The sequence below is a fragment of the Hemitrygon akajei genome, chromosome 27 (assembly GCF_048418815.1).
Source record: "Hemitrygon akajei chromosome 27, sHemAka1.3, whole genome shotgun sequence".
NCBI lineage: Eukaryota > Metazoa > Chordata > Chondrichthyes > Myliobatiformes > Dasyatidae > Hemitrygon > Hemitrygon akajei.
In genome coordinates, this window is record NC_133150.1 from 6,591,477 (window position 1) to 6,840,691 (window position 249,215).

General features: G+C 41.8%; 1 protein-coding gene across 3 annotated transcripts; it reads right to left on the reverse strand.

Annotated features, from left to right (window-relative positions):
• Window positions 1–103,258: 103,258 nt before the first annotated feature.
• ilrun (inflammation and lipid regulator with UBA-like and NBR1-like domains) lies at window positions 103,259–235,572 on the reverse strand. Of its 3 annotated transcripts, none has more exons than XM_073030314.1 (5): window positions 235,192–235,572; window positions 177,544–177,698; window positions 138,224–138,421; window positions 137,515–137,843; window positions 103,259–104,348 (listed from the first exon to the last, which is right to left on the reverse strand). In XM_073030314.1, exons 1-5 carry the CDS (start codon window positions 235,344–235,346, stop codon window positions 104,217–104,219), a joined length of 969 nt encoding a protein of 322 aa, XP_072886415.1. In that variant the 5' UTR covers window positions 235,347–235,572; the 3' UTR covers window positions 103,259–104,216. The 3 variants fall into 3 exon arrangements, with proteins under 3 accessions (XP_072886415.1, XP_072886418.1, XP_072886417.1); XM_073030317.1 differs by lacking the exon at window positions 103,259–104,348 and adding an exon at window positions 126,001–128,840 and having other exon boundaries at window positions 235,192–235,570; XM_073030316.1 differs by lacking the exon at window positions 103,259–104,348 and adding an exon at window positions 128,867–130,314.
• Between the last annotated feature and the right edge of the window lie 13,643 nt (window positions 235,573–249,215).

Below are 249,215 nucleotides of genomic sequence, written 5' to 3' on the forward strand. Positions count from 1 at the left end.
CTGAATTGCTGAGTGTGTGCCTTCAGGCTTCTGTACCTCCTACCTGATGGTAACAGCGAGAAAGGGGCTTGCCCTGGGTGCTGGAGGTCCTTAATAATGGACGCTGCCTTTCTGAGACACTGCTCCCAAAAGATGTCCTGGTCACTTTGTAGGCTACTACCCAAGATGGAGCCGACTAGACTTACAACCTTCTGCAGCTTCTTTCAGTCCTGTGCCGTAGCCCCCCCCCCCCCCCCCCCCTCCATACCAGACAGTGAGGCAGCCTGTCAGAATGCTCTCCGTGGTACAACTATAGGAAGTTTTGAGTGTATTTGTTGACATGCCAAATCTCTTCAAACTCCTAATAAAGTATAGCTGCTGCCTTGCCTTCTTTATAACTACATCGATAAGAAGGGAGGGAGGTAGAAGAAAAGAAATTATAGCCAGTTAGCCTGACCTCAGTGGTTGGAAATAAGTTGGATTCAATTGTTAAGGATGAGGTCCCACGATAAAATAGACCAAAATTAGCACGGTTTCCTTAAGGAAAACTCTTGCCTGAGAAATCTGCGAGAATTCTTTGAGGAAATAGCAAGAAGGAACATCAGTGGATCTTGGGTACCTGGATTTTCAGAAGGCCTTTGACAAGGTTCCACACGTGAGACTGCTTAACAAGATAAGAACCTATGGTACTGCAGGAAAGATACTAGCATGGATAGAGGTTGGTTTTGGGATCCCTTCTTTTTACATTGTACATCATTGCATTGTGAAGGACCCCACGCACCCCTCATACAAACTCTTCTCCCTCCTGCCATCTGGGAAAAGGCACCAAAGCATTCGGCTGTCACGACCAGAGAGTGTAACAGTTCTTTTCCCCAAGCCATTAGACTCCTCAATTCCCAGAGTCTCGTCTGACACCAACTCAACTGAACATCACCCCACCTTTTTTGCACTTTTTGCTCATTTCTTTCTCAATTCCTGCTAAAACATTGTTTGCATTGTTTATATTTACATTTACATCATTTATTATTATATTGTAATATGCCCTTTACTGTGTCTATTGTCTGGTTTATTTATTATTGTACTGTCTTGCACTGTTTTCTGCACTTTATGTAGTCCCGTGTAGGTCTCACATAGTCTAGTGTAGTTTTGTGTTGTTTTACATAGTCTAGTGTAGCCTTGAGTGGTCTCACATAGTCTAGTGTAGTTTTGTGTTGTTTTACATAGTCTAGTGTAGCCTTGAGTGGTCTCACATAGTCTAGTGTAGTTTTGTGTTGTTTTACATAGTCTAGTGTAGCCTTGAGTGGTCTCACATAGTCTAGTGTAGTTTTGTGTTGTTTTACATAGTCTAGTGTAGCCTTGAGTGGTCTCACATAGTCTAGTGTAGTTTTGTGTTGTTTTACATAGTCTAGTGTAGCCTTGAGTGGTCTCACATAGTCTAGTGTAGTTTTGTGTTGTTTTACATAGTCTAGTGTAGCCTTGAGTGGTCTCACATAGTCTAGTGTAGTTTTGTGTTGTTTTACATAGTCTAGTGTAGCCTTGAGTGGTCTCACATAGTCTAGTGTAGTTTTGTGTTGTTTTACATAGTCTAGTGTAGCCTTGAGTGGTCTCACATAGTCTAGTGTAGTTTTGTGTTGTTTTACATAGTCTAGTGTAGCCTTGAGTGGTCTCACATAGTCTAGTGTAGTTTTGTGTTGTTTTACATAGTCTAGTGTAGCCTTGAGTGGTCTCACATAGTCTAGTGTAGTTTTGTGTTGTTTTACATAGTCTAGTGTAGCCTTGAGTGGTCTCACATAGTCTAGTGTAGTTTTGTGTTGTTTTACATAGTCTAGTGTAGCCTTGAGTGGTCTCACATAGTCTAGTGTAGTTTTGTGTTGTTTTACATAGTCTAGTGTAGCCTTGAGTGGTCTCACATAGTCTAGTGTAGTTTTGTGTTGTTTTACATAGTCTAGTGTAGCCTTGAGTGGTCTCACATAGTCTAGTGTAGTTTTGTGTTGTTTTACATAGTCTAGTGTAGCCTTGAGTGGTCTCACATAGTCTAGTGTAGTTTTGTGTTGTTTTACATAGTCTAGTGTAGCCTTGAGTGGTCTCACATAGTCTAGTGTAGTTTTGTGTTGTTTTACATAGTCTAGTGTAGCCTTGAGTGGTCTCACATAGTCTAGTGTAGTTTTGTGTTGTTTTACATAGTCTAGTGTAGCCTTGAGTGGTCTCACATAGTCTAGTGTAGTTTTGTGTTGTTTTACATAGTCTAGTGTAGCCTTGAGTGGTCTCACATAGTCTAGTGTAGTTTTGTGTTGTTTTACATAGTCTAGTGTAGCCTTGAGTGGTCTCACATAGTTTAGTGTAGTTTTGTGTTGTTTTACATAGTCTAGTGTAGCCTTGAGTGGTCTCACATAGTCTAGTGTAGTTTTGTGTTGTTTTACATAGTCTAGTGTAGCCTTGAGTGGTCTCACATAGTCTAGTGTAGTTTTGTGTTGTTTTACATAGTCTAGTGTAGCCTTGAGTGGTCTCACATAGTCTAGTGTAGTTTTGTGTTGTTTCACGTAGCACCATGGTCCTGGGGGAACATTGTTTCGTTTTTACTGTGTACTGTACCAGCAGTTATGGTTGAAATGACAATAAAAGCAACTTGACCTGAATAATTTGGATGACAGAATTGATGGCTTTGTGGCCAGGTTTGCAAATGATACAAATTCAGGTGGAGGCCAGATAGTTCGATGAAGCGGTGAGGCTGCAGAAGGACTTGGACAGATTAGGGGAATGGGCAAAGAAGTGTCAGATGGAATACAGCATCAGAAGTACATGGTCATGCCCATTGGAAGAAGGAATAAAAGCATAGATTACTTTCTAAACAGAGAAGATTCAAAACTCCATGTTGCCAAGGGGCTTGGGAGTCCCTGTCAGTACCTCCAGTTGAACTCGGTCTTTTTGTGTGTTTCCCCCTCACTGTCAGTCTGTGGTTTTGTATTGCCATGTGCTCCTGTCCCCGCTCCTGCTCTACTCCGACCCCTGTATCACTGAGTACTCCGTCTCTCATCTGTTTCTCATTATCACCTGTATTGCTGCCACCTGTGTCTCATTGTGCTCCACCTATCACCTGCCTCTCTGTTTATTGCTCGGTGTATTTCAGTCCTGTGTTTACACCTGTTTGTTGCCAGATTGTGTCAGTGAATTTTCCTGAGCCTTTCCAGCATGTGGATCTGTACTCTGTCTGTCTGAATATCAGCTCTGCCTGTTTCCCGATTCTGGTTTTTGGATTTTTCTGGATGTTCTGAACTTTGAAGCTGACTTTGTTTGCACCTTGGGATTTGTTACTCAATTAATATCACTGTATGCACAGTACTGGGTCTGTGATTGGATCCCTGCTCCAGTGTCCTGACGATCCCAAAAGGTTAACTTGCAGGTTAAGTCAGTGGTGAGAAAGGCAAATGCAATGCTAGCATTCATTTCAAGAGAACTAGACTATAAAAGCACAGATGTAATGCTGAGGCTTTCTAAAGCATTTGCGGGGGCGCATTTGGAGTATTGTGAGCAGTTTTGGGCCCTTATCTAAGAAAAGATGTGCTAACATTGGTGAGGGCTGAGAGGAGGTTCATGAGAATGATTCTAGGAATGAAAGGGTCAGTGTGTGAGGTGTGTTTGATTGTTTTGGACCACTGGAATTTAGAAGAATGAGGAGATGTCTTTGAAAGCTATAAAAGGCCTAGATACAGTGGATGTGGAGGGAATGTTTCCTATAGTGGGTGAGTCTAGAACCAAAGGGCACAACTTCAGAAAATAAGGATGTCCATTCTGAACAGAGATTGGGAGGAATTTCTTTAACCAGAGGGTTGAAAATCTGTGGAATTTGTTGCTATAGGCTGCTGTGTAGGTCGTCCTTGGGTGCATTTAAGGTGGAGATTGATAGGCTCTTGGTTAGTCAGGGTATAAAAGGTGGGAGAAGGCAGGAGAATGGGGTTGAGAAGTAAAATGGATCAGTCATGATGAAATGGCAGAGTGGAGTCAATTGACTAAATGGTGTCATTCTGCTCCTATGATTTATGGTCTTGTAGCATTTACCATGTTTGTTGTACTCCTGTATGTATTCCTCAAGATGCTTCACTTCACATATCATAGAACCATAGAACATTACAGCACAGAAACAGGCCTTTTGGCCCCTCTTGGCTGTGCTGAACCATTTTCTGCCTATTCCCACTGACCTGCACCTGGGCCATATCCCTCCAGACCCCTCTCATCCATGTACCTGTCCAAGTTTTTCTTAAATGTCAAAAATGAGCCTGCATTCACCACTTCATCTGGCAGCTCATTCCACACTCCCACCACTCTCTGTGTGAAGAACCCACCCCCAATGTTCCCTTTAAACTTTCCCCCTTCACCCTTAACCCATGACCTCTGGGTTTTTTTCTCCCCTAGCCTCAGTGGAAAAAGCCTGCTTGCATTCACTCTATCTATGCCAATCATAATTTTATACACCTCTATCAAATCACCCCTCATTCTCCTACGCTCCAGGGAATAAAGTCCTAACCTATTCAACCTTTCTCTGTAACTCGGTTTCTCAAGTCCTGACAAGATCCTTGTAAACCTTCTCTGCACTCTTTCAACCTTATTAATATCCTTCCTGTAATTAGGTGATCAAAACTGCACACAATACTCCAAATTCGGTCTCACCAATGTCTTATACACCCTCACCATAACATTCCAACTCTTATACTCAATACTTTGATTTATAAAGGCCAATGTACCAAAAGCTCTCTTTACAACCCTATCCACCTGTGAGGCCACTTTTAGGGAATTATGTATCTGTACTCCCAGATCCCTCTGTTCTACTGCACTCCTCAGTGTCCTACCATTTACCTTGTATGTTCTACCTTGGTTTGACCTTCCGAAGTGCAATATCTCACACTTGTCCACATTAAACTCCATCTGCCATTTTTCAGCCCATTCCTCCAACTGATCCAAATCCCTCTGCAAGCTTTGAAAACCTTTCTCACTGTCCACTACACCTCCAATCTTTGTATCATCAGCAAATTTGCTGATCCAATTTGCCACATTATCATCCAGATCATTAATATCGATGACAAATAACAATGGACCCAGCACTGATCCCTGTGGCACACCACTAGTCACAGGCCTCCACTCAGAGTAGCAATCCTCCACTACCACTCTCTGGCTTCTTCCATTAAGCCAATGTCTAATCTAATTTACTACCTCTCCATGTATACCTAGCAACTGAATCTTCCTAACTATGCGGGACCTTGCGGGACCTCGTCAAAGGCCTCACTGAAGTCCATGTATACAACATCCACTGCCTTCCCTTATCCACTTTCCTGGTAACTTACTCGAAAAACTCGAATAGATTGGTTAAACATGACCTACCACGTGCAAAGCCCTGCTGACTTTTTCTAATAAGTCCCTGTCTATCCAAATACTTGTAGATCCTATCTCTTAGTATTCCTTCCAATAATTTACCTACTACCGATGTCAAACTTACCGGCCTATAATTTCCCAGCTTACTTTTTTAGCCTTTTTTAAACAACGGAACTACATGAGCTATCCTCCAATCCTCTGGCACCTGACCCATGGATATCGACATTTTAAGTATTTCTGCCAGGGCCCCTGCAATTTCAACACTAGTCTCCCTCAAGGTCCGAGGGAATACCCTGTCAGGTCCTGGGGATTTATCTACTCTGATTTGCCTCAAGATAGCAAGCACCTCCTCCTCTTTAATCTGTATAAGTTCCATGACCTCCCTACTTGTTTGCCTTGTTTCCATAGACTCCATTCCAGTTTCCTTAGTAAATACAGATGCAAAAAACCCATTTAATATCTCTCCCATTTCTTTTGGCTCCATACATAGCCAACCACTCTGATCTTCAAGTGGACCAATTTTATCCCTTACTATCCTTTTGCTCTTAACATACCTGCAGAAGCTCTTAGGATTATCCTTCACCCTGACTGCCAAAGCAACCTCATGTCTTCTTTTAGCTTTCCTGATTTCTTTCTTAAGTATTTTCTTACTCTTTTTATACTCCTCAAGCATCTTATTTCCTCCCTGTTGCCTATACATGTTATACATCTTTCTCTTCTTCTTTATCAGAGTTCCAATATCCCTCGAGAACCAAGGTTTCTTATTCTTATTCATTTTGCCTTTAACCCTGACAGGAACATACAAACTCTGCACTCTCAAAATTTCTCCTTTGAAGGCCTCCCACTTACCAATCACATCCTTGCCAGAGAACAACCTGTCCCAATCTATGTTTTTTAGATCCTTTCTCATTTCATAGAACATAGAATAGAATAGTACAGCACATTACAGGCCCTTGTTGTGCTGACCCTCAAACCCTGCCCCACCTTAAATTCCTCCATATACCTGTCTAGTAGTCTCTTAAACTTCACTAGTGTGTCTGCCTCCACCACTGACTCAGGCAATGCCCCAACAACTCTCTGAGTGAAAAACCTTCCTCTAATATCCCCCTTGAACTTCCCTCCCCTTAACTTAAAGCCATGTCCTCTTGTACTGAGCAATGGTGCCCTGGGGAAGAAGCGCTGGCTGTCCACTCTGTCTATTCCTCTTAATATCTTGTACACCTCTATCATGTCTCCTCTCATCCTCCTCCTCTCCAAAGAGTAAAGCCCTAGCTCCCTTAATCTCTGATCATAATCCATACTCTCTAAACCAGGCAGCATCCTGGTAAAAGGCCAAATTTCTTCAAATTTGGCCTTTTTCCAGTTTAGTACTTCAACCCAAGGACCAGATCTATCTTTATCCATGATCAAGTTGAAACTAATGACGTTATGATCACTGGAACCAAAGTGTTCCCCTACACACACTTCCGTCACCTGCCCTAACTCATTTCCTAACAGGAGATCTAATATTGCATCCTCCCTAGTTGGTACATCTATATATTGATTTAGAAAACTTTCCTGAACACATTTCACAAACTCTAACCCATCTAGACCTTTAACAGTATGGGAGTCCCAATCAATGTGTGGAAAATTAAAATCCCCTACAATTTCAACTTCCTGTCTCCTGCAGTTGTCTGTTATCTCTCTGCAGATTTGCTCCTCCAATTCTCGCTGACTATTGGGTGGTCTATAATACAACCCTATTAATGTGGTCATACCTTTCCTGTTTCTCAGCTCCACCCATATGGCCTCAGTAGACAAGCCCTCTAATCTGTCCTGCCGAAGCACTGCTGTAATATTTTCCCTGACTAGCAAAGCCACCCCCACCCCCCACCCTTCATCCCTCTGCCTCTATCACGTCTGAAACTTCGGAACCCTGGAACACTGAGCTGCCAGTCCTGCCCCTCCTGTAGCCAAGTTTCAGTAATGGCTATGATGTCATAATTCCATGTGTCAATCCAGGCCTTCAGCTCTTCTGCCTTTCCCACAATACTCCTCGCATTGAAATATACACACCTCAGAAGATTATTACCACCACACACAACCTTACTATTTGTGACTTTGCATGAATTATTAACATCATTTATTTTTACCCCCGTTCCACTATCTACTCTGGCACTCTGGTTCCCATCCCCCTGCAAATCTAGTTTAAACCCTCCCCAATAACACTAGCAAACCTCCCTGCAAGTATATTGGTCCCCTTGTAGTTCAGGTGTAACCCGTCTCTCTTGTACAGGTCCCACCTGCCCCAAAAGAGGTCCCAATGATCTAGAAATCTGAAACCCTGCCCCCTACACCAGTTTCTCAGCCACGTGTTCATTTGCCAGAGCATCCTACTCTTACCCTCACTGGCACGTGGCACAGGCAGCAATCCGGAGATTACTACCCTCGAGGTCCTGTTTTTCAACTTCCTACCAAGCTCTCTGTACTCACTCTTCAGGACCTCCTGACTCTTTCTGCCTATGTCATTGGTACCAATGTGTACCACAACATCTGGCTGATCTCCTTCCAATTTCAGAATGCTGTACACGCGATCAGAGACATCCCTGACCCTGGCACCCGGGAGGCAACAAACCATCAGGGAGTCTCCGTCACGACCACAGAATCACCTGTCTGTACCCCTGACTATGGAGTCCCCTAACACTACCGCTCTCCTCTTCTTCCCTCCTCCCTTCTGCACTGCAGAACCAGACTCAGTGTCAGAGATCCGGCTGCCGCAGCTTGTCCCAGGTAAGCCATCCCCCCAACAGTATCCAAATCGGTATACCTGTTTTGGAGGGGAATGGCCACAGGGGAACCCTGCATTACCTGCCCTTTCCCCTTCCCTCGCCTGGCGGTAACCCAATTACCTGTGCCCTGTTCCTTAGGTGTAACTACCTCCCAGAAGCTACTATCTATAAACTGCTCAGTCTCCTGAATGATCCGGAGTTCATCCAGCTCCTGCTCCAGTTCCCTAACACGGTCTGTTAGGAGCTGCAGTTGGATGCGCTTCCTGCAGGTATCGTTGTCAGGGACACCGGAGGTCTCCCTGACTTCCCACATCCTGCAAGAGGAGCATTCCAACATCCTGCCTGGCATATTCTCTAGTCTGAACAAAAAAAAAGAAGAAAACAGAAACTTACCGGAACCTACCCTCGCCTCTGCCTGTTTCTCGCCGAAGCCTGATTGAGCCAAAGCCATCTCACTCTGACGATGGCCGCTGTATATGGCGGTCTTTCTTTTAAACCTAGGCGCACTGCATCACACGCCTGCACAGTCTAGCCTCTTTTCCCCGGTCAGTTAAACAAAAGAAAAACGACCTTCCTTCAGCGATTCTTCAGTCTTCCACTCTATCACTGGATTAAATTCTAACAGAGGCAGAGCGAAGTTAAGATAGTGCTAAACAGTGACTGCTTTGTTTGCATCTTCGGAAACAGCTCTATTTCCATCTTTAATATTTTTATTTTTCCCTTTCAGGGTTGTTTTGAAGACCCTGATGTGGAGTTACACACTGACTACAGTTCTTTGTGGGAATGGGACCTGCTCTCAGGGTTTCATATCCGGCCATTGTTCAGCACGCCAAGGGCTCGGCCTAAGAGTCTGGCTCAGCTTTGGAAGCCAGGGCTCTGGAGACGGGCGGATCGAGGGTCGGTGTCATGACAGGAGGCTCGTGCGTTGTCGGGGGAGTTGGAATATCTATATCTGTGTGCCCAGATCTTTGGGCACAGAGCTTGAAAAAATAAAAGCAACATAGTGGACTTTATACATTGTAAACTAGCAAGTTGTTTGTCATGTCTCCCTGCTTGCTGTGAAAACAGACACCTTTCTCCCTTATTAGGGAGAGAGAGCCTGTGGTATGTCAAATACGGGGTGAAATGCCAAGTCTTTGGAGTAACTGCAAGTCTGGGTCTTTGCTGTTGGGCTGCTCACGCTTAAGCACTTGGGGGTGGGACTGTTGCTTTTCTGCCGGTGGGGGGAGGGAGGATTGTTGCTAGCTGCCATTTACGTGTGGGAGGGAGGGGAGCATGGGGGGGACATTGGGGTTCTAACATTTAACTGTCATTCATTCCTTGGGGGTTTTCATGGGTGGTTGTGAGAGAAAGCATTTCAGGATTATATTGTATACATTTCTCTGACATTAAATGTACCCATTGAGACCTAATGTTCTGCCCAACCTTAAAAATTCAAAGTTCAATGATCAAAGTAAATTTATTTTCAAAGTATATCTAACTCCATATGCTGCCCTGAGATCCATTTATTTGTGGGAATTCACAGTAGAATAAAGAAATATAATAGAATCAATGAAAAGTTATGAAGACTGACCGATGTGTAAAAGATAAACAACAGTAAGGATAGATAAATAGTAAATAAATAATACTAAGAACATGAATTATAGAGTCCTTGAAAGTGAATCCATAGGTTGTTGTCGTTGAGGTGAGTGAAGTTATCAGGAGCCTGATGGTTGAAGGGTAATAACTGTTCCTGAACTTGTTGAGGTTCCTGTACCTCCTCCTTGATGGCAGCAGTGAGGAAAATGCATGATTTTGATGGTGGGAGTCCTTGATGATAGATGCTGCTTTCTTGCGACAGTCCTCCCTCTAGGTGTGTCCAGTGGTGGGGAAGGCTTTTCCTGTGATGAACTCGACTGCATCCTTTACATTTTCATCTGATCTATATTTGCTGTAGCCTTAGACAATGCTCATATTATTTATTACACACCAACTTTCATATAGCATGATGTTTTGAATTCCAACACCAAACATTAATATCCTTACACAACTCTTAACTGTTGCTGTTGCACAAAGTAAATTTTGCTCTTAAAGCCAGCAATTTGTCACCAAACATCTTTTTGCTGAAATTGAAAGACTACTTGAATGATTAGCTCTTTTTTTTAATTGTAAAGAAAGATCTGACCCAGTGTATGTATGGACAAGCAGCTTTAATCATATTTGATATAGTCAATAGATAAGAGATGGAAGATAGGGGATATTTAGTCATAACTTTGCAGAGCATGACAAACAAACCTTTTGAAAAGATCAGATTTTTTTCACATGTACATCAAAACACAGAAAGATACAGTGAAATGCATTGTTTTGCATCAAATCAGCGAGGATTGTGCTGGGCAGCCCACAAGCTTTCCCACGCTGACATAGCACGCCCACAACTCTAACCCTAACTGAACACCTTTGGATGTGGGCGGAAACTCCAGCGCTCAGAGGCAGCCCACACAGTCAAAGGGAGAACATGCTAACTGCTTACAGGCTGTGGCTGGAACTGAGCCCTGGTCAGCGATCTCTAGCACTGTCAAGCAATGCAGTAGCTGCTATGCTACCGTGCTTTCTAACCGGTAAGTGAAAACCAGAGCATCTGGAGAAGACCCCTCAGGTGATGAAGCATCTCCAGCCGAGGACCAGATTGATTGTGGACCAAACTTCCTCTGGCGCTGTGAGGCAGCATTTCTACCGGATGTGCCAGTGCCATTCCCAAGGAGCTGATTCAGTGCTGGGAGTGGGGAAGCTGCATCGGGTGTTCACATACCTGTAGATACTCAATCAGCCACTGTGGAACTGAGAACATGTTGTCCATGAACAGCCAACGTGGAATCATTTCTCTGGGCTGAAATTGCGGCCTTTGCAAAATCCCAATGCAATACTGACATTCAGTGCCTTCTCCGGGTATTGGCTAAGGGAAGCCAGACCGGTCTGAGAGCAGTAAATTCCTAAGGGTCCTTGTTTGCCCACCCACAGGGACGCATTAATCATCCAGTGGATTCCACAGATTGAAGAACAAAAACAAAAAGAAAACACAAAGAGAGGAAATGCATACACTAATTATAACCTGATTTCATGTGTACCACCTTATCCCACAATGTCCCCCCGGCCCTTTCTGATCACTGTCAAAAGGAAAAATAAGAGCTTTGCAATTGAAATTGAAAATTACAGGGGAACTGATGAAAAACAAGTTTACATCAAGGTTAGTGATTGTAAAGTGCTGAATGCTACCTGTCTGTTTTCCTCCTCAGTTAACAGCCAGGAATGCCAGCCATATGTACCAATAGTTGTAGATTGGGTCACAGAACCATAGAACACTACAGCACAGTACAGGCCCTTCAGCCCTCCATGTTCTGCCGACCTATATAATCCTTAAAAAAAAGTACTAAACCCACACTACCCCATAACCTTCCATTTTTCTTTCATCCATGTGCCTGTCCAAGAGGCTCTTAAATACCCCTAATGTTTTAGCCTCCACCACCATCCCTGGCAAGTCATTCCAGGCACTCACAACCCTCTGTGTAAAAAAACTTACCCCTGATGTCTCCCCTAAACTTCCGTCCCTTAATTTTGTACATAACCCGCTGGTGTTTGCTATTGGTGCTCTGGGAAACAGGTACTGACTATCCACCCTATCTATGCCTCTCATAATCTTGTAGACCTCTATCAAGTCCCCTCTCATTCTTCTACGCTCCAAAGAGTAAAGTCCCAGCTCTGCTAACCTTGCTTCATATGACTTGTTCTCCAAACTAGGCAACATCCTGGTAAATCTCCTCTGCACCCTCTCCATAGCTTCCACATCCTTCCAATAATGAGATGACCAGAATTGAACACAATACTCTAAGTGTGGTCTCACCAGAGATTTGTAGAGTTGCAACATGACCTCTCTACTCTTGAACTCAATCCCCCTGTTAATGAAGCCTAGCATCCCATAGGCCTTCATAACTACCCTATCAACCTGCGCAGCGACCTTGAGGGATGTATGGATTTGAACCCCAAGGTCCCTTTGTTTATCCACACTCTTAAGTAACTGACCATTAATCCTGTACTCAGTCTTCTGGTTTGTCCTTCCAAAATGCATCACTTCACACTTGTCCGAATTGAACTCCATCTGCCATTTTTCTGCCCAACTCTGCAGCCTGTCTATATCCTCTTGTAACCTTCGACAACCTACAGCTCCATCCACAACTCCTCCAATCTTCGTGTCATCTGCAAACTTACTCACCCATCCTTCCAAATGGGTTATAAATTCCGAGTGGATTTTATAAATCCAGATCATTTATAAAAATCACAAATAGCAGGGGTCGCAGATCTCTGCGACACTCCAGTAGTCACCGACCTCCAGGCAGAATACTTTCCTTCCACAACTACCCTCTGCTTTCTTCCTTTAAGCCAATTTTTTATCCAAACAGCCAAGGTTCCACTTATCCCATGCCTCATGACTTTCTGGATGAGTCTCTCATGAGGGACCTTGTCAAATGCTTTGCTAAAGTCCATGTAGACCACATCCACTGCCCTACCCCCATCAATTTCTTTTGTTACCTCTTCAAAAAACTCAATCAGGCTCGTGAGGCACAATCTTCCCTTCACAAAGCCATGTTGACTATCCATGAGTAGACTGTACTTCTCCAAATGCTCGTAGATCCTATCCTTAAGAATTGTTAACAATAAAAAACTGCATTGAAATGAAAGATTAGATCAGAGTGAAGTTACTTTGTGTGAGAAGTTAGTGACCCCGATATGAAATGCTGATCACTGACTGTCCGACAACACAGTTGTTAGTTCTGTGCTCTGCTCCCTCTACACTCAGGAGAGTGTGGCTAACACAACTCAAATGCTATCCCCAAATTTATCAGTGGCATCACTGTCACTGGCAGAACCTCAGATGGCGTACAAAATGAGGAAGATCAGTTGGTCGAGTGGTGTCACAATAACAACCTCACACTCAGTGGAGACTGATGAATTGGTCGTGGACTTCAGGAAGCTGAAGTTGGGAGAAGACACACCAGTCCTGATTGAGGGGGCCGTAGCGTTTCTATAGATGTGCAGTGTGCTGGACAGCACAACAGCCTGGAGTGGGACCTTCAGGATCATACCAAGCTGCAGAGGATTGTAGCCGGCCCATCGTGGACACAACCCATCCTGCCTTGAACACATCTTCAAAAGATGGTACCTCAAGAGGTGGCATCCTTCATTAAAGACCCTCACCATCTGGGGCATTCCCTCTTTGCATTGCAACTATCGGGGGGAGCTCAGTGCTTCTCCTTCACCATCAGATTTATAAATGATCTGTGTACCCATGAACACCACCTCACTATGTAGCTTTTGCATTATTTACTTAACTTATAGTAATGTTTATGTATTGAACAGCACAACTGCTGCAAAACAACATATGTCATAACATACATCAGTGTTAATAAACCTGATTCTGATTCTAATTCTGGGTGCTTCAATCGGGGATCATTCCCAGTGTCCGGCCACATGAACACAAAACACAACAGGAACAACAACTACATGATACAATAGGAAACTAGTCCACATCAACAGCTGCTTTACAACAGAGAGCTTAGGATACAGGCGCTGGGCCGTGCCTGTCTTACAGGAAGGGTGTTGACCTTGTTTACCACAAGAGCAAATGAATCACTGGCAAACTGGCCACAAATCAAAGGCTGACTGCAGAAGGGTTTTCCGTACTTGGGATGTTATCAGTGAATGTAGCTTATGTTGTGCAGACTGTATTTATTCAGTGTGTTTGAGCATGCCATTTTTGCATTAGGCAAAAGGGTAAGTTCCCTTCATAGTTATAGAATCATGAAAGAATAAGGTAAAATATTATACCGATGTAATTGCAATCTTGGAGTCCATAAATTATGTCTCTTCCTTAGTAATTGAAGTTTTTTATTCTAATAATTATTTTTCCACATGCAGTAAAGATGTGTAGTGTGCTAATCATACGTAAAAAATCATCAATGCTCAACTTCTCCCCGGCCAAAAGACTGTGTATCTGTTTTCTGCAAGGTCTTGGCTGTATCTCAGTAGTAGTAGCATTCTGAGGTAGGTGCTGGGTTCGGTTGCAGGGAAGGTAGCACAGTTCTACATGTTGCTGTTGCAGTCTAAAACATTGTCATTTGAATGAAGACCCCATCTGTCCATATTTGCAAGCACCAGGATTTTCTCCACAAAGTCCTGGCAAATCTTTACAGCTAACCAGCTACTCCCCCCCACCAAGGAAAGCAACTATTATGCCTGTTTTTGAAACCTTGCTGTATACAAATAACTGTGACTTTTCATAGATTACACAGTAAGTATTCCATTATAGAGTCATAGAAACCTGTCACAGAACCTGTCTCTTAATGTGAACAAAACAAAAGAGATGGTTGCTAACTTCAGGAGGGCATGGAGCGACCACTCCTCGCTGAACATCGACGGCTCCTCAGTAGAGATCGTAAACAGCACCAAATTTCTTGGTGTTCACCTGACGGAGAATCTCACCTGGTCCCTCAACACCAGCTCCATAGCCAAGAAAGCCCAGCAGCGTCTCTACTTTCTGCGAAGGCTGAAAAAAGTCCATCTTCCACCCCCCATCCTCACCACATTCTACAGGGGTTGTATTGAGAGCATCCTGAGCAGCTGCATCACTGCCTGGTTCAGAAATTGCACCATCTCGGATCGCAAGACCCTGCAGCGGATAGTGAGGTCAGCTGAGAAGATCATCAGGGTCTCTCTTCCTGCCATTACAGACATTTACACTACACGCTGCATCTGCAAAGAAAACAGCATTATGAAGGACCCCATGCACCCCTCATACAAACTCTTCTCCCTCCTGCCATCTGGGAAAAGGCTCCGAAGCATTCGGGCTCTCACGACCAGACTATGTAACAGTTTCTTCCCCCAAGCTATCAGACTCCTCAATACCCAGAGCCTCGTCTGACACCTTGCCCTACTGTCCTGTTTATTATTTATTGTAATGCCTGCACTGTTTTTTTGCACTTTATGCAGTCCTGTGTAGGTCTGTAGTCTAGTGTAGCTTTCTCTGTGTTTTTTTTTACGTAGTTCAGTCTAGTTTTTGTACTGTGTCATGTAACACCATGGTCCGGAGAAACGTTGTCTCATTTTTACTATGTACTGTACATAGCAGTTATGGTCGAAATGACAATAAAAGTGACTTGACTTGAAAAGTAAGCACAGAAACAGGCCTTCAACTGATCTAATCCATGCTGAAACCACTTAAACTGCCTATTCCTATCGACCTGCCTTCCATTCCTCTACCATCCATGTACCTAACTTGACTTAAATGTTGAAACTGAGCCACATGCACCACTTGTGCTGGCAACTCATTCCACACTTTCATGACCCTAGAGTGAAGAACTTTCCCTTCATGGTCCTCTTAAACTTTTCACCTTTCACTCTTAACCCACGACCTCTAGTTGTTGGCTCACTCGACCTCACTGGAAAAAGCCTGCTTGCACTTACCTTATCTGTACCTCTCAGAACTTTCCATGGAGGATGGAGTACAAGGTGGTAGGTGATAGGTGAAACCAGGAGAGAGGGAGAGGGTGAAGTGAAGAGCTGGGAAATTGATTGATGAAAGAGATAAAGTGCTGGAGAAGGGGGGAATCTGACAAAAGAGAACAGAAGACCATGGACAGGAAAGGAGCGCCAGAGAAAGGTGATGAGGTGACGTAAGGAGATAAGGTGAGAGAGGAAGGCAGGAATAGGGAATGCTGAAAGAGAGGAGGCGGGGGAGGGGCAATTATCAAAAGTTTGAGAAATCGACACTCATGCCATCAGGTTCGAGGCTATATAGATGGAATATAAAGTGTTGTTCCTCCAACCTGAGTGAGGCCTCGTCATGGCGATAGCGGAGGCCATGGACTGACATGGCAGAATGGGAATGAGAAATAGAATGGAAATGGGCGGCCACCGGAAGATCCTGCTTGTTGTGGCAGATGAAGCAAAGGTGCCCGGCAAAGCAGTCTCCCAATCTACGTCGGGACTCCACGATATAAACGAGGCCACACTGGGGGTATCGGATACAGTGGATGACCCCAGCAGACTCACCTGGAAGGATTGTGTGGGGCCCTGAATGGTAGTGAGGGGCAGGTGTAGGGGCAGGTGGGGCATTTGTTCTTGGCCTAAAATGTCAACTGTTTACTCTTTTCCATAGACGCCGTCAGGGCTGCTGAGTTCCTCCAACATTTTGTGTGTGGTGCTTTGGATTTCCAACATCTGCAGATTTTAAGCAAAACAGTAGCAACTCATTTATTATACCTCAAACACTGAACACAAATTGCTTCACATCAGGCCAGGGACTTAAAGTGAACCCTAACTCGCTGTTGGTGGTTGTGAATTATGTACATCTCCACTGACTACATTACCCCACAGACTTCCTCCCCACCCCACCACCCCCATTGTGAGCCTGTCTGGAGCTTGGACAAGCCGCTCGGCTGGGGTCCGATGATCCATGGGTGGAGGAACAGCAGAGGCCTCTGGCTCCTCCAGAGTTGTGTTGACACACTCACGGTCACGTCGAGACAGCAGGGGCATGGTCGCGAGTTCCTCCAGATCTTGTTGGCCCAGTTTAAACTGAGATACCGAAACACATTCGGGTTTATCCCTTGTCTATAATCAAAGGCTTTTCTCTCTGTTCCAAAATGCAGACCTTGCCATCATAAGGGGGCAGACAAAAACAAATGGGAAAAATGGAGGTCAACATGAACCCAGGAGTGCTGTACGCCATGATGGGTGGTAGGAATAGGTGCAAAGGAATTGAATTTACTGAGGAGGTGGACCGCCGTTGAGAGGTGGACTAGACAGTCACGGTGTCAGGAATGAAATCACCTGGCACTCATAATGGCTGTCCGTATATCAACTCAGCCGTGGACGGCTGCAGGTCCTGTTTTGGAGCAGTTCTGAGCCCCATCAGGACCCAGGGTAGATGATCATGCCAACACTCATTGGTCAGGGAAGCCCTCAGAGCAGTCTTTAAGGAGCGGTGAAACCACTCACATAGGCCATTGGACTGCGGGTGATACACTGTAGAGTGATGTGGCCTAACAACGAGGTATGGGCCTTCGCAGCACAGACGTCTGATATGAGTTGGGGACTGTGATCAGAGGAAATACCAGGTGGGTTGGCAAACCAAACTGATGAACGCCCAAGCCATGTCTGTGACCATCGTCGATACCAGAGGGATGACGTCTGGCCACCTGGTGGTACAATCCAGCATGGTGCGTGAAACCACGGGACGGGGGAAGAGGACTCGGATACGTAGGCCAGGTGATGTTGCTGCCATGCAGAACAAGGGTCGGACATTTTGGACATCGCGTGCACGAGGGGTTTGTGGTCAATGAACACTGTGAAATGGCAACCCTCTAGAAGAAAACAAAACAACCGAGAAGCTCACGGTCAAACGTGCTCTATTTCCTTTCAGGGGGACGGAGCTGCTGGCTGAAGAAAGTGAGTGGCTACAACATGCCTCCGACCATCTGTTTGTGCGCAGCACCCACAGCACGGTCTGAGTGTCAGTAGCAATGGCTATGGGTGCACTGGGGAGGGGGTGCTCTGGGGAGCGGGTGCACTGGGGAGGGGGTGCACTGGGGAATGGGTGCACAGGGGAGCGGGTGCACTGGGGAGGGGGTGCACTGGGGAATGGGTGCACTGGGGAGGGGTGCACTGGGGAATGGGTGCACTGGGGAGTGGGTGCACTGGGGAGCGGGTGCACTGGGGAGTGGGTGCACTGGGGAGCGGGTGCACTGGGGAGGGGGTGCACTGGGGAGCGGGTGCACTGGGGAATGGGTGCACTGGGGAGCAGGTGCGCAGGTAGAGTTGCTTTGGAAAGAGCTCATTTGTATCATCAAATTCCCTGGTCGTGTCCACTGACCAGTCTAGCACATGATTAGAGTAATTGAGTTTAAACACACTATACAGGGGGAAGAGCAATTTCAGCAGCTTGCAGAATAAAGCGGTGATTGAAATTCACCATGCCTAAAAACTCCTCTAGTTTTTTAGTAGTGCGGGGTGGTGAGAAATCCGTAACAGCAGCTACTTTTGATGGGAGGGGTTTCGCACCTTCTGCAGAGATGCGATGGCTGAGAAAGTGGATGATTGACAACCCACATTGGCATGTAATAGGGTTAATAATCAACAAAAGTGTGCGGAGATGAGATACGGCTTCAGATTTGGATGCACTGGCAGACAAGTATGTCTCCCAGGTAAACAGAAGGAAAATCTAAATCTTTTAATCAGCTGTTGGAAAGTCTGTGCTGCATTTTTCAGCCCAAACAGCACGCACAGAAACTCAAAGGCCAAATGGGGTTATCATGGCCATTTTTGGAATGTCCTCCAAACGCACAGGCACCCGATGGTAGCCCCTAACTAGATTTACTTTGGGAAAAAGTGAACTTTCCGGCTAAACGTGCCAAAAGGTTTTAGACGTGCAGGACCGTGTAACCATCTTGTTAAGGCGTCAGTAATCGCCATGTGGGTGGCAACCACCACTGGACTTACGACCCACACAGCGGGCGAAGCCCCGGGGATATTCAACCAGCGTACAATGCCAAGTCTTTCCATGTTGGCAGACTCGGCCTTCGCAGTTGCCAGCTTTTGCGGGTCCAGTCTACACATGCGGCGTGCACTGGCAGGCCAGTTGTGGAAGTGTGGTGTTGAGCCCCATGTTTTGTGACTGTAGTGGAGAATGTGGTCTTGGTGAGGTTTGGGAACTCGCCCCGCAGTCGGGTAAACTCGCGTGCAGTGGTGTATGTGCTTCGCAGAGTCAACGTGGGGAACTTACTGGGGAAGCAGAGTAAGGACCCAAAGACCTTGACATGCACAAGCTGGCGCTTCTCAAGATCGCCTGATGGTCCTTGGGCACACAGGTAACCTGCACCGAGCAAAGGTCTGGACACTTTAGCCAGGATGAAGTCCCATGTGTAACGTTGCCCACTGAAGCAGAGCGTCAGCCATTGTGCCCCGTAGGTCTGAATGTTGGTGGCACTGGCAACCTCCAACAACGTTTCATCGCACTTTGCTTTATTGACAGACGATGCTGGCAGCACGCTCACTTGAGCACCTGTGTCACACAGGAAGCGTCGCCCTGAAAGGGTGTCCTTAATGAACAGTGAGTTTAAGCTCTCCTTACACTCACTAAATAACTTCCACAACACACTGCCAATTGAGAGATAAATGCACCTTTGCCAGTATGGCAGTGCGCAGAATACAGTGGCTTCTCATACTCCAAATAATAACACAAGTTTTCAATTCTAGTCTGGGATTTCAGTTAAGCAAAGCTTGGCAAATACAGCATCATTGAACTCTTAGTCAAAGTTACTTTTAATCCACCTGCAGCAGAGCTAGTGGATAAATGCCCCAACTCAAACAGTGACATGTACATTTCACTTTAGAGGATTGATCTTATATTTATTATGTTCTCTATGTGTTCTGCTTATTATCATTCTGCTCCTAATGTCTTACAGTCTCTTTTTATGCTGCATCAGATCCAGAGTAACAATCATTTTCGTCTCTTATCTACTCTGTGGCAAGAAACAGTTTTGTTCTTAATCGTTATCATTGGGGCTCTAGCTTGGTTTATGGCATCAAATAAAGAATCAGTCACCTGTTGCAGTTTTCCTGCACTTCCGATGATATTATTAACATTTATTCTACTCTAGGGGAAACTCTACATGAACAAATAAGAGCATAAATTTATTCTGTCCTTTTCACAAGCTCAGGATTCAGAAACTGGACAGTCTCAACCTGATAGGACCACTTTCCTACGTGGACCCACAGAATCTTCTTCCACCTTTGGCAGTCTCTTGGGTTGGCCAGCTCATCTGCTTCAGTGTTGTGTTGTTGGCTTAGGGATAAATTTGTCTGAAATGGATTCCTACGCTCTTCCTTGAAATAATGCCACAGAATATTTTGCTTTAAACTTGATTTAAGATCTCATCCAATAATAGACAATAGACAGTAGTTGCAGGAGTAGGCCATTTGGCCCTTCTAGCCAGCACTGCCATTCACTGTGATCATGGCTGATCGTACACAATCAGCACCCTGTTCCTTATCCTCTCCCCATATCCCTTGACCCCGCTATCTATAAGAGCTCTATCTTACTCTCTCTTGAATGCATCCAGAGACTTGGCCTCCACTGCCTTCTGGGGCAGAGCATTCCACATATCCACCACTCTCTGGGTGAAAAAGTTTTTCCGCATCTCTGTTCTAAATGGCCTACCCCTTATTCTTAAACTGTGGCCTCTAGTTCTGGACTCACCCATCAGTGGGAACATGCTTCCTGCCTCCAGTGTGTCCAATCCCTTAATAATCTTCTATGTTTCAATCAGATCCCCTCTCAGCCTTCTAAATTCCAGTCTATACAAGCCCAGTCGCTCCAATCTTTCAACATATGACAGTCCCGCCATTCCGGGAATTAACTTTGTGAACCTACGCTGCACTCCCTCAATAGCAAGAATGTCCTTCCTCAAATTTGGAGACCAAAACTGCACACAATACTCCAGGTGTGGTCTCACCAGGGCCCTGTACAGCTGCAGTAGGACCTCTTTACTCCTATACTCAATTCCTCTTGTTATAAAAGCCAGCACGCCATTAGCTTTCTTCACTGCCTGCTGTACCTGCATGCTTGCTTTCATTGACTGATGTACAAGAACACCTAGATCTCGTTGTACTTCCCCTTTTCCTAACGACTCCATTTAGATAGTAATCTGCCTTCCTGTTCTTGCCACCAAAGTGGATAACCTCACATTTATCCACATTAAACTGCATCTGCCATACATTTGCCCACTCACCCAACCTGTCCAAGTCACCCTGCATTCTCATAACATCCTCCTGACATTTCACACTGCCACACAGCTTTGTGCCATCAGCAAATTTGCTAATGTTACTTTTAATCCCTTCATCTAAATCATTAATGTATATTGTAAACAGCTGCGGTCCCAGCACCGAACCTTGCGGTACCCCACTGGTCACAGCTTGCCATTCCAAAAGGGACCCGTTAATTACTACTCTTTGTTTCCTGTCAGCCAGCCAATTTTCAATCCATGTCAGTACTCTGCCCCCAATACCATGTGCCCTAATTTTGCCCACTAATCTCCTATGTGGGACTTTATCAAAAGCTTTCTGGAAGTCCAGGTACACTACATCCACTGGCTCTCCTTTGTCCATTTTCATAGTTACATCCTCAAAAAACTCCAGAAGATTAGTCAAGCATGAATTTCCCTTCATAAATCCATGCTGACTCGGACTGATCCTTCTACTGCTATCCAAATGTGTCGTAATTTCCTCTTTTATAATTGACTCCAGCATCTTTTTCATCACTGACATCAGGCTAACCGGTCTATAATTCCCTGTTTTCTCTCTCCCTCCTTTCTTGAAAAGTGGGACAACATTAGCCACCCTCCAATCAGCAGGAACTGTTCCTGAATCTATATTACATTGGAAAATGATTACCAATGCATCCACGATTTCTAGAGCCACCTCTTTAAGTACCCTGGGATGCAGACCATCAGGTCCCGGGGACTGATCAACCTTCAGACTCAACAGTCTATCCAACACCGTTTCTTGCCTAATATAAATTTCCTTCAGTTCATCCTTTACCCTAATTCCTTTGGCCACTATTACATCTGGGAGATTGTTTGTGTCTTCCCTAGTGAAGACAGATCCAAAGTACCTGTTCAACTCATCTGCCATTTCCTTGTTCCCCATAATAAATTCACCCGTTTCTGTCTTCAATGGCCCAATTTTGGTTCTAACTATTTTTTTGCTATTCACATACCTAAAGAAGCTTTCACTATTCTTCTTTATATTCTTGGCTAGTTTACCTTCGTACCTCATTTTTTCTTGGCGTATTGCCTTTTTTGTTATCTTCTGTTGCTCTTTAAAAGCTTCCCAGTCCTCCGGTTTTGCTGGACCCTGTCTGGGTGGATGGGAGAGGGGCCCGTTTTGCTGGACCCTGTCGGGGTGGATGGGAGAGGGGCCCGTTTTGCTGGACCCTGTCGGGGTGGATGGGAGAGGGTCCCGTTTTGCTGGACCCTGTCGGGGTGGATGGGAAAGGGTCCCGTTTTGCTGGACCCTGTCGGGGTGGATGGGAAAGGGTCCCGTTTTGCTGCACCCTGTCGGGGTGGATGGGAGAGGGGCCCGTTTTGCTGGACCCAGTCGAGGTGGATGGGAGAGGGGCCCGTTTTGCTGGACCCAGTCGAGGTGGATGGGAGAGGGGCCCGTTTTGCTGGACCCTGTCGGGGTGGATGGGAGAGGGTCCCGTTTTGCTGGACCCTGTGGGGGTGGATGGGAGAGGGTCCCGTTTTGCTGGACCCTGTCGGGGTGGATGGGAGAGGGTCCCGTTTTGCTGGACCCTGTCGGGGTGGATGGGAGAGGGGCCCGTTTTGCTGGACCCTGTCTGGGTGGACGGGAGAGGGTCCCGTTTTGCTGGACCCTGTCGGGGTGGATGGGAGAGGGGCCCGTTTTGCTGGACCCTGTCGGGGTGGACGGGAGAGGGGCCCGTTTTGCTGGACCCTGTCGGGGTGGATGGGAGAGGGGCCCGTTTTGCTGGACCCTGTCGGGGTGGACGGGAGAGGGGCCCGTTTTGCTGGACCCTGTCGGGGTGGACGGGAGAGGGGCCCCTTTTGCTGGACCCTGTCGGGGTGGACGGGAGAGGGGCCCGTTTTGCTGGACCCTGTCGGGGTGGACGGGAGAGGGGCCCCTTTTGCTGGACCCTGTCGGGGTGGACGGGAGAGGGGCCCGTTTTGCTGGACCCTGTCGGGGTGGATGGGAGAGGGGCCCGTTTTGCTGGACCCTGTCGGGGTGGATGGGAGAGGGTCCTGTTTTGCTGCACCCTGTCGGGGTGGATGGGAGAGGGGCCCGTTTTGCTGGACCCTGTCGGGGTGGATGGGAGAGGGTCCCGTTTTGCTGGACCCTGTCGGGGTGGATGGGAGAGGGTCCCGTTTTGCTGGACCCTGTCGGGGTGGATGGGAGAGGGTCCCGTTTTACTGGACCCTGTCGGGGTGGATGGGAGAGGGTCCCGTTTTGCTGGACCCTGTCGGGGTGGATGGGAGAGGGTCCCGTTTTGCTGGACCCTGTCTGGGTGGATGGGAGAGGGGCCCGTTTTGCTGGACCCTGTCGGGGTGGATGGGAGAGGGGCCCGTTTTGCTGGACCCTGTCGAGGTGGATGGGAGAGGGTCCTGTTTTGCTGGACCCTGTCGAGGTGGATGGGAGAGAGGCCCGTTTTGCTGGACCCTGTCGAGGTGGATGGGAGAGGGGCCTGTTTTGCGACTGCTGCCCGTGTTCTGCTCTGGAACATTGTAGTCTCACTACGTTGGCATCAGAATGTGTTAACAACCAGCACACCCAGGGATTGGCACATCAACGTGTGTGTTGATTGCTAATGCAAGCGACACATTTCACTGTGTGTCTTGATGTATATGTGATAAGTGAATTGGAATCTGAATCTGAATCATGCATTGCAGGCCGAAGGGCCTGTGCTCTATTGTTCCATTTTCTAAGTTTTATATCAGAACCACCCCTCAGTGATCCCACAGTCAATGCCTGAGACAGAGGAAGTGGCCTTGATGCGCTCATTATGCAGCAGTTCGTTATGCTGGCTGAGCCTCTATAACAATTGAAAACTGACCACTGGATGACAGTCGTACCACGTGACTGGTGTTGCCAACCTACATATGGGCAAGAAACGTATGGCCAATAACATGTCGTTACACACAACCCTGGGTTCAAACGCTGCTCCCAAGGAGCATCCAGTACCTGTTAGGGTTGAAGGATGTATGACCTCCTCAGCTCTTGCGACCAGCCTCATGGCAAAGAGCTCAGAACAAGAGGAGCAGGAGGAGAAAGGGAGAAGTAATCCTTACAGCCCCTAACTGTGAAAGTTTCATTTGGATATTACCGAGATCAAAAGAAAACAGCATTTCTGTTCAAATTTCTAATATTTCCAAATCGAACTTATCAACTAAAATATGCCAAAATGCATATGGTCATACAATATTACGATAAAATTGAGCAGAAGGCATTTATTTAGAAGTAAAGTACTGGAAGCTCCATTGGTATTTAACAACTCGCTAACGTTAAAACTATGCAACTCATTTGCTATTGCAATTTGCACCTTTATATATATCTATCAGATTTTTCACTAACAAATTATTCCAGATACAAGAAGAAAGAAATTCTAGTGTTTACACATCACTTTCCCTGCCCTCAGGAGATGCTAGAGTACTTAATAGTCAAGGCAATAATATTGAAATGTAATGACAATTTTATTGTAGGAAATGCAACAGCCAATTTGCAATTAACAGTGTAATAATCTCCAGATTATTGTTTTAGTGCTGTTAATTGAGGATTAAAATACCTGCCGGTTTCCACGATAGCAATTTAGGGTCTTTGCATCCATTGTGAAGGAAGGTGGTCACAGGGCTTATGGCTTGGTCTTGTTTGTTGTAATAATAACATGGATAATTTGGCAACCTACATGTTGGTTCAATCCAGGGAATGCTCTTTAACTCCAGCTAGGCTTTGATAACTGCACTGAGATGGATATGAACCAAAGGTGATTGGAAAGTTGGATGATTGGGAAGTTTTTTTTAAATCCAACAAAACGCAACTAAAAAGCCATAAGAAGAGAAAAGGTGAAATATGAGAGCAAACTGGGCAATAATATAACGCAGGATATTGAAAGAGTTTTCAGTTATATAAGGAGAAAATGGGGGTGAGAGTTGATACTGGACCACTGGAAAAGATAGGGGACAAAGAAATGTCGGATGAACTTAATAAGTACTTTTCAACAGTCTTCACTGTGGAAGACAGTAGCAGTGTGCCAGAGGTCTGTGATTGTGAGGGAGCAGGAATGAGTGCCATTGCTATTACAAAGGAAAAAGTGCGAGGCAAACTGAAAGGTCTTAAGGTGGTAAGTCACCTGGACCAGAAGGACTACATCCCAGAGTCCTGAGAGAGATTGCTGCAGAGATAACAGATACATCGGTCATGATCTTTCAAGAATCATTTAATTCTGGCATGGTTCCAGAGGACTGGAAATTTTCAAATGTCACTCCACTCCTTAAGAAGGGAGGAAGATAAAAGAAAGGAAATTATAGGCCTGTTAGCCTAACTTCAGTGGTTGGGATAGTGTTGGAGTCCATTATTAAGGATGAGGTTTTGGGGTACTTGGAGACTAATGATAAAATAAGTCAAGGTCAGCATGGATTCTGTAATGGGAGTTTGAGTTTCTGTTAGAGTTCTTCAAGGAAGTAACAAGCAGGGTGGACAAGGGAAAGGCAGTGTATGTCATTTACTTGGATTTTCAGAAGGTAATTGATAAGGTGCCACTCATGAGGCTGCTTAACAAGATAAAATCCCATGGCATTACAGGAAAGATACTGGCATGGATAGAGGAATGAACGGCTGACAGGCAGGAGGCAGCAAGTGGGAATAAAAGGGGTCTTTTCTGGCTGGCTGCCAGTGACCAGTGGTGTTCCTCAGGGGTCAGTGTTGGGACTGCTACTTGTAACGTTGTTTGTCAGTGATTTAGTTAATGGAAATGATGTTGGCAAAGTTTGGAGACGATATGAAGATAAGTGGAGGCAAAGGTAGTGCTGAGGAAGCAATGCAATTGCAACAGGAGTTAGACAGATTGGAAGAATGGGGAAAAAAGTGGCAGATAGAGTACAGTGTTGGGAAATGGACGATAATGCATCTTGGTAACAGGAACAAAAGAGCAGATTATCTAAATGGGGAGAAAATTCAAACATCAGAGGTGCAAAAGGACTGAGGAGTCCTTGTGCAAGACTCCCAGAAGGTTAATTCACAGGTTGAGTCTGTGCTAAAGAAGGCAAATATAACGGTGGCATTTATTTCAAGGGGAATAGAATATAAAACAAGGAGATAACACTGAGACTTAATGAAACACTAGTCAGGCTGCATTTGGAGTATTGTCGACAGTTTTATCTCTGAAAGGATGTGTTGTCATTGGAGGGAGTCCAGAGGAGGCTCACAGGGATGATGCTGGGAATGAAGGGGTTAACATGTGAGGAGTATTTGGCAGCTTTGGGCCTGTACTCATTGAAATTTAGAAGAATGTGGGGGATCTCACTGAAAACTACCGTATGTTGAAAGGACTAGATAAGGTGGATGTGGAGAGGATGTTTCCTATGGTGGGGATGACCAGAACTAGAGGGCACAGCCTCAGCATTGAGGGATGACCCTTTAGAACAGAGGTAAGGAGGACATTTTTTAGCCAGAGAGTAGTGAATCTGTAGAATGTTCTGTCACAGACAGCTGTGGATGCCAAGACCATGGGTATATTTACAGCGAAAATTGATAGTTTCCTGATTGGTCAGGGCATCAAAGGATATGGCAAGAAGGCAGGTGCATTGAGTTGAGTGGGATCTGGGATTAGCCATGATGGGATAGCAGAGCAGACTCAATGGGCTGAATGGCCTAATTCTGCTCCTATGTCTTATGGTCTAATTAACGATTCAGACCTCTGCTCAGGTCCATGAACACAGAGAAACCAAACACTCTACAGGATGGTTGGGAAACTTTGTGCTTTAGTATAATCATAGTTATAGACTGATGTAGCACTACAGCACAGAAACTGGAAATTCAGCCCATCTAGTCCATGCCAAACTATTATGCTGCCTAGTCCCATCAACCTGCATAAAGAGCATAGCCCTCCATAACCCTCCCATCCAGGTACCTATCCAAATATTTCTTAAATGTTGAAATCTAACCCACATCTACCACTTCCATAAGACCATTAGATACAGGAGCAGAACTAGGCCATTTGGTCTATCAAATCTGCTCTGCCATTTCATCATGGCTGATCCAATTTTCCTCCCAGCCCCAATCTCCTGCCTTCTCCCAGTATTCCTTCATGCCCTGACCAATCAAGAATCTATCAACCCTACTTTAAATATACATAAAGACTTCGCCTCCACAGTTGCCTGTGGCAAAAATTTCCACAGATTCTCCACTCTCTGCTAAAGAAATTCCTCCTTATCTCCATTCTAAAAGGATGTCCCTCCATTCTGAGGTCGTGCCCAGAATCTTAGACTCTCCCACCGTAGGAAATGTCCTCTCCACATCCACCCTCTCAGGGCCTTTCACCATTCAGTAGGTTTCAATGGGGTCACTACTCATTCTTCTGAATCCTAATGAATACGGGCCCAGAGCCATCAAACACTCTTCATATGACAAGCTGTTCAATCCTGGAATCATTTTCATGAACCTCCTTTGAACCTTCTCCAATTTCAGCACATCCTTTCAAAGATAAGGGGCCCAGATCTGCTCATGATACTCAAATTAAGGCCTTACCAGTGCTTTTAAAGTATCAACATTACATCCTTGCTTTTAAATTCCATTCCTCTTGAAATGAATACTAATATTGCAATTACCCTCCTCATCACAGACTCAACCTGCAAATTAACCTTCAGGGAATCCTGCACAAGGAGTCCCAAGTCCCTTTCCATCTCAGTTTTTCATATTTTCTCTCCATTTAAAAAATAGTCAACCTTTTCATTTCCTCTACCAGAGTACATGACCATACACTTCCCAACACAATATTCCATCCGCCGTTTCTTTGCCCATTCTCCTAATCCTCTAAGTGCTTCTGTAGTCTCTCTACTTCCTCAAAACTACCTGCCCCTCCACCTATCTTCATAACAACATTATAATCATAATTCAACACCATAATTCCATCCAGGCTCGACAGGAAGCTCAGAGACCTTGTCCTTGGCCCTGCCTTGTGCAGATGGTCTTCTTCCTTCTTCCTCTTTGGAATGTACATATCCTGTGCCTTCCAAATTGCTTGCAGAAATTCCAGCTATTGCTATTCTGCCATCATCCCTGCCAGTATTCTTTTCCAATCAGTTCTGGCCAGCTCCTCTCTCATGCCTCTGTAATTCCCTTTACTCCACTGTAATACTGATACATCTGAGTTTAGCTTCTCCTTCTCACATTTCAGGGTGAATTCGATCACATTATGATCACTTACACCTCAGGGTTCTTTTACCTTAAGCTCTCTAATCAATTCTGGTTCATTGCACAACATCCAATCCAGAAAATCTGATCCTCTCATGGGCTCAACCAGCAGCTGCTCTAAAAAGCCATTTAAAGCCATCTTGTAGGCACTCTAGGAACTCCCCCTCCTGTAATCCAGCACCAACTGATTTTCCTGCATATTGAAGTCCCCCATGATTATTGTAACATGCCCTTTTGGCATGCATTTTCTATCTCCTTTTGTAATTTTGTAGGCCGCGTATTTACTACTGTTTGTGGGTCTGTATACAACTCCCATTAGAGTTTATTTACCCTTGCAGTTCCTTAGCTCTATTCACAATGATTCAACACCTTCCAATCCAACCTAATGATTTGATTTCATTTTTTACCAACAGAGTAACGCTGCCCCATCTGTCTTCCTGGCTATCCTTTCGATGCAATATGTAACTTTGGACATTAAGCTTCCAGCTATAATCTTTCAGCCATGATTTTGTGATACCTGCCGACCTGCAACTGTGCTGCAAGTTCACCTACCTCATTCCGTATGCTGCAGCATTCAGATTCAACACTTTCAGTCCTGTATTCACTCTTTTTTCTGTTTTGTTGCAGCATGCACAATCTTTTGATTCTTAACTTTGTCTGAAGTCTGACCAACATCTGGCTCTAGAATTTCTCCAATAACTGTTCCGGCACACTGGTTCCCATCCCTTTTCAACTCCAGTTTAAACCCCAGTACAACATTAACAAACCTTCCCACTAGGATATTAGCCCCCTCCAGTTCAGGTGTAAGCCATCCCTTCTGTCAAGGCCCTACCTTCCCTGGAAGAGAGACCAACGATACAGAAATCTTACACCCTGCCTCATTCACCAACTCTTTTGCCACATATTAAACTGTATAATCTTCCTGGTTCTGGCCTCACTAGCTGTGGCATGGGTAGCAATCCTGAGATCACAACCCTGGAGGTCCTGCCCATTAACTTACCACCTAACTCCCTGAACTCCCTATGCAGAACCTCGTTACTCATCCTACTCACGTCATTGGTACCTACATGGACCACAACTTCTGGCTGTTCACTCTCCCACTGGCAGCTCATTCCACGCTCTTGCCAAGCTCTGAGTGGAGAAGTTCCCTTCACATTCCCCTTAAGTCTTTTCACCCTTCAATCATGATCTCTAGTCCTAGTGTCAACCAACCTCAAGGGAAAAAAAGCCTATTTGCATTTACCCCTTATAATTTTGTATACTTTGACCAAATCTCCCCTCATTCTCCTATGCTCCGGGGAATAAAGTCCTAACCTATTCAATTTTTCCTAATAACTCAGCTCTTCAAATCCCTGTAATGTCCTTGTAAATGTTCTTTGCAGAATTTTTTCTAGCTGTGAACAAGAAAATATAAGATGATTGAGGGTGTCTCAGCCACAATTGACAGAATCAGAACCTGGTCTGTTATCACCGACACGTTTTGAAATTTGTTGTTTTGCAGCAGCAGTACTGCGCAAGACGTAAGAATTACCATATGATACAAAATAAATAATTACTGCAAAAGCACACATTGCCTGCCCCAGGATATATGGCTAAAGTTAAAAAAATAAAATCAGCTCCACCCCTACCCTGTAAAACAGGTAGTTCACCCGAGCCTAAGTGATCTCACCCATAGGGGCAAGTGAGGCACTACCCTTGCTCTCAAGGTCAGAGAGGGCTCATCCTCAAGTCATGATCAGGTTCTGCTTTTACAGACGTTCATAGTTAGAAATCACTGGAGATGGTAATCGTATGTCACAGTATTATAAAGGATGGCATCCAAAGCTCTTAAGATTGATAATAAATGAAAACCTCAAACACGGAAGCAAGAGAGAAAACTAGCTCTACCACTTGTAAGAAAGAATATATACCCGTATATCAGACTTTTGAATTTAATAAGATTGTGGGAGCTCGTTCACATTTAATAATTTCCGTAAGACAGGCATCCATCACCCAGGGACAGATTCTATTGACAACACTCAAGGAATGTCCAGGAGGAAATAATCTTCTGGATCCTGCTGCCAGACACCAACTAGAAACTCAAAGGGATTTGGCAATGTTGACTGGTTGTTCCCTTTCCTTTGAACACGTCTGTTTATTCATTATACTATGTTTAAGCATATTATTAATTTTAAACATATAGAAAAACGGTTCCTGTGAGATGGGCAATTAGAAATTAGAGGTCTTTGACAGGAAACTCCAGAAAAATTCCCAGCAAAGTTGGGAACATTAAGGTACATCCAGAAATTTTGATTTCAAGCAACAATAAGGCTTGTATAGATAGAAATAAGTTTAATTGGATGGCTGAATGGATTTAACATGAAGAATGGCCAGTTAAATAAGGTACTGTACTGGAATATAATCAATGTCTGTGAAGCCACAAGAGAGGGACAATGGCTTCAGAACAGCAATAAAATTTAAGACTCAACAGATTATTCAAATGTTAAAGGAGCACCACGAAAAAGCAGAATAAATTATGAACCATTGACTTGCCAACACAAACAATATAACTAGCAATACAGCTGCAGGAAAGGGGAAGTTAAATGCAAATTATTCTTTCTTCTGAGTCATCAGGTTAATTTATTAATTAATTTGGATGATATTTTTAATGCATTACTGAATGCCTAGATTGAGCAAGGTGCTATTAATTATAACCTACCTTTGGGTATTTCACTTCATTCAAATAATTGTGCCTGGAGCAGGTTAATGAATATTATGTCCCTTTAAGAAGACAGGAAAATATCACTTAAGTTTGGCAACTTTGGGCCTATACTCACTAGAATTCAGAAGAATATGTGGGGATCTCTTTGAAACCTAGTGAATGTTGAAAGGACTAGAAAATATGGATGTGGAGAGGATGTTTCCTCTGATGGGGGTATCTAGAACTAGAGGGTACAGCCTTAAAATTGAGGGTTGATCTTCCTTTTAGAACAAAATTAAGGAGGATTTTTTTTAGTCAGAGTGGTGAATCTGTGGAATGCTCTGCCACAGACTGCGCTGGAGCCCAAGTCCATGGGAATATTCAAAGCAGAAGTTGATAGTTTCCTGATTGGTTGGGGTATCAAGGGATATGGTGAGAGGGCAGATGTATGGGATCAGCCATGATGAAATGGTGGAGCAAACTCGATGGGCTGAGTGGCTTACTTCTGCTCCTATGTTTATGGTCTTATGGTCTAACTTTAAGGGAAACATGAGGGGAAACTTCTTCACTCAGAGGGTCGTGAGAGTGTGGAATGAGCTGTCAGTACAACTAGTGCATGCGAGCTCGATTGCAATGTTCAAGTGAAGTTTGGATAGGTACATGGATGGTAGGGATATAGAGGGCTATGGTCTCATTGCAAGTCGATGGGAGTAGGTAATTTAAATGCATGGGCTAGATGGGCAGAAGGGCCTGTTCCCTTGCTGTACTTTCCATGACTGGAAGTGAGGATACTGTTTCACAACCGTTGTTCAATAATTTACATACAGTACTAATAATTCTCACCAGTCATTTTCAGTGTACAAAGCTTTGTACCTTGTATGTTCTGGAGATATTTTAGGTTAGGCTGCATTCTGACCTTCACCCACCTCCCAGTTACCTGTCATTTCTCACCTCACACTGAATGCTGACTGGATTTATCACTTGACCTTGTACCTCTGAATTGTGTCACCCCAATGCCTCCACTATCACTCACCTGACAAGTCCACCCTGACAGGCTTCTGACTCAACTCTACACTCCCTGACTGCCAGTCAAGTAAACCCACTTCCCCTCTCAAATAGTTTTATATCAAAAGTGTTCAAATAGAGATGAAATGCAGATATAAATTTGATGCCCAGAAGAATTTTTCTCCTGAGTTGCTTACAGCAAAATATAGAAGAACTCTCCTTTTGAGATGGGCAATTGGAGATGAGAAGTCATGGACAGGAAACTCCAGGAAAATGCCCACAGCGTTTGGAATACTACGGAAATCATCCAGGAATCTTGATTTTAAGCAAGAATAAAGCTTTTAAAGGTAGAAATGGGTTTAACTGGATGACTGAGTGGGTTAAAGATGAAGAATGGCCAGTTGAACAAGTCACAGGAACATAATAGATATCTGTGAAACTCTAGAGTATCGGTGGCATCAGAACAGCAATCAAAACTCTGCAGGAAGGGAGAGGCTGAATGAAAATGGTTCTGTCCTCTCTGAGTCATCAGGTTAATCCAATAATTAATTTGGTCAATATGTTACTGCAGTGCTGAGCCCCTGGAGATTAGTTGCTGGTATTCGAACAAGGATGGTGTGCATTTTCGGATATGCGTTACCCCAGTTACGTAGGTTGGGGTGGGGACTGCTATGCTTATAGAACTAAGAAAAGGAACAAATGCATCTTTGAACTGGAGTAATACATGGGGTACTGTGGAGCACAATTCCTGTATTTACATAGTTGATCCTCTAACAATGTACTTAGGCCGCTAAAACGTAACTTGATTTCTCAGTGGAGCGTAGGAATGAATCTAGTCTGACAGATTAAACACTTCTTTTGCATAAGAACAATGCATGATTATACCCCAATTTCATTTTACACGTGCAGAGAAAAGTGTGCTCTACATGTAAGTTTCATGCAAAACAGCTGCGATCAGTTAAAAGGTGGAGAAGGAATTTGTAATTAAACAAAAGTGTATTAACATACAATGTGTTGCTTTTTTGCAGAATTTGCAATATAACATTAGTCATCTTGGGCAAAAATTACAAAGCACTTCCCAGTTTTCCTGCAACTTACCTTTCTTCCCTCTTTGTTGGCAATTTATGAGCTATCCTATTGACCCTTCTATGCTGAGTACAGCATAGAAACAGGTCCTTTGGCCCATATAGTCCATGCTTAACTATTTAAACTGCCTGTCCACATCAACCTGCCTCAGAGCTATAGCCCTCCATACCCCTACCATCCATGTACCTATCCAAACTTCTCTTAAAAGTTGAAATTGAGTTCGTATGCACCACTTATGCTAGCAGTTCATTCTACATTGTCATGTCCTCTGAGAGAAAAAGTTTCCCCACCTGTTCCCCTTAAAGTTTTCATCTTTCACCCTTCACCCTTCACCCATGACCTCTGGTTGTAGTCCTACCCCATCTTAGAGGAAAAAGCCTGCTTGTATTTATCCTATCTATACCCCTCATAATTGCATATACCTCTATCAAATCTCCTCTCAATCTCCTACATTCCAAGTAATAAAGTCCTAACTTATTCAACCTTTTCTTAAAACTCCGGTCCTCCAGACCTGGCAGCATCCTTGTAAATTTTCTCTGTTCTCTTTCAATGATATTTGCCTCTTTTCTGTAGGTAGGTAACCAAAACTGCACACAATACTCCAAATTAGGCCTCACCAAACTCTTGTACATCTTCAATGTAATATCTCATCTCCTGTACTCAATACTTTGATTTATGAAGGCCAAAGTGCCAAAAGCTTTCTTTACAACCCTTCCTACCTGTAATGCCATTTTGAAAGAATTATGAACATGTATTCCCAGATCCCTTTGTCCTACACACACCTCAGTGCCCTACTGTTCACTGAGTAAGACCTGGCTGGTCCTACCAAAGTGTAACATCTCGCACTTGTCTGCATTAAATTTCATCTGCTATTTTTCAGCCCATTTTTTCCTGCTGATCCAGATACCACTGCAAGCCATGATTGCCTTCCTCACTATCCACTACATCCCCAATCTAGGAGTCATCTGCAAATTTGCTGATCCAATTAACCACATTATCATTTAGATCATTCAGATAGATGACAAATAACAATGGACCCCAGCACAGATCCCTGCAGCCTCCAGTCAGGGAGGCAACCATCTACTACCAATCTCAGGCTTCTCCTACAAAGCCAATTTCTACCTCATCTTGAACGTCGGGTGACTGAACCTTCTTGACCAACCTCCCATGCAGGACCTTGTCGAATGCATTGCTAACGTGCATGTAGACAATAACCACTGCCTTGCCTTCATCAATTTTCCTGGTAACTTACTCAAAAAACTCTAAGATTGGTTAGACATGACCTACCACACTCAAAGCAATGCGGACCATCCTTAACCAGTCCATATCTAACCAAATACTTGTATATCCTGTCCCTTAGAATACCTTCCAATAACTATCCCACTACTGATGTCAGAGTCACTGGTCTGTAATTTCTGTTTTATCTTTAGAGTCTTTCTTAAACAGCAGAACAACACTGGCTATGCTCCAGTCCTCTGGTAACTCACCTATCACTGAGAATGATTTAAATATCTCTGCAATGACCTGTTATCTTTACCTTTTATTCTGACAGACATATACAAACTTAGTACTCTCAAGATTTCACTTTTGAAGAGCTCCTGCTTACTAAGTACTCCTTTGTCAGAAAACAACCTGTCCCAATCCACACTTGCCAGATCCTTTCTAATAGCATGAAATTTGCCCTTTCTGCAGTTTAGAATTTCAACCTGCAAACCAGGCCTATCTCGTTGCATATTTACTTTGAAACTGATGACATTATAAGTACCAAGGACTTCCAAATGTAAACTTGGTAGTTATTTCAACACACTATGTGAATCGGAATTTGGCAAGCTTTGTTGTGCCGAATGGCCTGTTCTTGTTAAAGACTTTCTAATGCTCTAATGTTTCTAATGTGATCACTAAATGCAAAGTGTTCACTTACACAAACTTCTATCACCTGCCCTGTCTTATTCCCCAACAGGAGGTCTTGTATTGCACTCTCTCATTGGGCTTTTATGTACTGGTTAATGAAATTTTCCTGAACACATTTGACAAACTATCCTCTTTAGTCCTTTTACAATATGGGAGTCCCAGTCAATAGGTGGAAAGTTAAAATCACCCACTATAACAATGTTATGTTTCTTGCAACAGTCGTGATCTCTCTACAAATATGATCCTCTAAATCTCTGAGACTGTTGGACAGTCTGCAATATAGCCCCTTTAACGTGGTCGTACCCTTCTAATTTCTCAGTTCCACCCATAACACCTCATTAGACAAGTACTCCAGTCTGTCCTGACTGAGCACTACCATGGTATTTTCCCTGTCTAGTAACACAAGAACATAAGAAAGAGGAGCAGGAATAGGCCATCTGGCCCATTGAGACTGCTCCACCATTCAATAAGACCATGGCTGATCACCTCCGCCTATCTGCCTTTTCCTCAGAACCATTAACTCACCTAATATGCAAAAATCTATCCAACTTTGTCTTAAATATATTTACTGAGGTAGCCTCCACTGCTTCTTCGGGCAGAGAATTCCACAGATTCACCACTCTGTGGGAAAAGCAGTCCTCCTCACCTCCATCCTAAATCTGCTCCCCCAAATCTGTGGGCAATGGGGAAAGACTAATAAGAAAGCAGCATCCGGAAACGGCAGTGAACTGGACTTAATTCTGCCATTGTGTTGTCTCAAAAGATTGAGAGTTCTAAGAAGAAAATTTACAAAAATATGCTCTAAAACCTGATGCCAGTGTTGTACCTAACTACAGGAATAACTAAACAGATGTCAGGAACAGGAATCCTGGCTGATCTTTATCCTCTGAGAATGAAGAACCAAATCCAAATGGAACAGATCCTTGGTTTCTTTGGTGGACGTAGCTGACTTCCAATAATGCAAAGCAATGCAAAGACCAGTTTAAATGTGACTCAGCAGATGGGTTTCAGATGTAGGAGAGAAATAACAAGGTCTTAGTCAAATATTTCTAGTCAGTGGGGCTGAGTAATTAAAAGGTCTGCTGCCTGTTACTTGAGGGAGCATCTATAGAAAATCCAAATTAAGTCAATCAAGGAACAGGAGTCTGGGTTCAAGCTAGGGAAGACTGCAAACATGAGAAAGTATTGTGAGGGTGGGGAACAAAGGCTGGTGAATCTATAAGAAATAGGAACACGAACAAGCCCTAGTCCCTGTAGCCTGCCCACCACCCAACGCTGCCACACTGTCTTTTGGCCACAATTTCAGTATCCTAATAACCTTCCACTTCCTTCCTGTCCCCACCCCAACCTACCTAACTGGGGTAATATATATCCAAAAAAATGTCACCCTTGTTCAAATACCGAAGATTAATCTCCAGGGTATTCAGCACTGCATTCAAATATCAAATAAATTAATTACTGGATTAACCTGATGACTCAGAGAGGACAGAGACATTTTCATTCAGCCTCTCCCCTCCTGCAAATTTAAGATCATTCATAATGTGTGTTGGTGAATCAAAGGCTCATTCTCTATTTTATTTTTCATTGGTGTTCCTTTAATGTTGGACTAATTTATTTCATTTGCCATTTTAGCGCTGTTCTGATGCCATTGACTCTTGGCAGTCTGAATGCTAGAAAGTGTGGAACTTAGGCTAGGTCATTGACTGATTGGTAGGAGGCAGTGAGTGGGAATAAAAGGTTCCTTGTCTGGTTGCTAGGCTAGGACAGCTCAGTCTCCTGTGTCATTAATTAACTTGATGAGAATTATTGTTAAGGCAATCATAGTGAAAGTCTCTTCACCATGTAAGGTCAAATTTGATTAATTTTACTGAGTTGGATAGGAGTTCTCGTGGAGGCAAATAAATTGGGGATGGATAACTCAGCTCATGGTGAACAAAGTTACAAGTGTCAGGCAAGTCCTTGGTGAACGTGGAGAGACACAAGATTGTAGACTGAGGCTTTGTCAGGTGGTTTTGATAAACAAGGTGAAGAATAACTTATCGTTTGGTTTGCTGACTGCAAAAGCAGCAAGGAGAAGATAACGAAAGCATACACAAATACATTTTCATATTCCTTCCTCGTCAACTTGCATCTCTGTCTCAAGCTGCTGCCTCTGCCGTGTCCATGCTAAATTAACTCTGACATCTCATGTCTTTTTAACGCCATACCCTGTTCTTATCCACCTGCTTATCTATTTCCACTCCCTGCCTGTTACTTTTCTCATTATTTCTTGGAATCTGTGCACTGCCCAAAGTTTACTACCTTATGTTTAATTGCATGGATTGTTGGGAGCAGCTAATTTACATTCAGTGGCCATTTTATGAGGTACCTTCTGTACCTAATACAGTGGCCAGTAAGTGTAAGCTTTAGATCATGCTTGAACAATCCATATCCTTAGAACAACATGGATTTGTACATTCAAAAGAGGAGACAGACCTTCAGCCTGACTATTTACTTCAGGTTAAATACCACAATGACTCTGGTCGAGTCTCATTTTCACTTTCATCCTGGGAAATAAATCAGCCTTGCTTATTCCTTCAATATGAGACAAGATCCTCTTTGCAAACAGCATGTGTGAGAGTCACATGGTGCGGCACTCACCATGCCTGCCACCAGCTTCAAATTCAACTTGAACGACAGGCACGGAACTTTCTTGAGATGAAATTAAGCATGTATCCTGCTTCAGGAGGAAGTAAAACTTCTAATATTTAATCCTGAATAGAAAATGGTGATGCACTGTTACTGTGTGGCGAGTAGCAGATTCACTGGATTGCTACGAAAAGCTGTTCCTTCAAAGTGACTGTAAGTGTGTTTTCATGAGGAAACACACTCCTCATGTGTGTTTGAGGACTTTGTGCACCTGTTAAGGTTGTTTGTGACCTGGCTTACTTTCTACACAAGGGTCAGCTCACCGCAGTTTGGAGCACAAAGATCATGTCTGAATTCAGGTCAAGCACGATAACCACACCACTGAGACAATTGCACAAGCCCAAATAATGTCAAGAAGGCTTTTAATAAATGGGTTTGGTCAGGCTTGGCTGAGCTGTGCCTCTACCTTTCCACATGTATATTCCCATTGACGTACTTACCCTTTGCTGTCATGGACTGGTGTAAAAGAAGTGCTAACATTTCATCAGCACCAGCTGGGCCTCAGGTGGTTGATCCTGACTCCTCCCACTATGAACACTCACCCATTTTCTACATGCCCTCTGCTCGTTTTCCCCCTCTCAAAGTATTCTGAAGGGCGTGCCACTGATGTCTTGAATCGGAGAGGAGGTCTGTTAGCATCTGCTACAACACACCCTATAAACATTTGCATCATTAATCATTTGCAAAAAGCATCGACAGCTTATACAAGCACAGCAGCTGCTAGGAGAAATCTGCAAACAGTGGCTGATCATTTGAATAGTGCTGAGTTTCCTACACCTGAAGGCACGTTCAGCTGAAGAAGTAAACATTGTGCTATTTGGTGTCATATTCTTCCTGTACTGAATAATTCTGATGGGTATTAGCTGTGTAAATACTAATTTCAGCAGCAATCCATTCTTTGGGATAAATCGGATTACAAATTTGTGTTTACATCTCAGCAGCAATTCTGAAAAGTAATCTCTATCGCAAAATTTAAGCAGATATTTTCCATATGCTTTTCCTCCATTAAAATGGCTATCCTTAATGAAAGTGCAGTCCTTTTAAAATTTCAGTACTACTATTGCATGTTTGAGAGAAAAGAAACATTTTTTTATATTGCACCTTTACTACATTCCAAAATACCTTTGAGGCAATTATATACTTCAGGAGTATTGTCACTTTCACAATAGAAAAACTGGCAGCCAATTCCACGTAGACTGGTCTCATAGAGGAGACACGAGCAGAGTGCCACACATTGAATTGTGTGAAGGAAACGTAGACTGGTCTCATAGAGGAGACACGAGCAGTGTGCCACACATTGAATTGTGTGAAGGAAACGTAGACTGGTCTCATAGAGGAGACACGAGCAGTGTGCCACACATTGAATTGTGTGAAGGAAACGTAGACTGGTCTCATAGAGGAGACACGAGCAGTGTGCCACACATTGAATTGTGTGAAGGAAACGTAGACTGGTCTCATAGAGGAGACACGAGCAGTGTGACACACATTGAATTGTGTGAAGGAAGAGAAGTGGGTGTAGTTACTATTACAAGGGTGAAGGAGCTCAAAAAGCTGAAAGATCTAAGGGTACATAAGACACCCGGACCAAATGAACTGCATCCTAGGATTCTGAAAGAGGTAGCGGTAGAGATTGTGGAAGCATTATTAATGATCTTTCAAAAATCATTGGACTCTGGCATGGTACTAGAGGACTGGAAAATTGCAAATGGCACTCCACTCTTTAAGAAAGGAGGAAGGCAGCAGAAATAAAATTATAAACCAATTAGTGGTTGGAGTCAATTTTTAAGGATGAGGTTATGAAGTACTTGGTGACACAGGACAAGATAAGACAAAGTCAGCATGGTTTCCTTAAGGGAAAATCTTGCCTGATGAAGCTGTTGGAATTCTTTGAGGAGATTACATAAAGGACTGCCAGGTTTAAGCTTAACACTAAAGTCTTCAAAGTGTGAAGATCAAAATAAATTTATTATCAAAGTACACATATTGTAATGTATACTATTTTGAGGTTAATTTTCTTGCAGAACTTACATGGAAAAAGAAATATATCAGAATTTACAAAAGAAAACATAGGTAATCAAAGATTAACAAACAACCAATGGGCAGAAGACGACGAACTGCAAGCAAGCTCAGAGTAGTGGTGATTGGAACTAACCTTGCCATTTAAGGAGCCTGTTAGTTGTAGGGTAATAACCGTTCCCAAGGCTCCTGCCTGATGGTAGTAGTGAGAAGAGAGCATGGCATGGATGGTGGGGTCCTTTCATTATGGATGCTGCTTTCTTCTGGTAGCGCTTCATCTAAATGTACTCAGTGGTGGGGAGGGCTTTGCCTCAGGTGGGTTGGGCTGTATCCAGCAGTGTCTGTAGTCTTCTCCATTCCTGGGAATTAGTCTTTCCATACCAGTCTGTGATGCAGCTGGGCATCTACAGGCTCTTGTCAAAGTTTTTGGTGACATGACAAATTTTAAAACTTACATCCTCAATCTTCTCCTCCAGAGTCAAGAGAGTAACAACATCAAGTACCGGCCTGGATTTATATACATGAACATAATAGTACCAGCCTGGATTTATATACATGAACATAATAGTACTGGCCTCGATTTATATACATGAACTTACAAGCTCTTGCCCAAACACCACTGACTCTTTGGGGCAAAAGTTTTCAACTTGCATATCTATTTTTCATTATAATGCAAAGTATGCATTGTCTTCAAGGCAATCAATTGTAGCTGACCAAAGAATGGGTGAAATTGTTTGATAATTATCTACATTTATCTGGTAAAAAGGATGGAAATTTGAAGAGAAATTATTATAAACTGTAATCTGTTTCTATTGTACTCTGAATATCAGAAAAGGGTTGGAGGGGTTGATAACCAAGAGCTGGATGTCCATGTTATTTCAAACATGAGAATGAAAAGTATACTGAGCACAAGAGATTCTGCAGATGCTGGTACCCAGAGTGAGGCACACAAAATGCTGAAAGAACTCAGCACATCAGGCATCATCTATGGAAAGGAAAAAAAGAGTAAACGTTTTGGGCCAAGTCCCTTCACCAGGTCCTGAAGAAGGGTCTCAACCCAGAAGTATAGTGATTTACTTTCTATTCACCTTCATTTGCCAAACCTATTATATTCAAATCTGCCAAGTTCCATTTAAAATCTCAGCTCACATGAATAATAACTCAAAGATCATATTTAAAAAGTGAGTAAAATATCAGTGCTAAAGGAGTCCCAACAGATGCTTGGAACAAACACATGTAGGAAAAGTTATTAGGTTCAGGACGTTAACCTGATATAAACTGATCAAAGCCTTATTTGTGACTATGCTAGTTCTCCCCTCCCCCACCCCAATTCATGAATCACAGAGTGTGACTTTAATGCTTTTCATGTTCTCTATTAGTTATTTCTTTCGGGTTGTCCCCTGTCCACAACTTGAAGAATTGAAGCCCCTACCCTGAGTTACAGTACAGCGCGTTATGGACCTGTATTGGGAACTACAGAAGTCATGGGCAACATAGGTTAGATTGGATAATATGAATTAATTTATTTCCTTGTATAACACCATAAATAATATTGTCAAAATGCTGTAACTGCAGATGTTGGAAATCTGAAATAAAAATGCCAAAACATCAGGTCAGAGAGCATCAGTTGTGAGAGACACAATCAGCACCTCAGGACTGAGACTTTTCTTCAGCACAGTCAGAACGAATGACCAGAAACGTTGACGCTTTCTCCGTCCACAATGCTGCTTGACCTGCTTTTCCCAGAATTTTCTGTTTTTGTTACTGCAACCGTGATTTTATTTTCTGCATTGAGAGGTTGAAGTGTTATAATGGGCAATTTACAGTAGGACAGGCCAGATGAATTTGTAGCCAAGGACCTACTGCGGTGGGGAAGGATTCAAGTTCTGGGATCTTTAAGACCTCTTCTGAGGTAGATGTGACCTGTATAAGAGAGCAGGTTACACTTGAACTAGAGAAGGAGGAATATTCTTGTAGGGCAGTTTGTTAGTGCAACATGAGACGGTTTAAACGTGATAGACTAGAGAAAGTTTTGAGATAAAGCAGTAGCCTGCTAGGGCAGATTTAGTAACCAGGATAGCTGGAGGCACATAGACTACTCCATTAAACTGCACTCATTTCAATTCAGAGAGTTCAACAGTCCGATCCCGTCATTCTCCCAACACACTCAAAATTCCACAGGGACTCAGCAGCCCAGGCAGCATCCATGGAAATAAGTACAGTCAACGTTTCAGACCAAGACCCTTCAGGAGGACTGGAAAGAAAAAGCTGAGGTGGGGGACGGGAGAGAGAAACACCAGGTGATAGATGAGAGAAAGGGGAGTCTGATGGAAGAGGACAGAAGCTCAAAACGTTGACAGAACTTTTTTCCATGGATGCTGTCTGGCCTGCTGAGTTCCTCCAGCATTTTGTGGGAGTTGCTCGGATTTCCAGCATCTGCAGATTTTCTCCTTTGTTCTCCCTTGTGGTTATCTCTTCAAATAACTCTAAAAGATTTTGTCTACACAACTTCATATTCACAAAGCCATGTTGACTCCTTCTAATCAGACTCTGCCTAAATGCTGGTAAATTCTGGTCCTCAGAATATTCCCTCTTAGCTTTCCCAGCATTGGCGTCAGGCAGACCGGCCTGTGTTTCCCAGGCTCCTCCTTACTACCCTTATTAAACAACGGATGTTGTGTATTTGAACTTTCAACAGACCGTCAATCTGGCCCTGCATAGTAGTCTAGTCAAGAAGATTTGGTCCCATAGAATCCAAGGAGAGCTAGTTCAGTGAAAATTGGCTCAGAGGTCGGAAACAGAGGGTAGTTATCCACAACACACGCAACCTTTGCGTCATCGATAAATTTACTAACCCATCCCTCCACTTCCTCATCCAGGTCATTTATAAAAATCATGAAGAAAAGGGGTCCCAAAACAAATCCCTGAGGCACCCCAATGGTGACCGACCTCCATGTAGAATAAAACCCGTCTACAACCAGTCTTTGCCTTTGTGGGCAAACCAATTCTGGATCCACAAAGCAAGGTCCCCTTGGATCCCATGCCTCCTTACTTTCTCAAGAAGCCTTCAATGTGGTACCTTATTAAATGCCTTGCTGAAATCCCTATACACTACATCTACTGCTCTACTTTCATCAATGTGTTTTGTCACATCCTCAAAAAATTTGATCAGGCTTGTTATACATGACCTGCTTTTGACAAAGCCATGCTGACTATTCCTAATCATATTATGCCTCTCCAAATGTTCATAAATACTGCCTCTCAGGATCTTTTCCATCAACTTAACCGACCACTGAAGTAAGAATCACTGGTCTATAATTTCCTGGGCTAACTCTACTCCCTTTCTTGAATAAAGGAACAACATCTGCAACCCTCCTATCCTCCAGAACCTCTCCCGTCCCCATTGATGATGCAATGATCATTGCCAGAGGCTTAGCAATCTGTTCCCTCACCTCCCACAGTAGCCTGGGGTACATCTCATCTGGTCCTGGTGACTTATCCAACTTGATGCTTTCCAAAAGCTCCAGCACATCCTCTTTCTTAATGTCTACATGCTCAAGCTTTTCAGTCTGCTGCAAGTCATCCCTACAATTGCCAAGATCATTTACCATATATGAATACCGAAACAAAGTATTCATTAAGTACCTCTGCTAGCTCCTCCTGTGCCATACACACTTTTCCACTGTCACACTTGATTGGTCCTATTCTCTCACGTCTTATCCTCTTGTTCTTCACATACTTGTAGAATGCCTTGGGGTTTTCCTTAATACTGCTCACCAAGGCCTTCTCATGGCCCCTTCTGGCTCTCCTTAAGCTCCTTCCTGCTAGCCTTTTAATCTATATCTCTATCATTACCTGGTTTTCTGAACCTTTCATAAGCTTTTCTTTTCTTCTTGACTAGATTTTCAACAGTCTTTGCACACCATGGTTCCTGTACCCTACCATCCTTTCCCTGTCTCATTGGAATGTACCTACACAGCACCCCATGCAAATATCCTCTGAACATTTGCCACATTTTTGCCGTACATTTCTCAAAGAACATTTGTTCCCAATTTATACTTCTGAGTTCCTGCCTGACAACTTCATATTTCTCCTTACTCCAGTTAAGTGCTTTCCTAACTTGTCTGTTCCTATCTCTCTCCAATGCTAAGGTAAAAGAGATAGAATTGTGATCACTATCTCCAAAATGCTCTCCCACTGAGAGACCTGACACCTGACCAGGTTCATTTCCCAATACCACATCAAGTACAGCCTCTCCTCTTGTAGGCCTATCTATATATTGTGTCAGGAACCTTCCTGAACACACCTAACAAACTCCACCCCATCTAAACACCTTGCTCTAGGAAGATGCCAATCAATAATTGGGAAATTAAAATCTCCCACCGTGACAACCCTATTATCAGAATCAGAGTCAGAAACAGGTTATTATCATTGGCATATGACGGGAAATTTGTTAACTTAGCGGCAGCAGTTCAATGCAATACATAATCTAGCAGAGAGAAAAAATAAAATAAAATAAAAACAATAATAATAAATAAACAATTAATTAAATCAATTAGATATATTGAATGCATTTTTTTAAATGTGCAAAATCAGAAATACTGAATATTAAAACAAAAAGTGAGGTAGTGTCCAAGGATTCAATGTCCATTTAGGAATCGGATGGCAGAGGGAAAGAAGCTGTTCCTGAATCACTGAGTGTGTGCCTTCAGGCTTCTGTACCTCCTGCCTGATGGTAACAGTGAGAAAAGGGCATGCCCTGGGTGCTGGAGGTCCTTAATAATGGACACTGCTTTTCTGAGACACTGCTCCCAAAGGATGTCCTGGTCACTTTGTAGGCTACTACCCAAGATGGAGTTGACTAGATTTACAACCTTCTGCAGCTTCTTTCGGTCCATGTGCAGTAGCCCCTCCATACCAGACAGTGATGCAGCCTGTCAGAATGCTCTCCATGGTACAACTATAGAAGTTTTTGAGTGTATTTGTTGACATGCCAAATCTCTTCAAACTCCTAATAAAGTATAGCCGCTGTCTTGCCTTCTTTATGACTACATCGATATGTTGGGACCAGGTTAGATCCTCAGAGATCTTGACACCCAGGAACTTGAAGCTGCTCACTGTCTCCACTTCTGATCCCTCTATGAGGATTGGTATGTGATCCTTTGTCTTACCCTTCCTGAAGTCCACAATCAGCTCTTTCGTCTCACTGACGTTGAGTTCCATGTTGTTGCTGCGGCACCACTTGACTAGTTGGCATATCTCATTCCTGTATGCCCTCTCATCACCACCTGAGATTCTACCAACAATGGTTGTAACATCAGCAAATTTATAGATGGTATTTGAGCTATGCCTAGCCACACAGTCATGGGTATATAGAGTAGAGCAGTGGGCTAAGCACTTGCCCAATGTGCACCAGTGTTGATCGTCAGCAAGGAGGATACATTAGCACAAATCTGCATAGATTGTGGTCTTCCAGGGGGGATGTCACGTGATGACATAGGATCGAGACATGGAAATCCAGCTCTCCCGTAAAAAACTAATAAATTAATGTTTAAGTGAAGAAAAGTTAGTAAGTATTTTCTAAAAACTACTTATAAACTACTCAGGATTTTCCTTAGATATGCCTCCTAAACAGACGCAGAAGAAAACTACTACTTTGAAGACACTACAAGTTGGAAAAGAACCAACGCCGGCCACCATGAAGAAGCCTCGGACTCAAGTGCATCTCACCTCCGGCGATACAGAACAGGAATCGGCGGCAACATCAACAGTCTCCAAGAAGGAGCAACAGGAACTGCACGTGCGTGAAGGAAGGGGCATGCGCAAACAAAAGCAATTTGAACTACAAATCCCAGCTACGATTGGAAGTGGAAGTGAAAATGAATCCGAGGTGGATTCGGATTCTCTGGAACATACAGATGAAGATGAGGAAGTAAAAGAAGAACAACAGGAAGAGGTTGGAGGCGGAAGATCTTCTGGAGACATAAGAAAAGCTTTGGCACAAATAGTGCATGAATTAAAAGAGTTAAAAACATTAAAAGTAATAAAAGAAGATATTAAAAATATGAAGACTATGTTTGATAAAATGGTGAAAAAACAGGAGAAAATGGACAAGAAAGTTAAAAAGTTGGAAGAAATAACGGGAGACACTATTGATAGAGTGAATAAAATGGAAGATAATATTCTTGCCTGGACATCAGAAAGAAAACGACTGTTGGAAAAAAAGACGTGCTTGAAAATTTTAGCAGACGAAATAATATTAAAATTGTTGGTCTTAAAGAAGGTATAGAGGGAGAGGATCCAATAAAATTTTTTCAAAAATGGATCCCAGAAAATTTGGAAATGGAAGAGGGAACCCAGTTGATTGAAATCGAAAGGGCCCACGGAGCCTTAAGCTCAAAACCTCAACTTGATCAAAACCCACGACCAATCTTGATAAAATGCTTAAGACATCAAGATAAAGAAAAGATCCTGAAGGCGGCTACCCAATGTGCCAGAAAGAGAAATGAGCCATTAATGATAGAAGGGAAAGCAGTTCTTTTCTATCCTGATATAAGTTATGACCTTTTGAAGAGAAAGAAGGAATTTAATCCAGCGAAAAAAGTTTTATGGGAAAAGGGTTATAAATTTATATTGCGCCACCCGGCAACACTGATAATTTTTTTGGATGATGGAAAAAGAAGATTTTTTACTGATCATCGGTATGCAGAGGAGTTTGCACAAGAACTCCCAAATATTAGCTAGACACAGCAAAGGTTTAAAAGTGAAACGGATTAAAGATGAAGACGGGGACAGTGAATTGAGTTGATGGACATTTAAGGACAGAAGAATATTTAAATATACTTTTAATTATATGATACAGGGGAGAAAGGTAAAAATTTGAGAAATATTAATCGAGAGTAGTGACATTATTTTTTCTTCTCTTACATATACTTTTTTCATGTTACGGGGAAGCTGGGGGAACTTCGGATCGATCGCTACGGGATTCACGTGTGTAATCATGGCATTTGTCATGAACCACACAACGGAGGGGAGTAATGTTGTGTTTTTTTTTTCATTCACAGCATTACCAGGGGGGTATTTTGGTTTTTTTTCTTTATAATCTATTTTTCTTTTATCTTTCTTTCTTTGCCTGGACAATTGGAAGGGAGACACATTGCAACATGGAGAATTTTAAAATAATTCCCCAAGGTACTACCAGAGTTGAAATATTATGTATTATTATAGATTGGAGTAACCCCATTAAAAATAATGACTAATTTACTGAATTTTTTAAGTTTTAATGTTAATGGGCTTAATGGACCGGTGAAAAGAAAAAGAATTTTAACATACATTAAGAAAATGAAAATAGATATAGCTTTTATACAAGAAACACATTTAACAGAGATAGAACAGCAGAAATTAAAGAGAGATTGGGTCGGAAATGTTGTTGCAGCTTCATTTAATTCAAAAGCGAGGGGAGTTGCAATTTTGGTTAACAAAACTTTACCAATTAAAATACAAAATGTATTAATTGATTCTGCGGGAAGATATGTAATTATACATTGTCAAATCTTTTCAGAACTATGGACTCTTATGAATATTTATGCACCAAATGAAAACGATGTAAAATTTATACAAGAGGCTTTTTTGAATTTGGCTGACGCACACGATAAAATATTAATAGGTGAAGACTTTAACTTTTGTCTAGACCCAGTTTTAGATAGGTCAACAAAGGTTGTTACAAAACCAAAAGTAGCAAAATTAACTTTATCATTGATGAAAGATTTAAATTTGATTGATATATGGAGAAGAATTAACCCAAGAGAAAGAGATTATTCATTTTATTCAAATAGACATAAAACTTATTCAAGGATAGATTTTTTCCTACTATCAATGAATATTCAAGACAGAGTGAAAAATATGGAATATAAAGCAAGAATATTGTCAGATCATTCCCCCTTGATAATGACAATGATAATGATGGATAAGGAGGAATCGATTTACAGATGGAGATTTAATTCAATATTATTAAAACGGCAAGATTTTTGTGATTTTATGAATGATAAAACAGATTCCTTTTTTTTAGATACAAACTCACATTCAGTTGATGATAAATTTATATTATGGGAAGCGATGAAGGCATATTTGAGAGGCCAGATAATAAGTTATACTTCTAAAATTAAGAAGGAATATATGGTAGAAATAGATCAATTGGAAAAAGAGATTACAAAATTAAAAAAAGAATCTCAAAGATATATGACAGAAGAAAAACAAAGTCAACTTGTTAATAAGAAGCTACAATATATTACACTTCAGACATACCGAACAGAAAAAGCAATTATGAGAACTAAACAGAGATATTATGAACTAGGTGAAAGATCACACAAGATTCTTGCTTGGCAGTTAAAAACAGACCAGGCTTCCAAAACAATAAATGCAATTAGAACAAGTGTAAATAAAATTACTTATAAACCTTTAGAAATCAATGAAACTTTTAAAATTTTTTATTCTGAACTGTATCAATCAGAATCACAAAATGATATTGTTGAGATAGAAAGGTTTTTATCACAAATAACTCTCCCAAAATTGAATTCAGAAGAACAGAAGGGATTAGATGTGCCTTTTACATTAAAAGAGGTCGAAGAAGCTCTAGGATCACTTCAGAGTAATAAATCTCCAGGAGAAGATGGTTTTCCGCCCGAATTTTACAAAAAGTTTAAAGATTTATTAATTCCTCCTTTTATGGAGCTAATACACCAAGCGGAAAGAACACAAGAACAAAAGAGGGAAGAAATGAGTGTGGCATTTGTTTTGGTTGCAGAAAAAGCATTTGATAGATTGGAATGGGATTTTTTATTTAAGGTATTGGAAAAATATGGATTAGGAGTATCTTTTATAAAATGGATTAAAACCTTAAATACTAATCCCAAAGCTAAAGTGGTGATAAATGGCCAAATTTCAATATCATTTCAGTTAACAAGGTCAACTAGACAAGGTTGTCCATTATCACCTGCTTTATTTGTGTTGGCGATAGAACCATTAGCTGAATTAATTCGAACTGACTCAGATATTATGGGTTTCAGAGTTAATCAGGAGGAATATAAGATTAACTTATTTGCTGATGATGTTCTGCTTTATCTAACTACCCCATTGCATTCATTGCGTAAATTATCTTCTAGATTGGAAGAATATGAGAAAATATCAGGGTACAAAATAAATTAAACCCAAATTTATCTGATCAATGTTTTCGATGTAATCAAGAAATTGGTACTTTTTTACACTCTACTTGGTCTTGTTTTAAAATTCAACCTTTTTGGACAAATTTAAGAGTTTTACTGGAACAAATTATTGGAACACAGCTTCCACACAACCCAATATTATTCTTACTAGGTGATATTGAAGGGATAAAACCGAAACCCAAATTGAACAAATATCAGAAAGAATTCATAAAAATTGCATTGGCAGTAGCCAAAAAGGCTATTGCAGTTACTTGGAAATCAGATTTATACTTAAGTATAGATCGTTGGAAGAATGAAATTTTCAGCTGCATTCCACTTGAAAAAATTACTTATAATTTAAGAAATAAATATGATATATTTCTGAAAATTTGGTGCCCTTATTTACAAAAGATAGGATTAACTATATAGGTTCTCCGAAGATAAAATTATTGGTCATCTGGGGAAAGAAACAAATATATATATTAAAGCTATTTTGAACTCCATGGAGCATGTGGGGATCTTCTGATATCCAGGCACTCTTTCTTTCTTTCTTTTTTCTTTTTTTTTCTTTCTTTCTTTTTTTTCTCTTTTTCTTATAAATAGGGATATGTTAGGGGGAGGGGTTAAGGGGAGGAGGGGTTGATATATATTTTTTTTCTTTCTATTCTGTAACCCATTTGAAAATTCAATTAAAAAAATAATTTTTTTTTAAAAGATTGTGGTCTTCCGGTTAGGAAGTTGAGGATACAATTGCAGAGGGAGGTACAGAGGCACAGGTTCTGCAATTTCTCAATCAGGATTGTAAGAATGGTGGTATTAAATGCTGAGCTATAGCCGATGAACAGCATCCTGATATAGGTGTTTGTGTTGTCCAGGTGGTCTAAAGCCATGTGGAGAGCCATTGAGATTGCATCTGCTGTCAACCTATTGTGGTGATAGGCAAGTTGCAATGGGTCCAGGTCCTTGCTGAGGTTGGAGTTCAGTCTAGTCATAACCAACCTCTCAAAGCATTTCATCACTGTCGATGTGAGTGTTACCAGGCAATAGTCATTAAGGCAGCCCACATTATTCTTCTTAGGCACTGGTATAATTGTTGCCTTTTTGAAACAATTGGGAACTTCCACCCGTAGCAGTGAGAGGTTGAAAATGTCCTTCAATACTCCGCTAGTTGGTTGGCACAGGTTTTCAGAGCCTTACCAGGTACTTCATTGGGACCTTCCACCTTGTGAGGGTTCACTCTCTTCAAAGACAGTCTAACAATGGCCTCTGAGACAGAGATCACAGGGTCATCAGGTACAGCAGGGATCGTCACAGCTGTAGTTGTGTTCTCCCTTTCAAAGTGTGTATAGAAGGCATTATTATTATTACACCTTTCCAGAATCTGTCTCCCTATCTTCTCCTCAATATCCCTGTTACTATAAAAAACATCCAGTAGATTTTTTGACCCCTTCCTGTTCCTAACCTCCACCCACAGAGACTCCATAGATAATCCCTCCATGACTTCCTCCTTTTCTGCAGCCGTGACACTATCTCTGATCAACAGTGCCATGCCCCCACTCTTTTGCCTCCCTCCCTGTCCTTTCTGAAACATCTAAAGCCTGGCACTTGAAGTAACCATTCCTGCCCCTAAGCTATCCAAGTCTCTGTAATGGCCACAACATCATAGCTCCAAGTACTGATCCACGCTCTAAGCTCATCCGCTTTGTTCATAATACTCCTTGCATTAAAATAGACACATCTCAAACCATCAGTCTGAGCACATCCCTTCTCTATCACCTGCATATTCTCCTTTTGACACTGCCTACAAGCTTTCTCTATTTGTGAGCCAACCACCCCTTCCTCCATCTCTTCAGTTTGGTTCACAACCCTCAGCAATTCTAGTTTAAACTCTCCCCAATAGCCTTAGCAAAACTTCCCGCCAGGATATTGGTCCCCCTCGCATTCAAGCACATCCCTCTTTTTTGTACAGGTCACCCCTCCCCTAAAGAGGTCCCAATGATCCAGAAATCTGAATCCCTGCCCCCTGCTCCAATCCCTCAGCCACGCATTTATCCTCCACCTCATTCTATTCCTATACTCGTTGCATGGCACAGGCAATAATCCCGAGATTACTACCTTTGAGGTCCTGCTTCTCAACTTCTTTCCTAACTCCCTGGAGTCTGTTTTCAGGACCTCCTCCCCTTTCCTGCCTATGTCGTTGGTACCAATATGTACCACGACCTCTGGCTGTTCTCCTTCCCACTTCAGGATATCGTGGACATAATCAGAAACATCACAGATGCTGGGACCTGGGAGGCAAACTACCATCCATGTTTCTTTCCTGCGTCCACAGAATCACCTGTCTGACCCCCTAACTATAGAGTCCCCTATCACTGCTTCCATCCTCTTCCTTTCCCTACCCTTCTGAGTCACTGGGCTAGACACTGTTGATTCCCCCAGGTAGGTTGGTCCCCCTCCTAACAGTACTCAAACAGGAGTACTTATTGTTAAGGGGGATAGCCACTAGTGGATCAGTATTGGGACCCTTGAAATTCATTATCTATATAAATGATTTTGATGTGAACACACAAGGCTTGATCAGAAGATGTGCAGATGATATGAAATTAAGAGATGTTGTTGATAATTAAAAGGTTATCAAGTACATGGTTCATTGTAAGCAGTGTTACATGTAGACAAGGCGGTGGAAAGTGTGTTTACCATGCTGGCCTTCATCAGGGATGCTATTGTATCAGGTATTGGTGAGGCCACACTTGCAGTGCTTTGTACAGTTCTGTTCACCTTGTTGTAGGAAAGGTCATTAAAACTGGAAAGAGTGAAAAAAGACCTACAAGGATGTTATGAGGACTAGAAGGTCTGGGATACAGGGAAAGGCTGGCTAGGCTGGGTATTCATTCCTTGGAATGTAGAAGAATGTTATAAAAATGTTTAAAATCATAAGAGGCCTGGAAAAGGTGGAAGCCAATTGCCATTTCCCCGGGGTAAGGGAGCCCAAACTTAACGAGCATAGATTTAAAAGGGATCTAAGGACGACTTATTCACGCACGGTATGGTGAGTATATGAAATGAGCTGCCAGAGGAAGTGGTTGAGGCAGGCACAACAGTATCATTTAAGAAGCACTTGGATAGGTACCGAAAGGTGGGGAGGGGCTGGAGAGAAATGGGCCAAACGCAGGAAGCCGGGAGAGCTGGGTGGGTAAAGCTGTTGGAATGGTCTGGTTGGCCCATTGGGTCTGTACCCATGCTTTAGGCACTGTGACTTTCTGAATAAGCAAAATGATAAATTAAATGCATCTACTAGTACATGTGATTAATGAAAGTAAAGTTCATTTTCTCTTGAGGTTTAGCTCTGAGCTCACTGCCTGCTGATTGCTACAATTGTGGGCAGAGAGGGATGGAGTGACAACTAGTTAAAGCCAGAAATCTAAATAGTGGATCAACAGACAAAGGAACTTCTCCATCCACTCTCTCAAACATCTGTGAAGTCATCTCATCTAAAGAGAGCAACACACACATCCTGCTGAAGTGTCTCAGCCCGGAACGTCGACTACAGCCTGGCCTGCTGAGTTCCTCCAGCATTTTGAGTGTGTGGCTTCTGCAGATTTTCTCTTGTTTGTCATCTGCAGAGATCACAGGTGAGATAACTGGAAAAGAAGTCTGATTACCACACAAGAAATAAAACTGCTTTCATTACCTGGGAACACCACAAAAATTAACCACAGTGGGAACATTCAATATTTGCTCTTCTCAAGTGAGTGGGTGAAATACGATTGGAGGTAGCCCCACTGTAACTTACACCTACATTGTGATATTAAACCAACAAAATGCCATTGTTTTATTAATATAATAGCAGCCAAGGATCTGCATTTGGAAGATAGCATTTCATTTGCTATTGAGCTTTACTTCTGATTCCAAACTGCTGCAGACCCCACCTTAATTGAGCATTTATTCTTCACCCTTTCTTTGAATTGCTCTCATTTTGCACCCCTCCCATTTACTTTCCCTTACTACCAAATCACAGAAAGTTGTAATAGCAATGGTGTTTTTAGTAGCAGGGGATTTAATCCAACTGGATTGCCTCAGTACAAGGGGCTAGATGATGCAGGATTTGTTGAGTGCATCCAAGAAAGTTTTTGTAGACAATATGTAGAGAGTCCTACCACAGACAGGGCAGTAAATCTCACTGGACAGGTGATGGAAGTGCAGAGGGAGGAATGCTTTGGGAACGGTGACAATTACTTGGCAAGGTTTAAGGTAGTTATGAAAAAGGATATCGTTGATCCTCAAATTACAGTCTGAGGAATATAGAGTGTGTAGGAGAAAACTTAATAAAGAAATTAGGAGGGTAATAAGGGGCCACAAAATAGCCTCGACAAGTAAGATTGAGGAGAATCCCGAGAATATAAGAATATATAAGGCACAAGAGGGTAGCCAGGTGCCAATGGGCCTCTCAGGGACTAAAGGGAAATTTTATGTGTGTGATGCCAGGCATTGAAGAAGTTCTAAATAATTACTTTACACCTGTATTCACTAAGGATATGGAGGATGGTGCGTTCAGGGAGGGGAATGTGGATAATCCAGAACAGGTCAGCATGAAGGAGGAAGATATTCTGGGACATATAATTGTTGATAAATCACCAGGGGAGGTTGCTATGGGAAACGAGGAGAAATAGTTCAGGTCCTGATAGAGACCTTTGTATCTCCTTTAGCCACAGGTAAAGCCCAGGAAGACAGGTGGATAGCTAATGTCATTCCTTTATTTAAGAAGAGAGCAAGTAACTGCAGGCTGGTGAGCCTTATGCTAGTGGTAGGAAAATATCTGGCGAAAATCCTAAGGTAGAGGATTTATGTACAGTTGGAAAATCAGGGAATAATCAGGAGTAGATAACATGGATTTGTGTGGGGGAAGACATTTTTATAGACTTTAACAAGGCATTTGTCAAGGGTCCACATAGTTGGCAGATTCAGAGGGTTAAAACACATGGAATCCAGGCTGATTAAATGGATCCAGAATTGACTTTGTATTAGTAGGCATGGGGTAGTGGTGAAAGGATGTTTTACTGTTTGGAAGTCTGTGACCAGTGGTGTACTACAGAGATCATTGTTGTTTGTAATATACACCAATGACTTGGTGTGATTGTAGATGGCATGATTTGTTAGCCTGAAGATGGCATGGAAGTTGGTGTTGTTCTGGATAGTGAAGAGAGTTGTCTAAGGCTCAGATGGGAAGTTGGACAAACTGGCAGATGGAATTGAATCCTGACAAGAATGGTATGACCTAGTTGATGGAATTGATGGTTTTGTGGCAAAGTTTGCAGACGATATGAAGATAGGTGTAGGGGCAGGTAGTTTTGACGGAGTAAAGAGGCTACAAAAGGAGAATGGGAGAATGGGCAAAGAAATGGCAGATGGAATACAGTGTCGGGAAGTGTACAGTCATGCACTTTGGTACAAGAAATGAAAGGATTGACTATTTTCTGAATGGAGAGAAAATACAAACAAATGATGCAGAAAGGGACTTGTGCAGGATTCCCTAAAGGTTAATTTGCAGGTTGAGTCTGTGGTGAGGAAGACAAATGCAACGTTAGCATTAATTTCAAGAGAACTAGAATATAAAAGCAAGGATGTAATGTTGAAACTTTATACAGCACTGATGAAGCCTCACTTGGAGAATTGTGAAGAGTTTTGGGTCCCTTGCGGATGTGCTGAAAGTGGAGAGGGTTCAAAGCAGGTTCACAAAAACGATTCCAGGATGGGTGGCACTTCACCTGTGAATCTGCTGGGGTCATATACTGTGTTGGATGCTCCCACTGTGGCCTCTTGTATATCGGTGAGACCTGACGTAGATTGGGATACTGCTTTGCTGAGCATCTATGCTCCATTCACCAGAACAAGTGGGATCTCCCAGTGGCCACCCATTTTAATACCACTTCCCATTCCAATAACTCCAACCATGGCCTCCTCCACTGTCAGGATAAGGCCACTCTGAGGTTGGAGGAACATTTTTTATTCCATTTAGGTAGCTTCCAACCTGATAATATAAATATAATTTCTCAGAACCAGTAATGCCTCCATCCCCCCAACCCCCTTCACCATTTCCCATCCCCTTTCCCTCTCTCATGTTATCTCCTTGCCCGTCCATCGCCTCCCTCTAGTGCTCCTCCCCACCATTCTTCTTTCTTCCATGGCCTCCTGTCTCTTTCACTATATCAACTTCCTAGCTGTTTGTCATCCTTCCCCCTCCAAGCTTCACCTATCGTCTGGCGTTTCTCTCTCCCCTCCCCCCACCTTTCAAATCTACTCCTCGGCTTTTTATCTCTAGTCCTGCCGAAGGATTTCTGCCCAAAACGTCGACTATTCTTTTCTCTGTAGATGCTGCCTGGCCTGCTGAGTTCCTCCAGCATTTTGTGTGTGTTGCTTGGATTTCCAGTATCTGCAGATTTTCTCTTGTTTGTGTCCAGGATTGAATGGCTTGTCATATGAAGAGTGTTTGATGGCTCTGGGCGTGTATTCACTAGAATTCAGAAGAATGAGGGGTGTTCTCATGGAAACCTACTGAACTGTGAAAGCCCTTGACAGGGTGGATGTGGAGAGGGTGCTTCCTATGGTGGGCGAGTCTAAGACCAGAGGACACATCTTCAGAATAGACAGGCAGGGTATCCTTTTAGAATGGAGATGGGGAGGAATGTCTTTAGCCAGAGAGTGGTGAATCTGTGAAAATATTTGTCACAGGCAGCTGTGGAGGTCATCTTTATGTATATTTAAAGCAGATGTTGATAGATTCTTGATTGGTCAGGACACGAAGGGATACGGGGAGAAGGCAGGAGATTGGGGCTGAGAGGGTAAATGATGGAGCAGATTCGATGGGCCAAACAGCTTAATTCTGCTCCTCTATATTATGGTCTTAATTGGTCATTGTAAAATGTCTTGTGATTAGGCCAGGATTAAATAAATGGATTGCTGAGGACATGGCTTGTTGAGCCACAAGGGCCTGTTGTGCGCTGTATCTTGAAATAAAATAAATAAATTAGCCATGACAGAATGTCGGACAAGGCTCAATGGGCCTATCCCTGCTCTTACGTCTTATGGTATGCTACCTCCCAGAAGCCAGGGCTCAGGACATCTTGGATAGAGTCCTCAGCATTCTTAAGAGGCAGGATGAGCAGCCAGAGGTTATGGTCTACATCAGGACCAATGAAATAGGCAGGAAGGAGGACAAGATTCTGCAAAGTGAGTTCATGGAGTTGGGTGCTAAGTTAAAGGACATGGTTGTGATCTCAGTGTTGCTACCTGTGCCACGTGCTATTGAGGCCAGAACTAGGAAGATTATACAGCTTGATATGTGGCCAAGCAGTTGGTGTAGGAGAGGCATCAGATTTTTGAATCATTAACTCTCTGCCAGGGAAAGTGGGGCCTGTACAGAAGAGAGAGTTTGCACCGAAACAGGAGGGGAGCTAATATCCTAGCGGGAACACGCTGCCAGAGAAGGTGGTCAGGTCATATACATTCTATAAGTTTAAGAGGCATTTAGACAGGGTCTTAAATATGCAAGGCATAGAAAATACGGACCTAATGTGGGATAGTAAATTATTGTAGATGGGCAGAAATGTCAACATCAAAGTGGTGGCCAAGTTGACCTGTTTCTGTGCTGTATAACTCCATGCATTGACTCTTTCTGTACAAGCAAACAAACTATCAGAGCTACTCAAAGTTGCCAAGTTGGTAAATTTACATACAATATATAAAAGTTGTTATTACAGCTTATTGATTGACATTTCATAATCACATAAAGGTTAATCCAAACAAGCGGCTTCATATTGCATCACAAAACATATTGTGGCGATCATTCGGTCCGTGATGACAGACAAGAAAAGCTCGTTTATCTCAGCTGACGTTTTTATTGCAACAAACACAATTAACAGACAGAGCACAATAGCTCAGTGAGAAAGAACCAGCTCAGTCAAATACAAACGGGGGAGGTGATTAGAACTCAGAAGATAGAAATCTACAGCACATTACAGGTCTTTTGGTGCCCAGTGTTGTGTCAACTATGTAACCTGCTCCAGAAACCACCTGGAATTTCCCTACTGCATAACACTCTATTTTTCTAAGCTCCATGAACCTATCTAAGAATCTCTTAAAAGACCCTGTTGTATCCTCCTCCACCACCGTCGCTGACAGTAGATTCCACACACCCACCACTCTCTGTGTGAAAAACTTAACCCTGACATCCCTCCTGTACCTACTTCCAAGCACCTTAAAACTATAAATGCAAACACGAGGAAATCTGCAGATGCTGGAAATTCAAGCAACGCACACAAAATGCTGGTGGAACGCAGCAGGCCAGGCAGCATCTATAGGAAGAAGCACTGTCGATGTTTCGGGCCGTGACCCTTCGTCAGGACCAACTGAAAGAAAAGATAGTAAGAGATTTGAAAGTAGGAGGGGGAGGGGGAAATCCAAAATGACGGGAGAAGACAGGAGGGGGAGGGGTGAAGCTAAGAGCTGGAAAGGTGATTGGTGAAAGTGATACAGAGCTGGAGAAGGAAAAGGATCATGGACAGGAGGCCTAGGGAGAAAGGCCTTAGGCCTTTCCATCCCATGATCCTTTCCCTTCTCCAGCTGTGTATCTTTTTTGCCAATCACCTTTCCAGCTCTTAGCTTCACCCCTAGTCTTCTCCTATCATTTCAGATTTCCCTCTCCCCCTCCTACTTTCATATCTCTTACTATCTTTTCTTTCAGTTAGTCCTGACAAAGGATCTCGGCCCAAAACGTCAACCGTGCTTCTTCCTATAGATGCTGCCTGGCCTGCTGCGTTCCACCCCCATTTTGTGTGTGTTATCTTAAAACTATGCCCCCTCATGTTAGCCATTTCAGCCTGAGGGAAAAAACCTCTGGCTATCCACACAATTAATGCCTCTCGTTATCTTTTAAACCTCTATCAGGTCACCTCTCATCCTCCGTCGCACCAAGGAGAAAACGCCAGGTTCACTCCACCTGTTCTCAAAAGGCATGCTCTCCAATCCTGGCAACATCCTTGTAAATCTCCTGTACACTCTCTCTATAGATCCACATTCATTCTGTCATGAGGTGACCAGAACTGAACACAGTACACCAAGTGTCCAAGGTCTTGTATAGCTATGACATTACCTCACGGCTCTTGAACTCAGTCCCACAGTTGATAAATGCTAACACACCATACCCCTTCTTAACAACACAGCAGATTTGAGTGCCCTATGCTCACGGACCTTATCCTCCGCACTGCCAAGAGTCTTACCATTAATATTATATTCCGTCTTCATATTTGACCTACCGAAATGAACCACTTCACACTTACCTGGGTTGAACTCCATCTGCCACTTCTCAGCCCAGTTATGCATCCTATCAACGTCCTGCTGTAACCTCTGACAGCCCTCCAGACCATCCACAACATTCCTAACTTTTGAGTCATCAGCAAACTTACTAACCCACCCTTCTACTTCCTCATCCAGGTCATTTATAAAATCACAAAGAGGAGGGGTCCCAGAACAGATCCCTGTGGAACACCACTGGTCACCGACCTCCATGCAGAATACGAACCATCCACAACCAGCCCTTACCTTCTGTGGTCAAGCCAATTCTGGGTGCACAAAGCAAGGTCTCCTTGGATGCCATGCCTGTTCACTTTCTGAATGAGCCTTGCATGGGGAACCTTATCAAAAGCTTTACTGAAATCTATATACACTGCATCCACTGCTCGACCTTCATCAATGTGTTCACCCAAACAGTCCACCTGGAGAGGTGACATTGGGAGGATTCTGCTGGAGGTCTTGGGCCGTGCTTCCTTCACAGAGCCACACACACGTCGTTTTCCAATGGGTGCTCCAGGCTGTGGCATGGTGAGGGTGCGGGGCAATTCCAGGCCTCACTGCACCGGTAGCAGAGATCGCGGCACGGTGCCGGTTAGACCTGTCCCATGGACTCCGCCTGTTCTGCCTCAGTCACACAGGCCCGAGCTCACGGCATGTGGGGTGATGCTGGAACACCGCACACAGCAACATAAGAAGTAGGAGCAGGAGTAGGCCAGCTTTCCCATCAAGCCTACTCCGCCATTCATGGCTAACCTGGCCATGGACTCATTTCCACCAAACTGCCGTTTCCCATAAGCATTAATTCCCCTACTCTGCAAAAATCTATCCAATCCTATCTTAAATATATGTTTGTATTTACTGAGGTAGCCTCCATTGCTTCATTGGACAGAGAATTTCACAAATTCACCACTCTCTGGGAAAAGCAGTTATTCTTCATCTCTGTCTTAAATCTACTCCCCCAATCTTGAGGCTATGTCCCCTAGTTCCAGTCTCACCTATCAGTGGAAACATCTTTCCTGCCTCTATTTTATCTCTTTCATAATTTTATATGTTTCTATAGGATTTTCTCTCATTCTTCTGAATTCCAGCGAGTACAGTCCCAGGCCACTCAATCTCTCCTCATAGTCCTACTCCCTCATCTCTGAATCAACCTGGTGAATCTCCTCTGCACCCCCTCCAAAGTCAGTATAACCTTCCTCAAGTAAGGACACCAGAACTCCACGCAGTACTCCAGGTGCGGCCTCACCTGTACCCTGTACATTTGCAGCATAACCTCCCTGCTCTGAAATTCAATCCCTCTAGCAATGAAGGCCAACATTCCATTTGCCTTCTTGATCGCCTGCGGCACCTGCAAACCAATTACTTGCGCTTCATGCACAAACACGCCAAAGACCTTCTACACGTAGCAACATGCTACAGTCTTTTACCTTTTAAATAATAATCTGATCTTCCATTTTGCCTTCCAAAGTGGATGACCTCGCATTTACCAACATTGTACTCCAGACCCAGTCCAGACCCTTGCCCACTCACTTAACCTATCTATATCTCTCGGCAGACTATCCATATCCTCTGCACAATTTGGTTTTCCACTCAACTCAGTGTCGTCAGCAAACTTAGATACACTACACTTGGTCCCCTCTTCTAGATCATTAATGAATATTGTGACCAGTTGCTGGACTAGCCCCTGTGGCACACCACTCACCACTGATTGCCAACCAGAGTAACACCCATGTATCCCAACTCTCTGCTTTCTATTGGTTAACCAATCCTCTATCCATGCTAATACATCACCCCCATAAGATCCAAGTCTTTTATGTGGCACATTATCGAATGCCTTCTGGAAATCCACATAAATAATGTCCATCTGTTCCCCTCTATCCACTGCACTCGTTATAGTCTGTCAAACAGGACCTGCCTTTGCTCAATCCATGCTGTGTCTGCCTGATGGATCCATTTCTTTCCAGTTGCCTCGCTATTTTTTCTTTAACATAGTTTCAAGCATTTTCCCAACTACAGATGCTAAACTAACTGGCCTAAAGTTACCTGCCTTTTGCCTACATCCTTTATTGAACAGTAGTGTGATATTTGCTGTCTTCAAATCCGCTGAGACCTGCCCAGAGTTCAGAGAATTTTGGTAAATTATCATCAAAGCATCTTCTATAACTTCTGCCATACCAGGGGACTTATCTACAGGCTCACAAGGTCACTCAGTGCAACCTCTTTAATGACAGCTATTATATCCAGGTCCTCACCTCTCATCGCATCCATATAATCTCTCTCTCTGGCATGTTAGATGTGTTCTCTACAGTGAAGACTGACACAAAGTAGTTTCAAAGGTACATTTTGTGTCAGAGAAATGTATACAATATAATCCTGAAATGCTTTATCTTCACAACCATTCACAAAAAGCAGGGTGCCCCCAAAGAATGAATGACAGTTAAATGTTAGAACCCCAAAGTTCCCCCCAGCTCCCCTCCCTACAATCCCCCCCCCACCACTGGCAAAAACAGCATCAGCACCTGCCACCGAGCACCCAAGCATGAGCAAAGCAACAGCAAAGACACAGACTTGCAGTAACTCCAAAGACTTGCCGTTTCACCCGGTATTTGACATACCACAAGCTCCCTCTCTCCCTAATAAGGGAGAAAGGGGTGTCTCTGTTTCACAGTGTTACGAACTCCGTAACTGAGTCACTTACCAGCAAAGATAGATATGTCTGCTGAAGTCTGATGGTACTATTTTTAAATGTTTTTATTTATAAAGGGGCACAAAAGTAAGGTTAATACAAACATTCAGCTAATATAAGTCATCACTACTCAATCTACAGCACAGGTATAGTAATAATCAATCAGAAATAAGCTCTATCGTTGTCTAGGGGATAATACTGAGTCCAATTGAAATATAAAGAATCACTCAGAAGTCTGCAGGCTTTTCCCTTTTGGGAACCGCTGGGGTTTCACGTTGTGGAGAGAGAGAGATGGTTGAGAAAGGATAAACACTTGCCCGTTGTCTTTACGGAGCAAATCCTTGGAATCAGGGGAGCAGGCTTCCCTGTTGTTAGTTAAAAGCGGTCTTCCGTTGGTTCCAGCCACAGATTCAAAATTCGGAATCTAACGCACGTGGCTTCCTTCAAAATGGCTTCCCGCTCCCACGGGAATCGGTATTGTGCTTCCTTGGTGTCTCCTTGGTGCGTCTGAGGGTTGTCCTCCCCTCAGACCCTCCTTTATACTTCTTCACGGGATCGCAGGTGTCAATCAGGTTGCAGGTGATGCGATCTCTCTCTCAACCAGCCCACTTTGCCCGAGGGCTTTTCACGTGGTCTCCATGAGACAATAGTCAATGTCGCCTTTTTTTTTCATCCCTATGGAAACATGAACTTCCGCACGTCTCTCTCTTGGGTCATTGACCCCCCCCCCCCCCTTCACTAGGGCTCTTGCGATTCTCACAAGGGAGGGGGCTGGGATCATAACAACAGCAACAGGGGAGACATAACAAACAACTCGCTGGGTTACGATGTTAAAAATCTGTTGTGTGGCCTTTGCTGAGTTCTGTGCCCAAAGATCTTGGGTCTCTAGGCGCACAGCCTTAGATCGTCCATCTCCAATGACACATAGATATCCTGCCCGGACGCCAACCTTTGATCTGCTCGAGATCCCAGGCCTCCGAAGGCAAGCTGAGCTCTTAGGCCGTGCCCTTGGCGTGCTGAATAACGACCAGTGATGAAACCCCAAGACCAGGTCCCATTCCCACAAAGAACCGAAGTCAGTGTGCAACTCCAGCTCAGGGTTTCAAAAGAACCCTGAATGGGAAAAACAGAGATATTCCAGATGGAAATAGAGCTGTTTCCGAAGATGCAAGCAAAGGAGTCACCGTTAGGTCCCATTAACTCTCCTAAGCTCCTCCTCCTTTAGTCACTTTGGAGGGTTAAAATTGCTTCTGCCCTTTCCGCCTCACCCAGCGATGATGGCGACGTCAGGCAAACTTGCTGCCAAAGGTGCTCAGGTGTCAGCGCCTTTACAAAGGAGTGGAGGGCAAGCTCTTCCTGGGAACTGGGGGGTAGCCATGACAAGCACAGTGGTGGAGATCCGGTGTGAATGCCCTCAGGCTGTCACTGCCTGCTGCCCAGTTCTTCCCTCATTGCTTCCTCCAATGGCCTCTACTCGAAACGCCACCCGAGTACCGCTATCAGGGCCCTGCAGTCAAGCTGCTCCACTGGCAGTAGGTTGAGGAGGGCCCGCAGGGCATCCCTGTCCAGTGCCAGGGCAAGGTGGACCGCCACCTCGTTCTGCCAAGTTAGGCTCCAGGTGGCTGGTACCGTTGTATCTGGCGAGCTTCAGAGCAGAACGTGGAGTTAATTGCTGGGGCCTGTTGGTCCTCCGCTTTCTCCAGCCACATGGTTCATTCTCCCATGGTGACAGCATCTTGGGTTACGCGGTACGGGGCATGAGGGAGGCAGGTGAGGCTCGCCGCTGTGTACCCCAGGTGAGGGAGCCTGGGTACACTTGCCCCATTGGGGGTCCCTGGGAAACACAATGCTCAGTTCCTAGATTCTCCCTCTGGGCCGGCATCCCGTCTTCAGGAGGTGAGGGAGAGGAATACTGCTCAATCCTCGATTTATTCCCCGAGTCTTAAGGTGCTCCATCCGACACCATAGCTCTTCACTCTCGCCGTCAGTTTCCTAACACCAATGTCCATGATCTGTCATCGATGACAAATAAGATAAGCTTGTTTACTTCAACTGATGTGTTTGTTGTGACAAGCACAAAAACAGACAGTGTAATCACTCTGTGAAAACTGACTCAGTCACATACAGACAGGGAAGGTGATTATTACACACCCTGGTTACAGTCAGAGTGACACACAAACACACAAGTGGACAACTACAACTGGAGCTAAACTGTAACAATAAATGAACTTGAACTTCTCACCATATTGTACTGAACACACACACACACCACAAACACATTTATAAAACAAGAACAATTAGTAGATCAAGCCACTAGGGATGCTGGGGCAAGCTGTCACCCTCACTCTGCAGTCTCCCCTGCCCTGTTGTCCCCCCTCGCCCGGCCATCCCCCCTCACCCTGCCGTCTCCCCCACCCTGCCGTCTCCCCTCACCCTGCCGTTCCCCCTCACTTGGCCGTCTCCCCTCCGCCCGGCCGTCCCCCCTCACCCTGCGGTCTCCCCTCACCCAGCCTGCCGTCTCCCCCACCCTGCCGTTACCCCTCACCCGGCCGTCTCCCCTCTGCCCAGCCGTCCCCCCTCACCCGGCCGTCTCCCCTCTGCCCAGCCGTCCCCGCCACCCTGCCGTCTCCCCCACCCTGTCGTCTCTCCCACCATGCAGTACCACAATCTTCTTTTTTATTGCCGTGATGGAGGCTGTGGTGGCCACAACAGACAAGCAAGAATAATGACCATACATTGCAGGAGAGCTCTGGGGTAGAGGAGTGGCACAGCAGTGAGGATAACACCATTACATCAGCAGCAACACAGGTTCAATTCCCACAGCTGTCTGTAAGACTTTTTATATTCACTCCGTGACGATGTGGGTTTCCTCCGCTTTTCCAGTTTCTTCCCATGTATGGACTAGTAGGTTAATTGGTCACATGGGTGTAATTGGGCAGCAAGACTCATTGGACAAGAAGGGTCTACTACTATGCTGAATCTCTGAATAAAACTAAAAAAGACAGTCTCGTCTTGCTTGTAGGCCCCCCAGAGCATGGACTAAGGGCTTAATTGTATTAATGTTTCAGAATTACAGCATCATGATACATTAGACGAAGATCAGTACAAATTTGTGGCATAGAGTAGGTAGTTCGTCTTTAGAACTAGAAAACAGCAAAATGTAAATCCTATTTAGAAAGGTAGTGAAAAGTTAACACACTGTGTGTGATGGAAATATAAAAACGTTGTGAAAAATACTCAACAGGATAGTAAATATCTTTAGGTTCAGAAATAGTGAATATTACAGCCTGATGATATTTATCTAGTTAATCACAAAACCTTTGCCTTGCCTTAGAAAATGAAACTGGGGACATGGTGCAAGTGATGATGGAGGAACTCTATACAAGCAGTGATCAGAATTCTGAAATTGTCAAAGTGCTTTGGGAAAAGGATAGGTTTGTCCTTCAAGTCAAGTGCTTAAATTGGAGGAAAGCTGATTTCAATAGGAGGGGAAAAAATGCCACATAATACTTTTAATGAGTACGTTTTGGAGTATCCCAATACATCTTGTTAGTAATCAAATCACAAACAAGAGGGAATCTGCAGATGCTGGAAATCCAAGCAACACACACAAAATGCTGGAGGAATTCAGCTTCTATGGAAAAAAGCACAGAAGATGTTTTGGGCCCAGGCCCTTCAGTCGACGTTTTGGGCCCAGGCCCTTCAGTCAACGTTTTGGGCCCAGACCCTTCAGTCGACATTTTGGGCCCAGGCCCTTCAGTAGACGTTTTGGGCCCAGGCCCTTCAGTTGACGTTTTGGGCCCAGGCCCTTCAGTCGACATTTTGGGCCCAGACCCTTCAGTAGACGTTTCGGGCCCAGACCCTTCAGTAGACGTTTCAGGTCCAGACCCTTCAAGTAGATGTTTTGGGCCCAGACCCTTCAGTAGATGTTTCAGGTCCAGACCCTTCAAGTAGATGTTTTGGACCCAGACCCTTCAGTAGATGTTTCGGGCCCAGACCCTTCAGTAGGACTTTTGTTAGTACAAGAAGAAAAATAAGTAACCAAAGAGAGACTAGGTTGCCTTAGGAACCAATGGGATAATATCGATTTGTGGACCTTAATACCTTTCCCCTCCCACCTTAAAGCCATGCCCTCAAATTTTAAGTTCTCCTGCCTGGGAAAAAGCCGGTGAAAATCCTGGTTTGCAAGCAGATGAGATCAGTTCAGGAAGACACCTTGGTCAGTTTGGATGAGTTGGATTGAAGGGCCCTTTTCTGTGCTGTATACATCTGTGACTCAGTTTCAAAACTGGACATATTCAAGCCCAAGATCTCTAGTGCACAGTACAGGGTGTGCTAGATGGTGTAGGTGGGGTGGGAGAACAATAAATGTGACCATTGTCTCACTGGATCAAACTCAGCTGGCCGAGATCACGGGAGACAAAATATTGCATATTTTCACTTTTGAAAGGTTCCACCCGTCCTCTCCTCCCAAAAGCAGGTGTAGGAGATCAGTCCAAGCCCATTCAGAGCCATGTTGTTCAGGGAGAAAGAAGTTAGGGGTGCACTTTCCAGGGAATTGACAGAACTTTCCCCATCTTTCTATGCATGTAGTATTGAGTAGTGATGTTCCCAAGGTATCAATTAAATTAATCACCTGCTCTTTACTAATCTTATTTCATATGTTAACAGTGATTGTTCAGAGGAAATTAGGCTTTTGCTTGTGTTAGGTGAGATTAAATCTGAATTGTCTGGGGTCCTTCTCTGGAGGTGCTGAATGACCCCATGACAGTCAGTTCAGGATCCCAGACAATATTCTACCCCTTAGAGTATCAGAGAGAGGGCTCGTCAACAGTGAATGGGTGCTTGAAGGCAAGCAAATGCTCTACCTTGTAAAATAATGAAACATGAAAAAATTGTGTGAAATTCTGATTATGATTGTAATCACATGGCAGGTTTGAGCTCAGAGTCTAATATTTACGTTACACACTGTCAAGGATGAACAAATATATTAGTATTTGCATAGTGAAGGCCAATTGCAAATCGTCAATTTCAGAGGGATGACGACACAATTGTGCGCTCAGGAGAAATGAATAGCAAAATATTTTGGCTTAACTAATCACAATAAGCATCTCTGTAGTGGGTGGGATTACATACAGAAGCATTATTAACATAAAACACCCACTTTCACGTCACGGCTGCTTCTGTCAGAGGCTCTTGAGTTCTGTCCCCAGGAAAACAACAGAAGCACTGCCTGGTCAACATGACTTTTATCTGAGCCGTACTGCCCCAGTAATCTCTGACGTGAAACTCCTGGGAAAGAACAAGCAGAGCATTGGCTTTTTGTTGGTAGGGCTTGGTCCCTTTGTCATGAGATTGTCCAGCTGATTTCCTCTCTTTCCCAATCCCCAAGGAAAAGTATTCAGCCTAAACTCAATGGTTGATGTCAACATCTCACTAAAAAGAAAGAAATGTACTTTATTGCATCTATCACACCTTTGTCTATTATCATCCTCAAATGTCTTTCTTCTGTAGACAATATCCACTACCTTTTCTTCATCAACTTTCCTACTAACCTTCTCAAAAAACGACAGTATATAGATATATCATTGGTTAGACATGACCTACCACACACAAAGCCATGTTGACTATCCCTAATCAGGCCTTCTTTGTCCAAATACTTCTGCATGCTATAAATAAGAATGCCATCCTATAATTTACCTATGAGTGAAATCAGGCTCACCAGCCTCTAATTTCCTGACTTATTCTTTGAGCCTTTCTTGAGTAGTTTAAAATAGATGTAACAAATAAGAGATGCTTTTAATCAGAGCAACACATGCAAAATGCTGGAGGAGCTCAGCCGGGCAAGCAGCAACTATGGGAAAAAGCAAAGGTCTCGGCCTAAAATGTCGACTGTTCTATACATGCTGCCTGGCCTGCTGAGTTCACCAGCATTTTGTGTGTGTTAAAATAGATGTGAATGGATTGAAACCAATCAAAATGTAAACAAAAGAAGACAAATACAACTGAGAACAGTGGCAAGTGTCAGCATGGCTTTGTGCGTGGTAGGTCACGTTTAACCAACCTATTAGAGTTTTTCGAGGAAGTCACCAGGAAAGTGGATGAAGGGAAGGCAGTGGATGTTGTCTACATGGACTTCAGTAAGGCCTTTGACAAGGTCCCGCATGGGAGGTTAGTTAGAAAGATTCAGTCGCTAGGTATACATGGAGAGGTAGTAAATTGGATTAGACATTGGCTCAATGGGAGAAGCCAGAGAGTGGTAGTGGAGGATTGCTACTCTGAGTGGAGGCCTGTGATTAGTGGTGTGCCACAGGGATCAGTGCTGGGTCCATTGTTATTTGTCATCTATATCAATGATCTGGATGATAATGTGACAAATTGGATCAGCAAATTTGTTGATGATACAAAGATTGGAGGTGTAGTGGACAGTGAGAAAGGTTTTCAAAGCTTGCAGAAGGATTTGGACCAGTTGGAGGAATGGGCAGAAAAATGGCAGATGGAGTTTAATGCGGACAAGTGTGAGGTATTGCACTTTGGAAGGTCAAACCAAGGTAGAACATACAAGGTAAATGGTAGGACACTGAGGAGTGCAGTAGAACAGAGGGATCTGGGAGTACAGATACATAATTCCCTAAAAGTGGTGTCACAAATAGATAGGGTTGTAAAGAGAGCTTTTGGTACATTGGCCTTTATAAATCAAAGTATTGAGTATGAGAGTTGGAATGTAATGGTGAAGTTGTATAAGACATTGGTGAGACCGAACTTGGAGTATTGTGTGCAGTTTTGGTCACCTAATTACAGGAAGGATATTAATAAGGTTGAAAGAGTGCAGAGAAGGTTTACAAGGATGTTGCCGGGACTTGAGAAGCTGAGTTACAGAGAAAGGTTGATTAAGTTAAGACTTTATTCCCTGGAGCGCAGGAAAATGAGGGGTGATTTGATAGAGGTGTATAAAATTATGATGGGTATAGATAGAGTGAATGCAAGCAGGCTTTTTCCACTGAGGCCAGGGGAGAAAAAAACCAAAGGTCATGTGTTAAGGGTGAAGGGGGAAAGGTTTAAAGGGAACATTAAGGGGAGGCTTCTTCACGCGGAGAGTGGTGAGAGTGTGGAATGAGCTACCAGATGAAGTGGTGAATGCGGGCTCACTTTTGACATTTAAGAAAAACTTGGACAGGTACATGGATGAGAGGTGTATGGAGGGATATGGCCCAGGTGCAGGTCAGTGGGATTAGGCAAAAAAATGGTTCGGCACAGCCAAGAAGGGCTAAAAGGCCTGTTTCTGTGCTGTGATGTTCTACAGTTCTATGGTAAGCCATTCCTCGGCATGGTGTAGTACTAAGCTGGATTCTTGCTAAATGTTACAAGAAAACCAATGCCTTTATATTAGTCATTGAAGCAAGTCGCTGAATAGAACCGGGGCAAGGAGCTGCCAACAGCAATAAGTTATGTAATGGATCACGGTCAAACAGAAACTAATTGTACTTGCAGCACAAAAATTGAGAGAGAATGGTGTGACAGGTAATAAAAGATCTCATCTTAATCTCAAGGCTTCTGCATAAAGCAAATGCTCCACAGATTTAAGTGCATCAATAACTGCAATGGCCTCTCTTCACTGTCCTGTTCTTATCCCTGGTAATCTCCAAAAATCCAGACTTGGCCTCCTCTTATCCCATCTAATTCTATATTGTCATGCAATTAACAGTTCCAATGTGCAATTGTCCCCACCACCTCTCCCAGTCCCTCCACTGCCTCCCAATTACCTGTTTGTCCAGCGGGTAGAAAATTATCCAAAATAAAACTTTTGGAAGACTGAACCCACTGACTTTGGCTCCATCTCACAAATTCTGTCCCTTAAACAACAATTCCATGCCTCTGTTCATTTTCTTTGGATGTCTGTTTGTTGCGTGATGCATAATTTGCTGTTGGGACTGGGGGTGGAGCAGAGCAGTCAGTCAGAACTGCATGGTTTGTGCCACATCAGGGAGCAGGTTGACAACCTTCAACTGGCCAGGCCCAAAGCTCCATAAATCTCCTCCACCTCACTTTCCTTCATTCATCATTTGTGACATTTCTTTAAACTGGCATCTTTAACTGGGTTTTTGTCATGAAGACGTAGAATGAATGGGCCCTTTGGCCCAACATGCTCATGGTAACCAAGATGCCCATTGCAGCCACTTCCATTTGGGACAACATTACTCCATGCCCCTCTGAACTTTCCCATCTATGTACCTGTCCAAATGTCCTTTGAATATTGTTACTGGGCTGCCTCTGACAGGTCATCCCATACACACACCATCCACTGCACAAATAAGTTGCCCTTCAGGTCCCTTTTAAATCTTTCCCTTCTAAACTTTGATCTATACCCTCGCCCCAGTTTAGATTCCCTTTCACAAGGGAAAATACTATGTGTATTCCAAGATATAAAGTTCGAGCCTACTCAAACTTTCCCTCTAACTCGGGCCCTTGAGACATGCCATAAATCTCCTTTGCATTCTTTCCAGCTTAATGGCATCTTCTCTTCACCTCCTTCCATCCCGTAATTCCAGGATAAAAACATTCCTATCAAGTCATCTTTTTCAACAATTCTGCATGTGGCAACCTGTCAAATGTCATTTGCTCATACACCTGTAAAGTAATAGTTACCACTTTGGAGCTATTGAGCAAATATATATCGTTGCTGTTGTGGAAGTTGAGACATGTCAGTGGGACTAGGTGAGAGTAAGCGTTCAGCACGGACTAGAAGGGCTGAGATGGCCTGTTTCCGTGCTGTAATTGTTATATGATGTAGAGAGGCGTGGCTTCCAGCAGGAACAATATTGCCAATTATGCAATAAATAATACATAATAATAAATATCAGGGAGCAATTATGCTACATTATCTTCACAGTGACCAGGGCATGTAGCTCTACTGAAACTTATCACTTTCTCCAGCCATAATTGCAGCTTCAGTGCTCTGCAAGGTCAGGGGATTGAGGGCCATGTGCATCCAGTAAAGAGGAAGTGTTGAGGCCTGTGGTAAGTCAACCACCATTCACATTGAAGGATTGGCAGGCTTGTAGTCCTGTTTCTCATTTCTTGTGTTCTTCAGGAAAGTCACTGAGACTATGTGGCCAATTCCTCCTCAGGTGGAGTTAGAGGTATATGTAAAATCTCTTAGTCAGTGTTGGCACTAGTCTGGTACACACTGCACAACCTCACCAACATGAGGAAATGTGCTCACAACCCGTCATGCGATGAGTCATTAAGGAACAAGAAGGATAGACCAAGAGAAAAAGGGTAAGGAGAAGCAACATGTAGAGCCTACTTCAGGTCAGGCTGGAAATAAGCAACTCATCTCACTTTGATTATCAGTGATTACAACTGTAGTTTCCATTTACAATGGTCCCTCATCTCCATGGCCACTCTTACTTCACCATGTCAAAGAGACCAAAGAAAAATGGCATTACCATTCCTATTTTCAGTCGAGCCTGGCGCAAGTTCAGAGGGCAAACTCAAAGGTTCAAAGTACATTTATTATCAACGTCTATATGCAGTATACAACCCTGAGACTCGCTCTCCTACAGACAGCCACTAAACTAAGAAACATCATGGAACCCGTTCAAAGAAAGCCAAAGAGATGGCACCCGCATACAATAATCCTTCGGTCGACATCTTCTGGATATATCTTGGAAGTATGTATTTCACTTCTTTTATGTCTTTTACATTTCTTTTTCATCTTGAATGTGATTCTGGGACTGTTGAAGCCTGCAATTTGCTGTTTGGAGATGGTTTGGGTGTTACAGTGCTCTGCAGCCTCTGAACCTGTGGGTAGGCTGTGGGGCAGGCTTGCAAGCCGATGTTTGACTCCATTTTGCTAACTAAAGTTTCCATTGTGCGGTGATCAAAGGACGAGGGAGTTTGAAGCATCAAGGCGAATGTGGAGGATGAGCACCACTGCCTGTCTTTTGATCAGTTGCTCTGTACCGGAGACAGAAAACCTGCCACGACACCTGGACAGCGTTGTCCAGTTCTTCTGCATTTCCGACATTGGCTTGAACTATACATTTTTTTCAGTATTACAGTTCTTTAGATCCTGTGTTTTTCACTCGATCTTTCTTGTTTTTTTGTGTGGGGAGGGGATTTGGGACATGATGTACCTGCTCCATTTGTGTTTGTTTTTTTTGTGCGGGGGGAAGATTTTGGGGGTTGATGTGCCTGTTCCAGTTTTGTTCACTTTTCTGTGCAGGGAGGGGTATTCAGGGGTTGATGATTGTACTGTCTTTCTATTCTTGCCTGGTTTCATGGCTATCTGGAGAAGAATAATTTCAGAGTTATATACTTTTATAATAAATGAACCTTTGAAATGATCGAGGCACAACTGCACAAGCATGTGGATGTCAGCCAGCCAGAACAGCAAGAAGAGTTTAAAAAGAACAAAGCTTTCAAGAGCAGGCAACGGAGGAGCAGAAGACAGAATAGGAGGTCTTTGACTCAATGGGACTTAGGCGGTAACGGGTTGAGGCGAAGTAAGTTACTTGTGAAGAATAGAAACAGGAAGTATGTGTGTAAGGCCAGTGTTCTGTGCTGGGTGTCAGATATGGGATGTCTGGGAGACTCCCAGCCTCGTGGATGGTCACATCTGTGCCAGGTGCATTGAGCTGCAGCTCCTGAGGAACCGGGTTAGGGAACTGGAGATGCAGCTCGATGACCTTCGTCTGGTCAGGGAGAGTGAGGAGGTGATAGAGAGGAGCTATAGGCAGGTAGTCACACCGGGGCCTGGGGAGACAGGTAAGTGGGTAACAGTCAGGAGAGGGAAGGACAGGAGTCAGACACTAGAGAGTACCCCTGTGGCTGTCTCTCTTGACAATAAGTACTCCTTTTTGAGGACTGTTGAGGGGTGGGGGGAACAGCCTACCTGGGGGAAACAACAGTGGCCGTGCCTCTGGCACAGAGTCTGGCCCTGTGGCTCAGAAGGGTAGGGAAAGGAAGAGGATGGCAGCAGTGATAGGGGACTCGATAGATAGGGGGGGTCAGACAGGTGATTCTGTGGACACAGGAAAGAAATGCAGATGGTTTGAGATTTATCTCTTTTAATACAAGGAGTATTATGAACAAAGCAGATGAGCTCAGAGCGTGGATCAGTACTTGGAGCTAAGATGTTGTGGCCATTACAGAGATGGCTCAGGGGCAGGCTTTAGATGTTTCAGAAAGGACAGGGAGGGAGGCAGAAGAGGTGGGGGCATGGCATTGCCAATCAGAGATAGTGTCACGGCTGAAGAAAAGGAGGACGTCATGGAGGGATTGTCTACAGAGTCTCTGTGGGTGGAAGTTAGGAACAGGAAGGAGTCAAAAAATCTACTGGGTGTTTATTATAGACCACCCAGTAGTAACAGGGATATCGAGGAGCAGAAAGGGAGACAGATTCTGGAAAGATGCAATAATAACAGGGTTGTCGTGGTGGGAGATTTTAATTTCCTTAATACAGATTGGCATCTCCCTAGAGTGAGGGGTTTAGATGGCGTGGAGTTTGTTAGGTGTGTTCAGGAAGGTTTCCTGATACAATATGTAGATAAGCCTACAAGAGGAGAGGCTGCACTTGATCTGATATTGGGAAATTAATCTGGTCAGGTGTCAGATCTCTCAGTGGGAGAGCATTTTGGAGATAGTGATCACAATTCTATTTCCTTTACCATAGCATTAGAGAGGGATAGGAACAGACAAGTTCGGAAAAAGTTTAATTGGAGCAAGAGGAAATATGAAGCTATCAGGCAGGAACTTGGAAGCAAAAATTGAAACAAATGTTCTCAGGGAAGTGTACGGCAGAAATGTGGCAAATGTTCAGGGGAGAGGTGCATATTTGCGTGGGGTGCTGTGTAGGTACGTTCGGATGAGACAGGGAAAGGATGGTAGGGTTCAGGAGCTGTGGTGTTCAAAGGCTGTTGTAAATCTAGTCAAGAGGAAAAGAAAAGCTTATGAAAGGTTCTAAAAAATAGTTACGATAGAGATCTAGAAAATTATAAAGCTAGCAGGAAGGAGCTTAAGAATAATATTAGGAAAGCCAGAAGGAGCCACGAGAAGGCCTTGGCTGGCAGGATAAAGGAAAACACCAAGGCATTCTACAAGAATGTGAAGAGCAAGAGGGCAAGATGTGAGAGAATAGGACCAATCAAGTGTGACAGTGAAAAGTGTGTATGGAACTGGAAGGAGATAGCAGAGGTACTTAATGAATACTTTGTTTCAGTATTCCCTATGGAAAAGGATCTGGGAGATTGTAGAGATGACTTACAGTGGACTGAAAAGCTTGAAACTGTAGATATTAAGAAAGAGGATGTGATGGAGTTTTCGGAAAGCATCAAGTTGGATAAGTCACTGGGACCAGATGAAATGTTCCCCAGGCTACTGTGGGAGGCAAAGGAGGAGATTGCTGAGCCTCTGGCGATGATCTTTGCATCATCAATGGGGACAGAAGAGGTTCCGGAGGATTGGAGGGTTGCGGATGTTGTTCCTTTATTCAGAAAAGGGAGTAGAGATAATCCAGGAATTTATAGACCAGTGAGTGAGTCTTACTTCAGTGGTTGGTAAGTTGATGGAAAAGATCCTGAGAGGCAGGATTTATGAACATTTGGAGAGGCATAATATGATAAGGAATAGTCAGCATGGCTTTGTCAAAGGCAGGTCGTGCCTTACGAGCCTGATCAAATTTTTTGAGGATGTACGTAAATACACTAATGAAGGTAGAGCAGTAGATGTAGTGTGTATGGATTTCAGCAAGGCATTTGGCAAGGTACCCCATGCAAGGCTTCTTGAGAAAGTAAGGAGGCATGGGATCCAAGGGGACATTGCTTTGTGGATCCATAACTGGCTTGCCCACAGAAGGCAATGAGTGGTTGTAGATGGGTCATATTCTGCATGGAAGTCGGTCACCAGTGGTGTGCCTCAGGGATCTGTTCTGGGACCCTTACTCTTCGTGATTTTTATAAATGACCTGGATATGGAAGTGGATGGATGTGTTAGTAAATTTGCTGATGACACAAAGGTTGGGGTGTTGTGGATAGCATGGAGGGCTGTCAGAGGTTACAGCGGGACATAGATAGGTTGCAAAACTGGGCTGAGAAGAGGCAGATGGAGTTCAACTCAGAGAAGTGTGAGGTGGTTCATTTTGGTAGGTCAAATATGATGGCAGAATATAGTATTAATGGTAAGACTCTTGGCAGTGTGGAGCATCAGAGGGTTCTTGGGGTCCATGTCCATAGCACACTCAAAGCTGCTGTGAAGGTTGAATCTCTGGTTAAGAAGGCATATGGTGCATTGGCCTTCATCAACCGTGGAACTGAGTTTAAAAGCTGAGAGGTAATGTTGCAGCTATAGAGGACTCTAGTCAGACCCCACTTGGAGTACTGTGCTCATTTCTGGTCACCTCACTACAGAAAGGATGAGGAAGCCATAGAAAGGGTGCAGAGGAGATTTACAAGGATGTTGCCTGGATTGGAGAGCATGCCTTATGAGAACAGGTTGAGTGAATTTGGCCTTTTCTTCTTGGAGCGACGGAGGATAAGAGGTGACCTGATAGAGGTGTATAAGATGATGAGAGGCATTGATCATGTGGATAGTCAAAGGCTTTTTCCCAGGGCTAAAATGGCTATCATGAGAGGGCATAGTTTTAAGGTGCTGGGGAGTAGGTGCAGAGGAGATGTCAGGGGTAAGTTTTTTACGCAGAGAGTGGTGAGTGTGTGGAATGGGCTGCCGGTGATGTTGGTGGAGGTGAATATGATAGGGTGTTTTAAGAGACTCCTGGATAGGTACATGGAGCTTAGAAAAATAGTGGGCTATGGGTAACCTAAGTAATTTCTAAAGTAAATACACGTTCGGCACAGCATTGCATTGTGCTGTAGGTTTTCAATGTTTCTTTCGAGTCAATACCCCAGTCCTGGATTTCACATGGAATCTAATGTCAGATTGTGACTGGGAAAGAATTGGAGGAGCATGTCTTGCTAGCTTGAGATTTCTACACCAGTCCATGAAACCTGAAGCATCAGAAAAGTGTAGAGATTATACATTCAGTCCTGCTGACGTTTCCCAGCAAGTTAGACCATTAAACCATAAGACATAGGAGCAGAATTAGGCCATTTGGACCATTGGGTCTGCTCTGCCATTCAATCATGCCTGATCCTTTTCTCCCCCTCCTCAGCCTTCTCCCCATAACCTTTGATGCCATGTCTAATCAAGAACTTATCAAGCTCTGCCTTAAATACCCACAATGGCCTGGCCTCCACAGCTGCCTGTGGTGATGAAGGCCACAAATTCACCACCCTCTGGGTCAAGAAATTTATCCACATCTCTGTTTTAAATGGAGACCCCTCTGTCCAAGGCTATACCCTCTTATCCTAGACTCCTCAACCTTGGGAAACATCCTTTCCACATCTACTCTGTCCTGGCCTCTCAATGCTCAAAATGTTTCAATGAGCTTCCTACTAAATTCCAACAATTAGCCATCAAACGTTCCTCCAGTGATAACCCTTTCGTTCTTGGAATCATCTTTGTGATCCACTGAACCTTTCCAATGCCAGCACATCTTTTCCTAGATGAGGAGCCCAGAACTGTTCACAATACTCAAGGTGAGTTCTCACCATTGCCTTCTAAAGCCTCAGCATCACATCCCTGCTCTTGTATTCTCAACCTCTTGAAACGAATGCTAACATTGCATTTGCCTACCTGCAAGTTAACATTTAAAGTGTTCTGCACAAGGACTCCCAAGTCCTTTTGCATCTCAGATTTTTGGATTTTCTCCCTGTTTAAAAAATAGTTTGCACATTTATTTCTACTACCAAAGTGCATGACCATGCATTTTTTCAACATTGTATTTCAAATTCTGGCCTATTAATATTTTGTTCTCAAAGGCAACACGAGCACTCCTGATGAAGGGTTTCAGCCCGAAACGTTGTCACTACCTCTTCCCATAGATGCTGTCTGGCCCGCTGAGTTCTGCCAGCATTTTGTATTTTTAATATTTTGTTCTGTATTTTTAGCCAGTATCTTAAAAGCTTTCAAGCAGAACTTCCTTGTCCAATATTCATTGTTAAACAGTTATATTGTTCAAATAAAAAATAGAGTTCTAGAAATATTCAGTGAATGAAGAGTGGAGAGTGAAACAAAGTGGGAAAAAAACCAAATTATGTTCTTGTCTTTGCTTCCCTATACATAGCAAACAGAACAGGATATTAAAACAATGTTCTTATACAGTGTAACAGAGGATTTGCAATTTCATTGATATATTACTCAAGATAGAGTCTTTTGGCAAACCATTAGCAACAAACCCTGAGTGCCAACCTATACTTGTAAGTTCCTTGCTTTACATATTTGAACTTATTTTTCCAAAAGTAACTGAATTATATAAAACATGTGGACTTGGCTGCTGTGAATTCATACCAGCGCACTGCGTTTCTTCCGAGAAATATTGCAGCACCTCATGAAAGGCAGTCATAAATGGCTCAAAATGTTAATGGCTACAGTAGTTGAGCAGCAGGTGCTCAAAGAAGACCAATTCAGTTAATTACACTATGTCAACATTATAAAGTTGTAAATATTGCAGCACTGCATGCACAACATTTCCGATAATAGACAAGAATTATTGTACAATAAATGTTGCTACCAACTGGAGAGTAATTTGCATCAGAAGGCCACTGGAAAATTAATGAGAAGACTTTAATACAGGGTTCCCATCGGACCCATCGGTTAATGGTAGGGGCCTGTGGCATTAAAAAGGTTGGGAACCTTGTTTTAATGTTTCCTCATCTTCCACTAGAAAAACAACCAGAAACTCAGGAGTAAATTATCCATTGTTAGTCATGATTTCCATCCTGAGAGAAGCATCCCAGAGGAGCTCACTCCAGGTTCTAAAGATTGTAGGATGCATCAATAGCTACCCCCTTTGGTTAGTAGGTAATACACCAAGGTCTGCATTAGCCGTTCACAACTCATTGTGCCCTGGAATCTGTTGCTACTCACCTGTACTCCTTAACTCGGGCACTTCAGAGAAAATATCAAAGTACAAATATGTCACCATATACAACCCAGAGATTCACTTCCTTGCGGGCATACTCAGTAAATCCAAAAAAGCAAAATAGAATCATTGAAAGACCATATACAACAGAGCGGACAAACAATCCATGTGGAAAAGACAACAAACTGTGCAAATACAAAAGAAAAAAGAAACAATAATAATAAATAAGTAATAAAAATGGAGAACATGAGATAAATCCTAGAATGTGAGTCCACAGGTTATGGAGCGGTTCCGTGATGGGATAATTGAAGCTGAGTGAAGTTATCAACTCTGGTTCAAGAGCTTGATGATTGAGTGGTCATAACTGTTCCTGAACCTGATGATGTGAGTCCTGAGGCTCCTGTTACTTCTTCCTGATGGCAGCTGTGGGAAGAAAGCACGACCTGGGTGGTGGGGGTCCTTTATGATAGTTCAATAGCTGCATTTAATGTCAGAGAAATCCATAAAATATACATCCTAAATTTATTTTTCTTGCAAACTGCACAAAAACAGAGGAGTGCCCCAAAGAATGAATAACAGTTAAATGTTAGAACTCCAAAGCCCCTCCTACATGCAAAGCATGCAGCAAAGCGACGACCCCCCCTCACCACCCACCAACAAAAAGCATCTGCACCCTCTACGGAGCGCTCAAGCGTGCAGCAAAGCATCAGTAAAGATACAGACCTGCAGTATCTCAAAATCTAATCATTCACCCGGTAATTTGACATACCACAGGCTCTCTGTCTCCCTCATAAGGGAAAAAGAGGTGTTCCCATTTCACAATGAGGGGGGAGACATAATGAAACAACTCGCTGGTTTATGATGTTAAAAGTCTGCTGCGTCGCTTTTTCTGAGCTCTGCTCCCAGAGAATTGGCCCTGGAAGGGCCCAGGTCTCTGGACACACAGCTCCCGATGTTCCATGTTCTCCCGCAACGCCTCAGTCAAGGACACCAGCCTTGAATCAGCCCATCTCCAGAGCCACAGAAATCCGGCACCATGAAGGTGCACTCGTCTTCCAAGGCCTTGTCCTCGGCATATCAAAAACCAGCCGGTCGTGAGGCCTTGAGAGCAGGTCCCATTCCCGCAAAGAACTGTAGTCAGAGTGTAACTCCAGGTCAGGGTCTTCAAAACAACCTCAAAAAGGAAAAGGGAAGATATCAAAGATAGAAATAAAGCTATTTACACAGAACAATACAGCACATTACAGGCCCTTTGGCCCACAATGCTGTGCTGACCCTCAAACCCTGCCTCCCATATAACCCTTCACCTTAAATTCCTCCATATACCTGTCTAGTAGTCTCTTAAATTTCACTAGTGTATCTGCCTCCACCACTGACTCAGGCAGAGCATTCCATGCACCAACCACTCTCTGAGTGAAAAACCTTCCTCTAATATCCCCCTAGAACTTTCCACCCCTTACCTTAAAGCCAGGGGTTTCCATAGATGCGAGCAAAGGAGTCACCGTTTAGCGCCATCTTAACTTTACTCCGTCCTCCAGCTTCCTGCTACAGCACTCCATGTAGATGTGCTCAATGGTGGGGAAGCTTTCACTGTGATGAACTGGGCTCTATCCACTACTTTATGCAAGCTTTTCCGTTCAAGAACATTGGTGTTTCCATAGCAGGCTGTGATGCAACCAGTCAACATACTCTCCACTGCACACCTACAGTAGTTTGTCAAAGTTTTGGATGTCATTCCAAATCTTAGCAAACTTCTCATGAAGTAGAGGTGCTGGCATATAATTGCAGTTACATGCTGGGCCAAGGACAGGTGATAACACAGAAAATTTTAAAGTTGCTGACCCTTTCCAACTCTGATCCCCCAAAGAGGACTGGCTCATGGACATCCAGTTCCCTCCTCCTGAAAGACAATATTCAGCTCCTGGATCTTGCTGACATTGAGTGAGAGGTTGTTGTCGTGACACCACTCAGCCAGATTTTCAATCTCCCTCCTATATGCTGACTCGTCACCACCTTTGATTTGGCCAAAGACAGTGGAGTCATCACCAGACTTAGATATGGCTTTGGCATTTTGCTTAGCCACACGGTCATAAGTGCAAAGTGAGTAGAGCAGGGGCTAAGCACACAGCCTTGTGGTGCACCTGTGAAGATGGAGGAGATGTTGCTGTCAATCCGAACTGACAGTGGCCTGCGAGTGACGAAATCAAGGGCCCAATTGCACAGAGAGGTTTTAAGGCCAGGGTCTTAAGCTTATTGATTAGTTTTGGAGTATGATAGTATTGAAGCTGAGCTGTAGTCAATAAAGAGCATCCTGATGTATGCATCTTTGCTGTTCAGATGTTGAGTGAAGAGCCAATGAAATGGCAATTGTTGTGGAACATTTGCTCTGGTAGGCAAATTTGAGTGGATCCAAATCACTTCTCAGGTAGGAGTTTATACATTTCATTACCAACCTCTCAAGACACTTCATCACTGTGGATGTAAGTTCTACTGGACCATAGTCATTGAGGCAGGTCACCCCGTTCTTCCTGGGCACCAGCGTAATTGAATATTGCTCAAAGCAGATGCCTCAGACTGTCAAAGCGAGAGGTTAAAGATATCGGTGAACAATCCAGTCAGTTGATCAGTACAGATCTTAAGTGTAACCCCCCCTCACTAAGGGAGTCAGACCACAACTTGGCTTGCTAGCTAACTGTGCTAACAGCCACTGACTCACTGAGAAGGGCACGTCTAGGGTCAGAATGATTTGGAGTTCAGCCAGACAGGAACATCATGACTTTCCGATAAAAGGAACCTCAACTTAAGCGAATGCTGTGTAAATTCTGCCCAAACAGTTATCAGTAGCCCAGAAATGACAAATCATACATCAGCATAAAAATTATTTAAAAAAGTATGCTTACCAATTTTCAGCTTTATCAAACAGTTAACAGAGAAAGAAATGAAATAAAAGGGCCCATTCCAGTCTATATGTGCACATAAACATTGGAGCTCATTCCTGTATTAGCTGGGTGTATCGCTTTACCCAAGGTGCTGAATTCTCTAAACCACTCCACACCCCCACTCTCTAGAACATTCTCTCACATCCCACAATCCTGATTGGCTGACACAACATGGCTCCATACCATAAAATAAACTGGGCTGTCCATCGTGCCAAAAGCATTTTCTAACACTTGCAGGTCATCTACAGACGTGACCAATGGGTTCTCTGCCTTTCGGGACCTCACCACCTCAGCAGCCAGATCTTTTAAACTCTCCACCAGTCATTGTCTTTTCATATTATCTGAGCACTAAGAACATTCTCAGCCTGGAATAACTTTGGTTCTCTGCAGGTACACTTTGCTGTTTATCAACGAGTGAAGGAATTGCCCAAACCAGCTCAGACTTTAAACCAACTGCTGGAGGACCCACTAGACTTCTCACATAAGATAACTCCTTTCCCTGACTTCGCAGAAACAAAAACAACTTGTCTTTAAAGTTTTTCCCCCTCAGCTACATAAAACTTGTCTTTAAAAATATGGACACACCATGGCCCCACCTTTCCAGTCTTCCCCATCTTATCAGGCAGGATGACTTCAATTAGGTCACTGGTAGCCTAGACTGACATGACATTCTTACCAGGATTCTCATCACCAACCACAAGCAGAACTTCCCTTGTTGGAATCCTCCATCTCATGAAGCGCTCCTTGCAATTGAGTCTCCCTTTCAAGATGGGGTCCTCCAGGCATCTTCCCTGGTGCTCTTCTCCTCCTGCCAAAAGACCCCAAACCAGACTATTGTCCTTCAGAAAACTCTTCCCCCAGTTCTCCAGAACCTTCTCTACACCCCACAATCCTGTTTGGCTGACAACATTCCTAAGTTGGACAACATGGCTCCTCATCTTTAGCTGAAGCCAAGATGGTCTTTCCAGCAGGACACACTGCTTTTACAGAAACTGCTAAAGTAAAATACCTCACAGCCCAGCAGTAGAAGTCAAGCAAGGCATTACCTTAGTATTCGAGCATCTGGGCCGGATGATTCCCATGGGGTCACCCTTCTGAAGGATGCTCTGACATCAGCCCCAGAGACAGAAATGACAGCGTCATCAGAGGATGTGGGAGTTTGTGAAGGTTCCTCCATGTTTGACGGTCAAAGTGAGTATAGAAGTCATTGACCTCATCTGGAAGTTGTCACCCTGTTGTCACCCATGTCACTTGATTTCACTTGGTAAGCGTTAATAGCATTCCAGCCCTGCCACACCTGTCTAGCATCTTTCATTGATTCAAGTTTATTCTGGAATTGCCAAAATATGGTATAAAAGCAGAAATTACTAAAATATTCTGGAGTTCAGACCGGTATCATTTCACGTTATTAACTTTTCATCATAAGAAAATACAATGTCCAGAACAAAGCTAAGTCTAGGTGGAAAACGTGACCAAAGGCTGGGCTGATGGGACCCAAGTGGAACAAGTTTTAAAGGGTTTGGTGAAGCCTGCAGGCACCGGGCATTCATTTGGCTGGAGACCGCTGATTTAGGGAGGGAGGAGGCATGGAGTCAGCAAGTTATTGAAAAACTTTCCAAGTGACAGGAAAGGCAGGGATAGCACAACTTTGTCGGTGGTAGACCTAATTTAGTTGAGTTTTCTGAAGATACAACTGAATGTATTGATGGAGGCATTGCGGTCGATAAAAAGTTTACACAGACCTCACTAGCCCCTTTGATTAGGTCACAAATGGAAGACTGGTGCAAATATTTCAGAGTCCACAGCAAAAATGGTCCAAAATTGGCTTGGTCAGAGATGGTAGAAGTTAATAGTAGAGAACTGCACCTGCAATGCGAAGCTGGTGATCAGTAGTGTACCACAGAGATCAGTGCAGGAACCATTTCCGTTAGTTGCAACCATTAATAACTGAAGTAAATGCAGACATGAAAATCAGTTGTGTTACTGACTGCAACGGAACTGTAATGTACAAAATGCTATTGGTCAGCTGGGAAATTAGATAGATCAATGGCAGATGGGATTTAATACTGATAACAGTGATAACATTTAAGAAGCATCTGGAAGAGACGGAAATCACAAAGGTATAGGAGGCTACAAATGCGGGTAAATGGGATTGTCATAAATAAGTACTTTATGGTCAGCATACATATGGTGGGCCAAAGGGACTGTTTTTGTGCTGTTTAACTTCCATGATTCTCTGACTCAATGACCATAATTCAACAATTGTGGAGTCAAGAGGGTTGGGGAGTCAACTGGAAAGAGTTTGAAGATTTATAGAGTTAAGCAATCAGGGAGAGTTGTAACCAAGGGTGATGGGGCAGTTTGTGGGGAGGGGGGTGGCTGAGATCAGCTGTGGTCTTGGGAGAGAAGGGCAATCTCCTGGTCCTCCATATTCTTTTCCTTGGTAAATACGGCCGTTCTGGACCTGGTGTTGGGTCATGAGCCTGGCCTAGTGATGGACCTTTCAATGGGTGAGCAGTTAGGCAACAGTGGCCACAACTCATGGGGCCACTCAATGATAAAGGGGGGAACGTTTGCATAGATGCAGAAAATGTGAGTGAAGTACCTAATGAGCACTTTGCTTCAGTATTTACCAGGGAAAAGAATATGAGGACCAGGAGATCAGTGCTGAGTATATAAATACATGAGGGCGTTTAGAGGTCGAGGTAGTGGTGGGCCTCCTCATGAGTACTAAGGTGGATAAGTCCCCAGGGCCCGATGGGATTTACCCCCAGATATTGAAGGAGGCAAGAGATAAGATTGCTGAGACCTTGACCAGTATCTTAGCCCACAGGCAAGGTCCCGGAGGACTGGCCTGTGGCCAACGTTGTACAGACAGACAGACATACTTTATTGATCCCTAGGGAAAATGGGTTTTGTTACAGTCGCACCAACCAAGAATAGTGTAGAAATATAGCAATATAAAACCATAAATAATTAAATAATAATAAGTAAATTATGCCGAGTGGAAATAAGTCCAGGACCAGCCCATTGGCTCAGGGAGTCTGACACTCCGAGGGAGGGAGGAGTTGTAAAGTTTGATGGCCACAGGTAGGAATAACTTCCTATGATGCTCAGTGTTGCATCTCGGTAGAATGCGTCTCTGGCTGAATGTACTCCTGTGCCTAACCAGTACATTATGGAGTGGATGAGAGACATTGTCCAAGATGGCATGCAACTTGAACAGCATCCTCTTTTCAGACACCACTGTCAGAGAGTCCAGTTCCACCCCCACAACATCACTGGTCTTACGAATGAGTTTGTTGATTCTGTTGGTGTCCGCTACCCTTAGCCTGCTGCCCCAGCACACAACAGCAAACATGATAGCACTGGCCACCACAGACTCGTAGAACATCCTCAGCATCGTCCGGCAGATGTTAAAGGACCTCAGTCTCCTCAGGAAGTAAAAACGGCTCTGACCCTTCTTGTAGACAGCCTCAGTGTTCTTTGACCAGTCCAGTTTATTGTCAATTCATATCCCCAGGTATTTGTAATCCTCCACCATGTCCACACTGACCCTTTGGATGGAAACAGGGGTCACCGGTGCCTTAGCCCTCCTCAGGTCCACCACCAACTCCTTAGTCTTTTTCACATTAAGCTGCAGATGATTCTGCTTGCACCATGTGACAAAGTTTCCCACTGTAGCCCTATACTCAGCCTCATCTCCCTTGCTGACACATCCAACTATGGCAGAATCATCAGAAAACTTCTGAAGATGGCAAGACTGCGTTGTAGTTGAAGTCCGAGGTGTAGATGTTGAAGAGAAAGGGAGACAGGACAGTCCCCTGTGGAGCCCCAGTGCTGCTGACCACTCTATCTGACACACAGTGTTGCAAGCACAGGTACTGTGGTCTGCCAGTCAGGTAATCAATAATTCATGACACCAGGGAAGCATCCACCTCCATCACTGTCAGCTTCTCACCCAGCAGAGCAGGGCGGATGGTGTTGAACGCACTGGAGAAGTCAAAAAACATGACCCTCACAGTGCTCGCCGGCTTGTCCAGGTGGGCGTAGACATGGTTCAGCAGGTAGACGATAACATCCTCAACTCCTAGTTGGGGCTGGTAGGCGAACTGGAGGGGGTCTAAGTGCGGCCTAACCATAGGCCGGAGCTGCTCTAGAACAAGTCTCTCCAGGGTCTTCATGATGTGGGAGGTCAATGCCACCAGTCTGTAGTCATTGGAGCCACTGGGGCGCTGTGTCTTCGGTACAGGAACGAGGCAGGACGTCTTCCACAGCACAGGATGCCTCTGGAGACTCAGGCTCAGGTTGAAGACATGGTGAAGTACTCCACATAGCTGGGGGGCACAGGCTTTGAGCACCCTGGGGCTGACACCATCCGGGCCTGCAGCCTTGCTTGGGTGGAGACGTTTCAGCTGTCTTCTCACCTGTTCAGCTGTGAAGCCCACTATGGTGGTTCCAGGTGGGGGAGGGGTGTAGTCACGAGAGCAGGGTGGGGGGCTGTGAGGAGGGGTAGGAGGGGAGAGTGGAGTATGTGTTGGTTGGGGGCCGACAACAGATGAATCATGTGGGGGATGGGCAGGGGCCACAGTGTCAAATCTGTTGAAGAACAGGTTAAGTTCGTTGGCCCTGTCCACACTGCCTTCAGCTCCTCTGTTGCTAGTTTGCCGGAACCCAGTGATGGTCCTCATCCCACTCCAGACCTCTCTCATGTTGTTCTGCTGGAGTTTCCACTCAAGCTTCCTCCTATACCTGTCTTTAGCCTCCCTGATCTTGGCTTTCAGGTCCCTCTGTATTGTCCTCAGCTCCTCCCTATTTCCATCTCTAAACGCCCTCTTTTTAGCATTCAGGATGTCCTTTCAGGATGTACTTTCATTTAAGAAGGCAATAAGGGAAAATCCTGGGAACTATAGACCGACGAGTCTCATCTCAGTTGTAGGGAAATTGCTGGAGAATATTCTTATGGATTCGATAAATGAGCATTTGGAAACCCATGACTTCAGTAGGGAAAGCCAACATGGCTTTGTGCATGGCAGGTTGTGGCTTACCAACTTGACTGAGTTTTTTGACAAGGTGACAAGAGCGATATATGAGGGTAGGGCAGTAGATGTTGTCTACATAGATTTTAGTGTTATAGAGTTTAGTAAGGCCTCATGGGACACTAACCCAGAAGACCAGGATGTATGTGGTCCGCCGTGAGTTGGCCGTTTGGATTCAGCAATGGCTTGAACATAGAAGACAGAGGATAGTGGTTGAAGGGACTTGTTTGAGCTGGAGATCTGTAATTAGTGGAGTTCCACAGGGATCTGTGCTGGAACTTCTGCTGTTAGTGATGTATATTCATTACCTGGATGAAAATGAGGATGGGTGGGTTCATAAATTTGTGGATGGTACCAAGATTGGTGGAGGTGCGTATAGTGTAAAAGGCTGGCAAAGAATACAACTGATATAGACAGTTGCAGATATGGGCTGAGAAATGGCAAATGGAGTTTAACTTAGATAAATGTGAGGTGTTGCACTTTGTCAAGGCAAATGCAAGGAGACAGTACACTGTTCAGGGCAAGGTCTTTAACGGTGTGGCTGAGCAGAGAGATATTGGGATCAAAGTTCATTGCTCCTTGCAAGTGACTACACAGGTCGATAAGGTGGTTAAGGCAGTTCATGAAAGGAACGCTTGTCTTTATTAGTCAAGGCATTGATTTCAAAAGTCAGGAGGTTATGTTGCAACTTTATAAAATCTAGTTAGGCTGCATCTGGAGTATTGTGTATCTTTCTGGTTGCCCCACTAAAGGAAGTATGTTGAGGCTTTGGAGAGGGTGCAGACGAGGTTTATCAGGATGGGTCTGGTTTAGAGGGAATGTGCTATCACGAGAGACTGGATAAACGAGTTGTTTTCTTTGGAGCATTGGCAGCTGAGAGGAGATCTGATAGAGCTTTACAAGATTATGAGAGGCATCGATAGAGTGGACAGAGAGCATCTGTTTCCCAGGGTTGAAAAGTCTAATACCAGAGAGCATGCATTGAAGGCGAGAGGGGGTAGATTCAAGATGTGAGGGGTAAAAAACTTTTACTCAGAGTGGTGGATTGCTGGAATGCACTGACTGGTATGGTGGTAGAGGCAAATACATTAGAGGTTTTCAAAGAGACGTTTGGATAGGAATGTGGTTAATTCCCGGAATGGCAGGACTGTCATATGTTGAAAGATTGAAGCAACTGGGCTTGTATACACTGGAATTTAGAAGGATGAGAGGGGATCTGATTGAAACATATAAGATTATTAAGGGATTGGACACACTGGAGGCAGGAAGCATGTTCCTGCTGATGAGTGAGTCCAGAACTAGAGGCCACAGTTTAAGAATAAGGGTTAGGCCATTTAGAACAGAGATGCGAAAAAACTTTTTCACCCAGAGAGTGGTGGATATGTGGAATGCTCTGCCCCAGAAGGCAGTGGAGGCCAAGTCTCTGGATGCATTCAAGAGAGAGTTAGATAGAGCTCTTATAGATAGCGGGGTCAAGGGATATGGGGAGAGGGCAGGAATGGGGTACTGATTGTGTATGATCAGCCATGATCACAATGAATGGCAGTGCTGGCTAGAAGGGATGAATGGCCTACTCCTGCACCTACTGTCTATTGTCTATTGAAAGAAAGATGCTGGGGTGTGGACATAGTGTAGGTAGAGAAGGGATTAGTGTTTGAGTGTTTTTGATTTGCTTTTTAGCTGGTTCAGCACAACATTGTGGGCCGAATGGCCTGTTCCTGCGCTGTACTCTATGTTCGATGTAACATGTAATTTCCCAGCAATACTCTGATGCAGGAGCCTGTGCATCATTTGATGGAAGTCTAATGCAGTGGAAGTGTATTTGAAGAAACCTCATCAGCTTTACAAGCATGACTTTCCCCCAGATTTCCAGCTGAACAGCCCAGGAATATTAACGTAGAAGTGAAATAACAGGTCTACTGGATCAAACAGCTTGAGATGGCTGTTTCATTTTTACTTACACCAAGCACAACATTAGTAATAGATATTATCATTTTCTGGCACATTCTTTAGTTTAATTAGGCAGAATAAGTTAGCAACTCGCAAAATACTCCCAATATGAGGTGTATACCTCTTTCCCAACAATTTAAAATACAGAATAATATTCTGTGCATAAAATTTATCTGATTAAATGTTCAACAGTTAAGCCACAGAGCAGGTGGAACACCTTGTGCAGAGTTTAAGTGCTTTGGTACAAGCAACAGAAAGAATGAACATTACCCCGGGCTGATTTTGCAAACATCCACAAGTAAGTTAAAAAAGGATCGAAGAGCAGAAAGCCTACATGTGCTCTTGCTGCTGGGACATCATTCTTGAGAATGCAAACTTCTGCAAAAGGATTTTTGAAGGTTAGGCAAGTTGAGAAAATGGCAGACTCTAGTGAATAATTTGAAAAAATATAGGGAAGTATAGGGAAACAGAAGTTTTAAACACTAAGAATTGAAGGAGGAGCAATCTTAACATGCATCTCCATAAGGTTCTGCATTAAACGCATGACTATTATAAGAACCTGGAAATGCAAAGTAAAATAATTTTGTTGAGATTTTTCAAAGCTTTGAGGAGATGTCATTAGGAGGACAGAGTTCAGATTTGTCTTTGGAGTTAAAGAAGATGCATGCCCTGGAGTCAGTGGAAATTAGATTCACTGAATTGAATGATGGGTTGTGGTGTTGATTTTAGAGAGCTTGAGTAATATTTGCCTGTACATATTGGAAGACAAAAGAATGAGAGGTGATTTCACTAGAATATTCAAGATCTTGAGAGGTTTATTCAGACTGAATGTGGAGAGAATGTTTTACCTGGCCAATGTGTTTAGAATCAGGGTTTGTAGTCATAAACAATGAGTACTGAGTGGAGGAGAAATTTCTTTGTCCAGAGTTTGGTGAACCACTAGACATTTCTACCACAGAAGCCAGTGAATATATTTAAGACTGAGGTAGATTTCCAGACAGAAATGCATAAAGGGGGAATGAAGAGAGAATAGAAGGTGACATTGAAATGGAGATTCTGATATGGTTACTTTGAGTGGTAGGAACAGGCCTGAAGAGTTGATTCACCTCGTCCTGCTCCTATTCCCAATGTTTCCAGTGATAAATCAGGGGAAATGCCATGGAACTTGTTTATTAATAACAATTACATTGTCGGAATCATAACCCAGGAACAATTATAGATATGCGTCTGCTTCATATCTACTCATGTCAGTCTGCCATATGATTCATAGATATTATTAAATTCTAGAATAGTTGTGAATGAACAGAACTGTTTGCTATTGTGTTGCAATATGTGTGCACATTGGTAAATGCATTTCCACTTGACGTCAGTGTTAAAGTTGCAGCTGCTGGTATAATTGAGGAAATGGGCCTGAGTAAACAGTAACATTTATTGTCCATTAAACTACGTTCAATGAAGATTAGATAATGTTCAAGTATTTTATCATTAGATTTTGTTCTGCTGTGCACAGAATATATTGGCAGTTAATAAACCAGATACAATTTGTTTCACAGCTGCATTTCTCAAGCTTAGGATTTGCTGTGGATCTTTGTAAGGCTTTTGGTATATTGAATAAAAAGTGAACATTAACTATGAGCTGAGGGGCCACATCTGTAGGTTCAAAGTTTGCTCCAAAGTTTAAACCAAAATAGCCCATTGAAGATTCTGCCATCTTTGAACATGGACAGATGAAGGAAGAGTACCAGTGTGTTTGTATTAAATATTTGTTCTTAAAAAGAAAAAAAAAAGAATTTGAAAAGGAAGAGCAATTAGGGAGAAAATAGGAGCCCTCAAAGACCAAAGTGGACATCTTTGTGTTGTGTTGCTGGAGACTGGCAAGGTCCTTAATGAATGTTTCTCCTTTGTTTTTAGCTTAGAAAAAGACATGAAGACTTTAGAACTAGGAAAAGTAAGTAAGTCTTGGGGATAGTCCACATTACAATGGATTCCTTAGGAGGCATGAAGTTGGACAAATCTCCTGAGCCTGGCCAGGTATATAGAAAATAAATTGCATGAAACCTGACTGTGATATCTGCATCATTGATAGCCACAGCGGAGGTACCAGTAGACTGAGGGGATGTGCATTTATTTAAGGACAACAAAGAAAACCCTGGCAACTGGAGATCAGCGTCTAACCTCTGTAACCTGTGTAACCTCTGAAGTTACTAGAGAGGATTCTGAGGGAGAGATAAACATACATCTGGAAAGACAAGGGTTGAGCAGAGGTCCGGGGAGGCAGGCAGTGATGAGCTGACTTACAACAAGTAGTACTCAAGTAATTGGAATGGTACCAGGAACAAGGGCCATGCCCTCATCAGATGTCCACACCCTAGGTTTATAACTAATATACAATGCTCTAGTGAGCAGTTTTCTGGTCATGCAGGAACCTGCTCTCTCTCCCCCACTGATGAGGAGCACAAGACAGGAATATCTCCCAGATAGTAAATATCTCCAATGATTTCACTTTTTCTATGCCTTCTGCTTGTTCATTTTGTCTTGTTTGTGTTACAGAAACTCTTAGCCCTCTAATGTACTGTTGGGAACTCGATCAAAGGATTGGATGCTATGCTGTGCCCGGAGAGCTGCCTTGTGGAGATCAGAGAGCGGGGGAAGTGGGGGTGGAGCTGGAAAGGTTTGAAAACACAAGCTGACTCGTGGAAAAGACCAGAGACGAGGAGCTGGGTCGTGAATGACTCCATCTCAGAGCGGCAAGGAAGATTGAAACATCAAGGTGTACACAGAGGGGGCCATTGGAGTGAATACGGTCAGCAGCCAGATCGGCAGGTTCGGACCTGGGCTGGCAGTCTCTGTTTACGGAATGATTGAGTTTGTGTGGCCGCTCTGTTTGTACGCAGATGAAAATATATTCAAAATATGCTTTTGGATATTCTGAGATTTATCTGATCATTAGACTGTACTTTATATTGGTTTCCTTCAGTCCTTCAGTGTTTCCTTTCTTGTGGCTGATTGGTGGGTGGGTGATGTGTTGTGTGTGTGCACACTGGGAGTTTTGATGCTACTGTCGCTGTTCTTTTCTGTGAGTGAGGGGGTTGGGAATTGTTTTCATGAGTCAGGGGATTTTTAGGGTCTGTGAGTTTTGTTTCTTTCATGCTGGGCGGGGAGTGGGGGAATTGATGTCTTTTCGTTCATCAACCCCCATGGTCTCTCTGTATTCCATGGCTATTCGGAGAAGACAATTATCAGAGTTGTATTATACCTGCATTATATATGCATGCTTTGACAAGAAGACTAGAATACAAAGGCAAGGATGTAATGTTGAGACTTTATAAAGCAATGGTGAGGCCTCACGGAGTATTGTGAGCAGCTTTGGGCCCTTTATCTAAGAAAGCATGTGCTGACATTGGAGAATTTTCCAAAGAGACTCACGAAAATGATTCCAGGATTGAAAGGCTGGTCATAAAGCTTTTGATGGCTCTGGCCTGTACTCACTGGAATTCAGAAGAATGAGAGGTGACCTCAATGAAATATATCAAATATTGAAAGTCCTCGAAAGGGTGGATGTGGAGAGCATGTTTCCTTTGATGGGAGTGTGTAAGACTAGAGGACACAGCCTCAGAATAGAGGGATGCCCTTTTAGATCGGAGATGAGGAGTTATTTCTTCAGCCAGAGAGTGGGGTATCTGTGGAATTTGTTGCCACAGGCGGCTGTGGAGGCCATGTCTTTTTAAATATTTAAGGAAGAGGTTTATAGATTCTGGATAAATCAGGGCATAAAAGGATATGGGGAGAAGGCAGGAGATTGGGGCTGAGAGGAAAAATGGATCATCAACGAAGAAATGATGGGCCAAAAGGCCTAATTCTGCACCTGTATCCTATGGTCTGATGGTCTGAATGGAGAGAAATAGCAAATGAGTAGAGTAGAAAGGGATATAGGTGTTCTTGTGTATGAAATACAAAAAGAGTCAGCAGCTGCAGCAAATAGATAGGAATGCAAATGATATATTGTGCTTTTTTGTTTGCAAGACGTTTGGAGTTTAGAAATAGAGATGTACTGAGTGCTGGTGAGACCATATCTGGCAGGGTGGTGCAGTGTTCTGGAAATTATTGGAGGAAGATTAATCCTTGAAACATCCAGAAATGTAGGGCTTCAGCGAACTGAAAAAGAACAGGAGTTGAGACCTAGAGTGGATCAAGTTCTTACCACATTGAATAGTGTTACAGGTGTCAGGGATCATGTGGACTCCTGCTGTACTCCTCGGTAACACGATCCAGGAGCAAAATCTCACCAAGACTTCCCTCAGAAAAATTGTTGCTTGGCCATATACAGTACAAAACATTGATACATACATACTACATGAAAGTTTGGTGTGTGTGTGTGTGTGTGTGTGTGTGTGTGTGTGTGTGTGTGTGTGTGTGTGTGTGTGTGTGTGTGTGTGTGTGTGTGTGTGTGTGTGTGTGTGTGTGTGTGTGTGTGTGTGTGTGTGTGTGTCTGTGTTCCAAAGACATACCAGTTAGTAAGTTAATCAGTCATTGTAAATTGTCCTGTGTTTAGACGAGGCTTGAATGGGTGGGTTGGCTGGGTATCAGAGCTCGGTGGGCCAGAAGGGCCTATTCCACACTTCATATACATATAATAAATAAACACAAATGAATAAATAATTATAGTGGTTGCTTGCTGTGTTGCAAAGTATAGAGATAACATCAGGGTAACAATTCTGAATAACACAAACCAGCTGAGTATTCTTCAAAACAATTTGATAGTGTTGGTTAAAATTGGAAAGATATCAGATAGGCACAAATTCCAATAATCACAGTGACTCAGTGAACAAGAAATCACAATTACTAGATTAACCAAATTATGGATAAAAAGCGAAACACGTTCTGTACAGAAGACTAAATAATTGTGGAGTGCATTAAAGTGAAGACTGATTTGTTAATCAAATACTAGAAAATTGATCATTGCTGATGCCAAATATAAGCATTAACATTTTGTATGTTGGAAACATTGGCCAAGTGACCTCTCCTGCAGGATGGAAGCTCTGGTTAGACCACATTTGCAGCATTGCATTCAGTTCCAGTTGCCTTATCTTTAGGAAAGATATGAAAGCTATAGAGAGGGTCTATTAAGAGACTTTTAGATAGGTACATGGAGCTTAGTAAAATAGAGGGCTATAGGTAAGCCTAGTAATTTCTAAGGTAGAGACATGTTTGGCACAACTTTGTGGGCCAAAGGGCCTGTATTGTGCTGTAGGTTTTCTATGTTTCTATAGAGAGGGTACATAAGTGTAAAGTATACTATCTGGATTAGAGTCCAGAAACTGAGTTCAAGAGTCAGGAAATTATATTCCAGCTTTATAAAGCTCCGGTTAGACAGCATCCGGAGTATTGCAGTCATTTCTGGTCATCCCATTATGGGAAGGATGAGGTAGTGCAGAATAGGTTTAACAAGATGCTGTCTGCAATTGGAGGGCATGTGCTTAAAAAACAGAAATTTGACAAACTTGGATTGTTTTCTCAGGAGTGGCAGAAGCTGAGTGAAGACTGAAAATTAGTTTATAAAATGATGAGTTTATAAAATGGACCCAAAAAAAATCCATAGGACATAAGAGGAAAATTAGGCCTTTTGGCCCATCAGTACTGCTCTGACATTTCAGCATGACTGATCCATTTCTCTCTCAACCCCATTCTCCAGTCTTCTCCCCGTAACCTTTCACGTTCTGACTAATCAAGAATCTATCAACCTCTGCCATAAATACACCCATTGACCTGGCATCCACAACCGTCTGTGGCAACTAATTCCACCGATTCTCCACTCTCTGGCTAAAGAAATTCCTCATCTCCATTCTAAATGGACATCCCTCTATTCTGAGGTTCTGCCTTCTGGTCTTAGACTCCCTCACCATAGAAAACATCCTTTTCACACACACTTTATCTCAGCCTTTTAACATTCAATAGGTTTCAATGAGACCCCCTCTCACTCGTCTAAGTTCCAGCCAGTAAAGGCTCTGAGCCACCAAACACTCCTCATATGATAAGCCTTTCATTCCTGGAATCATTTCTGTGAAGCTATTTTGAACTTTCTGCAATGTCAGCACAACTATTCTTGGATAAGGGGTCCAAACTGCTCACCAGAGCCTCAGGTGAGGTCCCACCAGTGCCTTACAAAGTCTTAGCATTACATCCTTGTTCTTATATTCTTCTTCTTCCTCCTGAGGAACAGAAGCCATCAATGATCTCCCATCCCCATCGTCCTCTCTTCTGAATCAGTTTCTCAAGGGTGGACCAGGACTGTCACCATCGTCTAATTTCGGCCTCAGTGTCTTTCCTCCAATGATCTTTGGACATCCTTTTTTCCCTTTGGGACTCCATTTTAATGCCAGCCTGATGCTGGCTTCCTCAAGGTATGGCCATTCCTGTTTACGTATTTGTATCTCTCTGGATTCCAGATCGGTGTTTTGTCCGGTATCTGGCTGGTTACTTTGCCAGTCCATCTGATGTTTAGGATCCCTCTCAGGGACTGGTTGATGAATGCCCACAGTTGTTCTCCAAGTTTCAGAGCTATATCTGAGCACTGTTTTAACGTGTGAGCTGAAGATTTTGACTTTCATTTTCTTTGATATGATTCTGGATGTTCACACTTCCTTTAAGATGCTGAAAACTACTCTGGCCTTGTTGATCCTGGCTCTGACATTCCCACCTGTTCCACCATATATACTCACAATGCTTCCAAGACAGACACAGGAAGTCACTTCTTCCAGGGTTGTATCTCTTATCACTTTGGATCTATTGCTGATGCATTTGATCTTCAGCACTTTAACTTTATCTTAATTTGGTCTCAGACACAACATGGTGGAGTTATTGTATCGATTTCTCTTGCATCTATTGGTTAGAGCTGGACAGTAGGGTGATGTCACCTGCAAACTCTAGTTCAAGTTGCCGCCACATTTGTGTTTCTCTTGTTGTCTGTTTCAAAATCCAGAAATTGCCAACAGGAGCAGGAAAGGAGCCACCGACCATCCCTGCTTCACCCCAGTGTTGACATTGAAGGCTTCGTACAGTTTTTTGACATGTATAACTTTACAGTTTTAGAGCAGTTCCTGATTATATTGATAAATTCTGCAGTATTCCATAATGATAGGGTGTATCTGTTTAAGCTGACAAAGGCTTTCTTTTATTTGATTAAGTTGAGCATTCCATTCGATTGACTGTTCTGTAATTATTCTTAAGGTAACTATCTGGTCTGTGCAGGAGCAATCTTTCCTAAAGCCTACTTGCTGGTCCCTCAATATTGCATCAACAGCTTGTTGATAACTTTGCAGAAAAATGCTGTTTAGCACCTTTCTGACCACAGACATTTGGAAGCCTGATTACGTGACATTCCTTCCACTTTTGTGGCATCTCTTCTTTGGCCTAGATGTTGCAGAAAAAAGTGTGGAGGACAAATGCCAAAAATTTAGGGTCTGCCTTCAATGCCTCTGGTGGTATGTTGTCTGGGCCGGCTACTTTTCCTGACTTTAGCCTCTTGACACCCTGTTTGATTTCATTCTTTGATGGCTTGGCACAGCTGACACTCAAGTCTGATAGCACTATTCTGGAGGAAGTGGTCTGTTCAGAAACTCATTGAAGTACTGTGCACAGTGTTAGAGCTGTTCATCTTCTTCCATTCAGGCATTTCCATCTTTATCCTTCACTCGGGTGTTGATCTGGTTGAATTTGCCAGTGAGTTTCTAGGCCTTAACACAGACTCAATCTGCAAGTTAAACTTCAGGGAATCCTGCAAAAGGATTTCCAAGTCCCTTTGCACCTTGGATTTTTAAATTTTCTCCACCGGGAAATAGTCAATGCTTTTATTCCTTCTACCAAATTGCATGACCATACACTTTTTGACACTGTATTCCATCTGCCACTTCTTTGCCCATTCTCCTAATCTGTCCAAGTCCTTCTGTAGCCTTTCTACTTCCTCAAAGCTATCTGCACGCCCCCCCCCCCCATCTTCATATCATCCCCAAACTTGGCCAAAATGCCATTAATTCCATCATCCAAATCACTGACATCAACGTAAAGAGCAGTCCCAATACAGACCCCAGTGAAACACCATGACTCACCGGCAGCCAATCAGAAAAGGTTCCCTTTATTCCCAGTCTTTGCCACCTGTCAATTGGCCAATGCTCCATCTGTGTGAGTATCTTTCCTGTAACACCTTCAGCTCTTACCTTGCTGAGCAGCCTCATGTGTGACATCTTATCAAAGGCCTTCTGAAAGCCCAAATACATAACATCCATTGATTCTTCTTTGTCCATCCTGCTTGTTATTTCTTCAAAGAATTCCATCAGATTTATTTGGCAAGAGTTCCCCTCAAGGAAACCATGTTGAGTTTTGCCCATTTCATCATGCTCCTCCAAGTACCCCGAAACCACATCCTTAACAATTGACTCCAACACTTTCCCAACCACTGAGGTCAGACCTTTCATCTGTCTCCCTCCCTTCTTGAAGAGTGGAGTGACATTTGCAATTTTCCAGATCCACACCAGAAACTAGTGATTCTTGAAAGATCATTGCTAATGCCTCCACAATCTCTTCAGCTTCTTCTTTCAGACCCTCAAGTGTAATCTGTCTGGTCAAGGTAATGTATCTACTTTTCAGTCTCCCAAGCATCTACTCCCTAGTAATAGCATCTGCACTCACTTCCACCACCTGACATTCTCAAACTTCTGACATATTGCAAGTTGCTTGAACAGTAAAGACTGATCCAAATACTTGTTCTGGTCGGGGGAGGTTTATGAGGCACTCCAGGGTTGTTTTGAGGTGACAGACTGGCAGGCCCTCTGTGAGCCACATGGAGAGGACATTGATGGGCTCATAGAGTGCATCACTGGTTACATCAACTTCTGTGTGGACTGCAATGTTCCGGCAAGAACAGTCCTTTGTTATTCAAATAACAAGCCATGGGTAACAAAGGACATTAAGGACATCCTGAACGCTTTAGAGATGGAAATAGGGAGGAGCTGAGGACAATAAAGAGGGGCCTGAAAGCCAAGATCAGGGAGGCTAAAGACAGGTATAGGAGGAAGCTTGAGTGGAAACTCCAGCAGAACAACTCCAGAGAGGTCTGGAGTGGGATGAGGACCATCACTGGGTTCCGGCAAACCAGCAACAGAGGAGTTGAAGGCAGTGTGAACAGTGCCAACGAACTTAACCTGTTCTTCAACAGATTTGACACTGTGGCCCCTGCCCATCCCCCACATGATTCATCTGTTGTCGGCCCCCAACCAACACATACTCCACTCTCCCCTCCTACCCCTCCTCACAGACCCCCACCCTGCTCTCGTGACTACACCTCTCCCACACCTGGAACCACCACGATGGGCTTCACAGCTGAACAGGTGAGAAGACAGCTGAAATGTCTCCACCCAAGCAAGGCTGCAGGCCCGGATGGTGTCAGCCCCAGGGTGCTCAAAGCCTGTGCCCCCCAGCTATGTGGAGTACTTTACCATGTCTTCAACCTGAGCCTGAGTCTCCAGAGGGTTCTTGTGCTGTGGAAGACGTCCTGCCTCGTTCCTGTACCGAAGACGCCGCGCCCCAGTGGCTCCAATGACTACAGACCAGTGGCATTCCCAAAGTGGATAACCTCACACTTATTCACATTAAACGTCATCTGCCAAGTATCTGCCCACTCACCCAGCCTATCCAAGTCATCCTGAATTCTCCTAACATCCTCATCACGTCACGCTGCCACCCAGCTTAGTATCATCAGCAAATTTGCTGATGTTATTTTCAATGCCTTCATCCAAATCGTTGACGTAAATTGTAAACAGCTGTGGTCCCAATACCGAGCCCTGTGGCACCCCACTAGTCACCACCTGCCATTCCGAGAAACACCCATTCACCGCTACCCTTTGCTTTCTATCTGCCAACCAGTTTTCTATCCATGTCAATGTCTTCCCCCCGATGCCCTGAGCTTTGATTTTACCCACCAATCTCCTATGTGGGACCTTATCAAATGCCTTCTGAAAATCGAGGTACACTACATCCACTGGATCTCCCCCATCTAACTTCCTGGTTACATCCTCAAAAAACTCCAACTGATTAGTCAAGCATGATTTACCCTTGGTAAATCCATGCTGGCTAGGCCCAATCCTATCACTGCTATCGAGATATGCAACTATTTCATCCTTAATAATGGACTCTAGCATCTTCCCCACCACTGATGTCAGGCTGACAGGTCAATAGTTCTCTGTTTTCTCCCTCCCTCCTTTCTTAAAAAGTAGGATAACATTAGCCATTCTCCAATCCTCAGGAAATGATCCTGAATCTAAGGAACATTGGAAAATGATTACCAATGCATCCGCAATTTCCAGGGCCACCTCCTTTAGTACCCTAGGATGCAGACCATCTGGACCTGGGGATTTGTCAGCCTTCAGTCCCATCAGTCTTCTCATCACCGTTTCCTTCCGAATGTCAATCTGTTTCATTTCCTCTGTTACCCTATGTCCTTGGCCCATCCATACATCTGGGAGATTGCTTGTGTTTTCCTTAGTGAAAACAGATCTAAAGTACTCATTAAATTCTTCTGCCATTTCTCTGTTTCCCATAACAATTTCACCCAATTCATTCTTCAAGGGCCCAACATTGTTCTTAACTATCTTCTTTCTCTTCACATACCTAAAAAAGCTTTTGCTATCTTCCTTTATATTCCTGGCTAGCTTGCGTTCGTACCTCATTTTTTCTCCCCATATTGTCTTTTTAGTTAAGTTCTGTTGTTCCTTAAAAACTTCCCAATCATCTGTCCTCCCACTCACCTTAGCTCTGTCATACTTTTTTTTTAATGCTATACAATCTCTGACTTCCTTTGTCAACCACTGTGGCCCCTTCCCCCCCTTTGAATCCTTCCTTCTCTGGGGGATGAACTGATTTTGCACCTTGTGCATTATTTCCAAGAATACCTGCCATTGCTGTTCCATTGTCTTTTCTGCTAGGCTATCTACTATCCGAAGTTAATATGCAGATACAACAAATAACTAGGAAAGCATTAAGGGCAAGCAATATTGATTGTAAAAAGTAGGGATGCTTTAATGCAATTTCAATGCATTGGTGAGACTGTACAAAGAATAGCATACACAATTTTGGTCTCTATTTAAAGATGCATATGCTTGCATTGGAGGCAGTGAAGAGATTGATCCCAGAATAAATGGGTTGGTGTTATGAAGAAAGACTGAATAGGTTGGGTCTACACAGGAGCGCAGAAGAATGCAAAATTAATTTATTGAAACATGCTTTCTGAATGGGAGTATAGGTTGGACACTGAAAGGATGATTTCACCCTAGTGAGGTTATCCAAAACAAGGGGACATAATCTCAGAATAAGGGACAACCCATATCAGACAATGATGTGGATATATTTTTTCTGAACAGACTGAATTTCAGAAATTTCTTCCCTCACAGCTGTGGCAGCAGAGTCATTAACAATAAATTCAGTACTGTACTACCATGTGTCTGAGGCACTGCCATGTTTTGTGTAAGTGTTACTTTAGATGTTTATTTTTTGACATTGGTTTGGTCAGTACTGTTGGCCAGAAGGAACTACAGTGTACAAATTAGTGGATTTGAATGAATCAAGGACAGGGGAAGCAGACAAGCTGATTGTCCATGTTTTCTCCCATTTTGTGGACTCTGAACCGATTCTCGCTCTGGAATGAACTAATCAGAGCAATTGAATGTGGCCACAAGGAGCTTCAGGTAATGAGCTTCGGTTCTTTGTGAAAAGAGACCTGCTCTCAGGGCCTCACCATCAGCCATTTTTCGATATGCCAAGGACGTGGCCTGGAAGACTATTGCGCTTTCAGGGTGCTGGATTTTCATGGCTCTGGAGGCAGGTGGATTTGAGGTCGATGCCACTGTCTGATGTATCGTGGGAGTACACGGAAGATCAAAAACAGTGAGAAAGCTCTTTGAGCACAGAGCTCAGAAAAAGTGACGCAACAGACTTTTAACACCATATATCAGCTAGTTGTTTTGTTATGTCTCCCCTCTGACTGTGTAATGGGACACCTCCTTTTCCCTTATTAGGGAGAGAGAGAGCCTGTGGTATGTGGAATTACCTGGTTAACGGGTAGTCTTTGGAATACTGCAAGTCTGTGTCTTCATTAATGCTTTGCTGCAAGCTTGAGTGCTCGGTGGGGTTGGGGGAGGGGTGCAGATGCTTTTTTGCTGGTGGGGGAGGGGGTTCATTGCTTTGCTACTGCTTACACATAGGAGGGGGAACTGGGGGGGACTTTCTTTCATTCATTCATTCTTTGGGGCACTCCTGTTTTCGTGGATGTTTGTGAAGAAAAAGAATTTCAGGATGTATATTGTATACATTTCTCTGACATTAAATTACCTATTAAACCTATTGATTTGCTAAACCTGAGGCCATTCTCAGATGAGTAGCTGTTTATTATGTACAGTGCCAAACCAACCAAAGCAGCAATCTGTAATCTCGTTCGATTCCATAGTCTTCACTGAAGAGTTGCTGCCAAAAAGCCACTCTTCTGAAGTGGAAGCAAAGCCAAGAGACTCACGAATGCACAAATACACAAGGAGTGGGGTGCTGAACAATAGGAGCAAGTGCTCTGGAATGATGAATCAAAATATGAGATGTTTGGCTCAAACAGTTACATTACAATTAAACAAGTCTAGATGTTCACGTGGCATTGGAGGTCATATTTTCCAAAAGCTGGGTGTAACCATTACCCAGCACTAAATTCTCATCAACAATCACCGGTAGAGTTTCCCATCTTGGACTCCATATCACCTTGCTATCAAGTCTACCAATCGGATCGAATCCTATAACCATCTCTCTCGATCTTCTCTCTCCACATCTCCTGCCGAAAGACCATAAACCCCACCAGTGTCCATCACAAATTTCTTTCTGCCCGGCTCTCTCTAGAACCTTCTCCCAACTCCACCATCCTGTTTGGCTGACACAATATTCCTAAGTTGAATATCATAGACCCTTATCTTTAGCCGAAACCAAAACATTCTACCGGCAGAGCACACTGCTTTTAAAGCTACTAAGTGAAATACCCCATAGCATAGCAGATGAAATCTTAACCAGGGCATTACCTTCTCCCCCTACAAAAAAGTCATGTCCTCATGCCTTTGAAACTTATCAAGCCATTATTAATAACAGTATTCAAATGAATTCCCTAATCTGTTTGTAAATGGCAGTAATATATCTCACCATTGGGATAGACACAACACTCTGTTTCCCCGGTGCATCATCTGCCAGCTGATCTAGGGGTTTCCTGACTCTCTGAGACATTCTCATCTCTTCTTGAGGCTCAGGCATTCCTTGGAAATGTTCCTGTTCATTTGGGGATGCCTCTCGCTGTCCAATACTCATGCCTTCTGGCAATTCAGGTCCCTCTGTCACCTGACTGAGCTCAGATTCATCTGCAATTACACTGCAACCCAGCCTCCCCTCACTAGATAGCATCACTGTATGGTCTACTTCTATTCCTCCCCGCTACATGCGAGTCAGGGTTCGGAGATTCAGGAATCTCTTCATCAATTCTTGGGGAGTTTGCATAAGGTAACATCTGCCACACCCCCATTTCCTCATCCTTTGAGTCTGTACAATGGTTGAGTCCTTTTCAGGTCTTTCTGCCGATTGCCTTTCTGTTCTCCTTCTGTGCAGAGCTCTTCTATGAGGTGTAGGTTCCAACACTTGCCTCCGGCCCTAGGAGCAGAAGGTGATTCTGATGGAGAATTTTGACAGGGTCATTCCCATCTTCTAGCTTCAACTGGAAAACTGGCACATTTGGCATCTGGCTTGCCACTGCACAAGGCATAAACACCCAGTGGTCAGTCAACTTATGTTTCCCTGGTAGCCCCAAATTTCTTATTAAAATTGTCTCCAGGCATCAATTGAGAGAACCTTATCTTTTGCATTTCTTTCCTTATCTCAGACACATACTTGAGATACATCTTCTGTGCTAAGTCCTCACCAACTGCTCCAAAACTGATCTACAGGCAATCTGGGACCAAACAACAGAAGTATGGCAAGTATCTGGTAGCTTCATTCTGTGTAGTTGTAACAGTGAACCAAATGCCCAATATGTAATCCCCTCACCAGGCTCGTATGAAAAAACTTGGCTCAACAGCCACATGTCTCAGTGATGAGGAGGCCATCTTTCACAAACAATACAAGTCCAGGATTGGTATGATTTGGGCTTCAACCAAGTAGGAACATTGTGATGTTCTGATTAAAGAAACCTCAATCTGAACACTGTCCATACACAATTATCAGTCAGCAAGAAATCACAGATCGTGCACTGCCTAACATTATAAAGTATATTTACCAATTTCAGCTTAATCAGTTATTAAAAGAGCCAAAACATAGAAGAGCTTATAACAGTTAAACCAGTCTCAATTTGCACATGACCATTGGAGCTCGTATCTTCCAAAATCTGGGTATAACTGTTAATCACAGCACTCAATTCTCGTCACCAGTTACTCGTAGAGCTTCCCACTTTAGACTCCTTTGTCCCGCAAAGTACTCCTTGAGATCGAGTCTTCCCACTGGAGCAAGTTGTATGATATCTCTCCCAATCTTCTCTTCTCTGCATCTCCTGCCAAAAGACCAAGAACCGGACCAGATCCACCCAGCTCTGTCTGGATCCTTCTCACAATTCCACCATCCTGATTGGCTGACACAACATTCCTAAACTGAACACCACAGCCCCTTATCTTTAGCCAAACCAAACCATTTTACCAGCAGGGCACACTGTTTTTACTGAAAGCTACTAAATGAAATACCCCACAGCATAGTGGTTGAAATCTTAACCAAGGCATTACAACTGTTTACTGCTCTTGTTAGTAATTTTTTGGTATTTATAAAATGTTCATTGCATTATTTTTGAAACCATCTTCACTTTACAGATTTTTTTATACAAGACCATAGGAGCATTAGAAAATTGAAGCAGAATTGAGCCATTTGGCTCATTGAGTCTGCTCTACCATCTCATCGTAGCTGATCAAAATTTTCCTCTCAGCCCCAATCTCCTGTCTTCTCCCCGTTTCCCTTCATGCCCTGACCAATCAAGAATCTATCCATCTTTGCCTTAAATATACATGAAGACAGCCTCCACAGCTTACACGTGGCAAAAAATTCCACAGATTCACCAATCTCTGGCTAAAGAAACTCATTTCCATTATATAAGGATGCCCCTCTATTCTTAGACTGTGTCCTCTGGTTTTAGACTCTCCCACCATAGGAATCATCCTTCCCACATCCACTCTATCAAGGCCCTCACCATCAGAAGGTTTCAATTAAGTCATTCTTCTGAATTCCAGTGAATACAGGCCCAGAGCCATCAAACACTCTTCATACGACAAGCCATTCAGTCTTAGAATCATTTACGCGAACCTCCTTTGAACCCTTTCCAGTTTCAGTACATCCTTTCTAAGAGGCCCAAAACTGCTCACAATATTCCAAGAGAGGCCTCACCAGTTCTTTTAAAGTCTCAACATTACATCCTAGCTTTTATTTTGTAGTCCTCTTGAAATGAATGCTAACATTGCAATTGCCTTCCTCACCACAGACTCAGGCTGCAAACTAACCTTCTGGGAATCCTGCACAAGGTCTCCCAAGTCCCTTTCTGTCTTAGTTTTTTTTGTATTTTCATTCCATTTAGAAAATAGTTAACCCTTGCATTTCTTCTACTATAGGTTAAAGAAAAATGCTGATATCTTTCCAAAAGTAAATACCACAAGAGAACCTTTTTATATAAAAAAAATCAACAGCAGTAAACACAGGCATTCCAACAGCTTTCACACGAAATTCAGTCATTTCAACAAAAGGAGGTAAGAAAACAAAAGAATCACCATCACAAGACACACTTTATATTGACCCATGCGAAAGAGTAAACAAAGCGCTCTTAGACCATGAGACATCGTAGCAGAATGAGGCCATTTGGCCCATGGACTCTGCTCCACCTTTCAATCATAGCTGATTTATTTTCCCCTTCAACCCTTTTCTCCCGCCTTCTCCCCACATTTTGGATATTCAAGACTTTTTTTTAAAAAAAAGTTAGGGAATGAGGGACTTAAAAGTAATGACATTTAAACAACCAGCAAACTGCCTGGACCTCTTCATTTACATCCTAAAGTTTCAGAGGGGTAAAATGTGAGAACAGATACATTTTGTTGTTTTAGAATTCAGCAGATTTTTAAAATTGTCCCCACTGCAAGCTAACAAACATAAACATACTAATCTATGTGAGAGTGTTGAAGGAGCAGGTGTGGAAGAGAAAACCAGGAACATATAGGCTGGTTAGTTTGGCCAGTGTGAAGAATGTGGCGATGTGATGATAGCGCACAATATTTTGGGCAAAGTCAGCACTGATTTAATCAGTGAAATATCTTGTTTGACAAGTTGAATTAAGATTGTAAGCAGCTGAGTATTGTAGGATGTATCGAAGGATGGATCAGTAATGGCTATCAAATATAAGACAGGAATTAGCATGCCACCTTGGGAATGGCAAACTAAAACTAGTAGTAGTACAGTGCGATAAAAGAACCTCAGTGATTTCTCTCTATCAATAAGTGAGATGGGGGCCTGAGTGCAAAAACATTAAGTTTATTAACAATTCAAAACAGACAAGAAAGCAGTGATGAGGATGCAACATGCCTCACATAGGTGTGGGTCAAGAACATGGTAGAGGGAATGTGAAAAAGTGCATAATTTCCTTATGTAGAAAAATAGAAAACTCTTTAAAATCAACTATTATTCATAGGGACAAAATGCCTATTCATAGATCACAAATTAACAAGAATGGCAAACAATTAATCAATTAAGGAGTTATCTTAATCTTTATTATGAAATAATCCGGGCACAAATTTTACAGCAATTACAGAGGATCAAGGAGACAATGCCTAGAATACTGTGCACAGTTGCTGTTTCCTAAGTCAGTACATTCGTGAATTAGATGATGTATAAAGTTCATTAGGCCAACTCTTCAAGGAGGAAAACTGTTCAATCAATTGAGAATGAGTCAATATTTGGACTTCAGACAAGAAACAACCTCAGTGGAATATATGCCTAGAAATTCATTCCCCAGGCAATGATACTAATAACATTGGTGGATCGTGCACTACTTTCCACTGAAGTCATTGAACTTCTTGTCATCTTTTGCAGTGCACTCCCCATCTTCACTTATCTTCAATCTCCACCACTCTCTCATCCTACTTCAATCTGTTTGTTATTGACTATTTCAACCTTTTCTTCCCTCATCTCCTCATCATCACTTGTTGCCTTTCTCTCACCATTTAAATCTTAACCTTTCTCTCTTATTCTTCCCCCCCTCCATTGTATTTTTCTTCTTGAGAGTTGACAATTTCTTAGGACCTCTATAATTTGATACAAGATACTTTTAAAAATTTATGCTTTATGCCCTTGAAGTGTTCTTTCATATTATACAGAAATGAGAAAGACAGGAGTGGTTGATGTCTCTTTAATCCTAAGACATTCTGCCAAGTAGATGTAGGTCCATGTTAGGTATGAGACACATATTCAATCCTGCTAGTGGATTAAATGCTCTGTGCTTCCAAAGGGTAGTTGAGGTTTCCCTTCTCCATTTTTGCATCTCTCCTCTGGAACAGCACTAACCCCCTGTGAACAGGAAAGATCCAGAGTCTCAGAACAGGGATGGATCTATATTTGGAGAAAAGTAAATAACATCATTAAATTTTGTACATATACTGTACAAATACAAAATGTACAGCAAGGAATGGTCTTACTTTTGGTTTATACAGCAAACAGAATCTTGCATTGAATCATGGTGCCAACAAATAATATTAGTCACAAGTAATACTCTTTCTTTGCTAATGCCAGAGAAGCGTCTGAATGTTTAGTCCTATATTGGGTTGGCACAACATTGTGGGTCGAAGGGCCTGTAATGTACTGTACTGTTCTATGTTCTATATGGTTACTTTACATTAGAAAAGCAACAGGCTTTTCATATCTAATCATTCAATGTGAAATAAAGTTCAGGCAGATTCAAAGTCAGTGCTCCAGCTTTGCAACTCTGTACAAGTTTAAATGGCGTAATCTCCTCTAAATTCCAACCACATAATTATATTGAAAGGCTGAGATAGAGTGGACATGGAGAGAAGGTTTATCATAGTGGGGAAGGAAGAGGGCTCACAGAGCCTCAGAAAATAAGGATGTCCCTTTAAAACAGAGATGAGGAGGAATTTCTTCAATCAGATGGTTGTGAATCTGTGGAATTCATTGTCACAGACAGCTGTGGAGCCCAAGACAAGTGAAATATTTAAAGTGAAGGTTGAAAGGTTCTTGAATTAGTAAAGGGGTCAAAGGTTACAGGGAGAAGACAAAGGAATGGGGTTGAAAGGGAAAATAAATCAACCCTAATGGAATGGTGGAGCAGACTCGATTGGCTGAATAGCCTAATTCAGCTGATACATCTTCTGGTCTTAACAGAAAAATTAATACTGAACATGAAAAAGTCTGCAGCTGCTGAAAATCCAGAACAACACAGACAAAATGCTGGAGGAATGCAGCAGGTCTGGCAGCATCTACAGAAATGAATAAACAGTCAATGTTTCAGGCCGAGACCCTTTCTCAGGACTGGAAAGGAAGGGAAAGATGGCAGAATAAAAAATGGAGATGGTGAGGGAAGGAGGCTAGCTGGAAGGTGTTAGGTGAAGCCACTTTGGTGGGAAAGGTAAAGGGCTGGAGAAGAAAGAATCTGATAGGAGAGAACAGTGGACTGTAAGAAAAAGGGAAGGAGGAGGGGACCCAGCTGTAAGTGATAGGCTGGTGAGAAGAGCTAAAAGGCCAGAGTGGGGAATAGAAGAAGAGATGAGGGGTGAGAGACTTTTTTTTTAAACCGGAAGAATTCAATATTTCTGCCATCAGGTTATCCAGACGGAATACAGGCTGTTGCTCCTCCACGCTGAGGGTAATAGGGTGAGAAGAGGTATGGTTAAGAAAACCATGAAATTGGTGGGTTTATAAAGGATGCTGGTTGACAGTTTGTCCAAAGATGGAGACAGAGAGATCAAGAAAGGGGAGGGAGGTGTCAGAAATGGACTAAGGTCAGAGTGGAAGCTGGAGGCAAAGTTGATGAAATTGACGAGCTCAGCATAGGTGCATGAAGCAGCTCCAATGCAGTCGTCAATGTAGCAGAGGAAGAGTTGGGGAGTTAGAGTTAGAGGGGTAAATTCACAATGAAGAGGAATTAGATTTTTTGACAATGCATGGGAGTATTTGGAGGCTTTACAGATCAACATGCAAAAGTGATAAGTGGCTGCTGCAGAATAGGATAGAGGTAATGGAGTTTTGGTTGAATTCATGGCTTGAAATGGTGAGCTAATGAAGTGCAGGAATAGTGTCAGTCAGAAGGACACTGGAATAATTGAGCTAGCAGGTGACAGTATCAAATCAAGTGCTGGCTAGTTACAAAGTAAGAAATTTGACTACACTTTAGTGAAGTTGAGGTGTTGTAAATAATGGAGGCTCAAGGTACTGAAATTCGGACAAGACGGGAGAAACACAAGAGGTCAGGCAACACTGGTGGAGGAAAATGGACAATCAATATGTTAAATAAACACCTTCATCTGGACTGAAAGTTGGAAGGGAGATAGCAAGGATAAAAAGTTGAAGAGGTGTGCTGCAAGCAGCTAAGTATCATTTTTCTAATTCACCAAAAGACAGTGATTTATGGTTCCTGGTGAGGAGGGGTAACAGGCAGATGGAGGAGGAAAGTGTAAGTGAGGCTGGGAGGTGATAGGTGGAGGCAATAATGGGCTGCAGACACTGGATTCTGATAGGAAGAAAAGAAATAGTGGAAGGAACACGTGGGTTACGAATTTATTTTTTGCAATTGTTGGATAATTATAAATCGATTGCTGGGTACATGTTGAGACAATGCATGAGATAATCTACTATCAAAAGAAATACAAAAAGAAAATTTATGGAAATTATTCAATTCAATGGGCATTGTTAATAAGAATTACGAAAAGGGGAATTTCATTCTGGAAGGTCAAATTTGAGTATCAAAAATTACTTCTCTTAACCATGAAGATTTTAAAAATAAATGATAGTTCTCCATGTGTAGTCTGTCATTCGTAAATTTTGAGGAATAAGTACAAAATGCTGAAGGAACTCAGAAGTTCTAAGCAATAAAGGGCCATTGTTTTGGGCTGAAACCCTTCATCGAGGTGACAAAGGAAGGGGAGGGAAGCCAGAATAAGGTGGGAGGAGGGGAAGGAAGACAACCTGGCAAATGAAAGGTGAAACTAGGTGAGCAGGAAGATGGGTGGCTGGTGAAGTGAGAAGTTAGGAGATGATAGGTGGAAGAGGTAAAGGGGGAATCTGACTGGAGAGGATAGTGGACCATGGGAGAAAGGGATAGAGGAGGGGCACCAGGGAATGTGATGGGCAAGTGAGGAGTAGTAAATGGTAGGAGTGAAGCCAGAATGGGGAATGGAAAAGGAGAAGGCCAGAGGGATTGAAATGACTGCAAATTTCATGTTCATGCCATCAGGTCGGAGGCATTGCCCCTCCAACCTTTTCACAATTTCACAAAGTTATTCCAAGTGCAAGGACTATACTGACTACAGTATCTACTGACTATACTGTGTTAAACTCCTTAAGAATATTGACAGTTCATGTACATTCTTCTCAATTTGAAAAGTACAGGCCTACTATTTAATCTCTCCTCGTACAAGTCCTCTACCCTAGAATAGCATTATAAGAATGAATTCCAACTAAAACAAAGTACATCCAAAGAGCCACAATTTTTTTTGTTCGTTTCTTCCATTTAACATTTACGATCACCATATTCTCAACTACTGAAACCAAAAATATCAAAATATGCTCTCATGATAAAAGTTATCAGGAAAATATTCAAACATAATAAATCAATAAGGTTGATAAGTGAATGTTATGTCATCAGTAAAAAATAATTAGATGGTAAGGAACTGCGTTACGATGTATTGTTATATGAAAATTGTAAAGTTTGGTTTTCGAGGAACTATCAAAGCGAAGCTGTTAAATACTAACATAAATGATAACTTTTTTGAATAAAGCTTGTACCTTAAGCCCCAAAGCTTACACACAAAAATTAGAATGTTTTGCCGTTAGAAACTGAGACAGTAAATACTTGAAGTTATCTGCTGAAGTAGTCATGACAATTTTGATCCCACTTTCAATGATATAATTCACATAGCTCCACCTAGTGAAAAATAAACATCTATAACTCCCAATGGACCGTGTGCTTAACTGCATGCAGTGCAACTTTAGCACTGTCATATTCTGTTAGTTTGACACTTTTAACTAGTGAGCTGTTCCTTACATGTCTTTGTTGTTTTCTTTACTTCAAAAACAATGTACAAAACAGCACAATTTCTGCCTTTTTTTGTTAACCTATGTGGTGCTCAGAACTCTCAAAACATACACCCAGCAAATACTGTACACACCAGATGTAATAATTGAATAAAATAAGTTGTTTCGTTGTAATCTTCAGATGCTGATTTCATAGTTTTTCCACAACTGATGAAAACTATCAGATTATGGCAAAGTTTTGTAAAGCACAATTCCCAGTATGTAAAATTCTTGAGAACTGTGCTAGGTTCTGCCCTTCATACTTCAAAAAGAACAGAGGCAATAGCCATGGTCTGAAACAAAACTTACAAGAGTACAAAGCTAAGTGAATAAACATCAAGGAAGCTAGAGCTCTTTCTTCTTTTTAAAAAAGGTGACTTCACAGAGGTCTTTAAAATATTAAAGGGGTTTGATAGAGTTTGGTGAATTTTGTGAAATACCTAAGAAATATGAAATAGTCACCAACAAACCCATTAAGAAAGTCAAGGAAAATTTCATTCCAAGTGTGGCTGGAATGTGGAATTTGCTACCACACAAGAAAGTGTAGATGAACAACATTGTTTATGGAAGAGATGATGAGGCTACTGAAAGGTCACCACCTTAAAAGTTAACTATTTCTCTCTATATAGATCCTGCTTGATCCGCTGAATATCTCCAACCATTTTTAAAAACTTATTTTTAGCATCTGTACTTTTTGCCTGATAATTCTGCATCTAGTTAGAATCTGACCTGTTTAAGCAATTATAACTGTGTGAATAGTGATTAAAAACTGTCTGTTGTCAATCTCACTTACCACTGAAAACATCTGATTCCTCACATTTGACAGGAGGGTACAAGTTAAAGGAAATTAAATATTTTAAGATACAGTTGTAACAAGGAGGGTAGATCATTGCATACGAAATTTAACCAGGCACCTTGAATGAGATGGCAATCACAGATGATGGTGGGAGCTCATATCACTGAGACCCAAACTGTTGTCTCTTTCATGCATTTCATTAACTGCTAATTTTGATCCTCAAAATGTTATTCCTTTGAGCTTGATTTATGCTGAAATCACACAAAGAATTGAACATCTACCATGGAAAATAAGGTCAATTGAGAAGGAATTCAAAGAGATAACAGTATTGCATTCTTCAGTCTCGAAAGACTGTGGGTAGTATATGAGAAAGGCCAGCATGCAGTGGTGTACTTCCTCGAGTGGCTGAGGAATCCTAATCTGGAATAACAGTCTCCGGCATGGCTGAGGAGTTCCACTCTGGAGTGAAAATCCACACTGGCTGCAGGTGAAGGAAGACAGGCATCTGGTTGGAGTGACTCTCTCCTTCCATTGAGCCCTATCGGCAGACAAATCGTGAACCCGAGTACTTTCTGCTCTTTGCACACTTTTCGAACTGCCCAACTCCAGACAGCCCAGCTGTCTGGTATACCTTCCCAGTTGTTCACATCAATGTCGGCCAGCTTCAGATCCCTTTTGCAGACATCCTTGAAGCGAAATTGTGGACAACCATTGAGGCATGCACCCTCTGCCGGCTGTCCACACAGCAGGTCTTTCTGGATTCGACCAGATTCCTTTCTCCTGACATGTTCTAACCATCTGAGCTGCCTGTGGTTGAGGGCTGTGAACATGCTGGGGATGTCTGCACGTTGTCAGACCTCTATTAGCGGCTCTGTCCTGCCAAGTTTCCTTCTGAGGCAGCGTAGGTGAAAGCTGTTCAGTTTCTTCTCTTGGCTAGCATAGATTGTCCAGGCTTTGCTGCTATACAAGAGAGTGCCAAGAACACAAGCAGGGTTGGTATTTGTAGTCAGAAGGCTGTTGCTCCACACTCTCTTGTTCAGCCGATCCATGACAGTTGCAGCCTTGGCTATTCTGTTGCTTAGCTCAGCATCGAGAGACAGAGTGTTTGTGATGGTTGATAGGTGAAGGAGTCAACCACCTCTACCGTGTAACCATCAATAGTGATGGATGGGAAGGAGTTGGTGTCCTGGGCATTTGCCTTCTTTAAGTTGATGCAGCCCAAACACCTTGCAGGAATTGGACAAGTGGTCCATGAGATGCTACAGTAGGGCTTCTGTGTGGGAAGGTAGTGCTATGTCAAACAATAGCCTGTAAATGAAAACCTCTTGGACCATGATCTTGATGCAAAGGCAAGCAATGTTGATAAGTTCGCAGTCAACTCTGGTAAGTAGGTAGACAGCCTCAGAGCATTCTCCAAAAGCTGAAGCAGCATGGAGATGATGCCGAAGAGTGCTGGTACCAGAACACAAATTGCTTTACTCCACCTCTCACTGGGAAGGTTTCCAAAGCTACACCATTAAAGCAGGCAATACTGTGCACGTCTTCATGAAGGTGATCATGCTCAGCAGTTCTGGAGGACAGCCTGTCTTCTGCAGCAACCTGAAGAACCCCATTATGCTGACCAGGTTGAATGCCTTTGTCAAGTTGATGAATGCGATGAACAGTGGCTTTTGCTGCTCTCAATATTCTTCCTGCAGCTGGTGTAGTGAGAAGATCATATCCACAGTGGATCTGCCTGCTCCTAAACCACACTGCAACTCTGGGTAGATAAGGTGCTGCACCCTTGCCAAAACAGCTTGGGGAAAAGAACCCATGGTGTTGAAGGAGATGTCGCGGTAGTTGTTACAGTCACTGCGATTGCTCTTGTTCTTGTACAAGGTGACAGTGTCTTGTGGTATGTAGCCTTTCTCCTAGCAGAGACAGAGCTGGGTTGACACTCTTCAAAACTTCCAGAGGGATACAGCATTTTCAGGGGCCTTCCTGCAAATGAGATAGTCATTGCTGAGTTTGCAGTACATCTAGCTCCTCCATGACTGTTAGCTCTAGGATAGCCTTGAGTGCAGCGCTTGTGACCACATTCTGGGCTGAATACAACTCTATGTGGTGATCAACCCAGTGTTGGTGCTGCTTGACTTGATTTGATGACTTTGAGGAAAAGGGAGAGGGAGTAGTTTTCAGTGATGTGTTTAGAAAGCAGGGAGGGAGTGGAAGTGAGCAGTTTGCAGGGTATTATTGGGATGGGATGAGCTGTGTGAGTGGTGTGCAGGGGCTGGTGAGAGGGTAACGAACTTGCAGGGGTGTGACTAGAGAGCTCAGGGGTAGTGAGCAGTTTGTAGCAGGAAGCGTGTGAGAGTCTCAACAGTTCCAGGGCTGGAGTCAGCAGAAAAAAAATTACTACATACATTTTATATAGCTAAGCAAGCTTCTGCATTCTTGAAAAGCTATATTGTTGCATACTGATAGATCAAATTTATTCAGAATACATAAAACAGCAACTTTTTTCTTTGTGTTAATGAGAGAACTGTCAATCTGAATTTTGTAAAGAATCTTACAAAATTTCATTGTTCAATTAAAAAAACAAAAAATACACAGCAATTGTTTTACTGTAAATAAGTTATTTATTAATAAATTCCACAGCTATTGCCAGGTAGGATTTGTCTATATTTAGCCAAACATTTGCTTAAGCTCTTTTTAAAAATTTCATATTTAAATACAATAGTTCTTTATTGAACACTTCAAGATACATACTTCTAATTCAAAAGCAAATTTCTGAATTATAGAATTTAATAATTTGCACATTCAATTACAATGTGCATATAAAGAGAAAGAAAATTTTGGGGGAAATTTACTTAGTAATACTTAATGAAAATGTAAATTGTAGCAACCTATGAAAATGCAAAATATATGCCACATTTTTCCATGGCAGATAAAAAGTAAAAAGATACCATTACTTGAAGTATTGTTCAAATGTGGTAACAAAATGTTTTATTAGTGTGTTAATAGCACCAAATATACACTAGTGGTTATCATTGCAAATGCACTCCTTTGAATGGTGTTTCCAATTCCCTCACCTTCATGCAAGTTTACAAAACAAAAAGTGGACAAAATCATAACATTAAATTTTACACTGAACCCTGGGTAATGAACAGGTTCCATTTTCACTGATGTCCTTAAGTCAAGTATGTCACTGAGTTGGAAAATCATCTGATATAGTAACTATACTTCCATGGCATCAAAAATTACACTGATAAAAGACGTGGAGAAAGAGAGGAAACTCGTTCTGCTGTTTACAGGATTGAACGTGTGCATGCAAGTTAGGCTAATGAATTTAACAACATTATGGCAGCTTGTATCTACTGATGTCTGTCTACATACATAACTCCATCTCCATTGCTTGAATGGAGTGTTTGAGATTCAAAGTATTTGCATATGGCACTGCAGGCCTTGGAGAAGGTGATGCAGAGGAAATGTCTTGTATCCATAGAACCTAAGGTCAGAAAGCAGTAGCAGTAGAAACCAAGAACCTGCATACAGAGCTGTAAGGAGTCCCAGTAATGTCATTTATGTGTTTGAGGCCAGCACATGACAGCCCTCCCCACCGCTGAGCACATCCAGAAGGAGTGCTGTCACATAAAAGTAGTTTACATCAAAGACATCCCCCTATTGAGGTAATGCTCTCTTCTCATGCTGCTATCAGGAAGGAAGCACAAGAGCCTCAGGGCCCACACCATCATACTCAGACAGTTATTACCCCTCAACTATCAGCCGCTTGAACCAGAGTGGATTTCACTCATTCCAACAATGAACTGATTCCATAACACAAGGACTCGCTTTCAGACTTTACAATTCATGTTTTCATAAGTTATTATTTATTATTACTTTGTTTTATTCTTTTTTGTATTTGTACAATTTGTTGTATTTTGCACATTGGTCATTTGTGTGCAGGTTTTCATTGATTCTGTTGTTTCTTTGTATTTACAGTGAACACTTGCAAGGAAATTAATCAGGGTAGCACGTGGTGTTAATATAGATTCTTGATTGGTCAGATCTTAAAGGGATATGGGGAAAATGCTGCATATTGGGGGTAAGAGGAGAATTAGATCAGCCATGATGAAATAGCAGAGCAGATTCAACAAGCCAGATAGCCTAATACTGCTCTGATATCTTACGGTTTATACAAACGACCATAAGGCATAGGAGCACAGTTAGGCCATTTCGCCCATCAAGCATGCTCCACCATTGAATCATGGCTAATCCTTCTTTTCCCTCCTCAGCCTTCTCCCCATAACCTTTGATGCCATGTCCAACCAAGAACCTATCAAGCTCTGCCTTAAATACACCCAACGGCCTCGCCTCCGCAGCTGCCTGTGGTAATAAATGCTACAAATTCACCAACCTTTGGTTAAAGATATTTCTCCACATCTGTTTTAAATAGATGCCCCTTTATCCTGAATATGTGCTCTCTTGTCCTAGACTCCTCCACCATAGGAAACATTCTTTCCACATCTACTTTGTCTTGGCTTTTCAACATTCAAAAGATTTCAATGAGACACCCTCTCCCAGTCTTTCTAAATTCCAGCAAGTACAAACCCAGAGCTATCAATCGTTCCTTGTATGATAACCCTTTCATTTCTGGAATCATCCTTGTGAACCTCCACTGGACCCTCTCCAAAGCCAGCACATCTTTTCTAAGATGAGGGGACCAAAACTGTTCACAGTACACAAGGTGAAGCCTCACCAGTGCCTTATAAAGCCTCAGCATCACATCCCTGCTCTTGTATTCCAGACTTCTTGAAGTTAATACTAACATTGCATTTGCTTTCCTCACCAACTCTACCTGTAAATCAACCTTTAGGCTGTTCTGCACAAGGACTCCCAAATCCCTTTGCAGCTCAGATTTCTGGATTTTCTCCCTATTTAAAAAAATTGTCTGCACATTTACTTCTTCGACCAAAGTGCACGACCATGCATTTTCCAACATTGTATTTCATTTGCCACTATCTTGTACATTCTCCTTATCTGCTGGTCCTTCTAAAGCCTGTTTCCTCAACACTACCTGTCCCTCCACCAATCTTCATATCATCTCCGAACTTGGCAACAAAGCCATTTATTCCATCATTTAAATCATTGATATACAGCATAACAAGAAGTGGTCCCAACACCGACCCCTACGGACCACCACTACACACAAGCAACCAACCAGAAAAGGATCTATTTATTTCCACTTTCTGTTTCCTACCAATCAGCCAATGTTCTAACCATGGGCCCTAAACTTGGTAAGCAGCCTTTTCTAACAAATGTTAAAGGCCATCTGTAAGTCCAAATATACAGTATCAACTGCATCCTCTATCTATCCTACATGTAATCTCTCACAGAATTCAAACGGGCTTGTTAGGCAAGATTTTCCCTTAAGGAAACCATGCTCTCTTGGTCCTATCTTTTCCAGTGTCACCTCATCCTTAACAATTGACTCCAACATCTTCCCAAACACTGAGGTCAGGCTAACTGGTCTATGATTTCCTTCCTGCTGCCTTACTCCTTTCTTAAAGAGTGGAGTGACATTTGCAATTTTCCAGTCCTGGCACCATACCAGAATCCAATAATTTTTGAAAGATCATTACTACCTCCACAATCTCTACCACTACCTCTTTCAGAACGCTAGGGTGCAGTTCACTGGTCTGGGTGTCTTATGTACCCTTAGATCTTGCAGCTTTTTGAGCACCTTCTCCCTTGTAATAGTAACTGCACTCACTTCTCTAGCTTCACACCCCTCAACAGTGTCACCCACTGTGAAGCCTAATGCAAAATACTCATTTAGATCATCTGCCATCTCCTTGGCCCATTGTTATTCCTCCGGCCTCATTTTCCAGCAGTCCTATATCCACTCTCATCTCTATTTTTTTTACATACTTGAAAAAACATTCACTATCCACTTTGATATTGCTTGCTAGCTTGTTTTCATATTTCATCTTTTCCCTCCTAATGAGTCTTTCCGTTGCTCTCTGTCGTGTTTTAAAAGCTTCCCAATCCTCAGTCTTACCACTAATTTTTGCTTTGTACTGTATGCCCTCTCTTTTGCTTTTACATTAGACAATAGACAATAGGTGCAGGAGTAGGCCATTCAGCCCTTCGAGCCAGCACTGCCATTCAATGTGATCATGGCTGTAATGTGATCATCCACAATCAGTACCCCAATTCCTGCCTTCTCCCCATATCCCTTGACTCCACTATCTTTAAGAGCTCTATCTAACTTTCTTCAAAGCATCCAGAGGACTGGCCTCTATTGCCTTCTGAGGCAGAGCATTCCATAGATCTACAACTCTCTGGGTGAAAAAGTTTTTCCTGAACTCCCTACCCCTATTAGCTTTGACTTCTCGTCAGCTACTGTTGTACTATTTTGTCATTTGAGTATTTCTTTGTCTTGGAATACATCTATCCTGCACCTTCTTCATTTTTCCCACAAACTGACACCATTGCCTGTCATCCCGGCCAGCATCTCCTTCCAACTTACTTTGGCCACCTCCTCACTCATACCACAATTATTTCCTTTACTCCACTGAAATACTGCTACTTCAGACTTTGCTTTCTCCTTATTAAATTTTAAGTTGATCTCAATTATATTGTGATCACTGCCTCCTAACTGTTCTTTTATCTTAAGCTCCCTTTATCACTTCTGGTTCATTATGTAACACCCAATCCAGTATAGCTGATCCCCCAGTAGGCTCAACAACAAACTACTCTAAAAAGCCATCTCGTAGGCATTCAACAAACTCACTCTTAAGACCCATTTCCAACCTGATTTTCCCAACCTGCATGTTGAAATCTCCCATGACTATCATAACATTGCCATTCTGACACACTTTTCCTATTTCCTGTTGTAATCTGTGGTCCACATCCCAGCTACTGTTGGGAGGCCTGTATATGACTGCCATCAGGGTCCTTTTATCCTTGCAGTTTCTTAACTCAACCCATAGGGATTCAACGTCTTCCGACTTTATGTTACAGCTAATGATTTGATGCCATTCTTTACCAGCAGAGGCACTCCACTCCCTCTGCCTACCTTCCTATCGCTCTGTTACAACATGTAACCTTGGACATTTAGCTCCCAACTACAACCCTCCTTCAGCCACGGTTCAGTGGTGGCCACAATATCATACCTGACAACCTGTCATTGTGTAACAAGTTCAGCCCCTTATTTCTTATCCTCCATGCGTTGAAATACAACACTTTGTGTACTGTGTTTGCCACCCTTTTTGATTCTGCATCCCTAATGCACTGATACTCACCCTGCTGGCTGTTATTATGCCCCATATACAGACACCATGGTACTCCCCATGCTTAACCTTCCTCCTCCAATCCAACCTTTTCTGCATGGGAGGGAGAACCTATAAATTAGCACAGCAACTGTTGCAGAACCCAAGAGATCATCCTTTCCAGTGTTCAAGTACAACCAACTTCATTCAGACACATAGGCCCAACCATAATGGACAGCTGTCAGAACTTAAAATGCAGCACAAGCAGCAGCTTCTTAACATCTGGGTGCTATAATAGTGTGCTCTCTACTTCCAATTATAAATTAGCATCAATGTGTAAAGGAGATGAGGAGGTATCATAGCAATCAGGCAACCTGCAATCTAACAGATTAATAGCACTGCTGAGAGTTTATGGTTATGCACTTTGGCAGAAGGAATAAAGGCATCGATTATTTTCTAAATCAAAAAATTCAGAAATAGAGGTGCATATGGACTTGGGACCACTTGCACAGGATTCCCTAAAGATTCACTTGCAGATTGAGTTGGTGGTTAAGGTAGGTAAGTGCAATATTAGCATTCATTGAGTGGACTGCAATATAAAAGCAAGGATTTAAAATGGAGTTTGCTGGATTCTTGATCAGTAATCAATAAGGCAGGATAAGTACTATTAAAAAAAATTTCTAAAGGCAATCTTCGTTTTCACCATTGTCATGCCATTGGGTGCTCTTGCCGCTTATTAGTATGGATTCTTTAGGTTCTGGTGCACAACACACTTTCAAAGGGTACAGTACAACAGGCAATCATTGAAGTGGTGGTGAGAGAGGAAGGGAAGTTACATTTTGTATTTTTGATTAGGAAAACTGCTGATGTATGAAGAGAGGATATGCTTGGCAGGTTGTCTAGTGTGTCTATGATTGAATTCAGAAATAGGGGATGATCACTTTGAAGAGATTGTAATAATAGACCACACACCCTCACCCTCACCACCAGAGAAATTGCAAAGCTTCAAGAATAATTGGGCTGTAATTGTGAGTGATTTCAACTTCCCTCACATTGATTGCCATGGTGCAAAAGGCTTGAATAGGGTGGAATTTGTTGTGTCCAGGAAAGTAATCTCAAGCAGTAGATAGATGGCCACACTGAGCAGGGAAAATATGTGACTGCATATGAAAATGATGCAGGACAAATGACATTAGTGTCAATGGGAGAGTACTCTTGACACCAGCAACTATAACTGCATTAGCTTTAAAACAGTTATGGAAATGGGCAAGATTTTAATTTGTAAACCAGTCCTAAGATGGGGCAAGGCAAAGTTTGAAGGCATTAAATGGAAATTTGCAAAGATTAATTGGTAGCAGCTGTTTGCAGGCAAAAGCAGCTCTGTCAAGTCTGAGACTTTTACAAGTGAGATAGGGAATGACCAGGGAGAGCATATTCTTGTTTGAGTGAAGGACAATGCTGGCAAAATTAGGGAACCATTGATCACAAGGGATGTTCACCATTGTTCAGGAAGGATGTAATATATCTGATTCAGGCAGTGGGGACCAAGTGAATCCATTGTGCATTAGGGATGTAGGAGTATTCTTAAGGGAAAAATCAGGAGGGCTAAAATAGGACACAAGACTAAGTTGACAGGTAAGGTAATGGAGAATGAAAAGATTCTTCAAGTACTGGAGCAAAATGTCAAGGCAAGAAAGAATAGGTCTCCTTAGGGATCAACGTGCTCATCAATGTGTGGAGCTACAGAGGATGAGCAATCTGTCAAATGAGTACATAATCATGTGTATTTACCATGGAGAAGGCCATGAAAGCCAAGAAAATAAAGGAAATGACTGGTGATGTATTGGAACACATCCAAATTTAACAGAGGAGGTGCTGAGAGTCTCAAGACGTACAGAATGAAGGTGGGCAAGGTGTGATCAAGTTTATCCTATGATATTGTGGGAAGCTTGAGAAAAAAATTGAAGCGGACCTGACAGAAATATTTGCATCATGTTTGGTCACAGGTAATTTTGTGGAAAACTGATGTTATGCATTTAAGATTAGTGGTGCGACACAGCATATGGTTCTGGGTCCACTGTTTGCCATTTATATTAACTGTGTGGGTGACAAAGTTGTTAGCATGGTGAGTAAATCTGGACGGCAGCAAAATCAATGATGCAGTGGACAGTGAAAGAAGTTAGCTGGATGAACTGGGGAAGTGGATCAAGAAACAGTAGATGGCATTTTTCTCATGTCAGATGTTGCATTCTGGTCTTACACTGTAATTAGTATTGGTCTGAAGAGTGTTGTATAAGGAGAGACCCATGGGTATATGTATAGAAATCCAAAGGTGGCTGCAGAGGTAGAAAGAACAAATATTCCTGAAGTTCCAGGCACAAAAGAACAAGTTTTGACAAAGATTAAAACACAGTAATTGTTCAGAACTGACTTCCCATTCTTTTTCCAAGAATCTTCAATCTGGAATCCAAAAAAAATCACAAGAGCTACATAAACTTTAATTTATTAAATGTTGTTAAGCAATCACAGAATCAGCAATGAAGCAAGTCATTTTTATTTATTTGTTGAGATATGGTACAGAATAGGCTCCCCCAGCCCTTCGAGCCACGCCACTCAGCTATCCTCAATTTAATCCTAGCCAAATCACAGGGTAATTTATAATGACCAATTAACCGACCAACTGTTGAACTGTGGGAGGAAACCGAAGCACCCAGAAGAAACCCACATATTCACAGGGAGAATATGCAAACTCCTTACAGCTGCAGTGGGAATTAAACCCGGGTCAGCTGTACTGTAGAGCATTGTGTTGACCACTACGCTATCATGTGACCAAATGTAAGGATTGTGGTTGGATTGCCTGTAGTTAACCATGTTTCTATTTCAAATTTAGTTAGCTTATACAGTACAGTATCAGAACAAGCCCTTCTGCCAACGATGTCTGTGTTGAACATGATGCTAAATTAAACTAAACCTATTTGCATGTGCATGATCCACATTCCCCCCCATTCCAACACGTTCATAAGACTGTCTAAATGTCTCTTAAACTCCACTACCATATTTGATTCCATGATCATCCCTGGCAGTGTGTTCCAGGCAGCTACCACTCTGCCTTTAAAACAAAATTTATTCAGCACACCCCCTTGAAAATTTTCCTCTCTCACCAAAAAGCAATGGCCTCTTGTACATGACATTTCTATCCTTGGAAAAAGACCATCAAACTTGCCTTTACCTCTCATAATTTAATTAACCTCTGAGGCCTCCAACATTTTAGAGAAAACAATTCAAATTCAAGCTCTCCTTATAGCTAACATTCTCTAATCCAGACAACATCCTGGTGAAGTTCTTCTGGCACCCTCTCCAAAGCCTCCACATACTTCCTTTAAGGGGGCGGGGGGACAGGCAACCAAAATTGCACAAAATTTCTTTGCCTAACCAATGTTTTATACACTCAATGTCCCAAACCAACAACAGCCGACATGTCATGTGCCTTTATCACCAGACTATTTATTTGTGTTGCCATGTTCAAAGATCAATGGACTTGGATGCCAAGATCAGACTGTACGGCAATGCTCTGAAGGGCCATGGCATCTACTATGCACCTCTCCCTTACATGTGGCCTCACAAAGAGCAACACCTCAACAATTGCTAAGATTAAACTCCATCTCTCCACCCATATCTGCAGCTTATCCACATGCTCTGCACTCTTTGACAACCTTCTATGCTATCCACAACTATCTTATTTTTGTCATCTGCAAACATAATCATCAACATTTAACACAACAGAGGCCCCAAGGCGAATCCATACAGAACATAAAACTAGAGTCATTGCTTAACCACTGATATACTTGTAAAAATCGTTTTCAAAAGACTCAGATTTGTAAGATGACCTGCACGGTGATACCGACACTGTGCTCAACACTTTGATTTACAGAAGCCAAAGTGCCAGAAGCTCTCTTTATGACCCTATCTACCTGTAACACTGCTTTCAAGGAAAAATAATCTACTGCGTTCCTCAGCACCCTACCACTAAATGTGCAAGTCCTACCCTGGTTGATCCTCCCAAGTGCAACACCTCTCACTTCTCAACTCTACTTCAACACAGCTTCCCCCCCCCCCACCCTCCGTTTCATCTATCACCTTGTACTACTACTTCCCCTCGCCTCAACTTCTTACAGACCTCATCTTTTTTTCCCAGTCCTGATGAAGGGTCTCGGCCCAAAACGCCCACTGTTTACTCTTCAATAGATGCTGCTATGCCTGCTGAGTTCCTCCAGCATTTTGTGTAGCTCATTACTCATAATGTCATGTTGAAACTTAACACTCTAGACAATAGCCTGCATGAAGCATACACACTAGAGAAGAGAAAGGAATCCAGCTCACAGAATAACACAATTTAGTGATCGTTAATTACCCACTCTTTTTCAAATTTGAGTAAATCCTACCCTGACAATCCTCTTCACCGGCTTCCCTACCATTACCTGGCTTGTAATTTTCACTTTGTCCTTCTTTTTAAAAAAAACACTTCCCTCACCAGTGGTGGGAAAGAATAAAAATAGATCTCTATACCTATCTCAATCTTCAAAAGATTGAGCATAAGCACCTTCTTGATCTCAACATGCCCCAAGATCATCAGAATGCTCAATACTCACCTCACTATCCTTCATGTCCTCTCCTTTCTATGAAATAAAATTGACATTTCTGTTATAATTGAGATTACACACATGTACATCGCATACATCAATGAGGTACCAGCTTGAAGAAGATGGATTAATCTCTTTAAAGTCTGGATATAATCAGACTAAAATCAATTCACTCACCATTAAGCCACCTCCCTATGCATTAACTGCAGAAGACAAACAAATTACTTTTATTCAATATGAAATTGCATCCAACGGCTTCATAATGTAACCTTTGAGATGTGCAACTCTTCCGTTTTTTGCCATGTACTAAAGACTGAAGTTTGGCAAGACAGTAATAACAGAACTAGTTTTCTTGGCTTATTAATCTTGCATCAATTGAAGAGATTCAGAGACGATACACTTGGCTATAAACAAAACACCAACAGCTATTAAATATTACTGTTAACTTTAACTGCATTTATTATCAATGCCAGCAAACATGATCACCTCCTGTTAACAAAACCAGAAGCAATTTTTACTTAAGCTCCTTCCTAATACGATTGCTGTTAACAAGCACGCTAAAGTTGATGCAATTTGCAGAATTTGATACCACTTTGATACCAATACATAAAATCTACTGTTAAGTGGGACGCTCAAGTCAGTATTATATGTCTGCCATTGATCTGAATGTTAGCTGTTTTTCCTCTCTCCCCTCTCAGATCCCTCTTGATCTTCAGCATCTCCAGCATCAACATTTACAGTGCTTTTGTTTTACATAAAGCAAATTCAATGGATTAGATTATTAAATACTCACCTGCAATGAAAGAAAGACTGCTGAGGAAGCAAACATTTCAGCAGCATAAATTCAAGCAAGGATTGAAATATTGCTGATTCAAGAATTAAAATATGTGAATGAAGTGTGAGTGTATCCCATGTCCATGCAATATAGAGGGGATAAAGATCAGAACGTGTTTGAATAGGGCCACAAAGCTCTCAATCTAATTTAAGCCTTGAGATAAGACCATATAACATATAACCATATAACAATTACAGCATGGAAACAGGCCATCTCGGCCCTTCTAGTCCGTGCCAACGCTTACACTCACTTAGTCCCACTGGCCAGCACTCAGCCCATAACCCTCCATTCCTTTCCTGTCCATATACCTATCCAATTTTACTTTAAATGACAATACCGAACCTGCCTCTACCACTTCTACTGGAAGCTCATTCCACACAGCTACCACTCTCTGAGTAAAGAAATTCCCCCTCGTGTTACCCTTAAACTTTTGCCCTCTAACTCTCAACTCATGTCCGCTTGTTTGAATCTCCTCTACTCTCAATGGAAAAAGCCAATCCACATCAACTCTATCTATCCCCCTCATTATTTTAAATACCTCTATGAAGTCCCCCCTCAACTTTCTACACTTCAAAGAATAAAGACCTAACTTGTTCAACCTTTCTCTGTAACTTAGGTGCTGAAACCCAGGTAACATTCTAGTAAATCTTCTCAGTACTCTCTCTACTTTGTTGATATCTTTCCTATAATTCGGTGACCAGAACTGTACACAATACTCCAAATTTGGCCTTACCAATGCCTTGTACAATTTTAACATTACATCCCAACTCCTATACTCAATGCTCTGATTTATAAAGGCCAGCATACCAAAAGCTTTCTTCACCACCCTATCCACATGAGATTCCACCTTCAGGGAACTATGCACCATTATTCCCAGATCACTCTGTTCTACTGCATTCTTCAATGCCCTACCATTTACCATGTATGTCCTATTTGGATTATTCCTTCCAAAATGTAGCACCTCACACTTATTAGCATTAAACTCCATCTGCCATCGTTCAGCCCATTCTTCTAACTGGCCTAAATCTCTCTGCAAGCTTTGCAAACCTACTTCATTATCCACAATGCCACCTATCTTAGTATTATCTGCATACTTACTAATCCAATTTACCACCCCATCATCCAGATCATTAATGTATATGACAAACAACATTGGACCCAATACAGATCCCTGAGGCACACCACTAGTCACCGGCCTCCAACCTGACAGTTACCACCACTACTCTCTGGCATCTCCCATCTAGCCACTATTGAATCCATTTTACTACTTCAATATTTATACCTAATGATTGAACCTTCCTAACTAACCTTCCGTGCGGAACCTTGTCGAAGGCCTTACACTAACCTTCCGTGCGGAACCTTGTCGAAGGCCTTACACTAACCTTCCGTGCGGAACCTTGTCGAAGGTCTTACACTAACCTTCCGTGCGGAACCTTGTCGAAGGCCTTACACTAACCTTCCGTGCGGAACCTTGTCGAAGGTCTTACACTAACCTTCCGTGCGGAACCTTGTCGAAGGCCTTACATAAAATTAAGACAACAGAAAAAACATGCAAATCTAGCAACTACAGCCATGAAAATAAGTTCACTCAGTACCTTACCCATAATTTGTACAATGGACCTTCACAAAAGGATTACTTAAAATTAAAATTGCAGGAAAATGTCTATTATCCAGCAGAACAGAGAGACTCCATCAGTTCCATTTTCTGGGTACTACTCAAAATTGTCCAACCCTTCCAAACAGAAAATTAAGACTCTCTAATAGCAAGATGTTTCTACATACTGGTCTTCTCCTTAAGAGGAAAACACAAAAACAAATGCAATGCAAGGAACATTCAACTGAATCAAGCTTGAAGTGTGAAAGTATATTACATCATGCGAAAGGAACTGCTGTCAGGAAAAATGTACTGAGCCCCACCAGAACAAGACCAAAAGGTAACAGAAATACAGGTAATTGAATTTTTGTGCAAGGACAATTTGATTTTTTTTCTTAAACTTCAAGTTCACACTGCAGGATGAAGTTAAATAGACGTAATATAAATAAAACTAGTTTTTCCAGTCCCAACAACAAGCACCTCACACACCCCCCCCCCCCCCCCAAAACCAGGTCAATCTTGACTTTCAACCCCACATCAGGGAAAAAATATAATTGTTCACCAGGATAACAACTGTGCACATAGCAGAACATTATTAGCATGTAGTCATAAAGGCGAATCCATCTGTTCTACTGATGCATTTAGTCCAAAAATGATACGCAAGACCAATAGTCTAAGAAGAAGAAAATGGTTCCTTGTCCATGACAGAGGGACAACTTCCATTTCATGTATGATATTATTACTGTAGAGGTGAACACTCTTACCACTTGGAAAGACTGCTAACCATTTCACATTCCATTTCTTACCTGAGCAATTAATTCTATCATGGCTGTGAGATCTCTCTTTGCATTGAAATAGAAACTCACTACTGGAAGAACAAGAAAGATAAACCCAAGCTTAACTGCAGCTCCTCAAATCAGTCATACAGCGAAACATTAAAACTGTTAACAAAAATTAGCACCTGCATATTCTGCAAAACCGTACAAAATGAATTTGAAGTTGTACAGCGAGTCAGGCAGCATCTATGGAGAGAACTTGGAAGGCAGTGCTTTGTGTTGAGACCTTTCATCAGGATTGGAAGGAAAGAGCGCAGCTAGCCAGTATAAAGGTTGTGGAAGAGGATGGAGGGAGAGCTGGTGGGTGACAGGCAGGTGAGGAGAAAGGGAGTGGGAATTAGGCAAGAAGCTGGAATATGACAGACAGAAGTTGCCAAGGGTTGAAGATGATGAGAGTCTGACAGGAGAAGGCCGTGCACCATGGAACAAAAAGGAGGTGAAGAGGAGTATCAGAGCAAGGAAAATGTAGATATACGCAGTTCAAGGGGGCAGAGGAGGGGAAAGAGAAGGGATGATGTGGGTGCTGAGGCCAGTGGGATAAAGAAAAGGGGGTGAAAGAAATGATTACCAGAAATTAGAGAAATCCATGTTCATTAAATTCTGCAAAGACTGGATATAATGTTTAAATGTTTTAGTAAGTATTATCATAGATATTGATTTTAGTAAAACTGCAGTCACAAAATGCAAGGCTAAATTAAAAGAGAACAAAGAAAAATTTTATGTAGAATATTAGTTAAATCATAAGAGTACTGTGCTGTTTGCACATTCAATTGGAAGAAATAATAAGGACATAAATGACACTTATTTATCTAGGAAGCAATACAGCCTATGAATTCATAGCAGCTCACAACAGAACAGCTCTCATTCTCCCCTCATTTGTTCTCTAATGTCCATCAACTCTCCCACTGATTATTTTACCACTTACCAAGCTGAGGGACAAATAACAGGAATACCGTGGGGAGTACACCAAAATTCCACAATGACAGCACCTGAGGTTACAATTGTACCCAGGTCCATGGAGCTGCAATACTACCATTAGCCAAGAAGTTACTCAATTATGACAAGAATTAATGACGAGATAACAGAATATTTAAATAGAAGGAAATTTAGCAGAAATGGGAAAAATCAGTGAAAGTAAGGGTAATGTCTAGAAAAATGTTAAAACCTATCTCAAAAAAGGAAACCAAGTAAGTTAGGATATTTGAACATAAAGTTATTAGTATGGAAGACTTAGGCAGTGATTTTTTTTAAAATTTGAATTGAGATCAAATGGCTCCTTTTGAATGAAATTTCTTTGGCTTTACAGTCTTAAAAGTTACTGTGTATCAAAATGTGTCGAAGATGGAATGAACAATTAGTGCTCTACAAAACATTAAACTAAAAACATTTTGAGAATGAACAAACTTTTTTCTACAATCGCATTTCTTGGAAAATCAATGAATGTGGTCATGAATCTACGTACAGTTTTGCTGATTGGTTCACTGATCTACAACAAATTGACAAGTATATAATATTTTGGATGTTCTGAAATGTTCTACAGAGGGAAATATCTCATGGCTATTTGAATGAAAATTGCTCAAGACCCTTATTTTGTACACAGTAATACATGCTTAACTATTATTAATAATTGGAAGGCAATACAGAATGCTGGAACATCTAGATTCACAAAGAGCTCAGGATCATAGATAATGATTTAATGCAAAATAAAATTCTGCATTAAAATGGCTTCTGTACAATTGTATATTGCAATTGAATGACAATAGCCCAACCTTGGACTTGGCACATTAAAAAATTGTTCAAAAACATTGAATTCCTTTAATAAATCAGTATCTAGACCGGAGGTTCCGAACCTGGGGCCCACAGACCCATCGGTTAATATGAGGGGTCATGACGTAAGAGGTTGGGAACCCCAAATCTAGACATTAGCAATACTAAGAATAAACAATTAATCATTTTTCATCTGTAAACAACTTAGAGTATGTAAAATTATTCACACAAACTATAAATTGACATATCTTTAATTTCAACCAATCCCAAGTGTTTATGTTCAGTGCAGCAGTTAGCCATGTACAGACGTACTTCCACTGTCAAACATTTTTTTTAAATTCCAGCAATACATACAAATTCAAAGAGTTACACATGTTACTTTAAATAACAACCAAGAATTAATATCAAGCAACTAAAAGGTGCACAGATATTAAAACCAGGCATCAACAGAAAGCAAATAACCATGTACTCAAATATAAATTCCGTAACATTTTTGACATTTACTGAAGATATTGTGCTGTTTTTATAAATCTCACGTTCATTTGCAGGTATGCAACATCTTTTACAATATTGTTCAACTCTCAATCAAGGGATAGGAAGACTGAATTTGCAATATATTATTCATTTCCTACATTGTTTTATGACATTTGGAGGTCTGCTTAAATCCTTCAAAATTGGCTGAATGTTAAGAGGACCATGTTAATGGTGCAATGGTCAATACTGCAAAGAACTCATTAATCTGACTTGCCTTTTTCTAGCAAAACTCACACATAGAAACGTTAAATTCTGAGGCAATTAGTGAACTTTCCTAAAATAAGAGGACTACATGAAAGCTAAGCAACATATAAAGACAAAGCTAACTGCATTTGATAAACTGGTAAAATTATTACAGTTACTTATTATTGCTTACAAATCCATGTCAGAACCATCATTTTAAAACAATCTCTTTCAATATGTAAAAGCAAAGACCTCCACTTGTCATCACTTTCAACTGACACACTTTCCCCTCAAGTACCCTTCTAATCATCACCAAATTATCAATTGCGTATTTTGGACAGTTTCATGGCTTTATTCCTAAGAGGGATAGAGTTCAGATTAGTAAACAAGCTTAAAAGATGTATTTGGCAACTATATTTTAATTAAAATCTGCCCTTAAATGGCCCAAGAAATATCCACCACATATAAAGCAATTTGATGAACCTTTACAATATCAATTAGAGAAAGATAGCACTAATTATTCTTTTGCATGATGTTCTCCAGTATAGTGCTCATTGTGGAAACATTATGAAGTAGGAGCCAAGATCCAATCATATACAAAAACGTTGCCAAGAATCCAAAAATATCCGCAGAAGCAGAAGAAAAACTAATTTCCCTTTTATACTTAGATTCTAACCTATTCTTCACTGAGTTCAGTGCTGTTGTCTTAGATGCATCAATCCTGTTCTTACCCTTAACTCCCAAGTTCTTTATTCCATGCTAACTTGCTCAGATGTACAGACATTTAAGTGTTCAGCAATCCTGTATAGAAACTTGCTTGGCTCCAGAAGATCATGCCCATGGCGGGTGTGGAAGAACTATTTACGATATTTTCAGCTCCCATATTTATAGAGTTGAATATTTTACAAATTTTAAGGTGGCAAATGGAGGACTTTTTGAATCACGAGTAAAACGCTCAAGATTTTGCCACGCTCCCTCCTACCTGTCACCTCCTGAACATCCACCTTTAATTCAAACAAGACTGGATAAGTGGTCTACTCTTCCATTTCAGCAATTTTGCTGTCAACTGCAGCATACAATAATGTCTTTGCATTTAGTTTTCTTCGTTTTCATAAAGTAGCCCTGATACTCATTTTACAGCTGTAATATTGTGGAAAGGAACAGATTCTGCAAAATGGTAACACAAAATGGGCACAAAAATACCCTGCTCCTTTTTGGGCAGGAAGCACCAATTAAAATGCTCACTTATTCTTATTTAAATGGTATCTGCAATAGGTGCATATTTAATACACAATTAATACCATTATTGTCTTGATACCAGTCAGAGGTGAAGTCATTGTACAGCAAATTCAATGATAAAACCTTGCTCCAAAATAGTATGCTAGTACGGTTCCACTTTAAAGGTAATATTAAACATAGTATTGCTTATATAAGGAACAAAACATTTGCCATGAATAGCTTAAAATGCCAACTTTACCAAAAAATATATTTGAGAACATATTTTTCAAATTAAGGAACGCAAAATGGTAATGGTTTTAACAAAGCCAAACAGGATGTAGGAATTATCAGTTGCTTCAGCACAACAAATGAGTAGCAAACATGTGATTTGAGATTTTTGAGAACCCAAAGTCATCGCATTCAGCATTATCATCCGTGCATAGTCAAACCCATCAGTGCACATTAATATGTATGAAATCAACTGATGCCTGAAATAGCACATTCCCAATAAGCTAGAAATTTGTCTTTGACTGGCATCAATTGTCATTAAGAATGTGACATCTAAAATTAGACACAGGTTTGATTAGAGACTTTTCAGTGTTAATTTAATAAACTTCATTTGTACAGTGTGGAAAAGTCTCCAAATGATTGTGCTGTCATAGACTGCTCCCATTCTACAGTGAGTTACACTCACCTTTTCACACAATCCTACTCCACTCACGCCCTCCATTTGATACTCCGCAGGTTACAGAACAAACTCACTCGCACAGGAAAAATTCCAACAGTTAAGATGCTTTGAACAAACAAATACAAAATATTTTTTCATCTTTCGCTTAAACTACAGTCGCTCAGTAGGCAAAATAATTTGAACATGGCTTTGTGTTTAACTACATAATTATTCTGACAAGGTCATCTAAAAAATCCATTGTGTTTTCTTAAACAATTACAGCACTCTTTAATTTAGCATTCACACATGCATACATTGTTTTGAAACAAACAGCCATCATTTTTCAGTGTTGTGTCAAAGGAGGGAAATGGGGCCAGAGCAAAATTTCAGAGTGACACCAAGACCCCAGAGGCTGCTGGACAATGGCAATACCCGTTTTAAGACTGACCAAAAGGATAAGGGCCATGGAAACCCTGAAAAGAAGAAAAAAAAGAGTGAAAATGTTTTTCTTAGCAACAGGAACAGAACTGTATGGGGAGCAGTGTATTGGTATTGATTCCAGTTCAAAGTAGGGCTGTAATGAAGCCTCAAGTATTGGCAGGACCTCATGTAGCTTTGAAAGCAAAGTATTCATCTACCACTTTTTTCCAGCTTCCACTTTAGTGATTCCAAGCTCTTTTTCATTTTTCAACAGAAAAAATTAATATACTGGAAAATTTGACAATAATCCAGCTGAAACAATAGTGAGCAGAGATTTAGAGAATTTTTCATCCAATTCAAGTGAGTTCACTTATTTTTAAGAGAAATTTTGAAAAGTAACATACTTGAAACATACTTAAAATTGCTCTATTGATTGCTGAATCACAACCTCCTAATATAAATTTAAATCAGTGAATTAATTTCTCAAACTCATTCAAAATAATTATAATTATTAATGCAAAGAAAAGGCTCAGAAGTCATTAAAAAGGCTTCGTTACTTCTCTACTATGGACAGTTACCAAATATCCACGCAACTACCCAAATTATTCACCTAGAGTCTAACAAATAAGGTTCGGGTAAAATAACAAAAGGCTAACAAGAATATTTTCAATCATCACAACAGAAGTTAGAAAAGCGCCCAAGGTTGAAATGCAAATTTATATTAGAATGGTTCCAGCTGGGTTTTTCACTGGGACTCCAAAGCAATGCAGTCCATTCCTTTTGCCACAGAATGAAGCTCTATTCTCAGCTGCTCTATTCTCAATGATAGATGGGAACAAAAGTACTTCTTCAGAGGCCAATATTAAAAAAAATCTTTCAGATGATTTGTTCCACTTCAGCATATAAACTAGTAAACAACTATAAATCAAAACTAAACACAAGACCAGAAAATTTCTAATCTATCCTCCACATCGCACAGGAGCACCTTGAGAGAGACCGAGGCAACTGGGTATCGTGGGGATGTGAATAACGTTGGTTGAGGTGGTGAAACAGGACACACACAGAATTAAAGATCCAGTGTATATACTGCTTTAGAACACACAAGTATCTGTCCTGAACCAGCACAAGAAAAAAATCAATTCAAAATCAGCACAATGACTTGAGATTATTCTGGTCCAAGCTCCCTGTCATAGCTCTCATGCAATGTGTTCTTTACAACTGTATTATCAACTTTAACTTCTTCATACTATCTACTCAATGACCAATCAACTAACACATCACCCAGCAACAAGAAGATTTCTCTGCCAAAATATACTTTAAAACCATAAAGAAAACATGTCTGGCAGAGATACAAGGTAGTAATTTGAGTTCTCTGAAAATAGCTGAAGCTTCACTCACTTATGATATTAGAAACCCTCCATTAGATTTCTGCCTTGTATTTTGTTGCCAGTCATCAATCACCCCAAAGAACTGAGGCAATTCCAACTTCTCATTTGGCATAAGTGCAATGAACACTTCTGTGACATTCTGTAATGTCAAGCACACATAAAATTATGGTTCAAAGTTACAAATAAAAAATTCAATCAAGTCACCTTTTTCAAAACGCACAGAAATGAATGTTGGACTAGAAATTTCACAATTTCCAGATTTCCAAGATGTTACTGCATATACTTCAGCCTCAAGTTCTAATATAATTTAGTTGTATTGACAACTCCTACAGTACACTTATCAATCCAAATCAATCCTCCTCCCAATATTTCCATCCGAACCAAATTGTCATCTTTTTGAAGATCATGAAAAAATTGACCTCTCAGTTGTGAATCTATTACTTGGTTCTTTTTAAGCCTTCATATATAATCATATTTACTGCCTAAAAATTTTGTCAAAATTGGACTTCCATCTAATCTAAATTTCTCCTTGGAGGCTTAAGTTTTCTCAAAAATACAGCTCTCTCCTATCACACTATTTTATTCTAAAACAGAAGGAAAAGCAGCAGTATTCAGCTGCCATCATCTACAAGATACAACAAACACAGCATACCAGGGATGTTATTGGCTAAAGAGGAATAATGAATATTGTCAAAACTTACATCTTCTTACATCATCTCCATTCCACCTCACTTCTTGGAACAATTCAAAATATCAAATGCCATCCATCTGCATGCAAGCTTCTAAACAGCTATGTGTGTAACGAAGTGGATTTCAAACTAGTTCAGCTTTTTGATATAAATCATCAAAATGTTATTTTGTATGGTTCCCAGCATACATGGAAATAAAATCCTCACTACTTCCCACTCATTGATTTGTAACCTAAATCATTTAGATTCTGCCAAACAACTCAAACACGTGCAACTGTGTACCATCATGCTTTTGATTTGATTTTTAGCTGGTTTGGCACAGCATTGTGTGGGCTGAATGGCCTGTTCCTGTGCTGTACTGCTCTATGTTCTATCACTATCCACATCTATGGAGCAACAAATTTGGCATTTCCTAGACAAAATAACTAACTATATAGCTTCTCATATTAGTAGCCCTGAATTTTCATTTACAGAAATTATAAATTTAATGCAAAAGTAATGTTCTTTTTGCTGAAAAACCCCTTCAATTTAAATAAGATAGCAGTCAACTCAGAGAAAAGTAGAATTTTGATACTTGAAGCATACAGTGTGCTAATCTTTGTCTAGGTGCCCGTAGGATGCAAAAGGAGACTATTTTGAAAAGGAGCTCCTACCCTTTTCTCCACAAAGATCTCATGAACATTAAGCACAATTTGGTTGAACAGCAATGTCAATAGTCTGCCAACAATAATGCTCAGCAATTATCCAGAGAATTAACCACATGGGTGAAGTACAAAAAACACAAGTGGCATTTGCAAAACTGTAGCACAGGAAAAGAAAAACGTAGTTTGGCAAAAAGCTAAGAACATATTTGAGAGCAGTAAAGCTAGTTCAGATCATTCAGAATGGCAGGAGAAAGAGGAACAAGGGAGTAGAAAAATTAAAAGACAAAAATGGAATGAATTTGAATGTAGTAAACAACAGAATCAGACTTCTCATCACTAACATAAATGAAGCAGTATAAAATCAGAATAAACTATGAGAGCTTCTGTAGATTAAGTTAACAGATTGTCTTCATGCAATTACGTTTACAAAATCCTAATACCAGATACACCCAAACATAATATCTTGTTAGAAACAACTCTTAAGTTTTGAAAATCTTGATGAATGTGGTGAAAGATAGAATTTCTCAATGCTATTCACAGTAAAATTACATTTACAGATGGAAAGCAGAAAAAATATTGCTATCAGAACTCATTATATTGCATTGCAGGTGAGTTTACATGATTCAATTAAACATCAGCAACTCCTGTGTAACCAGTTTAAAAGCACAATAAAACTCTTAAAGACACGTGAATTTATATAATGAATTAAATTGTGTCTCGAGTTGGAAATTATTATACAGCATAAAGAATCAAATTTTTGCACTTATGAAGGCTATAATTTAAAGTTCAGTCAAAAAAATCTAATTAAAAACTTCCAAATTACTGATCTTACTTTTACCAACTTTATGTATCAGGTTTGAATATCTAGATTACCTGCATTCGCAATGAGGCACTGTGCTGCATAACTGCACTGTATGTACTCGAAATATGTTACATAGTTTTATAAAAATTGCCATGCTGTCCACTTATGATTACAATACACTGAATGTCAGTTACCAAAATTGTGACATGCATTAAGTAAATTAAAGAGAATTAGAATTTCATGCTGAAATATTATTAACATGGCAATTATTACCAATTACAATAAACTGTCAGAAGTACGGAATCAAATTTCTTCACAGGCCATTTTCAGAATGTTGTCGTTACACTCAAGAACATTTATACTTTCTCTGCTCAATCTCAGCCTGCTTTTTCCTCACTTTCTTTATGATATTTATTTGAAACCAAATTTAGCTTCTCTAATTCTTGGTATTATTTCAGCTATTTCTCAATCCTTTGGTGCGAAATTTAAAAAAAAACAGCTGCCCATTTATTCAGATCCCAGAAATTTTACTGCACTTCAGCTTGCACTTGCAGATGTGGAGAACAAGACTGATAGAATTTATCCAATGATATACTTTAAGACAGAGAAGATGATTCCTGCACTACATTGGTGAATCCAGGTGACCTTAGTGTTCAATCACCCGTCAGCTCTTGCTCACCCCTCCACCTGACGATGAGTCGTAATGTGAAATGTTGATTATCCATTTCCCTCCATATAGGCTGCCTGAACTACCAAGATCCTCCAGCATTTTGTATGTTGTTCCAGAGGACCATTGGTGCAGGTGTTGTAGATGTAAAAATAATGATAGGGGAAAACATAATGTGATGTCAGTGAGAGGGGACTGGAAGACAGACGAGATGAATCCTTCACAGGAAAGGTGGATGCAGGAAATAAAAAGAAAATGGACCAAAAGGCTTAGATGTGAAAAGGAGCCAAAGTTCTCATGGGCACAACAACTGGGAGCTTTTAAAAAGTTACCCTAATAATTACTTCCTCAGATCAGTCACTAATAAATTCCTTCAGTTCTGATGTAGGGTTGCCTCCCTTACAAGATTCTGGCCTCAGGTCAGTTCTTTATGGAAACACAGAATGTATGAAGGAACATTATTCTGAAGAACTTGAGCAAAGTTTCCAATACAATCTCTCCAAACTATATCAGAGAATTAAGTAATGATAAATGACAGGCACAATTTTTCCCATTGTTCACCTGGGGCACAACAAAAACCCATTAATGATATTGCCCATCTATAACACCATTTGCAATTGCCACTGGAACTGTAATTTCAAAATTAACTTGCATTTAATTTACTTAATTAAAATGCACAATTGTTTTTGATTTTTTTACTGCAATTCTCCATGTATCACATTTCACTGACCTCTAGTAATTGTTCAATTAAACCAACTTTTTAAAGTTTGGTTAAGTTTATGAAATTTGCACTCTAAACTGAACAGAGAATAGAACACAGAAAAAAAAATCTGAAGAGAAAGCTTTAAGAGTTTACTGCCAATTTCAGTGTTGAATTTAAAGATGTTAAGCTAACTTGCCTTCTCTTTTTCTCTGCGCGCAATCATTTGTAAAATCTCTTTGTCACAAACTGATGTAACAAGAACTTCATGAAGAATATCATGTCTTTTTAAGGCTAGCTGTTCACTGATGGACGCATTGGTCATGATCTTTCAAGAATCACTTGATTCTGGCATGGTCCCGGGAAAATGGAGATTTGAAAATGTCACTCCACTCTTTACTGAGGGAGGAAAGCAAAAGAAAGGAAATTATAGGCCTGTTAGCCTAAGCTCATTGGTTGGGAAAGTGTTGGAGTACATTATTAAGAATGAGGCTTCAGGGTACTTGATAAAATAAGTCAAAGTAAGCATGGTTTCTGTAAGGGACAATCTTGCCTGACAAAGTTCTTTGAATTAGTAACCAGCAGGGCGGACAAAGGAACGGCAGGGCATGTCATTTACTGGGATTTTCAGAAGGTATTTGATAAGGTACTGATAAGGTACCACGTGAGTCTGCTTAACAAGATAAAATCCTGTGGTGTTACAGGACATATATTGGCATGGATAGAGGAATAAACGGCTGACAGGCTGGAGGCAGTCAGTGGGAACAAAAAGGAGGCCTTTTCTGGTTGGATGCCAGTGATGAGACGTGTTCCTCGGGGCTCAGTATTGGGACCACTACTTTTCACGTTGTTTGTCAATGATTTAGATCACTGAATTGACAGATCTGTGGCAAATTTTGTGGATGATACAAAGGTGGAGGGATAGATAGTGCTGAGGAAGCAATGCAATTGGAAGAATGGACAAAAAATGGCAGATGAATACATTGTTGGATTATTTATGATAATGCATTTTGGTAAAAGGAACAATAGTGCAGAATATTATCTAAATGGGGGAAAGGTTCAAACATCAGAGGTACAGAAGGACTTAAGAGTCTTCATGCAAGACTCCCACAGAAGGTTAATTTACAGATCAAGTCTGTGGTAGAGAAGGCAAATGCAATGTTGGCATTTATTTCAAGGGGAAAATACCGGTAATATAAAAGCAAGGAGATAATGCAGAGGCTTAATAAGACACTTGTCAGGCCACACTTGGAGTATTGTCGACAGTTTTAGGCCCAATATCTCAGAAAGAATAGGCTGTCATCGGAGACAATCCAGAGGAGATTCATGACGATGATTCCAGGAATGAAGAGGTTAACATATGAGGAGTGTTTGGCAACTTTGGGCCTGTACTCACTGGAATTCAGAAGAATGTGTAGGGATCTCATTGAAACCTACCGAATGTTGAAGGGACAAGATAATGTGGATGTGGAGAGGATGTTTCTTGTGGTGGGGATGTCCAGAACTAGAGGTTACAGCCTCAAAACCTTTTAGGACAGAGGTAAGGAGGAAAATTTTTTTATATAACCCAGAGAGTAGTGCATCTGTGGAATGCTCTGCCACAGACTGTGGTGGAAGGCAAGTACGTGGGTATATTTAAAGTGGAAGTTGATAGCTTCACGATTGGTCAGGGCATCAATGGTTATGGTGAGACGGCAGGTGTATTGGGTTAAGTGAGATCTGGGATCAGCATGATGAAAAGGTGGAGTAGACTCGATGGGCTGAATGCTCCAATTTTGCTCATATGTCTTGTAGTCTTATTATCAACAGAACTATGTTCAATTAATTATACACTCCTCCAAGCTCCAAGTATGCTAAACCAAGCCTCTGAACAGATTTAATCCTGCTGTCATAGAAGAAGTTTACTTTTTTTTTAACCAATGCAAGTTTCCTTGTTAAAATAAGGTATTTCTTTCACAATAGCTGTTGAGTCGACCTGATTGGTACCATGCGATGCATATTATAATTCCAACAATACGCAAAGATTTCGCTGGCAAAAGCCCTCAGTTTGGGAATAAATCTTAAATTGAGGGTGAACAAGATCGGCTGAATGGCCACTTGGAAATGTGTATTTCAGTATTTCCTTTGTAGTGTTTCCTAACTTGTCCAAAAATGTTACAGCAAATGATCATTTTACCCCTATAACTAATTTAGCTGCCAAATTTTAACATTGTGGTTACAATATATTTTAATGAATAATCTACGCAAGACTAATCTTTCATTAATACTTGTGCAGGTATTAGTGCAGTATAATAGTTCTGCAGTATCAGCCTTCAGCTGATGCTCAAGGCTCATCTTTGCCAAATACCTTCAACTACATAGTCAAGTTTCAAATGTTATAATTCTGGCAGTAAGATGCAGAAGATTTTACTTCCTTATTCCAATTATTTTTTTAAAAATAACCTTTGCTGCACAACTTGCTTCTTAAGCTCATCCCCAAGTCATCATGATCATTTTAATGAGCAACAATTTACAATGGAATATTGCTCAAGGTCATCAGATACCCCTTGTACCTCAATCAGCAGCTTTATTCACGTGCAATGCTATACTGAAAAAATCCTCAGTAAAGAAAGGACTTCCTTCAGCTGCTTGGTGACTACATCATGATTAGGAACAGGAATTCCAAGATTTTTTTTCGCCAAGAAAGCTACTGGTATTGTTTCCTCAAACTACTGTTGACCCAGGTGAAACAAAGAGTGCAGGCCAGAAATTTAAGAGCCTCGAATTATTTGAAATGTTTCTCTTATCTTGCTTCAAGACATTTCAGGACAAGAGTGAAAAATACTTCTTAATTTAAGTATTCCACATGATTTTTCCCAGTATTTACCATGTCCAATGGTAAACAAGATGAGTATCAATATTTCTAATTTGTGATGGCAACATTCTAGGGTTTTATAGGTTTGCCACACTTCTGTAATTCAAAAGTTCAAGAGTATTTAAGTGTAATCAACAATTGGAATCGTAGCTGATAGATCACAGATGATCAAATCCCTTGCATCCTGGACCACACCGCAATTTACCAAGGCTTACGACCTTGGGTGATTTGGTTGATAAGAGAACCAGAGAAAGAAGATTAAGCAAAGTGGAAAGGGGTAGTACAAGAAGGAAAACTGACAAGATACAAAGTTAGAAAAAGACAATTAAGAATTAAAACATTGAAGCTTAAATTATAAAAGAGTTCAGATATTTTATTTTATTCAAAGAACACTATTAACATACATTTGTGTTCTTCAGAATTTAATAAGCATTCAAACACTCTCTGAAGCAATGAATGCAAAACATTGTTCACCCATGACTACCAGAAACCTGCACTCAAAGAATCTTTTCAAATTTCATGTCATGAAAATATTAAATCTGTCATCATCCAGGGAATGTATGGGGTAGCAAGGAGCTATGGGGGGAGGGGTGGGAGGGGAGCTGAGAAAGCTTACTGACACAATGCATACTTACAGTCCAAGAAAAGAGATGATATTTTTAAGAGGAGAGAATGTTTTGAATAGATTAAATCCAGTTGCGATAAGTTTACAAGACAAGATAAGAAATGCTATCAAATTTGAATGCAACCCCACTAATCCAGCAATTGCTTCAGCAGTTATGGTTTACTTTCATTACAAGTTAAAAGATAGACAGCCTTCTGTTGTACCCTGCCTAGAGAATGACTTGCCACAGGGATCTTCAGTGGTTCTTCACAAAATAAAAAGGAAAAGCTCGTTCCTCACACCATTTCTTAAGTCACTCACACATGCATATAAAAATAGAGATGGGGCAAACAAAATAAATCAATCATTCTGTATTTACCTGACTGTAAGTCACCACTGATAAGTTGCTAGAGTGACTGTTAGGGGAGATATTTACAGAGTTCTGCGACAGTCCATTTTGATCTTGTTCATTTTGGTCTTCATTTGGGGCCCATGCATTTTTACTAATGACATTTGTACTTTGGCCCCCAGGGTCCTTCACACTGTTGTCATCAGATTGCCGGTTTTTCTGCGGTGAAGCGAAAGGGTTAAAATTGCCTTCAATCTTGCGACAGGGTTGTGAAGAAAATTCTGTTTCAAATGAAGAAAGCTGCTGTGTAACTCCTAAAAGGCCTCCGATTTCTACACTCAGAATCACCCAAATCACATCTGAAAGTGACACAAAATATGGAATCATGATTAGCTTGGCAATTGTTTTGTTTGCAACTGAAGCGGTCTTTGTACACCAGTCTAGTGCTGAATTTTGTGACTATTTCCCATTTAAAATAGAATCCCTGTTAACAGAAACATTTTTTAAACCATACTCGACATAGTAGCATTTAGGACACAAGCAAATAAAGATTAGAAGCAAAAAAAAATTACTTGTAGATTACCCTCTATACACAGAATTAAAATCCCAAAACAATTAATAGTTCATAATCTCAGGTTCATTGGCCATACACAATAACCCCACATTTCAAGAAAGCCTCAATGTGCAGACCAGGTACATTCAGGGAGAAAGGCAAAACATCATTTGTATATCGCATTACCTCCAAAGTAAAGCCCTGTAGCTGTACACATGCGCCATTGCCCCTGGTACATTGCAGGCGTAGTTGGACTTCGCATCTGAACACTGACATCGGTAACTTCCTGAGGCTCCAGTGATCGGACCATCACCATATTAACATGACCAAACTGGTCCCCTCCTACGTATTTCAAGGACACACCAGGAGGCCATTGCTCCGTGCCTAGAAGAAAAGGCAAAAAGGATATTCAAACTATTTCAGACCATGAACGAAATTCTAATACACTGAAATAAATGCAGCATTAAAAATAATTTTGTACACAATCCACAATGAGATGCAACAGAAGGAAAAATCAAGCACACCAAGAACAAATTCAAAAGAGCCGCAAAATAAATAGGTGCATTGATAAAGGTCATTCACAGTCTACAACTTCAGCAGGATCTGCACATTTACTTTTAAATGCAGCTTTTTTCTTTGAGAAATTAAAATATTCTTTACAAATGCAGTTAATGCAAGCCATCAGTAATAACCCACTCTCAAATCAAGGAACAAATTTAATCAGCTCACAATTTCACAAATCATACCCCACCCAGAAAGAACCCTCTCAACAGTCTTACCTGGTTTGAGTCAATACTAAGAAACTGAATGTTAGCTGATTTCCATCAAACAACTTTCACTGTTAACAATGTTCATGATTAGTGCAACTGGTTACCAAGCTCCTTTTATCAGGTCTTTTCAGTTACAAACACCCTTTGTCAGACACCACAAACTCACGAGCAAATATTGCAACTGGACTACCATAATTTGAAGTTCAAAAGGAACAGAATGTGAAAATTTCATATCCCTATATCTTCATTCACTTAGATCGCCAAATCATTTGATAATGTTGAATGGGAAAATAAAGTATAGGTTATCAAAAACTGAACAGAAAAATTTCAAAACAGTAGAAGGTTAAAGTGACAATTCTCAAAAACTCAACCATACTATCATGGCAATGCCAATAACTGCATCAACTTGTCCTCAGCTGTGCCACTTAATACTTTTTGTCCTAAATTTCAGATACCAAAGACAGATTATGCTATCCATAGTTCATCCTGTACTCTCTTCCAGGTCAGAATGTTATGAGTTAATATCCCCACCCAAGAGACTGGAGAACAAAAAAAAACTCCAGGTTGAGGGAGAGCAGACTGTCAAGAGATACCACCTTCTCAAATAATATTTTGAACTGAGATTGTGTCTGCTTTCTTACCCAGAAGTAAACCAGGCTAAACTCCTTCCCATTGGCCTTTCCAAAACTTCTCTTATTCAATCATCCAGTTATTCATACTTTGCAGCAAAGTTCACTACAATAGTGACAGCACTCAAAAAGTACATTGAAATGAGTAAGGTACTATATTCCACATATGTTTCTGATTTGTAAGCTGCTAATCATCAAAAGCTCGCATTATTAAGCATTGGCAATGGAATAAACAATCAAAGGGAATGAAACAAATTGAAGCTACTGACTTGATTTGAGTTTGCAACCTTTGGTCATACGACTTCAGGAAATGTCCTAGAGATTATGGAAACATGGAGAATGGGAGAAAATTCATTTCAGCACTGCTAATTGAACAAGGGGACTATGTTACTGTTACCCTTTATCTCAGAAAGTCCAATTGAAATGTTCAGTAACAGATAACTTCAAGTGCTTTGCAGATTTCTTTGGAAAATAGATTCGATTTGGCTTGCTTTATAAATGCCTAAATAGCATTATCCATTCCATTATTTACACTGTACTCAAGTCTAATATAGATCAAATGATACGTCAACATCATTCTACAAAATATTACACAGTTCCATTTGCATCTGGATAGAAAGTATATGCTTGAATACAAGGATCATTTATTGATTTAGGTACTGTGCAGAATAGGCCCTTCCAGTCCTTTGAACCACATGGTCTAGCAACCCCTGATTTCATCCTAACCAACTAAGTCACGGGGCAACTTACAGTGATCAATTAACCTACCATTATGTCTTTGGACTGTGGGAGGAAACGGGAGCACCCAGAGGAAATCCACGCAGTCATGGAGAGAATGTACAAACTCCTTACTGGTAGCAGCGAGAATTGAACTGGGTCACCTGTATTATAAAACATTCTGCCAACCACTAGAAAGATGAATGTAGACTCAATATAGTTGCTAAAAAGAAAACCACTGATCTCCAGTAAATTGTGCTGGTCAGAACCAGCAATTTTCATTATTATGTTTAAATATGCCAAAACCTTTTGCACTAAAACATCACAACTAACTGCACACAATTTACTTAGATCTATTACTCTGTCTGGGAAACTTAATTAGGATTGTATTGGGACACTCCAAATAGCACCCTCTGGCTTCACCATCACACTAAGATGTTGATGCAATCAAGGAGGTGGTGTGAACAAGGGAAGAACATGAGGAGGTTTGGTACAACACCAGTCATGACTAAAGCTTGCTCAATATACTACTTATTAAAATATTTACAATGTTAAGCATCAATCCAAGGGTAATTAAGAAACACATTATACAGTCTGATGCAATGATCTTGATGAACACAAGCCTACATTCACTGCTGTGACCACATCCTGCTGTCTAGTCAAGACAGATCTTGCTGTGCTCAAGGAATCAAGAACTCTAGCAGTATGGTCTTTTGCTTGGAGGGGTTTAAAAGGCACGATGAATGAAACTATACATGTAGTTACTTTAAAAACATCAGTCAAAGAACTATCAAAACAAATGTCTTCTAACACAAATGAAAATATTAAACAAAACCATACTTAATGAATGTTTCGCCTGCGCATTTGAAAACCACATCGACATAAGGAAATCTGTAAACTGGCACAGTTTACTATGCAGAAATACATTTACAAATGAAGAGATCCTAGAATCATTTTGCTTCAGTCGAAGTTGTGACTGTGGGCTCAATTTCAACATTTAAGAGAAGTTTGGGTAAGTACATGGATAGGGGGTGCAAGAAGGGCTATGGCCTAGGTGCAGGTCAATGGGGAGAGGTAGAATAATATGGCATGGACTAGATGGGCCGAAGGGCCTGTTTCTGAGCTGTAGTACTCTATGACTCTAAGTGCATATATACAGGCAACTCCACTGGATTTGTACTTTTGTAGAAAACAAGCTGCTCATTTTTTTTAATTGCCCTTGACTGACATGTTTATGGTATATAATAATGTCTGGCAGCTAATCTTTTTCTGAGCAGTTCCCATGAGAAGCATCTCACACACAGTCATGATTTTTTTAAATGGCAAAAATCAGAAATAAAACTGACAATACTAAAAACAGTCAGCAAATTAGTCAGCATATTTGGGGGGGAAAAAGAATTACCGTTTCAGGTCAAAGGCCTTCATCAGGAGGAGAAACGGTTAATGTTGTAGAAGAAAGGTTGAATAGAGGAAAGGGAACTGCTCATAGAGTCAAGCTCAGGTTGCCATGGGGATAAACTGTATTGGTCATTTGTTCAATTGGCAAATGAAAGTTAGGAGAGAGAAAAAATGTAACGAAAAGAATGAGGACAGGTGATAACTGGGAATATTGACAAAGGAACATGAAAAGGTGAAGAATACAGATACCTGACACAAGAGCGTGCAAATGCTTAAACATGGTGCACTTGTGGAAAGAAATAGACAGCTGACATTTCAGCTTGAGAGCCTTTTTAGGGGGTGAAAGATGGAGGAGAGATATCTAGCACAGAGAGGTGGTGGAATCAGGGCTGGCAAGTGATAGGTGGCTGCAAATAAGAAGGTGATAGACAGATTGAAGAGGGAAGAGTGGAAACAGCAACAGAGACAGAGGTGAAAGGTGAAGGCAATAAAGGGCTGCAGATGACAGAATCTGATAGGAAAGTGGAGCATGGACCCAAATAAGAGAGGCAGGTGGGCAGACGGTAACATTAGGGGGAGGGGAGCAAATGGGTGTAGGCAATGGCAGATGGAGTGGGTGCCAGAGGGGAAAGGAGGACATTAAAACAGGGTGGTGGCGAGGTGCGTGATGAGGGAACCCCCCCCCCACACACCCTCCCCCATCTCATACCTCCCTTTCACTTGTTTATATTGGCTCTTTTCCCTCTGCACAGTTAATCCTGATGCAAAACTTCAGCCAACCCTTCCCTCCACAAATGCTGATCGACTTACTGAGTTTCTCCAGTAGTTTGTTTTCTCATGAGAAATTTCATGCCATGTTGTCTTGCGTTGTGGCAGCCTGACAAGGTAGGGTCCAGTACAGAGACTTCGACTGATATTTTCAGTCTCTTGAACAGGTCTATCAGCACCAATTTAAATTGTAAATAATTTGAGTAATTTTGATTTTTTTAGTTGTGTGGTCACAAAGGCCATCAAAAGTAACACCAGTTACCAAAATGACCTTTTGCTCTAATGAGCATTTTTTCTTATTGTGCTAAAAATAAGTCAGTCATAACCATGAACAGCTCAGCCAGTGAAACTTATACTATAGCCCCACAATATGTCTTGAATCGGTACTACATGTTGAAAGCTCATAACAGTGACACTGGTAGAAATAAACAGTTCTGTCAGTTTCTAAGAGGCTGACCATTGTTCGGGGGTTTGAGTTAATGACTTACATGGGTGAAATTCAAGTAAAATGTTTTTCCCCCTCGATCTGAACAAAGGAAAGCCCTGCAAAGTCTTCAACAGTTTGGAAAAAAAACATTTTTTTTTAAGAGATTCATATCTGAAATTTGCAGTTCTAGCATACTATTTATCAATCAAAATCTCATTTTCTTTCTCTGCCACGTATTGATCGAGCATAGTATTGCTACTGTTTCATTTCTTGAATTCAGTTTAAGATATAGCCATATTTTTTGTTATTTTCAAAGACTGAAAGCCTTCCTTAAAATGACCAACTAGCAAAGCATAAAATTCAGAAAGGAATTCAAAAATGGACAGAAGTTCACACACTCAAAGTAAAATCATTTGCTCATTTCATGCAGCAACACAAAATTTGCACTCAAAGAAACTCGGTTCGAAAAAGGTAGATTCAGATTTAGATTTATCACAAGTACATCATGACAGACAGTGAAATGCCTCAGAAGAGCTCGGAGCAGCCTGCAAGTGGTGCCACACTTCTGGCACTAACACTGCATGCCAACAATACAGGACAGAATGCAAAAAATACCAAGCAACAAGAGTGAAATAAGCCACAAAATGCTGAAGGATCACAGCGCAGGTCATTAAGTATCTATGCAGAGAAATCAACAGCTGATGTTTCCGGCTGAGGTACTTCTCGGAAGGAGGCTCTAGCAGTGATAACGGAGAGCAGAAATAGCAGGGGTTCATGGGAGTAATTCAGAAGAGTTATTTCATCCCAAAGAAGCAGCAGCATTCCAAAAAGATGAAGCAACAACGGGTGACAAGGGAAGTCAAAGGCTGCTTTAAAGCATGAAAGCATAAAATATTACTGAAATTAGCAGGAAGCGAGATGATTGAGAAGCTTTTCAAAACCAACAAAAGGCAACTAAAAAGAATATGGGAAGAAAAGATGAAATACAAGGGTTAACTAACAAATAATACAAGAGAGGAAAAGACACCTAAAGCAAAAAAGAGAGGCAAGAGTGGACATCAGACTGCTGAAAAATGATGCTTGAGAAGTAGTATGGGGAACAATAAACTAAATAAGTAATTTGCTTCCGTCTTCACTATGGAAGACAGCAGTGACATGCCAGAAATTCCAGAGTGTGTTTGGGACAGAAGTGAATGCAGTCACTTGTACTATGGAGAAGGTACTTTGGAAGATGATAGGTCTGAAGATGGACAAGTCACCCGAACCGGATGGACATCCTAGAGTTCTGAAAGAGTCAGCTCAAGAGATTTGAGGCACTTGGAGTGATCTTTCAAGAATCAGCAGATTGGAATGGTTCTAAAGTACTGAAAGATTGCAAATGTCGAAAGACAGGATTTACAAGGCTGATTTTGGTAAGATTTTTCAGACCACTGTACACAACTACATACAGTCGGCCCTCCTTATCCGTGGGGGATTGGTTCCAAAATTCGCAGATGCTCAAGTCCCTTATTTAACATGTATCAGTGCGGTGGTCTTTAGGACCCAGCAGAACCCCGGACTTTATTCAACATGTCTCTGTGCAGTGGACATTAGGACCTGGCAGCGCAGCTCTGAATCCGCAGTGTTTCTGTTCACAAAAATAATCACGATCGCGATTGAAAGTAAGGTGGAAGGAATTGTGATGAGCAAACCAAGCTGAGATGGAGTCCAGAGTTGACTCCCCTGTGAACTATGCTGCTAATGAGAGAGAGAGAAAAGAAGGGGAGGGAGGCATCCCGCACAGATGAGAGAGAGAGAGAGAGAGAGGCAAAGACATGATTTACTATTATGGCTCCTTGGCTGATTGTTTACCTTTGCTCCCAGGACACTTTTGCCTGCTTGTAAGATTTTTGCAGAGACAGCAAGGCGGAGCCGGTTTGATGGACAGCTGGTGGACAGCAAGTGATGATAAAAAGCAGGTCTGCTAAGACACAGACAGACACACCATGGGACACTGAATGAGCGTTGTGCACCCACGTGAAGGTGGGTGTTTGAAGGATCGATTCAGGGAATCGATCAGTGGCTCACAGTATGTGAAGGTGCAACCGGTGGGGATTTGTTTGTATGTCCACCCTTGCCTGGGTGACAGATCTACCACTGAAGAACGGTCTTACAGGGGTCACAGTCGGTGACCATAACAGGACAGAAAGATAACAGAAGGTTCGACGGCAATGGCGTCACCTCTCACTCTCTCTCTTTCCAATGGTACACCAGCAACTACCTCGACCTAAACTGAACTGAACTCTTCACCATCGTAAGACTATCCATTTACCCCAAGACTTTGAAAGAGCTTGGTTTTGATTCCTATTTCCACATTTCTGTATATATCATTGCTAACCTGTTCCATAAATTTGCATTTTTATAGTACTGTATTACTTAGTTTACTAATAAACACTATTAATTACAGTAATACCAGACTCCAATGTGTATTCCATTTCTGCTGATTCGGTAACCCGGTCACGGGGTACATGACAAATTGGGGCCTTTGTCCAGGATTTGAATGTCAAATTGGGGGGCTGTTGAATTGATTGGAGTAAATTCCCTTAACTGATTTGGGTGTGTGGAAAGCAAAAGGAAAACAGCAGAAATGGATGTTGAGGATTTTCTGTCAAGACCAGACCCTGCAGGTTTAAAGAAGGCTAAAAAAGGATGAGTTGTGGCAAGTTGTGGAGGCCTTGAAACTCACGGAGGTCAAGAAAGCGATGACTAAGGTGGAAATACAACGGAAGATAGCTGAATATTATGTCATGATGAAGGCATTTGAGGCAGAGGTGTTAGAGCACTTTGCTGTAAAGGGGAAAGGGGAGGTCCAGGTGCGTTTGGAACAGATGAGGCTAGAGAGACTTAAGTTAGTGGCAGAAGAAGCAAAGCAACAGAGAGAGGAAGCAGAAAGACAGAGACAGTTGGAGAGGGAGAAATGGCAACACGGGGACAGATAATGTTAGTCAGATTAGGTAGGTACCTCTATTTGAGGAGATGGAAATTGATCGGTACTTCCTACATTTTGAAAAAGTGGCTGTGAATCAAAAGTGGCTGAGAGATAAGTGGGCTGTGTTGATACAAAGTGTACTTAAAGGAAAGGCTCAACAAGCGTATGCGGTGTTGTCTGCAGAAGCTGCAGATGATTATGATGAAGCAAAACAGGCTATACTTAGGGCTTACGAGTTGGTACCTGAGGCCTATAGACAAAAGTTCAGAGACTCAAGGAAACAGTGGAATCAAACGTTTACCGAGTTTGCATACGAGAAGTGTATGTACTTTGATCGTTGGTGCACTGCAGAAAAGGTGGACAAAGATTTTGACCACCTGAGGGAGTTGATTCTAATCGAAGAATTTAAAAGTTGTGTTCCGGATAACATCCGGACATACCTGAATGAGAAGAAGATTAAGACCCTATCAGAATCTGCTAAGTTAGCAGATGAATATGCCTTAACCCACAAGGTAAAGTTTTCTCCAAGTAAAAGCTACCAGAGGGGTAGTAAGGATGGCAGAGAGAGCCCACTGGCTAAGTCAGAGAGTAAGCCAGGGAATAGCGGAAAGCGTAAGGAGGATGAAAAGCAGTCTGGAGTGAAGTTGCCCAGTTTCACGTGTTATAATTGTGGGAAAGCTGGTCACATAGCGTCTAAGTGTTTTGCTCCAAAAGAGATAAAGGAAAGGGAAAGGCACCAACTCCGACTGCCTGTATTAAGCTAGCTGAAATGCTGCTAAGGGAGGAGGAGTCAAGCCGAGTTCAGGAAGGATGCGAGAAATTTATTTCGAACAGGTTGATATCTGTGAAGGAGGGGTCAACCCCAGTTCCAGTGAGAATCTAGAGAGATACTGGGGCTTTTCAGTCCTTAATCTTAAACAGTGTGTTGGAATTCAGTGCTGAGACAGAGACTGGTGACATGAATGTGATAGAAGGGATTGGAAAAGGGACCGAGGCCGTACAGTTGCATAAAATATTTTTGAAATGTGACTTAGTATCCGGACCAGTCACGATAGGGGTATGGTCTGCACTCCCGATACGCAATGTGGATGTCTTACTCGGGAATGACCTGGCCGGGGGAGGGGGAGGTAAATGTGTTCCCAGCAGTTCAGCTCACGAGTAAGCCAGAAAAGGCTGAGAACCCGCCCATAGATTCTGAAGTTTATCCTGCCTGCGCAGTAACCAGAAGCATGGCAAAAAAGGCTGCTGAGACAAACGTTGATCTATCCGAGACTTTTTTACCGTCCCTGTACCAACAGGAGTTAGAGGATAGTAAGGCCTCTAATAATTGCATTTTAAGACTTTGCCAAGAAATGGGTGTAGAATATGAAACGCATCTCTACGACATGGAGTTCACTGGCTTTCAAGAGGACAAGTCTTGAAGCACTTGTTCAAACTAAGCACAGAAGTATCATTTTTTTTTGAAAGATAAAAAAACTCAGCATTGGATCAGTTTGAAAAAAGGACTGTATCCATGGGTTGGCTTACCTGGTAGATATTTTTAACCACATGAAAGAAATAAATCTATCAATTCAAAGTCCTGAAGTCACCATTATGGAAGCTACTGAAAAATGACCACCCTTTCTTGGTGAAGCTACCGATATAGAAGAGAGTACAGGCCAACATCTTCGCAAACTTTTAAATGCTGAAGGAAGATGGTGTAGAGATACAAAATTCTCTGTCAATTTTTTTTGAAGAGAGGCATCGACAAACACCTGGAAACACTTCGGAACTATTCAGAAGTTACTTGCATCTTAATAGTATTGCAGTTGAACCATGGATCTGCAATCCTTTTCTTTATGATATAAACTGTATCAAAGATGTTGATCTAATAAAGATGAATTTCTTGATCTTAGGACAAAAAAACACAATTGGAGTTTACTTCAAAAAAACCTTTGCAAATTTTGGTATGGTATTCCTTGACAGAAGTCTATACTCGATTTTTTTTAAAATTCCATTTGCAACAAAATAATTTTGCAAATCAGGATTTTCAACACCTGTAATCCTCAAAACAAAAAAAAATGGAAATTGAATGGATGTCCAATATGACGTGCATGTTACTTTGTCAAAGACCACCCCAGTTTAATGTTCTTATTTAAGCTAAGCAACAGCAGCATTCACACTGTCTTTAAAAAATAAAATGTAATTTCAACTTGCCCACATGTTAAATGTAGTCATGTTACTTAATGCATTAATAAAGCATATATATCACTGAATTACAAATCTGTTTTTAAATACTTCAAAAACTGTATTTCAATATAATTGATTTTTTGTAATCCCATGCATTTTTAAATATTTTTAAAAACATGATTCTGTGAAATCCGTAGGCCTCACCACACTTCCAAAGGGGTCCATGACATAAAATAGTTAGGAACATCTGAGCTAGAGGGTAGTGAATCCGTGGAATTCATGACCTCCACAGCTGTCTGTAGTAAAGTCTTTGGGTACATTTAAGGAGGTGGTTGATAGGTCTAAACTAGCCTAATTTAGACTAGTTTACAATTTTCCACTGCAACACAGCCATGAGATATGAGGTAAACCTGTACACCAATCATGTGGTAGCAACTCAATGTATAAAAGCATGCAGATATAGTTAAGAGGTTCAGTTGTTGAATGGTCACAGTGTCAAAGGTTATGGGAGGAAGGCAGGAGAATGGGGTTGAAAGGGAAACTAAATCCTCTCAAACCCATGGTCAAGAGAAATGGCAAAGCAGACCTGGCCTTATGCTGCTCCTCTGTCTTTTGGAGAAAGTCTTGGAAAGATGAGAATTTAAGTAATGGTACAAGCAATAAGGGGTTTCAGAGATCTGGATGCAGAACCTCAGATTCTTCTACTTGGAATAAAAAAGATTAAAGGGCCATATATTCAATTGGTGTTCAGAATACTGAGTACCTTCAAGAGAAAGGGCAAAACTGGAATTTATCAAAAGTCTGGAGAAAATGGCACAATGGCCTCTTCTCATATTATATAATTCAATGAAAATGTTAAACTTTTCACTCCATTGCATAACTTAGACTAGCTTACAATCTTCCACTGCATCATACATTCATGGCCACATTATGAAGTATACCTGTACACCATCTCATTAATGGAAGTATATAATTAGCCAATCATATGGTAGAAATTCAGTGCAGATATGGTCAAGATATGCATGCAAATATGGTCAAGATATAAGCATGCAGATATGGTCAAGAAGTTCAATTACTGTTCAGACTGGACATCAGAATAAGGAATAAATGTGATCTAAGTGACTTTGACTGTGGAACGATTGCTGGTGCCAGATGGGATGGGGTTTGAGTACCTCAAATTGCTGATCTCCTGAGTCTTTCCCGCAAACCAGTTTCTAGATTTTACAGAGAATGATGTGAAAAATAAAGAATGTAGTGAGGGGCAGCTCCATAGATGAAAGCTTCATGTTAAGATGAGAGAGGTCAGAGGAAAATGGCCAAACTAGTTCAAGCTGACAAGAAGTCAATAGTGACTCAAATAACCATGCGTTACAACAGAGATGTACAGAAGAGCTTCTCCGAATGCACAACACATCGAACCTTGAAGTGGATGGGCAGCAGAGGACCATACGGGTTCCACTCTTTACCCAATGCAGTACAGGAGTGGAACCCAGAGGGTAAATTCCTGCTTCTTCTCAATCAGAAACCAGAACAAGTTTTGAATGTACTCAGTACTTGAGCCTCCATGTTCTTGTGCATGCCCAAAGATTTGTTACTTTCTTCTAGCTTTTGAGAAATTTCTCATTGGTCCTGATAGGTTGTACCCTTTATGCTGAGATTGTCAGCAGAGTTCTAGACGCTATATCAATTCTATATATAAAAATGTTTGTTTCAATATGATAACCTTTTCCAGACATCTAAATGCAGGCCAATTCTATTTAACTACTTTTCACATAAGAAACTCAGCATCCAGATTGTAACCTGATGAACCGTTGCTGCAGCTCCTCTGACAAGCCCATCCAATCTTTTGTGAGGAAACAAGATATTTACCCAATATTCCAGCTGCAGTCTCATCAGGCCTCTTTACCCTTGTATTCCAATTATCTAGCTATAAAGGTGAATATATCAGGTACCTGATGAAACTATTTTCACCAATGTCTGTACAGATTGAAGATCCTTTATCTGAAATTCCAAAGTCTGAAAACCTCCAAAATACAAAAAATTTTTGGAGTGCTGGCATGACACTAGAAAGGCTCCCAGGCGATATGCAGGTCTCTGCGTACCACAGACAGCTCTGAAAAGTGGCCTCACAAATGTAATGAACAGAAGGTAATGAAAAATACAAAATACTGCATAAAGCAAAAAATGAAGATCTCAATCATGAACTGAAAGAGTGGATTCATCAGCAACATTGTGAACATATCCCACTTTAATGGTGTGCTGATCATGAAACAAGCAAAGATCTATCATGGCAAAGTGAAAATTGAAGGCAATTGTGAATATTTAGCAGATTGGTTGCTGAAATTTAAGAAAAGGTACGGCATTAAATTTTTAAAGCATATGCTGATCGTGAAGCAGAGAAATTCAATGATAAGCTTACCAAGATCATCGCTGATGAAAATCTAACACCAGAACAAGTCTACAATGCTCTGCACAGAAAATGCCGGAAGAACTCAGCAGGCCAAGCAGCACATATGGAAAAAAATGCTACAGCTGACAGCCAAGGTCCTTCCTCGGGGCTGCAAGACAAAGCTGCTTATCGGAGATGGGAAAGGTGGCGGGCGGGTGGGCGGTCCCAAGCTATTTCATTACATATTCTAAAATCCAAAATGAAAGTCCTGAGAGAGGTCTCAGTCCGAAACATTGACTATTCTCTTCCATTAATGCTGCCTGGCCTGCTGAGTTCCTCCAGCATTTTGAGTGTGTTGTTTAGAGCAGCTGCAGATTTTCTCTTGTTTGTGATAAGTCTACAATGCTAATTGTTTTTATACCTTACATACAACTAAAGAAAAACAAAATACAAATACAGTGCTGTGTAACCTTTTAATCACAACACTGTATCAGAGTTGGATTGAAAGTCTGCCATTGTTTATTGTTGTTGAACAACTGATTCAGGTATTCTCCTGATGCTGCTGTGCTGTTTTAGTAATCATAAATACTATATTTTCATTATACTAATGGTATGCAATATTTTTACTGTTAAGTACATACATGTGATGAAGTGCGGAACAAAAACTGCTTACCAGAGATGGAAATGATAGTGATTCCAAGATCCCAAAAAAAAATCCCAAACTAAAATCCCCCAAAAAAATCTGAAACACTTTGGATAAGGGGTATTCAACCTCCAAACACTATCAACTTCAACTCTCTCATTCTCAATCTCATAATTCTCATAAGTACTCAATCTAATCATCTTCTCCAAAGTGGATAATCTTACATTTTTTCCATTTCATATATGCTATGTTACTTAAATTGCCTCCCAACCCAATTTGTTTTATATTGTCAGTGAACCTGGATACATTAGACTTGATCCCCTTAACAATCTGTCAAATAATTGAATAACAGCAGAGGTCCCAGCACTGATCCTTGCAGCATGCTGCTTGTCAAAGCCTCCCAACCCAAAAATGACTCATTTATTTAAACTTTGCTTGCTTTCCCAGACCAATCTCCAGTTGACACCTGTATATTTATACTCAATACCATACATTCTAACTTGCTTAAATAATCTCTCAAGCTTCATCTGAAAGGTACCAGATGCACTGCCTCACAATTCTTTATATTAATCAGCCTGCTCATGCCTCAACTGCAGGCATTTTGAAATAGCTCTGCTATAGGTCTTGATGTCAAGCAAACCACAGCATACATGGCATAAAACAATTTTTGGGATGCTTTTCTGTGTCTATACCAATAATTGAGGACAGAATACCATCAATGATTCAATGGGCTGGACACAGGCCAGCTCTCCAATCAGTGCTGCTCTCGAGTGTTTGCTCCCTGGAAGACAAGTTGGATTGCCTTCGGCTGCAGAGATGAGGAACTGCTGCATGCTTGTTCCTGCAAGAATGTGGCTCCAGGACAACATCCCATGCACAATCAATCTTCACTTCGGGGACTTGTACCAATATTATTCTGTGCTATCTTAAACACTATGTGCTGTGTGCCACTGCACGTACTGTGTTATGCAACTTGGCCCCAGAGGAAAGCTGTTACGTTTAGCTCCAACTTCAGTCTCAGTTCCAGACTTTCCTCCAACTATATTTATCGCTGTAGCAATATTTAGATAACTGTAATATTACACCAAATGCATTCAATGAACCTACATCATCAACTTACTCATCTCTTGTTGCAAGCAAAAATATAACACATCTTGCCTTGCACAAATTTGTGGTTGGTCTTCCTGACTAACATTCATTTATCAATGTTTAATGACAAAACATGATTTTAAATTGAAATCAGTACTGGCTTATTATTAGCACATGCACTGACATAGGGAAAAGCTTGTCTTGCATATTGTTGATACAGATCAGATAATACACAGTACATTGCACTAGACCATGGGTTCCCAACCTTTTTTATGCCATGGACCAAAACCATTAAGCAAGGGGTCCATGCAGCCCAGGATGGGAACCCCAAACTGGAGTAAAGTAAAACAATAATACAGAATAAAGTGCAAAAACTACCAAAAAAAAAAGTATAGTGCAGGTAAATAAAAAAAGGCCAAGATCATAACAAGGTGGATTCTAAGATCAAGTGTTCATCTTATCATTGAGAAGTCTGTTCAAAAGTATGATAAGAGCAGTTTAGAAGCTGTCCTCGAGCCTGGTGGAACATGCTTCTAAGCTTTTAAGGGAAGAAGAGAGAACGTCCAGGGTAGATGGGGTGTTTCATTATGCTGGCTGCTTTTCAGAGGCAGCGAGAAAGATAAGCAGAGTCCATAGAGGGAGGATTGTACCTGTGATGTGCTATTGTCCACAACTCTGAAGGGTCTCAGCCCAAAACATCAACTTTTCCATAGATGCTGCCTAGTCTGCTGATTCCCTCCAGCAGTTTGTATGTGTTGCTTGGATATCCAGCATCTGCAGATTTTCTCGTTTGAAAGGTATTTGTGAGCTTCCTTTGCCATGATATCAACGTGGCTGGACCAGTATAGGCTACAGGTGATGTTCACACCGAGGAATTTGATGTAAGCAGGGCATGTGCATGACCTCCATTTCTGAAGTCAATCAGCAGCTCGTTTTGTTGGCATTGAACGCAATCTTGTTATCAAACCACCATATCAGTGGGCTCTCTATTTCTTCCTGTACTCTGTATCATTGTGATTTAAGATGCTGCCCACCACAGTGTTTGGGGATGAGTTTGCTTGGAAGAACAGTACTGCAGGCAGAACTGCACTGAATAAACAATAGTCAAACGTAGATGTCTTTACTTGCCAGATGCTCCAAAGATGAGTAGGACCAGGGACATGGTATCCACCGTAGACCTGTTTCAGTGGTAGGCAAATTGCCATGGGTCAAGGTTGTCTGGAAGGTTGGAGTTGATATGTGCCATGACCAGTCTCTCAAAGCACCTCATGATGGTAGACGTTAGAGCCACTGGGCAGAATTCATTAAGGAACATTGATTTGATTTTCCTTGGAACTAGGATGATAGCTCTCACTCTCCCATTGGACCTTCACTCAACCCTGGAACATAAAGTTACTCCAGGCAAACTCAGCCACAAACTCCAGATCCTGGGAGTTTATGCCTTCCTCTGCAACTGAGTCCTTGATTTTGACACATAGGCTGCAATCCGTAAACGAGAGAGAGCAACACCTCTGCCACAATAATATCTTGTTTTCTTACAATGGTCAGGGTCACCTGATTTGAATATTGCAGACCAAGACTTGAGAAGAGACTAGATCTCCCAGTACCATTGTTTCTGGATTGGAAACGTTCTAATCATCCTCAAGTACAAAATCTTCAGCAAACTTGCTGATGAAGTCTAGGATAATAGTGACATACTCCTCTAGGTTGGCAGACGAGTCATCATTAAACATGGCCCAAATATATATTTTCAAATACATAAAGAGCAACAGAGGCAAGAGCAGATATTAGACAGCTGGAAATTATGCTGGAGATGTAGTAATCGAGGACAAGGAAATGGCAAACAAGTTAATTATTTACCGTACCACCGTGGAAGACAAGAGCAGTATGCCACAAGATTGAGAATGTTGGGAGGAAGAAGTGAATGCAGATGGTACTACTAAGGAGAAGGTGCTTGGGAAACTTAAATGACTTAAGGTAGATAAGTCACCTGGACCAGACAGACGACCCTGAGAGTCCTGAAAGACATAATGCCATGGTTTCTGGATTGGAAAATGTTGCAGAGTAATGCATAAACTCCCAGGGTCCGGAGTTTGTGGCTGAGTCTGCTTGGAGTAACATTATTTAAGGTGAAGAGATTGTTGAGGCATCAGTAACGATCTTTCAAGAATCACAAAATTCTGGTTTGGTTCTGGAAGATGAGAAAATTGCAAATGTCATTCCACTTTTCAAAAAGGTAAACGGGGCAGAAGAAAGGAAATTACTGGCCAGTTAGCCTGACCTGAGTGGTTGGGAAGATGTTTGAGTTGTTTGTTAAGGGTGAGGTTTCACAGTACTTAGAAGCACATGATAAAATAAGCCAAAGCCAGCACAGTTTCCTCAAGGGAAATCTTGCCTGACAAATCTGTTGGAATTATTTGAAGAAATAACATGCAGAATAGACAAAGGAGAATTGGTGGATGTTGTGTACCTGGATTTACAGAAGGCTTTAACAAATACTGCTTAGCAAGTTAAGACTCCATGGTATCACAGGAAAGATATTAACATGGATAGAGCATAGGCTGATGGGCAGGGGGCAAAGAGTGGGAATATTGGGAGCCTTTTCTGGTTGGCTGCCAGTGACCAATGGTGTTCCACAGGGTCAGTGTTGGGACCACTTCCTTTTACGTTATATGTCAATGACTTGAATAATGGAACCGGTGGCTTTGTGGCCAAGTTTGCAGACGACACAAAGATAGGTGGAGGGGCAGGTAGTGTTGAGGAAACAGGGAGGCTGTAGAAGGACTTGGACATTAGGAGAATGGGCAAAGAAACCGTAAATGGAATGCAGTGTCAGGAAGTGTATGGTCATGCACTTTGGGAGAAGGTATAAAACGGTCGGTTCATTTCTAAAAGGGAGAACATTTTTAAATTCAAGGTGCAAAAAGACGAGTCCTCGTGCAGGATTCTCTGAAGGTTATCTTGCTGGTTAAGTTGGTGGTGAGGAAGGCAAATGTAATGCAAGCATTCACTTCAAAAGGAATTAAATATAAAAGCAAGGATGTAATGCTAAGGCTTTAAACAGGCACTGGTGAGGCCTCAGTTAGAGTATTGAGAGCAATTTTGGGCCCTTATCTAAGAAAGAATGAGTTGACATTGGAGAGGGTTCAAAGTAGGTTCACGAAAATGATTCTGGGAGTGAAAAGGCATGTCATTGATGATGTTGGGCCTGTACTCACTGGAATTTAGAAGAATGGGGAAGGGATCTCATGGAAACATATCGAATATTGAAAGACCCAGATTAACTGGATGTGGAAAAAGATAGTTCAAAAAGTTGGGGAGTCTAGGACCAGAGGGTACAACCTCAGAATAGAGGTATGCTCATTTAGAACGGAGACCAGGAGGGGTATCTTTAGCCAGAGGATGGTGAATCTGTGGAATTCATTGCTACAGGCACTGTGGAGGCCAGGTCACTGGGTGTACTGAAGACAGAGTTTGAAAGATTTTTGAGAAGCCAGGACATAGAAGGTTTTGGGGATAAGGCAGGAGAATTGGGTTGAGAGGGAGATGAATCAGCCATGATCAAATGGTGGATCAGACTGAATGGTCTAATTTTGTTACTATTTCTTATATTAGGACCAGCTGACCAACTAAAAGCATAGCTTGATCTTATACTTCTTTCATAACCTTACAATAATTTGGTTTAATCATAATTTTACAAGACTTAATACTGAATGCCTTATTAATTATACATTTTAATTTCTGATCTGTTTTAATTACTTTTGTGCCTTGCTTTCTTGGTGTATCAATGTCCTGTTTAATACTTCCCTTTACAAATCACTACGCCACACTTGCAGTGCAAAATCACATTGTATTTTTTCAATTCTTATCTCTGAAGCTTTTGTGTTCAGTTGTTACAAAGGGTGTAATTATAAAATGTCACATATATTGGCACAATTTTCACCAGACATGCGTATAGAGATTACATTTTGTAGTGGTAATGTTGACAGGAAAATTAAGTTAAATAAAAATAGAAAATACTTGGAATTCTCTGTTGGCCTTTCAACATCTGTATGAAGTGCAAAAGAATTAATGTTTCTGGTCAGGAGTCCTTTGAGAACAGATTGTCAAGCATTTTCTGCTTTTAATTGATATTTCCAGCATCAGCTCTAGTTTTTTTCTGAAACTTTCATCCAGTCCAATTAGTTTCCAACTCTGCTTTGCTTTTATTCAAGCTGGTATGAATATATTTAGTTAGCAACTTCTTAGCTCTTAATTGCAGACATACCCCTTAGTTAACTGAAATTTACCCAAATTACAATGCAACATCTCAATTCCATTTTTTGTACTCGGAAATCACCACTTTCAACTCTGTTTTACTCAGCATTATGTTTGCTCATATGAGCAGGAAAGCACTTCTTTATCTGCTGGTGATAGAAGATATTGGGATAGCTTATTCTACTACCAAACTCTACCTCTTTTTCAATGTCTCAATTATTGGCTGTCTATTGCTGTCAAACACTTGTCCCATAATGAATGCAACCAGATCTTTCAGCAAAGAAAAGCTGGAAAGAACTCAGCAATTCAGGGAGCATCCGTAGAAAGAAATTAATAGTCTGTATCCTCTACTGTTGAGATGAGACCACACCTTATATTCCATCTGAGTCACCTCCAATCTGGTGGCATGAACATCGATTTCTGAAACTTCTGGTAATGTCCCCACCTCCCCTTCACCATTCCACATTCCCATTTCTCTCTCTCACCTTATCTGCCGCCCATCACCTACCTCTGGTGTTTCTCCCCTTTTCTTTCTTCCATGGACTTCTGCCCTCTCCTATTAGAACCCTCTTCTCCAGTCCTGATGAAGGGTCTTGGCCCAAAATGTCAACTCTTTTCCAGAAATGTTGCCTGGCCTGCTGTTTGGAGGTTGAGATCCTTCATCTCAGTTAAACCTTTACAAACACTGTCATCTGTCTTGCCCAATTCTTCCCCTCTTGCCTACAAGTTCCACAATTTGATTACATATTCTATCTCAGAAAGGCCTACCTACTATCATAACCATATTAAAGACATCAAAGACACCATCTTTGCTAACCAGCATTGACTCCCAAGATCTTATTTCAATGCTGCAACCTGTTCACAGAAACATGTTCAGATTGTGACCTTTTACATATGCACCTGGCCTTTGGCCAACTGCAGGAAAATATATCAAGATGAATTTGGCCTCAACTGAAATTGAGGCCAAATGGCTCCTATATTATATCCTTCCTATAATGTTGATGAGAGGGAACAGATTAAATTCTGAAGGATGCAGAGAGGACTGAAGGATTAGTAATCAAGATTATAACAACACGAGTTGTTTCTTCATAATACAGACTGATCCATGACTATCAAGATGTATGGAAGGAAGTTCCCTTTGCTGGGATCTGACAAAGTTTTAAGACAAATGTCATAAGGAGCAGGGGGAACATTTCCCCCACCCCCACCCCCCCCCAAACACCCAGAGATTCTTGGAGACCTGGAACTCACTGTCTGAAAAGCTGGTTAAAAATGAATTACACAGCCTTTTTAAAAAAAATATCTGAATAAACAATCTACAAAGCTGCATAACAAGACCTTGACCTGCTGCGCCATAACTTTTTTTGATTGAATTGTTAGCCTTCAAATGATCATGAAATACCCTACCTGAACATCTCTGCCTTCAAACAACTAAAATCAACCCACTCAATGCAAATAAATTTGTCTTTACAGCTACTAAATATAATGATAATTCCATTTTGCCAAAAGCATGTTTGAAAAGGCTATATCTCTAAGGCTCTACGCAGAGTTTGCACCTTAGAGGCAATAATGAAAGAGTTAAAACTCAACTTGAGAATGACTGTAGGCTTAAAAAAAATCAACGCATTTAAAGGGGAAACACTAAAGCAGTGCCAGAAATATGGATCCTGTCAGAAAGGCCTATGTCCAGTAAGTGACAACGAATAGGTTTATTGCCCTCCAAAGTTTTATTACAAAATCAAAACAAATTACGGTAACACCATAAATCCCTCCATTACTTTGACAATTTCTAATTCACTTGTCAAAACCCCTTCAACTGCACCATGAACATACAAAGCACTTGACATGTCCATCTCACATCTACGGAATCAGAGGCTCACCCTACATTAGGCCTACAGAGGCCTAACCAGTCCTTACAGCATTCACCCAGCTGCAAGGTCCTCATAATCATAACTTCTTCAATTATGCTCCTCCCAAATGCTGTACTCATTTTTTTGTCCACTTGGCTGTCATTCCCCCCACCCCCCCTTCACCCAATCTACCTCTGACATTCCTCTCTGGATTTTATCTCCCCCTCAAGAACCATCAGTATCCACAAACTCACCAATGCCCACTGCTTATCTTGATTATAATTATTCCTCATACCCAAACTCCAATGATGCCACATCCCACATTTGTTCCTCTGAAATGTCTTCTTCCTTAACCATGGTTTCCCTTCCACCATAGCAAAGCCCTTGATTGGATCTCATCTATTAACCACACCTCTACTCCTCCTCTTTCTGGAGCAAGAATGGAGTCATCATACTGTCATGACCTTCCATAAAATCATTCAGTGTAACATAATTTGCACCAGCCCCAAACAGATTCCACAAGTGGACATATTATCCTCACATTTCAAAGGCATCACGTCCTTTATCACTCCCCTGTCCACTCATCCATTCCTGCCTCCCAATCCCTGCTCAAATGGCATTTTCCCATGCAACCAAATGAGAATAAAACCTGTCCTTTTATTTCTTCCCTTCCCATGTAAACAAGGGCTTGAACAGAAATTGGTCCCAGAACACATCCTGCACAATCAGGAAAGCTCATCAATACCTCTACTTTTGAAGAGGCTGAAGATTGCTGCACTTCACATATCTATACTCACGTCATTCTATGGATGTGTAGTAGAGAGCATTCTGCCAAGCTACAACATTGCTTGGTATGGAAACTGCACTGCAGCAGACAGGAAAGCACCAGAACAGGTAGTAAAAAGTGCTCAATGCATCACTGGCACCAGCCTACATACACACAGTGCTGAGTGTAAAAATATATTAGGGCGTTGAAAGGTCAAGGAAGAGGAAGTGTTGGGTCTCTTAATGAGTACCAAGGTGGATCTCCCCAGGGCCTGATAGGATTTACTCCAGGTTACTGACGGAGGCAAGAAACAAGATTGCCGAGGCCTTGACCAGCATCGTCATGTCCTCTCCAGGCATAGGCGAGGCCCCAGAAGACTGGCGAGTGGCTAATGTTGCACCTCTGTGTAAAAAGGGAACAAGAGAAAAACAGAAAATCCTTAGAACTAGAGACCTGTGAGTCTCACATCAGTTGGAGAGAAATTGCTGGAGAAAATTCTTATGGATAGGATATACGAGCATTTTGAAACCTGTGGCCTAACTAGGGAGAGCCAGCATGGCTTTGTGCATGGCAGGTTGTGCTGTACCAACTCAGTCGAGTTTTTTTGACAAGGTGGCATGAGGGATTGATGAGGCTATGAGAGTGGACATTAACTGCATGGATTTTAGTAAGGCATTTGACAAAGTCCATCATATATAACCATATAACAATCACAGCACGGAAACAGGCCATTCCGGCCCTCCTAGTCCGTGCCGAACTCTTAATCTCACCTAGTCCCACCTACCCGCACTCAGCCCATAACCCTCCACTCCTTTCCTATCCATATACCTATCCAATTTTACCTTAAATGACACAACTGATCTGGCCTCTACTACTTCTACAGGAAGCTCATTCCACACAGCTATCACTCTCTGAGTAAAGAAATACCCCCTCGTGTTTCCCTTAAACTTTTGCCCCCTAACTCTCAAATCATGTCCTCTCGTTTGAATCTCCCCTACTCTCAATGGAAACAGCCTATTCACGTCAACTCTATCTATCCCTCTCAACATTTTAAATACCTCGATCAAATCCCCCCTCAACCTTCTACGCTCCAATGAATAGAGACCTAACTTGTTCAACCTTTCTCTGTAACTTAAGTGCTGAAACCCTGGTAACATCCTAGTAAATCGTCTCTGCACTCTCTCTAATTTATTGATATCTTTCCTATAATTCGGTGACCAGAACTGTACACAATATTCCAAATTTGGCCTTACCAATGCCTTGTACAATTTTAACATTACATCCCAACTTCTGTACTCAATGCTCTGATTTATAAAGGCCAGCGTTCCAAAAGCCTTCTTCACCACCCTATCTACATGAGACTCCACCTTCAGGGAACTATGCACTGTTATTCCTAGATCTCTCTGTTCCACTGCATTCCTCAATGCCCTACCATTTACCCTGTATGTTCTATTTGGATTATTCCTGCCAAAATGTAGAACCTCACACTTCTCAGCATTAAACTCCATCTGCCAACGTTCAGCCCATTCTTCTAACCGGCATAAATCTCCCTGCAAGCTTTGAAAACCCACCTCATTATCCACAACACCTCCTACCTTAGTATCATCAGCATACTTACTAATCCAATTTACCACCCCATCATCCAGAAGGTCAGGATGCATGGGTGTCTGGATTCAGAAATGGTTTGCACAGAGAAGACAGAGGGTAGTGGTTGAAGGGACTTACTCAAATTGGAGGCCAGTAATTAGTAAAGTTCTGCAGGGTTGTGCTGGAACCTCTGCTGCTTGTGATGTATATAAATGACCTGGATGAAAATGTAGATGGGTGGGTTAGTAAGTTTGTGGATGATACCAGGATTGGTGGAGTTGTGGATAGTGTAGACATCTAGCAAAGAATACACCACAATTCAGACCAGTTGCAGATATGGGCAGAGAAATAACAGATGGGTTTTAAACCCAGACAAATGTGAGATGTTGCACCTTTGTAGGGCAAATGCAAGGAAACATTTCAAAGTGGATGTCATCGAGCACTCTGGGTTCTCCATTTTCCGAGTGGACAGGTAAAAAAAAAATCCTCTTTGGGCAGAATAAAGGAGGAGGGGAATGCTTCATGGTCAACAATGCCTGGTGCAACCCCCCCCCCCCCCCAGAATGTACATGCACTCAAATCCTTTTGTTCCCCAGACCTGGAATACCTGGTGCTGCTGTGCAGACCCTATTGGCTGCCTAGGGAGTTCATGGCTGTTATCATCACAGCGGTGTACATTCCGCCGCAGGCCTACACTGACCTGGCTCTCAAGGAACTGCACTAGACTATCAACACGCTGGTAACTGCATACCTAGACACTGCCTTCATCGTAGCTGGTGACATTAATCAAGTCTCGCTGACGAAAGTCTCTCTGGTTTTGTCAGCACATCCAGGTGAGCACTCATGGAGATCAGACTTTTGACCACTGTTAACACTCCCTTCCGCAATGCTTAAAAAGCTCTCTTTCACCCAGCTTCTGGAAAATCAGGTCACTCTTCGATCCTGCTTTTGCTGACATGGAGGCAGAAGCTGAAACAAGAGGTGGCCATAGTTAAAACCTTCCACCGTTGGTCCGACCAATCGGCCTCCATGCTGTAGGACTGCTTCGATGACGTTGACTGGAATGTCTTCCAGGATGAGGGTGTCTCCGAGTTCACTGATGGAGTCACATGCTTCATGCGGAAGTCGACGATGTTGTCCCCAAGAAGTCAGTCAGGGTCTTCCTGAACCAGAAACCCTGGACTGATAGTTCCGTGTGAGCAGCACTTAACGCATGACATAGAGCTTACATCGCCAGCGATCAGCTAGAGCTCAAGAAAAGCAGCTTGTGATCTGCACAAAGCAATATAAGGACAAGATTGAGTCAAGATTCACAATGAATAGCACATATGACTTGTGGCGAGGGCTGCATACCATCCATATATATCATATAGTGGTGCTGCCAACATCGCAGCCTCTCTCCCAGATGAGCTGAATCGATTTTATGCTCGGTTCAATGTCAAGACTCTGAGCCTCCGAGGAAAGCCACCGCTACAACCTGCAACCTGGTCATCTCTGAGGTTGAGGTACACAGATGTTTCCAATGAGTGGACAGTCGCAAGGCTGCGGGACCAGACGGCATCCCAGGGCGGGTACTCAGGATGTGCACGGCACAACTGGCAGGTGTGTTTACAGACATTTCTAATCTCTCCCTCTCCTAGTGTAGAGTGCCCTCTGCTACAAATTATCCACCATTGTCCCTGTACCAAAAAAGACCAAGGTAACATGCCTGAACGACTGGCGTCCTGTCACACTCACCTCAATAATAAACAAATGCTTTGAGAGGCTAATCAAGGATTACATTTGCAGCTTGCTACCACCCAAACTAACGACACAACTGGCCAACAGACGACGCAATAGCCACCGCTCCACATACCATCCTTACACATCTGGAGTAGGATGCTTATATGAGAATGCTGTTCCTGGACTACAGTTCAGCATTCAACACCATAGTTTCATCCAGGCTTGACAAGAAGCTCAAAGACCTCAGCCTTCACCCTGTCTTGAGCAGCTGGATCCCGGATTTCCTGTCAGATTGCCGGCAGGTGGTAAGAGTGGGCTCCCTCACCTCCACCCCTCTGACTCTCATTACAGAAGCCCCTCAGGGCTTTGTACTTAGTCCCCTCCTTTACTCCCTGTATACCCATGACTGTATCGCCACCCACAGCTCTAATCTGCTAATCAAATTTGCCGACGCTACACTGATGGCCTCATCTCAAATAATAAAGAGGTGACTCACAGGGAAGTTGTCATCTCTTTGACACAGTGATGTCAAGTAAACAACCTCTCCTTCAATGTCGCGGAAACAAAGGAGCTGGTTGTGGATTACAGGAGGAATGGAGACGGGCTAACCCCTATTAACATCAATGGATCTGGGGTTAAGAGGGTAAACAGCTTTCAGTTCCACACTATCCAGATCACCGAGCACCTCATGTGAGGTACAACAGCACCTCTTTCACCTCAGACGGTTGAGGAAGGTTTGGTATGGGCCCCCAGATCCTAAGAACTTGCCACAGGGGTACAATTGAGAGCATCCTAACTGGCTACATCACTGCCTGGTATGGGCATTGTACCTTCCTGATTCGCAGGACTCTGAAGAGTGGGTGCAGACAGCCCAGCGCATCTGTAGTGGTGAACTTCCCATGATTCAGGATATTTACAAAGACAGGGGACCTGTCACCCCAACCACAATCTATTCTAGCTGCTACCATCCGGGAAATTGGTACCACAGCATAAAAGCCAGGACCAACAAGGCTCCGGGACAGCTTCTTCCACCAGGCCATCAGACTGATTAACTCATTCTGATTTGAGTACATTTTATGTTATATTTACTGTTCTATTTATTATAAATTACTCTGATTGCACATTGCAAATTTAGATGGAGACATAATGTAAAGATTTTTACTCATGTATGTAAAGTCAATTCAAGGTCCTTAATGTTGCTGAAAAGAGAGATCTTGGGATCCACATTCATAGCTTCTTGAAAGTGGCTACACAGGTCGATAGGGTGGTTAAGAAGGCTTATGCAATGCTTGCTTTTATTAGTTGAGGCATTTTGATCAAAAGTCAAGAAGTTGCAACTGTGGTTAGGCTATATCTGGAGTATCCATACAGTTCTGGTTGCCCCGCTATTTGAAGGATGTTGAGGCTTCAGAGAGGGTGCAGAAGAGGTTTACCAGGATGCTGTCTAGTTTAGAGGGCATGTACCATCATGAGAAGATGTAGAAACTCTGGTTGTTTTCTTCAGAGCAGCAGAGGCTGAGGTGAGATCTGCCAGAGGTTTTTAAGATGAGAGGCATAGATAGAATAGATTGTTGAAATATCTAATACCAGAGGGCATGAATTGAAGGTGGGGGTAGATTCAAAGGGGATGAGAGGGGCAAGATTTTTTTTTAAACTCAGAGTGGTAGATGCCAGGAATGCGCTGCCTGGTATGCTGGTAGAGGCAAATACATTTGATCAGTGATACACTACAAGGATGGTTACGTGTCCTAAAGGGGCATTAGGGATAACAGACATTATCAAGGGGTGGTAAGCAACACCCGAACTTGAAGCACAAGACCTAACCAACTGTCGGTAGAGCAGATACTTATCAGAAAAAAAAGATTAGGTGCTGGAATAAAGGAACACCAGAGCTCCATTCCCATCAGAGCAGTGATGCCCATGGGTCTTATTCTAATAAAGCAGGAACATTGCAGGCTACTTATTAGTATCACTCAGTTCCAGAAGATGAAAGAAGCATTTGAAAAGCGTTGCACACTCGAGTCACTTGCCAAAAAAAACCACAAACAACCTTGATAATGGTCTCATTGCTTCTTACATTTCCAAAATCACAGCCAAGTGTGGAAAATCTCAGTTGGTGAAAGATTAATAATGTCTGCTGTATCAGAAGTGCTCACAACTGTTCTCAAAATGGATACCAGTATTTTAAAACCACTTCCTCTGAGTAATAACTCTGTAGCTCATCATTTGATGAAATGAGTGAAGACAGGGCATCAACGATGTAGAGCTACAAAAATCAGAACTTGAGATACAATTGGATGAGTCAACTGTACAAGACGACAAGGCATTGCTAATGGCATATGTATGGTTTCTTAAAAATGGAGATGTTTCTGAAGAGATTCTCTTTTGTGAAAAGTTAAACATAAACATCAATGGAGAATCAATCTACAACTAGGTCAAAATGTATTTTAAGGATAAAAGTATTCTGATCAGGAACATTATTTCTTGTGCAACAATGGAGCACCATATGACAGGCTGCTATGCTGGTTTAGTAACATTTATGAAAAATGAAATTTCAAGTCTGTTTGTAATCCACTGAGTAATTCATTCTCAACATCTCACAGTCAGAAACCTCAGCCAGTGACTTTTTTTTTAAGCACAACTCTCATAATATCTATCAACAAAATTATAGCTCATCCATTAATTAGCAGAATATTTTACCAGTAATGCCAAGATAATGATGAAGAGTTTGAACACTTCTTCACACTGAAGTGTGCTGGCTGTCAACAGGCTGCTGCTTGAAACATTTCTTTGACCCTTTTGACAGTGGTTGAATTTTTACTCAAAGTCAACAAGAGCTTGGGAATCAAGACTGAACTTCTACTTGGAGATGTAGTATACTGAGCCAATCTGTATGACAAAATGAGAATTTCAATTTAATAAAGGCAAAAAGTGCAGCATCCACTTTTCTCAGAAGATTGGAAATATATGAGCAAAATATTGGGAGAAGAATGTTCTCAGCTTCCCTGCATAGGAAGTATAGCACTCTCTTTCACAGACGGTGATTTGCAAGAGTACTGCTTACATCTGCAGTCACTGAAGAAGGATTTTCAGAATCAATTCAAGGATCTGGAAGTCCCAGACTACATAATTAACCCATTTTGCATGGTAGAAGAACACAGGAAGAGAGCTTGCAAGAAGGAATTATCAAAATTCAAAATGATGAAGAACGCACTTTTCAAAAATGTTAGCTTTTATGGTATGCGGCTACACTGTCATATAAATTTTCCTGGTCTTTGGGAAGAACCAAACTGTTCTTCATCGCATTTCCATCCTATCTTGTTGAAAGAGGCTTCAGTGCAGTGAATCACAGACAAAAACAGAAACTGCTTGGGCATTGTTACATGTGTGGACTTAAGACTTTTGTTGTCACAACTTGAACCAGATATTTCAACTCTTGCTAAAAACCATCAAGCTCAAGGATCACATTGATATTGAAGCTGTACAGTGCACAGGTACTGTGCCAGCTGGTTTAAAGACAAATAAAAACTTAAAGCAGAATCATTTTTCTCATACAGCTTATGGTAGACATGTTTTTACACATTAATGATGCCAGAAAGTATACTGTGCCCAAGAGAGCCATTGGCATGTATGGAGGTGCTTTAAGGGGACATTGGTAAGTATGAGTGTGCTTCAGGGATACGTTGAATTAAAAAGGCTGTGAAACATTGCTCAGAGGTTTTTAAAGAGATGTTTTGATAGATACATGAATGTGAGGAAGATGGAGAGATATGGACATTGTGTAGGTAAGAAGGATCAGTTTCTGTGGATTTTATTATTTACCTTTTAAGCTGGTTCAGCACAACATCTGAGATGCAATGGCGCTTGGGAGTCCTTGTGCAGAACACCCTAAAGGTTAACTTGTAGGCAGAGTCAATGGTGAGGAAGGCAAATGCAATGTTAGCATTCATTTTAAGGTCTAGAATACAAGAGCAGAGATGTGATGCTGAGGCATTGGACAGGGTACACCCCGAGTATTGTGGACAGTTTTGGGCTCCTCAAGAGAAGATGTGCTGACATTGGAGAGAGAGCAGAAGAGGTTAAAAAAGATGATTCCAGGAATGAAAGGGTTATCATATGAGGAACGTTTGTGATAACTCTGAGTCTGCACTTGCTGGAATTTAGGAGAGGGGGATCTCATTGAAATGCCTACACACAGTAGATGTGGAAAGGATGTTTCCATTGGTGGGGGTCCAGGACAAGAGCGCACAGCCTGAGGATAATAGACAATAGGTGCAGAAGTAGACCATTCGGCCCTTCGAGCCTGCACCGCCATTTTGAGATCATGGCTGATCAATTCCTATCAATACCCGGTTCCTGCCTTGTCCCCATATCCCTTGATTCCTCTATCCATAAGATACCTATCTAGCTCCTTCTTGAAAGCATCCAGAGAATTGGCCTCCACTACCTTCCGAGGCAGTGCATTCCAGACCCCCACAACTCTCTGGGAGAAGAAAATAAGAGGGGCATCCATTTAAAGCAGAGATGCAGAGAAATTTCTTTAGCCAGAGGGTGGTGAATTTGTGGAATTTATTACCACAGACAGCTATGGAGGCCAGGTAGTTGGGTGTATTTAAGGCATAGCTTGATCAGCTCTTGATTGGACATGGCATCAAAGGTTACAGGGAGAAGACCAGGGAGGGGGAAAAAAGGATCAGCCATGATTGAATGGTGGAGAAGACTCAATGGGCCAAATGACCTAATTCTGCTCCTCTGTCTTATGGTCTAACACTGTGAGCCGAAGGGCCTGTTTCTGTGCGGTACTCTTATGTCCAATGTTCTGTGCACAGCCTAGCATCATTTTATGGGCATAGAACCAAGGTACAGATGTTATCTTAAATATGTATATTTATTGTGTTTTTATTATTAATTGTATTCTTTTGTTTGTTTTTGTGCTGCATAGGATCCAGAGTAACAAAGCAATAAACAAGGCAAGACAGCAGCTGTATTTCATCAGGAGTTGATGTACCACAGAGAACATTCTGACTAGATCCACCACCATCTGGTATGGGCAGGCTACTGCACAGGATCGAAGTAAGTTGTAGACAGTTATAAAATTAGTCAGCTCCATCATGGGCATTAGCCTCCATCGTATCCAAGACATCTTCAATGAGTGGCACCTCAGAAAAACAGCTTCCATCATCAAGAACCCCCACCACCCAAGATATGTGTCCTTATTATTGTCACTATCAGGAAGGAGGGTCAGAAGCCTAAAAGCACTCACTCAGCGATTCAGGAACAGCTTCTTACCCTTGGCCATTCGATTTCTCAATGAACATTGAACTTCTGAACACTAAATTACTATTTTATTTTTAGTTCTTTTTTTGCGCAACTTACCTTAACTATGCACACATATGCATAAACATGCACATACATACACACACAAAGAAATAACATACAAATATATAAAGGTTTGGGCACCCCTGCTCAAAATTGCTGTTACTGTGAATAGCAAACCAGGTAAAAAATGACCTGATTTCCAAAAGGCATAGAGTTAAAGATGACACATTTCTTTAATATTTTAAGCAAGATTACTTTTTTTATTTCCATCTTTTACAGTTTCAAAATAACAAAAGGAAAAGGGCACGAAGCAAAAGTTTGGGCACCCTATATGGTCAGTACTTAGTAACACCCCCTTTGGCAAGTATCACAGCTTGTAAATGCTTTCTGTAGTCAGCTAAGAGATTTTCAATTCTTGTTTGGGGGATTTTCACCCATTCTTCTTTACAAACGGCTTCCAGTTCTGTGAGACTCTTGGGCCGCCTTGCTCTTCTGAGGTCTATCCACAGATTTTCGATGATGTTCAGGTCGGGGCACTCTGAGGGCCATGGCAAAACCTTCAGCTTGTGCCTCGAGGTAGTCCATTGTGGATTTTGAGGTGTGCTTCGGGTCATTATCTTGTTATAGAAGCCATCCTCTTTTCATCTTCAGGTTTTTTTTAAACATGTTGTGCTGTTTTGCTTCCAGAATTTGCTGGTATTTAATTAATTCTTCCCTCTACCAGTGAAACATTCCCTGTGCCACTGGCTGCAACACAAGCCCAAAGCATGATTGATCTGCACCCTTTTGCTCCAAACATACCTTTGTTCATTGCAGCCAAAAAGTTATATTTTAACTTCATCAGTCCACAGGACTTGTTTCCAAAATGCATCAGGCTTGTTTAGATGTTCCTTTGCAAACTTCTGACGCTGAATTTTGTGGTGAGGACGCAGGAAAGGTTTTCTTCTAATGACTCTTCCATGAAGGTCATATTTGTGCAGGTCTTTTGCAGTCAAACAGGGGTTTTGATTTGCCTTTCTAGCAATCCTACAAGCAGCTCTCTCAGAAAGTTTTCTTGGTCTTCCAGACCTCAATTTGACCTGCACCGTTCCTGTTAACTGCCATTTCCTAATGATGTTATGAACTGAGGAAACGGCTACCTGAAAAAGCTTTGTTATCTTCTTATAGCCTTCTCCTGCTTTGTGGGCATCATTTATTTTAATTTTCAGAGTGCTAGGCAGCTGCTCAGAGGAGCCCATGGCTGCTGATTGTTGGGACAAGGTTTGAGGAGTCAGGGTATTTATAAAGCTTTGAAATTTGCATCACCTGGCCTTTCCTAATAATGACTGTGAACAAGCCATAGCCTTAACAAGCTAATTAAGGGCTGAGACCTTGGTAAAAGTTATCTGAGAGCTCAAATCTCTTGGGGTGCCCAAACTTCTGCGTGGTGCTCCATTCCTTTTTTTCCACTCTAAAATTGTACAAAACAAATACACTAATCTTGCTTGAAATGTTGAAAAGAATGTTTCATCTTTAACTTTATGACTTTCGGAGATCAGTTCAACTTCTACTCAGTTAACTATTCACAGTAACAGAAATTTTGACCAGGGGTGCCCAATCTTTTGCATTTCACTGTACATGCATTTCTACATACACAGTAAATGAATGCTAGCATTACATTTGCCTTCCTCACCACAGACTCAACCTTCAAATTAACCTTCAGGGAATCCTACACGAGGACTCCCAAGTCCCTTTGCAGCTCAGTGTGTTTTTAAATATTTTCTCTCATTAGAAAACAGTCAACCCTTTCATTCCTTCAACCAAGGTGCACGACCATGCACTTCCTGACACTGTATTCCATCTGCCATTCCTTTGCCCATTCTCCTAATCTGTCCAAGTACTTCTGTAGCCTCTCTGCTCTTCAAAACTACCTGCCCGTCCACCTATCTTCATATCATCTACAAACTTTGTTGCATGGACCCAACTCCATCATCCAAATCATTGACGTATAACATAAAAAGAATCAGTCCCGATACAGTTCCCTGTGGAACACCACTCATCTCTGGCAGCCAGCCAGGAAAGGCTCTCTTGATTTCCACTCTTTGCTTGCCTCCTTCCAATCAGCCACTGCTTTATCCATGCTAGAATCTCTCCTGCAATACCATGGGCCCTTAGCTTGCTAAGCAGCCTCGTGTGTCACCTTGTCAAATGCCTTCTGAAAATCCAAGTGCACAACATCCACTAATTCTGCTTTGTCTGTTCTGCTTGTTCATTCTTCAAAAAATTCCAACAGATTTGTCAGGCAAGATTTCAAGAGGAAACCATGCTGACTACTCCCTATTTTATCATGTACCTTTTAGTACCCTGAGACCTCATCCTTAATAATCATATAACCATATAACAATTACAGCATGGAAACAGGCCATCTCGGCCCTTCTAGTCCATGCCGAACGCTTACTCTCACCTAGTCCCACCGACCTGAACTCAGCCCATAACCCTCCATTCCTTTCCTGTCCATATACCTATCCAATTTTTTTTTAAATGACAAAATCGAACCTGCCTCTACCGCTTCTACCGGAAGCTCGTTCCACACAGCTACCAGTCTCTGAGTAAAGAAGTTACCCCTCGCGTTACCCCTAAACTTTTGCCCCATAACTCTCAACTCATGTCCTCTTGTTTGAATCTCCCCTACTCTCAATGGAAAAAGCCTATCCACGTCAACTCTATCTATCCCCCTCATAATTTTAAATACCTCTATCAAGTCCCCCCTCAACTTTCTATGCTCCAAATAAAGACCTAACTTGTTCAACCTTTCTCTGTAACTTAAGTGCTGAAACCCAGGTAACTTTCTAGTAAATCTTCTCTGTACTCTATTTTGTCAACATCTTTCCTATAATTCGGTGACCAGAACTATACACAATACTCCAAATTTGGCCTCATCAATGCCTTGTACAATTTTAACATTACATCCCAACTCCTATACTCAATGCTCTGATTTATAAAGGCCAGCATACCAAAAGCTTTCTTCACCACCTTATCCACAAGAGATTCCACCTTCAGGGAACTATGCATCATTATTCCTAGATCACTCTGTTCTACTGCATTCCTCAATGCCCTACCATTTACCATGTATGTCCTATTTTGATTAGTCCTACCAAAATGTAGCACCTCACACTTATCAGCATTAAACTCCATCTGCCATCTTCCAGCCCACTCTTCTAACTGGCCTAAATCTCTCTGCAAGCTTTGAAAACCTACTTCATTATCCACAACACTACCTATCTTAGTATCATCTGCATACTTACTAATCCGATTTACCACCCCATCATCCAGATCATTAATGTATATGACAAACAACATTGGACCAGTACAGATCCCTTAGGCACACCACTAGTCACCTCCTGACAAACAGTTATCCACCACTACTCTCTGGCAGCTCCCATCCAGCCACTGTTGAATCCATTTTACTACTTCAGTATTAATACCTGACGATTGAACCTTCCTAACTAACCTTCCGTGTGGAACCTTGTCAAAGGCCTTACTGAAGTCCATATAGAGAACATCCACTGCTTTACCTTCATCAACTTTCCTAGTAACCTCTTCAAAAAATTCAGTAAGATTTGTCAAACATGACCTTCCATGCACAAATCCATGTTGACTGTTCCTAATCAGACCGTCTATAATTATATATACCATCTCTAAGAATACTTTCCATTAATTTACCCTCCGCTGACGTCAAACATCTTCCCAACCACTGAGGTCAGACTAACTGGCCTATAGTTTCCTTTCTTCTGCCTCTCTCTCCCTTCTCGAAGAGTGGAATGACATTTGCAATTTTCCAGTCTGCTAGAACCATTCAAGAATCTACTGATTCTTGAAAGATAATTACGAATGCCTTCATGATCTCTTCAGCCTTCTCTTTCTGGGGTGCTGGGGTGTACACCATCTGATAAAGGTGCCTTATCTTCAGACCTTTCAGTTTCCCAGGTACCTTCTCTCTAGTAATGGTAATTTCACACACTTCATGCCCCCTGACACCTGGAACTTCCACCACCTTCCACAGTGAAGACTGATGCAAAATGCTTATTCAGTTCATCCACCATTTCCTTGTCCCCAATTACTACCTCTCCAGCATCCTTTTCCAGCAGTCCATTAACCAAACTCACAGCATTTAGACTTTATGCATCTGAAGAAACTTTTGGTATCCTCTGTTATTGGCTAGCTCACTTTCGTATTCCATCTTTTCTTCTTAATGACTTTTTAAAATTTGTCTTCTGTTGGTTTTTAAAAGCTTCCCAATCTTCTACCTTTTCACTGATCTTTGCTCTATTATATACCCTCTCTTTTACTTTTATGTTGGCCTTGACTTCTCTGGTTAGTCACACTTGTGTTATCTTTCCTTTATAATACTACTTCCTCTTTGGGATGTATACATCCTGTATCTTCCAAATTGCTTCCAGAAATTCGAGCTCTGCCATCATCCCTGCCAGTTTTACTTTGCAATCAATTCTAGCGAAATCCTCTCATGCCTCTAATTCCCTCTACTCCATTGTAATACTGATAACATCAGGAGGATACTTAGATAACAAACTCCTCCTTGCCAATACGAGCAGCATTTATGTCCTATTAAATTTTTCTCATGTATAGTTTGCTGTGCTGGGCAGAATAACTAACACTGTTCACAGATGGTGCCTGACTTGCTCAGTTTTTGCTGCATTCCCATACTTCTGCCTCAGTTTTTCTTATCCTATATGTATGGACAAGTCTACCTTCCCATTAACAATGCATTACACAGACGGACAAACTTAAGATGCAGATAAACAAGTCCCTGAAGCAAATTCAGATATTCATTTTTCCTCTACATGACCTGTCCAGATCAAATCCAAATGAACGGTCTCAATCTCAGATGCTGACTCTCCATTTCCTGCCAGTCTCACTGAGTTTCTGCAGCATCTTGTTTGCTGTTCCAGATTCCAACATCTGCAGTCTCTTCTGTCTACATATCTCTACCCCACCTTCTTCCTTTTCTGAACTTTATCTCACTTTTCTCAGTTCTGAGATAGACCCAAACCATTGACTGTGTCTCTTTCCACATATGCTGCCTGATCTGCTGAGTCCTCCCCCACCCCCAAAAGTAATTTCTTTGTCATGCATCTGAAATTTCCTACTGAATCTCATGAATTCAATACAATTACAAACTGATTTCCCTCCTTGCAGGCACAGGCCAACATTATGACATTTCTGAAATAAACTAACCAAATTACAGACTCAGATCTCCACTATTTAATAAATTGCAGTCCAGTACAGGTGGCCCCCATTTTCGAAAGTTCATTTTACTACACCTCTCTGTTATAAAGGACCTACATTAGCTACCTGTTTTCACTAATAGAAGGTCTTTTCACTGTTACGAAAAAAGGCAGCGTGCACCCCGAGCAGCCAGGCTTCTCCCCCGGAACTGCATTCTTGCCGCCATGCTTAAACACGTGCCTGTGAGCATCTGTGGTTTATCTCGACTTATTTTGTGCATCTGTTAGCAAGATGAGTTCTAAGGTATCAGAAAAGCCAAAAAGAGCTCGTAAGGGTGTTACACTGAGCACAAAACTGGACATAATTAAGCGTTTTGATCATGGTGAACGAAGTAAGGACACTGTCAGCGCATTGAACTTGCCTGTGTGCACCTTTCACACTATTTATACACAGAGAGAAAGAATCCGATGTTACTGTTGGCTCTGCTCATAGCAAAGTGGTCTCTCTTAGTCAGCATCCAATAATGGATAAAATAGAAGCTCTATTGTTTGAGTGGCTTGATGGGTGTACAAAGCGTGGTGTTTCATTAAGTTATCTTATACTTGAGAAATCAGTCAGTCTTTTTAATAAGCTGAAACAGAACGCACTGGACGATGGTGATGGAAGTGTTGCGAAAGTGGAATTTAAAGGTAGTCATGGGTGTTTTGATCGGTTTCTGAGGCGAGGGCAGCTTCATAGCTTAACATTTACTGGAGAGAATGCTTCGGCTGATACTGAAACCACCGAAAACTTCCCAGCAGAACTGAAGAAAATAATTACAGAAGGTGGTTATTCATATAAGCAAGTGTTTTAACTGTGAAGAAACTGCAATTTGCCGAGCAAGACATTTATTTCGATAGAAGAAAAGCAGGCTAGGGGACACAAGGCATCGAAGGACAGGTTTACCCTAATGCCTATTATTAACACTACTGGTGATGCTGTCCTTAAGCCTCTACTAGTGTACCATTCAGAAAATCCGAGGGCACTTAAAGGTGTTGATAAGAAAACACTTCCCGTTGTGTTCCGTTCACGTCCAAGTGGTTGGAATACCCAAGTGCACTTTTCTGAGTACATGAGTGGATACATTTGTCCTTTTGTTGAAAAATACTGTACAGAAAATAACCTCGATAATAGGTGTCTTGTGATTGTCGATAATTGTGCTGATCATCCACCTGGCATTACCGAGTACGGTGGTAACATTCGTGTTGCGTTCTTACCGCCGAATACGACATCATTGCTGCAGCCGTGTGACCAAGGCCTAACAGCCACAATTAAGGCTTACTATACGCAAAATGTGATGCATTTTATTCTAAGTGCCATTGACAGAGAGGGCAACTCCAAAGCATCTTTGCGAGATCTGGTAAGAGTGCAATATAAAACTGGCAATCGCCAACATTGGAGATGCTCTCCATAGACTAACAGTCTCAATGAGAAATGGCATTTGGAGGAAACTATGTCCTGAAGCAGTGAATGGTTTTAAAGGCTTCGAACCATCAACAATAAATATGGCAATAGTGAGTTTTGCTAAGGAGGCTGGGTTTGTGGAAGTTGATGATGATGATGTTGAAGAGGTTTTGGCATCCCATGACCAAGAACTGACAGATGAAAAACTGAAGCAATTGCAAGGGGAAAGGATAACAATCGAAACTAACACAGTAGCGAAAGTGAAGTCGTCCAGGAACTGAACGTGAAGCAATTGCGTGAAATTTTCACTGCAATTGACAACGCTGCAATGACTGCAGAAAAGTACGACTTTAATTTTGAAAGGGTACGTAGGTTTAGGGCAGGTTTGCAGAATGGTTTGAGTGCTTATGAAGAGTGCTTAAACTGGATGTTAGAAATATGCGCGAGGCTAAGCAGTCAAGCACACTGTCGTTTTTCAAACCTTCCACATCAGCCACAGCAGACGACGAACCTCAACCTTCAGGCAGGCATATACAGAAGACATTAGTGACCTGCCTGCCCTGATGGAAACAGACGACGATGACATGACACCCCAGTCTCCTGTACCTCCCACCACCCTGACCTCCGACAACTCAGCCTAACACACCATTATCAGTGTGCTCACTCTCTGCCCGATTCCGGTAAGTGAAACTACACTGTACGTACATTATTTCTACTTTATATAGGCTGTGTATTTTAATGTATATTTGGTATGATTTGGCAGCTTCATAGCTTAAAGATTACTGGAGAGAGTGCTTCCACTGAGACTGATTCCGCTACGTAGTGAGATTTTCGCTATGCTAAACAGTGCTGCAATGATTACAGAAAAGTATTTCTACTTTATATAGGCCGTGTATTTATCATATCATTCCTGCTTTTACTACTTGTTACTGTTATTTTAGGTTTTGTGTGTTATTTGACATGATTTTGTCGGTTACTTTTTGGGTCTGGGAACGCTCACAAAAATTTCCCATATTAGTAAGTGGTAATTGCTTGATCACTTTACGACATTGCGGCTTACGAACCGTTTCATAGGAACGCTCTACCTTCAGATAGCGGGAGAAATCTATATTTAATAAACTGTAGTCTCCAAAAAGGTAAATGAGAATGTGATGCACAATTAATACCTGAAACACTCCACATAGAAGTATTTAAGGCATGACACCTGAATCCAAAACATTTCCTTTTAGTGGAGACTGTTAATGAAAAAAAGACTTGACAACAAATCTCTTATTGTCATCAATCACCTGTGATGTCAAAAAAAAATACAGTATGGGACAACACAACGTAGTTGCAAAAAAGTGTGTGAACCCTTTGCAATTACCTGGTTTTCTGCATTAATTACTCATAAAATGTTGTCTGATCTTTATCCAAGTCACAGTAATTGACAAAAAATGTGCCTAAACTAATAACACACAAACAATCGTACTTTTCATGTCTTTATTGAACACATTGTTGAATCATTCACAGTCCAGGCTGGAAAGTATGTGAACCCTTGTATTTAATAACTTGTCGAGCTTCCTTTAGCAGCAATAACCTCCATCAAATGTTTCCTGTGGCTGCTGATCAGACTTCCAAAACGGCAAGGAGCAATTTTAGACCATTCCTGCATGCAGAACTGCTCCAGTTCATGCCACAGCATCTCAGTTGGGTTGAGGTCTGGACTGGACTTAACCATTCCATAACACAAATTTTCTTCTTTTTAAACCATTCTGTTGTTGATTTACTCATGTTTTGGATCATTGTCTTGTTGCATCATCCAACTTCTATTAAGCTTCAGGTGACAAACCACTACTCTGACATTCTCCTGTCAAATGTCTTCATACAACTTTGAATTTACTGTTCCCTCAATGCTTCCAAGCTGTCCAGGCCCTGAGGCAGCAAAGCAGCCCTAAACTATGATGCTCCTTCCATAGACTTCACAATTGGGATGCAGTTTTGGTGTTGGTGTGCAGTGCCCTTTTTCCTCCAAACATAGCTGTCATGTATTTCTGCCAAAATGTTCAACTTTTGTCTCATCTGTCCACAGAACTTTGTCCCAGAAGCATTGTCGTAACATCCAGGTGGATTTCTGCAAACTTGAGACGTGCAATGTTCATTTTGGAGAGCAATGGTTTCTTCCTTCCCTGAACACCATTCTTGTTCAGTGTTTCTCTTATAGTAGACACGAACAGAGATTTCAGCAAGTTCTAGATATTTCTGCAGGTCTTTTGCTGTTACCAAGGATCCTTTTTCACCTCCTTCAGCATTGCACGTCGTGCTCTTGGTGTGATCTTTGCAGGATGCCCACTCCTAGGGAGAGAAGCAACAGTACTGAATTTTCTCCATTTGTGGACAATTTCCCGTACAGTGGACTAATGAACACTCAGGTCCTTGGAAATGCTTTTGTAGCCTTTTCCAGTTTCATGCATCTCTGTAATTCTTCTTTTAAGGTCCTCCAAAAGTTGAAATGATCGAGGCATGGTGCACATAAACAAGTTTTTTTTTAGAAGAATAGGCTCTGTCAGTAACCTGACTTTGTGCCTTTACAAACGCTACAACCCACACCTCCAATCTCATCTCATGGAACATCTGACTCCAAATAGCTTTTGTAGAAGGCATCACCCCAGAGGTTCTCATACTTTTTTGAACCTGGACTGCTAATGTTTAAATGTATTCACAAGTAGTACAACTTTTTGTATGTTATTAGATTAGGCAGATTGTGTTTGTCTATTATTGTGACTTTGATGAAGATCGGACCACATTTTATGAGTAACTAATGCAGAAAACCAGATAAATGCAAATGGTTCACAAACTTTTTCTAGCAAGTATACAACTGAGTATATTGTGACTGCAGCTGCATAAAATTACGTGGGAATATTTAACAGTTTTAGAGTAAGCAAAAGCATTTCTTGCAGCAATCACACAGTGTTTCTCATAACAGGAGTTTTATGATTGTTGTTTAAGTTTGTGCTAGAACAAACTACTTTCAATAGCTTATTGTCTTATGTTTGGATCCGAATACTTGTAAGATAAATCCAATGTTGTAATTTTCAAGTAGTCTTCTTTATTTTGCTCTGTTTACATGTATAATATTCTGTAATCTTATCCATCACTTCTTCACCTCTTACCCAAAAGACTTCAATAAGAAAATCACAATGTAAAATAAACAAAAAATATTAATGAAAAGCAGTGGATTGGTTACGACTTGCACAACATTCTATATGGTAAACATATGTAAACTTGTAAGTCTGTAGATTTTAGACCATAAGACAAGAGCAGAATTGGGCCATTCAATCCATTCAGTCTGCTCTGCAACAATGTTCAACATTATCTGAACTAAATAATTACCTGTATTCTGTATCCTCCATGTTTTGGTGAACTGAGTGTCAGGTGGTACTGATTCCCCTTCTCCTATTGTAACATCTTCTACAAATGACATAGAAGGTGCATTTATATTTGGACTCTCAAAGTCGTAGTAAGCACCAATGGCAGCTTGCAAATTCCTGTAACAGAAAACATTTCAATTATATGAAAAAAAATTGAGGGAATAAATATACCCAAAGACATGCATGTAGGTAATTCCCTAAAAGATATATTCAAAAGCATCACAAAAATGCAAGCTAAAGGCGGAATTTTAGTTAAAGACCAATTAACACCTAAATAATAGAAGAATAGTAAACAAACCTGTTGATAACTATTTATATATGGCACTTAACGTGAAAACACAAAACAATTAACAATGAGTAGGTGATCTTCTTTTGAAAGTTAGCATTGGTGACTGAAAATTTGATGAAAATGTGTTTTCAGCCTGCTTTTCATAGAAGATGATCAGGAGCAAATCGGAAGGATGCTCTAGTAATGATTAAATAAATAATGACAAACAAGAGATGGTATTGAAGCAAACAAGCAAACAGGATTTGAGGTGTTAAGCACAACTATATTTTCTTGTAACACAAAAAGATGAGATGTACGGCTTAACACTTGACTGGGAGCTGGCTTTTTATCCCTTCCATTCATTCAACCACTGATGATCTTCCATTTCAGTTGCTTGCCTTGGACAATCTTCATACCACTAAACAAACACGTCACTCTTTCAACTTTCTAAACATGGGAATATTACACATGAACCCAAAGGGACCAATATCCTTGCAAGTAGGTTTGCAAGAACTGTTCCGGGGTTTTAAACTAATTTGACAAGGGGATGAGAATTGGAGTGATAGGGCTGAGGATGGAGTAGCAGAGGCAGTGTGTAGTGAGACTGCTAGCAAAGACAGACTGATGATGATGGGGCATAACTGTAGTTAACAAGATGAGCTGCAATGTTAAAGGTGGAAGACAAAACCCAAGGGGGGAAGAGAGGGGGAACAAAACTCAAAGTGGGGGGGAGAGGGGAAGAGAGGAAAATACAAAGTGGGGTGAAGAGACGAATATCCATGGGGGGGGAAGAGACAAAACCCAAAGGGGGAGGAGAAGACAAAATCCAAGGGGGGGGAGACAGACAAAATCCAAAGGGGGGGGGGAGACAAACTCCAAAGGTGGGGGGAGACAGACAAACTCCAAAGTGGGGGGAGACAGACAAAATCCAAAGGGGGGGGAGGGAGGGAGACAAAATCCAAAGGGAAGGGAGGGAGGGAGACAGAATCCAAGGGGGGGGGGGGGAGACAGACAAAATCCAAAGGGGGGGAGACAAACTCCAAAGGGGGGGGAGACAGACAAACTCCAAAGTGGGGGGGAGACAGACAAAATCCAAAGGGGGGGGAGGGAGGGAGACAAAATCCAAAGGGAAGGGAGGGAGGGAGACAGAATCCAAGGGGGGAGGGAGACAGAATCCAAGGGGGGGGGGAGACAAAATCCAAAGGGGGCTGAATACAGGACTGATGCTATTATATTTGAATGCATACAGTAGACAAAATAAGGTATGTGAACTTGTTGCACAGTTACAGATTGGCATGTGTGATGTGGGCATCACAGAGTTGTGGCTGAAAAAAAATATAGTTGGAGTTTTACATCTAAGGATACACATTATATCAAAAGGACAGGTAGGTAGACAGAGGGATAAGATGGCTCTGTTGATAAAAAAAAATAATTCAAATTCTTATCGAGTGACATCAGAGCAGAAGGTGTAGAATCATTGTGGGTCAGGCTAAGAAACTGCAAAGGTGAAAAGACCCTGATGGGTATCATACACAGACCTTCAAACAGTAGCAAAATTGTGGTTTACAAATTACAATGGGAGATAGAAAATGCATGTCAAAATAGTAAGATTACAATAGTCACGGGAGATTTCAATGTGTAGATAGATTGGGAAAATCAGGTTGGAGCTGGATTCCAAGAGGGGGACTTTGTAGAATAGCTTTGAGGTGGCTTTTTAAGAGCAGCTTGTGGTTGAGCCTACTAGAGGGTTAGCTATTCTAGACTGTATGTTGTACGAAGAACAGGAATTGATCAGAGAGCTTAAGGTAAAGGAGCCCTTCGCAGACAGTGATCATGTCATGATAGAATTCCCCTGCAAATTGAGAAAAGGAAGCTGAAGTCAGATGAATCCGTTATTACAGTGTAGTAAAGGGAATTACGGAGGCAAGTTGGACATAATTGACTGGAAGAAAACACCACCAGGGAAACAGCAGAGCAACAACGGCTAGAATTTTTGAAAGCAATTCGGATGGTACAGGATCACTACATCCCAAAGTAGTCGTATTCCAAAAGCAGGATGATGCAACAGTGGCTGACAAGGAAAGTCAAAGCCAACATAAAAGCAAAAGAGGTGAAATACAAGAGCATAAATTAGTGGGAAATGAGAAGTTTGGGAAGTGAGAATGGAATATGAAAGCAGATACCAAAAGTTTCTTCAGATATATAAAGTGTTAAAAAAGAGGCGAGATTAGATGCTGGAACGTGGAAAAATTATGGAAAGGTAGTAATGGGGGACAAGGAAATGATAACAAACTGAGTAAGTATTATGCATCAGTCTTCACAGTGATAGACACCAGCAATATGCTGGAGTGTACAAATGTCAGGGAGCAGAAGTGAATGAAGTTGCCATTATGAGGGAGAAGGTGCTTGAGAAACTGAAAGATCTGAAGGTCGATAAGTCAACTGGACCAGATGGCCTGCACCCCAGGGTTCTGAAGGAAGCATCTGAATAGATCGTTGAGGTATTAGTCATGTTCTTTCATGAATCAAAGGATTTTGGCATGGTTCCGGAGGAATGGAAAATTACAATTATCATTCCATTCTTCAAGAAGGGAGACACAGAAGAAATTATAGGCCAGTTTAGTCTGAGTTCAGTGGTTTGGGAATTGCTTGTTAAGGATGTGGTTTTGGTGTACTTGGAGGTACATGATAAAATAAGCCAAAGTCACCATGGTTTCCTCAAGGGAAAATCTTGCCTGACAAATCTGTTGGAATTTTTTGAAGAAATAACTAGTAGGATAAACAAAGGAGAATTGGTGGATGTTGTGTACTTGGATTGTCAGAAGGCATTTGAAAAAGTGCAATACATGAGGCTGCTCAACACTTTAAGAGCCCATGGTATTACAGGAAAGATACTAGAATGGATAAAGCATTGGGCGATTGGCAGCAGGCAAACAGTGGGAATTGACAGCCTTTTCTGGTTGGCTGCTGTGACTTGTGGTGTTCCACAGGGATGTGTGTTGGGACCATTTCTTTTTACAGGTATATGAAATGTCAATGATTTGGATGAAGGAATTCATGGCTTTGTGGCCAGGTTTGCTGATGATACAAAGATAAGTGGAGAGGAAGGTAGTGTTGAGGAAGCAGAGAGGCTGAAGAAGGACTTAGACACATGAGGAAAATAGGCAAAGAAGTGGCAGATGGAATACAGTGTCAGGAAGTGCATGGTCATGCATTTTGGTACAAGAAATAAAGGGTAGACTATTTTCTAAATAGAGAGAAAATTCAAAAAATCTGAGGTGCAACAGGACTTGGGAGACCTTATGCAGGATTCCCTGAAGGTTAATTTGCAGGTTGAGTTGGTGGTCAGGAAGACAAATGCAATGTCAGCATTTATTTAAAGAGGATTAGAAGTTAAAGGATGTAATCTTCAGGCTTTACAAGGGATTGGTGAGACCTCATTTGGAGTATTGCGAGCAATTTTAGATCTTTTATCTAAAAATGGATGTGCTTATATTGGAGAGGGTTCCAATATTGCTAGTCCAGGATTTCGTACGCTGTGTTGTGTGACTGCTGTTTAGTATTGATTACGCTGATTATTTATGCATTTAAACCAGTGTTGAACTGGTGTTTGGGGAAAGTGAGCTGTGGGGAAAGTGAGCTGAGGCATAATTAAGGTACTTTACTATGCATGCCATGGGGATTAAGGTTTGGTGCAATTCAGAGATTATCCAGAAGTAATGCTTAGGTACTGAGCGGGGTGGATATTCAAATCCCCAATGAACTGTTACTTTGAGTGCAGAGTTCCATAAAAGTATTGGGGAAAGTTACGCTGAGTAATGTCAGCTGGTAAGGATGCCGTGTTAGGCCAGGCTACCAATGACATGACAGAAGTTGCACTGCCTGATCAGATTGAGGAAACAGAAGTGGGGACATGAGCAGTTCATATTTTTAGAGAAGGGAGGGAAATTAGCTGAGGGTGAAGACTTTCAAGACAAATTGTTCTCATCTCTGCAAAGTGAGATAAAGGAGTTCTCTGATGTGAGAAGTCCTTCAACTGCTGATTTAAGTTCTGAGCTGGTTTCGGCTATTACATCACTGGTTGACAAATGCCAAAGTGTACCTGCAGAGAGCCAAAGTTGTCATATGCTGGGAGTGTTCTCTGGAGTCAAGCCCACAAATCATGGGAAGAAGAATATGAGGCTTGAGCTGAGCAGACATCTCAGTCACTGGATTAATGGCAATGCCCAAATAATATGAAAAGGCAGAGACTGGTAAGAAGTTTAAAGGGCCCAGCAGACCCATCAGACATGTCAGCTAATTACCTACAAACTCTGGAAGATGCGTTTAGCACTGCAGAAAGAGCAGCTGATCTTAAGGTGAAGTTTCAGGAGGAAACATTCCAGGAAGAAGGAGGGAAGTTGTCTGCCAACCTTTTCAGGTTGGAAAAACCACTGCATTGTTTGTGCCACAAAGGGCACATTCAATTGCCTGAGAGAAATTGCTTGAGGGTGGAGCAAGTAGTGAAGGGCACAATGTCACATGACATGATTGATCTACATATTGGAATGACCCACAAGATGTGCCCTCCCCAGAGAGGAATTAGAAAAGAACAGGACTGAGAAGTAAAAAATTTCCAAAAGCCAAGCAGCACGCTGAACAATAACCTTGGCTACTAAGGTGACCCCTGATGTCACAGAGATAGAGCTTTTGAGGAATAGGTGAAGAATCTTTGAGCTGAATTGACTCAGTGGTTATTTGCTAATGTTCCAGTTAAACGTGAGACGTCCATTGGGAAACTCGACCCAGCTGGAAGACTTGCTAAGCAGAGGAATGTTGCTGAAAAGAGTTTCTTGACTACAGGGCAGCCGGTATTTTCTGTTACAACTGTGGACAAAGATGGATATTTTAAGTGAGACTGCGAGGACAAGAAGATCTTCGAAAAATCAGCTGTTAAGAAAAGCAGCAAAACTACAGAGGAACCCAGTAAAAGAATGGTCTGGCATTTTGGAGAGAACACATTCCAATCAGTGTATCAAGGGAAATACTAAAGTGCAAACAATATTCCTGAAGGTTCAGTGGGATCAAGCTCTGATGTATCCATATGGATTGAAGGTATCTATCCCAAAGCCATACTTGACACAGGTTCTCATGTTACTTTACAGATCCTTTCACAACAGGTATTTGAGACATTTAACATTGATGACACTCAGTGCCTTTGAGATTTGGGGTCTTAGGTACTGATGAGTACCCATACAATGGTTACTTGTCATTGAAACTGGAGTTTTTGGAAGCAGATGTTGGTGTAATGGAGATTATTGATCCAGTTGAAAAAGTTTGAACTTCCATTCTTGTGCAAACAAATACTCCCATTGTTAGAAGGAGAGAAATGGAACACCGTTTTAAAAAAACCTTGTCCATTCACCTGGTGTTCAGAGCTCCTTTTGATAAGGTGCAAGATCTTTCCTAAGCAGAATGATGAACATAAACGAAGAACTGTGTGGTACACAGTCTAAACCTGTCACGTTACGCCCTGGAGGAGTAGCGACAGTGAAAGAACAGCGCTTTCTGAGAGACGTCTCGCCGGTTAGCACCAGCAAAGGTTGAAGATGTGTGGCAGCACCTGCTAAAACTAAAGGAAACAGATTTCAGTCAGGGAGCAGAGGGAACTGAGTTGCCAGAAGTTGTGAGTGACAGATAGGAGGAGGCATCCCCAAGTAAACAGAAACAGTAACAGGGAGTGCCTGAGACTGAAGAAGCTGAAGATGAGATAGGGCGGCCTTCGAGCCAGAAAGTGACAGACTGGCTGGCATATGATGCACCTGGCAAACAGTGTTATGTCCATCCCCATGGTGAGATGGAGTTCCAAAGTCATGAGGACATGACTACTTTCGGTGGGGGGAGAATGCAGTACCCTGGTTAAGATTTTCTCTGCTATGCCATGAGGTATTTTATTTTTGCCGTTTCTGTAAAAGCAGTGTGTCCTGCTGGTAAGAGTGCTTTGGTTTTGGCAAAAGAAGCCACGTTGTCCAACTGAGGAATGTTGAGCTGGTCATGAGGATTGTGGGATGGATAAGAAGGTTCCAGGGAGCTGGGGGGGCTGGGAAGATTTCTGAAGGACAGTAGTCAAGTTTGGGATCCATTTGGTGGGAGCTACGGAGCAGGGCACAACGGAAAATCCTGCAGAATGCCATTGAAAGGAGAGTCCCCATTGCATGAAGTGCTCTAAGGAAGAACGGCCAATACTCCTGAGACAGCCAGTTCACTTGAGATGGTCTTTTGAGAGAAATTCAGACAGTAGTGCGTGTTTTTACACAGACCATGGGTCCAGCATGTGAGAAAAGCGATACACCCCCAACTGCTCCAGAAAGGAGTTCCAACGTTTATGTGCACATTGGATTGATTTAACTGCATTGGGCCCTTTTATTTTTCTTTTCTCTGTAACTGTAAATAAGGTGAATATATTTTCCTTATAATTTTATGTTGGTGTATGACCTGTCATTTCTGGGCAACCAATAACAGAGTATGGGCAGTATTTACAGAGAATTCGTTCAAATCATGGATCTTCGATTGTAACATCTAAACAATCCTGATGCACTTTGGAAACAAGTCCTGTGGCCTGATGAAGTTAAAATAGAACTTTTTGGCCGCAATGAGCAAAGGTATGTTTGGAGAAAAAGGGTGCTTTGGGCTTGTGTTGCAGCCAGTGGCACGGGGAACATTTCACTGGTAGAAGGAAGAATTAATTCAATTAAATACCAGCAAATTCTGGAAGCAAACATCACACTGTCTGTAAAAAAAAAAGCTGAAGATGAAAAGAGGATAGCTTCCACAACAGGATGATGATCCTAAACACACCTCAAAATCCACAATGGACTACCTCAAGAGGCACAAGCTGAAGGTTTTGCCATGGCCATCACAGGCCTCCGACCTAAACATCATCGAAAATCTCTCAATAGATCTCAAAAGAGCAGTGCATGCAAGACAGCCCAAGAATCTCACAGAACTAGAAGCCTTTTGCAAGGAAGAATGGGTGAAAATCCCCCAAACAAGAATTGAAAGACTCTGAGCTGGCTTGAGAAAGTGTTTACAAGCTGTGATACTTGCCAAAGGGGGTGTTACTAAGTACTGACCATGCAGGGTGCCCAAACTTTTGCTTCAGGCCCTTTTCCTTTTTTGTTATTTTGAAACTGTAAAAGATGGAAATAAAATAGCAATCTTGCTTAAAATATTAAAGAAATGTGTCATCTTTAACTTTAAGCCTTTTGGAAGTCAGGACATTTTTTACCTGGTTAGCTATTCACAGTAACAGAAATTTTGACCAGGGGTGCCCAAATTTTTGCATTCCACTGTATATCCCGAAGGTGAAGTAGTATCTTAAAGGAAAGCTGACACAACCATGGCTAACAACGGACCTCAAAGTCAACACAAAAGCCAAAAAGAGGGCATATAACTGAGCAAAGACTAGTGGGAAGTTAGAGGATTGGGAAGCTTTTAAAAACCAACAGAAAGCAACTAAAAAAAGTCATTAAGGTGGATATGAAATACGAAAGTAAGCTAGTCAATAACATTAAAGAAGATACTAAAAGTTCCTTCAGATACATAAAATGTAAAAGAGGTGAGAGTGGATATCTAACTGCTGGAAAACAATGCTGGGGGGACAATATCATAATGGGGAACAAAAATAGCAGGCAAACCCGAATAAGTATTTTGCACCAGTCTTCACTGTGGAAGACACTAACAGTACGGTAAAAGATCCATGTGTCAGGGGTCAGGAAGTATGTGAATTTACTATAACTAGGGAGAAGGTTCTTGGGAAATTGAAAGATCTGAAGGTAGTTAAGTGCCTGGAGCAGATGGTGTACACCCCAAAGTTTTGAAAGAGGTGGCTGAAGAGATTGTGGAGGCTTACATTATGATCTTTCAAGAATCTGTTGGAATTCTTTGAAGTAGCAACAAGAAGGCTAGACTAAAGGGAATCCGTGGATGTTGTGTACAGTTGACCCTCCTTATCCGCGAGTTCCGCGTGCGCGAATTCAACCAACCGTGAATCAAGAAAACCCGGAAGTGCTCTTCCAGCACTCATTCGAGCATGTACAGACTTCTTTTCCTGTCATTATTCCCTAAACAATGCAGTATAACAACTATTTACATAGCATTTACATTGTATTAGGTATTACAGTCGTCCCTCCTTATCCGCGGGGGATTGGTTCCAGGACCGCCCCGCGGATACCAAAAATCGCGGATGCTTAAGTCTCTTATTTAACCTGTCTCAGTGCGGTGGTCTTTAGGACCCAGCGGAATCCTGGACTTTATTTTACCTGTCTCAGTGCAGTGGACATTAGGACCTGGTGCAGCTCTGAATCCACAATGTTTCTGTTCACGAAAATAATCACGATTGAAAATAAAGTGATAGTAATAAAGCAATTGGAAAGAGGTGAAACACCATCTGTCATCGGAAAAGCGTTAGGCTACAGTCGGGTCAACGATCGGAACAATTTTAATGGAGCATGTGAAAGGCCCTGCCCCAATGAAAGCTACAAGTATTACTAAGCTACGCAGTGGTTTAATTATTGAAATACATATGTTTCTTAAGTTTTATATGCATAGAAAGGTAAAATATGTACTATATACTAAGAAAAACATTTTACTAACTAACGCTAAATAATACCGGATGTACCTGTTCCGACTTCAAATCCGACTTAAAGACGGACTCAGGAACGGAACTTGTTCATAACCCGGGGACTGCCTCTACTTTTAAATAATCTCTAGATTACTTATAATATCTAATACAATGTAAATTCTATGTAAATAGTTGTTATACTGTATTGTTTAGGGAATAATGACAAGAAAAAATAGTCTGTACATGCTCAAACAACAAGTGCTGGAGAGATAACTTTCAGGTTTTCCCGATCCGCGGATGGTTGAATCCGCGAATGCTGAATCCGCGGATAAGGAGGGCTGACTGTATAAGCAATGTAAAGATGATTTAAAGTATACAGGAGGATGTGCGTAGGTTATCGTGGATCGGAATCGAAAAAAAATTAGAAGTTCTCTTACTAAGTTGGAATAACTACATCCAGTATTATTTAGCATCAGTTAGTTAAATGTTTGTCTTAGAAAATAGTATATATTTTACCTTTCTATGCATATAAAACACTTAAGAAATGTATGTATTTCAATAATTAAACCACTGCATTGCTTAGTAATAGTTGTAGATTTCATCAGGGCAGGGCCTTTCTCACTTTATCCTTTAAAATTGTTCCGATCGTTGACCGACTGTAGCCTAACACTTTTCCAATGACCGATGGCATTTCACCTCTTTCCAATCGCTTGATTATTTCCCCTTTATTTTCAATCATGATCACGATTACTTTCGTGAACAGAAACACTGCGGATTCAGAGCTCTGCTGGGTCCTAAAGACCACCGCTCTGAGCCAGGTTAAATAAGCGACTTAAGCATCCACATTTTTTGGTATCTGCGAGGGGTCCTGGAACCAATCCCTCGCAGAGGAGGAGGGCCAACTGTAGTTGGATTTTCAGAAGGCCTTTGACAAGGTGACCCACAAGGCTGCATAATAGGCTAAAAGACGATGGTATGACAGAAAAGATTCTAGCATGGATAAAGCAGTGGCTGACTGGCAGGAAGCAAAGAGTGGGAATCAAGTGAGCCTTTTCTGGTTGGCTGCCGATGATTGCACAGGGGTCTGTGTTGAGACTGATTCTTTAATGTGATATGTCAATGATTTGGATGATGGAAGTGATGGCTTTGTTGCAAAGTTTGCAGATTGTATGAAGGTAGGTGAAAAGGTAGGTAGCTTTGAGGAAGAAGCTATAGAAAGACAGATTAAGAGAACGGGCAAAGAAGTAGCAGTTGGAACAGAGTCAGGAAGTGTCTGATCGTGCACTTTGGTGGAAGAAGTCGAAGTGTTGGCTACTTTCTAAATAGAGGAAAAAAATACAAAAATCTGAGGGGCAAAGGGACGGGAGCCTTTGTGCAGGATTCTCTAAAGGTCAATTTTCAGGTTGAGTCTGTGGTGAGGCAGGCAACATTAACATTCACTTCAGAAGGACTGGAATATAAAAACAAGCATGTAGTGTTCAGACCTTGAAAACTCTGGTGAGGCCTCACTTGGGAGAATTGTCAGCAGTTTTGGGCTCCTCATAAAGTATGTGCTGAAACTGGAAAGGGTTTAAAGGCGGTTCATGAATGATTCCAGGATTGAACAGCTTGTCGTATGAAGAGCATTTGATTGCTTTAGGCTTGCATTCACTTTAATTTAGAAGGGGTGACTGAATTGAAACCGATTGAATGGTGAAAGGCTTTGATTGAGTGGATTTTGAAAGCATGTTTCCTACAGCACCCTTTTGGAACAGAGAGGAGGAGGAATTTCTTTAGCCAGAGAGTGGTGAATGTGTGTAATTTGTTGCCATGGGCAGCTGTGGAGACCAAGCCTTTATGTATTTTTAAGGCAAAGGTTGGTAAGATTCTTGATTGGTTAGGGCATGAAGGAACATGAGTGGGAAGGCAGGAAATTGGGGCTGAGAGGGAAAATGGATCAGCCAAGATGAAATGGCGGAGCAGACTTGATGGGCCAAATGGCCTAATTCTGCTCTTTTTCCTCATGGTCTTATAAATCAGCTGAACAATAACAAATAATAGCAGGTTTTCAGTCTCCACCTTTTGATCAAAAAGTTACAGTGGACTTTATTTGTATTTTACTCTTTTTTAGGATTTTATGCATAAAAACCAATCAGCATTGTAGACTTGTCCTGGTCTTCGATATTCATCAGCTATAATCTTTGCAAACTCAATGAATTTCTCTGCTGCTTCATGATCAGCAGGCACTTATTTTGAGAAGTTTGTAAATCCTTAAATTCTTTGCCCTGCCTTTTATTAAATTTCTGCAACCAGCCTGGCAAGTATTCACAAATATCTTCTATTTTCAATTCACCGTGATACATTTTTGGTTTGTGATATGCATACTTTTTAAAAGCATATGTTCACTCCAACGTTGATGATACATGATCGAGATCTTCATTCTTTGCTTTATCAAACTCAATCAGATTTATTATCACTGGCATGTGTCATGAAATTTGTTAACTTAGCAACAGTTCAATGCAATACATATTATAGAAGCAAAAAAATTAAATTATAATAAATAATTAAATCAATTACAGTATACATACATAGAAAAGATTAAAAACATGCAAAAAACATAAATATATTAAAAAAGTGAGGTCGTGCCCAAGGGTTAAAGATGGCATTTGAGCTATGACTAGCCAAACAGTCAAGGGTAGAGCAGTGGGCTAAGCACACACCCGATGTGCGCCAGTGTTGATCGTCAGCGAGGAGGACATATAATCACCAATCCGCACAGATTGTGGTCTTCTGGTTAGGAAGTCAAGCATCCATTTGCAGAGGGAGGTACAGAGGCCCAGGTTCTGCAACTTCTCAATCAGGATTGTGGGAATGATGGTATTAAATGCTGAGCTATAGTTGATGAACAGCATGCTGACATAGGTGTTTGTGTTGTCCAGGTGGTCTAAAACCATCTGAAAAGCCATTGAGATTGCATCTGCCATTGACCTATTGTGACAATAGGCAAATTGCAATGGGTCCAGGTCCTTGCTGAGGCAGGAGTTCAAGTCTAGTCATGACCAATTTCATCACTGTCAATGTGACTGCTACCGGCAGCCCACATAATTCTTCTTTTGCACTGGTATAATTGCTGCCTTTTTGAAGTAAGTAGGAACTTACGCCCATAGCAGTGAGAGGTTGAAAATGTCTTTGAATACTCCTGCTATTCGGCTGGCACAGGTTTTCAGAGCCTTACCAGGTACTCCATCAGAACCTTCCACCTTGCAAGGATTCACTTTCTTTAAAGACAGCCTAACATCAGCCTCTGAGACAGATCACAGGGTTATCAGGTGCAGCAGGGATCTTCACAGCTGAAGTTATATTCTCCCTTTCAAAGTGGGCATAGAAGGTGTTGAGTTCATCCGCGTAGTGCTATTGGGTTTCACGTTGCAGGAAGTAATGTTTTGCAAACCCTGCCAGAGTTGCTGTGCATCTGATGTGATGAAGTGTTTTTATACTTTACATTAATTTCTGTTCACTGCATACATGAGATCATTTCTCAGAGCTGTCTGAGATACAGAGACCTCTGTCCCTTTCTGCTGCTGACCCTTTCCACATCAAGTGGATCAAGTTCAGCTTCAAGCAGACAGGGAAACCAAACAGAGGGGCAGCGACCCTCATTCACTCAAGCAGAAGGTGCAATGGTAACCAATTGTGAATATTAATTATAACACAGCTTCGTGACATGCTGTACTTAATGTGACTGCTCCACATAACCTTCATCCCAATACACCAGCGCTGGAAGGGAGGATCACTGTAAATTAAAAATCTTTAAAAGATCCAATTTTGTAGATGGCAAGTTGAAACATTAGCTGTATAATGGAAAATGAAAGCAAGAAAACAAAATTTAGCACAGACTGCAATTTTTTCAACTTCAATCAAAAGTCACATAACATGACAAAAATGAATCATAAAATATTCTAGATTAAGTAAATAGCACAGGTATTGAATAATGATGCTGCATCAATATTTTTAATAAAGAAAAATAATAGTTTGCAAAGAAACCACTATTAAAACCAGAGACACAAGTCAAAATAATGCAAGCACTTTTAATTGAAAGATGAATAAAATTATCTAATATGTGACAAGTACCTTAACCAAGCCCATCCCAAAATTTTGTTTGAAGGACATAACTCCACAATTCCGTCTACTCTAGATTACACTATTTAAGAAAGGCCTACAGATGGAATTAAAGACCAAACTTGCCAAACAGCTGCTGAAAACTTGCACAATTAAATCAGTGTTAAAACTCATGGAAAAGTTTCAGCTGATTAAAATCAGCCAATATCAATTGATACAGGGTAGGTGCAATCCAACAGATGACTTTTTGAAATGCCTTCGCAAAAAGTGTATATGAGTAACCTTAGTGGATATCTCCAGTAGCTACCTGATCAAGTTCATCCTTGGAGTCTTAACCAGAATTCCAAAAGCAAATGATTGACAGCAAATTGTTAACTGGCAAGGAAATTGGTCAAGACTGAGAAGCAAACAGCAAGTTCAATTGGCCAATCAAATGCTTACCAAGTCACTTTCTCTTACTCACTATATCCATTAACAATGGAAAAGAAAGCTATGTATGCAAGTTTACCAATGGCATATTAATAGATAGCAATGCAAATGATGATGAAAATATTTCATTACAGATTTCATCTCACGTGCAAAGGAATTTGGACGTACAATGTTGTGCATGTAATATTTCAGTCATATTTGAAATTTGTAAATATATTGTTTAAGCATTCTTTGTTTGACTAAATAATTCATTAGTTTACATGTAAAGCACATAATTGGCATACACTATCATACCACCACATCATATGGGCATCCACCTCACTGAAGTAAAAACAAAACTAAGTAGATATATTATTGCCAGCACCACATTACTTTCATGCTTTGAAGTTACAAAACATAACAGCAGCAACAAGGAAGGTTTAAACTAGTGGTCGCCAACCAGTCCATCGTAATCAACTGGTCGATCTTTAAGACTTTCCCAGTAGATCCCGAAAAAAAATGAAAAATGTGCACCGGGCAGAAAAGATCGGAAGCAAAACCCCACAACCCAGAAACCACCTCTCCCCACAAACAGCTCTCCGCAGCAGGAGCACCACAACATCACCATTATCCTAATTGGCGTCAACCTATCTTTATAATACTCACATTACAACACTTCTCCCCCTTTAAATTCCAACATTCCTCAAATGTAAAAGAACTGGGAAACAAAAAACAGTGGTGTCATTAGCTTGCGTACCTCTGAAACTTATACACCCTATTCTTGTTATATGCGTCTTCAGTCAATGCGGATTCAGTTATGCAAGGAACATATTTCTACCAACTTCTCCTTATATGCGTCCAAAACTCAAGTTATGCGAGGAGCACAGCTTTCCCGCCAATACAAGTCACGTGCGCACACCTCAGACTCACTCCCGCCAGTCTCACATTGGCTTTGGCAATGTGCGCTTTTTAACTTTGGTTGTTTTTACCTACGGTGCACTGATTTTGTGCTTGAAATATTTAACTATGCCTCCTAAGCATCCGATGCAAAGTCCTGGGCCATCAGCCAAGCAGCAGAGAACCGCTTTAACACTTGGAAAAAAGTTGGAAATTATAAACAGGGTGGCGTCAGATGAATGTAACACAGCTCTTGGATGCAACTTCGGCCTGGGTGAGTCCACGATCAGAAACAAAGAAAAACGCTGAGAAAATAAAGTGCAGTGATTGATTCATCACAAACGTCTTCAAAGATTGTTACCAAAGTGCGTAACCCAATAATGACAAAAATAGAGAAAATGTTGAGTTTGTACATTGAGTATGAAACAAAGAAGAACACTTGGTTCCGATCATCTTCGTGTGAAAGCTTTGGAAATTTATGGTCGTCTTTATTCAGAGGCTAGTGAGGAAGTGTCAAGTGATATTTTTTAGCTTTAATGCAAGTAGGGGATGGTTTTCTAAGGTGTTAATTGTCACAGGCTTCACAACTTAACTGCGCGTGGTGAGCAAGCTAGTGCTGACCACGAAGCTGCTGAACGCTACCCTGTGCAGTTGCGGGCAATGATAGCTGAGTTAGGCATCACACCAAAGCAGGTGTTTAATGCAGACGAGACCGGGCTTTATTGGAAGCGTCTGCTGAAACACACTTACATAAGTAAAGATGAAAAAATTGCATCAGGTTTCAAGGCAGCAAAGGATAGATATACTTTGCTTGTGTTCCAATGCGGAAGGAGACTGTAAGATGAAGCCTCTCTTAGTTTATCATTCACCTAAACCCCGGTGCTCATAAGGGTTTGAGTAAGAATATGCTTCCTGTCCACTGGACAGCTAACAAGAAAGCATGGGTCACTGATCAAATCTTTGAAGATTGGTTTGCTAATCATTTTGCTGTTGAGGCTGAACGCTACAGCCAGGAACAGAATCTTGCCTTTAAAGTTCTTTTGTTGCTTGACAATGCGCCAGCCCATCCTAAATATTTGGACAGCATTCATCCTAACATACCAGTGCGTTTCCTGCTGCCTAACACGACATCGCTGATTCAACCACTCAACCAAGGTGTGATATCCACATTCAAGGCGTATTTTTTTTACGGCAAACTGTCTCTCAGATACTGCAAGCAACAGATGATTTTGAAAATCCCAGGAGTTTACCAATGGTGAGGGAATGGTGGAAGTCCTTCAACATCAGACATGCCATCAACAACACTGATGAATCCTGGAAAGAGGTCAGGTCTTCCACTCTCAATGGAGCGTGGAAATCAATTTGGGTGGAGTGTGTGCACACCCTCAAGGGGTTTCCTGCCTTTAGTGCAGCTGTCCAGGATTGCGTGGCCCTGAGCTGTAAAATTGGTGGGGAAGGATTCTCAGATCTCGAGACTGCCGACGTGGTAGAACTCCTGGATTCTCAGGATGAAGAATTAAGTGCGGTTGATCTTCTGCGTTCAACTCAGACTGAAGATGACAACGATGAAGAGGAAAGTGTCGAGTTGCAGGTAAAGGATTTTACGGTGAAGGATTTACTGGCAGAATTTTTTTAAGGTTGCAGAACACTTGGCACAAATGGCGATGTACATCGACCCAAGTTTAGAACAAAGTCAGCATTTCAGTCATTCCCTGCAGTCAATCCTTCTTCCCCCACAAGCAAATTTATACTGAAAAACAGAAAGCTGCCAAGCAAACAACCCTCACCACTTTCTTCAAACCTGTGTCATCTCCTGCTGCCTGCAGTACTGAGAGTTCTGTGAGTCTTTCTTCACTCCTTGCTGTCCTTGATGACCCTGACGACCCACAACCATCCACCTCATCCATGTAAAGCTGCCCGACACCACTGCACAACTACTCATCTCCCGGTGCCAGCACACCTGCCACTGTTAGTGAGTACTGTACACCCTAGAATGTTAACTTTCTATGATTTATTATGTTGAATATTACCTTAAATTGATTAAATATAATATGAATGTTGCCTTGTGGTACTGCTTTTGTGTCATATTGGTATGAAAATGTGAATAAATTACAGATAAAACATATTTAGGAAGCCCTCCAGAACACATCCCTATTTTCTCTATTTAAATAATTATTCACATTATGCGTTTTCACATTTTGTATTAACTACAAGGAATATATCCCCCGTATACAGCGAAGATAGGGTGTACTAGTGTCTCAATAATAGTTTACCAATACAAAACACCTGAAAAACATGGCAGATTCAACATTCAGTCTAATAAAGGAAACTGTCCATTCAAATATTCAGTCTGTCAGGAGGTTTGTGAGGGCTCTGTGCTGCAACAGATGAAAATTATTAAATCTAAGTACAGGAACTGTCTTACTGACAGACAGCTCACAGACTGTCTCAGACTGACTGTCTGTAATTATGAGCCAAATTTCAGGGAACTAGCAAAAAGTATTCAGCCTCAGCCATCACACTGAGTGCAACAGTCAATTTTTATTCATTTATTTTTCATGTTGAAATAAAATTAAATAATGAACCATAGAATTAAAGGTGTTGTAATGTGAGCATTATAAAAATAAGTAATATCAATTAAGATAATGGTAACATAGCAACACTCCCGCTACAGAAAGCCACCTGCAAAAGACGGCTTGCTTCCGGGGCTGCGGCGCTCCACTTCCGGTCCCTTCTGCCCGGTGCACATGCATGTGTCTAAACGATTTAGTAGGTCGATCGTGCCTTTCACTGAGGCCAAGGTAGGGGATCTTGGGCTTAAAAAGGTTGGCGACCACTAGTTTAAATGAACCCAAGATGGCTACCTACCTGTTGAAGCACAGTGAATGTTAATAGTTTTACAAATACGTAGCATGTGTTTATTCAGGAAGGGACAGAAAACAAGATGAAATTCACAGGTACATGAACAGTGAGTAGTACCAAGTGATATTAATCATAGATTTTTTTAAAAATGCAGAAATGGCTGGCTACATCAGAAAGACAGATGCATTCAATGGCGTAAGAGATAACGGGCTGTTACATACTGAACAAATTGAGCAGCATTTTGAAGTGACTCATATAGCCAGTGAGATGCAAGTGCCAGTGTTGCCAAGTTTAACAGTAGAAGAACAGAGTTTCAAGTCACAGAGTCATAGAAAAATACAGCATGGACACAGGCTCTTCAGCTCATCTCGTCCATACTGAACCATTCCAACTGCCTACTTTCACTGACCTGGTCCAGGACCATCGCCCTCCATACCCCTACCGTCCATGTACCTATCCAAACTTCTCCTGAGCTTTGAAATCAAGCTCGCATGCACCACTTGCATTGGCAGCTCATTCCACACTCTTACGACCTTCTGAGTGAAGTTTCCCCTCTAATTTGGTGTATAAAATGCTTCAATCAATACAAACATGGGAGAGATTTTACCCTCATTACTCATCAACCAGTAGTTACCAATTTCAATCCACAGAAGGGTGTTCCACTAACAGTAGCAACATGAATGCAGAGATGGGCTCTGTTTCGTGCAAACTTCAATTCAAGAGGATAACTGATCATGGAAATGCTTATGGATTGTCCCATTTACTCTTGGAAAGGGAAATAACTGAAATATTTACAGAAGAGCACACTCCAGTTTAAGTATTCTCCCTATCGCAAATCAAAAGTCTCCATATTACAACAAAGATGATCCAAAGGGAACCCAGAACAGACCCAACACTCTCTCATGGCAACCCAAAATGACTCCAAGGTGCATCAGAAATTCCAGATCCCCCATTTTAACCAGTGCCACGATGAACTTGCCCTCGACAGGAATTGACTTATGTGGGGATTGAGCATTGTTTTCCCACCCAAGCTGTGAGCTGAAGTGTTGGAGGAGGTACATGCTGGTCGTCAAGGCATGGCCAAAATGAAAACGTTGGCTCGAAGCTTTGTCCGGTGGCTTGAATTGATAGATCAGCAGATCGAGCAGTTTGCTGTACAACATTCAGGATACCAAGATGTCCAGAAGATGCCAAAAGAAATTCCTCTTCGTCTCTGGGAACGGTCTGCTTTGCCCTAGTAGAGGACTCATGGGAATTTTGCCAGGCAATTCATGGGCACAAATTTCTTCGCAGTGGTGGATGCAGCTACAAAATGACCAACTGTTCCTGCACATTGTTGATGTGTTGAGAAGCCTCTTCTCAAAGACTGGTTTTCTAGAACACTGAAAACTGTGGAACGGTTTTAGTCATTCCCGAAAAATGAATGGAACAAGACTGCGAATGGCTTGGTGGAAAGGTTTATCCAGGGTCGAAAGAAAGCGCTGTAAGTAATATCAGAACATACTACACTGACACTAAATCAGCAGCTTGTCAATTTCCTCCTTGCATAATATCACAATGCCGTACACTCCACAACCAACATCTCACCAGCTATGCTACTCCTGGGTCGTCCCTTGCGTTCAGGCCTGGATCTCCTCAAACCTAATCTCAGGAGGAGTATGCAGAACAAACAGCTGAGACAAAGTGAGGGCTCCTTAAACAAGGAGTTTTGATGTTTCAGTCCTGGACAAGCAGTCCAAGCAAGCGACCACAGAGGTGATCAAAAGTGGATACACAGGGATCTTAAAGACAGAACTGGACTACTCTCCAACAGAGTGGGGATTGTGTCTGATGTCATCTGAAGACACATCGATCAGTTGAGGACAGCAGAGTCAATTGTTAGAGATAATAGGTGTCCATAGCTGTCAGTACAACTTCCTGCAGTCCCAGAGTCAACTCTACTGCCTCCACAGAGGAGGCCCCAGAACCTAAGATTGTTTCACAGCCACAAGTCTCTCCTGCCAAGCAGAGTGGCATCCCTTGTCAAGAAACACATTATCCCACATGAAAAAGAAAGCCTCCACAGCGTGAATGGGATCATGTAAAATTTAATATGCTGTGGATGTCTTTTTAGTAGTTGCAGTTCCTTAAAAGTTGTGTCACGAATCCCGTGACAAGTTGAAAAGGACCAGCAGAAACGGAACACACCTGGAGTCTGGTTTACTATATGGAAACACTCGCTGGTCAAAAACCAACTGCGTGCATTTTTCATAGTTTTACGTGAATTAAGACTATATTTATTACTACTACGAATTAATATCATTAAAACCAGATAATACGATACAGGTTATAAACTATTATATACATATATATATCTCCGTAAATATGTGTGTGTGGATACAAAGATAACAGTCCCGGAGGTAGATATCAGTCTTAAGGTGTCAGGTAAGTTTAAGCAGTTCAGTTCACTTTATGTTTTGTCGAGTTGAATTGATGGAGAGAGAGAGAGAGTTAATTGAGTTGATGTTCACATTGGCAGCTTTAGTTGTTCTTGCTTCCGAAGTCTTCAGAGTCACTTCGTGTGAACCCCAGACGGACAAAGCCCCTTCCAGGAAACGGTCTACTAACCCACGGCACGGGTTCACCACCAGCAGACCACCACAGGCAAGCTCTTACCCACACTGGTAATCACGGGTCGAAATTAATCGGTCCGTGGCCTCCACCCTCGTGGTGATCTTAAACTCCACCAGTGGTTTCTTGGGTAGCTTCCGCAATTCTCACATGTCGTGTCTCCTCTGCCGTTATCAGACCAAAAGCCTCAACTTTTTATAATCCATTCGAAATTCCAGCCGTCCATTAGCTCAACCGCTCTGAGCTGTTACCATGGTGACTTCCCAGCTCGTGTCTCAGCTGGCGCCGTACTCTCTCTCTCTCAAGGTCACAAATAAAAGTGTTATCAAAACCAAGTCAGAGTCCTCTCTCTCTTTTAATTGCCTCCTTGTTCATTAGACTGCTGAATTTTCTAGCAGTTTCTCACCTGCGTGACAGTTGTTATAGCCAAGGGTGGTAATGGGGACAAGCTCTCCCACCTATTAAATGCTCGCAATAGCCTCTGGCAACTAAGTTTAGCTCCTGGCTTTCATGTGTGGCTTACCTAGTAAGCCCAGAGAACTACTGACGGAAGAAGGGGCAAAGGCAGGTAACTGGTGCCTTAAAACCAGTAGCTTTGGGCAGACGGGGCTTGTCAGCCATGGTTGGCAGCCCATCAAGAAGGAAAACTCTGATCTCAAACCTCCGCTGACTTGCAGCTGTACCCAATCACGGGGAAAGTGTCAGGAATAAACTCAGAGGGAAAAATCCAGAGCTGGAATCCTTAAGGGAGACCAACATTGAGTTCAATGCTGACTGCCAACTCTGGGAACAGTTCTGGTACCAAACTGTATCAGTCTCTGCCGTTCCTTTGGGTTCATTAGAACCGAAAGGGAGCTTGCTGCATGGGCAATAGCTTGCTCTCCACATCTAACTGCCCAGGCTTGCGCACCTAGATAGCTAGGACATAATATCCATGGTCAGCTCTGACAGATGAAGGCCCTCACCTCATCCACACACTTCTTGACCTATATATGTTTTGCATTATTTCTTTATAGCTAAGCAGGGAGGAGTGTTGTGTATTTAATATTTGAGTGATATTGTAAATATGTTGTCTGATAAAGCAGCATTTGTTTAACTAATTCATTACAGGTGATATGTAAAAGTACATGAGTGGCATATCATCACGCCACCACATCATACGTGCCCATGTCACAAAAGTAAAAATGAAACCAGGCTCCATGTTTTTCTTTGATTACGGTAGTTTTATGTTTTGGAATTACAAAACTTAACTTACACAAACCATTAAAACATGATTGGACAGGTCAAAATATTTTTAAATGTTAATGAAAGACTTGCATTTACTCCTGCAGGGCTGATGTACAAGACGACAGAAGTTATGCTGAGGCTGTGTGCCGGTTTTTGCACAAGGGAAAAACAAACCGTACCTGGATCACTTTGCTTGGTAGGTCTTTTCAAATAGTATTTAATTATATATTAAATTCTCCAGCTGAATGATAACTCTACTAGATTGATCAATCTTAACCACAAAAATATCATATTCACTGCTACAATTCTGTACCCACAAGAAGCTACTTCTTGAACAGGCATGATCTAAAAACTGGAACCAGGCATTTCAAGAGTAAAGTTGAAAAACAGTTCTACAATTAGATCCTGACAGGAACTTAGAACATCTGTGCATACAGCAATTGCTTAAAAGCAGACAATTAATTTTCAGATTTTTATTTACAATGGAGGAATTTGGTGCAATGGGAAAACAAGGCAAGATAAACACAAATAAGCCACAGTTTCATTGGACTGTCCAACAGGTTTCAATAAATGAATGGCCTACTTGTGCACATCCAAAATTGTAACACTTTTTCAATGCCATGAGTCTCAGCCCACACAAACACACCAACAAACTTCTAGTGCTTCCCAGACCTCAAATTATTGGAAAATGAGTTTTTTCATTCCAACTTTCATAGTTAGTATCCATCTTTCCACAGCTAAACTTCACCTTCCATCTTTCCAAAACACCTCTGAACTATACTTCCAAAAATCACATGCTCCTACACAAACCTTGTTAAATAACACATAGCAAAGCACATTTAACTCTAATGTGGTGGAAGTTGTTACTATCTTATGACAAATATAACAAAGTTAAAATAGGTCATGTATTACAAATCATTGACATTTATTGTTAATCAATCATCCAGAACAGTGGTTCTCAACATGGGCCATATGGTCCTCCAGGGGCCAGTGCCGGTTTTTGCACAAGGGAAAAAACAATAGTTTCTGAATGAGCCATAAGTTTACTGTTTAGATGAACTATTACTAAAATACATAAATAAAAAGGAATGAATGTATGTAATATAATTGGAACGCTGAACTAAATGGTCAAGAAACTATGCTACACGATGCAAATGAGACAGCAAAACAGCTCAGCGTGTCCGTGAGCACATGGGGGTGGGGGGAGTGGCACATCAATCACTTGATTGACGACACACAAATCACCATTCACTCCCTGCAGGACGCCCACCGAGGACTGCTCCACATCCAGCCCCACATCACAAAGTGCAGAATAGGCAGGTCAGTCTATTGCAAGTCCAGTCAACGAGTACGCAGGAGGCTGGTTCTGCTTGCCTTACAGTGATATGTTATAGTACTTAAAAAATGTAACACAGAGGCTGCAGGAGTCATCTGCCAGAAATGGCTAAACTGCAACAGGCAAAAACACGTGGTTACGCCATCCACCACAAATCTGAGACTGAATCATGTTTTGAAAGAAAGTTCAATTCTTTGAGCACATGCTCTTTATTGTCAATTAGAATTTGCATAAATAGCACTTCAAAATGTTTTGCCTAAAAAAATTATTTTTAAAACATACTGCCTAAAAAGTTAGTTTTATACATTCCATACTGATACTTTCGAAACGGACTGATTTGGAAGTGGATGTGGAGGGGGGCTCAGTGGGCCGCCCTTCAGGGTGTGAATGCGAAACCTTCTGGTAAAATGGCTACGTGTTCAGACACAGCAGCCTCTTGGGGGCCAAAGGGTTTTTGTCTTTTTTAAACATCTGTTTTATGATTGGAAGACAATTCTGGATATTGAGAACTTCACATATTGCAAATCTACACCATTAGTAAGCTGCTCATAGGAAGAGAGGCTGGTCTTGGTGTGGAATGTGTTTTTGCCTGCTACAGGAAGGCATCTACGTCAGTGCACCAAGGCAGTGTAAAAGCGAGTGATTGTCTTGGATGTCTGTCTTACTATCCTAAGACTCTGCTGGCCACTGGTAATGTCCATTTAGATTATTTATTGATGAGACAGATGGTGGGGAGCTGAATGGCCTCGGTTGGAGCGAGGACATGGCCTCAAGCCACAGGCTTCCCTGTTACAGCACAGACACCGGAGGTGGGGAAGCGCAGCGTTAGAGAGTGACCCCTCTCCAGTCAGGGCTATCCTCCAGTATTCAGTCGGTGAAATGACAAGCTGGATTGTGTGTGTGTGTGCGTACGTTCATCTGAGGACTGCTGCGAACTGCTTTTCCATTCCAGTAACACCCAGGCACTATCAATTTACAGTCACTCAGGGACATGGACTACATATTTTTTTCCTGGAGTGACTATATGCTTACTTGCCATTTTTGTATGTGAAATGAGCCTTGTGCTGTGTATGGCTGTTGGTACAGTGATTTACATCTTGGTGCTTGGAGGAATGCTGCTTTGTTTGGCTGTATTCATGGCTATTCATGCATAGTTGAATGATAATTAAACTTGAACTTCTCCATGTGAGATGATACAAATATAATTCTTTGATATTTACTAATTTTCTATTGAGCCTATTCACACAATTGTATTGTTGTTAATGTTACTCTGAGAAAAGTAATGATTTTCAGTAGCTACTAATGCATACAGAGGTCCGATTGCACTCTGGGATAGTAATGTAGCATTGTTGATTGATGGGCAGCTTGGAGAACAAAGTGTTGCTGCCAAGTCTGACATATTTCATCCATCAGATACATTTGAACAGTTGCAAGGAAACAGCAATCTGCTTTTCTTGAAAAACTAACTTTTCAGCAGAAATAGTGAACGTTGTGAGTTTATGCAATTTACTTCATTGGCCACTCAGAATAGAATTGCAAGCTCATGATTCGATTGTATGTCTTGATCATTTGATACAGATGCATACTGATATGGAATTTTGTTCACAAACCTTCTGGAGATGAATATTCCAGATTGGGTGGTGGATCCATCTGGGGTGAATGTGAATTATGTTAACACCACATTGCAAGAACATCTTATTGAGCTGTCTATTTAACAGCTCAAGTAAAATGCAAAAGCAGCAAGCAAAATTTCTGGATAACCAAAGACATTCAATACAAGTTTCTACAGCTCTGGGAGAAAACAAAGTTGTTTTTAATTGGATTTCCCATCATCCAGTTGAACGTGGTTTCAGTCAAGCTCTTCACCTGCTTTCAAAAGCTCGTAACCATCTTGATGTCGTGAAGAGGTGATCTTTGATTATCTTTAACTAAGTGGCAACCAGATATTTAAAAAGTCACTAGTTTGCATCAGTCACAAAGATCTCACCAAATACAAAGTAACTCAATTGTTTTTCTCATTGCTGGTTGGGGATATTACATTATAAATAAAAATACCCTATTCAGAGCTTCGAAACTGTTTTATTATTCATAAACACCTGTAACATTATACTTAACATGTAATACTTAAAGCTGTTTAAACGCAAATATTGACTACATGGGGTGATTGATAAGTTCGTGGCCTAAGGTAGGAGGAGTCAATTTTAGAAAACCTAGCACATTTATTTTTCAACATAGTCCCCTCCTATGTTTACATAGAAACATAGAAAATAGGTGCAGGAGTAGGCCATTCGGCCCTTCGAGCCTGCACCGCCATTCAGTATGATCATGGCTGATCATCCAACTCAGAACCCTGTACCTGCTTTCTCTCCATACCCCCTGATCCCTTTAGCCACAAGGGCCATATCTAACTTCCTCTTAAATAAAGCCAATGAACCGGCCTCAACTGTTTCCTGTGGCAGAGAATTCCACAGATTCACCACTCTCTGTGTGAAGAAGTTTTTCCTCATCTCGGTCCTAAAAGGCTTCCCCTTTATCCTTAAACTGTGACCCCTCGTTCTGGACTTCCCCAACATCGGAAACAATCTTCCTGCATCTAGCCTGTCCAATCCCTTTAGAATTTTATACGTTTCAATAAGATCCCCCGTCAATCTTCCAAATTCCAGTGAGTATAAGCCTAGTCAAACCAGTCTTTCTTCATATGAAAGTCCTGCCATCCCAGGAATCAATCTGGTGAACCTTCTTTGTACTCCCTCTATGGCAAGAATGTCTTTCCTCAGATTAGGGGACTAAAACTGCACACAATACTCTGGGTGCGGTCTCACCAAGGCCTTGTACAATTGCAGTAGAACCTCCCTGCTCCTGTACTCAAATCCTGTTGCTATGAATGCCAACATACCATTTGCCTTTTTCACCGCCTGCTGTACCTGCATGCCCACCTTCAATAACTGGTGTACAATGACAGCCAGGTCTCGTTGCACCTCCCCTTTTCCTAATCGGCCACCGTTCAGATAATAATCTGTTTTCCTGTTCTTGCAACCAAAGTGGATAACCTCACATTTATCCACATTAAATTGCATCTGCCATGAATTTGCCCACTCACCTAACCTATCCAAGTCACCTTGCATCCTCTTAGCATCCTCCTCACAGCTAACACCGCCGCCCAGCTTCGTGTCATCCGCAAACTTGGAGATGCTGCATTTAATTCCCTCGTCTAAATCATTAATATATATTGTAAACAACTGGGGTCCCAGCACTGAGCCTTGCGGTACCCCACTAGTCACTGCCTGCCATTCTGAAAAGGTCCCATTTACTCCCACTCTTTGCTTCCTGTCTGCCAACCAATTCTCTAGCCACATCAATACCACACCCCCAATACCATGTGCTTTAAGTTTGCACACTAATCTCCTGTGTGGGACCTTGTCAAAAGCCTTTTGAAAATCTAAATATACCACATCCACTGACTCTCCCCTATCCACTCTACTAGTTACATCTTCAAAAAATTATATAAGATTCGTCAGACATGATTTTCCTTCCACAAATCCATGCTGACTTTGTCCGATGATTTCACCTCTTTCCAAATGTGCTGTTATCACATCTTTGATAACCGACTCTAGCATTTTCCCCACCACCGATGTCAGACTAACCGGTCTATAATTCCCCGGTTTCTCTCTCCCTCCTTTTTTAAAAAGTGGGGTTACATTAGCCACCCTCCAATCCTCAGGAACTAATCCAGAATCTAAGGAGTTTTGAAAAATTATCACTAGTGCATCCACTATTTCTTGGGCTACTTCCTTAAGTACTCTAGGATGCAGACCATCTGGCCCTGGGGATTTATCTGCCTTTGATCCCTTCAATTTACCTAACACCACTTCCCTACTAACCCTCGGTCTCTTACTATTTCCGAAAGGTTATTTATGTCCTCCTTAGTGAAGACAGAACCAAAGTAGTTATTCAATTGGTCTGCCATGTCTTTGTTCCTTATGATCAATTCACCTGTTTCTGACTGTAAAGGACCTACATTTGTCTTGACCAATCTTTTTCATTTCACGTATCTATAAAAGCTTTTACAGTCAGTTTTTATGTTCCCTGCCAGCTTTCTCTCATAATCTTTTTTCCCTTTCCTAATTAAGCCCTTTGTCCTCCTCTGCTGGTCTCTGAATTTCTCCCAGTCCTCAGGTGTGCCGCTTTTTTTTTTGCTAATTTATATGTTTCTTCTTTGGACTTGATACTATCCCTAATTTCCCTTGTCAGCCACAGGTGCACTACCTTCCCTGGTTTATTCTTTTGCCAAACTGGGATGAACAATTGTTGTAGTTCATCCATGCGATCTTTAAATGTTTGCCATTGCATATCCACCGTCAACCCTTTAAGTATCATTTGCCAGTCTATCTTAGCTAATTCACGTCTCATACCTTCAAAGTTACCCTTCTTTAAGTTCAGAACCTTTGTTTCTAAATTAACTATGTCACTCTCCATCTTAATGAAGAATTCCACCATATTATGGTCACTCTTACCCAAGGGGCCTCACACGACAAGATTGCTAACTAACTCTTCCTCATTGCTCAATACCCAATCTAGAATGGCCTGCTCTCTAGTTGGTTCCTCAACATGTTGGTTCAGAAAACCATGCCGCATACATTCCAAGAAATCCTCTTCCTCAGCACCCTTACCAATTTGGTTCACCCAATCGATATGTAGATTGAAGTCACCCATTATAACTACACATTTACACACTTAGTCCAGCAGTCTTGGAGCATATGGATCTTGGAACCTCCAGAAAGTGTCCACAGCAGGGGTGATTGACAAGTTCATGGCCTAATGTAGATGAGTTATTAACTTCAAACTTTCTGCATAATCACTCAGAGTTGACTTGCATGTAACGAGAACTGTATAACTCATTTTCTACCTTAGGCCACAAACTTATCAATCATCTGTGGACACTTTCTGGAGGTCCAAGATCTGTATGCTCCACAACCGTTGGACTAAGTGTGTAAATGTAGGAGGGTACTATGTTGAAAAATAAATGTGCTAGGTTTTCTAAAATTGACTCCTACCTTAGGCCACAAATTTATCAATCACCCCTCATATGTTAGGATAAGTTGCACAGTTGATGCAAAATCTTTGGAAACCAACACAGATTACAGACAGTGGGGGCAGAAGAGGTAAATGAAAGTCACAACTGATCCACTGATAGAAAAAGATTGAGAACCACAGATCCAGAAGGTACACCAATGCAGGAACATGGTTTCCAGCCAAAAATAAAATTTGAAGTAATCCTGAGAAACTGCCAACCACAGCAACATCAGAGGCAACAAGCCAAACTGGACAATGTGATCACAGGAAATCAACTCCATCCCTGGGCAAGAGACATGAAAGCCATTCCATGAACCACACATAATCAAAGATAGAAAACTGACTATGGTTTTGCCAAATGTTCATCAGGAAGCACCGATCTGACGTTAAAAACATCATACTTTACTTGCGCACTGTCAATCTGAATGCCATTTTATTTTTCTAAAAAAAAGATACAATCTTGTCAATTTTTGGAATTATAAGAGATTTTAGCATGGTTACAAACAATTTAAAAAGGTAAAACTAAAAATCAGATAGAAAGCTAATTAGATCTTATAGAAACAACATTATGAAAGGGATAAAGTTGTTTCCACTGGTAGGTGAGACTGGAACTAGGGGACATAGCCTCAAAATTTGAGGGAGCAGATTTAGGACGCAGAAGAGGAGGAACTGCTTTTCCCAGAGTGATGAATTCTCTGGTGGATTCTCTGCCCAATGAAGCAGTGGAGGCTACCTTAGTAAATATACTTTAAGATGAGGTTGAATAGATTTTTGCATAGTAAGGAAATAGTAAGGGTTCTGGGGAAAAGGCAGGTAGATGGAGATGAGTCCATGGTCAGATCAGCTATGATCTTACTGAATGGTGCAGCGAGCTCAACAGGCCAGATGGCTCTTATTTCTCATGTTCTTATGTTCTGATAATGACCTTAAATATTTCAAATATATATGCAGGCAGTCCCCAAGTTCTGTTCCTAAGAACTGTCTAACGGCCATATATAGCTGACACTACTGAGAAACCGTCCAGCAACAGTCTCCAATTACGCTGCATTGAGTCGCAGATAAATTAGGAGAATCCTGGCTATTTTCTCTATTGGTTTTTATTCATTATTTGACCCAAATAAGCACCTGTCCTGTCCACAGTATTTTCCATATATTTTGTTAAAAGTCCATGGGAAAGATTACATAAAATCAGACTGCTACAAGTTATGTGACTCCCTACAACCCAGGGAGCCCTTATATACATATTTCAGACAAAAACGTGATGCAGGACACTGTTGAAAAAATCCTCAGATTCTTTAGAAATACTATCTTTCAACAATTCCCCAATTGACTTGCAATGCAATGTGTACTCAAATTGTTCATTCAATCCATTATATATCCAAAGTTGCATTACACATAATAGAACATAGAATTCTACAGCACATTACAACCCTTCTGCCCACAATGTTGTGCCAACCATGTAACCTACTCTAGAAACTGCCTAGAATTTCCCTAGCGCATAGACCTCTATTATTTTGAAGCTCCATGTACCTATCAAAGAGTCTCTTACAAGGCCCTATTGTATCCACTTCCACACACCCACCACTCTGTGTGAAAGATCTACCCCTGGCATCCCCTCTGTACCTATTTCCAAGCACCTGAAAACTGCCCCCTTGTGTTTGCCATTTCAGCTTTGGGAAAAAGCCTCTGGCTATCCACACTATCAATGCCCCTCATCATCTTATACACCTCTATCAGATCACCTCTCATCCTCTGTCGCTCCAAGGAGGAAAGGCCAAGTTCACTCAACCTATTCTCATAAGGTACTGATAAAGTATGTAAAAGGGTTAACACTTTGTTAAACAATAGCAGCCTGTTTCTTAGTGTTTGGCATAGTTGTAGCAAAGGGACAGGAGAGTATTATGGGCAAAATCAGACGGTAGGAGATGTTTTGGCCATGGCACTTGGGGAACTACTCCCTGTGTGGGCCTTGCGGAAAAGATGGCTCTAACCTGTGGGGAGCTGCCATGTCTTCGGTGGCCACTGCTCCCTCATGTGTGACTCCAGTTGACTGGGAGCCCATAAAAAGGGAAAAGACAATGGCCCAGTACATGGTGAAGCTGAACTTGACTGTCGTGGGCATGGTGAGCAGTACTTGGAATGGTCCCTTCCTCCGTTGTTCTAATTTGCCACGGCACCAGTTCTTAATTAGTACATAGCTCTTGGGTTCCATTTTAGGGTAGTCACCTTCTCTTGTATCGTCTTCGTCCTCGTATGCCTGACTCACCTGTGAGTGTAAGGCACAGAGAATCTTAGTCAGGTAGCCCGTTTATATCCAGAGTGGGAGGCCACACAGAACCCCATGGAATCCTTGGGAGCTTTCCAAAGACGATTTCAGCTGGTGACACTCCCGTTTTTCTTCCTTGTGGGTGGCCCTCACATGGAAAATGCTAAGGGCAATACCTTTAACCAATTGAGCCCTGTTTCCTCCAAAAGTTTTGCCAATTTAGTTCTTAGGGTACCATTTGCCTTTCCACTATACCTGCAGCCTGGGGATGGTGAAAGCAATAGAATTGTTGTTGATTGGATAAGGCATTGCAGATTTCCTCATGTAACTTTGCTACAAAGTGGGAACCATTATCTGAACTCAACATTTCTGGTAGCCCATACTGAGGGATTACTTCTCACAACAGTATTTTAGCTGCTGTCAGGGCTTATTAGGTGCTTGAAGAGATTTGGTATGTCAACAAACACACTCCAAAACTTCTATAGTTGTACCACGGAGAGCATTCTGACAGGCTGCATCACTGTCTGGTATGGGGTGGGGGGGGGGGGGGGGGCTACAGGACCAAAAGAAGCTGCAGAAGATTGTAAATCTAGTCAGCTCCATCTTGGGCACTAATCTACAAAGTACCCAGGACATCCTCAGGGAGCAGTGTCTCAGAAAGGCAGTGTCCATCACCAAGGACCTCCAGCACCCAGTGCATGCCCGTTTCTCACTGTTACCATCAGGTAGGAGGTACAGAAGCCTGAAGGCACACACTCAGTGATTCAGGAACAGCTTCTTCCCTTCTGTCATCTGATTCCTAAATGGACATTGAAGCTTTGGACACTACCTCTCTTTTTTTAATATACATTATTTCTATTTTTGCACATTATTTTAAATCTATTAAATATACTTAATTGATTTACTTGTTTATTTATTATTTTTAATTATTATAATTTTATCTCTCTGCTAGATTATGTATTGCATTGAACTGCTGCTGCTAAGTTAACAAATTTCATGTTGTTAATCAAGTTAACAAATTAACCTGATTCTGATTCCGATTATTCACGGCAGGGATTGACTCGATCCATCAACTAAACACTATGATCACTAAGCAGTATTTGTAACAATGCACTCTATTGTTCAATAGAATCAATTTGTAAACATGAAAAGGGGTCTCCAGGTAAGGGAGTGGTGTCCAACACAGGGTGCCCCCTTTCCCACATTATTCTTACGGCACATTAAACATGCTTTTATCCTCTTTGTTGCTGCTTGCTGCAATTTTGGATGCCACTATGTTTGCAGCAAACTATTTACCCTTCCCTCCTTTCTGAGGGGAGTACAAGTATGAATATAATCAAGGAGGATTGGTAGGAATTGGGTAGGGACGCAGACCTGTCCCGCAGGGGTGTACCAGAGGCCCGTCACGGGACCCACATTATAGCTCATCTGTGACCATAGTCTGCGTTCCTCCTCAGGGGTGTCCCCCGGAAACATATGTACGACTTGCATGTCTGGCATACCCGTGCTGAGAGGTGCAGGGGGCTTTGGCGGGCCTGGTGGGACTGTAATTTCCAGTGTGTGGGCTGTGTCTTTGGCAGCCTCATCAGCCATGGCGTTACCACTGGAGATTTTAATCAGTATGAGCAGAGCATTTGATAATGGCCAATCTTTTTGGAAGCTGCAACGCAGTGAGGAGACTGTACGAACGTAGCATTGCTCAGGATGTCCTGAGAAGGTGAGGAAACCCAGCATTCCCAAAGCGCTCCATAGTCATGAGCTACTCTAAAGGCGTATCGAGAATCGGTGTAGATGCTTGTATGTTTGCTGGTGGCGAGGATGCAGGCACGAGTGAGGGCAAATAACTCAGCTTTTTGTGCTGACACGGCTGGTTGAAAGGATGCCTGCTCAAGTACCATGTCATCTGTGACCACAGCATAGCCGGAACATCTCTGGCCTTGAGGGCCCGTGAAAGAACTACCATCGCCATACAAAGTTACGTCGGGGTCCTGTAGGAGTTGGTCCATGAGGTCCTCATGGCTGTAGTGAGGAGTTGATTTTGTAGCACGCAATCCTGTTCAGAATCGTTTGTAACGTGGGGTGGCAACATTAGGAAAATGGCTGGGTTTAAAGTGCAGCATAGAAAAAATGTCAGCAGCTGGTTGCTCAGTAAGGCTGTCTCCTAGCGATTTTGTCGTGCCTGAGTGAGGTGCTGTGTCTGTCGAGAGGTCAGAAGCTCCACCGCCGAGTGGAAAGAGAGCATTATTTACAGGCTGATGTAAAGTAATATCAGAAGCCGCTGTTGCCAGGATATATACTGCCTTCCCTGAAACTCCTCCCATAGGAATCGTGTCCATTGGTATATTTGTTCAGACACCTCGAACCCTAAGAGGGCAATGGTGGATTATGCTGGTTCCTCCTGTGGGTCGCGACTTACAACGGGCAACATTTTCGAGTCAGTTAGCAAAAGGATTGATCATGGAGAATGGGGTGACAGTCCAGTTTGAAACTGGGCATCTCTGCTGTCCCCAGGGGCATCTTGCCTTCCAGTGATCTGGTCGGCCACAGTTAAAACACAGTCCAGGCTAAGCTCCCCCGGGTATGGGCATTTGCTGGAGTGGCCCATTTCTCTGCTCAAGGGGATAAGGTCGTTGGGGTCATCCCCTTTTTGTCATCACATGGCCAGCTCCTGGGGCATATGGACCATCATGGGGGGGGGGGGGGGGGGGGAGGGGTAAGGCCAATCAGGGAATTGATCCCAATCCCGGTTTTGGCGTATGGTTATGATACCAGGCATTATCTGCCCCCCCGGTGTCCCTCACCCTGCTGGACAAATTCATGCTTAGTTGCAACTCCCTTTGAGGCGGTTCTGGATTCTGTGTTGGTATCCCAGTAGTAAACTACAGCCCGTCGCATCCGATTACGGTCATTATCTGGCCAGTACATTATCATTGGTCTTAATCATTGTGGCTAACTGAAAAGGGAGACATTGAAACAGCAGCGCATTAAATTGAGGGGAAGTATTCCCATTATTGAAGATCTGGTCCCCCACATAGGTCTGGTAGCATGATATCAAGTGCTCCCAGTCATCCAACCCTGATTCCCCGGGTTTTGGTTTACATTCTAATACCTTGGGGATGTTAACAGGCTGCTGGAGTGCTTTTTCCAAGCCCTGAATTATCTGGTTGGTCTGCTCCTCACCGTTTGGCAAACCCACTCTCAGTTCTTGGCAAATCTGGTATCCCAGTTCTGCCTTCCATTTCCATCCCTCATCCACAGATAATATCATGCAACAAAGTCTGAAAAGATCCTGAGGGGTAGTGTTATACATCTGAATAACACTGAACAGCAGGCTCTACTTTCTGCAAAGGCTCAGGAAAGTCCATCTCCCATCCTCCATCCTCATCACATTCTACAGGGGTTGTATTGAGAGCATCCTGAGCAGCTGCATCACTGCCTGGTTCAGAAATTGCACCATCTCGAATCGCAAGACCCTGCAGCGGATAGTGAGGTCAGCTAAGATCATCAGGGTCTCTCTTCCCGCCATTACAGACATTTACACTACACGCTGCATCTCCAAAGCAAACAGCATTATGAAGGACCCCACGCACCCCTCATACAAACTCTTCTTCCTCCTGCCATCTGGGAAAAGGCTCCGAAGCATTCAGGCTCACATGACCAGACTATGTAACAGTTTCTTCCCCCAAGCCATCAGACTCCTCAATACCCAGATACTGGACTGACACCAATTTACTGCCCTCTACTGTGTCTATTGCCTTCTCTATTATTTATTGTAATGCCTGCACTGTTTTGTGCACTTTATGCAATCCTGGGTAGGTCAGTATTCTAGTGTAGCTTTTTCTGTGTTGTTTTTACGTAGTTCAGTGTAGTTTTTGTACTGCTTCATGTAGCACCATGGTCCTGAAAAACACTGTCTCGTTTTTACTGTGTACTGTACCAGCAATTATGGTCAAAATGACAATAAAAAGTGACTTGTCTTGAATTGTGCAAAAAGTGCCGGTTTCTCCTTTCTGTCAGGGGTCTGCTTCTTCATCATGATCATTTCTTGTGGCTTCCTTGGGGCATCGACAGGGATAACCGCCAGCTGATCTTGCTCCCCCGCCCTGGGATTTTGCATCATTCGGGTAGGTAACTGTCTCTGAGGTTGGGGCGAGGGTCTTCTCTGGGGGACTGAGCTTATCAGTTCTTCAATATCATCTCGTGGGATAGTTGGATATAGGGGCTCTGTCTTCCCCCTCTCCCTTTGTTTCACCCTTCCTCCCACGGTGTTACAGAACCCTAGAGAATTTTCCGGTCCCATGGCTAGTAACAGCTCCCAATATGGTGGTGGGGGTCTTGTCACCAGCCAGTCTTCATCGCGATCACTATCATCTATTACGAACCCTGTAACTGGGTGTCTTAACAGCAAAGATAGGAGTATCCATTGAAGTCTGATGATACTATTTTTAACAGCATTTATTAGTAAAAATACACAAAAATGGTATCAATGCAAATATACAGATAATATACGTCATCAATACCAAACCTAAAAGTGCGGGTATAATAATAATCAATAAGAAATAAGCTCTATCGTTGTCTAGGGGATAATGAATTGTCCGATGGAAATATAAAGTTCAGTTCAGTTCATACAGGCTGTAGTCGTTGTTGTTCGCGGTGTTGCAATTTTGTGAGAGAGAGAAAGAGAGAGAGAATAACAGCTATTAACTTGCCGACTTTCCTTTTACAATCTTCATCCGTCTCCGTCCTTTAGCTGGACTGTTCCGTGGAGGACTCGTCACCCAGGCAAGGGTGGACACACACACACAAGCCCCCACCAGTCTCGTAGCGTCTCTCCTGGTGCGTCTGAGGGGTGTTCCCCAGACCCTACTTTTATCCCCACTCACGGGGTCTCAGATGTCAATCAGGCTGGGATGATGCAACACATCAACCAGACCACTCTGGTTGCCCCCTGAGGGGTTTCAATGAATAGAACAGTACTCAATACACAATTCCTTCTCCGAGAGACAATAGCAGTAGTCTCTCTCTTTGTCAATAGGAGACATTCCACATTTGTGTATCCCTGCATTGTCTCTCTCTCATTACTGACATGCTGTGTATCTCTCTCATTTCCTGGGTATCAGACCCGAAATAATAGCGATTTTGCGATTCTCAAAAAGGGGGGGGCGGGTCGACTTTGCGATTCTGTACCCTTCTGCCCATCAGAGTTGCTCCTCATTCGTAACACCCCATCCTTCTAAGAATTTTTACCACAGGGAAAAATTAACTAATACAGAGTCTTACAGAATTTCAGAATCTAACACAATACAAAAGAGTTTTTCACTACAGAGTAATAGTTATACATTCAATTTAGCATCTAAACATTTAGCAATTACATTGTCACTTCCTTTAATATCTTAATACCTTGTACCTTAATAAATTCCTGTAGCATCAGACTCCAATTTAATAACCACCTATTTTTATTCCTTTTCTTCAGCAAAACAAAAGAGTTGTGATCTTAGCTTACGTGTATATTACAAAAGTTTATGCAAATACTAATCTTTATTTTACTTTCAAACTTAACAGTCAATCTTCCATGGTGTTGTCTTTATTATTTACATGCTTTGTCGAAATCCCTCAAAACCAGATCCTGTTATTTAAAGTGGCATTTTTCAACCTTCGCCCCTTTTCCACTTAACTCTCACGTGGTTAGCTTGCTCACCAGTGTGGAATAGGCTTTTGCATACTCCTTTCATAGGAGTTATTTTATCAACAATGTTTTCCAAACTTAGCCCATCTTCTGAACTTCCACACAATTCTTTATTTTTAAGCAAGTTGTTAGTTTTATCTTCAGGACCTTTCATTCTATTAGTTTTCAGTTTAATATCTGCAAGCGATCCCTCTTTGTCCAAACAACATTTCAAATTCTGCCTCTTCACAGCACACCCTTGAATAACATTAGCGAGTGGGGTACCTTTACATTCCAAATCAAACTGTAATTGATTCGCAGGCACCTTGTTAACAAGCCATTGTTCCTTCAGCCTGGTTACTGCTTCTGACACCAATCCAGACTTTAAATTTTCTTCATTCAATTTAGGAACTACACTTTTCCCTTCTCCTTCAATAATAATATCCACATCACCACCTTTTATCTCCTCACTAACTTTTAACACACCTTCGTACACAAACAACTGGGAATTCTCATTTCCCACTAGTACCAAGGTTAACCCTTTCTTCACTGAACCAAGTCCATCTGACCCACAAGGACAGCATTCCTTTTTTAACTGAATCAGATACCTCAGACTTTTCCCGAGTTTCATTATTAGGTTCAGTACCACGTGCATCGACATCTTGAACACACTCAAACGGGACATTTGCCTCTTCCAGGCTTTCAATACCCGTCCCCTTTTCAAATTCTAAGTTCCCCTGATCCTCCCAGCTACTCTCTGGGCAACTCCCTTCCGGAGTAAACTCAACCCTGCGGGCTAAAACAACCTCATCTGCCAACCCAGCAGACTCCTTCAAGGTAATGGCATCCTTTTCATCTAGGACTGCCCTTATTTCATTATCGGGAACATCTTTAAATTCTTCAACTTCCTCAAACAGTTCTGTCAAGCCAGACAGATCCTCCATGTCCAAACCTGGACCTTCTAACAGCCTTATCTGTTTCTCATTTTTACTCTGTGCCTCTATACATTTCCTCCTGGCTTACGGTAGGTCTACCTCCTCTCCTTTACTCTCTTTCACCTCCCTATTCTCCGTTTTACCACCCTCTAACCCCTCTTGGTACAGGGTCGTAAGAACGTCTCAGCCAAACCAACACAGGATTCATTTAAACTGGTCTCTTTCTCAGCTGCCTTTCTCGACTTGCTGCGAGTGATCGCACATGCGGGATAGATCTTGGAACCTAGGGGCGGGTCCTCAACATTTACAGGCTGGCTCGTCAGCTTCATTGCTGACCAAACCTCACCACCGGCTAAATCGTTACCAAGAAGGACATCCACGCCTTCTCTCAGGAATTCTGATCGCACCCCTATTTCAACTGGTCCAGATACCAGATCACAATTTATAATGATCCTATGCAAAGGTACAGCTTCTGTCCCTTTTCCTATACCTCTCAAAACTACCTCTCCCATCTCAGGACCAAAATCTAGTACCTTACTGAGAATCAATGACTGCTCAGCTCCAGTATCTCTCCAGATCCACACTGGAACTGATGTTTCTCCCTCTTTCACAGACACGGTCCCTTCTGAAATAAATTTCTCACGCCCCTCTCGTATTCTATCTACCTGGGGCTTTCTCGTCGATTTGCTGATCGACACAATACATCCTGTAGGGACTGCTGCTTTCCCTTTTCCTGTCTCCTTCCTCAGAGCAAAGCACTTAGATGCAATATGACCCACCTTTCCACAATTAAAACAGGTCAAGCCAGGAACCCTCCTGCCATCTTGCCTTTCTTCCTCCTTACTTTTACCACTAGCTCCCGGCTGAATTTCTGCCTCAGCCGGCAGGCTTTCTCTACCGTTCCTACGGTCTTATTCGAGGAAAACTTTGTCTTGTGGGTTAGGGCATATTCATCTGCAAACCTGGCAAATTCTGATATGGACTTATTCGGCTTCTCGTTCAAATACATCCGGATATCATCCAAAACACAACCTTTAAATTCCTCAATCAGAATTAACTCCCTGAAATGCCGAAAATCCTCTTCCACCCTTTCTGCCACACACCAGCGATCCAAGAGCACACCCTTCTCATAGGCAAACTCTGCTTATGTCTGATTCCACACTTTCTTTAAATCTCTGAACTTTTGTCTATAGGCCTCAGGTACCAATTCGTAGGCCCGAAGAATGGCCTGTTTTACTTCCTCGTAATTCTCATACTCCTCCTCCTCCACAGACAAGGCCGCATATGCCCGTTGTGCCTTCCCTTTTAACACACTTTGTAACAACGCCACCCACTGATCTCTGGGCCACTTCTGATTCACTGCCACCTTTTTCAAAATGCAAGAAATAACTATCAGCATCCGTCTCATCGAACGGAGGTACTAACCTAAACTCCCTACTAACATTAAACCTCTCCTCTCGGTCTGCCCCTTGAGCTCTTCGCTCTTGCCTTAACTTCTCCATGTCCAGCTCATGCTGCCTCTGTTTCTCCTTCTCCTCATACTCCCTCTGTTTTCCAGCTCTTTCATTCTCCTTTTCAGTTCTTTCCTTCTCCCTTTTCAGCTCTTTCCTTCTCCCTTTTCACCTCTAACTCCTTTAGCTGGAGCTCATACTCCCTTTTCCTCTGTTCCGCATCCAGCTTCAATTTTTCCAACTCTAACTGAGCTGTCCCAATAGCTGGTACCTTTTCAGTGATATTGTCCAATACCTCAGCCGAAAACACATTTGTATCAATATAATACTGAGTTATGGCCCTCCGCATCTCCCAGTTTTTCATTGACAACCTCACCTCTGCAAGATTTAGTCCTTTCGCAATATTTACCAAGTCCGTCTTTGTGGCCCCCTCTAGCGCCTTCAAAGTCGGGTTTTGTGTAAATTCGTCTACGTCCATCTTTGTTGGTTTCCCGTCTGGTTACCCGCGCAACCAGATCCAAGTCTGGACTTAAAAGTCCGATTTACTGGCCCTCCAATTTGGTATCAAATCTTGAGACGAGGCCCCAAGTTGTTACGAACCCCGTAACTGGGTGTCTTACCAGCAAAGATAGGAGTATCCATTGAAGTCTGATGATACTATTTTTAACAGCATTTATTAGTAAAAATACACAAAAATGGTATCAATGCAAATATACAGATAATATACGTCATCAATACCAAACCTAAAAGTGCGGGTATAATAATAATCAATAAGAAATAAGCTCTATCGTTGTCTAGGGGATAATGAATTGTTCGATGAAAATATAAAGTTCAGTTCAGTTCATACAGGCTGTAGTCGTTGTTGTTCGCGGTGTTGCAATTTTGTGAGAGAGAGAAAGAGAGAGAGAATAACAGCTATTAACTTGCCGACTTTCCTTTTACAATCTTCATCCGTCTCCGTCCTTTAGCTGGACTGTTCCGTGGAGGACTCGTCACCCAGGCAAGGGTGGACACACACACACAAGCCCCCACCAGTCTCGTAGCGTCTCTCCTGGTGCGTCTGAGGGGTGTTCCCCAGACCCTACTTTTATCCCCACTCACGGGGTCTCAGATGTCAATCAGGCTGGGATGATGCAACACATCAACCAGACCACTCTGGTTGCCCCCTGAGGGGTTTCAATGAATAGAACAGTACTCAATACACAATTCCTTCTCCAAGAGACAATAGCAGTAATCTCTCTCTTTGTCAATAGGAGACATTCCACCTTTGTGTATCCCTGCATTGTCTCTCTCTCATTACTGACATGCTGTGTAGCTCTCTCATTTCCTGGGTATCAGACCCGAAATAATAATGATTTTGCGATTCTCAAAAGGGGGGGGTGACTTTGCGATTCTGTACCCTTCTGCCCATCAGAGTTGCTCCTCATTTGTAACACATCAAACAGGGTCGATAAGCCAGACATGCTCCTGGGATCCTGCATTTCATTCCCTATTTGTCCCCGGGGTTTTATTCCTTGATTGAGGTTTTGCATTTATTATGACTGATCTTTTTCCGGACCATTTTTATGGCTTGTTCACAGCTTGTCACATCCCAAGTCCCTCCGCATGGCCACACTTCATCCCCCAATTTCTTCAGTAAAATAATACTTCAAATATGTAAATTTCTCTATCATGAAACAACTCATACTTTTTACCTAGTGAAGTTCCTGTACCTTTTTAAATCACACAACAGATCTTGTCCCGCGTTTGTCTTTTTACCAAGCATGGTGTCTGCTGCTCAATTCTCCTGTTGATTCTTAACTCTCTCTTTCAATCTTTTTATTAATATTTAGAATATTATGAATGAGATACAATTCAAATAATGGTAAGGGATTACAAATATATAGACTCCCATTATACATAAAGAAATACATAAACAATGAATACAGCATAAGTAAGTTTCCCAAAACATAAACCATATAGTATATATATGAACAAGGTAAGTTTAGATATTCCATAATATATAGTATAAAAAAGAGAAAAAAAAATCTATCTAAGTTAGCTAATCTACTAATCTAGTATCAAGAAAAAGAAAAAAAAACAAAGAAGAAAAAAAAATTAAAAAAAACTTTTAAAAAGAGAAAAAAAAAGGGCTGTTCATAGTATCTCACGAGTATACATAAACATCAATGACGTCAACTCCGATCCTCTCAACATACATACGATTAAAGCTGAAAAAAAAACCAATAAGCCCGGCACAGGGCCATTACATCATATGAAAATATTGAATAAATGGTCTCCATATCTTTTCAAATTTAATAGAAGTATCAAATACAGCACTTCTAATTTTTTCTAAATTTAGACATAACATAGTTTGAGAAAGCCAATGAAATACCGTGGGAGGATTAATTTCCTTCCAATTCAACAAAATAGATCTTCTAGCCATCAAAGTGAGAAAAGCAATCATTCGACAGGCGGAAGGAGATAAGTGAAGTAAGTCCATCATCGGTAAACCAAAAATTGCGGTAATAGGATGGGGTTGTAAATCAATGTTCAATACCGCCGAAATAATATCAAAAATATCTTTCCAATATTTTCTCAAAAGTGGACATGACCAGAACATATGAGTTAAAGAAGCGATTTCTAAATGACATCTGTCACAAATAGGGTTTATATGAGAATAAAAATGAGCTAATTTATCCTTGGACATATGGGCCCTATGTACAACCTTAAATTGTAATAATGAATGTTTGGCACATATAGATGATGTATTAACTAATTTAAGAATTCTATCCCAATTCTCAATAGGAATAATAAGATTAAGTTCTCTTTTCCAATCATTTTTGGTCTTATCAAAGGGCACTGAACGTATCTTCATAATTATATTATAAAGTTTTGATATAAGCCCTTTTTGAAAAGGGTTTAATTCAAACAAACTTTCCAAAGTATCTGAAGACAGAGAATTTGGGAACGAAGGAAGTACCGTACTTAAAAAATGCCTAACCTGTAAGTATCTAAAAAAATGAAATCTAGGCAAATTATATTTATTAGCTAGTTGCTCAAAGGACATAAAACAGTTGTCCAAAAATAAGTCGGAAAATCTTAATAATCCCTTAGTTTTCCAAGCCAAAAAAGCATGATCTATAATTGAGGGATGGAAAAAACAATTAGATACAATAGGACTATTTAACACGAATTGAGTCAACCCGAAAAATTTCCGAAATTGAAACCATATACGTAAGGTATATTTAACTATCGGGTTGTCAATTCGCTTCGGCAATTTAGAAAGAGCAAAAGGGAGAGATGTCCCTAAGATAGAACCCAGAGCATAAGCAGAAACCGATTTGGTTTCCAAACTCACCCAATGAGGGCCAAAAGGACCATCCCATTCTTTCAACCAACATATCAAATATCTAATATTAACTGCCCAATAATAAAATCTGAAATTGGGTAATGCCAACCCACCATCCTTCTTTGTCTTCTGTAAGTATATTTTACCTAACCTGGGATTTTTATTCTGCCATATATATGAAGAAATTTTTGAATCAACATTAGTAAAAAAGGATTTCGGAATAAAAATTGGTACCGCTTGAAAAACATATAAAAATTTAGGTAAAATAACCATCTTAATAGCATTAATCCTACCTATCAGAGATAAAGATAATGGTGACCACTTAGTAAACAAACCTTTAATCTGATCAATTAAGGGTAAAAAATTAAACCGAAATAATTCTTTATGGTTTTTGGTAATTTTAATCCCTAAATAAGTAAAAGAATCATTAGCTAATTTAAAAGGTAAAATACCATAATTTGGGACCTGTCTATTCAAAGGAAACAATTCACTCTTATTAAGATTTAACTTATACCCAGAAAACTCACTAAATTGAGCCAACAATGATAAGACTGCTGGAATAGATTTCTCAGGATTAGAGATGAATAATAATAAATCGTCTGCATATAAAGATACCTTATGAATATCTGTTCCACGATTAATACCCAAAATATCCTGTGATTCTCTGATGGCAATTGCCAAAGGTTCTAAAGCGATGTTAAATAGTAATGGACTAAGAGGACAACCTTGTCTAGTGCCCCGAAATAAACGAAAAAATGGAGATCTTTGATTATTAGTAAACACCGAGGCTACTGGAGTTTGATATATCAGTTTAATCCAAGAAATGAAGGTCGGACTAAAATTAAACTTCTCCAACACATAAAATAAGTAGGGCCATTCAACTCTATCAAATGCTTTTTCCGCATCTAATGATATAACACATTCTGAAGTATTATGTGAAGGAGTATAAACAATATTCAATAATCTCCTAACATTGAAAAAAGAATAGCGATTTTTAATAAAACCGGTTTGGTCTTCCGAAATAATTTGGGGTAATACCTTCTCCAACCTAGAAGCCAGCAACTTGGAAAAAATCTTAGAATCCACATTCAATAAAGATATTGGTCTGTAGGATGCACAATCAGTAGGGTCTTTATCTTTCTTCAGTATTAAAGAAATGGAAGCTCTATAAAAAGATTGTGGCAACTTCCCCAATCTAATTGCTTCTTCAAACACCTTGCATAGCCAAGGAGATAGAGTATCAGAAAAACATTTAAAAAAATTCTACTGTATACCCATCTGGACCTGGTGCTTTCCCAGAATTCATTGAGGAAATAACCCCTTTAATTTCCGCATCCGTAAACGGAGTATCTATTACTGAAATATCATCAGATGATAGTTTTGGAAAATTCAATTTCCCGAGAAAATCACACATGGTATTATGATCCTGAGGGAATTCAGATTTATACAGGGAGGTATAAAAGTCTTGAAAAGACTTATTTATGTCATCATGGTTAACTGTCAAATCCCCATTCTGCTGTCGAACCTTAGTAATCTGGCGTTTAACTGAAACATTCTTCAGCTGACTAGCTAACAGTTTTCCTGATTTATCACTATGTATATAGAAATCAGATCTGGTTTTCATTAATTGATTTTCTATCGGAGATGTAAGTAATAAACTATGTTCCATTTGAAGTTCAACCCTTTGTTTATAAAGTTCCATGCTAGGAGTAGTCGAATATTTCTTGTCAATCTCTTTAATTTTATCAACCAGTAAAAAAGTTTCCTTCTTAATGCGTTTTCTCAGACCAGCAGAATACGAGATAATCTGTCCACGTATATACGCTTTTAAAGTGTCCCAAAGTGTTCCGCATGTGATATCCTCCGTGGAATTAGTTGAAAAGAAGAAATCAATCTGTTCCTTCATAAATTTAATAAAGTCTGGTTCTTGCAATAAGGTAGAGTCAAATCGCCATTGTCTAGCATTTAAAGCTGTATCCGTAAAATTAATAGAAAGTTTTAATGGAGCATGGTCAGAAATAGCTATAATATCATAATTACAACCAATTACCGATGGAATAAAACAAGAGTCAATAAAAAAATAATCAATTCTCGAATAGGAGTGATAAACATGTGAGAAAAAAGAAAACTCTTTGTCATTAGGATGACGAAATCTCCAAATATCAAAAACTCCATTATCAGTCAAAAAGGAGTTAATACAAGTGGCCGACTTATTGGGTAGAGTCTGAATAGGTGTAGATTTGTCCATCAAAGGAATTAAACAACAATTAAAGTCACCACCCATTATTAACTTATATTCATTTAAATTAGGTAAAGAAGTAAATAAGGACTTAAAAAAGTCAGGGCAATCCACATTCGGGGCATAAACATTAACCATAGCAACCTTTTTATTACCGAGTAAACCCGTAATTAACAAAAATCTACCATTCGGATCCGAAAGGATATCGTGTTGAACAAATGCAATAGAGGAGTCAATAAAAATTGAAACTCCCTTAACTTTGGCATTCGAATTCGAATGATACTGTTGACCCCGCCAAGACCTAAAAAAGCGATATTTGTCCTCCTTCCTCACATGAGTTTCTTGTACAAAAATAATATGAGCATTAAGTCTTTGGAATACTTTGAAAATCTTCTTTCGTTTAATCGGATGGTTTAATCCATTAGTATTCCAAGACACAAAGTTAATGGTTTGAACCATGTTTCTAAAGTCATCCCTTTGGTATATAAAGGGTTAACCATGTTATAAACTCATGCATCCGGAAGAGGGACAAAAATAAAGAGCGGACCCGGAAGTGACGACATCGTAGACATATTTGTAGTTCATGAACAGCCCAAGTAAAAAAACTAAAACAAATTGATAAGAAAAAAATTAAAAAAGAAAACAGACCAACCCCCACCCCCGTATGAAAAAGAAAAAAAGCCAAAATATGGCTAGAAAAAAGAAAAAATGAAACTAACTCTACCCCCATATCAGCGGCAGACCACTCCGTGTTTAACGGATATATATAAAAAACCACCCGAACTTTAAGAATTATGATCGCAATACTAAAAACTGCGCTTCTTAATATGCTGAGTTGTAAAGAAAAAGGGAATAAAATCATTAAAAGTTTATAAATCGGGTTATAACCCAAACAAATCAAGAAGTATTTAAACTATGATAAGCGATGCATTATAGGAAGAAGACGAAAAAAGAAACAATAACGCCATCTTAAACTAAACCAATACTTTACAAAAAACCATTATCTTGATATTAAACAAAAAATTCACTTCGAAAGGTTAAAAATATACCTTCAAGAGAACAAAAATAATAGACAAAAATATAGTATAGTAGTTAAAGTGTATAAGACAGAGCGATTAATATAACGAAAACACACTTTAACTTAAATATGAAGTATAGGATAAACCTACACCAATAACCAGAGACTAACCCTGGTTTAAATAATCAAAAACCATCTTTCACGATCAGAATCACTCATTTACTGGAGAGTAGTAACTGTATCAGTAGGGAAGTTCTCTTCCAAATACTTTTTCGCTTCAAAGGTAGACAAAAATACTTTACGCGGAGCATTCGGGGGGGAGATCCTGAGCTTCGCCGGGTATAAGAGCGCAGGTTTTAGATTTTTCTCATAACATTCAGACATCAGAGGTTTAAAAAGCAACCTTTTTTTCATGACTTCTGGGCTGAAATCCTGGACCAAACGAAAACAATAATCACGAAATTTAATCATCCCAGCCCTTCGAGCTTCACGAATGAGTTGTTCTTTATCGTGTACGTAATGAAATCGGACGATTACCACCGGGGGCTTATCTGAAACCGTCGGTGATCGACTCCAAATTCTATGTGCTCGGTCAAGTAGCGGAGGGTTTACTGGAAAAACCGACGGAAACGCATCTTTTAGAAATTGAGCAAAGTATTTCGAAGGATCGCCTTGTTCTATGCCGTCTGGGAGACCAAGTATGCGTAGGTTCTGTCTTCTGGACCGATTCTCCAAATCGACACTCTTGGCTTTAAGTGTCTCCACCAATTTAATAGTCGAAATTAAATCCTGTTGCAATTTTTCAATTGTCAAATCTCGTTTCCGCGCTTCCTCTTGCAGCAATGTGATAAGCGCTTGCTGTTGGTTAATTACTGAATCCGTCTTAACCATATAATCTTGAAAAACCTTTATGTCTCGTTGAAAAGCCTGACGTTGTTCCTCAAATTTTTTATCCAAAAGCTCCATAAGCAGTTCATAAGTTAACTCAGTGCGTTGCGGTTGAGCTGGCTTCTTTCCATTACCGTTCGGGTTTCGCCCCGGTTCTCGTCCTTTGGATCTAAGAGCCATTTCTGTTTGCATATCTTCCAAAATTCACGATAAAATCTTAACAATAAGCCCGAGAAAGTAGCAAAAGTCTTTTGGTGTAGGTAACAATAAGTTGAATAAGGGTGATCAAAGGTTAAAATAAGTAAAGATTATGGAGCGGATCTGAAACAGTACTCACTCCATGAGCGTCTCCCGCTGACTCTTGTTGATTCTTAACTGACTTTAATTTTTACCCGATACCTGCACAGTGTCCACTGTTCAATCTTCCTGATTTGTTATCCAACTTTAATTCTTAGATGACTTCAAATTTTACCTGATCCATGCCACCTATCCAATTTTATCCTTTCTATTTTTTTTTAAGCAGACACTGTGTCAGCTGTCCAATTTTCAAATAATTGTCCTACCTTATACGAGTCTCTCGGCAGATTCGATCCAGGTCCCGTCAAGGTCCTGTGCTGAGGTCCAGGCGAGAGGCAGAGACACACAGCAGTATCGTAGGGAACGACAGAGACAATTTGTTTTGCGGGCCCGATCAGTCCCCATAGATAGGATGTTCAGTCTGTTGCTTACTCAGCCTGCCTCCATGTCATAGTCCCTATGTTGGTACTCTGCTCGCAAGCGCCAAATGTGGAAGTCGAATCCAGATAAAGTCACTCACAGACCGTATAAGTACAAACTCATTATTCAAAGCACCCGGGGCTTAGTTAGTCACTCAAACAGGAAAAGTCTGTCTGTAACTGTTCCTGTCCCATCCTCCAAAGTAACAATTCCCCTTACAACACATATTTGTTCAGATACAAGATAGGCTGTTATCCATGTTATCCACTACGTGACAGTCCCAAAAGTCAAATTACAAAATAAGCATAATGGACAGAACATACAGAAACAGGCTTGAGTGGTTCTATCTCTACGCATGAGTGCAGAAGGAGATAAGCATCCTGAAACCCGAGCTAACCACCCATCTTCAAGAAGAAATATGGCTCAGCACATCTGTTGGTCATCAGAAAAAACAGGCTGCTATTGTTTAACGAAGTGTTAATCCTTTTACATACTTTATTAGTACACCCTGCAATCCAGGCAACATCCTTGTAAATCTCCACTCTATCTCTATAGTATCCATATCCTCCCTGTAATGAGGATACCAGAACTGAACACAGTACAGTCAGCCCTCCTTATCCGCAGCAGATTGGTTCTGGGACACCCCGCAGATACCAAAATTCACGGATGCTCAAGTCCCTTATTTAACATGTATCAATGTCTTTAGGACTTTAGGTCTTCAGGTCTTTAGGACCCAGTGGAACCCCGGACTTTAACGTCTCCGTGCAGTGGACATTAGGACCTGGCAGCGCAGCTCTGAATCCGCAGTGTTTCTGTTCACGAAAATAATCACGATCGTGATTGAAAATAAGGTGGAAGTAATAAAGCGATCGGAAAGAAGTGAAGCACCACCGGTCATTGGAAAAGCATTAGGCTACAGTCAGTCAACGATCGGAACAATTTTAATGGAGCATGTGAAAGGCCCTGCCCCAATGAGAGCTACAATTATTACTAAGCAACGCAGTGGTTAAATTAGGTAAAAAATGTACGATATACTAAGAAAAACATTTGACTAACTGACGCTAAATAATACCGGATGTACCTGTTCTTGACTTCAAATCCGACTTAAAGACGGACTCAGGAATGGAACTCATTCATAACCCGGGGACCGCCTGTACTTTTAAGTCATTTCTAGATTACTTATAATACCTAATACAACGTAAATGCTATGTAAATAGTTGTTATACTGTATTGTTTAGGGAATAATGACAAGAAAAAAGTCTGTACATGCTCAAATAACGAGTGCTGGAGAGAGAACTTCTGGGTTTTCCCGATCCGCGGTTGGTTGAATTCGCGCATACAGAATCAGCAGATAAGGAGGGCCGACTGCACTCCAAGTGGGGTCTGACCAAGGTCTTTTATCACATTACCTCACGGTTCTTGAACTCAATCCCACTGTTGATGAATGCCAACACACCATACACCTTCTTAACATCATCTCTAATACACACTGTGACAGCTCACCAAGTCTTCTTCAGCAGCACTGACAATAACAGGAACTCCCCATCTACCAACAATAAATAAAAAAACAGCTGGATCACCAATTTTTTCTCACCAGCAAGTAACGATACAAGTAAAGATACAGACCTTCATAAAGATTCTTTGTCAAATGTATATCGAAAGATGTAGTGAAATGCATTGTTTGCATCAAGTTGTATCAGCAAAAGTTGATTTGATTTAATGCAAACAACGTATTTCACTTTACTAACTGATCTTAGCGCATACATCTTTGGAATATGGGAGGCAACCAGAACACCAGGAGGAATCTCACACAGCAACAAGGAGAACACAAGCTCCTCAGAGACCCCAACAGGAATTGAATCCTGCTGCTGCTTGCTAGTGCTGTAGAGCAAAGCACTAACTGCTACACTTCCAACAATGGCCTTGACATTTACTCACTCCCCAAAATAAAAATACTAAAATTAGGTCTTCACATCACTAAGAAAAAAGCATTTACTATGAAGTAAAGATCTTCTAAAATGGAAATCAATTCAGCTACTGTTGAATTAAGGTGACGATGCAGGATTAGTCAAATTAATTCTTCAAAAACTATTCCATGTTCCATTCAAAGTGATGTTTTCACAGACATTTTCAAACACTTCAATCTCGAATTCCAGTAACATTTTCCATAGATTCAGTTTGCATTCCCTTCACTCAAATACAAAAGACCAAGTAATTTTTCGCATGGGTTGATCAGCTGAAGGCAAACATAACTAGTTTTTCATTGTCTTACATCGTCTACCCAGAGTGAAATTCATTTGTCACATATTCCATGCAACACAGTCAAGACTCATTCAGCAATTAGCAACACTGACAAGTAACCGGGGCGACTTGTCATCACCGATAATGAAATAATAATAAAATAACTAAAATAACTGACCCAGAACACATGCACTCTTGTGACTCAAGCATTCTTTTCATTTTGCTTGTGCAGAAGGAGAACAGCATGGCCCCTGTCACCCACACAGTTCTGAAGCCAGGACAGAAAGCTGCTATTTTTATACAGAATTAGCTTATCAGTTACAGATATTGACCATTTGGTAAAATGTACATTTTTAAGTTCTTTCTTTGCAAAATGAATCACCATTAGTTTTGCTACAACAAGTGTATGGGACATTGGAAAAAAAAGTTGAATTTCCCCATGGGGATGAATAAAGTATCTATCTATCTATCATTCACAATAAAGGTGTTAAAAGTCAATCGAAACTTCAAGCTGACAACCCACGATATTTTCAAGTTTATAAAGATACAAGACATGGAAGAAAACAAATCTGGAGCTACTGCAATTAAGTGCTCCCACCCTACCTGGTCTACTTTTACATCTACAAATAGGCATTTCTTTACTGAAGTGTCAAGAATACTCAGACATGCTGGTAATCATAGACAAGTTTTCAAGATGGGTGGGTGGAACCTAGTCCAGGAACGAAGGCCACTGTCACTTGCACAGCAAGATATACTGGATGTGACTGAATGGGGCTTATCTTCTACAAAACAAGATAGGATCTTGTGATTAGGGTATGTCTTTCCTGCTATGAGACTTACACAGACTTTAGCTTTACATCCAGAGTCAAGAATTTAACATTTCAGGAGGAGCATTATTCCCATTTTATTGAAGTTGCAAAGAGCATAAGCGATTAAAAATGTTGCTGCAGCTTTAGAAAGGGTAAGCACTGACTTAGCTGATGCCTCGGAGAAAGGAACACCAAAATAGTCGCCAGGCACAAGATGGTTCTTCAAAATCATATAGCATTAGATCTTCTCTTAGCAGTTGACGGGGCAACATATGCAGTTATAGGCAAGTACGTAAATACCTTAAGAATCTGAAGACAGAACCAATTTAGCTGATCATATTTGTAAAACAGCAGCTAAAATACATCAATTGATGGACATGATTTCTTTGGTTGAATTCATTAAGTCTCAGAAGCCAAAGTTACTGAATATTATGTGTCATACTATTCACACTAATATGCCTCATCATAATTTACATTTTTTCTTGTTTAAAGAGTTCCACAGGGGTCGGTGTTGGGACCGCTGCTTTTTACCATGTACGTCAATGATTTGGACTAGGGTATTAATGGATTTGTGGCTAAATTTGCCAATGATAAAAAGATAGAAAAAAAAGGGGGTAGTGTTGAGGAAACTGAGACCCTGCAGAGAGACTTAGATAGTTTAGGGGAATGGGCAAAGAAGTGGCAAATGAAATACAATATTGGAAAAATGTATGGTCATGCACTCTGCTGGAAGAAATAAATGGGCAGACTATTATTTAGATAGTGAGAGAATTCAAAGTGCAGAGATGCAAAGAGATTTGGGAGTCCTTGTGCAAGATACCCTAAAGGTTGAGTCGGTTGTGAAGAAGGTGAATGCAATGTTGGCATTCATTTCTAGAGGGAATAATAGCAGGGATGCGATGTTGAGGCTCAGTAAGACACTCGTGAGACCACACTTGGAAGTATTGTGTGCAGTCTTGGGCTCCTTAGTATATCCTTTCTAAAATGACATTGGAGAGGGTTCAGAGAAGATTCACAAGAATGATTCCAGGAATGAAAGGATTACCGTATGAGGAATGTCTGGCAGCTCTTGGGTTGTATTCCCTGGAATTCAGGAGAATGAGGGGGGATCTCACAGAAAGATTCTGAATGTTAAAAGGCCTGAACAGATTAGATATGGCGAAGTTATTTCCCATGGTAGGGGATTCTAGAATAAGGCACGATTTCAGGATTGAAGTATGTTTATTTAGAACAGAAATGCAGAGAAATTACTTTAGTCAGAGGGTGGTAAATCAGTGGAATTTGTTGCCACCAGCGACTGTGGAGACCAAGCCATTGGGTGTATTTAAGGCAGAGATAGATAGGTTCTGATTAGCCAGAGCATCAAAGGGTATGGTGTGAAGGCAAGGGAGTGGAGATGACTGGAAAAATTGGATCAGCCCATGAAGCCCATTGGATTCAGTCTCGATGGGCTGAATGGCCTACTTCTGCTCCTACATCTTATGGTCTTATGGACAGAATAGTTCAAACCCATGGAAATGTGCCTACTAATCTGCCTAGCCATGATACTATTATGAATATTTTGAAGGATACATGCACTCTTTGTTATTTCACAACCCAAGTATGTTTTTTGATTACTTAATTCAGACGTATTTATTCTAAACGTGTGATTTAGAATCAAAGGAGGGATTGTTGGATCTGACTGTTTAATTTGAATTGGCACTTCCTTTGCAGTTTAACAATTATCTGCTTGTATTTTAAGTAGACTTTGTATGCATAGCAGTTTAATACGCCTATGGTGACTATACAGAATATAATTCTGATAGCTTCTCTGTAATTAAGTGAATAAGTGTTTTTTTATTGGTTAATTTTAACTGCAGTATTGAATAAGTATTTTATAATTGTTTGTCTCATCTGCAGATTTGAATGGCATTTCTCATACCCGAGTATAAAGCAACTGCTTTACTCTCAGCACCATCTTTAGTTTCTTCTCTTCAAGCAGCAGTGACCCCTGTCACTATTCTATTCTCTTTATTCTATCAACTCTTAATAAAATGATCATGAAGCAACAGGTCACTCACAAGGAAATCTGCAGATGCTGGAAATTCAAACAACACACACAAAATGCTGGTGAAACACAGCAGGCTAGGCAGCATCTATAGGGAGAAGCACTGTTGACATTTCGGGCCGAGACCCTTCGTCAGGACTAACTGAAAGGAAAGATAGTAAGAGATTTGAAAGTAGGAGGGGGAAAGGGAAATGCGAAATGATAGAAGACCAGAGGGGGTGGGATGAAGCTAAGAGCTGGAAAGGTGATTGGCTAAAGAGATACAGAGCTGGAGAAGGAAAAGGATCATGGGAAGGGAGGCCTAGGAAGAAAGAAAGTGGGATGGGAGCACCAGAGGGAGATGGAGAACAGGCAGAGTGATGGGCAGAGAGAGAGAGAAAAAACATCTCCCGTTTCCCCCACCAATCTGCAATCCCCTCTACCTCGGATTCCATCGTCAGCTCCTGGGCCCTCAGAGGCTCCATCTTCCTCTCACCCCAACCCTTCCCTCTCCACTGATACTACCAGACTCCCTCCACCCCCCCCCCCCCACCCCGATCCCATCTCTCATCTGTGCCGGGTCTTTACCATTCCCTCGACCTTCAATTCTCTGAGGCAGAGCGCTCTGTCCTCAGTAAGAGCCTCACCTTTGTCCTCCTTCGCCCACACTTCAGCAAGTTCCGCGTATGCCATGACGCTGAACTCATCTTCTGCTGGCTCTGTCTCCGAGCTTACTTCTTTGACAAGGACTCTCCTACCCCCACCGATGACTCCTTCTCCCGTCTTCAACCTTCCTCCTCTTCATGGACACTCCACTCTGGTCTTCTGCCTGCTCTGGATCTCTTTATTGCTAATTGCCGACGGGACATCAACCGTCTTGACTTCACCACACCCTGTTCCAATTCCAACCTCACTCCTTCCGAACGCTCTGCTCTCCGCTCCCTCCGCACCAATCCCAACCTCACTATAAAACCCGCTGATAAGGGGGGAGCTGTTGTAGTCTGGCGTACTGACCTCTACCTGGCCAAGGCACAGCAACAACTCTCTGATACCTCCTCTTATTTACCCCTTGATCATGACCCCACTAAGGAGCACCAGGCCATTGTCTCCAATACCATCACCAACCTTATTAGCTCTGGGGATCTCCCATCCACTGCCACCAACCTCATAGTTCCCACACCCTGCACTTCCCGTTTCTACCTCCTACCCAAGATCCACAAACCTGCCTGTCCAGGTAGACCCATTGTCTCAGCTTGCTCCTGCCCCACTGAACTCATTTCTGCATACCTCGACACTGTTTTATCCCCCCTTGTCCAATCTCTTCCCACCTATGTTCGTGACACTTCTCACGCTTTGAATTTTTTCAATGATTTTAAGTTCCCTGATCCCCACCGCCTTATTTTCACCACAGATGTCCAGTCCCTATATATCTCCATCCCCCACCAGGAAGGTCTCAAAGCTCTTCACTTCTTTTTGGATTCCAGACCTAATCAATTCCCCTCTACCACCACTCTCCTCAGTATAGCAGAATTAATTCTTACTCTCAATAATTTCTCCTTTGGTTCCTCCCACTTCCTCCAAACCAAGGGTGTAGCCATGGGTACCCGCATGGGTCCTAGTTATGCCTGCCTTTTTGTTGGCTTTGTGGAACAGTCCATGTTCCAACTCTATACGGGTATCTGTCCCCCTCTTTTCCTTCACTACATCGACGACTGCATTGGCGCTGCCTCCTGAACGCATGCTGAGCTCGTTGACTTCATTAACTTTGCCTCCAACTTTCACCCTGCCCTCAAATTTACATGGTCCATTTCTGACACCTCCCTCCCCTTTCTTGATCTTTCTGTCTCCATCTCTGGAGACGGCCTATCCACTGGTATCTACTATAAGCCTACAGACTCTCAAAGCTACCTGGACTATTCCTCTTCCCACCTTGTCTCTTGCAAAAATGCTATCCCCTTCTCACAATTCCTCCGTCTCCGCCGCATCTGCTCTCAGGATGAGGCTTTTCATTCCAGGACAAAGGAGATGTCTTCCTTTTTTAACAGAAGGGGCTTCCCTTCTTCCACCAACTCTGCTCTCAAACGCATCTCTCCAATTTCCCACACATCTGCCCTCACCCCATCCGCCCGCCACCCCACTCGGGATAGGGTTCCCCTTGTCCTCACCTACCACTCCACCAGCCTCCCAGTCCAACGTATAATTCTCCGTAACTTCCACCACCTCCAACGGGATTCCACTACCAAGCACATCTTTCCCTCACCCCCCTTTCTGCCTTCCGCAGGGATCACTCCCTAAGCAACTCCCTTGTCCACTCATCCCCCCCATCCCTTCCCACCGATCTCCCTCCTGGCACTTACCCTTGTAAACGGAACAAGTGCTACACCTGCCCTTACACTTCCTCCCTCAACACCATTCAGGGCCCCAGACAATCCTTCCAGGTGAGTCGGGTGGTGTGGTATACTGCGTCTGGTACTCCCGGTGTGGCCTTTTATATATTGGTGAGACCCGACGCAGACTGGGAGACCGTTTCACCGAACACCTACGCTCTGTCCGCCAGAGAAAGCAGGATCTCCCAGTTGCCACACATTTTAATTCCTCGTCCCATTCCCATTCTGATATGTCTATCTACGGCCTCCTCTACTGTCAAGATGAAGCCACACTCAGGTTGGAGGAACAACACCTTATATACCGGCTGGGTAGCCTCCAACCTGATGGCATGAACATTGACTTCTCTAACTTCTGTTAATGCCCCTCCTCCCCGTCTTACCCCATCCCTGACATATTTAGTTGTTTGTTTTTTTTCTCTCTCTGCCCATCACACTGCCTGTTCTCCATCTCCCTCTGGTGCTCCCCTCCCCCTTTCTTTCTCCCTCGGCCTCCTGTCCCATGATCCTTTCCCTTCTCCAGCTCTGTATCACTTTTGCCAATCACCTTTCCAGCTCTTAGCTTCATCCCACCCCCTCTGGTCTTCTATCATTTTGCATTTCCCCCTCCCCCTCCTACTTTCAAATCTCTTACTATCTTTCCTTTCAGTTAGTCCTGACGAAGGGTCTCGGCCCGAAACGTCAACAGTGCTTCTCCCTATAGTTGCTGCCTGGCCTGCTGTGTTCCACCAGCATTTTGCGTGTGTTGTATGAAGCAACAGGTTTTATGTCTTGTTCCTGACTTCTAAAAGAATCTTGGATTTAAAATCCGGAATCCAACAATACTAAAATCTAAAACAATTGAACGAGAGGGGTCGGGGCCATCAGTTTGAGCAAAAATCAATCTATCCAATTAAAACAAAGTAATTTGAGGGCAATCCACAATAGCCTAAACATGAAGACTTCATCAGAAGATATTTTCCCATCTACTGTTCTGTAAGTAGAAAACTTGTAATGAATTTGGGATCTCAGATTTTAAGAATATTAAAGTTTCTCTGCGTGATGCTATACTAATTTACATTCAAAGCTCCACCAATGTGAAATCCTCAGATTTGATCAAGGTCTAAAACAATGAATGGCAGATGTAATAATTTGTTACTCTGCTCCGTTTCTGGAATCCCAACGGGATCCAAAGGAAGAGCCATACTGACTACAGACGCCACAATCTGAAACTACACAAAATGCTCAATGAATTCACAAGTCTAACTGGTTGAGTAGGAAAAAAAGAATTGTCAATGCTCGCTGAGTTCCACCAGAAGTTTGTTTGTTGTTTGGTGTTTCTTTTTGCTTGTTTTCTGGTGCTGTTTTCAAGTTTTGCAAAGAAATCCACCTCTCCAATCCAATGTCAGCAATGCATACACCAAATGTGGGATCAGAATCCAAATCACTGGAAAGGGAGTCAGTCCTTTGCCCAGAAATTAGCAGAAAAAGTGGTGTGATCCACAAATAAGCAAGTGTTTAAGTGTGCCATTGTTGTGTCATGTATTTTAATGTATATTATTTTAATGTTAATTTTTTTGAACTAAAGAAGCTTGCTGGTATGTTTTGTTTTAAGCTTGCTGCTCATAACTGCCCCCAGCCTCACATCCCATTTCGCTCAGTGTAGAAAAGTCGGAACCATGATCTGTGGTCAAATATAGCTCCAAATATTCCTAACGGCAAAAAGATCAGGGTGTTGAAAATACAGCACAATTATTAAAAGACAAATGTACACTCAACAAGTGACTGTATTAGATTGTCCCACTCCAACAAATGAAGTACCAGCAGCATGTTTCTGGATGCACAGGTCCATCAAATTTGAAAAGGCAAACATTAAAAACGTATTTCGTGGTAAAATGACAGTACAATTACCTCAATGTTCTGAATGAGAAAGTGTAAAAGTGAAACCGAAACTGGGACAGTTCAGAAACATGCATTACCACATTGCTGCATGTGAAGAATGCTCATTCTGATGCACAGTTGTTGTATGTTTACGCAGAACTATACTTTGATGAATAAAGCAATCACACTTGGTAGCAAGACCAAAAGCCTGACCCAAGTTTACACAAGTAGTTTTAAAACCCACATTTTAGAAATACACGATTTCTGAAATCATTGCAGTGAACAATGACAATATCCTCCCCTTATGATTGTAATCTTAAAACTGAGCTCATTACAAGTTAGAAATGCACACATCTGCACAGCCTGTGGTCCTACACCAGTCAATACAATTTAAAACAAAGCATTTTAAGTAATCTAAATCCCAATGAATGAAATTTATTAATTCCTTGCCATTGGCACAAGTGCCCGTCTACAGCACAAACTGCACCAGATTCCAATTATAATCTTCAAGTGCTCCACCAATAAGATTCCCTTATAAAATTACTGTACTGCCGCTCCGCTTTCAATACCCTAAGTGTGGAATGTCTTCACAATATTTCAAGTAAGATGACTCACCACAAACCCTCAAATCAAATGGGGGAAATCACTGAACATTTGATTTGGCCACTGACAGCGACTTTCTATGAATGAATGAATAAATAAATAAATAAATAAATACTGAAGTTAAATATTAGTATTTATCATTGCTGGTTGACCTGAATCTCTGGTCACTGGACTGTTACTGTGATCTTTGAGAACAACATCTTGACCCTAACTTCAAACTGCTCAGTTTAGACCTGTAACCATTGCAGTAATCTGGAAAAACTCATACCACAGCACCACTGCAGCTCAGCTTGTAACTTCAACTCAATCTGTTTCAAAGCATGAACTGCATTTAGTGATTGCACATGTCCACAATGCCCAAAGTTTTTTTGGTAACCTAGCATCCCATATTTCCGTAACTGAAATGCTGCTTGACTGGTCCTTGAAGTTGGTAACCTAGTGCATGTAATGTCAGGAAGTGAGGTGTTGGGAGAGTCATGATGAACTGAAATTACACAGACAGTACTTATAAATTCAGCCATTTCCTGGTTCACAGTAACTATTTCAAGCCTTCATTACAATTTTTATTGCCAGGTATATTCTAGGAATCCTCATTTTTCCAAATGTAATTGCACACTGATCCATTTTTGAAATAGAAGAACAGTTCATTTGGTCCAATATGATCACTTAAATCATTAACGCATTTAAAAATATAAATGCCTACATTCCTCAATTATATTTATAGAATCTTATTCAGAGGTCAATTGTGAAATTAACGTGTAAAGCAAGAATTAAACCTTAAATGACTAGATGAAATGAATTCTGTACTTTAGAAGTAACACACCCATTTCAAGTTTCTCCATCATGCAAAGACTTACCTACAAAATGGTGCATGCATTTCTACATCATCCTTAAAGCATCACAAACTATTTCTTGAGAACATTAATAATTGTATTATAATTTTGTATAATATTGTAGTTAAGAAATGAAGTAGATGGTATCATTAATAGACCTTTTGCAGTTTTTGTTTTGTATAGAAATCACACACACCTAATGGAAATGCAAACAGAATCAACTGTCATGGTATTTCTGCACAAATACAAAAACTCTCAAAAACTACTGAAATGAAAGTACACAAAAACTACTGTACGTATAAGTACATATAAACTACTAAAGAAAATTCAGAATATGTCAAATAAACTTACAATGTACAACTCAACTGTAATGTAATCACAGCTCAAAAACGAGGAAGGTGATGTTGTTGCCCTATCAGTTCATTACCTTTATCTAACCTAAACAGATTTCTAGAATTCTACTACGATTATTTTTTGAAAAATTAATAGTTACAAGATACGACTCACCTCAAATTTTTTGGGGAAAAAAAACTAATTGTAACGTTCAAAGAAATTGCTTACGTCTCCTAAATTTCATAGCCATGACTAAACGCGGAAATATAGGTTTCCTACAGGAACACCTTTTAGAAACAGCAAATGAATTGCTCGAAAGTGATCGCATCACCGAAGCAGACAACTTTGGTGAAGCTGCAAAATGACTCGACTCGAATAGACAGATCAGCCAGTTTACCAAGCCGCTCAGCGCACAATTGCAGAAGGTCGGGACAGAGGCCCTTCCCCGAACCTCTAGGAATCACCGCTAAGGTAACGGAGGTAGGAGTGGATGAGAGCGTCATCCCTCCTCCTGATACCGCTTATGTAATCCGCGGAAAGACGCACAACATTAGGCCCGGAATCAGCGCTTCTGGCCTATCAAAGGCAAGGGGAGGAGGCAGGAAGGGCCTGGAGAGGCCTGTGACTTACCAATTGGTCATGTCCAGGAAGAACGCGCAGCCGGCGGGGTTGAGCTGGAAACCCAGTAGCCTCTGGAACTCGGAGATCAGCACATCCTTATCTGTGGTTCCCATGCAGCTGAATTTCTGCATCAGGTCCTGATCTAAGTCCATATCCACGTCCATTGCGTTTCTTTATCGGTCTCTCTGCTCTCGCCCCTGAAAGTGCCGCCGGTGGGGGCCCCCCCGCTCAGCTCGCTGTAAACGGGTGCGCAGTGACGTGTCCCTCTCGACCAAGGCCTACCCCTCAAACATTGTCGCTGCCGCGTTCCGGAGGCGTCCGCTGCAATAACACCGTCCCGTCCCGTCCCGTCCCCCTCTGGCCGGCCATACGCATGCGCACCCGGCCCTCCCCACCAGTCACACTCACTCGCCGCGCGTCACCTTACTCTGACGTCACACTCGCCCATGGCGTCACTGGTGGCGGCCTGGCCCCATCTCTGAACAAATAATAGTGTGGGGAAGAGATTACAGAAAGGGGCAATGAATTGTTCGTCGGTGCGTGGTTCAAAACTCCAAGAAGGCTTCTATAGGTTAAGGATTGTTGTATGTGCAAATTAAAAGCAAAACAGCAATTCATGGCAAATGTGAAGCATCATCTGTGCAGAGAATAAAGATTTAGATGAGGTCAATTGAAACTTAGTGGATATTATATTCAGTGGTGTCTTTTTTAAAAGAACGTAGAAACATAGAAAATAGGTGCAGGAGTAGGCCATTCGGCTCTTCGAGGCTGCACCACCATTCAGTATGATCATGGCTGATCATCCAACTCAGAACCCTGTACCTGCTTTCTCTCCATACCCCCTGATCCCTTTAGCCACAAGGGCCATATCTAACTTCCTCTTAAATATAGCTAATGAACCAGCCTCAACTGTTTCCTGTGGCAGAGAATCCCACAGACTCACCATTCTCTGTGTGAAGAAGTTCTTCCTCATCTCAGTCCTAAAAGGCTTCCCCTTTATCCTTAAACTGTGACCCCTCGTTCTGGACTTCCCCAACATCGGAAACAATCTTCCTGCATCTAGCCTGTCCAATCCCTTTAGAATTTTATACATTTCAATAAGATCTCCCCTCAATCTTCCAAATTCCAGTGAGTATAAGCCTAGTCAAACCAGTCTTTCTTCATATGAAAGTCCTGCCATCCCAGGAATCAATCTGGTGAACTTTCTTTGTACTCCCTCTATGGCAAGAATGTCTTTCCTCAGATTAGGGGACTAAAACTGCACACAATACTCTGGGTGCGGTCTCACCAAGGCCTTGTACAATTGCAGTAGAACCTCCCTGCTCCTGTACTCAAATCCTTTTGCTACGAATGCTAACATACCATTTGCCTTTTTCACCGCCTGCTGTACCTGCATGCCCACCTTCAATAACTGGTGTATAATGACAGCCAGGTCTCGTTGCACCTCCCCTTTTCCTAATCGGCCACCGTTCAGATAATAATCTGTTTTCCTGTTCTTGCAACCAAAGTGGATAACCTCACATTTATCCACATTAAATTGCATCTGCCATGAATTTGCCCACTCACCTAACCTATCCAAGTCACCCTGCATCCTCTTAGCATCCTCCTCACAGCTAACACCGCCGCCCAGCTTCGTGTCATCCGCAAACTTGGAGATGCTGCATTTAATTCCCTCGTCTAAATCATTAATATATATTGTAAACAACTGGGGTCCCAGCACTGAGCCTTGCAGTACCCCACTAGTCACTGCCTGCCATTCTGAAAAGGTCCCGTTTACTCCCACTCTTTGCTTCCTGTCTGCCAACCAATTCTCTAGCCACATCAATACCACACTCCCAATATCGTGTGCTTTAAGTTTGCACACTAATCTCCTGTGTGGGACCTTGTCAAAAGCCTTTTGAAAATCTAAATATACCACATCCACTGACTCTCCCCTATCCACTCTACTAGTTACATCTTCAAAAAATTATATAAGATTCGTCAGACATGATTTTCCTTTCACAAATCCATGCTGACTTTGTCCGATGATTTCACCTCTTTCCAAATGTGCTGTTATCACATCTTTGATAACCGACTCTAGCATTTTCCCCACCACCGATGTCAGACTCACCAGTCTATAATTCCCCGGTTTCTCTCTCCCTCCTTTTTTAAAAAGTGGGGTTACATTAGCCACCCTCCAATCCTCAGGAACTAATCCAGAATCTAAGGAGTTTTGAAAAATTATCACTGAAACGTGAAAGGAATGTCAAAATGTACTGAAATATAAAATAGTGTAGTTGCTGAAAATCAGGAAAAAAACAATAGTGCCAGAAACACTCAGTAGATCAAGCCGCATCTGTGGAAAGAGAAACAGTCAATATTCCAATGAATGGTAGTAGGGCCATAATGTTGACTGCAGCTCTTTCCACAAATGCAACTTCACGTGCTGATTTTTCCCCACATTTTTATGTTTTCATTGTGGAAATGTACAGCATTTCAATGTCCTGCTTCAGAGAGGTAAACTTCACTGAAGTCTTGAAGCAAAGAAAGGGTTGACTGGAGTGTTCATCAGAGACAGGAGAAAGAATGCTGTGGGATTCTAGTACACAGGAAATGGGCAAGACTGCCAGTCAGAGGGGGGGGAAAGTGGCCTCAAAGTACCTGGATGAAATACAAAACAGTTAAATCAGAAAAGAAACATAACTGCACATGTCAGATTACTTCCACAGGCAAAAGATTTAACCATTTTCCATTTCTCACGAAAAATTTGTTCATTTAATGCCTCTAATCATGCTATCACAAGAACCATGCCCAGGTATTTCCAACTTCCTTGGGTAAAACAAAATTGCTAATGTCAGGGGTACTTGTTAGTCCACCATGAGTACACTTCATATGTGGGTGATTATATTGTCCCAATATTCCATGTAGATTGCCTCAGCCACACCTAGTCACAGACTATAAAACTTTCACAGCTTCATATAGTTGTTTTATCTGCCATATACAAAAGGAAAAACAGCTGACAATTTTACGTTTATTTCCTTTGTTAATGAGATTCGAAATGATTGCCCTGGGATAGCATACAGCGGGCAATGAAACATAACAACCTTCCATTTCAGAAACTCTGACAGTACTTTCATTGTGTTCATCCACATTCCAATTAAACTACTGGTGCTCAAAAACTTGAGTCCCAGAAAATAGTACTTCACTTTGGCAAGTCTGAGCCTCTCTCGGGTTGGCGATTGTTCTAGGAGCAGTAACCATGCTTCAGGCAACACTCAGCTTTTCTCAACCCTATCTGTAAATAACACACTGAATATGGCATACTTAATCAACAGTTCAGTCATCAGCTGATGGATACAGACAATCTTTTCTAGTCGATAATTTTCCAAGCTGTACTGCTGCCTCTTAAGAGTAAAGGAAAATACAAAATTTGCTTCTTATCTCATTGAAACAGATCAAAACATAATGGAGATAACCAACATGTTTTGAGAGGTTGATTATAGCTAGAATTAACTCCTACCCAAGCAAGGACCTGGAGCCGTTATATTTTGTCACCACCACAATAGTTTACATTGGATGCAATCTCACTGGCTCTCCATTGGACAACAGCAATATCTATGTCAGGGTGCTGTTTATTGATTACAATGCAATCATTCCCTCAGTACTGATCAATAAGCTTCAAAACCTGGGCCTTTGTTGCTTCCTCTACAACTGGATCCTGACCTTCTCATCAGGGGACCCACAGTACAGATCAGAAATAACATCTGTTCCTCACTTACAATCAACTCTAGTTCACCTCAAGGATGTGTGCTTAGACCACTGCTCTACCCTCTCTACACCCATAAGTATGTGGCTAGGCACAGCGCCAACCCATCTATCGATTTGCCAGTGCCAGAACTGTTGTCCGCAGGATCTCAGGTGGTGACAAGGATGTGCGCAAGAGTGAGATAGCTCGGCAAGTTAAGTGGTGTCACAACAATAAGCTTGCATTCAAGATCAGTAAGACTGAGGAATTGATCGTGGACTTCAGAAAGTGGAGATTGAGGGGTCAGCAGTGGAAAGGCTGAGTAGTTTCAAGTTCCGGGAGTCCAATGTCACTGTAGATCTATCCTGGTCCCAACACACTGATGCAATTACAAAGAAGGTATACCATATTTCATGAGGAGTTTGAGGAGATTTGGTCTGTCAAATTTCCACAGATGTACCGTGGAGATCATTCTAGCTCGTTGCATCACCATCTGGTATGGAGCCTCCACTGCAAAGAATGGGAAAATAGTTGCAGAGGGTTGGAAACTCAGCCAGCTCTGTCATTGTCTCTACCTCCCCATCATTGGGGATAAATTCAAAAGGCAATGCCTTAAAACATGGCATCTGTCATGAAGGAGCCTCAGCACCCGGACATTACTAATATCAGAGAGGAAGTACAGGAGTGTCAGGACTCACACTCAACATCTCAGCTTCTTCCCTTCTGCCAACAGATTTCTGAATAGACACCACTTCACTATTTTGGCCTCTTTTCTGCACTAATATATAAAAATATAATATATAAATTTCAGATATGTTGATTTTTTCCAGATATAATTTAATATTTTCATATTAAAGTTTATGGTATGTTTTATCTATTGCACTACACTGCTGCCATAAAACAACAACAAAGTTAAAACGTTCAAAGCAAATTTATTATCAAAGTACACACACGTCACCATACACAACCCTGAGATTAACTTTCTTGCAGGCATACTCAATAAATCACAATAGAACAATTAGAATAGAATAATATAAACCATAATAGAATCAATAAAGACCACAGAACAGGGCAGACAACCAGTGTGCTAAAGACAACAAACTGCACAAATATGAAAATAAATAAATAAATAAATAAGCAATAAATATCGAGAACAAGATAGGAAGAATTCTTGAAAGTGAGTCCATAGGTTGTGGGAACTGTTCAGTGATGGGGCAAGTGGAGTTGTCCCTTCTAGATCAGGAGACTGAAGGTAGAGGGGTGTTAAATGGTCCTGAACCTACTGGTGTGAGCCCTGTGGCTCCTGTACCTTCTTCCTGATGGCAGCAGCAAGCAGACAACATGACCTGGGTGTGGGGAACCTTGATGATGGAGAATAATCTTGCCACTGAGTGCATGTTCATGGTCTTTTGCAGTTGTAGCCCATTCACTTCAAGATTTGACATAGTATGTATTCAGAGGTACTCTTCTGCACACTGCTGTTATAACACATGGTTACTGGAGATACCATCGCCTTCTTGTCAGCTGGAAGCACTCCTACCATTCTCCTCTGATCTCTCTCGTTAACAAGATGCTTTCACCTACAGAACTGCCATGCACTGGATCTATTTGTTTTGCACACCATTCTCTGTATATGGTGTGTGTGAACTTCCCAGAAGATGATCAGCTTCTGAGATACTCAAACCATCCCACCTGGGACCAAAAGTCATTCCACAATCAAAGTCACTTAGATCACATTTCTTCTCCATTCTGGTGTTTGGTCTGCACAATAACTCAAACTCTTGACCATGTCTGCATTCTTTTAGTCTTGAGTTGCTGCCACGTTGTTGGTTGATTAGGTATTTGCATTAATGAGCGGTTGTACGAGTGTACCTAACAAAGTGGCCACTGAGTGTACGTCAGTAATAATAAACCTGATTCTGAGCATCATCTGCACGATGTCACAATCTGCTTTGCTGCTGATTAAATCTACCAATGCAGCAACTTTTGGGGAAGATGCTGAAAAGGTTTTGCTGGAGCTGGTGGGGAGGGTTTTAACTGAGCTGGTGGGAGCTGAGAATGGGGCAGTTGCTACACAAGTAATGCAGTGTGCAGTGAGACTGCAGGAGGACATGCAGATAAAGGGGTAAAATTGCTGTCAGTGAGATGAGGTGAAGTGTAACAAGGGGCAAAAGGACTGAAGTGAACAGAATAAGATAGAATAACTTGGCAGATATGACATTGTGGGCATCACTAAGATGTGGTGAAAGGAAGATCGTAGTTAGAGTTGAACATCTGAGGATACACCTTGTATCAAAATGACAGGCAGGGAGCCAGAAGGTGTTAAGTGCTTCTGTTGATTAAAAAAAAATGAAAACAAATCCTTAGAAAGAGGTGACATAAGATCAGAAGATATAGAATCCTTGCAGGAAGAGTTAAGAAACTGCAAGGTTGAAACGGCCCTGCTGGGAGTGGGATGTGGGATGTAAATTTCAATGGAAATGGAACATATGTATAAGGGCAATGTTGTGATAGTCATGGGAGATTTCAATATGCAGGTAGATTGGTAAAGTCATCTTTGTGCTGGGTTGCAAGAGAGGGAATTTGTAGAATGCCAACGAGATGGCTTTTTAGAGCAGCTTGTGGTTGAGCCCATGAAGGGAAAGGCAGTCTGCTCTCACCCATCATCCCATCACCCCACTTGGGATAGAGTTCCACTTGTCGTCACCTACCACCCACCAGCCTCTGGGTCTAACATATAATTCTCCGTAACTTCCACCACCTCCAATGGGATCCCACCACCAAGCACATCTTTCCCTCTATTCGTCACCCCCATCCTTTCCCACCGATCTCCCTCCTGGCACTTATCCTTGTAAGCGGAACAAGTACTACACCTGCCCTTACACTTCCTCCCTCACCACCGTTCAGGGCCCCAGACAGTCCTTCCAGGTGAGGCGACACTTCACCTGTGAGTCGGCTGGTGTGGTATACTGCGTCCGGTGCTCCCGGTGTGGCCTTTTATATATTGGTGAGACGCAATGCAGACTGGGAGACTGTTTTGCTGAACACCTGCATTTATCTGCCAGAGAAAGCAGGATCTCCCAGTTGCCACACATTTTAATTCCACGTCCCATTCTCATTCTGGTATGTCTATCCATGGCCTCCTCTACTGTCAAGATGAAGCCACACTCAGGTTGGAGGAACAACACCTTATATTCCGTCTGGATAGCCTCCAACCTGATAGCATGAATATTGACTTCTCTAACTTCCATTAGATAGATAGATAGATAGATACTTTATTCATCCCCATGGGGAAATTCAACTTTTTTCCAATGTCCCATACACTTGTTGTAGCAAAACTGATTACATACAATACTTAACTCAGTAAAAAAAATATGATATGCATCTAAATCACTATCTCAAAAAGCATTAATAATAGCTTTTAAAAAGTTCTTAAGTCCTGGCGGTAGAATTGTAAAGCCTAATGGCATTGGGGAGTATTGACCTCTTCATCCTGTCTGAGGAGCATTGCATCGATAGTAACCTGTCGCTGAAACTGCTTCTCTGTCTCTGGATGGTGCTATGTAGAGGATGTTCAGAGTTATCCATAATTGACCGTAGCCTACTCAGCGCCCTTCGCTCAGCTACCGATGTTAAACTCTCCAGTACTTTGCCCACGACAGAGCCCGCCTTCCTTACCAGCTTATTAAGATGTGAGGCGTCCCTCTTCTTAATGCTTCCTCCCCAACACGCCACCACAAAGAAGAGGGCGCTCTCCACAACTGACCTATAGAACATCTTCAGCATCTCACTACAGACATTGAATGACGCCAACCTTCTTAGGAAGTACAGTCGACTCTGTGCCTTCCTGCACATGGCATCTGTGTTGGCAGTCCAGTCTAGCTTCTCGTCTAACTGTACTCCCAGATACTTGTAGGTCTTAACCTGCTCCACACATTCTCCATTAATGATCACTCCATTAATGCCCCCCTCCCTTCTTACCCAATCCCTTATTTATTTATTTATTCCACGCGCGCGCGCGCCCCCCCCCCTTTTCTCTCTCTCTCTCTCTCTCCTTTTTTTTCTCTCTCTACCCCTTTCACAATCACTCCTTGCCTGTTCTCCATCTCCCTCTGGTGCTCCCCTCCCCCTTTCTCCCTAGGCCTCAGGTCCATGATCTTTTCCATTCTCCAGCTCCATATCCCTTTTGCCAATCAACTTTCCAGCTCTTAGCTTTATCCCTCCCCCTCCTGTCTTCTCCTATCGTTTCAGATTTCCCCCTCCCAGTTTCAAATCTCTTACTATCTATTATTTCAGTTAGTCCTGACGAAGGGTCTCGGCCTAGAACATCGACTGTACTTCTTCCTATAGATGCTGCCTGGCCTGCTGCGTTCCACCAGCATTTTACGGGTGTCAGGACTGGGTGTGTGTACAGAACCAGATTTGATTAGGGAACTTAAGGTAAAGGAATCGTTTGGAGACAGTGATCATAATATGATAAAATACACTCTGCAATTTGAGAGGGAGAAGATAAAGTCAGAAATAATCAGTGTCACAGTGGAATAAAGGGAATGACAAAGGCATGAGCGAGGAGCTAACCAAAATTGATTGGAAGGGGACACGAGCAGGGATGACAGCAGAACAGCAATGGCCGGAGTTTCTGGGGGCAATTCAGAAAGTACAGGATCCAAAAGATGAAGAGGTATTCTAAAGGGAGGGTGAGGCAACCATGGCCGACAAAGGAAGTCAAAGACAGCATAAAAGCAAAAGAGAAGGCAAATAATATAGCAAAAATTAGTGGGAAGTCAGAGGACTGGGAAGCTTACAAAAATCAACAGAAAGTAACTAAAAAAACTGTGAGAGAAAAAATGACATATGAAGGTAAGCTAGCCAATAATATCAAAGAGGATACCAAAATTTTTTTTAATTATACGAAGAGTAAAAGAGAGGCAAGAGTGACAATTGGACCAATGGAAAATAACTCTGGAGAATAGTAATTGGGGACAACGAAATGGCAGATGAACTGAATAAGTATTTTGCATCAGACTTCACTGTGGAAGATACAAGTGTATGCCGGAAGTTCAAGAGTGTCGGGGGAAAATGTGAGTGCAGATGGTATTACGAAGGAGAAGGTGCTTGGGAAGCTGAAATGTCTGAAGATAGATAAAGTCACCTGGACCACATTAACTACACGCTGGGGTTCTGAAAGAGGTATCTGAAGACATTGTGGAGGCATTGGCAATGTCTCTCCGGTCCTGTTCACCCTGTACACATCAGACTTCCAATATAACTCGGAGTCCTGCCATGTGCAGAAGTTCGCTGATGACACGGCCATAGTGGGGTGTGTCAGGAATGGACAGGAGGAGGAGTATAGGAAACTGATACAGGACTTTGTGATATGGTGCAACTCAAACTACCTGCGTCTCAATATCACCAAGACCAACGAGATGGTGGTGGACTTTAGGAGATCTAGGCCTCATATGGAGCCAGTGATCATTAATGGAGAATGTGTGGAGCAGGTTAAGACCTACAAGTATCTGGGAGTACAGTTAGACGAGAAGCTAGACTGGACTGCCAACACAGATGCCTTGTGCAGGAAGGCACAGAGTCGACTGTACTTCCTTAGAAGGTTGGCGTCATTCAATGTCTGTAGTGAGATGCTGAAGATGTTCTATAGGTCAGTTGTGGAGAGCGCTCTCTTCTTTGTGGTGGCGTGTTGGGGAGGAAGCATTAAGAAGAGGGACGCCTCACGTCTTAATAAGCTGGTAAGGAAGGCGGGCTCTGTCGTGGGCAAAGTACTGGAGAGTTTAACATCGGTAGCTGAGCGAAGGGCGCTGAGTAGGCTACGGTCAATTATGGATAACTCTGAACATCCTCTACATAGCACCATCCAGAGACAGAGAAGCAGTTTCAGCGACAGGTTACTATCGATGCAATGCTCCTCAGACAGGATGAAGAGGTCAATACTCCCCAATGCCATTAGGCTTTACAATTCTACCGCCAGGACTTAAGAACTTTTTAAAAGCTATTATTAATGCTTTTTGAGATAGTGATTTAGATGCATATCATATTTTTTACTGAGTTAAGTATTGTATGTAATTAGTTTTGCTACAACAAGTGTATGGGACATTGGAAAAAAGTTGAATTTCCCCATGGGGATGAATAAAGTATCTATCTATCTATCTATCTATCTATCTATCTATCTATCTATCTATCTATCTATCTATAATCAGTAGATTCTAGAAGGGTTCTGGAGGAATGGAAAATTGTAAATGTCACTCCACTCCTTAAGAACAGAGGGAGGGGGTTCCGGTGATGTCATCATCGAGAATGACAGCTTGTCACTAGCTCCTCCGGAAAAACGCGTATTAAGCCCCGTTAACCCATCAAGTATAGTATTTTTCGAAAGTATCTGAACTAATAAGAGGGGCAAGAATGGGGAAAAAGAATGGAAATTTAAAAAGTGACACTGTGGAGCCTGCGGCCGAGAGGAGTGCAGCGAGCAGCTCTCCTACCCGACCGCGTGCTAGTGAGGCGGACGCTGGGCCTCATTCAGGTGAAGCAGCGAATATGATCGAAATTTTGAAAGAGATAAGGAAGTTCCAGAAAGATATAAAACAGCAGCTACATGATATTAAGTCAGAGCTCGCCGTCAATCAAAAAACAGCGGTGGCAGAGACTCGAATTCAGAAGGTGGAAGCTCGCGTTCAAAACGTGGAATGGATACTAAGCAAGATGATAAAAATATTAAATCAACAAGAAGGTAAACTGCTTGACCTGGACGGAAGATCATGGCGGAAAAATGTCAGAACATACATCTTTCCCGAAGGAGCAGAGGGCTCGTAAGAAGAGGGTGTGTTTAGACGATAAATTAATATATTTCGACCAAGATTACCCCCCCCACCACCACCGTGGTCCTACAGAAACGTAAAGAATACTTTGAAGTAAAGCGAATATTAAAGCAAGGAAAGATTAGATTTCAAACTTCATACCCTGCTAAACCTGGAGTGTTTTATGAAGATGGGTCACAGTTGTACCAGACAGTGGAAGAGGCGACTACAGACATGAAGGCCAGAGGGTTGCCCGTGAGCATGATCAAACCGAGGGAAAGCCTGGCAGAGGAATTATCCCACTCCGCTTGGGAAATAGTGTGAGAAATGAGAAGGCAGGAGACGGGAGGATGCTGAGAGAAGTATATCAGAAAGAGACCGGGAGTTTTCCAAAGACAGTCCTCACCCCCTTCAGAAGAGCCATAAGGTTTGGCTAACTTTAAGAATGTTGAGAAGCTAAACAGAAGTAAAAGTAGACTGTGATATACCTATCTCAAGAAATACTTATTATGATGTGGATTTTATATTACTTAGTTGTTATTCTTTATTCGCTCACTTACTCCTTTTTCTCCACCAAAATGAGAATATATATATATATATATATACGTGTGTGTGTGTGTGTGTGTGTGTGTGTGTGTGTGTGTGTGTGTGTACATATATGTGTATGTGTGTATATATATATATTTGTGTATGTGTGGGTGTGTGTGCATATATATATAGGAGGAGTACACAGGGAAATCTTTTCTGTGTAATGGTTTTGTTCACTGACTTTTATGAATGCTGCAATGGGGGCCCTCAACTCACAAGTAGGAGGGGTTATCCCCCACAGCTAGACATTTCCTCTAGCTCAAAGCAGGATCATCTACTAGAGACCTCAGCCTTGGAATCACACATTCGTTGCTATTTCTGTTTTTATTTGTGCTTTTTGGTTCTTATTTGTTCAGGGAGAAGATCGATTAAGTTTTATTCTGCTAATTTCAATGATACATTGACAGATAAATACAGATGGCTAAGGACAAAGTAAAATTCATTTCTTTTAATGCTAATGGCTATTAAATCCAATCAAACGGAATAGAATTTTATCCAAAATGAAAAAAGAACAAGCCCATATAGTATATTTACAGGAAACTCATTATAGGAAAGATGTCAACAAAATAGAGAGAGTACAGAGGAGATTTACTAGACTGTTACCTGGGTTTCAGCACCTGAGTTACAGGGAAAGATTGAACAAGTTAGGTCTTTATTCTTTGGAGCATAGAAGGTTCAGGGGGGACTTGATAGAGATATTTAAAATTATGAGGGGGATAGATAGAGTTGACGTGGATAGGCTTTCTCCATTGAGAGTAGGGGAGATTCAAACAAGAGGACATGAGTTGAAAGTTAGGGGGCAAAAGTTTAGGGGTAACACGCGGAAGAACTTCTTTACTCAGAGAGTGGTAGCTGTGTGGAACGAGCTTCCAGTAGAAGTGGTAGATGCAGGTTCGGTATTGCCATTTAAAGCAAAATTGGATAGGTATATGGACAGGAAAGGGATGGAGGGTTATGGGCTGAGTGCAGGTCAGTGGGATTAGGTGAGAGTAAGCGTTCAGCATGGTCTAGAAGGACCGAGATGGCCTGTTTCTGTGCTGTAATTGTTATATGGTTATATGGTTAAGTGATAATGAGCATAGAAAACTAAAGTGAATGGGCTTCACTAACTTGTTTTTCTCCTCATATAAATCAGGACGTAGGAGAGGAGTTGCTATTCTGATCTCAAGTAAGCTAAATTTTGAAAAAGTATTTGAAATGGGAGATAAAGAGGGCAGATATATTCTGGTAAGGGGGAATATAGACAGAAATTCAGTTACTCTATTGAATATATACGTACCCCTGGGAAGTGATGTTGGTTTCTTTCAGAAAATTACTGATATTATGGTAGCGGAAACAGAATGTGTCCTGATATGTAATTTACAATTACAACCAAACTTAGACTCTTCCCAATGAAAAACCTATGAAACAAAATCCTTACATAAGAAAGTTAATACACTATTTGAGAATGTTGGTTTAATTGATATATGGAGGGACCTTTTCCCCGACAGAAGGGATTACACTCATTATTCTGCTCCTCATTCTGTATATACAAGAATAGACTATTTCATAGCATTTGGAAAAGACAAAGACAAAATAAACACATGTGGAATTGGGACAATTGATGTAAGTGACCATGCACCTATATATTTATCTGTTGATTTTGACCTACAACCAAAGAATACTATTTGGAAACTAAATTCAAGCCTGCTCAATGATCCATACTTTAAGGAACAAATAAAAAAAGAAATTGGTCTCTACTTAGAATTTAATGATAATGGAGAGGTTTCACCTCTCATTTTATGGGATACTCTGAAGGCTGTCTTAAGAGGGAAAATTATAGCGATATCTTCATATGAGAAAAAAGTAAGGAATAAAACATTAGAGGAATTACAAAATAGGCTGAAGGAACTAGAGAAAAAACTCAAATTGAATTTAGCACAGGATACATTAGGGGAAATTTAAAAAATTAGGAATGAAATTAATAGTTTGGCTACACAAGCAATCAGGAAAAATTTAATGTTTCTGAAACAGAGACATTATGAAAGTGGATCAAAGTCTATGAAAATACTGGCATGGAAACTGAAAAAAAAGATAGCAGAAAATACAATTCATAGAATTAGGGACCCAAGAACGAAAATGATAAAAAATAAGCTAAGTGAAATTCAAGAAGCTTTTGAAGTGTTTTACAAAACTCTATATTCCAAAGGTCCAGGGGGGAAGCATTACCCAAACTGACACCTTCTTGAATTCTCTAGAGTTACCCACTTTAGGTGAAGAACAAAATAGAACGATGAATGCTGACATAACTGAAGTTGAATTAAAAGCTGCAATTAGTAGGCTTAACTTAAGCAAGTCTCCAGGATCAGATGGGTATACGGCAGAGTGGTACAAAGAATTTAAAAATGAGTTAATTCCTGTTTTACTCCCCACACTGAACTGGGCTCTAAAAAAGGCACAAATGCCACCCAGTTGGAAGGAAGCGATAATCTCAGCTATACCGAAAGAAGGCAAGGACAAAATGGAATGCGAGTCATTTAGACCAATATCTGTTCTTAACGTAGATTATAGATTATTTACCGCCATCATGGCCAAACGATTAGAGGAGTTTCTACCCATACTGATACGTAATGATCAGACAGGTTTTATACGACAATGCCAAACACAAGACAATATACGAAGGACACTTCACATTATGGATCATATACAAAAAAATAAAATTGAAGCAATAGTGATTAGCGTGGATGCTGAAAAGGAATTTGATTCGGTTAACTGGAATTTTCTTTGCAGAGTTTTACATAGATTTGGTTTCCAAGACACAATTATTAAAATTATACAGACACTATATGACAACCCTGCTGCTAGGATTAAAATCAATGGATATTTATCAAATAGTCTTACCTTAGAAAGGGGCACGAGACAGGGTTGTGCAT

What these genes read in the sequence shown, in the direction of transcription:
- ilrun (XM_073030314.1), bottom strand. Translation starts at nt 235,346, where the DNA reads ATGGACGTGGATATGGACTTAGATCAGGACCTGATGCAGAAATTCAGC. An exon ending in TTCCTGGACATGACCAATTG is followed by an intron (nt 177,699 to 235,191) that starts GTAAGTCACAGG and finishes TTTCTGTTACAG; the next exon opens with GAATTTGCAAGCTGCCATTG. An exon ending in CAGTGGTGACTTACAGTCAG is followed by an intron (nt 104,349 to 137,514) that starts GTAAATACAGAA and finishes CTCCAAATATAG; the next exon opens with ATCCATCCCTGTTCTGAGAC.